The sequence below is a fragment of the Elgaria multicarinata genome, chromosome 15 (genome assembly GCF_023053635.1).
Source record: "Elgaria multicarinata webbii isolate HBS135686 ecotype San Diego chromosome 15, rElgMul1.1.pri, whole genome shotgun sequence".
Taxonomy (NCBI): Eukaryota; Metazoa; Chordata; class Lepidosauria; order Squamata; family Anguidae; genus Elgaria; species Elgaria multicarinata.
Window position 1 is genome coordinate 2,014,190 of NC_086185.1, and position 288,358 is coordinate 2,302,547.

At 45.2% G+C, this 288,358-nt stretch overlaps 4 protein-coding genes across 6 annotated transcripts; 1 reads left to right on the top strand and 3 right to left on the bottom strand.

The window, feature by feature from the left end:
• Nucleotides 1-9,492: 9,492 nt before the first annotated feature.
• CD99L2 (CD99 molecule like 2) lies at nt 9,493-54,954 on the top strand. Its single transcript, XM_063142044.1, has 13 exons — nt 9,493-9,523; nt 11,360-11,932; nt 33,186-33,245; nt 33,940-33,978; nt 34,522-34,614; nt 35,385-35,468; nt 36,635-36,727; nt 38,008-38,043; nt 40,814-40,879; nt 44,649-44,693; nt 45,974-46,093; nt 48,010-48,075; nt 49,304-54,954. Exons 1-13 carry the CDS (start codon nt 9,493-9,495, stop codon nt 49,369-49,371), a joined length of 1,374 nt encoding a protein of 457 aa, XP_062998114.1. The 3' UTR covers nt 49,372-54,954.
• On the bottom strand, nt 54,723-96,108 carry MTMR1 (myotubularin related protein 1). Of its 2 annotated transcripts, XM_063141951.1 has the most exons (16): nt 95,924-96,108; nt 91,829-91,934; nt 90,448-90,471; nt 83,668-83,743; nt 79,843-79,937; nt 79,532-79,639; nt 78,858-78,956; nt 78,545-78,628; nt 76,557-76,706; nt 75,110-75,298; nt 74,777-74,962; nt 72,530-72,736; nt 71,136-71,228; nt 68,547-68,660; nt 65,960-66,136; nt 54,723-57,090 (listed from the first exon to the last, which is right to left on the bottom strand). In XM_063141951.1, the coding sequence occupies exons 1-16, from the start codon at nt 96,106-96,108 to the stop codon at nt 56,932-56,934; spliced, it is 2,052 nt and encodes a 683-aa protein (XP_062998021.1). In that variant the 3' UTR covers nt 54,723-56,931. The 2 variants fall into 2 exon arrangements, with proteins under 2 accessions (XP_062998021.1, XP_062998022.1); XM_063141952.1 differs by lacking the exon at nt 90,448-90,471.
• A 2,538-nt stretch (nt 96,109-98,646) lies between these two features.
• MTM1 (myotubularin 1) lies at nt 98,647-135,681 on the bottom strand. Of its 2 annotated transcripts, none has more exons than XM_063141907.1 (15): nt 135,604-135,681; nt 126,643-126,717; nt 126,253-126,325; nt 125,409-125,503; nt 124,502-124,612; nt 122,526-122,627; nt 115,729-115,812; nt 114,958-115,107; nt 113,153-113,341; nt 111,229-111,414; nt 110,868-111,074; nt 108,441-108,533; nt 107,361-107,474; nt 105,980-106,156; nt 98,647-100,788 (listed from the first exon to the last, which is right to left on the bottom strand). In XM_063141907.1, the coding sequence occupies exons 2-15, from the start codon at nt 126,703-126,705 to the stop codon at nt 100,624-100,626; spliced, it is 1,809 nt and encodes a 602-aa protein (XP_062997977.1). In that variant the 5' UTR covers nt 126,706-126,717; nt 135,604-135,681; the 3' UTR covers nt 98,647-100,623. The 2 variants fall into 2 exon arrangements, with proteins under 2 accessions (XP_062997977.1, XP_062997976.1); XM_063141906.1 differs by having other exon boundaries at nt 98,647-100,791.
• A 5,792-nt stretch (nt 135,682-141,473) lies between these two features.
• On the bottom strand, nt 141,474-241,601 carry MAMLD1 (mastermind like domain containing 1). The gene is made up of 5 exons (XM_063141683.1): nt 241,538-241,601; nt 182,084-183,772; nt 146,194-146,349; nt 145,172-145,247; nt 141,474-144,231 (listed from the first exon to the last, which is right to left on the bottom strand). Exons 1-5 carry the CDS (start codon nt 241,589-241,591, stop codon nt 143,195-143,197), a joined length of 3,012 nt encoding a protein of 1,003 aa, XP_062997753.1. The 5' UTR covers nt 241,592-241,601; the 3' UTR covers nt 141,474-143,194.
• Between the last annotated feature and the right edge of the window lie 46,757 nt (nt 241,602-288,358).

Sequence of the window (288,358 nt, forward strand, 5' to 3'; positions counted from 1 at the left end):
TGCTTGCTTTGCCATTTGGACTGAGCTAGTCACCTGAACCCAATTCTTTTTAAAGGAAGGCCACTGCACCATAAGTGTCAGGCAGCAAGGGAGAGAAGAGAGGCCAGGGGAAAAAGAAATACATTTGCTTGCCTTGGTTTGGTAATGTGGCATTTATTGCTAGCTTTGCTGTTATTTCATTTGTTTCATGATGTTATGAATATCAAGAGCTGCCCAAAGATCTGGTTGGAGAGAGGGCAGGGATAAAAGTATAAAAATAAAATAATGAATTAATTAATTAACAGGGAACTGCATTCCAACAGACCAGCAGCAGTACAAACTACAGAGAATGAGGGGAAACCCTCCCAAGGGAAACTTTAAAATGAAAGCTGTGGAACAACCACAGAGAACGTTTTACTAGCTGCTGCTAATACGGTGGTTAGAACCGAGCAGGAAGTCCGGATTCTAACGGCATGGATGTACAGCTGGGGACTCCTCTTCGGGAAGGGAGGGGAAGCAAATACCTTTCTGGCTAAAGCTCTAGAATCTTTCAAATCTAGCATTGCACAGGAGCGGATCCCATAGGCCAAGAAGCATCTTTTGAAAAGACTGCCGTGTTTTATGTATGTATTTTATTGTATATTGGAGTTTTTAATATTATTGTGATGATGTTTTCTGCTGTGCTGGTCTATGACTGAAATAAACAAACATTCGCATTCAATCTAAGAGCAGCTCTGTTGGATCTGGCAAATGCCTCATCAAAGCCAGCCCTCTCCACCTGGGTCCTTCCAAATTTTTTGGGCCAACATCTCCATCACCGTTGGCCATGCTGGCTGTGACGGATGGGAGGGAGCCAGGTTGGGAGGCTGGTCTACCCCAAAATCCTGTTTTGAGCTGCAGCCAGCCAGATGGTTCCAACCAGGGCCAGCCCTACCATTAGGCAGAGTGAGGTGGTCGCCTCAGGTGGCAGAAACCAGGAGGCGACAGCAAGGTGTTGTGGGAGAGAGCTGTGGGCCATGCAGCCTTCCCTGTGTCCGCTAAGCTAGATGCTGCCTTCAGATGCAGTGGAGAACGCTGTCCCATTCCCAGTGTTGACAAAACAGTGTACGTGGAACAGTAGAGGGCGCCATCTTGTTCTTTGCCTGAAGCAGCAAAATGTCCTGGTTCCAGCAGAGCATGAAAGGAAGAGTTGTCACCTTTTGTTCAGCTCCAGAAAGAGGTATTCATTGGCGAACTGCATCTGACTGTAGAGGTTCTACATAGGACTCCATGAGTAGACTTCTTCATTGGTACACGTCACATCCAGACTTTGAAGCTCTGGGAAGGAAACTGAAGAACTTTGGGGCCCAGGTAGTTTTCTCATCCATCGTCCCGGTTCTTGGAAGAAGATTAGAAAGGGAAAGAAAAATACTCCGGATGAATGACTGGCTTCGAAGGTGGTGCCGTTGTGAGAGTTTTGGATTCTGGGACCACGGGCTATGCTACTTGGAACATGGACTGCTGGCAAGGGATGGGTTGCACCTTTAAACTGAATCTTACGGGGGCGGGAGATGTAAATTTTGAGGCAACAATGGATGAAGGCCAATGCACCACAGTCTGCAACAATGTAGGAACAAAGCCAGACTATAAAACACATGGTCTTCGATGTCTATATACTAATGCCCAGAGCATGGGAAACAAACAGAATGAACTTGAACTCTTATTACATGAAGGCAAATACGACTTGATAGGTATAACTGAAACTTGATGGGATGACTCCCATGACTGGAATATAACAATTGAAGGATATAACTTGTTCAAAAAGAACAGAAGAAATAGAAAGGGAAGTGGAGTTGCACTATATGTTAAAAATACCTATCCCTGCACAGAAATACAGGCGGATCAGACTGGGAGCCCCGTCGAGAGCATCTGGATTAAAATAAATGGGGCAAGGAATAAAAAGAATATGATAATCGGAGTCTACTACCGACCACCCAATCAAGGAGAAGACGAGGACGAAACTTTTGAGAAACAAATTGCCAGTGTTTCAAGGAAGTGTGATGTAGTAGTGATGGGGGACTTCAATTACCCTGATATCTGTTGGGAGACCATTACTGCCAAAAGCGGCCCTTCCAAGAAATTCCTGACATGTATGGGTGATAACTTTCTCCTACAGAAAGTGGAGGAAGGAACTAGAGGATCGGCAATCCTTGACTTGATACTGACCAATAGGGATGACTTAGTGGATAAAGTGGCAGTTACGGGAACTCTGGGGGAAAGTGACCACGTCATACTTGAATTCTTGATTATGAAGGAGACAAAAGTCGAGCGTAGCCATACATGTACTCTGGATTTTAGGAAAGCTGATTTTAGTAAACTCAGAACTATAATAAGTAAGGTCCTGTGGCAAGTGAGCCTAATGAGAAAAGGAGTGCAGGATGGGTGGGAGTATTTAAAAAAGGAAATTTTAAAGGCACAGTTACAAACAATTCCAACCAGGAGAAAAGATAGAAGACAACAGAGGAAACCAATGTGGCTCCACAAAAAGCTTAGAGATGACCTGAAAACAAAAAAGGATACATATAGGAAGTGGAAGGAAGGCCAGGCTACAAAAGAAGAGTACAGACATGTGGCTCAGAAGTGCCGAAATGGCGTCAGGAAGGCTAAAGCTCTGAATGAGCTGAGATTAGCGAGGGATGCTAAAAGCAATAAAAAGACTTTCTTCAGATACGTGAGTAGTAAAAGACAGAGGAAAGAAATGGTGGTTCAACTGCTTAATGAGGATGGCAAATTGATAACAGATGACCAAGAAAAGGCTGAAGTGCTCAATTCCTACTTTACCTCAGTCTTCTCCCAAAAGTGGGTCTATGACCCCTCTGGAAAAAGTGAAGCAGAAGTTGAGGGGGCAGGATTGCAGTTTGAGATTGATAAACAAATGGTCAAAGAACACCTAATTTCCTTGAATGAGTTTAAATCTCCAGGGCCCGATGAACTGCATCCTAGAGTAATGAAGGAGCTAGCAGAAGAACTCTCAGAACCTTTGTCTATTTAATCTTTGCAAAATCATGGATGATGGGTGAGGTGCCGGACGACTGGAGGAGGGCTAACGTTGTCCCTATCTTCAAAAAGGGCAAAAAGGAGGAACCTGGGAACTACAGACCAGTCAGTCTGACATCCATCCCTGGGAAAATTCTGGAGCAGATTATAAAGAAGTCAATCTGTAAACACCTTGAAATCAATGCAGTGATTACTAGAAGCCAACATGGATTTGTCAGGAACAAATCCTGTCAGACTAATTTGATCTCATTTTTTGATAGGATAACCTCCCTTGTGGACTGTGGGAATGCTGTGGACGTCATATATCTTGACTTCAGCAAAGCTTTTGACAAAGTACCACATGACATTCTGATTAACAAACTAGCTAAAAGTGGGCTAGATGGAACAACTATTAGGTGGATCCACAGCTGGCTACAGAATCAGACTCAAAGAGTACTTATCAGTGGAACCTTCTCAAACTGGGGAGAGGCAACGAGTGGGGTGCCGCAGGGCTCAGTCCTGGGCCCAGTGCTCTTCAACATTTTTATTAATGATTTGGACGAGGAGGTGCAGGGAACGCTGATCAAATTTGCAGATGACACAAAATTGGGTGGGATAGCTAATACCCTGGAAGACAAACAAACTTCACAGTGATCTTGATAGGCTGGAGTGCTGGGCTGAAAACAACAGAATGAAATTTAATAGGGATAAATGCCAAATGCAGTTACAAGATGGGGGACACTTGGCTCAGCAATACTACAAACGAGAAAGATCTTGGAATTGTTGTAGATCGCAAGCTGAATATGAGCTGACAGTGCAATATGGCTGCAAGAAAGGCAAATGCTATTTTGGGCTGCATTAATAGAAGTATAGCTTCCAAATCACATGAGGTACTGGTTCCTCTATATTCGGCCTTGGTTAGGCCTCATCTAGAGTATTGTATCCAGTTCTGGGCTCCACAATTCAAGAAGGATGCAGACAAGCTGGATTGTGTTCAGAGGAGGGCAACCAGGATGATCAGGGGTCTGGAAACAAAGCCCTATGAAGAGAGACTGAAAGAACTGGGCATGTTTAGCCTGGAGAAGAGAAGATTGAGGGGAGACATGAGAGCACTCTTCAAATATTTAAAAGGTTGTCACACAGAGGAGGGCCAGGATCTCTTCTCGATCCTCCCAGAGTGCAGGACACAGAATAATGGGCTCAAGTTAAAGGAAGCCAGATTCCGGCTGGACATCAGGAAAAACTTCTTGACTGTTAGAGCAGTGCGATGGTGGAATCAGTTCCCTAGGGAGGTTGTGGCCTCTCCCACACTAGAGGCCTTCAAGAGGCAGCTGGACAACCATCTGTCAGGGATGCTTTAGGGTGGATTCCTGCATTGAGCAGGGGGTTGGACTCGATGGCCTTGTAGGCCCCTTCCAACTCTGCTATTCTATGAGTCTATGATTCTATGATTCATTCATTTGCCTTGCGACTACTGAGCAGAAAGGAAGCAGCCCCAGAAGACCACAGGCCACTTGGAGATTACACCCCCTTCTTCCTGGAAAACATCATGGCAAGGGAAAGACCAGGAAGGGGAGAACTGCAGATGTTGATGAAGAAAACCACATTTTGGCCTCTACCACCAGGCAATCAGGACTGCTGGTTAGTTGCAGAATCTCCATCTAAGCAAGACCAGCAGCAGGGGAGGATCGACTGACCCCAACGTAGATATAAATAGCTGTTTGGAGCTCACTTGTTGTTGGAGAGTGCTATTCCACCACCATATCAAGCACCTTGGCTCAAAATGTTCCACTTCTCTTGGAAAGGAAGGCTGGAGAGATCTTGAATGTGAAGACAAATGGCACTTGAAGGTGACTGGCAAAAGCGTCTAATGAACTGGTCAAAGGAGTGTCCCCACTCTCTCTCCCCCAGGGGTATAGAGGGGTTTGTCACCCTGCAGATGTTGATGGGCTCCAACTGATCATTGGCCATGTTGGCTGGGGCTGATGGGAGTTGAAGTCCACAGGTTCCCCACCCCTGCTCTTTATGTTAATGTTGGATCTCCTGGTATTGTTAATGCTCAATCCTCTTCTGCTCCTAACCCCTTCTAAAAGCTATCTGATGAAGTGGACATAGAATCATAGAAAAGCAGAGTTGGAAGGGGCCTAAAAGGCCATCGAGTCTTTGTTTACATCCTGTAAATGCAGGAATCCACCCTAAAACATCACCACTCCCTTGTGATAGCACAGTCACCTGGCTGCAATTCTTACTTTCACCAATGTCCCTGTGAGTGGCTATTTAAATTGGGATCAGCTGTTGTTGAATACAGAACAACATAGCAACACATCAGATAACACAGAAAGGGAAGTATGTTTATTGCATAGATACAAAATACGGCTTCCATTCCAGATCCAGCAGGGCATCGCGCACAGAGCATCCTTTCCCAGGCCGGGGAGAGTTGGTCTCACTGTGGAACTTGCTGGGTGGCCTTCGGCTAGTCACTATTTCTCAACCCAGCCTACCTCACAGGGCTCTTGTGAGAATAGTGTGTGTCTGTCTGTGTAGGGCAGGGGTAGGCAACCTTTGGCGCTCCAGAGGTTTTGGACTACAACTCCTATCAGCCCCAGACAAGCATGGCCAATGGTCATGGGAGATGTAGCCCAAAACGTACAGAGGACACTAGGGGTTTGTTTTTAGCTGTGAGAACCATGTATATCAGTCTGAGCTTTATAAAAACTGCAATTCATAAATACATTTTCTTTGCAGAATTCAGTCTCCTCTCATGTCAGCAGCTGGGCCCTGGTCGTACAGTCCCAGTTGCATTGAGGCCACACTGTCCACGCTGCATTGCCGCTTCTGTGCTTTGCTCCACTCGTTCATTTTTGGCCATGACCGAATTCCTAATTGCAAACAATGGCCTCGAACAATGGGTGCAAAACCCGGGCCCTGGTACGCAAGGGCGAGCAATCTGCTTTCGCGAATCATGTCAGCTGCTGCTGCTGCTGCTGCTGCTGCTGCTGCTACTGCTGCAGATGACCCTCTGATTTGCTCAGAGTCGCCAAAGCTGATGGGAGACTGCTAGAACGGCCTCTCAGGGCTGCTCAGGAATTCCTGAAAGCTCGGGAGTCCTATTGACATGCAAATCAGAGGCACAGAGGTGATGGAGGGGAAGGCGGCTGAAGCAAGACAAATGTCCCCCTGCTAGTTTCAGTTAGGCTGAACCGAAGTGGGATTGGTGCCATGCTTCCCCCCAGCCCAGCCCTCCTCTCTCATAGAGAGAGCGAGATGAAAGGCAGGCAGGCAGGCAAGGAAGATGCAGCGCACCAGGTGCCCCCCTCCCGCCTGACGGGCTCGGCTAGCACCCCCTGGGCCCCGGCTGCTCTGCATTCCAGGGCGCCTCCCTCCCTCCCTCCCTCCCTCCCTCCCTCCCCTCGCTGCCTGCCCACTGCCAACCTCAGCATCTTCGGAGCACGAGGCAGCGGAGCGGCTGCAGCAGGAAGGCAGCGCTTTGCTGGGCTTTATTCAAGGGGCATTTCCCCCACGTGGTGCGGCCGATAATTCTCCACACACCCCGTGCAACCGTTCTGCGCAGGAGGCGGGGGCCATCAGCAGCTCAGAAGCCACCACAATTCATGGATGGATGGAAGAAACTCAAGCCAGAATCCTCAAGCCGAGTGGCAGATGCCGCTCAACCGTGGCTTTCTTGGAGGGGGCAGAGGGAGGGGGAGGAAAGAGGGCTGAAGCTTTCTGAAGAGGCTCATCGAGGCGGTTGGGCCACCCCCACCCCCCAACGTGGGTTGCAGTGGTAAATTTCGGCATGCCTGCGCATATCATGACATCCTGAATGAGAGTCCTCAACTGCAGGCAGCCGTGGTGATCCATCTCAACCAGCCAGTCCTTGCCGTTTTCATCTCTGCAAGGAGTGGGTCTTTGGTGAAGCAAATGGGTCGTATTTGCCCATTCAGGACCAAGACACCCCCAAATACTTTGCATTACCTATATTGCTGCTGGGGAAATCTATCCCTCCCCCCCCCCCCCAGCTACTGTGAGGACTGCAGCTGAGCTCAGAGGCAACAGGGAATTTGGAGAGGGTGGCAGTTTGACGTCAGTGACCCTGCTAATAAAAATGAGCCCGTACTGCATTCCTGAATGCCGCAGATCCGTTCCACCATTGCTAGGGAGCGGGTAGAGAGGCACTGAGAGCAGGGGGCCTCCTGCCGCCTAGGTGTGTCGGGATTCCCTGTTCAGGCATAATGCTTGAACTAGGATTGGGAAGATGCAGGTTCAAAAGCCCCATCCAGCCAGGGGACAGTCACACTCTTTCACCTTAACCTACCTCACAGGGCTGTTGTGAAGATAAAATGGGGGAGGTGCGGAGGAAGAACTGCACACACGCTGCCCCGAGCTCTGGGGAGGAAGGGAAGGATACAAATGTAGCAGATATATGAATAAACCAGGCGTGCGCAAGCAAGGCCATGGCGCCTTCTTTCAGAATTGGGGGCGGAATTGTGTCACTCACAGTGAGGTTGCAGACCCCGTCTGACGAAAGGTCGTGGTTCTCATGCTGCAGCAACGGATCCACAACCTCTGGCAAAGAAGCCCAGCTCCCTCGTGATAAAATGTTGCTTTCTACCTGCAAGGGGGAAAAAAGGTTATTATGGCAACCCAAGGGCTAACTTGAGGAAAGGCAGCCAAATCCTGTACAACTAATTTGTAGCTGTTGCACATCTATTGTACAAAAAATGATACCTGCCCGTGCCATGCTCTGCCCAATGGTTAAGGCCCCCCTGCAGCTGTTAGCTGTGATCTCACCCCCTGGAGCAATTATAGAATCATAGAATAGCAGAGTTGGAAGGCGCCTATAAGGCCATTATAGTCCAACCCTCCGCTCGATGCAGGAATCTACCCTAAAGCATACTGACAGATGGCCGTCCAGCTGCCTCTTGAATGCCTCTAGTGTGGGAGAGCCCACAGCCTCCCTAGGTAACTAGTTCCATTATCATACTGCTCTAACAGTCGGGAAGTTTTTCCTGATGTCCAGCCGGAATCTGGCTTCCCGTCACTTGAGCCCATTATTCCATGCCCTGCACTCTGGGAGGATCGAGAAGAGATCCTGGCCCTCCTCTGTGTGACAACCTTTTAAGTATTTGAAGAGTGCTCTCATGTCTCCCCTCCATCTTCTCTTCTCCAGGCTTAACATGCCCAGTTGTTTCAGTCTCTCCTCATAGGGCTTTGTTTCCAGACCCCTGATCATCCTTGAAGGTGTAACAGGCCAGATGCGTCAGGCTTGCGGGCCAGAGGTTGCAGTTGCAAAATCTGATGTGGGGGTGGGGGGACTTGTCCACTAGGGAGGACCTTCCTGCCTCTGCGGTTTTCCATGGCAGGTGGGCATTGCCCCTACCCTTGGATTTTGCCCTGCAGCCTTTTAATTCTTGTCCTGTTCTATGTAAAGGAGGAAGGCCTCTCCATCAACTGAATTGGGGTGTGTGTGGGGAGATAAGAAGCTCAGAGGCCTGGATTGACTTGGAAACATATTCTGAGAACTCCCAAACTTTTCTTCTGAAGGATCTGGGGTCATTTCCATGGTAATGTGGTGCAAACCTGGTAGAACTCACTCAACTCTACTTGCAGATAGATAAGGAAAACTGGGCAGCTCCTCTTCTGTCGAGTGGCTCCATATGAATGATTAGAACCCACCTTCCAGGGTTCGAGCCAATGAGTCTAAAGGCATCCACATCACAAACAAACCCTTTGTATTAAAACAAGTAAAACTAGATTTGATCTTATTACAGTTCAATTCTGTGTCCAATTTAAATACACTAGATTATCCCCAAATACGTTTTTTGTGGCTCCACACCCCGCTTAGTTAGCCCTGAAATGTTGCATTCCTCTTCCATTCCCAATTTAAAGCACTAATAAAACGTTACATGCGAGGTCACTAACGAAACCTGGTGGCAAATTTAAAAAGAGATGGGGGAGGGGAGAGGGAAGCCATTTTGGATGGAAATGATTTGGAGTCAGTGGGGGGGAGGCTTAACCCTTCCTTCTCCAGCCATTTTCTCCATCTCCTGCAGTGCCAAAGGCAGGCTTACCTCGACAACCATCCGTATAGCACAGGGGTGGGCTACACAAACATGGCCCCCACCCCACCCCGCCCTGAATTAAAAAGACAAAACAAAATGGGACCCTGTATTGGCTACAGAGCATGAAATCGGACAAATTTAGCTCATTTGTAGAGGGTCCAGGGGGCAAAAATGCCCTCAGTCCTCCTCCAGTTGCTCACCTCTGATGCGGGATTATGTGGTGTGCGTGTAAAAGTGGCTTGGAGGGGGATTTGGTGCAGAGACATGGGTGGAAGGAAGAGTTCAACACCACTTCCCTAGAGCTGCTTTTCTTTTAGAAATCACCACTTCTAGTTACGGGTTTTGGATTAAAAGAAAGTAAAGAAAGAATATCAGCACCCAGGTTAGTGTGTCAGTTAGGTTGTCAGAAACCCTGCAGTTTGGAAATATAATACGTATGGTGTCCTACTCTGCACTCTTATTGCAAGGTGAGTTTAGCATGGTACACAACGCACCTTTAGGATGAACATAACGCATGTTAAGCCCAGCCTTGGTTTAAAGTGGCATGCCGATCCATTTTAACACCGCATTTTAATCTTTTCAGCTGGATAACTAATTGATTTCACTTTTGGCAAACATGTACGCTAATTGTAAAACAGACAGGGCTCATGAGAAACCTCTTGATAGCCTTAAAATATATGAAATGGCATTAAGTTGCAGGATTTTACTATGTATTGATCTACACAGTTAATAAAGAAATACTGCAATTAGTTTCCTCTCTATGTAATAAATCAACCTTTTTTTTTGGCCTGTTTTAAATTGGATTATACTGTCATTGTCCCCTACATGTTTTGTTTATGGTTATAGGTAATGTGCTAGTAACCATGTTAAAATATGGTTCCATGTGATACAGAAGCAAGGCAAATTCAAAACAGCTTATTGCAATAAATTAGTGGCAGGTGGTAATATCCCCAATGCACATAAAATGATGGTGCTCAAGACTCCAATCTGCCTGCCCCCCCTCCCCAGCTCTATCAAGCTGCACATAAACGATGTGTGTAAGAACATTTAAGGAAACTGGAGTGCTGTGTCCAGTTCGGAGCACCACGTCTGAAGGATGTAAACAAAGTGGAGCATGTTCAGAGGAGGGCAACCAGGATGCAGAAGGAGCTGGAAACCGAGTTCTAGGCCCAAAGATTGATGTAGCTGTGCCTGTTTAGCCTGGCGCAGAAGGGCCATGGCTCGGGGAGCTAGAGCACGCGCTTGGGATGCAGAAGGTCCCGGGTTCAATCCCTGGCATCTCCAGGTAGGGCTGGAAAGACTCCTGCTTGAATCCCCGGAGAGCCCTAGCTGCCAATCCACAACACTGGGCCAGATGGATCCAGTATCGGGTCCCAGCATAGATGGCTCTGACTAAGTATAAGGCAGCTTCCCAGGTAAGACATGATGGGAAGAATGTTCAGACATAAGATGGAGCAAATGCGTTCTCTGCTGCTCCAGAAAGCAGGCCTGGAAGCAGCTTTCCGCTCAACTTTAGGAGAATCTTCCTCATGGTGGGAGCTGTTTGACAGTGGAGCAGGTGGCCTTGGGAAGCCCCTTTGCTGGAGGTGTGGAAGAAAGGTTGGGCACAGGGATGCTGTGGTTGCATCCTGCCTGGGGCTGGAGTAGAAGATGTCCTCAGGGCCTTCCAGCTATAACACTGGGGAGCCACTGTGGTGCACTGGTCAAAGTGCTTGACTGGGACTCCGGAGTCCTGGGTTCTAAAGCTCACGGGGTGGGGGGTGGGAGGAGTTATTGCAGAAATGTCGTGAGGGGAAAGGGTGACGCTCCTTCCCTAGCGGCATTGGACAATCTGGATCTCCCCTGTGTCCCAGTCACAATTTAAAGTGATGTGAGATGTGATGGCCCCTAAGCCTTAAGTCATGGGTGGTGAACCAGCGGCCCTCCAGATGTTGTTGGGCTACATTGGCTGGGGCTGATAGAAGCTGGAGTCCAAGAACATCTGGAGAGCTCCAGTCTGTTTACCCCTCTGCCTTACTCCTGCCCTGCTTGTGGGTTTCCGTGGGCCGCTGGTTGGCCACTGTGTGGACGGAATGCCGGCCTAGATGGGCGCTTCGGTCTGACCCAGCCTCAGGGCTCTTCTGATGTTCACACTTGCTCTTGGGGGGGGGGGGCGGGGGCGGCGGATTCCACCCTTGAAGCCTCGCTTTGAGCGGTCTCAAGAGCTCGTAAAAGAACTGGGAAGGCGTCCACGCCTGGGCCCGCGGAGAGCTCGCCGGCGTGGTCCAGGGCCTGGCCTTCACCGCCGCCCCGCCCCTCCGAAGAGCGTTCTTTTGGCCAGGGCTGGGCCGCGGCGAGCGCCGCCCTCTTTTGTCGTGCCGGGGAGCAGCTGCCGGACTTCGGCCGCGACGCAAAGCAGGCAGCGGGCGAGGAAGGCGCCGCGCTGCCCCCACCCCGGGCTCCGCTCCGTTTCGCGGGAGCCCCCGCCCGGGACCGCTCTCTCTCGGCCGCCCCGCCCCGCCTCGCCTCCCCGCCTCCCCGCCGCGCAGGGCCGGCCTTCCTGCGCCGCCGCCGCCCCCCGCCCCCCGCGCCTCTGCCCGCGTCCTCGGCGCGCTCCGCCTCCCCTCCGCCCTGCTGCCGCTGCCGGCGCTGCTCGTCCCTCTCCGGCGGAGGCAGCAGCACCAGCGCTCCGGCAAAGGCAGGCGAAGAACGGGCAGACGCGCCTCGGCCGCCTCCCCTGCCCGTCCGCCTCCCCTGCCCGCCCGCCTCGCTCGCTGCGCCCCAGCCGCGCGCTCCTGCCCGTCCCGCGGAGATGGCCGAGAAGCCCGGGCGCCGCCGCCGCCGCCACCTCCGCCTCCTGCTCCTTGCCGTCGCCTTCGCCGCCCTGACCGGGAGAGGTAAGCAGGGCCGCCCCCCCGCCCCCCCCCCCCGCGCCTCGCTTGGGCCGGTCGCCCCCGCCGCCCTTTGTGCGCTTCGCCCGGCTCCTTATTCTCCGCACGTCCCGGTGCTTCGGGCAGACGCGTCTGGAGGGGCGCGGGTGGGGGGGGCGGGGGCTCCGCGCCACCCTCGCCTGGGTTGGGCCGCCCGCATCGTTGCGCAGGCTGCGGGCCTGACGAAGGACCAGCGCAGCCTTCTGCGCGCCCCCCCCCCGCTCCCCGAGAAGGCAGCGCCTCCCCCCCCCCCCCGCTCACCTCTATTGCCTGGGTAGCGTAAGGAGGTTGGGGGGCGGGGGGGGAATGCTGCAGCTGTGGCTCATGGCAGTTTTGAAGCCGGGGGGAGGGGAGAATGGCAAATGGCAAAAGGGGGCCTCTTCAGTATGGGGAGGGGAGGGGAGGGCGTGACAAATCCGTCTGGAAACGCGCTAGGCAGAAATCTACCCCAAATCGGAGCAGAACCAGCCATTTGTACCCAGGGTTTTCCTTACTGCAGCATTCCAGTGAGACTCCATCTCTCTTTCTCGCCTGGTCCCCCCCTTTTTAAACGCCCCCCCCCCGAGAGCTGTATTTTATGAGAGAATGCAACCTCGGTTTGCCTCCTAGCATCCTTGGGGGCGGGAGGGAAGCAGCAACCCAGAAATAGTGTCCAATATGAAATCCGCACCCTCCTGGAGAACAATAGCAGCTGCCGGGGCGAGCCTGGCCAGGGGCTGCGATGTCCCCAGACACGGGGGTCGAAGTGTTCCTCCAGGGAGAAGCTGCTGGCTGGCGATCCGCCCTGCTCCAAAAAGAAGTCCAGGTAGAAAGCCGTAATTCAATTTCACCGAAATGAGCTTTGGCCTCCCGCCTGCCTCCATACTGACCTCTTTTCCTGCTTTGAAGGAGAGCGTCTGGCTCTTCTTAGAGGCTGTATTTCATATTTCTGATAGCACTGGAAGTTGGGAGAGGTAGAAGCCCAGAGCCTTGGGCTTCTACCCCCCACCCCACCCCCATTTAATGAATAATACATGATGCTCTTGAAAACCAGCTTCAGATGGCATTGTGTTGATGCAGCAGTGCAAGTATCTGTGGAATCACAGAACTGTGGGGCATCTGAGGGTCTGCAATTTATCTAACCCAGCCTGCCTCCCACAACCTGCTGCTGGCTCTTCTACATCTCTGTGTCTTTGTAGGCCTCCACAAAGGGTGGTTACTGTAGACCTCCAGTGAAATATACACCACTGCCAGAAAAAGGTCCCTTGTGCCTTCGTTGGGAGGGCTGTCTGGTAGAACTTTGGCTGAGAAAAAGTGCAAACTACTTGCAGTCACAGATCTTTGTGTAACCAAACAAGCAGCTTCTTGCACTGTGGCTGCCAAAAAAGGTCAGAGCAAAGGTCCTGAAAACTTCTCTAACCTGGTGCCCTCCAGGTGTGTTGGACTACAGGTTCTAGCATCCCCAGCTAACATAGCACCATGCTGGAGAAGGCTGCTGTAACCTGTGCACATGATGAATTGATCTGATTGGCCTGTTCAGTTTTTGTGTGTAACTGTCTCTTTTCCGGTAAAATGGTAAGAACCAGTGGTTATTTACAATAAAAACAATGGACTTGAAATATGGTGAGTGAATCGAATGGATGCATTTTGTATCATCCAGGTTTCAATTCTCATGCACACCTACCTAGAGAGAAGGAAGAACGCAGCGGGACTTGCGTCTGAGCAAACGGTGCTTAGGGTTTTACTTAAAATTCAAGAACAGAAGTAAACAAGTTTTGCGCCGTGCCTGGAATTGGGCTGTTCCTAGAAAGCAAAACACTTTCCACAGACAATGTTTAGATAAAAATGATGAGTTTGGCAGTGGTAGAGAAAGAACGGTCGTTTGCTTAAAGCAGCCTTCCCAACCTGGTGCCTCTCCGTATGTGTTGGACTGCAAGCCCCATCATTCCTCATCACCACTTCCAGATGTGGCAGCGATTTCAGTGGCAGGGAGAGTGAGTTCTGGTGGAGGGGCTGAAATTGATCCCCGGGACCTCGGATGTTGCAGGCAATTGGCCATACTGACTGGGGAATATGGGAATTGGAGTACCAGGTTGGGAAAGGCAGGCTTAAAGGGAAGAATTGTTTGCACAGCATAAAAAAGGGGGCTTTCAAGAGGAGTTTCCCTGTGAATGGAAAACTGTAACTCTAAATGATTTACTATCAGAGCATATACATAAAATCAACTAGAGTAAAGCAAATCTCATTTGGGCCTTACAAGAGTTCTTTTGGAGTTATACACAAATGGGGTCTAACAGAAAAGTGGCTCTTGTGTGTTTCTAAATCCCCACTTCTAACACAATCCTCGATGTGGGCAATGCATGGATTGTGTCCAGAGATGAGCCATCGGAACTGCTTTGTTAGAGTAGACTCAGGGTTCATCTAGCTCAGTTTTCTGTTTCTAGCAGCAGCTAGCCGAATGCTGCTTAGAATTCACAAGACAAGCACTGAACGTGGTAGCCTTTGCCTGCTGGTGGGCCACAACTTGTGGTACTGTGAGGTACATTGCCCCTGAACATGGAGGTTCAATTTAGCCACAATCGTCAATAGCCGCCAGTAAGCCTGCCCTCCATGAGTTTATCTAAACCATCTCAGCTGGCAGCGTTCACCTCCCCTGATGCCATATATCAGGGGTGCTGCACCCCCTTCAGCTCAAGGGTGAAATTCAATTTCAGAGGAGGCCTCAGGGGTCGTGTGTCAGCACTGGCTCTGGGGCCGAAAGCAAATGCGGAGGGGCCAAAATACCAGGGGGCACCAGCAAATCATAGAATAGTAGAGTTGGAAGGGGCCTATAAGGCCGTCGAGGCCATCCCCCTGGTCAATGCAGGAATCCACCTCAAAGCATCCCTGACAGATGGTTGCGTTACGCTCTTACTGCCAATAACTGGGTAGTATCCAATGTTAGTCCTAGAGTAGACCCATTGAAATGAATAGGACTTTAGTTATTCATGACTAAGTGAAGTCTCGTTCATTTCAATGGGCCTACTCTAAGTAGGACTATCATTGAATGCTACCCACTGTGTCTTGAAAGGGGCATTTCTACCTTTTGAAATGGGGAAGAAACCGTGCAAAAGCTGGGAAGCCACCGAATGGTTGGGGAAAGGGGGTTGGGCTCTCTGGGAAACCCGGATTGGGGCCAGAGGTAGGCTGGATTTAGCCACGGGCCTGAGGTTTTGCACCTTTGCCATGGATGGTGATGATGATGATTTCTTACCCACCTCTCCCTTTGGATCGAGGCGGGGAACAACATTAATACAACAGTACGATATAAATCAAATGCATAAAACTAATTAAAGGAGCATATAAAACCAATACAGTATTAAAATAACAATCAGGGCATCTTGAAATTCTTAGGTTTAAAATTCATCCAGGTAAGCGTGCTGGAAGGGACTAGTCTTTATAGCTATCTTAAACTCAGAAAGAGTGTTAAGTTGATGGATCTCCTCCGGCAGGTCCTTCCACAGTCTGGGGGTGACAGAAGGAAAGGTCCTCTGGGTAACAGCTGTCAGCCTAGTTTTGGCTGACTGAAGTAAGTTCTCCCCAGAGGACCTGAGCTTGTGGGGCAGATTGCATGGGGGAAGGCAATCCCATAGGTAACCTGGACCCAAACCATGTAGATCAACTATGTGTCTTTGTCTGCCCTGAATCGACGGCTGAGCAATTTCACTGGGTGACCCCAAGGTCTACTCTGATGAAAAGCTGCTTATCTACCCTGGAGACGGATCTGCACCCCATGCAGTGGCCTCTCAAAATTCTCCACTCTATTTGTGGGCAGAGAAACTTCCCCGGGGGGTGGGTGCGGGGGATCCTTCAAAGAGGCTAGGACTGCCCAGGTGGTTTTTTTTAAAAAAACTATCTCTGTCTGGTTGGCACAAAATATTTCTGATCATGCCAGGTGCAAGTGGGCAAGTGGCTGTTTACAAGCCTGGCTTGAAGGGGACCAAAAGGAAAACAAAATGCCCTACATAAAGAGGAAGTTTGAGTCAGAGTGAAACTTCTTTATTTTGAGTTTGGGGAGGAGGGTGTTGCTCAGAATGCTGGATTGGAAAATAGCTGGAGGGCGTCTGCATTCCACCCCCCACAGCTACTTCCACTATCACATGCCAGCTGAGCGGGACGGCTGCCTCTGTCGGCAAATGCTGGGGGTGGCAATGAGGTGTTGGAGGACACAGCTGTGTGGGACGTGTAGCCTGCTCTAGCCCACTAAGCTAGCCTGTTGCCCTCTTGTCTAGAAACCCAGACAAGAATGTAGGAAGGTGCCTTTTAGACCCAGAGAGACCATGAGTCTACCCAGTACAGTACAGTCTGCACCAGCCTCCCCTGGGATGATACGCTGTACTATAGCTCCCATCAGCCTCAGCCAGAAGGCTGGTCTACACTTAGTGTTTATCCAAGGTTTCAGATGGGAGTCTTTCCCTCCCTCACCTGGAGACGCGGGGGTTGGAGCTGGGCTCTTTTGCAAGCACAGCAGGCTCTTGAGCAGTGAGACGTGGCCCTTCCCCTCCTCCGTGGTGTACTGGACCCAGGATTTCCAGGGATGCAGCAGAGACACAACACTTCCCCGCCACTCCCATCCCAAAATTCTCTGTTCTTTCCAAGCTTAGTTGCAATCCTCACAGTTGCTCGGGGGGGGGGGGGAATGAATTTCCCAGCAACAATATATCTTGGGGCATCCTGGTCTGAGATGGGCTGCAGATCCACTCACTTTACAAAAGACCTGGTCCTGGTGGAGATGGAAACTGTGCTTGAACTGGTTTGTTGGCAGTGAAGGCTGGTGGCTCTGGTGTCCGAGGGGTGGTGAATCCACTACGAGTTTCAGTCAGAGCTCCGAAGGAGCTCTCCAAGCACCATATTCCAAGCTCTCATATTCACCACCCCATGGACATCGGAGCCACCAGTTTCAATACCCATCTGAAGGCTGCATTCCTGGCAGTGAGACCTTGAAGCTAAACCATGTTGGTATTTTGGCCCTCACTCTTGCTTTCAGGCCTCCCCCACCGCTGAAAAGTGGCCCCCAAAATTGGATTGGGCCCTCACACTGAAAGAGGCTCGGCATTGTTGGGAAAAGGCAGGATAAACTTACACCGGGTGTGTCAAGTAGGTGCACCTGCATTTCCCCCAGCTTGGTTCTTTGTCGATACTCTTGCAGACATGTCTACGGACGCAGTTCGCTTGGCCCACGTTAAGTAAAGCTGCTTCTCCCCACAGTAGAGGGATATGCATGGAAATGGGCCTCTCAAAATTCTCCACCCTTTTTGTGGGCAGAGAATCCCGCCCAGGGCAGGGGGGTATTTCAAAGAGGGTAGGGGCTCACCATTGGCAGAGTTTCTCTCAGGTTTTTTTTTTTTTAACCATCTCTGTCTAGTTGCCACAAAGTATTTCCGATTGTCTATATGCAAGCAGGCAAGTGGCTATTTACAAGCCTGGCTTGAAGAGAACCAATAAGGAAAACAAACCGACCGACCTAACACCTACTGAAATTCCCTTTTCAATACATCTGTTAAAGATACAGGAGCCCTGTGCTCCTTTTCATAGGGTCACCCTAGTTACACAGGCATAAAGCAAGTAATGTAACTGTTTGATATTGTCTGAAGAGGGGTAGCATTTCTGAGCATTCATGTGCTCCCACCTACCTTTCCTCAGCTCAGTTCATAGCACTGGTTCTGATATTTAAGAACCGAAAGCATTTGGGGCCAGGATAGCCAGTGGGTCGTCGCCTCCAATATGATCCTACCTCCTTGCTCAGATAGAAAACCTGCTCTAAAATACAACGGGTGGGCCCATGAATACAGGGCCTTCTCAGTGGTGGTGGAACTTTCTCTACCCTGGGAGGGCACCCTTGCCTTGTTGATTTTCAGGTCCTCAAGAGATGTCAGAAAAAACTATCTCTTTCAGTTCACTTTCACCTCCAAGCCAAAGTGGAGAAGAAGTTATCCAATCCACCTTTTTCGAACCTGTAAGCAAATCAGGGGTGAGGGAATCCCAAGGCTATTATCCCCAGGTTACCAGTCACTTAGTTAATTTGAATTAATTAATGCAAACTGGATCTTGCACTCCCGAGTATCTTTTAATAGGCTTGCATTCAATTAAATAAATCTCAGTCAACTAAAAATCATACCATTAATCTATTAGGGCTGCAATAATATTCTCACTTACTTAGGAGTAAGTCCCGTTGAACTCCTTGGGGCTTATTCCTGGGCATACATGCATAGGGTTGCAATCGCATCGGCAGAAATTTGCATAAAAATAATAGTTTTGATTTTGTATTTTATGATCTTTAGCTGTTTATCTTGGGTGTAGAAAGTGGGGCAGAAGTTATTTAGATAATAATAAATCTCTCTTTTTTAAAAAAATTAAATCTATTGATTTTAATTGGTGTCACCTCTTTTGGCCAATGTGATGTTTTTAATTAACCGAGCGACTTAAATGTTGCAGCCCTACTTTAACATCTGCAGAGTGATTTTAGGATGTTCACACCAGAGATAAATCCAATCCTAGCAAGTGGGTTTAGGATTGCACTCTTAAAATTCCAGAATCCAGCTCTATCTCTCAACAAGCAACAGCTGCATGCCCCACTTATCTGAGTTAAAATTCCTAAATCATTATTCAGCCTCAGCACAGGGCAAAAGGGCAAGTTGCTGTTTTCATTAATTAAGGGATTAAGGCAATCAGGCCCTCACTGTCCCCAGCAGGAGACGATCCCTTAAAACCACACAGCGGAGACATTGAATCGGTTCCAATCCACACTTCCCATCTGGGCATCCCTCTGCTGTATTTATGGTGGCGGTGTGTGACTTTAGCGACTTAGGATGCTGGCCTGGGTTTTCCAAGAAGACAGTGAGAAATGTTGTATTTATAGAACACTTCACTTCTAAGCTGGTGTGTGAGTGTGGCAGGGAGGCAAATTAGTCTACTAAAAGTCATAGCCAAAGTGAGGAAACTTAAAAGACATTATAAACCTGGTTTGCAAATAAGTCTCGAGAAGTTACCAGACCAGAAGCTACTTTCAAATGCCTGCTTTTATTATCCATACTTATATTAGTCAATTGCAGCCAATGCAAAATACTATTTTTATTAAAGGACCAACTGTTTTGCCTAGTTTTGCCTAGTTGCCTAGATACGTTTTTTATTCACCACAGGTGAACACAAGTGTCTGTTTAAAATGGTCTACTATAAGCTTGTAGAGGCATCTGCCTATAAAGCCAGTGTGGTGTAGCAGACAAGCATGTTGGACGTGGAACTGGTGAAACCGTAGTTCAAGTCCTAAGGCTGACTAGGGCCACAGCTAGACCCTGCCTGAGCACTGGATCCCCTGTGTGTCACCTAGATGAACAGGTTTGACCCCTGGGCGATCCAGGGATAAACCTTAGGTCTAGCTATGGCTATAGTGACCTAGTGCCAGAATGTATCATAGTGTGAACCATTGTTAAGCATATCTGCGGCAGGAATCTGGCTTGACTACCTTTGGGTGAAAGGATTCAAGGGCCTCATCTACACCAAGCAGGATATAACACTATGAAAGCATTCTATAAGAGGCAGGAGCCACACCAAGCAGGATATAGTGGTATGAAAGCGGCACATGGCCTGTGTCAATGGGCCCCAACAGTTGTCAGTGCTCTTCAGTGCCACTGTAAAGCAGTCGTGTGGCTCCTGCCTTTTATAGACCGCTTTCACAGTGCAATATCCTGCTCGGTGCAGACGAGGCCAAGGACTCTCGGTGCAACAAGCAGGCCCCCCACAACAGCGTCTTTTCTGGTCCAGAGCAGAAAAGGCTGGCAGGGCTAGGGCTTGCCAGCTGGCCCTCTGTGGCCAAGGGCCCCCAGGCCCCTTGACTCCCCAGCTGCCAATCAGCCCTTCCTTCCAACTTTGGTGCTAGGGAGAGGGCAGAGACCACTGCACAACTGCTGGGATGACAACCACCCACAGAGCTGGAAATGAAAACATGCTGGTATTGGTGGTGGTGGTGGGGGCTTGTCCACGCCCCTTTTGCCTTCAGCCCCACCCACCACTGGAACGTGGCCCCCGAGTGCTTCTCCAAAGGCAAATTTCACCCTCGGGCTGGAAGAGGCCCTGCTCTAGGAGCTGGTGTTTCTCGTGATGTTCTGGTCCCAAGCCATAAAAAGATTGACAGGCCAACACTTCCTTGCTCATTTCCCCTGTTATCGGCTGCAGCTTGTCTCCTGAACATTGGGTGAGCAGCAGCGAGGAAGGATTAGGGATTGCGTCAGGCATGGTGCTCGTTTTGATGCCCCCCTAAAACATCCACGCACCTCGGCAACTGTCCTTCAGTGCCTGTTTCTGGCGCCTTTTCTGTAACTACTTCAGGGAATGGAGATGGCTGCTCCGCCCCAGTAGTCCACGCACAGAGAAACGGAGCTGGCAGTTGAGCCCAGCGCCTCCCCACCCCCACCTGCATTGCTGTAATTAGTTGTCTGGAGTCTCCTAAGCACATGGCCCTCGTGCGTTGGCATTCTCCGGAGGGTTCCTGAATGGAGTGACAGATAGAGGGTTCCCCCCACCCCACAAACACTAGAAATGAAACGTTTATCTTTCGCATGTCGCCAGCGAATGCGCTTGTTTGCCAATTTCCCCACATTTAACGAAAGCAGTAGTTCTCATTTTTGAAGGAGGCCTTTAAAGCTGAAATTCTGTTCTGTTCCTTTGGAGATAGGAGATGGGAGATTTGGGGGAGGCGGCGGCACCCTGGAACCTGCACCTTCACTCATAGGCGATAAACTTGCAACAGAGTTGGAATGAATAATTATTCTCAGCAGCTACTAAACCCCTGCAGCATGGCCACGTTAGACAGGGAATTGTTATGGCATCAACTAAATATTTTTTATTGGATTAATCATGTCTTTTAAACTTAGTTAAGGTATCGATTACATTAAAATAAATTTGTGTATCACCAGAACTTCAACTTAGGTGCCCTTTCTGATACGTATTGAAGAAAGCGAAAGATAATTTAACAATTTAGTAAGGAAAGAAAGTCTAGCCCTTGTTAGAAAGCAAGGGGATTTTGAATCATTTTCTTTTTCATTTCTTCTTATAGACACAGAGTTGAACCAAAATAGCCCTTAATAGTACATGAGCATACCTTAACTCTCAGCCCTGTGATTAAATTGTGTTCTTGTTCAATCTCAAGAAGTAGTGCTTCGTTCATTGATTTATCATCAGGGGCCCCCAACCTTCTTGGCTTGGTGGGCACGTTTAGAATTTTGAGAGAGTGTCTTGGACGCCCTCATAAAATGGCTGCCTTATGGGCGGAGCATGGTTGTACACACACACACACATACACACAAACACACACCATTTTCCCGAAAGCAAATTGGCCTTGTTCGGATGCAGCAGTAAACTATTGTTTAAGCATTACATGAACAAGTAACAGTAAACCATAGTTAAGACTTACCACAGTTTGTCTGGGCTTGAACATAACACTAAACTGCAGTTAGTTAAAAACAGAAGCAGAAGCTTCCAGTGTCCTCCTCCTGAGGGGATCTGAGAGTCCCTGAGCCTGAGTTTCGTTCCGATAATGCTGAAGAACCGTAGCGCAGTGCTGCACCTGGATGAGGCCCTTGTCTCTGTACTCAAATGAAAACAAATCTGGGAATCCACATGAAAGCATGAACTGGCCCATTTTTGTGTGCTTGGGCCAAACAATTCTGACCAAAGGTCCACAAATAACACGCCCAAACATGCTGCTGGTGAGTCTGTTTTTTTCATTGTGGAGTTGAAGTCTAAAACATCTGGAGGACACCTGGTTTGGGAAAGATGGTCTAACCATTCATAGAATCATAGAATAGTAGAGTTGGAAGGGCCTATAAGGCCATGGAGTCCAACCCTCTGCTCGATGCAGGAATCCACCCTAAAGCATACCTGACAGATGGTCGTCCAGCTGCCTCTTGAAGGCCTCTAGTGTGGGAGAGCCCACAACCTCCCTAGGTAACTGGTTCCATTGTCGTACTGCTCTAACAGCCAGGAAGTTTTTCCTGATGTCCAGCCGGAATCTGGCTTCCTGTAACTTGAGCCCATTATTCCGTGTCCTGCACTCTGGACAAGCATCTGTCAGGGATGCTTTAGGGTGGATTCCTGCATTGAGCAGGGGGTTGGACTCGATGGCCTTGTAGGCCCCTTCCAACTCTGCTATTCTATGATCGAGAAGAGATCCTGGCCCTCCTCTGTGTGGCAATCTTTCAAGTATTTCAAGAGTGCTATCATATCTCCCCTCAGTCTCCTTTTCTCCAGGCTAAACATGGCCAGTTCTTTCAGTCTCTCTTCATAGGGCTTTTTTTCCAGACACCTGATCATCCTGGTTGCCTTCCTCTGAACACGCTCCAGCTTGTCTGCATCCTTCTTGAAGTGTGGTGCCCAGAACTGGATTCAATACTCTAGATGAGGCCTAACCAGGGCCAAATAGAGAGGAACCAGTACCTCATGCGATTTGGAAGCTATACTTCTGTTAATGCAGCCCAAAATAGCATTTGCTTTTTTTGCAGCCACATCACACTGTTGGCTCATATTCAGCTTCTGATCTACAACAATTCCAAGATTCTTCTTGTTTGTAGTATTGCTGAGCCAAGTGTCCCCCATCTTGTAACTGTGCATTTGGTTTCTATTTCCTAGATGTAGAACTTGGCATTTATCCCTCTTAAATTTCATTCTGTTGTTTTCAGCCCAGCACTCCAGCCTATCAAGATCACTTTGAAGTTTGTTTCTGTCTTCCAGGGTATTAGCTACCCCACCCAATTTTGTGTCTTCTGCAAATTTGATAAGTGTTCCCTGCACCACCTCATCCAAATAATTAATAAAAATGTTGAAGAGCACTGGGCCCAGGACTGAGCCCTGCGGCACCCCACTCGTTGCCTCTCCCCAGTTTGAGAAGGTTCCATTGATAAGTACTCTTTGAGTCCGATTCTGTAGCCAGCTGTGGATCCACCTAATCTGTGTTCCATCTAGCCCACTTTTAGCTAGTTTGTTAATCAGAATATCATGGGGCACTTTGTCAAAAGCTTTGCTGAAGTCAAGATACATTACGTCCACAGCATTCCCACAGTCCACAAGTGAGGTTACCCGATCAAAAAATGAGATCAAATTAGTCTGGCAGGATTCGTTTCTGACAAATCCATGTTGGCTTCTAGTAATCACTGCATTGTTTTCAAGTTGCTTACAGATTGACTTCTTTATAATCTGCTCCAGAATTTTCCCAGGGATGGATGTCAGACTGACTGGTCTGTAGTTCCCAGGTTCCTCCTTTTTGCCCTTTTTGAAGATAGGGACAATGTTAGCCCTCCTCCAGTCGTCCGGCACCTCACCCGTCTTCCATGATTTCACAAAGATAATAGACAAAGGTTCTGAGAGTTCTTCCACTAGTTCCTTCATTACTCTAGGATGCAGTTCATCAGGCTCTGGAGATTTGAACTCATTCAAAGAAATTAGGTATTCCTTGACCATTTGTTTATCAATCTCAAACTGCAATCCTGCCCCCTCAACTTCTGCTTCACTTTTTCCAGGGGGATCATAGACCCGCTTTTGAGAGAAGACTGAGGCAAAGTAGGAATTGAGCACTTCAGCCTTTTCTTTGCCATCTGTTATCAATTTGCCATCCTCATTAAGCACCTGAACCACCATTTCTTTTTCTTTTTTTTAATAATAATTTTTATTTTCTAAACTTACAAACAATACAGTATAAAACACTACCCCATAATACACAATAATATAAAGTAAACAATTTAATAAACCACCATTTCTTTCCTCTGTCTTTTACTACTCACGTATCTGAAGAAAGCCTTTTTTATTGCTTTTAGCATCCCTCACTAATCTCAGCTTATTCTCAGGTTTAGCCTTCCTGATGCCATTTCGGCACTTCTGTGCCACCTGTCTGTACTCTTCTTTTGTAGCCTGCCCTTCCTTCCACTTCCTATATGTATCCTTTTTTTGATTTCAGGTCATCTTTAAGCTTTTTATGGAGCCACATTGGTTTCTTCTGTTGGAATTGTTTGTAATTGTGCATTTAAAATTTCCTTTTTTAAATACTCCCACTTGCCATGGGACCTTACTTATCATAGTTCTGAGTTTATTAAAATCAGCTTTCCTACGTGTATGGCTACACTCAGCTTTTGCTTTCTTTATAAACAAGAATTCAAGTATGACGTGGTCACTTTCCCCCAGAGTTCCCGTAACTGCCACTTTATCCACTAAGTCATCCCTATTGGTCAGTATCAAGTCAAGGATTGCCGATCCTCTAGTTCCTTCCTCCACTTTCTGTAGGAGAAAGTTATCACCCATACATGTCAGGAATTTCTTGGAAGGGCCGCTTTTGGCAGTATTTGTCTCCCAACAGATATCAGGGTAATTGAAGTCCCCCATCACTACTACCTCAGACTTTCTTGAAACTCTGGCAATTTGTTTCTAAAAAGTTCCATCCTAGTCTTCTCCTTGATTGGGTGGTCGGTAGTAGACTCCGATTATCATATTATTTTTATTCCTTGCCTCATTTATTTTAATCCAGCTCGATGGGGCTCCCAGTCTCATCCGCCTGTATTTATGTGCACCTGGGGTAGATCTCCAGATGTTTTGGACTTCAACTCCCAACGTTCTCCACCCTTGGCCATATTGCCAGGGGGCTTTGTGAGTTGAAGTCCCATGTAACTGGAGATCTAGTTTTTGCCCATGTTCATCATGTGCTTTCATGGTGCCAAAAAGCACAGAAGTCTGCCCACCGTGTGGCCATGAACATGAGCGTCTGGAGAGTATTGGTGGTCCGCAAAGCACCGGCAAGGTCGATCACACCAGCATGTCCAAAGACACATGTAGCCACCTGCCATTTGCATCAGTCCCCTGTATGCGCACGCACACAGACGTAAGCAGATGAATTCTCCAGCGTCTCTGTGGCCGCTGCCTTGCGGAATCCATTTAAGGCCAAGGCAACTTTGCCCTGGACAGAAAACTGCTGCTTTGCACGTAAATCACTAAGCAGTTGTCCGTCTTGGCAGAGAGCGTTATGCAAAGCTGCAAGACCTATGTTGGACGACTGACAGTGGGCCAAGACTCTGAAAAGGGGCTTTCTTTCTATTTGGATTTTTTCTTGCCATCGAGGTAAACAGGCTCTGCTGCTGCTTCCTTTGTGACGGATTGTTCTGTCTGGACAGTGGTGTCTGCACTGCACAGCTGCCTATTATGAAGACGAGCGCTTAAGTGAAGCACTTTGAAGTCTTCCGGGTTTTTTTGTTTTGTTTCCTCCTGCCTTCCTTTTCTACTGTCCCTGCAGACCAATGAGGTGTGAAAATCCTGCCTCCCACAATGGGGTCAACCCTGCCTTCCTAGATGATATTTTTTTCTGACTGGGGCAGAGGGTCACCCATTAGACAGAAGTGCTTGCAAATTATGGCTCTTGTTGCAGCCCTGAACAGTAAAGATTTAATGTAGTAAAACCAGAGCTGGCAGAACCAGCAATTCCATTAAAGGGTGGAGGAAGCACAGGATAGGATGCTAGGTCTGGAATGTACCTTTGAGAAATGTATTTTGTCTAGAATAAAAGTTCCTAGCCCTTAGGATGGCCAAGATGCTCTTGGAAGAGCGTGAACACCTGCTGAAATCTTAGGCCTCTTCTACACCAAGCAGGATATTGCACTATGAAAGCGGCATATAAGAGGCAGGAGCCACATGGCTGCTTTATAGCAGTATGGAAGTGCACTGACAACTGTTGGAGCCCATTGACACAGGCCATGTGCTGCTTTCATACCACTTTCATAGTGCAATATCCTGCTTGGTGTAGCTTAGACCTTGGAAGCCAGAGGGTTGGTGGAATATTCTGGTATATTCCACCTAGGGTATTCTGTATAGAGGCGCAATATAAATTGAAAGAATAATAATAAATAATATTAATTTTGTAAACCGCCCAGAGAGCTTCGGCTATTGGGTGGTATAGAAATGCAATAAATAAATAAATAAATAAATAAAATGAGTTCCAGCAGTTTGAGGATTCAGTGTCAGAGCTTCACCCCTTCCCATGTCAAGCAATGATAGAAAATTATGGAAAACAAAAGGAATTAAATCAGAGCACTACAAGAATGATTTAAGAGTTGTAGTCTAATCTGGAGGTTGGGAAGGCTGCAATATATGGTCAACCCCACATGGTGATGGTTGCTATTATTATTATTATTATTATTAATAATAATAATAATAATAATAATATAAAATCTCTAAGCAGTTTACATACAATACTACTAACCGCACTGTTAAAATACACATTTCATACAATATATCAATAAACAGTTACAACTTACAAAATAATAATAATTCAGAGCAGTGTTGTAATCAGTTCCAAGCCAGGGAAAGCTCGAAGGTGTATAAAACTCACCATGTTTTCTGCCTCTCGGGAACGATCCAAACCTGCCCCATACTGTACCCAACCAGCGTTGCCAATGTTTTAGACAACAATTCCCAGAATTCCTGACCATTGGCTATGGTAATTAGGGCTGATGGGAGTTGAAATCCAAAGGATCGGGGCAGGGGTGGGGCAGCACCGAATTGGGGAAGGCTGTACTAAACTTTGGTTTGCACTAACCCTAGTTTAGTTCCCAAAGTATAACACTGCCTGCCTGCTTTTGTTTCTTCCTTTCTTCATATGCAGCTCCAGATGTTTGCTCTCATCTCTATGGCGTAATCAGCTTCTGCAATCAGAGCAACTCCTGTAACTGGTTTATCAATCAAGCATCACACCACCAAACTGTGGTTAATTTCACTCCTCCCTCTCCTCTTTCAAACTGCCTTCCCCAACCTGTTGCCCTCCAGCTGTTTTGGACCACAGCTGCCAGCATTCCTGACCATTGCCCATGCTGGCTGGGGCTCATGGCAGTTGGAGTCCAAAACATCACCAGATTGGCTGATCTAAATCGACAAGGATTTCGCATGCACGCACCCCCACCTACCCACTCATTGCTCACACTGAACTTCTGTGTGTTGAACCCTCCTGTCCTCCAGAGGGGGTGCCCAGGGCGATGGGAAGCCCAGGGCGGCAAAGCAGGCTGGAGAGGCGACACATTTCTGCCGGCTTTGAGACCTTTAGTGGGGGCTGCTCGCATAAAAAACATTAGTAGCTGGCAATTTGTGGTAAGAAGGTGCTACTTTGCTCATGTTTACTTTCGGCCTATATAACTCATTTAAGATAGGGACACCCCCCCAAATTTTTTTAGAAATCAATATGGCGGCCATCTTTCAAAATGGCGGACTCTAACTTAAAAATGGCGTAGATAAGCAGTTGAGGTGTCTTTTATAATATTTTTTTGGTCAAAAAATTCAATGGTACTATTTTAAAGTAGGTATTTTAATAAATTTGCTTTAAAAATAAGAAAAATGAAAAATGAATTCTTTTTTATTATAAAAAATCCTCACTTATCAAACATTACAGCCCCATCCAATGTTTAAAATATATCATTTTTTTATTTATATAGGGGAAAAACAACCAAAAATAAGAACTATTAACTGTTATTACAGTATTCCTCATTTCTAAATTTAATGTGTGACATTGGTATATATTGAAGTATACATAAATTAAACTACACGTAAGAAATAATTAAATGAAATCATTACCTTTGATGTTTAGGCACTTAGATATTACAATACAACATCAGTGTCCTCAAACGGTTCTTCTTCTACTATTGGGTCAGTAGACTTCAAGCACTTTGCCTTACAGTTCTTACACAGCAGCGCACATGGGACGCCAGCATTTTTGCAACTGCAGCGTGACTGGCATCCTGATTTATAGTTGCAGCGGACCAACTCTCTGCAACTCTCCCATATTGCTGGAAGAGATGTCCACAATGGTGCCTGTATGCCATCAGTTTTTATCCAACCCCACTCTGAAGGTGGAGGTAAGACCGGGTTTGCAACATGAGACTGCCCCCACATATGTCCACCCTGATAAGCAGCCCTTAGAATGCGCTTTTGCAAGGCAGCTGCAGTAGGAGGCACATTTTCTAGCAGTCTACCTTTTGATGTAAGCAGCATTTTCCTGGCTTCAGTGATGGACATGCCAGCGCGTTCTGTACTGTAAAGCAGAACAACATAAGCTTGACGTTTCTGCTGAAGTTCTGGACTTAGATATGGCATAAGGGTTGAAAGTGCAAGAAGTGAGCTTGTAGCATCTTCAAATTTTATCCAGCAATTCCAGGCACTTCATTTTCCATTAGCAGAAAATGATGATGTGGTGTCACATCCGGTGAAAGTGTGGAAGCCTCTTATGGCAACAGCCTTTGATTCCCCTAGAACCTCTGCGATGTTGTGCACAGATATTTGGCGCTTCCGGTTGCCAACACCAAACAAAATCCACCGTCTCTTAAGGCCAAGGCTTTTTGGGTAGTGATAGTAAGATATAGAGGGAACAAGCACATCCGTATCTACAGTTCTGATCATAACATCGACTGCGCCATGAGGAACAATATCCGCAGTGTGACGTATTATGCGACCATCAGCTTCTAGTATCGAAAATGTCCCATTTTTATCATCGTGCTCAAACACTTCTCTCTCTATCTTACTATCAGCGAGGACCCGCCTGTATCAGGACATTTCCCCTCGCTTGCTTTGATGCTGCCCACCAAAGAGATTCAGTGTTTCCCTGCCACTAATATTCTCAGTGAAATTATTTATGTAAATAATCTGCGTGTCGTGGTGGGGTGTAGGGTGAGGGTGTGGGTTTACACCCGGTCTTCAACACTTTTTCTGCCCTGGGGTGGATTAGAGAGGCACAAAACACAATATCACTAAAACAATCAAAATAATAAAATACAATGACAATAATAACAAGATTAACAAGAACCGGGAGCATAAAATAAAATAAATAAAAGCAGCATAAAACCAATCGCTTCAGGATTTAAAAAGACAGCATAGTGCAGGGCTTAGATAGGGCCTAAGGCAGACCCAGTTTGAATCCCCGTCTTGCTATGAAAATCACTGCGTGACAAAGGGGCAAAAGTACAAGGGCCTTAGCTAGACCTAAGGATTATCCCAGGCAAATGGAAGGGTCGTCCCTGCCTGCTCCCAGGATCCCCTATGTGTCATTTGGATGTACAGGGATGATCCTGGGACGATCCCGGGATACAGGCCTGGTCTAGCCATGGCCCATGTCTTCACCTTGCACCAAGCGGATGTGGCGTGTGGGCTCTCGGCCAGCTTCCCTCAGGACAGTATTCCATAGATGGGTCTCTCCCACTGAGAAGGCCCTCTGCCCCAGTTGCCAGCCGCTGTACTTTACTCAGGAGACGGGGCACCCAGAGCAGGGCTTCCAACGATGACCGTCGTCCACAGACAGGCTGGTACGTGTGATGCTAGTAGAAATACTAAGAAGTTGCCATTTGCACGCCCTGAATTGGATCTTCAGCTTGGATTTTCGTCCTTTTTGTTCTGAACTCAGTTGCTGCATTTGCATAGTTGATCACCTTCCTTTGTTTTATTGCATGCAAATTGAAGCATTCCCCAAAGGGGAAAACCCACCGCTGCGGAAAACTCTGGCCAGCCCGCAATGGGGCTGGATTCCCTTGGAAATCCACCCACTTGGGCACATCCAGAACAAGGGAGTGATTTAAAAGCAGGGCGCTCCGTTGGCAAAGGGTCAGCGCTGCTCCCTGTGTGGCAAACGGCTCCGATCCGTACAGAGGTCTAATGGCTGAGGGACACGCCGTCGTGGCTGGAAAGGAGGTGCGGTGTGGTGCTGCCCAGGCTAACGCTGCCTTGGCGGAAGGTGTGTCCGTCTTGGCAGCCCAAAATAGAAAAAAAAGCAAACAAAGGGGGGAGGGGAGGGGAGGAAGAGACCGTGGGGGTCACAGGTCACTAGCCAGAGAAATGAGATGACTTCCACTGCTCAACTGCGTGTGAATCCAGCCGCTCAGGCTTCCATTGGCCGAGGAGACACCATGCAGGAGGAGGCACCTTTAAGCAGATGTTCTGAAAGCCCTGTTGCGTGTTTGAATGTTGCCGATGTGGGGCAGAAAGTGGGAGGGAGCGGCGCTTTAAGTCTCTCCTACCAAATGCGCATTTTGCATTCGAGTCCGAAGGGGGACGATTCTAAAAACCTTTGCCTGCGACCGAAGGACATTGGAAGAGCCCCCATGCTGGATCAGACCAAGGGCCCACCCAGCGGAACCCCGATCTTTCAGGGTTCCCATTCGCAAGGAGAATTCAAAGTGCCTCCCACTCATGGGACTTGGAATCCCCTCTCCCGCTCAAAATGGGACAGTTGTGTGTGTGGGGGGGGGAGCCAGAGCATGTAGGGACATTGGGAGCAGCGTGCATGGGCCCCGTTCCTCCTCCATAGGTCCAATTTAATAACCCCTGAATGGGGCCCACATGGTCTAATGTTATGGGGGAGGGAGAGAGGAAGCTGTGAGCCACATGGGAAGGGGGTATTTGGGACTGTGGCACCCACCTGTGGAACACCCTCTCCAGAGAGACCCGCCTGACAACCTCTCTGCGATCCTTCAGCTGAAAACCTTCCGGGGGTGCTCTAGGTCTCAAGTCTGCCAATTTAATTAGTCTTCTGTTTGGGTTTGATGCTATTGCATGTTATGTTTGTATTGGAAATTTTTATGTGAAAAAGCCCTGGCATATATATTTTTTCCATTTTGGAAAAGACGGGCAGAACATACATTCCCCAAATGGATAAATGAAAATGTTCTTTTAAAAAGTGCATCGCAAACTGTAAAGTGAACCCCACATCTGACGATCGATTCCATGCAGCCCTTTGACGACAGGATTGAGTCCTCTCTGCAACAGCTCCTTGCCAGGGCGGCTTCAGCCTGGGTTAAAAGCAAGCTTGCTAATTGCATCACCTTGGAGCATAATGAATCAGTGTCCTTAACGTTTATTTAATCATGGAGAGACAGGGAAGGAGAAAGGAAAGGGGGGGAGGAAAAGGGGAAAGCCTTCCACGAATGCAAATGTGGACGCACCACCGCCTTCCCTTCAGCTAGGCTTAAATATTTCATTGATCCCAGGATTAGGAGCAGTACAAGTGGGTGTGTGTCTGTGTGTGTTTATTTGGCATTCTCATCAGGCAGGCGCTGTACTGTTTTGTAGCTGGGCTATTGCTATTTTTAAAACGCATGTGTTTTATTTCGCAGAGGGCCGATGTGATGTAGAGGAGAAGGCAGGGCTGGCTCAGGACTAGGAAGACCTGAGTTCAGATCCCTGCTTGGGTGTAAAGCTCACTGGGTGCCCCTGTGGTCTCTCTACTTACCCTAAGGGGTCACCTTTGGCAGCTGGCACAGGGCATCAGATCCAAAGGTGTCTGATTAGGTGTCTGATCCAAAGGTGCCATGTCATTAGATGAAAATGCATACTGGAAACCCAGGGGGCAGTGGTGGGATGGATACAATGGGCTTACTGTTCCAGGTAAATTGGTTGAAAGCATGATTAAAGACAAAATTAGTAAGCAAGTAGAAGGACAGGTCCTGCTGAAGAAGAATCAACACGGCTTTCAAAGGCAAGTCCTGACTCACTAATCATCTAGAATTCTTTGAGGGTGTCAACGAACATTTAGCAAGGGTTCGGGTAACCCCACCAGGCTGCCAGCTACGGAGCAGATCACTCTTGCCAGGAATAGGAATGGATTAGAGCATCAGGCTGGGATGGGGGAGAATCCACACTCAGGTTCTAATCCCAACTCAGCCATGATGAAGCTCACCATCGGACCTCGGGCCAGTCACTGTCTCTTGGCCTCTTCTACCTCTCAGGGTCGATGTGAGGAGAGAATGGAGGTTCAGAGGAGAACCCTGCAAACTGCCAGGGAATGCTTAGACTAGACCAGCTCTCTCGCTCTTTGAGGCTGAGAAAGATGCGCTGACTCTGGAATTCCTTTCCAGCGGGAGGGGGGGGCTGCGGGGCAGGCGGTAAGTGCCCCATTACCTATTTGTCAGGGCCTGGATTGGGACCGAGTGCAGGTCCCTGTGCAGGAGGCTCTAAGCTCCCAAAGGAAAAAATGGGACATAAGTGGAATAAAAATCTTTGAAAATTAAAACTGCTTTAAAACTTTCAAGCCCGTCTATAAATTGCTCTGGCTGTTCCTCGAATTACGTTGAGATGCCAAGCGGAGCAAAACCAGATGTGGAACCGAACAGGCTGCGATTCCCCGTGACCGGGGTGTGTAGAAACTCAGAGGCGGCCCCCGCCCCGCCCTCTGAAGTGCTGACACTTGCTTCCTGCCAGCCGGGGGCCTTTTCCGTCGTAGCCGGGGGCCTTGTCAGTCGAGCCTTAAATTTATTCATGGAACCCGCCAGAGCTCAGGTGGCTGCAGCTAAATCCATTTAGCAGTTGGAATCAGAGGAAAGCCATTTGAACGTTCCATCGGCGCTACATTACTTAGCGAGCCCAAAGGATATTAATTACCCCGTGTGCTCACAGATGTAAAATCCCGAATTTATCAGGACGAATGCATTGAGAGTGGATCTTAAGTCAACAGTAATTAACGTGGAGTAAAAAAGAGGTAGAAGGAGATGCCCAAACGAAAGACCAAAACCTTTTCTCACCGCAACCAGCGGTATTTAAGGGCAGATGCGAGATGCAAAGCGAGATACATTCGCAACAAATGTATCTTCGATTTGTCTGTTCTGTTTCTTGGAACGGGGCTGCTGTGGCTTTTAAATATATCATCTTCTATCACGGGCAAATGGGTTCTATGAAGCTGTATCCCTGGCTGCGTCCCTCCCTCCAAACCCCTCTTAGAGTACAAATATAGAATTATCATTCTTCATCTCACACTCCGTGTTTGGGCGGGTGGGCCCTCCTCCTCTGCTTTTTTCCGTTTTTGTTTTGCCAAATGCTCTACCAATATTTTACTGTGTGTTTCCCCCACCCCCACCCTATAATAATCGTCCCTAGATGAGTGGCAGGTTGGGAGATGAATCGGGAGGCTCTGCCTCGGCAAACGCGGCTGGGCGCGCGCGTATTTATATCGCCTCCATTAAGAGAGACAAATGGAGAGCCGGAATGCCGACTTGCCTTGCAATTTGACAGTGACGGGATTCTGAGAGAGCAGATGAGCCCGGCGGAAAGGGTCGCGTTTGGAAAACGTGTTGCAAGCCGAAGAAATTTGGGGAGCTCATCCCGCCGCCGTGTGGTCTTGTAAATTGCTCTTGCACGCACACACACACACTCCCCCGTCTGTCTGTCGATTAGTAATGTAAAAGCCATGCTAATTCTTTGTCTCTAGGATATGCCGATGACTTTGATTTAGAAGACGCGCTGGACGGCGGCCCTCCGACAAAGCGACGTAAGTCCACCTTGTGCGGGAGGGACTGAGTCAGAGGAGGCGCCAGCTGTGAGCAGGTTGGATGGCTGGTTGGTAGTATCTGCGGCTGTCCCTATGGGCAGAGCCTCTTCCCACAGAGAGCAAGCGCTAGAAATCAGCATGGATCCGGTGTGCGTCAAAGCCAGACAAGCCGTGATCCACATGCTGCAATCTGACAGCGATGCATTCCTTGTTAAAGTGAATTTAATATTATTACTATTTATTACATTTATATACCATCCCATAGCCAAAGCTCTCTGGATGGAGATATAGATACACACACACACACACACACACTGTGGCTGCAACTTTAAGAATTGCCTTGAATGGTCCACACTAAGTATCCCCCTAGCACACATGATCTTTCTGCTATCCTCTGGGTACTCCTGTGCTTGATATGAAGGACTTCTAAGCCTGTTTTGCAAGTCATAAGTGCTAGAAACGTTTCTTTTGTTTTCAGTAAGATTCTTGGTGCCCCATCCTCCACTGTCCTTTGTTTTCGCGTGGAATCACAAATGTTTGTTTCCAAGTCCAGTATGTTCTGCGTAACATAGTTCAAGGCTGCACATTGAACTCAGTGGGTCTTACGCCTGAGTAAACATGCATTGGATTGCACTGTAAAGTTTGATACGCTTGCTTTACTTCTAAATTCATCCTCTTTAATGTTTCCCCACAGCTACTCACAAGCCACCCAAAAAGTCTTCTGGTGGAACAGGTGAGATGTTTGTAATCTATTGCACACACAAAAAAAGACCCGGCGGGTTTCTTTTCATGTATGGGAGGGCGTGGCGCTTCCGTTATACAGGGGTGAGTGATGGAGAACTCTTCTGCGCGCTGCCGGGCTAATCAATCCGAGAAGGTATATTCAGTGAAAATGCTGCAAATAACCCTCATTCAAAACTTCTGGCTTTCTAATAGAAGTAATAAAAGTTTGGCAACCAGGCTGAAATTCTGGATTTTGCACCACAAAATCTGTTGAAAAGCCCAGAATAATAATAAAAAAATTAAAAATTGCCCGTCACTTTTTATTAAAACTGTTGGCTGGCAGCATGACGTTGAGGAAGGCCCTGGGCGCGTTTTGCAATGCAGCAGCCCAGCCTCCTTCCATGCAGGGTTCTCGTGAGCTTAGAATCGGATATGCCTCCATACGCTGGCCGGAGCTTCTTGGAGGAAACTGCTGGGCGTTGGGGATACAAATGGCGGAAAACCCAAATCAGTACTGGTTTGTGTTGTGTGTGTTTACTCATTTGTGGAACAGGCGAGTTGGATTTGCTGGACTACTTTGACACCCCGCCAGAGCGAACGACAAAACCAGCCAAGGCAACCACCGGCCCCTTTCCGAGGAAACCAGGTAAGAAAACCTTGCTGGGTTTTCTCGCAGGGGTGGCCCAAATCCCCCAAGCTCCAGAGCGGAAAATGCTGTTGCTGCGTCTCCCTCCCTCCCTCCCTCCCTCCCCTGAGTTTCTCTTCTCCCCAAAGCGTCAGCTGCTGCCTCTGTCCCTTCGCTTTGCCTTCTGTGGAGGGAGGAATTGGTCTTGCGACCCGGCCCACATGGACCCAAAGCTTCTTGCTCTGCTTTTAGCACACCAAAGAAGCCGGCTTTGGGCCTTGTCCCTAAACCCTAATTGACAAACCATGGTTTGGCGTGATGTCCGAGATGAGGCCCAGTCAAGTCAGATAAATGGTTGGCCGTTCTATAGGTTGCAGCACTGGAAAGGGATGGAGGGAATTGTTTTATTTATATACCCCCTGCCTATTGGGTCCTCATGCCACCCCCTTTCATACATGCAAGTCATACACTGGTGGAAAACTTGGAACCCTCTTCAAGCCACTGGCTGAACTGTGGAAAATGAATGTCAGTCCAGATGTGCTGTGGGCTGCGTCCTTTCCAGGTGTACCCTACACCCTAGAACAGCCTTCGCCAACCTGGAGCTCTTCAGATGTGTTGGACTGCAACTCCCATAACTCCCCAGACATCAGCCAGCTGAGGGAGTATGGGAGTTGTAGTCCAACACATCTTGAAGGCTGCCATAGAAGCTTGAGCTCCTTGGAACCTTTTCTCTTCCTGGCACGCTGGCTTTTTCGAGAGTAACACCTCTCCTTGTGGTCTCCTCCCTGCAGACGACGGCCGCTGGAATGTACTCCACACCACCACCACCACCAAGCAGCCCAAAACCACCAAGCCGCCACCCAAGAAGACCCCAGGTAAATGCTGACATTTCTAGGCTCTGTGAGACATCAATCACTAATGCCAGGAATACATCAATTCCTTTCACTTCTACCTCTGGAAAATGGTCTCTTCTCTAGGAAGCCTGTTTATAGATTGCATCGAGGTGGAGCAACTGGTAGGGATCCACCAACTTTGGAGATCTGGCCTCCCCCGCTCCTCAGCCTTATGCCAGGAAGGGCGGGTGGCCGGGCATGGATTGACCTCCAGATGTTGGTGGACTGCAGCTCCCAGCATCCCTCACCGTTGGCTATGCTGGCGTGGAGCTGCAGTCCACCAACACCTGGACAGCCACGCTTTTCCCACTGCTGGCCTTAGGTTTGCTCATCAAGGTCGCAGCAACCAGGAGCAAGGTTGTCATGAGCCAATTTGAAACAGGAAGTGTCTGTCGCACTGCCATCCTTCCCACTTTAGCCTCAACTGGAAGCGTGGTGGTGCAGACGCTCCGTAGGTAGCGGTGGTGTCTTTGAGTCCTTCCCCCATTTTCCTTCACAACCCTCGGCCTCTATTTTCCCACCAGGTTTTCAAACTAAAGCCATTTCGTCACCACTGTCGTCATTTGCTGTTTGGGATGTGCAAATACAGTCACCCCAATTCAGTACGGGTTATTCACTGGACCTTTTGGTGATCTGATCTCCAGGAGATCTTCTGGATTGTGATGCCGAGTGCTCCCAGACAAGGCCTTTATGGTGTCGTCACCCAGCGTCATGCAAATCGTTTTATGGGAGGGTCCAGATGTTGTCGTCTTTTTTTTAATTAACGCGTGTTCTTACGAGCAGCTGGGATTGCTGTCAAATAGGTTAATTTTGGTGCTGAAAACAGTAGGCGCAAAGGAATTGTTTAGTCTGCTGGAACTCAGACCCCAAATCTGCCTTGTACTCAGTCTTTTGGGGAGGCTTCCTTGTCCTTGTCCTTTGCCATGGCAGCCATTTTGTGGTGGTGCACAATTTGTCAGTTTTGACAAATGTGCTCACAGCCCCAAAGGGTTGCTTTCCCCTTCCTTACCTCCTCCTAACACCTCTTCTGACAAGTTGGATCTTTTTAAAAGTGACACACACAGAGTTGAAATGGCCAGTCTCGATAGAAGCTTTGGCGTGAGAGAGGCTACAGGTAACCCCTAGGTAACCGATGCGCTGTTTTATAGCAAACGATCCAGACGGTTTCGACTTAGCTGATGCCTTGGATGACCGAAACGGTGGGCAAGGCGGCGGACCGCCTAACGTCAGTCCTGGTCGAGGTACGTTGATCATTTGTCTCCGTGTGGCTGGGATGAGGGGTTTGGGCCCCTCCTCTCCCTCTAGGGCAGTCAGGGGGGATTGCTGCCCATGGAGACAGTTCAGGACGGAGAGGAGCCGTGATGGCAGCTGAGCTGAGTTGTTGGAGGGGGCCCTGCGCTCAGGTGCGGCCGGATGACCGCTGCTTGGGGCAGCTGAAGGACCGTTGCTCCTAGCCACGCCGATGGCGTTCGGCAGATGGAACGAGGGGCTATGACTGCTCATCCACCAAAGAACCCCACTTTGGGGGGCTTTGGTCACTTGAGAGTTTCTCACAATGCTATTACAGGGAAATGGAGTTATTTAGCCAAAGTCTTGGAGTGGGTAAGGAAATCCAACATTACTCAGATAAAATGGAGCTTTGTTCCACCTCCTTCTCCTGACTACAGCCCGACCCACAGAAGGTCAGCTCAAGCAGGACGCTTGTCAGGTGCTCCCAACGCCTGTTCATGCAAACCTGCCCTGGGAGGGAATCCCATGGCTGTGTGTGGCGTCAGGAGAGGCTCCTGCAATAGCCGTGCACGGAGATCTGACGGCACAGCCGCGCTACTGCTCGTGAGGCTCGCTGCATGAGCCAACAGCACATAGCAATCTAGATGGGGTGGGCCGAGGGTAGATCTCCAGATGTTTGGGACATCAACCGCCAGAAGATCCCTGCCAGCAAGTCCGAGGGCCAGGAATGCTGGGAGATAATATCTGGAGATCTACTTTCTGCCTGCCTCTGATCTAGATACATAATAATTAACACAAGGTTGCAGCGTGGAGCGCGCCTTTTCAGGGTTCCAACCCCATCGAACGGCTGGTTATGCCAATGGGCACATTTAGGCCTCCTTGGGCTGTTTTTTTCTTTTCTTTTCTAAATACGTTTGCATACTTTAGTGTCCCATCAAATCTCCTTCTTGTGCATGGATGGATGGTGCCATTTTGGGTGCAAAAGGAATGGGGCTTGTGCCTGAACATCAGAAATAGAAGGAATGACAATGTTGACTTTGCACACTGAGGAGTGTGTTGTTCTATGTGTGTAACTCTCAGTCTCCTTTAAGTAACTTCTCTAAGTTCCGTAAGGCTGATTGAAAAGGTGCCAGTCCCCCACCCCGTGTTCATACAGTTAATGCCAGGAAAATAAACAGAATGTTTTGGTAGAAATGTTCGTGCTGTTTTGGTGCTTTCATTGTATTGCAAAACCTAAATCAACAACTGCTATTTTCTGTGATCAGTTAATGAATAAAGAATCCTGTTCCAGGCTCGAAAGGTAGAGGTGGAAAAGGTGGAGAACCTGGTAAGGAGTCTTGGATTGGCTCCCAGCTGCTACCCTTCACTCTTCCCCGATTGCAAATCTTTGCTTCCTGCCTCCATTCCTTCTAAGAACTTAAAAAGCCACCCTGTTGCCCTGTTCTCCTGTCTGCACAATGCACGGGGGTGGGGGGTGGGCTTTTACGTGCTGGATACCTCTACTAATTTCTCCCTATTAATTAGCACCCCCCCTTCCTTTCTTGTTTTTTTTCACACTGTGATGATTTTTCTTGTTTCTGTGACTTGGTCATAGAATCACAGAGTGGGAAGGGGCCTTAGGAGGTCATTTAGTCCAACCCCCTTGGTCAATGCAGGATCTTCAATGCCAGAGGCAGCGATATCCCTATCAGTATATCCCCAGGCAAAGTCTGGGTCAACACATACATAGACTTGAAATCAATAGGGTCCAGATTTAGTTTAGTGACTAACTTAAGTGCTGTTGATTTCAATGGGTCTACTCTAAGTATCACTAAGTCTGGCTCCAACTCCAGATCTTGTGCGTTGGCCACTTGATCTATCACATGTTGCCTTTTAAAACTCCAAGCAAGCTGCCATTTTGAACTCAAAACCAAACAATATCACACTGTTGACAGCTTTGGAGAAAACCCCTTTACCAGAGTAAAGAGCACAAAGTGATGGAGGGGAGTGTCACAAGACAATGCTTTGGGAGAACCTTTTGTGGGGGTGGGGGTGGGGGTAGGGGTGTCTCCTCTCCTCTGGTCCTGCCCTGGATTAAAGCAGCACTTGCTGGGTTTTTCCTCTGAGGAGAACGGCTGCTGAATCAGGGCATCATAGGGGGCCAGCTGGACTGTTGGTGTGACAGCCAGCAGCCGCGTTAAAAGGGCCCGTCCTTCTATTCTCCATCCATTCTGTGGCCAGGAAGACGGGGTTGGTGCCTTACGAGCTCTTGCCATCCGCCTCGGTCTTTCCCAGGTGTTGCTCCTCCACCATCTCTCCTCCTTAGAGCTCACTCATAAAGTGAGCTTTAAGGAGGGGCCAAAGCTCAGAGGCCCCTGTGCTTGGCACGCAGGCGGCCCCAGGTTCAAACCCTGCACCTCCAGGCAGGGCAAGCAAAGACTCCTGCCTGAGAGCCCTTGCTGCCAGCCAGTGTTGGCAGTACTGGGCTAGATGGACCAAGGGTCTGACTCAGTAGAAAGCAGCTTCCTGGGTTCCTCTGGGCTCCCTTTTGCCTGCTGTGGGTGGCTTGTCAGGTGGCCACGTGCGAAAGAGAACCCAGGTAGTGGCGTCAAAGAGGCACGGCAAAACTTCACCTGCGGAAATTCCCTCTTCTGCCCAACTAGTAAAGACACAGAGGCCCTGTCTGGTCCTGCACCCCCACCCACCCCCGCGGTCCCCTGCCTGCTCGCTTGCCGCCGCGGAGACCTCTCTGCGCAGTGCCTGGCCTTGAATCGGCAAGTGAACCGAAACAAATCGCGGCGTGTCTTTCTCGCATGCCGCCGAAGGCCAGATCCAGCCGCGGTTTTCCCTAGTGGGCCATTGCCAGAGCAAGGTGTGTGCATTTCCCCTCTTAACTGCTGGAAGGTTTCTCATAGAACATTATGCCAAACCAGAGCGGGCGAACCTCTGGCCCTCCAAATTTTGTTGGACTCCAACTCCCATGCGCAGCAACTCCCAGCAGGGCCAGGGTGGTGGGAATAGCAGCCCAGCGACATCGGCCAGGGCTCCATCCCCCCAGCTCTGTCTTCAACGGTTGGGCTGGTGTAAGCAGCGCCTGGAGTCGGTCGTATGTCCTCACGACACAGTTTTAGGAGGGTCCTTGACTGCCATGAAGTCCAGGTGGGAATCTGAGCACAGCTGCAGTCCCACACAGAGTTCGGAATGTGTAACCCTGCGGATTCCAGAGAGCTCACGGCTGCCTAACTTGGTGTCCAGTCGGGGCTATTGGAAATTGCGCTACTTTGAAACCTCAGACGGTGGTAATAGTTTAAAAGGACAGATTTCTTTCTGCATCACCTGTAAATAAATGCATTTATTTATTTACTTAGATTAACCCATCTTTATTTATTAATTTTATTTATTACATTTTTATACCGCCCAATAGCTGAAGCTCTCTGGGCGGTTTACATCTTTGACTGCACAACTCCCCAAAGCAACTTACATGAACACATAACAAAAGACTAAAACGCCAATATAAAAACATGCATGGTTCGATCGCTAGAAAAAATACAAAATGCCCCCCCCCATCCCATCCCCCCTCCCTGCCTCACCTCGAGAAACACCATAGCATCTAGTCAAAGTCAGGCACTCAAGTAGGACAATTTTCACCCACTGGTTGGATGCATTGAGAAGACAGAGAAACTCAAATGCCATGGGATAAGAAAACCCACAGCGTAGTTATTGCTGTTGAAATGGACCCATGGGGTGCACCTGCCTCCCACACGTCACACAGCAAAGAGGCTTCTCTTGAACATTTCAGTGTATGGATGAAGGTGATAAGAACACCAGCAGAGCCCTGAGGCTGGATCAGACCAAGGGTCCATCTGGGCCAGCGTTCCGTCCACCCCGTGGCCGGCCAGCTGCTCACAAGCAGGACAGGTGTGCAACCACAACCCTCCTGCCCACGTTTGAGCTGTAGCCTTTTCTTAATCAGCACCTAACTAGCACACTTTTCTTCCTCCTGATTAAGAGGCTTTAAAAAGAGGCTCTTTTTGCCCACTGTTAATACAGCAAAATAAAATTAAAAACTTGTTTAATGGGCTAACACAAGCAATTCCCTTCCTTTTTAAACGTTTCAGGTATTTCGGATGACGACTTGGTCGATATCCTAGGTGGGGGAGAGTACCAGCCAGAAAAGAAGAAAGGTAGGTCGTTGCGTCACTGAAAGGCATTCAGGATGTTCAACACCCGCATCCTAAACATACTGGGAAGTTAAACCATCATTTAGCGCAGGGGTCGGGGGCTTGTGGCCCACACGCCACACCAGCAATTGTGCTAGTTTCCTAAATGTTTCCATTGGTGTCAGTGGAAGCTGTTTAAACGTCTCATTGCTACCAGGATGGGCAGGGGGTTGCAGCTGGGGAGGGAAGGGTTAACCAACGAGCCCAATGGGACCATCCTTGTAGCCACCGTCTCTTCCTTGGAGCCAAAGTTTGCCCAGGATCCATTCCTATGGCGTTAAACTTTGGTTAAGCTTTGGGTGTGGCCGCGCTCACCTTCTTGGTCCTGCTGGTGGCCTGCACGGCCAGTCACCGGCGGGACCAAGAAGCAGCCGGACTCTCGTGGCACCGGAGAGTTCCAGGAGAAGCAGGGTGCACGTGGGCGTGCCCAAAACAAACGGGTGGGTGTCGTCGGGTGGGAGGGTGGCGGTGCGGGCTCGCTTGAGGCAGCCACCTGCCTTGGGCCGGGCCGGCCCGTCTGCGCAGACGTTGCGTTGGCTTAGATGCGCATGGCCCTACAGCAGTTGTATCCAAAGGATTGAAAAAGCCCCGGGTCTCCTTTGTGCTTTTCACACGGGGGCCTCTTGCGGTTCCGCCAGTGCCCTAAATCGAAACCGTGAATGGAGACGTGGTTTATGTGGGGAACAACCCTAAGCCCCAAGCTCTGACTCCGTAGGAACGTAATCCGGTGCCACGTCCATCGAACTGGTGAGTCAGTTTCTCCAAAGATGGCTTGAGGTCAGAGAGATCGCGTGGGCATTGCAGGCGATTCTCCAGCGCTGTGCTTAACAGACGTAATTGACAGAGGAAAGAGCGCGGCAGCCGGAGTGAGGCGGGGACCCCTTGGGGGTGCCTGCCTCTGGTGTTCACGGCAGCGCTGCCTCTGAAGCAGCGGCCGTGGGAAGAGCTCTTGCTCCAGCACGGCTGGGACAACGCTGCTCTCCTCTGGCGCACTCTGTGCTCTTGGCGTTTGGCCAGGGCTCCCAGGCGCGTTGGGCCAGACAGAACCATCCTTGTGGCTCGGCAGGTGCTAGAATCAAAATTGGTCCCCAACTAGCTGCAGGAGCATCGCGGTGAAGGAGCAACACTGCTCAAGCATCATTCCGTATTACGTACAAAATCCAGACACGGCGTGATGTGATATTATTCATTTCCTTTTATTTTTTAATCTACACTGCTCTCCTTTTTTTCATATCCTAAAGCGGTTTGCAGTATAAAATCATGTTAAAATACAATAAAACTCATCGTTAAAATAATGATAAAAACAAGAAAATCTCAACGAAAATAACTAGGGGTCGCTGACAACCCTAGCAGTTAGAGCAACGTCTTGGCAAACAAGTGTGACTTCCGTTGTTGGCGAAAGACGCCCTGCAAGGAGCCCCCCTGACCTCAGTGGGGAGATCGTTCCACCTGGTGGGGGCCAGAACTGACATTGCCCCTTGCTCTGGCTGGTGGCCCGCCGGCATTCTCCTGAGGAAAGGAGTGGGCGTCCTCAGCCTGACGCCTGCCCTCCCATCACGTGGAGCGTGTCGAGGAGGAGAATGGTCCAGTGGAGACCCCGGTTCCTGCAGGAGTCCCCGTCCTGTGCCGGCCTTCCACTTGGAAGGAGGCTGGTTGTGCAGAGATGTGACAGGTGCCTCTGAGGGCAGGTGAATCTCTGCAGTGTATCTCCCCTGGGAACAATCCTCCCCGGACCTCAGGCAGAGGCGCAGAGTCATCCAGGCCCAACATAGCCCAATGGGAAGGGAGCAGGGCCCGTGGTGAATCATGGATTGGGACCCTAGGAGCCAGCAGCCATTTGCTCCCGTTTAGGTTTGGGCCATTTGAGATTTCCCAAGCCAAGTCAAGCACTTTCACAGGTAGGAAACCGTTGCTCTCCTTGAGGAACATGCGGACCCCGGTTGGTGCGTATCGCTGCGTTTGAGGCATCAGATGATTGTGCATCGCCAACTCTCAGCGTGCCACAAAGGAGCCTTTTCTTTCAACCCACCCCAGCATTTTTCCAAAGTGGAGGGGGGAGGGAAGGAGGGAGAGGAGAGAGGGATGAAAAACTGCTGCTTATGCTGCAGAGTGCAGAAATTTGCAGACAAAGCCTCCAGTCTCTGCAAACCGCACCCATGTCTTGACTGCGCACAGCGCTAAATTTATAATCAATCTCATTTATTGCTCAATGCAGTGCTACCGAGGCAGCAGCTGGTTAATTAATACGAGGGCTAGCGGTGTGTGTGTGTGTGTGTGCGCGCGCGCGCAAGGCTGCAATTGCAGAAACCCCCCCCTCCTGCCCACAACTTCCCTTTAATTGAAGATAATTAAAATTGCCCCAGGATTTCTACATCCACATGCTCCGTGGAATTAGCTTTAGGGGGAGAGAGTCGTGCGATACTTGGGAGGACACGATCCCCACCCCCAACTTGTCCTTGCTTTCAACTTCCAAGTTGTAGATCAACTGCCTCTTGACAGAACGATTTCCACGGGGGCAAAACGCATGACGCCAGGGCTGAGAACCCAGGCGCTTTACAGGAAGGCACTCTGAACAGGGCCCTGGTGGGAGCTCGGCGTTTGGTTCATGGGCCTGGCTCACCACCCCACGTTTCACGTTTGCGTTTCTGTGGAAAATATTCCCCAAACAATCCCAGGGCAGAAAAAATGCTGGGTTGAAAAAAAGCCCCAATAGAGCTGTTTTGGCAGTGAGACACACGGAGATGGCAGCCGGCAGAGCCAGTCTGAAGGGCCACTCGGGAAGTGGGCGGCGCCGGCTGGAAGGCGGAAACCCCTTCCTTTGGCGGGAGAGCGGGTGCTTTGACCTCCTCAAAGGCTGAGCTTGAGGAGATCCTTCTAGCAGGAGCACCCTGGGCTAGAGGGACCAACGAGCCGGGGCAAATGGGGCTGGGGTGCGAACGTAAAACTCTGTGCCCGGACAATTGAAGTTCAGCCAAGTAAAGCGGAATTCTGCAGAAATTATGCAAATTTATTTATTTTATTTATTTATTGCATTTTTATACCGCCCAATAGCCAAAGCTCTCTGGGCAGTTCACAAAAATTAAGCAAATCCGCACGTTCTTTTATTTGTAATGATTCATGTTTCAGTTTTGCTACCTGTGGGAGGTGCGGCAGCCCCAACTCTCCGCCTCCGGCCATGAGAAATTTTATTTCACCATTGCTCTCGGCTTCTGAGACTTCATGCTTGGAAGTGTGTTATTGCATCCGTGAGATCTAGAAACCTGGTTTTTTAAATTGAAAGCTGCTCACATAGAATTAGGCTAGACACACAGCTTTGAGAATAAAAAGCAGCTTCATAAGTTCAAATGAGGAAGGCAGGATTTTTTGTGTGTGTCTGTGTGTGTGTGTGTGTGTGTGGGAGTTTGCAGCCAGTCATTGTAGACCGTATTCATAAAGGAGAACAAAAGGTGATACTTCCAAGCAGTGAGGACCTACTCACTGTTGCCATTCTGCTGTGCCTGTTGCAGTCCTTCCTGCTTCAACCAATTTAGAAATTGTACCAGAATTGTTCAGTAGTTTTCAAAACATAATTTCACTGTCCTTTAGCCTCAGTCTTCTACCTCCTGCCTGTAAAATGGGGATAATAAGCCTGATCCACCTTACAGAGTGTTTGTAAGCATTAAGAAGGTATATGAAGCACTTCGAACTATTGAGAAAGTGCTAAATAAATGGCAAATATTATTGTTATTTCTAGGAGGAAGTGGTGGCAGTGGCGGTGGCGACAGCAATTATGATGATGGTGAGTGAGCACCAGTCATTCCTCTTCTTTGACTTCAAACAGATCCTTTTCCTTATCCTATAACTTAAGGTAAAATGATGGGTTCCGATGTAGGCGTCTTCCTAGGACTTGCTGTTCTCCTTCTCTACCATGAACAACTACGTAACAGCATGACCCATTTCTCCTTTGTCCACATTGTAAGGGTCCTGTGAACTACCAAATGTATATATTAATATATTGCTGGTTTTCTTATGCAAGGAGGAAACTACTGAGCCACAGTCTATATAACTGTATAGCCTTGCATCCAAAATTCAGCAAAAGTTGCCAGATCATTACGTTGGTTACGGTTAGTGTAAAATATTTGTATCCGAGCCTTTTCAGGAAGAGGGAGGTGGCTCCTGGCATTATTTTTAAGTCAAGTGACAGGGTCACGGTGCCAGAAGTTGCAAAGCTTTTCAGTCAAATAAGCAGCCCTTTGCATGCCACCTTTTAGGCTGCCAGAAGGGAGAATCCTCTGAAACGGAACGTCAACACACCTCCCGAAGGATTGACTTCCCGTATATTGGGGCAACAATCAAAAAGGCCCTTCTGTTTGTGGGAGATACATTAGCTTACCAACTTGAGGGATCCTGGCCTAAGGCTCTCGGGGTTTGATAGGTACACGGGCGCTCGCTAGCTCAGTTCAGGTGTAATGTCCAAAGTGCAGGATGGGACCCTTCCTCCCATAGGAATTGTACTAGTTACTTCCAATCCAGGATTACAATGTCAAGCTCTGGTCTGCTGGTTTGGAGGGCAAATGACAGATTTCTGTTGCATCTGAACTGGCAAACGATGGTCTGTCCTCCAAACCAGCATTGCTGACTGCAGCGTGAAGTTGGTTTGTGACCCCTGGTTTGGAGGGCAAGCACAAATGATTGCTCCTATATTTGAATGGGAAAACTGCCATTTATGATTGTCCTACAAACCAGGATCACAAACCAACTTCAAATCGTGGTCTACAATCCTGGTTTGGAGGGCAAATGCTAATGCTTGTTTACCCCTGCAGATTTAACAGCAAACTACAGTTTGCCGAAAAGGGAATCTAATTCATTGAATTGGAGGGAGGTGGCGAGCAGCCAAGCACCAGGTTCATTCATTTAGTACTACCCTCTTAGGATACAAATAAGCGTCGTAGTAGGATGTCAGCCTGCTGTAGCAGGAATGGAGGAATGTAGTCATTGAAGCCCTGCATTCAGTTTCTTCTTCCAAGATGCAGCATTTCATTCCAGCATTTGCATGTTTCTCTCCCTGGACTTTTGCAGGCACCCTAGTAGAGACGGGGACAATTGCTGGCATCGTCAGTGGCCTCGCCATGGCCCTGATTGGTGCCGTGAGCAGCTACATCTCCTACCAGCAGAAGAAGTTCTGCTTCAGCATACAGCGTAAGTGTCTCTGATTCCTCCTACCCTTGAGAACGAAGCACAGGCCTCACTCTCCTTGACGTGAAGCGCCCAATTGGCTGAATTCATGGTCCAGGGCGCCCCTGTCCACCATCCCTGCCCCACGCCGGATCCTACGCTGCATTGCAGGAGGGAAGGTGGAGAACAGCAGGTGTGACGCTTAACTTTAGAATAGGGTCAAGGTATCCAACCTATTTCAGCTGTCAGTACTTAACTGGAAACAACAGGAATGAGAAGGCAGTAAGGACAAAACACTTAAAGGGTAGTGATGAAATTGAGGTGTGAAAGGGAGCGTGTTCGGGGCCGGTAGGTCCCGTTCCCAACTCGTGGAAAGCAGAGGACATGGAACGAAGCCACCCTAGGGATGAATGCTTTGCTCTAGCAAGAAAAAGCAAAGGCTGTTGCGAAGATGGATTTGCAGTCGCATCTGTCTCCTTGCAGGGAGTCTGGAAGGGGCTACTGAAGCGATGATCTCCTGTAGTAGCTATGAGAACCAGCGGCAGCTACAGGCATGGAGAGGCTTCTTTACGCAAGATTACTTACTAACAGGCTAATGTGTCAACTGGCCCACAGAACGGTTAATGATATGTGGTAGGCGTTGGCCAGTCATTCCTACCAAATGGCCAAGTTTCCATGACAATTTCTTTAGCACACAGGCTGTTTTCACAAGTGACACTTAAAACTGTTCTTGTATTGTAATTTAAATGCCCAATCTACATTGGTTGGAATGTACGGCCCATTTAAAATTGGTTTTTTCTTGCTCTCTGTCCTGCCGGTGAGACAGCCCATGCCAAGGCAATCTGGCCCCCCTCACTGGTGAAAACGACCTCAGCAAAGCACTCGTGGAGGGCTGGGGGACGGCAATAGCAGTCTGGAATTTCTGAGGGCAGAAGAGTGAGAACTGCTGCTTTTAAAACACCCCCAAAGGCCCCAAAGGCTCACCTCCTTTTGCTGGCGGCGGGGCATGGAAGTGTGGCCCATTCCTCCGCAACCAAATCGCTGTTTTCACAGGGGTGTCTCAAACAAACAGGTGCGCGCCTGAGTAAATTAAGTCAGCAGGGAAAATCAAGAGGAAAGTGATAAAACAAAATCTGTCCCCCCCTCTCCCACTTACGTTGTTTCTCTGCCCTGTCAGTGATATTTTAGAGAACAAACATTTTTTTTAAAAAAAATGCCTAGGAAAACCTTTGATAAAGGCGGCACTGAGAAGGCAAAACCCTAGAAAGACGGCAGGAAATTAAAGTTAATTATAAAGGAGGATTAATTTAAGCCATCAGACGTGGCATGCTGGGATAATGTCAGGCCGTAGATGCATTGCAACACGCAGCAGAGGGTGGTGAGTCAGCTGATGCCAAAGTGACTTTTTATTGGGGAGCATAAAACTATTTGGTGTTATCCTGGCAAAACACACGGTAACGGGGAGGAGGCTGCGCGGAGCAGGACCCACAGGGCCGTAGCCCATGGAGAGGAGCCCCACTGTGTCCTGACGGATTCATACATGACATTTAGCTGTTAGGGGTACCCAATTTAGGCACAAAATTCACTTAGTGAGTTATCTCTTGGCCTAAACTACCTCCCAGGATTGATGTAAAGCTTCAAGTAGAAGGATCACACACACACACAGAGCTCGCATAAACCCTTTATTCCTCAACCTGCGGCTGTGAGCTACCTCCAGTATTTGAGGCAGTAAGCCTGTGTGCACCAGTTGCTGGGGAACATGGGCGGGAGGGTGCTGGCCAACGGTTGGATCCCTGGCCAACGGTTGGTTGGCCGCTGTGTGAACAGAGTGCTGGACTACATGGACCCTTGGTCAGATCCAGCATCAGGGCTCTTCTTATGTTCTTAACACCTTTGCATGTCTTTGAGTGTAAATGTTTTCCACTCTTCACTGTTTTCAGAGGGTCTGAACGCGGAGTACGTGAAAGGAGAAAACATGGAAGCTGTGGTGACTGAAGAACCGCAAGGTGAGATATCTTTTGTTTTCCAAAAGGACAAGCTACTTCACACGGGCTGTCCCATGGACGACTTTGGGATGATACCAGAGTAAAGGGTGCAGTTTACTGATGGCTCTAACTGTAGATGTGGCATCCGGGTAAATTAAGTTGCCCGCCGCTATTCCAAGTCTTAGCTGATTTCTCCCAAGAATGTTCATAGTGAGAAATCCAACCTGTTCAGGTTGATGGAGGCAAAGGCTATCAATGGCTACTAGCCCTGATGGTTGTGTGCTATCTCCAGTATTTGAGGCAGTAAGGCTGTGTGCACCAGTTGCTGGGGACCATGGGTGGGAGGGTGCTGTTGCACCATGTCCTGGTTTGTTGTTCCCTGGCCGACGGCTGTTTGGCCACTGTGTGAACAGAGTGCTGGACTAGATGGACCCCTGGTCTGATCCAGCATCAGGCACTTCTGATGTACTTATGGCTGGCTGTTTGGCCAATGAAATTTAGGATTAAGCCACTAGGAAAATTAAACAATTCTGTTCAGATGACACTTTTAAAGCTTTTAGTAATATAGGAGTCTGTTAGACACCAGGAAATACTGATTTCAGAAACATCTGTGACATAAAATGGAACCTGAAATAGATCCAAGTAGTGGATACTTGTTCTGGAAACAAATTACCATAACCTAAGAGGGATACCTCTAGTGCAGGGGTAAGCAATCTGGTGCCCTCCAGATAGTTTGGACTACAACTCCCATAAGACCCAGCCCGCATGGCTGATGGCCAGGGATTAGGTGAGTTGGCGTGGAAAGCACGGAGTTACCTATCCCTGTTCTAGTAAATGGGAAAAAGGCATTTTTATGACATGTCTAATGTGTTCAGTTGTTACACCAGTCAGGATTAAGGGCTGCCTCATACTGGTGGCACCAAATCCATTTGGGACCTTACCACAAAACCAGCACCCCCACAGTGTCACATCTCGGAACAGCGGAGGCCCACAGAGGCCGTGTCCTACAGCTGGTATGGGCTGAAGGCAGCGCTCCAGATGCTTTGGACTTCAAAGCCCCTGCCGGCACGAACCCCACGGTCAGGAATGCGGTGAGTTGGAAGTCCAAAACAGCTGGAGAACCGCTTCCTGCCCACCTCTGTCCTTAGTAAAGCTTTTACTAACGAAGGCAGTGATTGCGTGTGTATTTTAATATTGTCTTAGTGATATGGGATCATGCCTTCCTTCCTTTTTCCTCTTCCCTCCTCAGTTAAATATTCCGTCCTAGAACCACAGTCGGCAGAACCACCACCGCCACAAGAAAATGCAAAAGTCTGATCCCAGGCTTGGGCTGGAAAAGAATCAGTCGATGGCAACACACACACACACACACACACACACACACACACACACACACACACGTACGTGTCTCACTTGCTTGTAATTTAGCTTTTTACAAACATTTCATTTGGATCCAAAGCTATTTAACGTGTGTTCTTCTGACTAGGACAAGCTTCTTATTGTGGTAGGCTATAGGCTGGTTGAAAAGCGTTCCTGGTTTTGTTTTGTTTTTTTGTGAAGAGTTGTAGGTTTACATTGACATGGTCATGTAGGAGTTTTGTCAGGATAAATACAAAATACAAGGGTGCTTCAAAGTGGTGTTTCATAGTAGAGATAGAGAATTCCATGAAGGAAAAATAAAAGCAGCAGCTGGGTAATGACTACAGGTGTGAGAACAAATGAAGTGCCTGTAAATTAACAATCCAAAGCAAACCATTTAGAAAACCTTTATAAAATGACCTTCAGCCGAATTTCGGCAGGGGGGCGTAAGCATGCAGCTTCCACTGACAGCAGTGCAAGTTACATGGGCGTTGGCGGGTGAAGCCCTTTGCGTAGCTACACCTCAAGATATACAAGTGCCTGCGGGGTAGATCTTCATTTGGCAGAGGACAGCAAGTGAACATTACCCCGTGCAACTGGGCTTTGCTACGGCTATAGACCAGCTGTTCTTTTGCTACCAGAATCCTATGCAGGTAGTAGTTGTGTATGCAGTGTTTCCTATTAAAAATCCAGGTAGCTTTCAGGAGGCCAGTATCCAAAAAAACAAAAGACAAAAGTCCCCGTCCACCCCGCTGTGTATAATTTCCTAGACTTGGGCAGACAGCTCCAGATTGTGTTCTCTCTTGCTCCAGCTTTAAAGCCTGCTTATGGTGCTTGAATTTCAGGGGTTGCAAGCCTGACTCACGCTGGTTTGCTGCACCGGGCAACTTGAGAGGTTTTGTGCTCCTAGGCTCTCTCACAGCTTGGCTGAGGATGCTGTGGCGCTCCTGCCAGCTTACACCCTCAGCGCAGTTTGGCCCCCATGATCCAGAAGGTCTGAAGTAGAGCGCTGGCATCCAGATACTGGGAGAACCGAGCTGAGTACCTGGGTTGGCTAAAATCCAGTAAAAGGCACATGAGCTTTTGGGTAAGGAAATTAAGTGACAAAAATGGGATGCAACTGTGCTGGATAGATTTGGCAGAATCCCCATCTGAAGACTTTGCGGTGAGGCAAAAGAGAACAGTTCCAAGGCACATCTCATATTCTCCATAGTAATATGGGTCCATATGTTGCTGCCTTTCCCAGTTTTTTCATCCTATGGATCCCCCCCCCCCCCCCCCGCTCAGGTCTGGTCTAAACAAAAGAAACCCCACTGTGTGATAAAATGGTTCATGGACGACGCCAATTTAGCCTGCAGATGGTCCGGACACTATGTGGGCCTCGTGACTTGAATGCTCCCCATATTTTAAGAAATGTACATAGAAAACTAGGGCGTCCGTGAGATGCTTCAGTTGCTGCAGAGGGAACACTCCCACAGGGGAGCGAGCCTTCATACTTGCAGGCTGCCTCTCCCAGTTTGGATTAGTACAATCCAGGAACATTTTTTCACATGTTGAGCTGGGTTGGGGTTTTTTAAAAAAATTGAGACTCATTAATAGTCTCACAGTTGAGGGACAATCTGAATTCACTTTGACATCTGAGTATTTTGCCACAAGCTCACTCCTGGTACCTTCTCTTGACTCCCAGCAATAGGGGACTGGAAGAGATAAATCCAACATGAATGTGACGCAGTAATTGTTTAGTGACCAGTGTCACGCAATTAATGATCGTCTTGCAATATGAAATCCCATTCGTGTTACTTATTCCTCCAGTTACTTTTTCTAGTGGTGCCGGGCTGGGCTGAGAAATGTCAATCTGTGCTGCCTGCTAACAAATCCTGGTATTTCTTAAAATCCACAAGTTTAGGGGTCTTACGCAGAGCCACGTCACAGGTAGTACAGTCTTCCAACAGCAGCACTTCAGGATCTCCGTCAGAGGTCTTTCTCAGCTTCTCTACCTGAGATCTTTCACTAGTGATACCAGGAACCAGGAGCCCTATCAGTACAAATGATGCCCTCTGCTCCTGGGCTGTGCAGTAACGAAGATCAAAATCTGGTCCATGTGGATTATTTTTTAGGCTACGCTCCTAAGAGTCCAGCATTTCACCATTGTAGCAAGATGTACACTTGCACATCTTGTGTTGAATAATTAGTCATGTTAGTGAGTCAACAGAAAGGGTGTACTATATGTGTGTGTTTTTAAATTATGCACATCTCTTCGAGGTGGTGAAAAATAACCTGTGCAGATAAATTATCTATCCAGCTTTTGTCTGTTTACAAACTAATCTTTAGTGCTTTTTATAGGGGGCGGGTGGGGTGCCTTGCTTTTATAGGTATTTGTACAGGAATCTGGAGACACGAGTGCCCCCCTCAAGCAAGGGAGAGCTGCACCTGCTTGCGATGCAGATGTGGTGTACCTGAGCCCCGCTGAACTGGCTGGATGAATCTCTTAATATAAATGGAGCTACCAGCTGTTATCCACAACGTGCTGCCCCTAACTATACCTGGATTGGGGCTTAAGGTCTGTAACTAGAAGAGGACACTTGTCTCTTGCAATCCCAACCTTGTACATGTTCGCCTTGAGGTAAATCCCACCGATTTCAGTGGAACTTACTTCCATGTAAGTGTGCTTAAAATTGTAGCCTAGATGTCTGATGACAGCTGTGCAAATTCCTTCTGCTCTGTTTTTGTTTCGTAATTTGCGTTTCAAAAGCCTTACAGTAGCGTTGAAGAAATACGTTATCATCTTTTGAATGTATTTAGGCTCTCATAACGATTGCCAGGATAAGCTTTTTTCCCCTCCAAAGTTCTGATTTTACTGCTGGCTTCTATGGGACTAAAACAGAGGAGGAAATCACAGAAGGAATACAGCTTACTTGCTTATTGAAGGGCACTTCTAACATTGCAGCCCCCAGAATGGAAGCCACTAAAAACGACCTCTGCGTGGTACTACTCTGATGTAGAGGCTCCACCAGAGTAGGCCAGAACACCTGGAAAGCACCAGTCTGGCAGAGCACCACTCGTAGAAGTGATTTTGGTGGTTTCCACATTTGAGGTTGCCCTTAGATACTATAGTGTAGGATTCTTTTAGGAAGGTTGTGGTTTGCAAATTTTGCAGAGCACAAATAAGTCTGACGCTAACAATACCACACAGCTGAATTTACATAATGGCATATTTCCAACTACTGTAGCATATCTTTTTCTTTTTTTACTTTTTAGTAAAGTACATCAAAGATTAGAGTAGGATAAAGTAGTGCATCTTTAGATAAATAGCAAGGAAATAATAAGTGTTACTATGACGCTAGTACTTTCACTAGGAGTCATTTTCTCAGATAGAAGAAGTAAAATATAATTCCTTATTTCTTTTTGCCAATGATGGAAAATGTTTCAGTAGATGTAAGTTGTCAATTTTGTTGTATTTCTATTACTGCACTGTCCTGTCACTGATCTGAATCTTGCAATACAGTGCATATGTGTGTTAAAAAAACCCCACTAACCACTTAGACATTTGGAATGTGTATGTATTGCAGATTTTTTTTGTAAAAAAAAACTAAAACAATAACAAAACAACAGAAACCGTAGTTCCACTAAGAAAAATACCAGAATTTCAGTACATTAACTTTTAAGCTACTTCCTCCCCCAAAGCCTTTTTATATGGATTTGGTAAATGGTTATGCTTTAATGTAAATTTTAGGTAGAATATAAAACCCAGAGTATAGAAATGCACGGCTAAAGGATTTCGAATTCTGCAGCTGTACAATTCTGCATCCAGGGACACAGCACAATTACGACTTATTTCTGATGAACGTAGAAACTCTTTTAGAAATATCCCGGGGGAGATCTCCTCCTGCCTCCCCCAGAGAATAGACGTCCCCACAAGAGGTCTAGGAGTAGCGCTCCTTCCCCTGTTGCTAAGCCAGAAGCGAAAGAGGAACGTGGAGTAACAGGAAACTGCAAGATCAGGCTTTGGGAAGAGGGGGCAGCCAGATCCCTGACCCAGGGGTGCAGAGCCTCAGGCCTGGGATCCCAAAAAGCCACCAGCACCATCGACTCTCGGGTGGTTTCCTGGATTTTGTACAGGTCTCCCCCCTCTCCACCACCACCACCACCCCTGTTCTAAAAAGTGGAAATACCTCTCCTAAAGCTTAGTTATTGGCCTTTACACTAAGGTATGCTGGTATATTCACCCCTGTCCCTTTCGGGGGCCACGTTCCATTCCACGGCTGGTGTTTTGGCCCTGCCCCTTTTGCCTCAGGGGGCGGGGTGTATTTCACGCCACTGGGATACAGACCCCCAAAGCTTATCTGAAGTGGCATCCAGCCCTCAGGCTGAAAGTGGTTCTGGGCCCCTTGGTCCAGCCACTCCCTCTTCACACCACAGCTCTTCAGAAAAGCTAAGCTCTTGGTGAAGGTGCTACACTCTGCTACTGGTAAGACGTACAAAGATAGAACATGTTGAGTTAGAACATTCTGAACCAGACCACTGGTCTAGCTAAGCATAGTATTGTCGACTTTTAACCGGCAGTAGCTCTCCATGCTCAAAGAGGCGCATAGACACACACAGAGAGAGAGAGAGGCCAGAGATTGAACCTGAGGCCTTTTGCATGTGCTCCACCGCTGAACTAGAACCATTTTCCATTGTCTGTACACACAACCAACAACACGTTTGGCTTTTCCTGGCTGATTTCTCTGTCACATTGCCAGCTGTGCAGTGCTATACCTCCAGAAGGGATACATTTCTGTTTTTCTACTGTTTTTTATATATTCGTAATTAAAACTGTGTGCTGAATCGTCACATCAATAAGCTCAGCCAGATGTTCCAGAATAGGTCAAGTGACATGCATTAAAGTCTTCCATCAGGCCAAAGATGTATATAAGACCCCTTTCTTCTGCCCTGAATTTAAACACACACACACACACACACACACACACACGCAAAGAGAAGATGCCTAATTAAAGAAGAGGAGTTTCCTGTATTGTGCAAAAGTATGAGAATACTGGTAGGGACCTAGACATTTTAGCTTGCTTAAGATTTGGCTTCTCTCTTCTTTCTTAGCTTGCATCTTTGTTTGGCAAAATGTTTACGGCCACAGATCAACAACCCAACCTACTTTATATTCTCATAGTCAATGGATTATTTGCTTTTTCATGAATTGGTGTTCACCCAAGAGAAGTCCATAACTTTACAAACAGAAAAGGGGACTAAAGTGAACGGATTATATCCTTTGCACACACAAAAAAGAGAAAATGCAGGAGAATCCAGACAGAAAATTAAAAGAATAGATTGTGCCCAAAAGACACCAAGCTTTTATTTAAGCAATACATACATACCTTTGGCTAATACAAAATTGATCTGTCCCAGATGAAAACGGTGTATTACGTTGCCAAAAGGCAGGCTCATTTTGCTAAAGTGCATATAAGAATGATGGGGGAGGTATGAACCAAACTTGATTGCTGAACTACAAACCAGAAAACAATAAATGAACGATTGACTTGTACAACAGCACTGTGTCAGTGAGTGATCTGTGGGGCTTCTCCTAACATTGATAACAATAAAAGCTTCCAAAGTTCCTACTCTGGGAGGTCAAAGCCATCGGAATCCATGTAAAGGGAGCCGTACCCCGGGGAATCATGAGAAAGCTCACTTCCAGATATTTCTAGCACAGCACTGGGCTCTTCTATCCGAGAAACAAAGCTGACGTTTCCCCGCCTTATAAATGGGGGGAGAAAAGGAATCTTTCCTTTTTGTATTTTTAAACAAGTATAAGCCCTGGGTGCTGCTTCGCCTACTCTTCGAGAGAAGACCAAAGGCAGAGCAAATTATGGGCTGAACGACCGTTTTGTATGCTGTCATTGCAAGTATTCTAAATTCTACAAAATAAAATCTCCCTTTCGGTCTCCGAAAGCAAAATGGTAAAGCCAAGGCATGCGCCGAGAGGGACTTTACCACCTTTTCCTCTGAACAGACCTCCACGCTGTATCTCAAATTGCTTTTGAAACTTTCCCACGTGGCAAAAGGGGCTGCTGTCCGAGGAAACGGTCGAACAAACAACTGAAAGGCAGGTGACTAGTTGCCCAGTTCTCTAGACAGCAGCCCTGGCGTTTAGTGGAGCTGGGAGGGGAGTCTCTTCCCCAGCCACACCTGCAAGGTGTACCTACCATTCTAAGCATAAAAGTAGCGCTGATCAAAGAGAAGGGAGAAAAGATCTAACCTACCTTGATAGCAGTGGCAGCTGGACTTTTTGGCAGATGTGCCACAAATGAAGTCCAAATAGAAGATGGTGCCACACACACACACACACACACAGCTTGGCCTGAGCTGGGGATGAAGGCACAGCACAGCACAGCACAGGTACACTGGAGCGCAAGGCCCGGGTCTCCACCCATGGCTTGTGACCATCTTGCTCCAATCCAGATTTGCCATAAACACCTGCTGCCTCTGCCAGTAGCAGTCGCCGTGCCGCTAATTGGCTTTTTTATATATAGGGAAATGCAAATGAAATAAATCTTGCTTTTGCTTAGAAGAAAACATCTAAAACAGCTAATACAAAAACACAACAGCCTTTATTGTCTCCAGGAACACAATTACGATTGTTTTTCCTAAAAAGTTTTATCATCATCATCATCATGACAATTCACGATCTTCCGCAAAAGGACTGAAAAGAATATTGTCCATTAAAGAGTGCTTGGCCTTGCATAGACTCATATGCAGTAAGAAGAGGATTCGTGTACACAGATAAAGTATTTGCACCACCTGCAATTCACACCTTTAAAAGACTAGCTAGGTGAAAAGGAAAACTAAAGAAGTGACTTTGTATATATCAATGAGATGGCAAGTGGACAATAACTGCAGAAAACTTGGAAAAATATTATTCAATCATCCAGGCTTTAAAGACATTATTTTACAACTACCCGCTGTCTCATGCTTGGCAAATCTTGTTCATAGCTTAATGGCATGTTTATTCAAAATATACAACTGACTATAGTATTAAAAAATTAAATCATTTCAAAGTGCATCAGGCCATCTATAACTGTCCCAAGAAACAATATTTGCTGTGGCTTTTTTTTCTTTAAAATTTGATTAAGTACCAAGGAAACTAGGTGGGTTCCCCTTTCAGAAATTATGATCTCTGCAGATTTGGCAGTCTCCTTCCCCTGGGGCTTCTCGCTGGGAGACAGAGCAACGTGCTCTCTGGACCCCTACATGATGGATCCCTGGTTCCCAAGTGCATTCTTGCAGGTTGCTTAAGATACGGATTTATTCCATTGTAAATTCAGTTAGACATGAAAAAGACACATTAGGAAAAACTAGCAACCACCCACCTCTACAGTGTTCTATGCAAGGAAACAATTTTGGCCTTGGTTTAACAGACAGAGAGGAAGAAGAGGCGACGCCATCCCATATTGCTCGCGGGTGAGGGAGTCTTTTGGCAGCCAGAAGGCACCCACAGCAGGACTGTGCCTTGATCTTAGCCTCACATCAGACAGAGGTGTGTACTGGTGTGGCTGCAGGAGAGGAGCCCCGGTCCGATGAAGAAGAAATGGAGCGTGTTGCTGCTTCCCGCTGCAATTCCTCCACCCTCTTCTGGAGCTCAGCTCTGATGGCAAGGAGTTCTTTTAGGTTCTGGTGAATTGGCATCTATCAGAGAGGAACACAGGCGATTTTTTTTAAAGTATTAAATGCCTGGATTAATCTTTCAAGAAAAGCAAACCTACTATTTAAATACTACATATTTATTAAAATAGTTAAACTAATTTTCATACTGCCTTTCCGTTAAAAGAAAAGCTCAAGGCAGCAGATAATCTAATAAACATATTAAAATCAACAACAAAAAGCAAAATAAAAAACACCAATAAAGCAAAGAGAAAAGGCAGCAAATAACACAGTTAAATTAGCCAATCAGGGATATTAAAATCAACCGTTTGGCTGAGGAAATTCCTACAGGAAAACAAATGTCTTTGCACAAAGAGTAGAAGGCCGTCATATTCTAGAGTCCAGAGTCCGGCCCAGAAAAGCCTAAAGCTATCTGCCTAATTGCCTTTGGGGTGTTAACTACTGGGATCAGTTCTTCTTCCCGATCAGTGACAAATTGTTAACAAATAGCGGAGGCTTACGGACATTTAGAGACGGAAAAGGCAAGAGGGCAACAAAGGAACATGCGCTGTTTTGCTTGTTACAGTCAGGGAAATGAAAATAGCTTCCCCAATACATTAAATGTAAAAAAAATAAGGGAGCCTCCCTCTATTGCATGGAAACAGCATTGGCTCAAAGCCACATTCGTCAAATACAGATCTTCTGCTAATTTCAGAATATGTGTTAGATCACTTCCAGACAAATCAAGGAAAGAGAAGCAGGGTGAGAATGTTTGGAGCACCTCTGGCACAACGTCTGAGCGAGTTTCTGGATGCTGGCGTTGCTGTGAATCTGGTACCACTTGTGTACTTACTTCTGTATCCCATAATACCTGCTGACCCTGGGCCTTTCTGCAAGTAAACCGGTTATAACAGAGATGCTATGAAATCTCCATTCCCTTGTCCTCCAAAGGAACTTGATTTGATGGGAAATTCGGTGTGGCCACTTGGGGAAAGTTAAGAACATCAGAAGTGCCCTGATGCTGGATCAGACCAAGGGTCCATCTAGTCCAGCACTCTGTTCACACAGTGGCCAACCAGCCATCGGCCAGGGACCAACAAGGCAGGACATGGTGCAACAGCACCCTCACGCCCATGTTCCCCAGCAACTGGCGCACACAGGCTTACTGCCTCGAATACTGGATATAGCACAGCACCATCTGGGCTAGTAGCCATTGATGGCCTTTGCCTCCAGGAATTGATCCAACCCCCTTTTGAAGCCATCCAAATGGGTGGCCATCACCAAATCTTGTGGTAGTGAGTTCCACAATTTAACTATGTGCTGTGTGAAAAAGTCCTTCCTTTTATTTGTCCTGGATCTCCCACCAATCAGTTTCATGGGATGACCCCGGGTTCTAGTATTTTGAGAGAGGGAGAAAAAGGTCTCCCTGTCCACATTCTCCACACCATGCATAATTCTGTACACCTCTATCATGTCTCCCCTTAGCCTCCTTTTTTCCAAGCTAAACAATCACAGTTGATGTAACCTTCCCTCCTAGGGGAGATGCTCCAGCCCCTTCATCATTTTAGTTGCCCTTTTCTGCACTTTCCCCAGCTCTATAATATCCTTTTTTAGGTGTGGTGCAACCAGAACTGTACACAGTATTCTAAGTGTGGTTGCTTTGGTTATTTGGCAAACTCTACACAATGAGAGCTGGGAACAAAATGCAGGTGAACTCTTCAGCATTGAACAAGCAGGGCTCACAATCTGTTTTCAGGACCAGCTGTCCTGCTCAGCAGGGACAGGAGCCTGCAAACAGGACAAACAAGAGTACCATCTCTGAACATAAGGTTAGTGAGTAACCGGCCCTTTCACATCTGGAAGAAGGTCCAAAGAAGACACAGAACCTAGGGTGTCATTTGCAGGCAGGCTTTTAGAGCCTAGTGCAGCTTTCCTCAACCTGCGGTGCTCCAGATGTGTTGGACTACAACTCCCAGAATGCCCCTGGCTGGGGCATTCTGGGAGATGCAGTCCAACACATCTGGAGCGCCCCAGGTTGAGGAAGGCTGGCCTAGTGGGTCAAGAACAAATTTGAACCAATTTCTTGCTTTTGCTCACTGCAGTTTTTGCAACAGCAATTTCCTGAGAGAGGTGTATGTCTCTTTCCTTTGTGAATTACGCGTGTTACTGTGGATGGCTTATGGTCTGCTGCTAGGCAACGCTTTGCAAGCAATACACATTTTCAGCTCTGCAGCGGAAGATGCCCAACGCGGGCAAAGGAGACCAACCCCACACCTGTGTTCTATTTCGACGTTCCATATGGAGCTGTTGCCCCAGAGGTGGACAGAAAACACCGGTCAGATTTCTGCCTCCACTAATCATTTTGGGAGGGGGAAAAAATCATTGGCGACCTAAGCTAGCTGTAAAATTGATTAGGCAACCGCTCAATAACTCCTGCAGTCATTCCTTAAGTAACTTAATTAGGCTACAAATATATTAAAAGTCATTAGCACCAACAAACAAAAAGATTAATCTTTTTTATTTTACTTCCACGAATTAACTCACTTCTAAAGGTATTACTTGTTCCAATGCGTTAAAAGAAATACAAAGAGTTTTCTTGCTTGCTTAGAAGAAAAAAAGATTACAATGGAAAAATAACAGTTAATCCACAACAATAAAAAGAATAGTAGAAACCTTTATCTTCAACGAGGCTTCAATAAAAACAACAAAATAAACCCTGTTCGTTACAAATTCAAGGAGAAGTGCAAGATTCATTATATCAAAGGCAAGAGACTCAAGTACTGTGGATCACAGGAGAGGTTCCATGCAGCACTTGGACCAGGTGAGCAATTCCTTCCTCTTTCTAGATTGTGATCTCCACCCTCCCCTGCAGGGTAACGTCTGATGAAAATGCATATATGGCATATGGCAACCAACCAATATGGGAAGACGCTGTAGGTCTCTCTCCACTGATTACACAGTGAACCGCATTAGCTGCAACTGTTTTAAGTTGTATCCTACTCAACCCACCTGTGGGTGTAAGTATTCATTTTGCATTAGGTTAGTGATTATCGCAAGTCCGTTTCATGATTTATTGTGTGTTTAATAAACCTCTTATATCGCTCCAACTGTGTAGATAATTGTAAGAACCTAACCTGTGGATTAGAAGTGCGGGTTGCATGCCTGTCTAACGGGCAAGACAGCCATATATAAAAACCACGCGAAGAGAGTGTATGCGGGCCAAAGCCGCTGCTGCCTCACGACTAAAGCTCCCTCGAACCCACACAGATGCCATCTTCCCTTTCAAGGTACCTAAATGGAGGTGTGGAAGGAGACGGCGCCCCTTTTTCCCTCTCCTCTTTCAGCACTGTGAAGTACATCGGGATAGCAGCATACGTACCAAGGAGGCTGAGCATAAAAGGCTGAATAATAGGTACTCACAGTGCCACCAGCTCTTAATTGTATGGAAGTCACTCTGTATTCTTGCACTTCCCTTTACAAGCTCAAGGACAGTCATTCAAATGAAAATTGTTCAGCAATGAGCGTGTTTCTTCTTCTGTAGGCCCTTTTAAAAATGATTTTAGAACTGGGAAGAAAGGCAGCTGCAGAATTCAATGGCTATTTTAAACCCGTGGCTTGATTTATAGCCTGATCCTATCTCCATTCTTGTAGCTGCTGTGGTGAAACAGGGCAGAACTGCGCAGCTCCAATCTGCTTCCATGGGCGTTGGAGGCAACGGAGGATAGTGGGGGTTTCCCCTGGCAAAAAGGGGCATGAGAGACGTCACTGTCCTCAGCACACATGCGAAAAGACTTCTTCTGGCCGAAAGGGTTTGGCAATTTATACAAGTCCTGCAAAATCTACAGTATTTGAACAGAGATTATAGTCAGGCAAATAAAATAATAAAAAAGTGCTGGTAACCCACCCCACCCACCACGTGTGGTTGCTCCAGAAGGGTCTTCCCTCCTTCACCGCCCTTTACCCAGCCCCCCTTTTGCCGCTTGTCCGGCACTGCGCCCTCCCTGAAAAAGGAGCTTTATCAAGCACATAGCAGGCCATGATACATGGCTGGTAGGATGTGTTTAATTGGAAGGTTACAAAGCTGTTGTGCAGGCTGATGGTTCTATGACGTCTCTTTCAACTCTGAAGAGAAAAATCCTCTTCTCTTCCCATCTTAAAAAAAAGGGGGGGGAGGAGAGGCGAAATTCTATGCACCTTCCCTGCTGATACATCCTTAGGAGCACAGGCTCACTCTGTAAGCATGAGAGTGGGGTCCAACGGATCACGTGGGAGTCCTGCCAATTGCCCTCCCCAATCCTTGTGCAATGGGGCCACTATGCTGCATAACTGTTGTTTTATACTTTGAATGTTTTTAATTTTTGTGAACTGCCCAGAGAGCTCCGGCTACTGGGCGGTATAGAAATGTAATTAATAATAAATTAATAAATAAATAACAGCTTCTGTTTCGGTATAAGGCTTGGATCCAGCACAAGTAGACCCAGGGCCTGGGCCCAGCCCTACGCACAATGCAGAGCATTATTTTAGTAAGTCAGGACAGGGACACACACACACACACACACACACACACACACCCCTTGTACAGCTCATCTTTTTGTTCATCTTTAAAAAAACAGACATTATAAGACCGAAACAACAGCAGCAGCAACAGCAGCAACAATAACAACACACCTGCATAACCAACGCCAAGGATAAAAGCAGTGTAAGCACCCTTGGGCAACTTTTGAAATACCTACTTTTAGAAAGCATGCTTCTGACACGTACTGGAAATGCAAACTGAATCACTACAAAAAGTGCCAAAATTAGATCAAACTGCAGAGAGATTACATGCTTAAGAGGCCTAAGAGGAACAAGGAATATGAGAGGGAAAGAAGCAACAAAGGAATAAATGGGTCCCAGGAATCAAAGCAACCCATCGTCACTTCAGGAAAGAAAAATCAGCTCAAGACTGGAAAGGACGAGAAAATAATTTTGGCATATTCAGAACACAAAACTATCTGAAAATTGGCAGTGGCTCTTCATATGCAGTTACTCTGAAAAGCAGAGCGGTTGTAGGCTAGAAAACGCAGAATGTGAAATGGCAAAATGTTGTAGAAAAACAAACAAACAGCACACTACACAGGTGTTGAGATTTGCCCTCTTTTGTTCTACACTCAGGCAGAACACGCCACCCTCCCTTGAGTCATCAGTATGGCAGGGGACATCTTTTACCCACTCTACTTCTAGATGACATCCCAGTTGTTTGCACCTTACTGCTGCTCAAAGGAGGGAACATGAGACACACACAAAGCTGCCCTGGTCACAATCCTACACAGGTTAACTCCAAAGTTATCACTGTGTTTAATGGGGCTTCCAGAGGATTGCAGCCGCCTTCTCAGTTTCTGTTCTGAGACGTTCCCTCCAGCAAGCAACTGCCTTCCCCACCAATGCCTTGGCTCAAAGCATTTTGAATCCAGATGCCGTGGTTTCCCAGAGAAAATTGCCTAAAAGAGAATCCCTTTCAGTGGGATGCTTTAGTAACCACATGTTCCTAAGGGACATGTACATTGATGGCGCTATATAAATATAAATAAATAAATAATAATAAAAATAATAATAATAAGGGGGTACTTCCACAAGACTCTCTCTGTGCAGGTGGTTACTCAAAGCAGTGTCCAGGTTGCAATACACCCCACCCCACAAACACATGCCTGAGAGCACTAGGCGTGACCACAGGCCAGGCCCAGCCATTTTTGTTGTGATGCATGTTCCCTTATAGCTATTCTGTGACGGCAGTTAAAACATCAGAAGAGCCCTGAGGCTGGATCAGTGCAAAGGTTCACCCAGACCAGCATTCTGTTCACACCGTAGCCAACAGCATCCTCCCATCCATGTTCTCCAGCAACTGGTGTACATAAGCATACTGCTGTGATACTGAAAGTAGCACATATCCATCAGGTCCAACCCCCCCGCCCTTTAAAGCCATCCAAAGGTGCCCATCACTGCATCTTGTGGTAGCAAGTTCCATAATTATATGTGCTGTGTGAAGAAGTGCTTCCTTTGATCTATCCTGAATCTCTCCAACCTTCAGCTTCATGCGATGACCGCAGGTTGTAGTTTTGTGAGAGAGGGAGAAAAAAGTCTCCTTATCCACATTCTCCACCCCATGCATAGTTTTGTACACTTCTATCATGGCTCCCCTGAGCCTCTTTTCCCCCCAAGCTAAACAATCCCAGCTGTTGTAAAATCCACTCGTCGGGGAGAGGCTCCAGCCCCTCGTTCCTGGGGCTCCTTCCTGGCTCACCATGGAAGGGAGAACAAGGGGGTTTGACATGCAGCCCCAGGGGCGGTGACAAAATCCCTAGATGGGAAGTACTCCCCTATGCAGGAAACATGCAAAGCATCAGGTGGCTTTGAATCAGGTGGCCCATAACTTTAAATCTTTATGCCATTGTGTTGGCTTTAATGATTGGCATAAATGTTTGTCAATAAAATGTTGAGTAAATTGTCTGTTTTATATTTAGATATTAAAGGTTTTGCTTCTGTTTGGAGCATTTAAGGACAATTTGTTGTGTTTACTTACTTATTGATACAAATTATTATCATTGTATGATTTTAAATTATATGTATATATTCATGGTATCAAAATAATTTCATTGTTTTTTAACTGGCTTTTATATTTCTCTGGAAACATGGAGATATCTGCATATATTTCATTGCAGGTAGACAGAGATTCAGTTCTCATGTGATGGGCTATAGCAATGTGCTCCCAGACACCGATCTTTGCACCTGAGAAGGTGCCTCTACTCCTACCCAAAAAAGGAAGTTAAGAAGTTTACCAAATTGGCAAATGTACTCATGCCCCCCCCAAAAAGGTTGCCCACCACTGAGCTAATCAAAAGCTACACACTTTTCCCTGCAAAGAAGTCTTTTCCCCACAGCACCAAAATCCAAAACGCCTTGATGCACCTTCACCTTACCAAATGTTTTGGTAGGAACTTTGTGCATTCCTCAATAAAGCTTGTGAACAGAACATATAAAAATGTCAGCCTGCTTTTTGCAGGAAACAAGACAAAATTCCATGCCACGGTGGCAAGATCTTTCCGTTTAAAATTGGTGGATAACCTAGAGCTGCTGACCAGAGAGCCATTTAGAGAATTCTCTCCCATCTAGTCAGTAGCATAAGATTCCTGCGATTTTGCAGGATTGGTTTCTAAATGAATCCACCCTTAGGAAAGAAAAGCTGGAAAATAATCACAGAAGGTGTTAAGGTATTCCAGAGAGAGAGGTGAGGCACCTTTACTAGCAGTCATAAAAGGGAAGCATGCTTTCAGAAAGGGAAGTAAAAGAAGAGTCAGCACAAATGGATAATCCAAGCTGGCAACAGAATGAGACCTTCTAATAGGTCCTAGGAGGCAATGAATGATTATGCAGCGCGTGTGCCCAAAATTTCCTTCTAGTACAGCAACACAAAACCTACAGGTAAACAGATTTAGTGCTAGCTGGTAATGATTCAGACTGTGGGATATAGCCTTCTGCGACTTACGTGCTCGCTCTCATGTCTCTTGCTCTCCCAGTGCATTGCACGTTCATTACGTTGGGCCTCTTCAGCTGGCTGACTATCTAAAGAACTTGTCGGTCGCTAAATATCGTATTGCCTTCTCCAAGGCCAGATGCAATGTTTATTCTATTGAATTACTTCAGGGCAGATATGCTGGTATCCCTTATCAGGAACGACGGTGCCCCTGTAGGAATACGGAAGTGGAGACGATGGAGCATATCCTTCTGTCCTGTAGCTTTTATAATCAGGCCCGCCATCTTATGATCACCCCATTGTTGAGCAAACTGTCCAGAACTTCAGGCAAATTTTATGTTAAGTTTCTGTTGGAAGATAAGTCCTCAAGTGTAACTTTGGCTGTTGCTAAATTTCTTACAGTGGCGGCCAAGATTAGAGCTCTTTGTGTATTAGACTAAAGTTGATAATAGCTCTAATTGTATGATTTCATGTCTGATTCTTGTGTTTGGTTGTTTGTTGTTGTTTGTTTTCTTTTTATGGATCTATAGATCACAATAAAGAAAGTAAGTAAGTAATGATTCAAGTCTTGAAGTCTGGCTTTTGAAAAAGCTGCGTAGGAGGAGGAAGAACTACCTTGACATCTAGTCCTATTAAGCATGTGCAATCCTATTTGGATCCTGTCCCAATGACTTCTAATTGGGTACTATGCAGGTTCTTATTCTAAAATGGAGAGAGAGACTATAAATCAAGAGTGGAACGCTGCACTACCTGGAGTTATATTGCCTTTTTCCTTGTTATTTTGCAAGTCTATTCTCTGTGTGGCTAGGAGCTAGTTTGAAGGCTATACTATCCCCAGGTCCTGAGCTCCAGCATCCACAGCCCTGGCTCAGAGACTGCCTTTGGCTCCTGAAAAGGAGTGGGGATCTCGAGGACGACTTGCCAGTTGCCAAAGGGAGTGGAGAGGAGCCAGAACAACACACTTCAGCGCAAATGAAACAACACAATCACAAATGCAAAACAGAAAACAAAGCAGACCCAACCACCACCACCACCCTTCATGAAAGGAACATCTCCCTCGCAACAGACTGGGGGCACACGGTCCGAATCCTCCGTGTGTCTCAGCGGACTCAGGATGGGGGTGCAGGCAACTGTGAATAACTATTGACTACTGAGGCCAGCCAAAATTCTGTGGCCTTCCTACTGGCCATTTCTAGCCCCATATTTAGAAGGGAAAGTGTCATCTAGAGGTGAAAGGAGCAGCACTCCTAGCCAATCACACCCCTTGTATCATTTTGTCATGGATGCAGGCCCTGAACATTTCTAAGCCAAGCTTATTCCTAGACTTCTTTAGCAGTGCATTTTTATTTTTAATTTCCAAAAAACATGGAAGCCTGTTTTCAACAGAACACAAGCAAAGCATACCTGGGGTCTCATTCGTGGATTCCATCGTACATAGTAGTTTACCCACAGTTCCAGATGGCTTAAACTGGCAACTGGATACAGGACGTGGTTTTCGTAGTTTACATAGAAAGGATTACTGAATTCATCAAGCTGGCTATTAACGTAGGACCACAGAGAGACAGTCCTTGTGCCTATTTCCTGAGAGAAATAAAGAACATTTTATCAAGCGCATTGCTCCAAATTATACTGCAGTTCTTTGATTTTCACTTCGGGAGTCATTTCTACATCAATCTGTCAGCCAAAGAACCCTTGTGGGGGTTGGACTTGATGGTCTTATAGGCCCCTTCCAACTCTACTATTCTATGATTCTGTGGACCTTTGCACACTACAGAGGACTCTGTAGAGCCATTATGGATGGAGTTTATTCTCAGGCTAGGCCCGCTGCTTTTGCTGCTGCCTCTTGGTAATGCACCCCAGGATGCCCTGCAAAGCGACAATGGGACTTACCCAACTGTTTCCTGCCATTGTCAGCAGTGGGGAAGGCTGGCAAAAATGGATGACTGTCTATCGAGGGGACCACTACAGTTCTCCTCACTGGGGAACCTTCAATAAGCTTCTGTGGCATGTCAGAGTTCAGGGCAAGACAATCTGAACACCTCTGCTCCAATATGATCTGTAGCACAGGCTTCTAATTTAGAAAACTATACACAGAGTTTCCGTGTGAAGGATTTTGAGAAGGTGTTAATTCCATAATAGTTTCCTGGTGCTGCTCTTTTAAGAATAGCTGTATTTTGACACAGACTCTGAGTCACGTCATTACTGATGGTTTTTCAAATTGAATTTTACTAGATAAACTTACATTTGAAATGCTGCATTTCTACCTCCCTGGGAGAACTAATTTAAACATGGTATGGAAATTTAAGCATGTTTAAGAAATAATGGGCTTGGAGTGGCAATGGTGGACTCTTAACACTGAGTGCCATTAATCACAAGTCAAAAATAACAGGGAAAGTAACAAAAGAAAATAATCAGCATAGAAAAACACCACAATGCAGAGTAAATGAAACAGTATTTTGGGAAATGGGTATAATGTCTCTTTCCCACAGTCCCCTGATGCCTCCACCTAAATGCTGCGCTTTTACTATAAATGTTCATGTTTAGCTTTACTCACAGGGCTTTTTTTAAATTCTATGACCAAATGCAAACATCACTATAAAACCACTATTAAATCAGGGTATCAGAATCAGAATTCTTATCAGTTTCATCTTGCAATTTTATACTCCTCCAGTGCTATAAAGCATCTGTTTCCACTACCGTTGTCTCTTAAATTGCATTTTAAAAAAAGAGGGGGGGGGGAGCTGCATTAGATTATCCATTCATGAGAGGGAGCTGTCTGGTAGGCCCATACTTGGTGAGAATGCATAATTCAGCTCCATCTCGTGGTGCAATCATGCAATTTGCTGTGCTGGATCAGTCACTTAAGCAAAAACACAAAGGCTCTGTTTGAATAAACATTTCTTCTGCCTGGGATGGGGGGAGTGAGCCCCCGGACTAGCACACGCCTTCCTTCTGCCTGCTCTCATTGAGTACAAGATAACATGTGACTCAGCATATTAAATTGGGTGCTGTACCCAGGATTTCCTGGAAGGTACTAGCTACATCCTTCGTTCAACGCAGGCAGGTGCAGGGAGGTCCTGGCTGCAAATAAATCTGGTACTGAACATAAGAAGCCTCTTTATAGTGATCATTAGTGCATCTTACCTACCACGATCTACTCTGACTGAGAGCTGCTCTCCGAGGGTTTTCTATTCTGCTTTTCTAGCCCTTCTACCTTTTAACTGGAGAGTGAGGCTGGGACCCTCATGCCAAGCATGCGCTTTAACACTGAGCTACGACAGCCCCGTTCAGGTTTCACAGAGTTACTTTCGGCCCTGGGAAATGGGGGAGAAAGTGTCCGAAACGTTCGTCCACATCCCACCAGGAAAGAAGGACGTTTGTATGGATAGAGCCGAAGAAGTCAGTGAGTGAATATAAATGGTGTTGAAGACAAGCAGTTCCATCAACAGTCAATTCCCTGAGCAAGCACCAACGGGGCTTATTTACAAATTATACATACCGTATTTCTTTGATTCCAAGATGCTCTTTTTTCTCCATATAAACATCTCTAAAAATGGGGTGCATCTTAGAATCACGGGTACATTTATTATTTCTTAGAATCAAAGCTTTTTTTTTCTGTTGGTGGTACTGAAATTAGTGTGCGTCTTCCAATCGACGTCGTCTTAGAATCAAAGAAATACGGTACATCATTTACAAATCACAGGGGAAAACAGCAGTACCTGTTCTTTAAAGGATGCACACTTCAATTTCAGACTATGTCCTGGCATAAACCAGGCTTGCAGTTTTGGCTAGAAACATTTACTGCTTTTAAGAATGGAAATGTGTTTTCATCTGTGATTCAAAAATGGTATTTGATGCCTATTTTTGCACATCAAGAGAAGTATGAAAATTCATTTCTATGTGACATTTAAATACTTTCAGCTCTATAGAACAGGCAAAATAACCTCAAAAATCCTTTGTCTCCTATAAAATCATTACACAGCTGATTTACCTCTTTTATTCGCTGATGTTCAGAGTTGTATAAAAAGGTGCCAAATAGACAGCTATAGAGATGATCCAAAACGGTGATCAAAAACAGCTCATTGAATTCAAATGCTGCTGGAAACTAAAGCAAAAAATATCTTGTTACATTTTTTGATAAGAAAAAAATCATGTTTTCATGTGAACTAAATTGTCCACCTTTTACAAACACAAACACAGAGTGAAATCTCTAAAGTGCACGGTGAAGGTTTACAAACTCTCACAGAGTCACTGATAGGATGACGACTGAGCAGCTACAGGCAAACACCTTTGCCTTGGAAGGGGCTGGCTGGAAAGATCCCCCAAAGAAATATCCAATTTCCAGGAGTAGCAGAATCCTTTTACACTTGCAGAACCTGGCAATGATGATGGGCATTACATAATACTTTCCTATACTAGGTAGATTGCAAACTGAGGTACAGTAAGAACTCCAGTTGACTCTCTTGTTTGTAAATTATTTTGCTATAAAAGAGCTTAATAAAAACAGTCCTTTGAGATGGAAGGCTGCTTTCCACTTTCCACGTGGGTATTCTAGCTAAACATGGGGTCCTGCTGTCACATGCAGGCCCACTTGCCTGCTTTCATGTATGGGAGAGAACCTCAGATAGGGCACAACCAAGGCTTTCTTGCAGCCTCCTGAATGCACGGAAGGGAAATTAAGATTCTCATTCAGGGCTCCATCATTCAAGATTGCAATTCCTCGAAAGAGTTGACAGCTCAACGTTTCATCCAAACTAGACCTCAATGGCTGCTCTGTCACTTTGAACCATTTTGAACCATTGTTATATTGCTGGGACGTCGATTCAGCGCAACTGGAGTAAAACCGGAGTTTTATAAAGTTAGCTATTAAAGCGCATGCCTATGATATGAGCCAATGATGAGTGTATACAATTTTCACACATACCCATCCCCGCAAACGGGTTTGCTGTATCTACAACTGAAATTATTTGGGAATCTGTAGGTGCTGACGGAAGCAACATCAACCATGTGTAAGCTGGGCATTCGCCTATCCTTCCAACCTTCCTTTGCCCTTCACCAACACCTTTGACAAACCCATCCGAGAAAAAGGCAAGAATATATCCAGGTAACTACTTTGAACTGGTGAGTTAATATGATTGCCAATAACTCATTTGTGCAAATCTGCTGCCATTGGTTTTGTTTAAACATTTACTTTGTGTGACAAAAATGACAAATCTAGACGGACACCGAAGAATTAAAACCCCAGGAGGACCCTAAATACCCCTAAAGCCAGAGAGTGGCTTGCAGGGGGTGAGCGGGTAGAGAATGGCCTTCTTTGTAAACATGTGATTTACTTTAATTCAGCAGCAGTTAATGTAATAGATTGGTCAAATAAAGGCAACAGTGGCATAAACCCTGTGAACCAGCCCTGTGCCTGTCCAAACTGCTGCAAGTACAGGGTAGATAAGACCAAAGTTGTACGAGGGGGGAGAAAGGCTTTTCTATCTTATGATCTATGAGGATTAGGACATTTATAAGTGGTCTGGATACTGAGATTAAGGAACTGTGTTTTCTGAAAAAAAATATGACAAGCCATGTTATGAGCCATGTTCCAGTTTTTCAAAATTATTTCACTCCTCATCCCTGTACTGTTTATGTTTATTTCAAACTTCTTGTTGAATTCAGATTTTCCACACATATGGAACTGGCAAAGTTGTTTCACAGTCTTTTACTAGCGGGAAACGAAACCATTTATAGCAACAACAAAAAGGGAGCAACAAGGGAGATCACAAAAAACAGAAAGGGCTGTTCTGAGTTAAGGGACTTTGCCCCTAAAGGGTTTTTGTTCCTTCCAGATGTTTTAAATTTTTTGGATGTTTTTCTCCTGCAAAAGAGCTGCATGCCTTTCCTAAGAGGAAGCAACGTCCAATGTACTTTTGATTGACCATATTATAGAGAACAGGATAATATTAAACATCATGTTCATGCAAAGTTTAATACCACCAAATCATCGAAAAATAAGTAGGCACCTTTCCTGTGAGTAGCAACTATAGCGAGGCCCCAATTTTCTAGCAGCAAATGCTTAATACAAAGAAAGGGACTGCTTGGAATGCTGAAATTCACAATAAAGTTAATTTGGAGCTAACAAGGGGAATATTTGGGGGCGCGTTACTGTCCAGCAAACCTGTCGGCTGTTCATCTACTGCTAAGTCTCAAATTCCTTCACTTCTCCCTGATCATAGTGCATCTGATAGCCCTACTTCCAGTGCTTCCAAAATTAGAAGTGCACAACAAGACAAGAATTTTTTGTGGCAGTTCAGTTTCGTAGGATGAAATTCTATGCATGTCTAGGCAGAAAAAAGTCCTGTAATCCCAGCATTTCCCAAGCCAGCATGGCCATTGGAAGATAAAAGGTGTGCCTGAGCATTTCTAAACATCACAGATATAAGTGTTTTCATTGTCATTTAAAATTCGACTTTGTGTGCACTGAACTACCATAGCTACAAATAATCATATAAACATTATTCCACTGCCATGAAGGAAATGTGACCTCCTATGTGGATTAGAAAAACTAAAGAGATCATTATAAACATGCTCTTACCTGCTTTGCCATTTGCCAAACGCAGTCTATGAACTGAAGGAAGATCGGTGACCTGTCAGCGTCCGCGTGATCATCATCTCCATGACCTACTCGCTATCGGAGCAAAAAATAAAATAAAATAAAAACCCTATGAGTAAGACTTCTGTTTTTAATAAAACGTAGTTATTTCAAATAACCTTTCAAGAGCAACGAAGGAGTGCATCAGAAAAACTTGGTTTCTCCAAACGATACGGTTAAGTACTAAATATCTATGCTGAAACAAAGTAAGTCATCTTCATGTCATCCGTCACACTTAATTGAGGATAGTGAATGCAGGGTGGGGATAAGGCTTGCAGCAGAGACTACGGAGTCAGGGTGAATGTGGCGATTACCTCTCCGTGAGTCATGGAGATCATCGTCAGTCATCGAGCGTGCTGACTGTCACGCATAGGACCATAGTACTGGAAGAGACCTCAGAGATCATCTAGTCCAGCCCCCGCTCATTGCAGGCTCTGCATTGCAGGGTGCAGCTACAGCATCTCAGGCAGATGGCCGTTCAGCCTCTGCTGAAATACCTCCAGCCAAGGAGAGCCCAGCACCTCCTGACGCAGTCTGTTCCACTGCTGAAATACGTCCAGCCAAGGAGAACCTAGCACCTCCTGACACAGTCTGTTCCACTGCTGAAATACGTCCAGCCAAGGAGAACCTAGCACCTCCTGACGCAGTCTGTTCCACTGCTGAAATACGTCCAGCCAAGGAGAACCTAGCACCTCCTGACGCAGTCTGTTCCACTGCTGAAATACGTCCAGTGGAGAACCCAGCACCTCCTGACGCAGTCTGTTCTACTGCTGAACAGCTCTCACTGTTAGGACGTCGTCCCGCCCTTTGGTGCAACAGAGAACAAATCGTCTCCTTTTCCTCTGAAGACCACTGCAGTACCTCCTCTTCCTCTTCTCAGAGCTAAACACACCCAGCTCTTTCCACCGGTCCTCGTGGGACTTAGTTTACAGACCCCGCACCATCCTGGCTGATGGGACTTATCAATCACCTTCTTAAAATGCGGTGCCCAGAACTGGATGCAGTAGTTCACATGCAAACTGCCTAATGCTGAACAGAGCAGAAGATGCTTGAGAAAGGAGGAAAGAGCAGCAGTTACCGCTCTTGAGAACTGGCCAGCAATGAAACCTAGTACAGAGGAGATTGGCTTCAGTTTGAATTAAGAGCAGTGAAATGTCTTCATTAGGTCAGTGTGGAGTTAGGAGAGATGATTCACTGCTATTAACTAAACTGTTTATTGGCTTGTTAATGCCGGGGTATAGGTATGTGGTCATGGTTGCTTCCAGTTTTAAAGTAAGTTCCTTGTTTTTCCAAACAGTGGCTTCACTTTTCTACCTGCCACGCTGTATTACACTTACCATTGCAAACCGATGTCCAAAACTCATCCACTCCTTCTCTATGAGGCCCTCAAAGCCTTTGATGGTTCTGTAATGGCTGTCCAACATTAGCATGGCTAGCGAGGTAAGCTGAGCTGTACGGTCCCAGCCATCACTACAGTGGACCACCACTGACGTTTTACCAGACTCGATTTTGTCAGCAATTCTCACTGCTCCGGCAAGAAGCATCTTTAGAAAGGAGGAATATTTCTGATTGAAGTATTACACCAAAGCAAACAGTCAGAAGAGGACTTGGCATAAGAATACAAGAACAACCTTACAGGATTGGACCACAGGGTCCTAGCCTAAGGCTCCATCTCCAACAAAGGCCAGCCGAATGCCCCAGAGCCCTTACGAGATGGATTTAGTGATGGCCTTTCCCTGTTATTTGCCCCCACCGCCTGGTATTCAGAGGTATACTGTTCCTGAACATGGACGCTTAATTAGTTATCGTGGCTAATAGCCACTGATAGACTTATATCCTCCATGAATGAGACTCTGTCTTGAAAAGAACACTGGATTGAATAGGGACAGGGGTGTAATCTCAGGGCTGTCAACATTTCCCAAAGGAGGTGGGTGAACAAATCCTACCGGAATTGTAAACCTAATACACCAAACAAGAATTTCAATTCTAGGTACAACAAATCCAAATCAAAGATTACATCGCTCACCTACGCTGCTTGCTGAGCAGGTCAAGAGAGACAAAAGTGCTATATATACACACACACACATTCTACACTGATCCCATCAAAAACGCATTTTACAAAAAGTTAATAATTACACTGAGCAATTATGAAATTTGGTTAACAATTTGAGTTATCTATAAAGCAATAAACAGTAAGTCTTGAGAATTGCCCCCTCCTCTGTCTTCTTAGGAATTCCTCCACTGTAAACAGTTAAACGATCTGTGATACGATTACAAGATACGTTGCACGTACCCTGATGATCTCTTGAAAGACATACTACAAACATTTCTGTGATACCGTGAAATGCTTGGAATTAAGAAACTCCATCCCCATTAACTTCATCAAAACTAATTAAATCTGGGGGGGGGGGAATCGAAAGCATCAGGTAACAATTCTAGAAGGGTTCCTATTCTCCATGAAATCAGCGTTCACCTGAATTGGCGTCTATGGAACCTGTGCTTTGGTACGCAAGACAACACACAGAATGAACTGCGTGACTTAGCTGGAAAGCTATCAAGGTCTGCAGTGTTTACAAATGCTTCTGGCGGTTGGGCCAAGCAGAATTGCAGTTCCCACGGCAGCTTGCCAGAGAGGGTGGGGGGATTTGCCTAGGTGTGTGCCAAATGTTCTGTGTTGCACGGAAAGAGCCCTGTCCAAGAGTGGAAATAATCCCATCTAATTCCTAACAAAATATGAGAGCTGATGGAGCACAATGACAAAGAGACTGAGCTGTCAATCAGGAATTCCGTGATTCAAATCTCATCTTTGCTAAGAATTCACTTAATGACCTTAGGCAGGCCACCAGCTCTTAGCCTGAGGCCCGAGAGGGTGATATGGGGATTATAATACTGAGCTATTTTACAGGGCTTTTGTAAGGATCACTGCGGAACACTCAGCTCTCTAAAAGAACTCTGCACAGTCTAAAGCCTGTGAGATTTCTAGCTGTCATTAAGTCAGCTGTTTGTGGAAGAACAGTGTGGCAGGAGCAGTCCTCACTTCCTGACCTGGAAACTGTTCCCCACTCCATGGTGGAATCCGCTCTAGCAAGGAGCTGGTTCTTCTGAGGAAGAGTTGCTTATTGCCAGAACCCACGTGGAAGTTAGGAATAGGGGGAAGGAGGCTGTTCCTTTGCTCTAGAACAGAAGGTCAACATGTGGACGTCCAGCCCGCCCCTGCCGAGGCTATAAACATACGACATGCTCATATGGCAGTGTAGGATATAAACCTGTTAAACAGCATATGTAAAATTAAAAATAAGTGGTCTGAAACATATAAAAATAGCATGCCACACTAGTCCGTATAATCTGAAAACTCCAAATTCTAATTAAGGTATACACACACACACACACACACACACACACACACACACACGACCTTTAGATTTTTCTGGAGATGTGACATGAGAACACCTGAAGAGAAATTTTATTTATCTATTATTTGTTGCATTTGTATTCCACTGAATATAGTAAAATCCCTCGGTGGATTTACCCTGTTTTAGCACTTCAAAGAACACAAAGAACATTATTTCCATCGAGCCTGTTACCCGTATATATTCCAGCCAGTGCGTACTCTCCACGTTGGACAGCCACCGAGACTCATCGATTGTCGGGTAAACAATTTCCTTCAGCTTCCGTAGCGCTTCTCTCATCACGTGGATATTTGGGATTTCCAGGAAGATCAGCTCCACGTTGGGGTAGGCGCCCTCGCTCTCGTACCCACCCCCTTTGGCCTGAAAAAAGACGACTCCTTTTCAATCACCTTAAAATATCTGAAATAATTTCAACAGTTAAAAATTAAGTCTTTCAAGTTTTAACGAGACGCGCATAGTGTCTATTGCAAAGGTTCCCTCGATACTTCCCTCTTACGTTAATTCTACCTTATTTGTATCTGCAACGCTGTTCTGCCTGGCGTCGAAGATGAACAGCTTGTGCGACTGAGCGTTGGCATCCATGATGGTCTGCAAGTATTTCTCGTCCTCTTTGCATCGCTTGTCATTTGGGCCCACAAGAGGTTGGCTGCACCGTGTGATGGTGGCCTGGCTCTCAGGGTGGATCCAGGATAACACCTAGATTAAGGGAAACAGAGAGGTCCATTTAAGAACAGAAACAAAGCTGGTAAGTACCTGAAGCAACTCACTTCTCAAATTAAAAGCAGACCAGACAGCATAAGAAGATGGCGATGATTGGATGCAGGGATTAACGAAAGGGTAAAGATGAACAAAAACACATAGAAATTATTATTATTATTATTATTATTATTATTATTATTATTATTATTGCCATTATATCAAGAACCAAGCAGCACACCTAAGGCTCCAATACTATGGCTCACAGGAGGGTGTCCCAGGGGCCGTAAGATTGTTCGGAACTTCCCATCCAAGGGTGAAGAGACAGATCCAACCTCAGAACCCCACTCCCAGCCCCCATAGAACCCCCCATATCCCTTATATCCCCAACACTGGGAGAAGTAAAAAGGGGGCAGAGCACCCTCCTGGTCTCCAACAATGTCCCAACACCATGGGGGTGGATGGGTTTCAGCAAGTGAGCCCTGGAACTGGAGTAAATAATTTACCACTAATTGCTTGCAGCAGTGGGTAGGAATAGTTCATCTCTACCCTCCGCCCAGAACATGAAGGAAGGCAGGGAGAACTCCCTCGCTTCTGCCCTGCCAGCATGAGCCCAGCGTCGAAATACTCTAAGCTGAAAGGCAGGATTGTGTTGCCCGAGAAGCCTCTTGAAGAGCCACCACAACTGCCACGCCTCCCTCGTCATGGTGAGCAAGCCACGTTTGGAACTAAGGGGACTTTCGCGAGTGGTTTGCAACGTGGCAACTGGAGGCCCTGCTGCTTGACTGCTCCTCCGAAGGATAAAAAATCCCTGTGTGTATAAATTAGCTCTCTGGATCCTGGCTCATGTTAGTAACAAAATGTTTAACACTTTATTAATCACCAATAATTTAATTTCGCATAGGGTTAGTGCTCATTGTCCAATGAACAAACAAAGAAATATAAGCCTCAATAGGAAGATTTTCAAGCTAGGAAGAACTTTGTTTCCTGCCAGTTCCAATTGTGACCTCAACGGTTCTCCTTCCACAAAGAGCAAAACTGCAGCTGAACTTAATGGCAGCACTTCCAAAGTAGAAGTGAATACTTCTTTACATTTCAAGCCTCAGCCTGGAAATAATTCTCACTTCCCCTTTCATTTCACACAGTTGTCCTTCCAGGAGAGACCTGGGCTACTTACTTATCTTTTCAGGTTAGGCACCAAACGGCATCACAACCACACAGAGCAACAATTCTGTTTTAAATTGTGAATCTTACTTACTGGAACTCTGCCTTTGGCCCTAAACGCTGCTACTCTAGAGAGGTCATCATCTTTTACGCTGGCCGGCACAACCAGAACGGCAGGGTACGTGTCACAAAATTCGTACGAGCTGTTAATTTTGGATATTTTCCAACTCTCATTGGGTAGACCCTGCATGAAAGCAAAATATATTTTTTGGACCAATTGTGTTTCAAACACCTGATTTTGGAATGTCAAATAATTATACCAACACATTTTGTAATAAAAATTATAGAGCACCTATTCCTTGTCTTGTACAGTTTCTAAAATTAATACAAACTCAATCACTGTCTGAGAAGATATGAAGTCCGAGGCTTGACCGGGTCAGAAGCTCCACTGAGGCATTGGGAGTGTTTGCTTGATGATGGGGATAAAAAAAGCCGGCATGGCTTCTCCCCTTGCCCCTGCCACAATTACCCAGGATGCAGCACTTGTTGCCATGTCGTCTGAACCCAGCATGGTGTGCAGCGGCTTCTTAACAAGGCCACAACCTCTACTACAAGCCGTGGGTTGTGGCATGGGTAAGAAGTCGCCCCTGCCGTGCCCTTTGCCAGGTTCATACAACCCAGCAACCCACCCTGCGTAGTGAGCAATTGCGGAAATTGCAGGCGTGTTCACAACACGCGCAGGGGTGGGAGAGAACCCACAATGGCGTCTTGAGTGATTGTCCAAACACAGTAAATGTTTGTAAGCGTAGCTGCTGGACAGGGGGCCATCAGCAAACAGCTAAAGGCCAATTTAAACATAAACCTGGCATGTTATGTAAGAGGACAATATCCGAATTTGCTCAAGTTAAGAGGATGGTAAAGATGCATCCACCCGCTTTGCATTTTCAGGTAGAGGGAACGGGGTTTTAACTGTTTGCTTGATAGGTTGCTGTGCTGTTCCATCTACTCGTCAGCCCAAATATTTATTTATTTATTTATTTATTTATTTATTTATTTATTACATTTTTATACCGCCCAATAGCCAAAGCGCTCTGGCCGGTTCACAAAAATTAAAACCACAATAAAACACCCAACATGTTAAAAACACAATTACGAAATACAGTATAAAAAGCGCAACCAGGATAAAACCACACAGCAAAATTGATATAAGATTAAAATACAGAGTTAAAACAGTAAAATTTAAATTAAAGTTAAAATTAAGTGTTAAAATACTGAGTGAATAAAAAGGTCTTCAGCTGGCGACGAAAGCAGTACAGTGTAGGCGCCAAGCGGACCTCTCTGGGGAGCTCGTTCCACAACTGGGGTGCCACAGCGGAGAAAGCCCTCCTCCTAGTAGCCACCTGCCTCACTTCCTTTGGCAGGGGCTCACGGAGAAGGGCCCCTGTAGATGATCTTAAGGTCCGGGTAGGTACATATGGGAGGAGGCGTTCCTTCAAATAACCTGGCCCCAAACCGTTTAGGGCTTTAAAAGTCAATACCAGCACTTTGAATTGGGCCCGGACCTGGACTGGCAGCCAATGAAGCTGGAAAAGGACTGGCGTAATGTGATCTCGCCGGCCAGTCCCTGTTAGTAAACGGGCTGCCCTATTTTGTACCAGCTGAAGCTTCCGGACCGTTTTCAAAGGCAGCCCCACGTATAACGCATTGCAGTAATCCAAACGAGATGTTATCAGAGCAAGGATAACTGTAGCTAGGCTATCTCTGTCCAGATAAGGGCGTAGTTGGTATATCAACCTAAGCTGATAAAAGGTGCTCTTTTGAGTTTGTATTTCACAAAAAATATTTATGTGTATATTTATTTATGTATGGACCTATTTATAGGTGGCTTTTTAGGACATAGTCCTTTCAAGTTGGCTCACATAAGAATGAAAATATAAAGTACAATTAAACAAAATTACAATACAACTAGAGATCGGCATAAAAATCACTATCTTTTGCACCTCCCAATATTCCTGTGGATATTCAGGCAAAACTATAGGTACATCATGTTATTTTTAAGAAGTGAAAATTGCCATTACCTACCTGTCTCTTATACTCTGCCGTCGAATCATAAACTTTCCAGCCATTAACAGGAAATTTTTCTTTATAGTTGAATGCAAAGAATGGCTGAAGGTAGTGAAACAAAAACATATGATCATGTTCACAATTGCAGTATAAGTTATTTAATATGGTAAAAAGCAACAAACTATTAAGTAATTTTTTTATCTACTCTATTGAGATAATTCAAGTAAGAAAAGTATCGATGTTTTGTGATTATAAAAATAGGCTCTGTTTAGAAATCTTCCCTCTCCCCCTTATATATTTTAAAAGAATAAAGAATGATTTTAATACTTACCAGCCCATTGGAAAGAGGAAATGCTCGCGCAATGAGGTTTTGAAAAATCTCCAGTCTGTGTTCTTCCTGCTTATAGGCAAACCGCAAGTTTCTCATATCCTGTCAAAAGATATCTTAAAGTTTGCTGTGCTAAATTAAAAATTACAGCAGTTAAAATGTTACAGAAATGAATTATTTTGTACCGGCTACTTGTACTAAAAGGCCCGTGTCTAAATTTGTGTTCATCTGAAGACTAATAAAATCCTGTTCTAAGGTTCACTTACTAGGACTATATCATATATGAACAAGTTGTACCATTACATTTACAAACAGTGGTCATTGGTCACAGAAATAAGAGTTCATACCGTAACATCATTCAAGCAAGAGGACTGCTTCATACACTCATCTCAGCTTAATTGACCGGGGGAGGGGGGGTTATGCTTTTTGAATGTATGAACGCCAGTGTAAGTGTGCATTCTTACCCTTAGGGGTTAGCCTCTCCTCTACCTAGGCCCTGTCCAAGATCGATCATTTACCTTTTCTACCCTTAAGTTAGAATGATTTGAAACACTCCACAGCAACAGCTCAGCCACAAGCAACAAACAGGTACAGGACTGGTACTCCACAGTGAAAGTAAAAGACTTAGAAAGTAGCAATCCAAGTACTAGTACACTTCCTCAAAATTAAACTGATACCTTGCAAACAATTTCTATACCACAGGAGTTGTCTCCATGGCTCTGAACTCCAATCTTTTCAACCCTGTTTATCACTCCAAGAGGAACATCAAGAACAAAATGCGGATCCTGGAATTGAAAGGAAAAAGTAAACACCATGTCTCTTTATTACAGCTATCAGTAAATAGTGAAAGAAATGATAAAATTATCAAATTATGCTGGGACATGTATAAGCTAAGCATAAAGTGCCACGTGTGTCGAAATCTAACACACACCCCAAAAAAGGCTGTAGATGAAAAATGAATGGTGCGCAGTAAAGAGCACGGACTCACCCTTTCAACGTTCTTGAAATACATTTTGAAATCTGTCACTGTCAGCGTACCACTGATGGCCCCGAGAAATGGACAGATATACATGACATCTTTAGCTGGGAAAAATAAGGAGCCACTGTATTAGCGTTCATATTCCTACCTTACTACTGTATTATGTATGTACACAGACAGGCAAAGTATTTCAAGCAAGGAACTCCCCTCAATTTCTAAATGCCTTTTTTTAATCTGGCATTACACATGGAATAAAATGATTTTACACAGCAAAAATTATTTCACAGGTGTTTTATTTAATGCCTATTTCATAGCACATCATTTCAAAAGAAGGTATTTTCATAAAGAAAGAAGGCCAACAAGTTACAGTTTAGAATGAAATGTAAAGAACTTGGTGATTATAAAAAAAATAAAAAAAAATACTGACTCAGACATTAAAATGTTTTTAAGGACAATTTTTTAAATATAATTTTACGTTTTCATTTTGTGCAGTCAGCTATATTTTTAGTAATAAACTCACTGTGAAATCCTATTGAGGATTTGACTACTAAGAAGTAACTATGGAGTTACTCATTAGCAGTGAAATCCTAAATGTGGCCTTCCAATTTCAATGGCATTTACTCCTGTGTAAGTGTGTACAGGATCCATACTTCCCTTCTGATAGCTTCCAGAGTTGTTCTGGATGCAGAAGATAAGAGCAGAGCCATCGAGAACGTCTTGGGGCAGTAGCAGGGAATACGAACGGCCTAAAATGATGGGCAAATACTGTCGCTCGCCACCGTGATCCAGCAAAGTGTGAGCTCAAGCCCTTGCAGAGTGGGAGAACTCCACCCACGCTTGTAAAAGTCACTGGATGGTCGCTAATGCCTTATGTCTCAAAGTGACCAAGGCAATAAGCTTGGCAAATCAAAAGTGACATTTAATGCAGCCGTTCTGACGGAATCTCATCCCCTTGAAAGCAGAGCTTAAGGATACGGGAGGCAGCGTTCCAGTGTATGCTCAGATTACTTCTCCCAACAACGACAATTGCATTCAGCAGCAGATCCCAAAGCTCCATGCATTAGTCATATGGAAGGGCTCACGCTGCAGGCAAACAAGCAGTCTTCAAATCTGGCTTCCCCCTGTCACTGCCTATTTAATAAATAATTTCCATTTTCAGGACATTCTAAGGGCTGGAACAAGAAGCACTTCACAGCCCAGATACCGATGCAAGGCGGCACCTTCTGAATAAAACATGACCTAACCATTTCATCTGGCAATACTGAAGGTTACAGCAAAGAGGCTGCCTCATTCAACCCATGGTTAAATACGCCGCACAGGAAAAAGTCCAGGGTGAATGTTACAGGAGGGTTGATTCCTTTAAATGAGCACATGCAGTAGAAATTAGAGTGTCTTAGGAATGTTTGTTTTATTTTCAAGCCCTTCCCTCCACAGCCAGCACAGAAATATATCAGGGAAGAGGCCTCAATATTCTCTGCTAGCCAACTAATATTTTTTAGCTAGGTTTCCATGCTGGTCACAGGAAAGCCTCTTAGGGTGCAATCCTATGCATGTTTAGACAGGAAAAAGTGCTGCAATCCCCATCATTCCTCAGCCAGCATGGCTGGCTGGGAATGATGGGACTTTTTTTTGTCTAAACCTGCATAGGATTGCACCCTTAGTAGGCTGGTAAAAAAAAAAGGGAGCTTTGATGAGTTTATTTACAACACAGGCAGATGCTATTGAAAGACTTTGAAAAACAGGCAACAAAACTGCTAATCCTACATCAGTGATCAACAGTGTGGGCCCTAGACTGCCCCTATCCCACCTAGCTAGCTAAAATTACAGCTTTCTCTGCCCATCAGTCTCAAAATTCAAGAACTTCCAACTTCCAACTGGTGTCAGACCCTATCCAGCTAGACATCAGGAAAAACTTCCTGACTGTTAGAGCAGTACAACAATGGAACCAGTTACCTAGAGGGGTTGTGGGCTTTCCCACACTAGAGGCATCCAAGAGGCAGCTGGACAACCATCTGTCAGGGATGCTGTAGAGTGGATTCCTGCATTGAGCAGGGGGTTGGACTCGATGGCCTTATAGGCCCCTTCCAACTCTGCTATTCTATGATTCTATGAAGTAAATTGTTCATTCAGAAGAACATCTTCAGTAAGTCACTTTCAGGAAACATTAACTAATCAACTAATAAGTCATCAGTTTAACAGGATGGTTCTCTGTTAAGACACTGATGCCCCTGCCCACATAAAGTCTGCTGCTGCTTCAAAAATCCGGCAAATAGACATGTGCCTAGCACAAAAAACCAGCACATTTACAAATATCAAGTATTCATAGGCTCTGTATTGACATCACACCAAGCCTATTCTTAAGAACCCACAGCAAATTGTTCCAATTTGACAACAGGCAAACTATAATTTAGAGCTATTTCTCTGCTTTTTCCACGGTCTTAGCATTCAGTTTATTTTATTTATTTGTTGCATTTGTATACCGATGATTATAGTAAAATCTCTCAGCGGTTTACAATATTAAAATACATTTAGGTATTTTAGCATATTAGAAACACAACTTTAAAAACACAATGCTAAAACCACTACTGTTAAAACAATTTAAGAAGCAGCAAAATGGCATAAATGGCACAAATTTACTTACAGCCCAGGGAAAGCCAGGGTGGAAAGGTGCGTTTTTAGGAGGGGTTTGAAAGATGCCACATTTTCTGCCTCTCATACTAGTTACATAAATTCCTATCTGTCTCCATGGTACAGCAGCCTCTGGATGTGGAACAATGGTCATAACTGTGGTTTGTCAGATATTGAATCAAACCACTGCTAAGCTTCTTTAACCATGGCTTGGCACGATATCTGAATTGAGCCATACCTAGCACTTGTGGGAGGCACTGAACCATATACTGATGTCACTAAGTGAGGGGTAGGCAAACTTTGGGGGCTTTTGAGCACATTTAACAATTTGAGAACGAGTCCTGAGCACCACTACAAAATGGCTGCCATGAAAGCGCCGGGCAGTCACAAAGGACAAGTCATCTCCCCCAAAGGCTGAGAATAAGGCAGAGGTAGGATCTGAGCCTGATTACAAGAAAGAACTGCTTTTGAACCAGTTTTCTTTGTCAACGGAAACCTATTCCACAGAAGGCAAACTTACACACATTCTGTAACACTGGAGCTTCACAAGGGATGGACGGACTCACCTGAGTCTACGCTCAGCGGGTGCTTGAGGAGCTGCCGCTGCTGCCCGCCCGTGCAAGCCGGGCCACATGAGCCCTGGAAGGCTTGGCACGTGGCCTGGGATTGCCCCACAGCCGCTCGCTCCTCCATGCAAGCCACCATTTTAATGCAAGATGGGCCTCTAATTTGCGGAAATTATTATTATTATTATTTATTTATATAGCACCAACAATGTACTTGATGCTGTACATTGTGTGAGGCTTTTACAGCTGCCATTATGCGCAAGAACAGGAAGAACCATCCAGTTCTTGCTAGCATTTTACTTCAAAGTGCTCTGATATTATCACAATGAGAAAAAAACTGGAGGAGAATGTGCTCACAGCTGCACGGAAAAGGTAAGTATCTAAGCATGCACTTAGCACATCAGTCTTATAGCTTACTGATTTCTGTGCTAATTTGTAATTAAAATTCTTCCCAGATTAGTTTGCCTTTTGTGCTCAGCATCTCCTGTAGCCCACTCAGGTTTAAGGGATTAAGGATCCAAGATAAAACCTGATAACTGAGTGTAAAAATTCTGAAATATATAAAACCAAATGAATAACTTTCGTTTTATGTTTAGCCACAAACAATGATGTTGTCTCAGTCACTTAATACTCCACTTACCAATAGCTTTGATTGATTCTCCTGGAAAAAGAGGTGCCTCTTCCATCTGGGCGAGTTTGTTCCCATCCCTTAGTGCCTGGCAGGAAGCCAAAGCGAGAAGTAAATCTCACATTCCATCTGCACCGCTTCAATACACAACAACTACAAGGTGCTTTTGCTAGGAGGTTACAGAAGCAAGGCAAATTGCAGCTCTATCCTCTCAAAGCAGAGTGTTTAAACCCCATGGGCTGGTGTGGACGCACACTTAATTGCAGTTAAAGAGATTGGGGAAGAGATACGCGGTCACGTGCTTCTCCCACTTGGATCCAAATTCCCCTCCCCATCTGCCTTAACGGGAGTTAAGCAGCGGTTCAAAATGCCCAGGTTTTCTCTGGTTAAGCAGGAATCCCGGTAAAACCTCAAGCATAGGTAACGTGGCTGCAAATAAAGGACTGAGCTGAATGTAAGATGGGAGGGTGGAATCAGTTCCCAAGAGTGGAGAGGTGGGGAAGTTATGGCCCTGCAGCCTGCCATCTCTTAGCCATGGTGAGGAGTACATGATCCGCTCAAGTTCTACATAGCATTAGCGAATCCAGAGAGGTTTGCTATTAATATGCATCTAGCACAGAGCTTTGGAAAACATGAATTAGTAGCAAAGCATTTTCACAAAGGAAAGTTCAACTATCCCAATTAGCACATACAAAGGGTAAGCAAAAATTCTGCATGTGTTGTAAATAGAAGGGTATTTTTACATGCCGCCCCCAATGCATATTGAGGCATTACGTTTTAGAAGTACGGCCAGTCAGATGGCCTTACCTATAAAACAGGATGCCTCAATATGCTCTGGGAGCTGCATGTTAAACCAAGGATGAATGTTTATTTTTGCACACACCAGCGTTATTTAAAAGAGCATGGGTTATATGCATGACCCTAGCATAAACCATGCTTGCAGTACCATTATTTTAAAGTTCCCTTTTCAGAACTTAATAACTTTTTTAAAAAAAATTAAGAAGTTTTTAAAACGTATACTTCCAATTTATTCATCCCATAAGAAAATAATTCATTTTCTCCACTTATATATCCTCTCACAAAAAGTTGTAAGAATAGAAGGAAGTGGGCCCTCCTCTGATGCTCTGTAAAGTTCCCTAACAAAGAGACGTATAGACTTGAAATGTGCTTGATTATTGTTGAAATCTTTAAGATGGGTAGGAATTTCCCCACTATAACAAAATCTACAGCTCAGTTCAGACAAGACATTAGTCAACACAGTGTGAAAACTCCACTCAATGGTTGGGTTTTTAGGGGGTACTCCCTACACATCATGTTCTAACTCCACCGTTGTGTGACTGTGGGCAACCGTGGAGTTGAGTAAAAATCAACATGACGTTTGATTGACAGTTCCTCTACCCTCTCTCCTCCCCCAGTCCTCCCGATGGTATCCCATCAGCCATTGCTGTGAAAAAACAATCCTGGCAGCTTTCCTAGAGTGGCACTCCCTCCTTTCACCGCTCTTGCCAGAAAGCTCTGTAGCCAGTGAGAAAAGTCAATTCAACGCAACGTAAAACTCCACGGAACCCACCACACAATGGTTGTCCAGGAACTCTCCCCTGCAGAGCGTTGATATTCTGTGTGGAATGTTTTCCAAAAAAACCTCCACCGCTGCGTGGAGTTTTCCCATCAGACAACACATTTCTCAACTGGGGTATAAAAACTCCACCATGGAGTTTTAAAAACAGCAAGGACTGTTCCAGCCCAAATGCTTATTTGAGAGCACACAATAATTCATCATAAAAGTTTCAGAGTAAAAATTGCAACATTTTAAGTTCTGGCATGTACAAACATCTGGTTAATTTTATAAGGAACATTCACAGATGTCCACCACAACCTCTGCTGTATTTCTGATTTACAAGTCAGGATTAATACTGCAATCCTTCTCAGTTACCTTCCCATATGTCGATCTGATGTTAATGGGACTTGTGTGTGTATCTGTGCAATACTCCCTTACTCAGAGTCTGTTGGATTCTTTTGAAGAAATTTATCACTTGATATTAATAGATTTAGATATGAAATACTAATATGACATCTGGCACACTATGATTCATATTACTTACTCTACATACTATATTAACTGGTGCAATTAACTTACTGATTCGTTAACTGCATATTTAAAATGTATACTTTAATGGGTTTTTAATTACCCACGCTCCCAACTAAATATTATTCTACTAGCCTTGTTGTAAATCTAAGCGCATCACTTCACTCAAGTGAAAAAATAGACATATTTTTTTCTGAATTCAGTCAACAGAAAGTGTTAGAATCATTGAATATTGCCAAATATCACCTGTATTAGTATTGTAATATTTTAAACTTTTAAGCGGTGTATTAGTTGGTTAAATGGTAGCTAATTAGGTCAACACCATTAATATTTTATTTTAAAAACCTGTAAACTGCAGATTTATTGCATTATTTTTATACATCTTCTTTGTGCTATTCAGACTTCATTGCAGGGCTCAAAAGAGCTGCACAATCAACTCCGCATGTCGAACAGGATGTTGATCATGAGATTTCTTGGACTGTAGCTTCTGCACCCCATGCCAACCCACTTCTGAAATCATGGGAACTTTCAAAAGCAGATTGTTTGTGATGGGGCAGGGAGGGCTGGATGTACAGATCTTCAAAGAAAAGAAGTTTAAAAAAAACACCCACTGGACATGTCCAAGTATGTAGGTGCACCTAAAGTACTTCTTTAGAACTTGGTCAATTATTGTCTGAACATCCAATTCTTGTTTATGCTGAAGCAGCTTTCACACGAGTAGGTGATTCAGAAGTTGTGACAGCCCACTCTCATCCGCTTCCAGGCGAGACGCCAGAAAGCCCACCGTCTGTGCTGCCAAGCTTTTGTCACCGGGGGCCAAAGGAGGGCACAGAAAGGAGAGCTATAGAGTCCTCTGCAGCACAGATGCTGCGTGGCCAGAACGGTCACGGACTTGTGTCATCACTGGACTCTGCTGGCTGCTCAAAGCCAACACACAGCAGCAGTGCTCACATTCATCCCTAATTTGTAACTCAGTGACTATGGCCTGGTGGCGTAGTCCATGAACAGCCCCTCTCTGCATGAGTTGCAAATGCCCAAGACCCTGTGCAGCATCCATTGAGCCAAGCCCCTACTTTATGGATCTTACTCTTGCTCCTGGTTTAAGTGGGCAACCCTGGGGGAGAAAGGGGGCCATGTGACCTGGGTCAACAGATGCCTAGTAAGTATCCCTACTTACAAGGGATAATCCGAGGGTTGTCCATACCCAGCAGCCGTAGCACCTGTGTGCACAGGCAGATTCTGCAATTTCACCTGCATACGCTCCTGCGAGGGGCATCCATCAAAAATCGCTAAATTTGAAGTTCTTTGGGTGCTTTTAAATATTTTAAAAGAACAGAAGAAACTACAAATTTAGCAATGCTTGTGATTTCTTGTATGTGTATTATCTGGCATGTGCCTCAAGAGAAAGCACTAGAAAACTACCCAATAGCATTAATGGGTAACTATCTGCGATTACATGTTTTAAGCCCTAAATCCAAAGGGGATCTCTAGAAATGTGGATACAGTTTATAAGCACTGAAAAGCATGTTTAAATGGTTCTCAAGCTTTTGGAGAGTGGATAACAAGAAACAGAATCTTCACATCTCCAACAGCCACAAATGAGAAACTACATTGTTAGGGAAGAAAAAGACGAGTAACACTTGCCACCTGTTCCACTTCTGCGTCAGAAGGGTAGCCACCGTGTCCCTCCTGAAGCTCCTGAATAGCAATGATGCAGCAGTGGGCAAGCAGGAGTAAAGGGGAAAAAACATGCACGTAACAGGTGAAAGGACAGCATTTTTTTTTTTAAAAGAAGAGACAGTCGATACTTCAACATCGCCATATTCAGTCAGCTTTTCATCCCTTGCACAGATCAAGTACGTCAAGCATATACCTTGGCACCTATACGATCCGGTTGTTCTGTTTTAAATGGGATGAACTGGAATGTTGTGCATTCCTATTCTTCCAAGAGCAACTCCAGGTACCAAAGAACACAAAGTATGTACTGTCTTTTTGAAACAAGTAAACTTTAAAACATCAAAGACAAAATGCAGAGTATAAAGTAGGCCACATGCTTGAAACAACAGAAGAAATTGATTGTAGTAGCAGAGAGAGAGAAACCATGCAATTATCTGTAGATTAAATAATTAAATATTTTTCAGACTGGATTGAAAATATTGAGACAATTTAAAATGTTGCTAAGAGTTTAATGGCCCCGTCTGAAGATCTGCCCATTCGCACACACCACATTAGGTTGATCAGGGCAATTAGGTATGTCACCAAAACACTTTCGAATCGGGTGGAAACCATTGCTGGTAACTTCAGGTTTCATTGTCTGAGACATTTTCCCCATGCTAACAGGGTGACAAAGAACGTAATTTGCCAAAGTATGCTCTGCATTTTTCCCCATTTCCATACACATTTAATCGAGATCGCTCTGAAGTCTCAGCAGCAGAGCAAAAGGTCAGTGAAACGTATGATTTTTCCTTGTTACTATGGACACTTTGTATGGACACAGCTGGTTAACAACTTCCTTCACAAGATCTGCTCTTCGTTCCAGGTAAGCCCCAGATCACAACTGGTGAACAGAAGGAACTAGTATATGAACAGGAACATTTTATGTTTGAAACAAAAAGCTATATGTTCTCTTCTCCATAAAACTCAATTTCTTTGAGGCATTATTGAACCAGAAAAAATATGTATGTATAAGACTTTATTTCAATCCTAGGGTCTCTCTGAAAGGTGTGTGTGTGTGCGCAGGGCCAGACACTTAGTATGAAGCTTTGCCACACTTCTTAGTATAATAAGGGTGCAATCCTATCTATGTCATAGAATTTCTTTCTGTCTAAACATGCATAGGACAGCACCCTAATACATTATTTGGACAACAAATCTGGCTTGCTGCCAAACATAATATGCAAACATGGCCTACAAAGTTATGTAGTATCTTAATGGGCCAACATCTGGAATGAAACTAGGCAACTAGATAAATTCCATAATACTCTTTTCAAGATTTCCTATTATGTCATGAAGTAATGTTCAGATCACCTTAAAAAGCACCAATAGCCAAACTTTCAGATGATTAAGATTTCCAACATTTTTTAGTTTCATTAATAAGTGCAGGATGAGGCTTTCAAGCAAGTCTTCCCACATCAGGAATAGAGAGCAGATTCACTTGCATCGCGTAAGGAGGAATGGCAGTCCCAGAAAAAGGAGCTGAGTAGGAAGATGGTTGAATTCTCATGAAGAAGAGAAAGCTAAAGCAGTGAAGGTCCTAACACTTAACAGTATAAGCTTATATATATATGTTCATTTCACCCATTTTTATCTTGGCCCTTTATTTAAAGATTTGCTTTGGTATGCTAGGTCTTTGTGCATCAGCGCTATTAAATGGATACGGCTTTCTTGAAAAACGAGCCTGAGCAAGTAGTAACACCCCCACCCCTCGAAGAAAGTTGGGACTTACCTTCTACTTCCTCTCATTTTGGCTATGGCTGCACCATGGACGGAGGAAAACTACAGCTACGCTGGAGGTGCCTTTGCCTCTAGCTTTGCACAGTGCTTTGGAATAATGGCCAACTTTCAGAAAATATCCAACAAGAGGTAAGACTAAGTTTTCAGCTAAAGGCGACCCATCTGTCAGGACCACCACGTTCTCTGTCAGCCATAAGTAAGTCCTCCAATGGCTCTTCCTGACGAAGAGCCATTAGTGGCACACTAGTGTAAGGTAACAGGGGAGGAGGATGAACTCTTTCCCTTTACAAAAGCTTTCCTGCCTGTTAACTTATAGAGTTCAATCTCCTGCATGTCCAGGTAAGGATGGGAAAATGCCTGCCTGGAACCCTGGAGATTGTTGACAATACTGGGCAGATGGACCAATGATCCGACTCAGCTTCCTATGACGAGGTATCTGGCTACTGAACCATCTGTTCTATACTCGTCTCAGAGTACTTGTCATATGGGTGGGAAGGGAGATTTCCAGCAGGAAAAAAAGGATGCACAGGGGAATCCTGGGAAACCAACATCTGAGATACCCTACCTCTCCATTTTCTTTGCCAACTTGAAACAGATGGCAACAGAAACCACGCATGGCTTTATATCTTTATGCAACACAAACAATTTGGTGAAGGAGGCAAAGCAAGAAGTAACCACTGGAGGATTACCTTTAGCATTTCAGGGACAAATAAGTAGGTCACTACAGTAGTATCTACCTTGGATTCCAGATTTAGAATTTTTCACCAAGCGTCGAGCAATTAAGGCAATGCCTGCATAAATGCAAGCATGAATTGAAACCTTATTTAAGTAGGATAAACTAAGACATATTGCCTTTTTTTAGATTTCCCCTTCGAATGTCTTTAGCACACCGAACACATTAAGGCTGCTAATATAGCACTCTGTAGTCCAAAGCATGTAAGCCTCAGTAGAGAGGACCCATTTTGTCAGAATTAGTGTAATAAAACTTAAGTTAGTACCATGCATTTCCAACATAGCTTAAATATACTGCGCTCTCACACACTGGCTTTTATTGCTCATGAAAACATTGTAATGTACATAAAACATTTCTATGGCGAACAAGCGGTTGAGCTGCATAGCAAGATGGCCCAACTGGTTCAAAACAACCATTAATGAAGTAAAGAAGAACACTAAAGGCACACGGAGTTCTCAACACAGCACGAACACACAAACAGGTAAGAGCCTGATTTGCTGATAGCCACATTTATTCTTACCCTTATAGTAGGCCTCCTGTATACCTGTTAGTTAAAATACATATATTATCCAACAAGTTATATATTCAAATCCTACCATCTTATCTCTTAGAGCCCTGTGTTTCTAGATGTACACAAATTATACTTTTCCCGAGGAGCATGCTTGGTCATGGTCTATTTAAAAATTCCCCTCTGACTGTCTCCCTTTACATAGACACAACCACTGTTATTTTGCTCAAAACTCCAGCAATAAGTGGCAGCAAAATGTAATACTCTCACTCTGGATCATGGTTACTGCCTTTGATAAAGCAATGTGGCAAATTTGATACTGCAGCAGAGTGTTGTACTTGCTCTGTAGAATCTGAGTTATTAGAGCTTGGAGGTAAATGCCCTGAGGAGTTCTGATGCAGCCCTCAGAGCAGAGCGTTTTTATTTTGACATCGGCCTTTCTCCCCACGCCTTTTTTTTTTTTATAACTCACATACAGTTTAAATGCTGGGGGGAATATGTTAAGGCCAGAATGGCCAGCTGTAGATCACTCAGCCACTTGAGAGTCAACTTCTCCTGCATTGGGTCAAATTGCTGGCAGCAGATGTATCTGGCAGAAGTATAACAAAATCCTGCATGGGTATATGGACTGTGGCCTACGTGCTTCAAAATGTAATGAACAGTTTTAAACCCTGGTAAAGCTGCCATGGTTCTTGAAAGGCAAGGTGCAGGGGGTAGGGGACCTTTTCAGCCCAAGGGCCAGGTCGGTGCTGGACAATTATGTTGGGGCTGCATGCCAGCACTGCCCACGACCATGCAGCTCCAATGTATAGCTTGGAAAGAAGTGAGTGTATGTGAGCGAGCCTAGAATCATAGAATCATAGAATAGCAGAGTTGGAAGCAGCCTACAAGGCCATCGAGTCCAACCCCCTGCTCAATGCAGGAATCCACCCTAAAGCATCCCTGACAGATAGTTGTCCAGCTGCCTCTTGAAGGCCTCTAGTGTGGGAGAGCCCACAACCTCTCTAGGTAACTGATTCCATTGTCGTAATGCTCTAACAGTCAGGAAGTTTTTCCTGATGTCCAGCCGGAATCTGACTTCTTGTAACTTGAGCCTGTTATTCCGTGTCTTGCACTCTGGGAGGATCGAGAAGAGATCCTGGCCCTCCTCTGTGTGAGCTGTGTGCGTATGAGAGTGCTAAACAACCCCAGCTGTTGCAACCTTTCCTCTTAAGGGAGATGCTCCAACCCCTTGATCATTTTAGTGGCCCCTTTCTGCACTTTTTCCAGCTCTACAAAATATTTTTTTAGGTGTGATGACCAGAACTGTACAGAGTATATCTTATTTGGGGAAAAGACTTGTGTGGCACTGAATACTTGTGTTAAATGAATAAATAATAAAAAATAGACTTACCCGGTATTCTCTGGACACAGTGTCTGAGGGCACAGAACCTGAAATCTGACTAGAAATCGTAGCGGCAATGAGTTGCTTACACCATTCAACATGGGATCCTGTGGGACTAAAAGAACAGAATAGGACAGTTTATTTAGCAAAAGGCTTCTATTTGACATCTACTTAAATCCTGCGTTAATTGCTCAGGTTGGACAATTCATTTGACATTGTTATGTGTGAACCCAGAACTATGGGTTAACTATGGATTGTTAACCACAAACAAACTAGGAAGAGAAACCATGACCTCTGGGTTGTTGTTACATGCAAACCCCCAAATCTTGGGTTGATCATAGGTTGTTGCACAAGGCTACAGAGACAACGGGGAAGAATGCTCAAAAGAAAATGGCCACTTCACCTGCCAGTACTAGAGCACCGCAAAGGCATTTTGGGATACAATAAGGGAATGGGCGAAGGAAGAAATCAAACAAACCAGGAATTGAAAAAAACAACCTGCACTTTGTGCGATCATCTGGCAGACAAATCATGGATAAACGCTGGGTGAGGCAACAACCCATACTCCAGATTTTCGCTATAAGTGAACTATGCCCATAATTAACACTGGCCTCCTAACAAAGGTTAGCAAACGCAGTGCAAACCATGTTCTCAAATCATAGTTTGGATGTTAGTGCTTACCATAGTTTGCTTGATATGTGACATCACAGTAAACTATACCTAACATCACTGCCTGAAGTGGGATGGGAGGTATGTTGTACGGTCTTAACAATGACATCTTGCACATTGAAGCAAAAGTTCAGAATCAAAGGTACTGCGTTTTCTAATGATTTTTTTTAATGAGGAACACTTGAGTAATTCGATCTATATGAACTCTAATATGAACCCACTTGATCTGTACCACCTGGATTAATATGTGGATCAGAATTTAATTATCCATTATATTTTTTACTCTTACTGCATGTTATGACAGTTCTCAGCTCAAAAATGTTATCAAAATACTATATCTAGATGAGAAAATATGTTTAAAATACATATTAAAAGGTATATATTCATGCAAATATTGAAAAAATAGTGATCGATGAGAAAATGGGATAGAATGGTCTTACAGATAACACATGTGAAAGTGGCACAGACCTGAAACAAACTGATTTGTCCACCCATATTTTTAACTAGACTAGCTCACCCGACTTGAAAATGGGTCATATCATCTGACTTGACCTATTGGATGAGAACAGAAAGTCTACAACAATCTAAGCATCTCTTTTGCTGAAAATGTGCCACTGGAAGCTGAAAAAAATTACTGACCAAGATGGTATTTAAGAACAGGGAACCCAGGGATTTAAACTGCATGACCTATTAAGCATTCTCCAGCGTTAGCAAGAGGCTCTTTCTTCAGGAATGTCTAAACACTTAGAAAAAAACATGAAAGCTATTTCCTGAATCAGCCAGAGAGGTCTGGCATCAAAACCCAAGAAGAGTGCCAGATTCTGGGATGTGAAATGGGAACTTGAGCTATACTGCAGCCAGTACCAAGGAAAACTCCCCAAAGGGATGCAGGAAGAGGGAAGCAACATGTTTTCAGCAGTGCGTCCTTCTTCTTTGGAAAATGAACTGCCCTCATGAATTAAAAGCTCAGAGGAGAGGGGATACAACTAAATCCAGTGCCGTGTCAGAGTGGAAGTAGGGAAACCCAAGTTCAGAAAGTCAGGGGCAATCTTAGGCCAGCCACACTCTCACAGCAGGGTGGCCAGAGGCAAAAAAAGGACTGGACTCCTGCATCTTTAAAAGTTGTAAAGAAGAGGGATTTCCAGCAATATTACCTTTTCTCTTCTACACAAGTGTTGAAGAGGCCAAAAGGAACTCGATCCTTTTGGCATCTAGTCTTTTGGCATCTAGCCTCTCGCTTAGCCCAACCTACCTGACAGAGATGTTCTGAACATAAGAATAGGGGAGGGGGGCGGTATGCAAGCCACCTTGAAGGAAAAGTAGGATGTAAGTGCAATAACAGCAAATAATACAAATAAGTGTTTGGGGATGGTCAAAAGTATAATTATAGTTACTCAGCTCTATCATCTGGCACCAGTTAACAGGTGAGATTATAAACAACAACACAGGTGTCTATTAACCTCCTCTTCCTCCAGTTTAAATAGTTCCTTTCCAATTTGTCCATGGGCCCTACTTATATTACTTTAGGCTTAGTTTTGAGTACTAGTATTAAGCTTTTGCACATTTAAACTATATACAATATTTATGCAGCAACACAACAGTAATTCACATTCATGTATCAGTTTAGTATTGAAAATATTTCACATTCGTAGTCTCAGTATCCCTTACACTACCACATGAGGTTAATATTATTGTCCCTATAGGAGCGGAGCGGGGGGGGGGGGTGACGCTTAGAGACAAAACTTGGCAAAGTTCACCTAGTGGGTTTATTCTATGATTCTATCAACTGTTTGTCAGGGATGCTTCAAGGTGGATTCCTGCATTGAGCAGGGGGTTGGATTCGATGGCCTTATAGGCCCCTTTGAACTCTACTCTTCTATGATTCTAAGACAGAAGCAATATTTGAACAAGGAATTTCTGGGTCCACAGCTTAGTCCCTAGGTTACATCAGTTTGTACAATTTGCCATTATCACGCTGATGCTCAGCGGCACTTAATGCATGCAATAAGCATTATAAGCAGCCTTCTATTCAACTATTCACCTGGTCACCACCGGCGGCCAACAACTTCCACGCAGGCGAGTGCTTGAATTCCTGCCAGGCAAACGAGTGGGCTGGCAAAGCAAAGAGCACACAGCCATCTGCTGCTCCTTCACCAAGTCACTCAATTTCCATAATGGCTGTGGAGGAAATGAAGCTTTCCCTCTACGGCCAATATGAAAGCTGTGTGGGCTGGCGAAGGACGAACAGGGTAAAAAGCAGGGGAGCAAAATGTTCTGCAGGGCAGTAACTTTGGGGGGCTCAGTATCACACCTGTAACAGGTAACAAGGTTGTATTATGCACGTGCATAGCAGATTTAAGAACTGTGGAGCACAACCCCACCTGGAAGTTCTCTGGCACAAGCCCTGCTGAAATGAATGGAAGATGCACAAGAGCCATAAGAGCACTGTAGCATTGTTGCATCCACTTTTATGGTTATAACTGCACACAGCAAACATATTATATATGCATATAGCACAGAGTTACAGATTCTCCTGTGGTTTCCCTGCCAAAGCATGACCTTTCAGCATCACTGCCAGCGCTGCATTATGCATAATGACAAATGCACAGTCGCTCCAGGAAATCCTCCACCACAATCTCCATCATGGCAAGTGCGCAAGAGCACTCCCTTTTAACGTTGTTATCATTAAATGTCGTGTTTGTTTGCATGTATGCATCTCTCTCTCTCTCTCTCTCTCTCTCTCTCTCTCTCACACACACACACACACACACACACTCACACGCACACAGAAAGTGGAGACTGTGTGATTGGGGATTCAACAAGTACCACTGGCAGGAGCAGCAGCTGCTCAGGAGTCCTTCCAGGCGAGGCCGGGCTCCCACACGGAACGCATCCTGGTACTCCCGTAAACACGGGCTGCCTACGATTCCCTTCCATCACGCGTGATGCGTCAGGCTATGTCACAGGCGCATCACCTGTGCACAGAGCATCCATGCTCTCCCTTCCACCCTCTCTCTGGCACGGACCCCGCTTAGCCCACACCCTCACGACAGGGTGGGCTGGGGGTCTGCGTGTCCCCTCCAGCTGTGGCTGCACTCCAGGCAACAACCCCCACCTGTTGGCTATGCTGGCTGTGGCTGATGGGAGTTGCAGTCCACCCACCCCTGGAGGGGGCACTCATCTCCCCACCCTTAGGTTAAAGAAGTGTACTCTGGCAAGGAAGCGAGGCTCCTAGTTGGGACTACAGCTCCCAGCATCCTGGCTGGGGGGATGGTGGGGGCTGTAGTCCCACTCATGCGTAGGGCACCAGGTTGGGGAAGGGGTGGGCGGGAGAATGGCGTCCCTAGGCTCTCCCCCCCGCCGCCCCCCACCTCAGCAACAGGGCCTCCGAGCCCCCCCCCCCCACACGCCGCCCCCCCTCAGGCCTCCGCTCACCTGTCCAGCGCCTCCACGCTGGGCTGCCGAGACCCGGCGGCGCTCAACGACGACGACGTCCCTCCAGCCGCGGCTGCTGCCATCGGCCCCGCCACCGACGCCAAGCGGGTGGGTCTCCGCGCCGGGCCGGGCCCGCCGCCGCCCTCCACAGCGCCTTGCCCCGCTGCCGCCGCCCTGCCGTCCATGTTCGCGCCGGCGTGGAAGTGAGGCGCCGGCTTCCTGGGCTCCGTGGCCTCCCCCCGGCCTGGCTGCTGAAGCGGCGGGCGGCACGCAGAGCCGGGCAGCCCGCTGTCACCTGGCGGCGGCGGCGGCGCGGGGCTGCCTTTACCCACAGGCCTCCGCGGCCCGAGCAGGAGCCGCTTCTGAGGGAAAAGGGCGGAGCCGGAGCAGGAGCAGGAGCAGGAGCAGGAGCCGGCCTCAGGGCGAGCGCGGCCCCGCGGGAGGAGGGCCGGGGCCGGGGCCGGGGCTCAGCCCTGCCGCCGCCTGGGCCGCGTGTTAGCCGCTCGCAGCCACGTCAGAAGCGTCGGGCGCCGCTTCGCGAGTCGGCTTTAAAGCGGCTCCCACCCCACCGTCAAGCAAGCAGCACTTTCTAAAATTAAAACAATAAGAATCATCATCATCATCATCATCATCATCGTATTTGTGCTTCTAACCTGTTGGTTGTTTTATTATGGTTTTAATTTTTGTGAACCGCCCAGAGAGCTTCGGCTATTGGGCGGTATAAAAATGTAATAAATAAATAATCACGTCAAAGCGCACGAAGCCCCAGGTTCAAATCCACACCTCATTCCCTTTAGGCCAGTCTCTCCCCACCCCCCTTCAAGGGTTGTTGCTTTCAACGCCTTGGGAAGAGATGTGGGACATACAGAAAGAAAGAAAAACAATAAAGGTTTAATATAGGTATGTGCACAAAACAAAAACAAAACATAATAAGCCAGGACGTGGAACCCATTCATTCTCATGGAGGGTGGACACGCCTCTTGCTGCCACAGACATGAAGCACCGGAAATAGGACGCAGCAGGCTTCTGTCGTCCAAACTTCTTTCAGTTTCAGGCGAAGTTATAGGTTTAATTAATGGGGGTCAAAACTCATTTTATTCACAGGGTGCAATCCTATGCATCATGTTAACAGGGAGGGGACGGGACCCCATCACTCCCAGCATTCCCCAGCCAGCATGTAGGACGTTTTCTGTCTTAAAACATGCACCTTTAGCCAATTAATTGTATGGGGTTTAATCAATACATCTATAAAGCGTATCTTTGCAAATGAGATACTGTTTTAGTTAGTGCCCCCAACAGAGTCCATCTTGAAAGAGGCAGTTGGAGGGAGACGACCAGTCATTTCTTCTAAGCTAACAAGGGAAGGAAGGACGTTTGAGCCTGCCAACCATTTGGACTCTCAAAATACTCGAACCCAGTGGGGTCACAGCCCATGAAGCTGATTGGCGGGAGATTCAGGATAAATAAAAGGCAGGCCTTCATCACACTGCGCAGTTAAACTATGGAACCCGCTATCACAAGATGTAGTGATGGCCACCAATTCGGATGGCTTGAAAAGGGAGATGGATAAATTCACGCAGGCGAAGGCTATCCATGGCTAATAGCCCTGATGGTTGTGTGCCATCTCCAGTGTTTGAGGCAGTAAGCCTGTGTGCACCACTTGCTGGGGAACATGGGTGGGAGGGTGCTGTTGCACCATGCCCTGCTTTGCTGGTCCTTGGCCGATGGCTGGTCGGCCACTGTGTCAACAGAGTGCTGGACTAGATGGACCTTTGGTCTGATCCAGCATCAGAGCACTTCTGATGTTCTTAAGTTCTTGTGGTTTGCAGGGTCCTCAGGTACTCAGACTCCCAGAATCAAGCAGAGAGCCCCCCCCCACACACACACACATCATGATACCATATCTCTTGGACAGAAAATAAAAAATACAACAGCTAATAATGTACCTCTTACTTGCATTATTCACAAGTAACATCTTTACATGCAGGCGGCTTCTTTAACATATTTAGATGGAGGAGACTTGAGAGGAAATTTATACACTAGAAGTCCATGAAATAGAACACATGCAGCTGATAGCTACATGTGCTGAATTTGATGTATGATCAGGGTGGATTGCATTTTAGGAAGAAATCCAGGCACTTAAAAACCAAGCTAATCCGATTCCTTTTAGCCCATCCCATAACACAACCTGCATTCTCTAATGTAAGCTGCTAACCAGTACAGCAAGAAAAAAAGTTCTGGTTTTGCTTGCAAGGTTGCTGTAAGCCTAGCTCTACAAGGAAGGTCTGCAAGACAACCGATGAATGGGAAGCAATTATCTACCAGATTCTAGTAGCACTCTGGTGACAGGTAATAACTACCTTAGAGGACAGGCTGCAAGGAAGCAGGACGCAGGAGCCCCTTTCACTTCTACAATAAACCATCTCCGGATTTTGTCCTAAGTGCAAGCCGTGTCAGGTAAGCTCATAAGGAAAGCTAGGAGATATACAAAAGGTAAAACAGTGAACACCGAGTTCTCATCTGTTTTAAAAACTCCTGTACGCACAACCATATTCTGAATCACCTGCAAAATGGCTTGAAATAGAATTAGGTCTCTGCAGTACTGTAAATAAAGTTCCTTTTTAAATTAAGGTTGCAATCCTATGGGCACTACTTCAGACTACGTCCCAATGAACTGATGGTGAAGGATCAGACTGTAAATTACCCAGAAAAGAGACATAAAGAAGTGTTCATTTTTTATTTCATATGACTTAAGCAGGTGTTAAAAAAAATCAAGTGAACATCCACCGAGTTACACTTTCCCAAACATCATTAAATTCTCTACCAGTCAAGACACAGTGTCACCTGTGGTGGTGGCAACATAAATCAATGGTACATAGATAATGAGAAGGCAAATGTATTTAAATCTGTTTTACAATACTCCCCCCCCCCATACACACACACACAAAAGGTTGAACGTGTAGTGTTTTACTTGGTAAAAACAAGCAAAGTATAAATTCATCCACACTAGACAAAATGAAACACACAATTCTTGTGGATCTAGAACCAGCAGAATGTTTTAAGGTTGCAATGAAAAACGAGACGTTAATAAATTGTAAGCAAACAGAAGGCAATTATATTAGAGTCTGCATAGTTTTCAGTCACAGAGTTTTATACCCTTCTTTTTAGAAAATACTGATGGGATACGTATGAGTTTCCTTGTATTTCAAGTTATGCCTTTCATTTCTCAGATTGGTTTTCCTTTAGGGAAAGAGGCCATCTATGTGCAATGAAATATAGAAGGCGAAAGAATCGCGAGAGAGTGAAATTTAGAGGATAGGTATAAGTGGAAATAATTCATGCGTTAGTACTTCAGTCTATCCCTGAAGAAGTAGTGCAAATTTCTTAGTATACTATTTACTGTATTAATGTGCTCCATTTCTCTTGTAATGAAAATATACTATTTCTAAAATATTCCAATGTCCCCTAAAACTAAGAAATTTATAGTATTTCTGGACTCTGACTTTAAACTTTGGAACCCAAAATATTTACACTTTACAAAAAAAGACTATTTCATACACTTAAACTTAATTTACACATTATCCTATAATATCCTTGTCGCCTTATATTTTGTGGATCAAAACTTATACATACAATAATTTACAAATGGTAGACAAACACCCTCAAAGAGTCAAATTTTTTTAAAAAAATAAGTAATGTTAGCTATGAACAGTCCTTCACAAATCCTATGCTTTAAGTTGTTCTGAACTGACCAAATATCACTTAAAAACTTTATATCTTAAGCAAAAAAAATAATGAATTAAAATATCAAGTCGCAAGGTTTGTGCAGACTTTATAAGTGCTTGTAATATTAATTTTTAAAAGATTCCTGAAAGGAACAAATTATAAAATTTAACAGAAGACTGACATGAAGACAGCAAACCAAATGATATACAAAATTTAAACCTCTTCAGTGCACACACTATTTTCTGTAAATTGTTTTAATGTATTTGATAAAAGACAAATCCATTAAGAGAACATGTTATGTACACACACCCATTATATTCCATCTCAAGAATAGAACATTAATCTACTTTGAAGATAAGGCTGCTGCTCAGAACAGGCACATTTATTTACTTTTAGGAAACTTCAGTTGCGATAGCTTATTGCTACCGCTGCAATGATTTTATTTTATCTGTAAGAAATTACATAAAGTAATTCACACAGTAATTGCTCCTCAAGAACATGGCGTCTTCCAACAACTCTACCTCTCGGTTTTTTCTCCAAGGGCTTCCATACATGATTCAGCAAAGTCCTTATTGGCATTTGATGGTGGCACTTTGCTTAATGAATGAACTTAAATATGAATTTTAAGTCCATGAAAGACAGAGCCTGTTGATGAAAATCAATTTATATTACTCTAAAAAAAGGTGATCGTTATTACTGAAAGCATTAGTTTAATATATTTGGATGCTGCAGAAGAAAAAGAAAACCTTTAAAATATTGTAACTGCTAGTTGGATAACATGTTCCCAGGCAAATGTTTCTGAAAGGCACATAATCAATTTTAAAAGCCCACTTGTATTCAAATCCTCTCCTATATGGTCAGATTTTAGGAAATAGCTCTACATAAGGCATCAATGTTTTCCTCTTGTCCAATACATTAGAAAAAGCACCACTTATGATGACAATGTTCAAAGAAAAGAATCCAACCAGTCTCCTTCAAAAGTGAGTCTGCACATGTGATACCATCTGTGAGGAAGATGATGATGAGGAGGAGGAATTGGATAGCTTGGGACTGTTTGTGATTTGCAGTTCTTCCAGCCTCCTCATGTAGTCATCACGCAATGCTAGTAGCTCCATGTAACGCTGTTCAACTGGATTTGGCTGCTAGACAAAGTTAAAATGTTTTTAAGACACATTATTTTAACCATTTACGAAAAACCCACCATAATCTGAGCTTTAAGTAGATTAACAGAAGCCTCCGTCTTTAAGTCCATATATGCTGATAATTGTCACTATCTTTTAAAATAAACACAACCACCCTAGAATGAACAGTCCCCATTTCATGATTAATATGTCTTGTTAGTAAGTCTCTTGATTGGAAAGACATTAGCTTTCAAAACTTAACCCAATGACATACTGATTGTCAGTGGGCCTGTTCAGATGTAAAAGCAGCTAATTGTGGGTTGTGTGCCCGTTGTGCGCTGCCACTTTAATATGCAACCTCCAATCTGCCTGATCAGAGGTTATTTCATGACATGCAAACCCAGACACTATGAGTTAACCTTGGATTAAACAACCCACATTTAACCTAAGAAGTAATCGTAAGTTAACTGTGAGTTGTTTAACCCACAATTAACCCACAGTGTCCAGGTTCGTATGTCATGAAAGAATCTCTGATTGGGTTGATCCGAGGCCACATATTCAAAATGGCAGAAGCACATAACCCTGACAAATCTTGGGTTAATTAATTAACCCAAGATTTGCCACTGTTACATGCAAATAGGGTCAGTGCTTTAAAAATTCCTTGTACTGACTGTGTTTCTATTAGCTGAATTGCTAATTTAATTTAGTTGCACATTAATTTAAAATGTGCAATGCTGGCCAAATTCACACAAAGCTGTGACCCAGAATTCAGGAGAATCCTGGTTTATTGCAAATGAGCTTGGCTCCTCCCACTAGCATAGCTGGCAAACCAAGCCAAAACCTGTTTAGCATGTTTACTAAAACTAGGATCTTGGTCTGTTGCATCCATTACAAGTCAGGAATTGTAAACCAGGATTAAGGAAAGGTTGTGACAGGGAAGGGATGGCGCTCAGTGGGTAGAGCAGATGATTTGCATGCAGAAGGTGCCAGATTCAATCTCTGGCATCTCCAGGTAGGGTGGGAAAAATTCCTGCCTGAATGAAGCCCTGGATAGCTGTTGCTACCAGTCAGTGTCAACAGTACTGGGCTGGATGGACCAATGCTTTGACTCATCATGGGGCAGATTCTTATGCTCCTATGATTTAACAAACCAAGATCCCAGGTTCAGAAAACATGCAAAACAAACCATTTTGCATTCATTTAGCCCAGTGGTTCCCAATGTGGGCGGTACTGCCCCCTTGGGGACGGTGGGATTGCATAGGGGGGGCATTAAGAGGCAAGGGGGCGGCAGGGGGGCGCTAAGAGGCAAAGGGGTGGCAGGGGGGCGCTTGAGCTGGTCTTTTCCGAGAAGCGCCTCTCCAGTAAGTCTTAAAACCCAGGGACATTTTTATGGGAGAAGGTAGTTTGGTCCCAAGCCATATAGGGGAAGAATCCACACATGTATTAATACCGTTTAAGAAGAGTCCTTTTAAAGGTGAATTGAAATGTTTCAAAAGCACCAAAACGCTAATGAAGAGACGTACCCTGCTTGGTGTGCCCAGCCACGCTGGCTGCAAAATAGAGGTGTTTGCTCTCTTTTCCCTCCCTCCCTCGGCAAGCCTGCGGCGGGTGCTTCCCATTTTAAGGGGCTGTGCGCAGGGGGCACTGGGCATGAGTTTGTGGAACCAAGGGGGTGGTTACCTGAAAAAGTTTGGGAACCAATGATTCAGCCCATTGCACTAACAGGAAGAGCCAAGCAGGGACTAACTGGATGTGTGCAGCAGCACCCAGCTTTTTCATGATAAACTGTAATTCTGGCTTACTGTTGCATGTGAACACCGCACTAGCTCTATTCGACAACCCCATCGGTCGTCGGGGATGGGTGCATTGCCTGCAGCACGCCTGCCTCTTCCCTTTATCCCACAACCGGCTCCTACATAGGTTGTGGAGAGTGACGTGCACACCTGGACCATTGGACTGTCTTGGGGCGAAACAACCCAGCAGTTAATCAAACTACAAACCATGGGTCAATTGCCTGCACGTTGCTGACAACTCATCGGTTTTTAAACCGATCGGATGTCGTTACATGCGAGCTAGGCCAATGCATCACAGTATTGACAATTGCTCCCATTGAGGAAAAAATGCTCGTACAGCACTTTGTGTATGAATGAGGGAGAGAGGAAGAGAGAATCTAGATCACGTAAAACGTCTCAAAGTATCTCCATTCCCAAAGCTCCTCACTTTCCTGGTCCCCCTCAGCAAGAGCTTGAGCCCAGCCCAGGTCAGCTCTTCCTTTTATCTGCTTGCCGTCAAGCTAAGAACCGACATGAAAGAGATCAGGCACACAGACTGTCTTTGTCGTAACTCCATTTAGGAAGGCCGGACCATTGTTTTCTTGAGTTGTACTACATTACCTGCCCTAAAATATTTAACTTTTCCAGTTGTAATGTTATTGTTTGTTTGAAACTTCGTTACGGTCTGTGGCTAAAAACAAATAACTTTACATGTTTCTTCCAGTAAACTAATTTGTGCTTTCACTTCGCTAAAATGCATTCCCTTTTATCCCTTCAAAGGTTTTCAAAACAAACATATACAATATATTTTCTGTGACTACAGCTCTCAAAGCCATACAGAACACAGCCCGGCTTTCTTCCAGCCCCCAGAGTGCTATAAACACACTACAGAAAAGCACTGCCTGAAGACGGCTGCTCCTTTCTAGTGGTGCACCGATAAAGACCGCGTTTGTCAAACACAGAAGCTCCCTTCTCTGTTTGCTCCCAGCTGTTCTACCAAATCCTGAGGATAAGAAACACCAAGCACGTACCATCTTTTTCTGCCGTTAACCAGCAAGGGGATATATAAAATGCTTGAATAGCAACCTCAAGCAACCATAGGGGTTCCATATTGAGGGAGGAAAAGGGATTACTCATATCTTTCACGATAGTTCTCTAATTCCCGGATCCCTAGCACATTTCCAAGGCACTTACTTGCAAGTAAGCACACTCATGTCTGGCTTCCAATGTTACCCCAAAGCAGAGAAACAGAAGCCTAAGTTTTCCTGCGTTCGTTTTCATGCTTCTGATTTAATGTCTGAAAGGGGGAATCACAACTCTCCCAAACAATACGATCTGCAAGCACCAGATATGGGAAAGTTCACTCATCTTACCTCAAGGGGAGAAATGGCTTCCCCCTTCAGACATTATATTTGGAGCGCGAAAAGCAGAGACATCAGCGACTTGTATGGGAGTTTTCTTGCTTCAGCATAACATCCCGTGGGCCAGTTCACACAATCAAATCAGCCCACCATCAGTTGTTTAAGCCATGGTTAGGGTTAAAGTTGCAGCACGTGCCAGCCAGCATTTTGCATATTCAACCCCCTGGGTTTGGATGCATCTGAACCCAGCCACCATGGGTTAGGTGGGAGTTCAACAAACCTAGCATAACCTTACCAGACCTGATGGTTGCAGAGTAATGTATCTGGGCAAGGTTCCTGGTTCTGTGCCAAAGACCTTGCCCACAAATGCAATCGTGTGTAGACATTTTTCAAGATTGGCTGCAAAGGGTGCCAACTTAAAACAGGGTACCGCCAGAAGTGTACTGTTTCATGCCTACAACAATATTTTATATAAGCTAAACTGAACAGCCTTAGTCAACAGGCGAGTCTTTGGTGTACATTGATGGTGCTATATAAATAAATAATAATAATAATGGAGGTAAGGCAACTACTGAAACCTCACCTGTACACCAAAAACTTTCAGAAATTCAGCATGGTTTGGGATTCAATTTTTAAATAATAGTAGCTTCTCCAGGTCTCAGTATAGACACAACAGGCACTATACTAGCAAACGACACCAGTGGATTACCCAGTGTCAGAAGCAGTGCTTTACTAAGCCAAAGCTACTGGCTTTGTCTCAATTTGGAGAAGGTCCTATTCTTTTAAACCAGGCTTGCAGGTTTGCTGGTCAGACCTTAGATAAAATTAATTAATCCACAGCTTGACTGGAGCAATTTCCCATTGAAGAACATTGCTCTTTGCAGACTCCTAGACTATTCTAGCTTCAGGCAAACAGATCCATTAGCTCCCATGCGCTCCATTAGAAGTCATAGAAGGCCATGAAAGCTCACAACATGCGGAAGCAGAATCTTAAATTGGAAACCATTCCTGCTTTACCATTCCTGCCAAACCCCCTCCCCTCTACCATGCATGCTATACATGAAGAAGCCAGAACAGTCCAGAGGAAGCAGTAACTCCATGCGTGGGGCTTCTGATACTGCCCCCATCTCCTCTCACCTTACCTGACTTTGCCAGTGCCAGATCCATTCATTTATCTATTTAGGGTATTTTTATCCCGCACCTCAGCCAAAAAGGCTCCCGGAGCGGCTTACAATTGATCAGTAAAGAAGAACGCATTCACACCATGATGGGTGTCAACAGCAGCTGGAGCATGACTGGGGCAGCTGCAGGGGCAGAGCAGCTTTTGGCCCCACGTTTGCCAGCTTTTGGAGTGTCAGGCAATGTCGGTACGTTCATGTACATGCATGAGATGGATCGAACAAAAGTACTGGGGTATGGCATGTGCATTGCATGTGTGTATATGGCGTGTATCCCGTGTTTTGTGAGTGGCTTTACTGAAGCCTGTCCGTGTCCTATCATGTTTACCTGCACGTGTGCCAAAGAAAGAGGGGAGAGAAGGATGTGTGGAAAATCTTTTTATATTGTTTACTGCAATTTTAATAATATATTTTGTATTTATTACTTGTAAGCTGCCTTGCTTTCGTATATATTTATTACTTGTAAGCTCCCCTGGAAGCCTCTGTATTCAGAAAGACAGATAATGATCAACCCAGCAACTCTTCCCCCCACTAAAGCCTGCCGGATCTACTTGGTTAACCTGTTGTTTTTAGACAGCTTGCAAGGAATAGGGAGTTACTGTTTTAACAACTGCAACCACCTGTTTTATGTGGATTGTTAAATTGTTTAGAATTAGTCATATTTTAAAATTATATATTGTTTTCTTTGTCCAGGGTAGTATATTACTTCACTAGTAGAGCTAGAAGCCGCTGGGCAGGTGCTGCCTCTCAGGGAATGCTGGGACTAGACGGGCTGTTTCCTCAGAAGGCAGCCTCGTGTGACTTGGGTTAAAAAGACAGGCTATGAATCTATAAATAACAGGGCCACGAACACCACTGTTCGCCTTTAAATACCCTCCCTTAAAGAAAAAAAACTTACTTGCTGCCTAATCCTTGGGTTCCACCGAATGTAATAATTTACCCAGAGTTCCAAGTGCCGCATGCTCGCTACGGGATAAAGAGCACGGTTCAATTCTTTAGTATAAAAGGGGTTTGTATACTTTGATTTTGTGCTGTTGATCAGGGACCACAGAGACAATGTTTTCTCACTGACTTTCTGCAAAAAAATAAAAATAAAAATGTGGAAGTGTAAATATCAATTTCAACTACTTGTCACAGAAAGAGTTTTTCACTCAGCAGGTTTTGCAACTCACGTAACTGTTTATGTCGTATAATCACACAGGCAATATATGTATCTTCATTAAAAAAGCATCTGATTTTGAATTGCACATAAATGAAAGAGCCCTGCTGGATCAGACCAAAGGCCTGTTTAACATTCTGTTCCCACGGCGGCCTGCAGATGCCTATGGGAAGCCCACAAGCAGGACATGACTGCCACAACATTCTCCAGTAACTGGTATCGAGAGGCACACTGATACTAGAGATAATACAACACAGCCATCTTGGAAGAAGAGGAGGAGGAAAATGCTTTATTGCTAGCATTCTATATCTATCATCCATATTATTTCCCCCACACACTCTTGCTACCAGATCTGCCTATGCAAAGTGGATAATCATAGAATAGCAGAGTTGGAAGGGGCCTACAAGGCCATCGAGTCCAACCCCCTGCTCAATGCAAGAATCCACCCTAAAGCATCCCTGACAGACGGTTGTCCAGCTGCCTCTTGAAGGCCTCTAGGGTGGGAGAGCCCACAACCTCCCTAGGGTCCAGCTGGAATCTGGCTTCCTTTAACTTGAGCCCGTTATTCCGTGTCCTGCACTCTAGGAGGATCGAGAAGAGATCCTGGCCCTCCTCTGTGTGACAACCTTTTAAGTATTTGAAGAGTGCTCTCATGTCTCCCCTCAATCTTCTCTTCTCCAGGCTAAACATGCCCAGTTCTTTCAGTCTCTCTTCATAGGGCTTTGTTTCCAGACCCCTGATCATCCTGGTTGCCCTCCGCTGAACACACTCCAGCTTGTCTGCGTCCTTCTTGAATTGTGGAGCCCAGAACTGGATGCAATACTCTAGATGAGGCCTAACCAGGGCCGAATAGAGAGGAACCAGGACCTCACGTGATTTGGATGCTATACTTCTATTAATGCAGCCCAAAATAGCATTTGCCTTTCTTGCAGCCATATCACACTGTTGGCTCCTATTCAGCTTGTGATCTACAACAATTCCAAGATCCTTCTCGTTTGTAGTATTGCTGAGCCAAGTATCCCCCATCTTGTAACTGTGCATTTGGTTTCTATTTCCTAATTATAAAGTACGTTACGAAAGACATGCAACTTCCATGTTATATGTCACTACACCGACTCACCTCTTTCTCTCTTACAGAGTCAGAGCTGTACAAGAAAGTACCAAACCGGCAACTGTACAAGTGATCCAGAATTGTAATCAAAAATTGTTCGTTGAATTCAAAAGCCGTAGGGAACTAGACACAAGGAAGACAAAATTTCAGAGTAAGATATAAACGCTCCATTAACACAAAAAGTTTCATAGGGCAACAGTAATTAGTGTAGAACCAAAGTTATTTAATGTTTGTTTTCCTTCCATTTCTCCAATGTATTCTCAAGTGCTGTTTCAAAATCATATTATATTTCACCTTATTCTGCAATGCAAACACAAGGGAGCTTTACAATAGCTTGTATAAAACACTGCAACAATACAACAAAATCCAGCAAGAATAAAAAAAAGCAGTACAAAGAGAAACCAGTAAGAAGAGTAGATGTGAAAAGGACTCTGACAAGGCCTAGAAAGGCCTTTGACTAACAGTCTTAGGAGCCCTCTTAAAAGTGGGCAATGAGGTACCCTGGGGAGGTTATTCCACTGTCGGGGTAACACTATCAAAAAGGGCTTTTCTTTCATCTCCACTAACCAAACCTCTGGTGGGACAGCCAGAAGAGCCTGTGAAGATTAGTGAAGTTCCCAAACCAGTTCATGGGCAGTGGTGATTCCTAAGATTCCCTAAACCAGTGATCTTCAACTGGTGCAAGCAAATAAACCACTAGCTGCTTCATTTACCTTTTCTTTTGAAGTATTTAGCACTGTTTTGTTTCGTCCTCTTGCTAGGTTGTTTCTGTTCAGTATGAACAGATTGGATAAATTTTGTGGTACTCACACTTGACCTCAACTGGACATGCATAGGATCATGGTGTAAATTTCACTGCCTTATTTATAATATGGAAGAAAACAAGTTGCAGGAGATGCAAAGCTCTTACTTTCTTTAACTTGACTGACGACAATTTAAAGTTTTTTCCAACAAGGATTTGTAACTCCGAAGAATTAGCGAATGACTTCAAAGACAACTCCCAAACAATTAAACAGATAAAACCAGGGGGAAAGTAAGCACAATTACATCTGTCACTACACCATCTTTTGGAGGGGGAGGGGAACTTACCTGTTTAGACATCTGCCACACACAGTCAATGAACTGGAGGAAGATGGGCGACCTGTCAGCATCAGCATGATTTTTGTCTCCATGACCAATTCTCTGAAATGAAAACCACACAAACCTCACTTAAGTTGCTTAACTCTGTTTTAGGAATAACTGACCTTTCAAGAGAACTTTAAGAATAATTTCTAAGTCTCCTTATATTGGATGGAGCTGTGAGAATCTAAATTAGGGCAGAGGATTTGTCCACCAGATGTAGTGAATGGCCATCGATTTAAATGTGGTTAGGCAAATTCCTGGAGAAGAAGGCTATCAATGGCTACCAGTCCTGATGGCAATGTGCCACCTCCAGTATCAGAGGCAGCATACCAACATACACTAGTTGCTGGGGAACATGGGTGGTTGAGTGCTGTTGCGCTCATGTCCTGCTTGTGGGTTCCCGGTCAACAGCTGGTTGGCCACTGTGTAAACAGAATGCTGCACTAAATGGGTCTTTAGCCTAATCCAACATGGCTCTTTTTATGTTCTTTTATTAGTTTTATATGCTTTCCCCTGGAAAATAATGAAAGATGGTAACGTAACAAATGTAAGGATTTGCTGGATGCTGGATTTTCCAGAATGAGTTTAATTGAGAATGCATAGCCCAGGAAGAGTTCCCAGAGCCAGAGAACATTTATTGTAGCAAAGCATTTCACCCAAGTGCATAATCAATGGGGCTTCACAAGTGCTTCACTTTGGTCGGGTTGCGCCCTTGAATTTCTCCAATTAAAAGCTTTCGGTCTTTTAAATCCCACTGATTTTAGGAACGAGTTAAAGAACATGAGCTTTGGTTGGCTTGTGTCCTCTATTGAAAGCTTTTTCTCCTAGTTTTAACAACCCAGTAAGATAAATGCTGAGCCTACTTTGTTTAAGAAAACGCAATTCAAAAGTATTTCCAATTTACATATTAGAGATCATAAGGTAAACATTAATATGAGAGAAGAAAGTTATCGACAATTCTTATAGAAACACCACCATTCTACAACTCCACGCACACCAAAACAAAAACAACAAAAACAACAACAATTTCCCACTTCCTAAAAATCGAATAACAAGCAGCTAGGCATCAACCTTCATTCACCAGATAGGACAGCTCATTTATTCAAAGTCACCCAATTTCCCAAACAACTTAAAACTAGATGGCACAAACAGAGGCTTTTAAAATGGACTTGGAGCTATTTTCAAAGGGCACATTAGTTTATTATGGAAGCAGCAGTTAACTGCCAAATTTTCAGAGTTATGCTCCTATACAGCAATGTGGTTTTGCTTAAGGCAAAGATTTAAAAGCCATGTCTCTTCGTTCTGGGAAAATCTGCTCAAGAACCCAGTTAGCTTTGACAGTCCAAGTTTGCCTTAATGGTGTAATGAGAAACCTAACTCAGATAAATCATGTTTATGTACATGATAGCTACACACAGCACACTTTCTTCAAATCAGTGTTATATCAACAATGGTAATGGAACAGTCCAACTCTCACAAATATGGTTTTAATCCTTCTACTAATTTACAATACATTTTATTGTTTTCATATTTTAAAGCCTGAGGTGTACGGCAAGTCTTAAAATTTTAAATTTAAGAATAAAAAGAGGCAAGCTAATCCCTTTCCAGGCCACGCTGCACACAGAGAAATGCTGCATCAAAAGATTCTATAAAATGTCACCCCCAAAACAGTCCTGGAGGAAAAAACATATCCATATAGACTGAGTCTGCAATTGAACAGAGTCTTTCAAGTGTCAGAGCAACTTTAGTGTAGCCAATCCAGTATCAGTCAGCCTACAAAATGCATTCAGGCACAGGCTGCTGAAGAGAGCTCACCATGAAATGCAAAATAACATAAAAAGACATGCCCTAAAATTATACCACATCGACGATTGCCTTCTTGCATAATGTGGTATAACACATAATATGAGTGGTTCACAAGATTCAATACGCTCACTTTACGCACATCTCAGTAAAGCTTAAAGACACCCATGAGGTGGATGTATGTTATTATCCTCATATTACAGATGGGTGACCAGCTCTGGCCCAGCAAGTTCAAGAAAATGACAGAAAATTAGAACTGGGAACTAGTTTACAGCTGAGTTTGGAAATAACTCAACATCCACGTGAATGCCTGCATTATGTAGAAAAACCTCAGTCCCATAGCTGATTCCTGGATTCCCCCCCCCCCCCCCAGGGAATCAATTGAAGGTTATACAGATGTTCCATCCCCACATGAACACAGAAGAACAACAGAGGAATCAAATACATCTCTCCATGCAATGGGCCAGAGCTGACCTTCAGCTATTGTCTCAACCGCTCCAGAGTGATAACATATTGACATAACTGTCTTCTCCCAATAGTGTTTACAACAGCCATCTTAGGTAAGCCAGCTTGGGTATTATTTATCCTCACCGATGCAAACTTGTGTCCAAAGCTTATCCATTCCTTTTGCACCAAGACTTCAAAACCCACAATTGTTCGATAGTAGCTGTCCAGCATCAACATAGCTAGAGAGGTTAACTGTGCTGTACGGTCCCAACCATCGCTGCAGTGTACTAAGACTGAACTCTTTCCAGAGGACACTTTGTCTGCTACTTGAATGGCACCTGTTAAAACAAGCTGACAAAAAAGGAAGAAGAAACAAATAAGAATTTTGTGGGTGTCGGGGTAACACCCTCAAGTCTGCCATCTAGCCGTTTTAATTAAAGAACTAAGACCGCCATCCAGCTGTGGACTGGGGAACCAAGCCAAATGCCATTTGTCTCATCCAGACCTTGATGTGTTCAAGCCAGTGAGTTGACTCCAGACTAGACAGCCAGTGAGATTCTTCTACATGAGGATAAACAATGTCCTTCAGCTTTTTCAAGGATTCCCGCATGACATGGATATTATGGATATCTAGGAAGAACAGCTCGGCATTGGGATAGGCATCGTCACTTTCATATCCTCCTCCAGTTGCCTGGGAGTCAAAAGAGGAAAAGTGCGTACTGAGTTTCCGTCACAGCACCATTGCAAACATAACTGGTAGTTTTAAAAAGGTAGAGTGGTTCTGTAATGCCATATTTCAAACAGAAAAAAGTAAGTTGAATTCAGATAAATTAGAATATAGAGAAATGCTTTCCATTCGTCAGATATACCTATTTATTGAATACAACTCATCAATCTATAAACAGGAAAAAAAGATATAACAAGCTAACCAAACACTGCTATACAAGAGGACATGACCAGGAAGGTATTTCCTTCCAGCCCGAGCAAGGCAAGTTTAAATCAAAGGAAACATGATGAAACATGCCCAGATTTGCTATTCTTTGACCTCATAAACCTTTGTCCAATAAATGTTGCTTTAATCACAGCTTCAAGGCCATCTAATTCCATTTTAAAAGCTAGTTTCTCCTAATAAAATCTTTTCCAGTTCAATGGCTTCAAGATTATTATTAGTATTTTGCCAAGTACTCTTAAAAATAACTAAATAGCACTACAAAGAAAACAGTCAGAGTTTCCATAAGCTTCTTAAGCATGGAGCTGTTAAGTCTGCTGTACGGCTGCTGTTGGAGAATAGAAGACCAAAAGCACACAGCCTGAAGGAGTTCTGGAAACTCTGAACAGACTTTCCAAGGCATTTGGAGTCAACACATTCCATAAATCAGAGTAAAAGTTAGCCAGGTCCTCTTAGCTGTAGGAAAAACCAGCGTTTCTACCAACACTATGGAGAGTAGTATGCTACAGCTGCCTGTCCAGGCCCTGTCTGTCTGGAGCAAAGAGGGAGACAGTTAATTTTAGCTATGGAAGTGGCTGAGTCATCCTGGGGTGTGGATCGAGAAACAGCAAAGCAAAGGGAGTAGCCAGAATGCAGGCGAGAAGGAATGCAGCCACTAAACGTCTCATAAACAACTTCTAAATTTTGCATTTTTTCCCATTTAAGGATTTACGGCAGTGAATTTTTTCCACTGTTTCCAAAGTTTAGGTCAGAATTACTTTGTGCTTCTTGGGTCAAAATATTCCAAACAAAAAAGGTACCAGGCAGAGTTTTGGATGTTTTAATATATGTTTTACATAAGACACAAACACGTCTGTGTATTTTTGTGTTTAACAACAACTCTACAAACCGCCTGTCTCTGAAGATCTGCTGGCAAGATCCAGCTCTCACATATCGGGAAGCCCAAACCCATATCGGGAAGCCCAAACTCACTGGGCCTTTGTAAGGTTTCAAGACATTCCTGTTTAAGCCAGTGTTTGGGGACAGGTGGGCGGAACCAGCTGAATATTTCTATGTGGTTTTCTGTTGGCTTTATTGGGAGCTTTAGTATTTATGTCCCGTTTTTTATTGTTCTAGTGTGTTTGTGCTTTTTAGTTATTTCTCTAAGTTGCTTAGTTTACTGTTAGCATAAGCAGGGCAGAGCTGTTTAAAACAAGCAGAATGCAGAGACGTCGGTAGCCCTGACTGCAGCATTTCAATCTCGTTAGCAGGAACTTGCATTCCTACCACAAGGTTTCCTTCAAGCAGATTCTGTGCCTGGGACAAAATGATAACGTTTTGGTCAACCACCAGCACTGACTGTGCGGAATAAAATGTCACTTGCAGATCAAAAAAATCCAGACTATGGTTCTGAAGTATTAGCCATTTCTTTAGCCTCATGAACTTTATAAATAAAGGGGACTTGACTCTGGCCAGGGATACTGCGCAGACCGCTGCTTACCTTATTAGCTACGGCGTTTACACTGGGCCTTGCGTCATAGATGGTCAGTTTCGAGACCTGGCCATTTGTTTCCCGTATGACCTCCAGATACCTTTCATCATCTTTGTTTCTTTTGCCACTCATACCAACAAGCGGCTGGCTGGAACGTGTGATGACAGCCTGGTTCTCTGGATTGATCCATGACAACACCTAACGGAGTGGCACAAAACGTTCGTGAGAACCTGATTGTTTCCTTCAATTCCTTTCTGCGGATTTTTCACCTGCAGGAGGACAGATCTAGGAGCAAGTTTCAGATTTATGCTCAGGCACCCCTTAAATGTTACAGGAACACCATGGGAAGTTCTTTTCTGTAGGATCATCTCATAGCACTTGCATAATGTTTAAAGCAGGAGAGAACAACAACTGGCTCAAAAGCCTTATTAGGTCCATTCTGAGGCCCAATCTGGCCCATGGGGGACTAAGATCCTCCACAGGTCCTGCCCCTTGCCCTCCCCAAGACCCTCCCCCTGGGGAGGAGGATTGGGGATAAGCCGAGGATTCCCCCATACCACTTGGCCAGGATTTTCAGGTGCTGGTCCAATGCCTAGATTTATTTTTCTACAAAGATGTGTGGGGTGGGTGATGTCATGGGAGGTGGAAGGGACTCTGGGGTTTGAGGCCTGCCTCTTTGATTGGGGGCGGGAATCTGGCTCCCTATCAAAAGGGGCTGCCCCCCCTTGGTTTGAAGGCCAACACATATGGGTCCTTCCTAAGAAATCAGCACAAAACAGCAAGTGGCACAGCAGCCATGCAATATTTTAAAGGGCACATCAGTTGAACATGGGAACAGTAACATTTGTTAATAGTTAATACACATCCAAAATAAACAGTTCAAAGAAGGTGGTGCTCAACAGAATAATATACAGACACACAGAAGGTGGAGTTTTATTCAGGAAATGTCTGAGAAATATTCACAGGGCCATTTCAGCAAGAAAAACATTTGGCAGGAGTTCAAATCCAGTTCATGTGAGAACTGCATAGTTTTCTATTTTCAAATTGTAGATCTTTATCTGTATAATATATACTAGGAACGTCGGATGCTGCCTTATACTGAGTCAGGCCCAAGGTCCATCAGGCCCAGTATTGTCCACACGGACCAGCAGCAGCGGCTCTCCAGGGTTGCAGACAGGATTCTTTGCTTGCCCTGGGATTGAACCTGGGACCTTCTGCAACCAAAGCAGGGCCCCCTCCCCCACGTATGATATGTATAACAACATACATGTTCTTGTATATTGCATTTGGAGGTTTTTGTCTGTGTCATTTTTTTGTAGATCACTTCAAGATGGTTTTCAGTTGTGCGAAGGGATATATTGATGTAGAAAAACCTAAGCTAACTAAACTTTTGTTTAGCTAAAAAAATAACCCCTGCTAGGTACCTTAAAGATGTAATCTGGTCTGACCCTTAGTAACCTGTTGTTGTTTATTCGACAGAAAGCTCTGGCGTGGGCTGGTCCATGAAGTCACGAAGAGTCGGAAGCGACTGAACAAATAAACAACAACAGGTTACTAAGGGTCAGACCAGATTACATCTTTAAGGTACCATCTAGCTCTGCAATTAGTTATAGCCACTTCTAAGTACAATCTCTCTTTGGGAAATCCTAAAATCATTAGGATGAAAGAACGCGGACAGATCAGATAAGAACAGTAACAACGTTGATGCATTTTACGGAAGACCATTCCCACCAAAAGTTTATACATATTCAAGCGTTCTTCTTGTTAGCAATTCTCAACCAAACAGAATAATTTTGATAGCTTAAACCACTTACCGGAATTCTGTTTCGGGACCTGAAAGCAGAAACTTTCTTGAGCTCCTCATTTGTGGCGTTATATGGCACTACCAGGAGTGATGGGTATGTGTCACACAGCTCATAATGCTCATTGAGAAATGTTATCCTCCACTGTTCATTAGGCAGACCCTTAAAGAGAAAAGAAGGTAATATTTATGCACCACCTTCTCGTATCTACTTAAAATAATAAGTGACAAGGAACATAATTCATGTGCTATTATGGCCACAGGGTGGCAATAGCCTACCAATTCACTACAGATAACTATGGAACTAAGGATCTAGAACAGCGGATGTGAAGAAGATTGAGGATCACATGAAGCAAGTTACTTTTCTATAAACTTTAGGATACAGAGAAACAGTTTGGCAACACGAGAGCCTTTTTTTATTAACTGCAGAAATTTGACAAGACTCGTATATCAAAACAGTGTTTGATGTTTGTTCTTGCTTGACTCTGGAATTAATCTAGAATTTTAACATTTTTCTTAAGAAATATGTTTTTAGGAACAACACAGCTTGAAAAAAAAAAGTTCCTATATTACAGTGGTCTATTTCAATAGCTCTGCTTTTCAAGGCTCATAATAAGCCAAAGATTCTACTTCTCTATTTTTCTGTTCATTTAATCCCGCTGTACAAAGAAAACCTGAATACAAATAGTCTCAGCGTTTAAACTCCTTCTTGAAAAAAACAGCTTTGCAGATGCTGAGGTAAAGAAATGCAAAATACAAATAACACAAGGAAAAAAAAACTTACTTGTCTCCTGTATTCAACCATAGGATTGTAAACCAGCCAGCCATTTTCAGAAAACTTTTCTTGATTTGAAAACGCAAAAAAAGGCTGCAAGAGTAGGGAGGTGGAATCATTAGATGGAATTCACAGAAGAAAGCAGCTTCAAGAACTTTCATTCATGACCCCAAATGGAAAGCTTTACTCATGTTCCTAATTACAAGAAAGACACACTCAAAAGTCAAAATTTCCCCCTCCCATTAAAAACTGCTTTCATTTTCACCAGGAAAAATGTAAAGGCAGAAGAGGACTTATCTTTAAAGCCTAGTTACAAACACTTCCCTGTTGCATCAAACAGGGAGGAATGCCTTTTCAAACTGAAGATTATCCAATAAAACCTACAACCGTTATTGCAAAAAAGAGATTAGTTGCCACCGTGGAGAGATACTACTCATTTGGGGAAAGACGCCAGAAGCAATTCTGCCACAACTGTGACTTGGTGCAGCTGTAACACTCTACAGCCTTTAACTCTTCCTGTCTCAGGGGACAGGAAACAAACCTGAGATGGCAAATTCCCTCCCTCAAGTGGACATTTCCTCACCATCCTTAACTATGTTTAGTAGTAGTTCCTACACTCGTATTATTCAGCTTCACGCTCTGGTTAGGGTTAGGAGCATATCCTGGTTAGTGCTAACAATTGTTTACAGTGTCACAGTTGGAGGGAGTGGCAGGTTAAACATTGACAGAATGGGATGTGTGTGATACAGTGGTCCAATCCTGATCGCTTCCAGTTGAATCAGGCCCTTGTCGATATCTGTAATCTATGCTATAACTACTCTGGGAACCCAGATCTTTTACTAATAAATCTTTAGTGATTATAAATGTCACCAAAAATGAATCAAAGTAACATTTCCAAACGTACTGCTGGTTTTGTGCCTGAAGAGAGAGAGAAAGAGGGCGGGGGGTGTTTTCACACGATCACCTGTGGCTTGTTTAGGCTTTGTTATTATTATTATTATTTATTTATTTATATAGCACCATCAATGTACATGGTGCTGTTTAACCCATGGTGCGTGCATTTAGACAGCACATAGAGAAATTGACCTGTTTTAGCTTCTGGACTTTTTTTTTAAAGCTTATTATATTGTGATGTGGATTTATTTCTTATTAGATCTTCTCATTATTGTGGAGAGGGGAGAGATACAGAAGCAGGACAAAACCTCTTTGAAATAAAATTATTCAATATACATCACCACCACACTGCAGAAATAGCTGAACCGAACCTCCCAAGAAGGACCACCTCTTATGACTTTGGGAGTTCTCCTGATCATCTCTTTCCTCTGCAGATGCCAGGCCAGCCACTCAGAGCAGAGCACCAAGGACCAAGAAGCTCAGGTGTGATGGGGAGAGGGTAATAAATGAACTTATCCAAACTTGAGTTGGCATGCCCACCTTGGATTAAAAACCCTGCAATCTCATAAATGGCCTTCCTACAACAGTCAATGCAACGTAAACAACATGTTAAAAACAATTACTGCTGCAAGGAACTGGGCTAGGAGTACACACCCATTTAATTCAGAAGACCGAAGGCTAGTGTGAATCCTGTGGCAAGACTTCGTTGCAGAGTATGACTCCTCAAAATAAATGAATACTAATGTAGGCTCCTTGGAGAAACCAAATAATGCAATGCAGTGATAACATCAATCCTCCAATAGCACTTGCTGGCACCACCAGTTTCCCAATAAAACCTGCAAGTAATGTTAGTGTTGCACTAGATGTAGTTTACACTAATATAGTGTCATTTATGTTAGCGGTAGTGTCGCGTTGGGTATTGCGCTAATTAAAAACCAGAATACGTTGCTCAGCCTAGCCCAAAGCTCTACAGGACTCCAATTTGTGCAAGAGCTCAGTGCAAAGGGTCCTGACTTCGAAGATTTAAAAAATGGCACACACAACCCGAGCTTAAGACAAATGGAAAAGTAGCCCACGAGTCAAGTTCATATGAAAAATTAGTGGATTGGGGCCAGCAAGTGTAAAGAGCAGATATTTGGTTAATACTATGGGACAGTATGAAGTGGTAAGTGAATGTGTCAAACAGAGACTGAAAGAACTGGGCATGTTTAATCTGGAGAAGAGAAGATTGAGGGGAGACATGAGAGCACTCTTCAAATACTTAAAGGGTTGTCACACAGAGGAGGGCCAGGATCTCAATCCTCTCAGAGTGCAGGACACGGAATAACGGGCTCAAGTTAAAGGAAGCCAGATTCCAGCTGGACATCAGGAAAAACTTCCTGACTGTTAGAGCAGTACAACAATGGACCCCATGACCTAGGGAGGTTGTGGGCTCTCCCACACTGAGGCCTTCAAGAGGCAGCTGGACAACCATCTGTCAGGGATGCTTTAAGGTAGATTCCTGCATTGAGCAGGGGGTTGGACTCGATGGCCTTGTAGGCCCCTTCTAACTCTACTCTTCTATGATTCTATAAGCTGTTGTTGTTACCTACCCTAGCAAGAACCAGCCACTAAGTCAGTTTCAGTGAGTCTCTGCACAATTGTACTTTCCATCTTCCTAGAACATGTAACGTTAAGCAGCAACATCTGCCTTGTATTTTTATATGAAGCCCTTTTTATCACCTAAAAATACAGCACAGTATATGTGAACAAGGTGCACTATATGACAAAGAAAAATATTACCTTCCATAAAGGTTTTGTTGCTTCAGCAGGTATGTGTGAGAAAGTTTATTTTTGGAATTTACTGCCTAGCAAGTTAAGAATGGAATAGTCACTGCCCTGACCTCTGGTTTTGAGCAGGTTTTTTTTTGGCTTGCATGTTATTTTTCAGCTATTATCTGGCTTGTTGACAGCATTTTTACATGAATATGAGAATTTATATAACACAGGAAAGAGAGAGAGAAATTTTGGAATATTTCTGACAGAATGTATACGTTAAGTTTGACGGACGTGTGCGTGTGGTGAGTGTGTACAAACATACCAATAAAACTTACTTCTCCATAAAAGAACAGGCTTCCAAATAACATGTTTAAAGTTTTTCAATAATATTGAGTCAAAATCTCACAAGTGGAGCAATTATATGATTCTATATGAACTAGAAGGTATTTGGGATGGGGATGGAAAAGGGGCATGAGAATAACGAAGGAGCCCAAACAGGAAGAAGGAAATAAATCCATCAAAACAACACCAGACAGCGGAAGCCTCTTCCTCAATCACTGAGCCCCATTTTTCTTAATCATATTAGAACTGCTGAATGTGACACCCAAAGCAAACTAAAAATTTATACTTCACAAGTATGAAATATTCAGTGAAAAATGCTAACACTCTGCCGAGTGCAGAGATAGAGATGCTGGAACCGGCCACAATGCCTTCCTTATGCAAGGTTTTATCAGCAATAAGCCACAGGGAGTCAGTCCTATGTAATTTACTAATTACATTATTCCCTTGTAATTGCCCCACACACACACACGACACAGCCTGTTGATTGGCAGCCCCCCTCTCCCCCTCCTCCACAATCCCCCTTTCCGGTAATTCTCAAGAACCCGATGTTTCTGGACCCAATCCATAACATACGTAGTCCTTCAGTAATAACAGCATTATCGAGTCCAAGTAATGCACACCTATATGTATCTCCTGATGACAGCACCATCAAGTGAAGCCATGTAGGTATGCAAGCGCCAGTACAGGCGGACCCAGTCACAAGAGGGCAGTGAAAAGAGGACAGTTCAAGCATTCGGCTGTGAGTCAACAAGGCTGTGGTAAAATGGTGAGTCATAACACTTGTCCTGACTGTAGTTCATGAGAAACCCTTCCCTACAAATATAAAACTAGCACATCAGGGAGAACAGTATTAGCACAGCCTTTTGTCTGCTCTGATGGTTTCCCACCTGAAAGTTCTTAACACAGGAGCTTTAAAAATGCTACAACCTCCCCGCTATACAGTTTGAATTGGAACAGTCCATTTCATCACTTCAGCCTTCTATCACGCCATTCTGTTGGATGAATGAATGAGGCCTAAGTGCTGAGTCATCAAGGGGCAAACATGGATACGTGAACCAGCCCCAATGTTTTGTGGGGAAGCCACACAAAAACAAGGAAAACATGATTCCAACTGGGAACCACATCCCACGGTTCTGAGGAACTGGACTGTAGTTAGGGTGACCCTATGAAAAGGAGCACAGGGCTCCTGTATCTTTAACAGTTGTATTGAAACGGGAATTTTTTGCAGGTGTCATTTGTATATATGGAGAACCTGGTGAAATTTCCTCTTCACCACAACAGTTAAAGCTGCAGGTTCCCTGCCCTCTTTTAAATCTGGTCACATACCGTATTTCTTCGATTCTAAGATCATAGAATCATAGAATCATAGAATAGCAGAGTTGGAAGGGGCCTACAACGCCATCGAGTCCAACCCCCTGCTCAATGCAGGAATCCACCCTAAAGCATCCCTGACAGATGGTTGTCCAGCTGCCTCTTGAATGCCTCTAGTGTGGGAGAGCCCACAACCTCCCTAGGTAGCTGATTCCACTGTCGCACTGCTCTAACAGTCAGGAAGTTTTTCCTGATGTCCAGCCGGAATCTGGCTTCCTTTAACTTGAGCCCGTTATTCCGTGTCCTGCACTCTGGGAGAATCGAGAAGAGATCCTGGCCCTCCTCTGTGTGACAACCTTTTAAGTATTTGAAGAGTGCTATCATGTCTCCCCTCAATCTTCTCTTCTCCAGGCTAAACATGCCCAGTTCTTTCAGTCTCTCTTCATAGGGCTTTGTTTCTAGACCTCTGATCATCCTCGTTGCCCTCTTCTGAACACGCTCCAGCTTGTCTGCGTCCTTCTTGAATTGTGGAGCCCAGAACTGGATGCAATACTCTAGAAGAGGCCTAACCAGGGCCGAATAGATAGGAACCAGTACCTCACGTGATTTGGAAGCTATACTTCTATTAATGCAGCCCAAAATAGCATTTGCCTTTCTTGCAGCCATATCGCACTGTTGGCTCATATTCAGCTTGTGATCTACAACAATTCCAAGATCTTTCTCATTTGTAGTATTGCTGAGCCAAGTGTCCCCCATCTTGTAACTGTGCATTTGGTTTCTATTCCCTAAATGTAGAACTTGGCATTTATCCCTCTTAAATTTCATTCTGTTGTTTTCAGCCCAGCACTCCAGCCTATCAAGATCACTTTGAAGTTTGTTTCTGTCTTCCAGGGTATTAGCTATCCCACCCAATTTGGTGTCATCTGCAAATTTGATCAGCGTTCCCTGCACCTCCTCGTCCAAATCATTAATAAAAATGTTGAAGAGCACTGGGCCCAGGACTGAGCCCTGCGGCACCCCACTCGTTGCCTCTCCCCAGTTTGAGAAGGTTCCATTGATAAGTACTCTTTGAGTCCGATTCTGTAGCCAACTGTGGATCCACCTAATAGTTGTTCCATCTAGCCCACTTTTAGCTAGTTTGTTAATCAGAATGTCATGTGGTACTTTGTCAAAAGCTTTGCTGAAGTCAAGATATATGACATCCACAGCATTCCCACAGTCCACAAGGGAGGTTATCCTATCAAAAAATTAGATCAAATTAGTCTGACAGGATTTGTTCCTGACAAATCCATGTTGGCTTCTAGTAATCACTGCATTGATTTCAAGGTGTTTACAGATTGACTTCTTTATAATCTGCTCCAGAATTTTCCCAGGGATGGATGTCAGGCTGACTGGTCTGTAGTTCCCAGGTTCCTCCTTTTTGCCCTTTTTGAAGATAGGGACAACGTTAGCCCTCCTCCAGTCGTCCGGCACCTCACCCGTCTTCCATGATTTTGCAAAGATTTTGCAAAGATGCCCTTTTCCCCCATATAAACATCTCTAAAAATGGGGTGCATCTTAGAATCAAACCTTTTTTTTTCTGTTGGTGGTACTGAAATTAGTGTGCGTCTTACAATCGATGGTGTCTTAGAATCAAAGAAATACGGTAAAACATATATTGATTTAATGAACACACACAGGGGTGGAACAATACAAATGCATGAAGTGTGGAAAGAGCTTCAGTGAAAGTGGAAATTTTACTAGACATCAAAGAATTCACACAGGGAAGAAACCAAAGGAGTGAATGGGGTGTGGAAAGAATTTCAGTCAGAACTCCTTGAACACCTCAGAAGCTCGGAGGATGGCAACAAGGGAGAGGGCCTTTTCGGTGGTGGCCCCCAGACTGTGGAATGATCACCCTGATGAGGCTCACCTGGCACCAACACTGTTATCTTTCAGGCACCAAGTCAAGAGTTTTCTCTTCTCCCAAGCATTTAACAACGCTAAGTTTGTTTTTAAACGGACCCCAGAACTGTTGCTTTTAAATGGATACTGTTGTTTTTATGTTTTTGATGGTTTTAAATTTTGTATGTTTACTGTTTTTAACTTGTAAACTGCCCAGAGAGCTTCAGCTATGGGGCGGTATCTAAATGTAATAAACTAAACTAACTAAACTACTATTAAAGATACAGGAGCCCTGTCCTCCTGTTCATATGGTCACCCTACTGTAGTTCATGAAAGCTAATGTCACAAACGGTCTGTTAGTTTTTACAGGTGTCAAAAGACTTGTGTGTTTACAGATCACATTTATCTTTGTCTAAAACAATAAGTTGTCATGTATTAGGTTCTTCATGCAACATTAAGATTGCAATCTTAAGCAAACTTACTTGGAAGTATATCCCACTGAACTCAGTGGAATCTACTTCTGCGTGAAGCAGACAGCAAGACTCAGTGTTATGATATTCTCCAAATCTGCTTTTCAGAGAAAAAAGTAAAAGAAATGTTCAGTAGAACCAACTAACCAAGTTGTGTGACTGTGGAAAAGCACTTCTGGTCAGGATCTCAAATATATCTCTTCTGCTGTGACCTTCTTGTTTCAATGCAAATCGTAAATTTCTCATATCCTAAAATTTCAATCACAAAATTAAAATTAAAATACAAAGCACACAAAAAGAGATGAGCGGGCTGATCCATAAATCCCAAGTGCCGTAGGCTTAATTCAGTTTAGTCCTTCTGTACTGTATTAAATTCCCAAACTCTGCAATAAAATAGTTTAATTTTATTGCAGACAAATCAGAACACACTTACCACATATAAAATAGTTAGGCTCTTACAGTAGCAAGCTAATAGATATATCATACTTTAACTTTCTGAAATTAACAAGAATGGATTTTTAAAAAAACACACCACAGATTTTGATCCCTTCCCCAGGGAAAGGAATCATAACTCAGTGGCACAGCGCAATGCTTTGCCTACAAATGGCAGTTTCAGTCCTTGGCATCACCCACATAGGGCTCAGAGACCCCGACCCATAACCCAGGAGAGCCACGTCTAGTCTGCAATCAGGAGAAAACGCTGAGCTAGGTGAACCATTGGTCATAAGTTGTATTTTTTAGAACTAACAACAACAAAAAAGATGTGGAAATTTGATAGAGGAGAAAAGCAACGCTGAAGCACGATTAGAAGCATCTCTTCAGCATGAAAAGTGATTCTGAAACAGTGAGGCACTTTCATTCTACCCACACAGCCAACTTTTCCTGCTTTATCCCGAAGTTGATAAAGTTGAACCGTAAACTGCCAACTAGGCTTTAATGGGTTGGACCCAGAGTTCAGTAGTTGAACTTAGGCCCCATTGAAATCAGCTGGACTGCCCTAGGTCATGACTAACTTTTCACATGGATTACTTACTGTGTGAAAGTGAAAGCAACTTACTCAAGATTCAACTCAGAGTATCTACTATAGACTGGGAGGTGGAACGACAAGGACATCACTCCACCGGCCCCGTGTCAAGAGACCAGCTCCATTTTGCTTCTCCTTTCTCTGCAGCATTTGCATTCCAGCTGCTCATCGCAAGAACTCATAATGTAAGCCTATGCGGCAGGCTCTTGCTATTTACTGTTTTACTCTGTACAGCACCATGTACAGTGATGGTGCTATATAAATAAATAAATAAAAATAATAACTTCAGAAGTTTTGCTTGTTTTTCTCTTACTTCCTCATCCCTTTTCCCATTGGTGTCTTATCTTTTATATTCAGCTTAATATCTAGTGCCTAAGTTTGCTTCCCCCCTCCTCTATACCAATCCCTTTTTCTTTTGGGTTATCACCTGATGACAGCACCATCAAGGGAAGCCATGTAGGTATGCAAGAGCCAGTACAGGCGGACTTTATTTCTTATCTTTGAAAGCTGCTTTGGGGGCCTTTTGGCTAAAGGGTGGGATAAAAACGCTATTAATAAATTAATAAAATAAGCTTGAGGGTAGCAGCAATTGTCTTGTTTTTACTGCTCTTATGCAAGTCGATCCGGGAGCTTTTCCTGCTGAAGAGCAGTAAATAAGATGGGTGAGTGTACGTACACCCACACCAACACCCACATATGCCTAAAAAAATGAATTAGTAAGAGAGCGATCCCATGGCCCATCGATGGGATCTGGGATCCCCTAGGAGGCTGCACAGAGATCCAATGGTGGCTCTCCCCTCCCCCTCCCCAGACGCCACAGAAAGCTTCTCTTGCAAGGTTGCATCTGCGCCTTCCTAAGAGAAGTCAGAGAGGACCGAGAAGGAAGGCAAGAGGCGGACGGCGCACAGCGTTCTATGGCCTCTCCGTTACCCTCCCTCCTTACCAAAAAGATAAGCCCATTTCAAATACAAACAGGCAATGCTTTTGGTATTTTTAAATGGCGGTGAAGCCGCCTCCATCCTCTTGCCTTGCCTGGTCCTTGGCAGCTATTTCCTACAACAACACAAAGCACAACCCTTAAGGAAGGTTTAAATCTTACCTTACAAGTAATATCTAATCCGTAGGAATTTTCTCCTCGGCTTGAAGCGCCTCCCATTTTCTCAATCCTTGAAATTACACCCAAAGGAACATCTAATATCACCACTGGATCCTAGTTAGTGAAACGATAAAACAGATTATTCCGAATAGAACATGCTGATATATCTATATCTATATCTATATCTCTTTAAAGCCTTACGCTGTTAACACAGATGCTACATTAATTTGATGGAAATTATCTTCACATGATGAAAGGGAGTCTCAACTTGCCGACATAAGCAGCACTCAATACAAACCTAGTATGCTGGCAGGCCGTGTCTTAAGTCTGCACCACAAAACCCAGCTAGGCTCTGCTGAGGCCTTGGCTCCTGCCCGGGCAGTCATGCCTCCCTAACCCTAACCTGAGGCTTAACCCTTAACCCTCATGTGCCACTGAGACTTCTCTGCAGCCACTCAGTCAATCAAAAGGCATTGTGGAACTATACTGTCTTTCCCTCAACAGATTTTTCTGGTTAGAAAAAAGCCAGAAGCAGCTGTGGGAAAACACAAGAGGGTCACAAGTGGAAGACGTCCTCTGGACGGCCCACAGAACTCTGTGTAGTAAAAGCCTCGTCTGGAATCCTCCTTGGACTAGAAACCGATTTAAGTTAAAAAGCACCTTCTGCAGATACGCAAAAGATCATTTTCCATTCTGAACTACATAATGTGTGACTTAAGAGAGCATTTAAATTTATATTGCATTTAAGCAATACAAGCTAGACAGATTCATAATTCTGAATAAGGGAATTACAGTGTTCAACAACATCATAAAGGGCAAATATCATGAAGCCGCCTTCCATACAGACCAGGAGATTAGCCACTGTAACCAATTGCTTTCCTAACACAATATGCTGCTATAGAGTATTTACCGATTCCACGCTTCTCAAGTACAGCCTGTAGTTTGTTATGTACACTCTTCCTTTAACAGGGCCGTTAAATGGGCACATGAAAATGATTTCCTTGTCTGTGGAAGGAACAGCAGTGGTACGTTTAAAATAGTGCAACATAGCAGGAGATCAGCAAACATTTGCTTTAAAAGCGAAAGGATGAGAAAGAACACTTGCAGTGCCAATGCCAAAGGCACCAGGCCACATTTAACCACATAGCTGAAAACACACCGACCTGGGAAGTGAAGGAGCACACAAGTAATTCCACATGGCCAATGAGTCTTCCTGTTTGCATTTAGGGACACGGGCCGTTGTCTTATACGGAGTCAGAATCCAACCATGGGTCCAATTGCTTGCTATCGTCTCCTCCAGGGGGTGAGGAACTCTCACTAGCAATATTCCAAGAGTCCATTGAGAATTGCTCAGAACTCATAGAGCTGTCTGGGGGGTGGCGGGGGAGGCTGACCCCCTTCATGGCTCTCCGTGCTTCTGACCCCTCCGCCTTCTTTCTCAACGGCCTAATTTTGGCTCCATTTCTGTCAGCAAGGAAGCACTACCTTTGCTGGCAGAAGTGAAGGAATAAACTTTGTGTCGCCATTGTTCCAAAGTTATTTTTACTACTGAGCACCACAGAAGGGATTTCAGATCACGTCACTCCAGCTGAGGTACTAAAGAACTCATTTTCATCTCCTCCAGGTTGTTTTTTAAACATGCAGGAGCGTTCTAAACATTTAAATATATTATCTTCTCTCTGTCCTCTGATACGGTACAGCCCAGTCTTGTACATCTGGCTCTTGCAACATTTGATTATGGTGTTTGTTTTTACCTGTGATTCTATTTTCACCTGGTAGACAAGGTATTTCTTCATGGTGTTCGCAGTTAGTTCCATCTTTCAGAGGCTAAGGAAGAAATAATGGTATCAGAGTAGGAACACTCGCTATGTTGTGCAATTCAGGTACAATCCTGTATGGGGTAAACCTCATACCCCATTTAGAACAACAGGGCCGGAGAAATCACACATAGCTGTAGATAACTCTTGGTGTTCTCATCTACCCTCTGGGACTTAGCTTAGGTTTCAAGAGAAACTAGATGGTAAGAACAATCCAGATTCTCAAACACATAGCTACTGCCAACAGCTTTGGAGACATTTACATAGCTAGAAATGTTTAAATTTAAAAACAATAAGGGGAAAGTTTAAACAAGAAAATCTACTTACTTTTTTAAATGAGGAGCTCTCCAAGGAGTTTGAGTTACACCTAGGTGTTGATGAGGAGGCCATACTGGGGGGAATCTGTTGAGAAAGCAGGGACAGAAAATGGAAATTGTAGTAGGACTGCAGACATTATTAGATTCAAAAGCTTTACAACCTTCTCAAGAGCAGAGCGTGAGGTAGGCAATGGAGAAAGTAAAGATTCCTTCAATAAATGCCTCATTATAATCACAATATTGGACACTTTCCAAAGATCTCACATGTTCTCATCCTAAAAGTTATTTGGAAAATGAATTAAAACATTAAAGTAGTCCCAACAATGGTGGCTAGCCAGACCAACACAAAACGTAATGTCTAAATACTAGAAACCATACAAGCTAATATTTATATAAGTTTCTGGGGAAGGGGGGGTTAGAATTAGCATTTAAAAAAACCCAAAACCTGGGCTGTTTTTGCCAAACCATTTTAGCAAGGTTAAACATACCCACAGGAGAGAAGGATGATGATAACAGTAACAGTGTTTTTCCAGTTCTGAATTCCTCCATTCCCTAACTGAAGAAGCAGTTAGAAAATCTGCCACCTCCTTGAGCAGAAGAGCTAAACTTGCAATGGTAGTTTTGACCCATGGCAAGTGTGCGAGCGGCTCTTGAGATGAGGGTTAAGTTCTTTTTCTACTGATTGTGACAACTCCCGCTATGGGCAGTGTGCTTTTCACTATTATAAAACCACTACATGCCTAACTTCTTTTGGTTGCTTCAACAGAAACCTTTTGGTACCCTCACTTCCGCAAGAGGCAACCTGATTTGATCAAACAACTCCTGAGAGATAATAGCATGAACAATAGTTAATAGCCATATCTTCTAAACCATTGTCATATAACATATTGAACATCTGAATAACACTTTAGTAAGTAAAGTTCTTCTTATACATGACCTCAGCGACCCTAACCACCACCACCACCCTTTAAGGCAGTGGTTCTCAACCTTCCTAATGCCGCGACCCTTTAATACAGTTCCTCATGTTGTGGTGACCCCCAACCATAAAATTATTTTCGTTGCTACTTCATAACTGTAATTTTGCTACTGTTATGAATCGTAATGTAAATATCTAGGGTTGGCGCGATGATGTCATCACTCCGGGCACTCGTATGTGGGCGCATCTGCATGTGGGCGGACCCTCCTGGAGACGGATAGAGGAGCGGTGTCTCGGTTCCTAAGACCATCGGAAATATGTGTTTTCCGATGGTCTTAGGCAACCCCTGTGAAAGGGTCGTTCGACCCCCCAAAGGGGTCACGACCCACAGGTTGAGAACCGCTGCTTTAAGGTATCTAAGAGCACACCAGTGCCTTTAGCCCAATATTGAAAATGAGGGCACTAAGGTTGAAAGGTAATGGCGTCCTTCAGGATGTGAACTCAGGGCAGAGACCACATGTCCTGGTTCACAGCTGAGTTTCTTAGCCACAATGCCACCCTGGCTCTCATGAAAAGGGTTTGGACATAATCCTGGGCGAAGCAACCCTGATTCAACAGAGCAGAAGTTACTTCGGAGGAAACACATGTAGGTTTAAGCTGCACACATCAGCTTCTCTGATGGCTTTTTTAAATTATTATTTTGATGAGTGTTATCCAATATACTGCAGGCCAATTAGTTTTGTTTTATTATTATTGTTTGCTCTATATTCTCTGTTAGCCACCCTGAGAAACATTTTAGACCAAGGATGTGGTGAAGAAATTTGGGTATGAATAAATGTCCATAAGATAACTCCTAATAGTATGCTCTATAGACAACGTTTCCGTGGATAGTATTCCTGTTTACATATAGTAACTGCCTGCTAAAATAAGTATTTCCAAGTACCACCCTAAGAGTTTTGTCACTTGAGTGTTAAATTTCAATATTGACATCATTGTATATAAAACACGGACTTCTCCCTATAGAACAGATTATACGAATTATTTCAGGGGAAACTGCCAATGCAATATTGCAGTGGAATCTGAAATGATACTCTATCCAAAGTCTTAAAAGAGTTGAAACCATCCAGTCATTGAGGATCAACCACCACCATTGCTCAGTTTAATCCACAAACAAATGTCTCTTGTTTTAAACTGGCTTCCTCCAGTTGTGCATAACTGTCTTTACAAGGGCAGATTAACAACACCCGGGGGGGGGGGGGCTTCAGGGCCCCCAGTAAGCACCACCTTCAATAGAAACCACTTACATTCCATGCAGTGTGTTTTACAAACTACTCATGAAAAGAATCATAGCTATTTACTACTAAGGCAAGACAACAAAGGATATTGTTTTGACTTGGAATAGTAGCGGTGGCAGCAGAATTTGGGGGAAATGGCGGAAGCCAAGATTGAGAGATGCAATTTATACAAAAGTAAAGGTCTCTACACAGACAGAGACAGTTTTCTTTGAAGTCTGACAGCCACTCACTTTCCCAAGTAGGCAACTTGCCATTTTGTCTAAAAGCTAGCTGTGTATTTATTTAGCCTCAGAAGAAGAAAAACTCACACTTTCCTGCAAATGCAAATTGCAGGAGGAAGATTGGTAGGGGTGGACAAGAAGTCCGGGGAGGATTTGTCAGCGCCATGGAAGCTCCCAAGGAAGCCCCAGGGTTCCCCAGAACAGTTTGGAAGCTGCCAAGAGAGACAAGTTGCCAACGAAGGCTGCAACTGCAAAATGAGGCCACTAACAGAGCAAGAGGTTAGTGGAATCGTTAGGTAGGTGGGAGAAGAGGGCTGAGGGCAAAGGCAGCACAGAAACACAGATCCGATATAGTTTGAGGTCTGTGTTTCTAGAACAAGATGCAGATCCTGAACAGAAACAGAATCCAGCCTGTTGAAATGGTCTGGAATATAAAACACCCCTTCAAAGGAGGTGAAAACTCTCCTGCTATGAACGGCAAAAATGATCACAATGGGATCCTTTTATTTACTCGGCAATAGCAAAACTCCTCCCCTGAATGCTGGTCCATCTTTTTAGGATGGCAAAGCAGCAGTATCTCAAGGGGGGGGGGGGGGAGGGAATTCGCTCTGGGACTGTGAACCAGGAACCGAATGACCTGAGGGACATTCACTCTGCCAGGAATGGTTCCAACCACGAAGTCTCTGCATGGTTCCTACAGAACATCTCGCAGAGAAAATTACGCCTATGTATGATCCCGAGACGCCTGAGGCACGTAGACAGATGCTTCTTCTTTCAGCTCTAGACCCTGTAAGAGGCTGCTGTCCTCTGAGAAGCAGGGCTCTCTTGAGAGCAACTTGTTCAGCTGTTGATCCTTTATGTTTTGGACAACTCAATAAAAACTACAGTATACCAGAGCCATGTGTTTTAATAATGCTCAGATTACCGCAAGCATATTTCATCTCTATCCACTTTTCTTGGGTGTTCCCAGTAGAATAAAGGTGAAATAAAACCCAACAGCAAAAAGAGGGGAAGGAGAAGGCAAATGGAGCAAGCCTCACATTCCAAACTCATATTCCCCTACAACTAACCCTTTCCAGAAGAATAAAGGATATCAACGTATTTTGGAATAGCTACTGAGCACCATCCCTCTGAAATTTCTGAAATAACATTTGCTTAGACCAGCCGGCAATGTCAGGATCGTCCAGGAGATATGGACACCCTGGAGGGGTCAACCTAGCTGAAACACGTTGTTTGTGTTAAGTCCAAGTGCCTTCAAAACCTAGCTCTTGTCAACCCTACTCCACAACTTTGAAACAGTCAAGCCACACTGTCCTCCTTAACACCCACCAGTAGGAGGTTGATGACACAACCTCACACTCTCTGCAATCTACTGTTTGCTTCCAGACCACCACTTAGGAATCATGGACAATATCTGCTGTTCCCCCACCAGGAACTAAAATTCTCCTGTTTCTTTGAATATTTTTAGGGGCCGACCCTATGCATGTTTAGACCGAAAAACATCCTACAACTCCCAGCATTCCCCAGCCAGCAGCGAACCCTTAATTCTAAAACCAAGCACATGCTTATTTCAAGATGCAAAGTATACAGGCGTTTTTGTCCTAAAACAAATGCTACACTCAAACATTGGTCTGTCTATAACTGAGCCTACACCAGGGCTAAGTAGGCTGGGAACAGTTATCAATTAGAATAGAATTATGGGAAGGAAGTAGCAAAGCAACATCACTGGCTCATTTTTAACACAATCTATGCAGAGGGGAGAAGAATGAAGAGACTCCTGCTTTAGCGGTAGAAGCAATATCCAAACCCTCCAGCATTTCCTGTAATTTGAGCACGGCCCTGAAAGCTAGATGGTATTGATTTAAAACTGCACAATAAAAGAGGGGAGAAAAACTCCTTAAACAACCAGATCCAATACTTAAATCCTCTCACAAGAAGTAAGAAAAATAAAATGTGATAAGGAAGAATAGAGTTATCATCCATCTAATTCTGTTATTGCTTTAATGAGTTTTAGGGAATTGGCTGGGAGGGAGGGGGGGACCGTGGTCTGTAAGGCCTTAGAACTAGAGATGTGAAACCTGGGGGGAAATGAAGAAAAAAACAGGGAGAAAATCCCCAAACACCATTTCCCCCAGAATTTTTGGAAAATTTGGAAAAAACAGGGTGCCCCCCCTCTCATTTGTAACATTTGTCCCCATGTCTACTTAGAACCCAATCCTTAAATCAATTCAAAATACAAAAATAGTTCCAGTTTCATACAATAGTTGAATCCTAACAATTTCAATCAATCTGAAAATTCTTTTGCAATTTTGACAAGTACAAAACTAAGATGCCACTACAATTTATATAAAAGCAAATGAAAAATTATTTGTCCATGCCTAGAACACCCATCCATCCACACAAAATAGCATTTTAGCATCTTTATTTGATTGCTAGTCAATTATTGCATTCCATCCTAGTTGTTTAAAATATTATTTTTCCTGCCAAAACATTTTACTATATCAAGTTACATTGACTAAGAAATGCAGCTTTCTGGAGCTAAAAATAGTCTGAAAGAAGCTGATACTACAACCTTCTCTCTTACAATTGTGTATTTGCACATTCTTTCTGAACAGGAATTCAGAGATGGTTCTCATGTTGCTTTTTAGTGCATGTGGAAACTCTCCAACATGAATAAAATGCAAAATCCCGTGTAACAGACTCACCCGTCTTGTGGCTACTAGGAGGAGGGCTTTCTCTGCTGTGGCACCCCGGCTATGGAATGAGCTCCCCAGAGAGGTTTGCCTGGTGCCCAAACTGTATTGGCTTATAGTTTAATTTGTTTTTAACTGTGTATATTTACTGTTTTATACTGTATGCTTTTATCTGTACGCCACCCTGAAATCTTATTGATATAGGGCGGGATATAAATGTTTTAAATAAATAAATAAATAAAATATTCCTTTTGTTGCCAGCTGAATACCTTTTTATTTTCTCAGTATTTTAACACCTAATTTAACTTAAATTTAAACTTTGCTCTTTTAATTCCATAATTTAATCTATATCAATTTCTGCTGTGTGGTTTTATACTGGTTGTGCTGTTTATATTGTATTTTGTATTTGTGTTTTTAGACTGTTGGTTGTTTTATTACGCATTTCATGGTTTTAATTTTTGTGAACCGCCCAGAGAGCTTTGGCTATTGGACGGAATATAAATGTAATAAATAATTTTCTTTCAGAAAGGCCCAGGAACTTGAGTCTGGGACTCAAGAGTCACAGTTCCATCAAGGAAGAAAAACTGAGTTATCATCTGTCTAATTATGCTATCGCTTTAACGAGTTTTAGTGAATTAGAATGTAAGCCTATGCGGCAGGGTTTTGCTATTTTGTTTATTTTATTGTTTCACTCTGTACAGTACCATGTACACTGATGGTGCTATATAAATAACAACAACAACAACAACAACAATAATAATAATAATAATAATAGGAGCTGCCTGTCAAGCCTTAGAACTACAGATCTAACAAATTAGTGACTTTGGATATACTGAATATGGAATTAATGTTATGTGTTATAATATTATGCATGGGAAAATCAATAATAAACACGTTTAAAAGTTCAACTGATTTCAATGGATCTATTCTAAGTATGGATCCTACCCAATATTGGCAAGGTTGCGACACAGGTTTGTCACAGAGAATTCGATTGTTCCTGTGGAATCTAACATTTCTTATTTGGTAAGACCCCATGTAGGGAGAAGGAAAGATACGAACCGCCCAGAGAGCTTCGGCTATTGGGCGGTATAAAAATGTAATAAATAAATAAATAAATAAATACGAAGCAACCTTTTTGGTTTGGGGGTGGGCGGAGAATATGTAGCTTACGTGGCAGACAAACAAGAAAACGGAAGAAGCAAACATGCACATATAAGAGGGGCCTCAGTTCAATAATAGAAGCACCTGCTTTGCATGCAGAAGGTCACAGATTCAATTTGCAGCATCTCCAGGTAGAGCCAGGAAAGGATCTTGCCTGAAACCCTGGAGGGCCTCTGCCAGCCAGTGTCAACAACACTAGGCGAGATAAAACAATGGTTGACTCGGTATAAGGCAGCTTCCTAGGTTCCTAACGTTGTTGCGATATGCCTGAATAGTCAACATTAAGAACAAAGGAGTGCTAATGCAAAATCACTCTGCATCACATCACCCTCCTCTTGCTTCCCCTCAGAGTGTCACAGCATCATGTGCACTCTGAAACGAACAGCGTTGTGCCGAAACAAAGCGTGGAAATTGCCCTGTGGGTAGCGCTTACATTCATGACGCTAGGCCACCAAGTCCAAAGCCCGTGTACAAGACCTCCTCTGAGCCCACCTACAACTGGGCCAGATCAAAGGTCTTTCCCAGTTGGAGGAGGAAGAGGACAGAAGAAGTTAGGGATTACAGCTCAGTACTAAAGTACGTGTTGTGCATGCATAAGGCCACAACTCCAATCCCAGGCATTTGCAGTACCAGGTAACAGAAAAGTCCTCTGCCCAAGTCTCTAGAGAGAAGCTGCCAAGCCGAATAGACAATGCTGACCTAAAACAACAACAACAACAACAACAAATAATAATAATAATACTAATAATAATAATAAGTATATGATTCTTCCCACTGCAAAAAGCAGTCTCAAGGCAATTTACACACACAATACAGAAATCCATAATATAACAGAAAAAAACAAAAAACAAAATCAATATTATTTATTTATTTATTACATTTTTATACCGCCCAATAGCCGAAGCTCTCTGGGCAGTTCACAAAAATTAAAACCATAAAAAGCATAATAAATAAGCCATTAACCAGCACATAAAAAATAAACACCGTAAAAACATAATCAAAATAGCCTTGCCTGCTGTACCTATGTATCTGAGAGGTATAAAATGATACCCAGTGACATTTGGAAGTGTGTGTGTGTGGAGGGAGAGAGAGAGAGAGAGAGAGAGAGAGAGAGAGAGAGAGAGAGCACCCTCCTAAGACAAGAGAGAGAGAAAACTGCTGAGAAGGAACTATTATCTCATAGTATTATCTCATAGTATGAACAGCACTGTGTTCATGTTAATCTGCAAGCATCTAGACACAGAATGAGCATCTCAGGGTGGAAGTTGTGGGGAAGGATATGAAGAAGTGAAGCTAAGCAGCTCTGTGTCGGAAGAACATCAAAATCTTAGAATGAGGCTGTGAAAGGGAGAAGAGGGAGAGAGAAATCTAGGGTGATCCTATGAAAATAAGGACTGTAACAGTTGCACAGAAAAGGGAATTTCAGCAGGTGTAATTTGTATATATGGAGAACCTGGTGAAATCCCCTCTTTATCACAACAGTTAAAGTGCAGGAGCTACACTAGAGTGACCAGATTTAAAAGAGGGCAGGGCACCTGCAGCTTTAACTGGTGTGATGAAGAGGGAATTTCACCAGGTTCTCCATATATACAAATGACACCTGCTGAAATTCCCTTTTCTGTGCACTGTTAAAGATACAGGAGCCCCGTCCTCCTTTTCATAGGGTCACCCTAGAGAAATCGCACATGTTGATTCGGGTGTGAAAAGATACCCTTTCGGCATAGTCTATATATGGACAATATTCGTCTGCTAGGAATGCGACGGGTGCATGGGGAAGCTGCGTGCAAGTGCGGACGAGGGAGCGGGATGCACGTGAAGATGTCGTGGCAACGTGGAATTCCTGTGGCGGAATCGCCAGGCCTGTGCATGGAAGCTGTAAGGCGAGGAAATCTTAGGTGGGAACCCATCAAAAGTGCTGAGATGGGTTGGCCAAGAAGGGGAGGTTGGCTACCCTAGGGCGTTTTGCTAATAATAGTAACAACAACAACAACATAATCAGGAGAAGATGGGGCCTTCTTAACTGACAGGTGGTGTGTGCGTGTTTCTAGCTGAGGGTAAGTGGGGAGGACACTGAGTGTGGTGATGGGAGTGTTGGGCTGGGAGATCCGGGTTCGAGTCCCCACTGGGCCCCGCAAGCTCACGTGGGAGACTTTGGGCCAGTCACAGACTCTCAGCCCAACCCACCTCACAGGGTTGTTGTTGTTGTGAGGATAAAATGGAGAGGAGGAGGAGGGCTGCATACGCTGCCTTGGGTCCCTTAACAAGGAAAAAAAGGTGGGATGTGAATATAATAGATAAACATAATAAACAAATAACGAGGCCTTATGGCTGGGCCTCCACACAATCCCACCCTACAAAAGACCCCTTAATGATCCGGTGTGTGTGTGTGATGGTGGGCTACCTATTGCCACGGTCCAGACTAACCCCCCCGCAAGGCCCCCGAATGCTCCCTTCCGCCACGAAAGGTGGTTCCCCCCCGTGCAAGTAGACAGCTAGCACCTCGGGGGTGGGTAGGGACCCGCCACCCTGCTGAGGTGCTGGCTTTCTGCGTGCAGGGGGCTGCCGGGCTGCCCGGCTCCACGTCGAGGCGCCTCAAGCCGCCCCCCATCCGGCGCCATGCAGCCTGAGGGGGATCAGCCCACTCCCTCTCCTCCCGGGGAGACCAGGCCCCGGCCCCCCACTCACCGGGCGTCGCCGTCGCCGTCACCTTCTCCGCCTCCTCCTCCCCCCGCCCCTCCCTCCTCGGCCACGTCACGTGACGGCAGCTGACAGGAAACCGCCGCCCTCCGGCCGCGGCCCGGGAGAGACTTTCTTCGGCGGAGAAAGCGCCCTGGGGAGATGGGGGGCGGGGGAAAGGGCGAAGCGGTGCCCGCCGGAAGATGTAGTCCGCCCGTCCTCAGGGCGGCACGCCCTCTGCGTCACGCCCTCCTGCCGCGGGGGTGGCTGGGAGATGTAGTCCCCGCTGCCTGTGTAGTCGCGAGATAATTATTATTATTATTATTATTATTATTATTATTATTATTATTATTATTATTATTATTATTATTATTATTATTTCATTTCGGAATAAAGTTAATAAAATACAGGCATCAAGAAGAAGAAGAAGAAAAGAAGGAGGGCAGACACAGACACAACCACCACGAAAACAACCACAACCACAACATCCAGGCCACTAAGGGCGCGATCCTGTGCATGTTTAGACAGGGGGAAACTAGGGTGACCCTATGAAAAGGAGGACAGGGCTCCTGTATCTTTAACAGTTGTATTGAAATGGGAATTTCAGCAGGTGTCATTTGTATATGTGGAGAACTTGGTGAAATTCCCTCTTTATCACAACAGTTAAAGCTGCAGGAGCTATACTAGACTGACCAGATTGAAATGAGAGCAGGGCACCTGCAGCTTTAACTGCTGTGATGAAGAGGGAATTTCAGCAGGTTCTCCACATATACAAACGGCACCCCCTGAAATTCCCTTTTCAATACAACTGTTAAAGATACAGGAGCCCCGTCCTCCTTTTCCTAGGGTCACCCTAGGGGAAACGCCCACATGACGTGTGTGTGTGTGTGTGTGTGTGTGTGTGTGTGTGTGTGTGTCTCACTTTATGTGAGTGTTAGGAAAAATATATAGGCAGCTGTCCTTGGTCAGAATTTGATCAAGAGTCTGAACGCACCCAGAGACACATAATCACACCCATGCCTCCCAAGGCCTCTTAAAACTGCCAACATCATGTCGACCTTTCGAATTATTGAGTAATTGACAACAATCCTATAGATTTCTACTCAGGCATAAGTCCTATTGATTGCAATGAGGCTTACTCTGAGGGATGGGCATGTAGGGCTGCAGCCTGTATCTATCTATCTATCTAAGAGCACAATCCTATACATGGAAAAAGTCTTAAAACTCCCAGAATTCCCAGCCGGAATGGCTGGTTGGGGGATGCTGGGAGTTGCAGGGTTATTCCTTTCCTTTCCCCCTGTCTAAGCATGCATGGGATTGTGCCCGAAATGTCTTAAGAGGCTGCCCTTAAGGCTGGAATCTTCTCCGTTTTGAAAGACCCACATTCATTTTATTTATTTTATTTATTTATTGCATTTGTATACCGCCCCATAGCCGAAGCTCTCTGGGTGGTTCACATAAGATAAAAACACTTAAAAACAATATACAAAAATTACAAACCACAAAAACATGCAAAATGCATATACACTATAACAATTTTACAAACGATGAGCCAAAAAACAGGCCCAGGCTCATTACATATTGCTAAATGCCTGGGAGAAGAGAAAAGTCTTGACCTGGCGCCGAAAAGATGACAATGTCGGCGCCAGGCAGGCCTCGTCAGGGAGATTGTTCCACAGTTGGGGGGCCACCACAGAGAAGGCCCTCATTCACTCACTAACATGCAGGCAGCCACAACACAGCTAGACTCTGGCACTTCCCAGTCCTGGCAGTCCCAGCCGAGTGTCTTCACGTAGCAACACTTCAAACATGACATTTCACTACACAATCCTCTACCTGGAGACACTCGCCATTGAAAGGGATGGGATAAAGCAGGATGAGCCAAATTTTTATTTTTACATGAAATCATGTTAGGATTATGATTTTTAAAAAATTGTACTGATGCTGCCTTTTATTGTAAAAGAAAGGTGGAGTGTAGTTATTTAAAGTAATAACCCAACCTACTGTCTCTTTGAGCTCTTCTGTTTATCTTGTTTTGCACATAGCTTCACATGCATAATAGACATTTGCAAAAATGAACAAACCACAAATCTACGCTGTTCCCCAGCCCTGCCGTTCCCTCCCTCCTTCTGTCTTTCCCTGTTCCTGTTCCTTGCGCTGACCTCAATTCCTCAGCGGTTTGCTCCATCCTATTTAAAGCCCGTTTCCCACCTTGTCCTTTTACAGCCCAGGCTTCCGGCTTATTCCAAATCTGCATCGTTGAACATGGCATCAGCCTGCGGTAAAATGAGCCGGTGCTTTGAGGCCTGAGCAGACCAAGGTACGGCTAGTATCACACTGCCCTTAAACAAATCAATGGTGCGACAATAATGCTGTGTACAATTCTTGTCACCACACCTAAAAAAAAGGATATTATAGAGCTGGAAAATGTGCAGAAAAGGGCAACTAAAATGATTAAAGGGCTGGAGCATTTCCCCTATGAGGGAAGATTGCAAAAGATGGGATTGTTTAGCTTGGAAAAAAGGAGGGTAAGGGGAGACATGATAGAGGTGTAAAAAATTATGCATGGAGTGGAGAATGTGGATAGGGAGACATTTTTCTCTCTTTCAAAATACTAGAACCCGGGGTCATCCCATAAAACTGATTGGTGGGAGATCCAGGACAAATAAGAGGAAGGACTTCTTCACACAATGAATGGTTAAATTATGGAACTCGCTACCACAAGATGTAGTGATGGCCACCAATTTGGATGGCTTTAAAAGGGGGTTGGATACATTCCTGGAGGCGAAGGCTATCCATGGCTATTAGCCCTGATGGTTGTGTGCGATCTCCAGTATCCGAGGCAGTAAGCCTGTGTGCGCCACTTGCCGGGGAACATGGGCGGGAGGGTGCTGTTGCACCATGTCCTGCTTTGTTGGTCCCTGGCCGACAGCTGGTTTGGCCCCTGTGTGAACAGAGTGCTGGACTAGATGGACCCTTGGCCTGATCCAGCATCAGGGCACTTCTGATGTTCTTAAAGTAGAAATGCCAGAGAGTGATGTTCTTAAAGTAGAAATGCCAGTGAGACGGGAAGTTCAAGTTCCCTTGCCAAGTTTAATCACAGTCTTTAAAGCTCAGCTAAAAACTTTTATTTTTTCTAAAGCTTTTAGAACTTGATTTTGATCTTACTTTTATACTGTTAGTTTTACTCTACCCTGTGCCTGTTTGGTGCATTCTCTTCCCCTTCTTATTGTTTTATTATGATTTTATTAGAATGTAAGCCAATGCGGCAGGGTTTTGCTATTTTATTGTTTTACTCTGTACAGCACTATGTACACTGATGGTGCTATATAAATAAATAAATAAATAAATAAATAATAGTAATGGAAGATCTACTGATGCTCACCAGAAGCATTGGGAAGGTGCAGGAGGCCTCTGCCTCGGTACGGTTGGAAGTATGGGAAGGTTCTTTTCTCCCTCTCCCACAATACTTGGAAATTGGGGCCACGCACTGAAGCGAGGTGGCCGGGGGTGGTGGTGGTCAGGTTCCACCATTAAACGGTCTCCACCCTTCCCAGCAAGTATGACAAGTCCCAACCTACCTCTTAACCTTGGGGTCAGGGAGGAGGCAGGAGAGTGTTGCTCCAAGCGCCTTATAAATGCCACGCATCAAGCACCAGCACCAGTTGAAGTGTGTGTGTGTGTGTGTGTGTGTGTGTGTAGGGGTCAATCCCAACAGTTGCGCTGTCCTTGTGAGATGCTCGAAGAGCCTCAGAAGTCTCTGCATGGTCGTCAAGAGGTTCTCCCCGCCTAGCGATGTCGCATTTGCCTGTAATTTATTTTTTATTTATTTAATTGATATATACACCGCTCTGCCCATTTAGAAATATCTCTAAGTGGTGTCCTGACTCATCGCCACTGCGAGACTATTGGCACAAGACGATGCGAGGGACGCGAACGGATTTCATTCAGTCCTCATTTTTACGCAAGTGAACCGGATTCATATTTCCCAGGCTGATCCACAGACCGGAACATTTAGATGGCCACGCTCCCTTGAATTTGTGGCGCAGGTCTTGCCTCCAAAACATACAAACAAAACTGCATATTTTAAGACAAACTATGTACAAAAATGCATATTTAACAAAGAACTGAAATGTGAATGTGTGTGTGTGTGTAATTCCAGAATTAGCATGTTGATGTGGAAACGGGACACAATGGATTTATGAATTAACATGTGAAACTGATATGGATTGAAATTGGATTAATTCAGGCCATCCGTAGATGCTACCTTATACAAAGTCAAACCACTGGTCCAACTAGCTCTGTATTGTCTACACTGACTGGCAGCAGCCGCCGCCCAGGGTTCCCCCCAGTCCTACCTGGAGATGGCAGGGGGATTGAATGTGGGATCTTCTGCTTGAAGAGCATGCTTCTGTCACGAAGCAATGGGCCTTCCTCTTCTTTCCTATCTTGTCTCAGAGATGACATGGGAGTATTCTAGGAGCCCACAGATTATTAATTTTATGTATTTATCAGGCATTTTTCTGTTATAAGAAAAAGGAACTTGCACAACTAAACCGAAAACAACCAAGAAGGCTCAATAAAAAGTGCTCTGCTGCAGAACACAGAATACACTGCTCTAAACTTCATTAATCCCTGAGACCAATGAGTCTTTTCAGAAACCTGGTGTATCCCTCTCGGGTTGTGAAACAGGATTCTCCAGTCAATTAGCAAAGCTCAGGGCAGTCGCCTCTGAGAATTATCCGTTTTTACTGTACTTACAGCCATCTTTTCTTCTCTGGAGCTCTTTGGGGGATAATTCTTATGGATGCGGGGGAGGAAATTACACTATTTCTTTTTATTTATATTTTAATACCGTTTATTATCCCAAAGTGACCTCTCCTTGGGGTTCAGGGGATCAGAGTACTTACAGCAATCTTCCCAGGACTTTATTGCCCACTACCACTTTACACTCAGAGCAATCGAAGAATAAAAGTCCATGTAGCAAATGAGCAGGGCTGATGGTGCAGAAATCAGACGGGGAAAACTTTTCGTGGCAGGGCAGGGCAATCAGCAGACGCACCTGCAAATGTCTGCCGCCGCTCAAGCTGGCGCAAGGCCACAGCTGAAACTGAGCCGAGCACGTGCAGACTTGCAACGAAGGGGAAAACCCTCCGTAGCGTTCACCTGGGGACTCACTACTCTAAACCCTGGGCAAGGGGAGAACAGGGAACCATGAAGCAGTGCCGCTTCTCCACGGGTGCGTGTTCCCAGGACGGCGCGTCAGAGTCGATTGTGTGCTGCGATTGGCAGTGACTTCCCAGAGTCTAAGGCAGAGAAGAATCGTTTCCATCACCCGCTACCTGATTCTTCCGGCTGGACGGGCCAGGGATTGAACTGGAGGCCTTCTGTATGTAAAGGACTTGCCCTGCCACTGAGCTGTAGCACACGCACGCACGCACGCACACTTCAACTGGCGGATTTAGGCCCGTGCCATGCTATCGCAGCAGAAGCCCAAGCCTTGACTGCATTGCTGCTGCATTGTATGGAGCCCCCGTGGGGACCCTGCAAGCCAGACAGTTGGGGGGGGGGGCACCCCGTTTCCTGCACCACAAGGGCTTCCCGAAAGGTAACTGCGCAAGCACAGAAGTGTCATGGCAGACCTGCAGGCTTTGGATCCTGTAGTTTTTAAAACCTTTTTTTAGCAACGGGGGATTCGATTTCCCCATAAGGGTTTGCAAGACCTTGCGGTCTTGTTCTCGTCCAAAAATAGGAGATGCCTATGCAAGTTGCCTACATTCATTCAAGTCAAGGTTGCAGGTATTATATTTTTAAAAACTGCTGCTTCTACAAAAAAATAAATAAATGAGAACATGCAGCGAGTGCAATTTTTCCCTGGCAGTTTATTATGGTATGAAGGAAAAAACATCTTGGTGTGCTTGAAGTAGACGTTATCTTACAAATGAAGGATGACGTGGCTATTAAAATATGATTACACAAAGTATGAACATTTTGAAGAAGTTTACAGTACAATGGATTTCTTTTATAAACAGACTCTTAAATATACATATGACAGAAAAAACATCCAAAGTTAAGCTATTTGCGTTTTATAGACATTTTCTCTGGGAGGAGAGAAAAAGAGAGATATTAAAAACAAAGAAGAAAATGCGAAAATTGTTTAGAACCAGGAACATATCACCTGTACACTAAAAATATACATTGTCGAGGTGGGCAAACCAGGAAAGGGTTTTAATCACTGAAAGGTAAGACCCATCATTGCAGGCTCTTCTGGGGTAGAAAACCTCACACGCTAGCACTTGATTGATATTGTCACATTTCTTAGGCTGACCATCTTATTACTCCATGGGCTGGCTCACACAAGCATGTACATCATTGCTTGATTACTCATTACTGGATGACTGGTAGCTGAATGCATAAACTGACACTACTGACAAACAGCGACCTGGTTCACACATAATGCTAACCCATGATTAACCCATAGTTTGTTTCCCTATCCAGGGTTTGTCTGGCAGACGATTGAACAAACCATGATTTATTTTTGCAATTCCTGGGTTGTTTCCTTCCTCCTTTCCCACCCTGTATTTCAAATGCCTTTGTGGCGCTGTAGTACTGGCATGTAAAGCAGCTTAGGGTGTTTTTTTTTTACCCTTCTCGCCTGCTGCTTCTGTAACCTGGACAAACAACCCATGGTTCTGGATTCATATGTATGACAATCTATGATTTAAACAACCCAGTGTTCATAACCCAACAAATAACCATGGGTTCTCTTTCTGGGTTGTTCCTGATTAACAAACCATTTGTTAACCATTTGTTAGTGCAGCTGGGTTCACACAAGATGGCAGCCCAGAATTCAACAACGCATTGGGTTAAATAAACCATAGGGTAGTACTGATGCTGTCATCATTCAGTGAGAACACACAGTGTGTGAGGCAGCCCTGAGTCAAAGCAGCAACAGCGAGAACAAAAGGACAGTGTAAGGTCCGCTGGCACCTTCAGTCCAGCCACAATGAGCTACGTTATAAAGCAACTTGCCTGGGCCTGGTGGTGATCATTACTGTTGGCTGGATCAAAGTGGATATTTAATTCAGTTGATCCGTCGTATTAAAATCTGCGCTGGAGGGGTGGAGAGGCCGCAGGCGTGGGGAGGTAGGGGCTATTACAGACCTTGCTTCCTGTTTATTCCGTTTGCCAATGACACCCTTAGTTCATATGTTATGTCAAAAACATAAAATAGTTGATGCTGTAATACACAGTATTACTGAAACTAACAATAATATTTGCATATTTAGAACAAGTTGTAATTCAATTCCTATAATAAAAGAAAAAGAAAGAGAGAGCAGAGTAGCCTATACGTTATTTACAAAGAGTCCAGCAAAGAAGTATAAATACTTCCATATATAATGTTTAGGAAAACATAATTTACAAAGTATTCAAATATATACACAGCCGTTTGAAAAACCCGGGAGGGAGGTGGAGGGTCAGTGGGGCAGGCGCGTTCTTTCAACACCGAAAGAAGGGGAGGATTCGGGTAGGTGTGTAAATGTTTCTCGGTTCAAGTCCCGCACAAATTATTTACATAGCCATCCGCTTCCCTCCAGGATCACACGTGTCCAGAGCTTTGAACATGCTGCCCCAAAATGTCATCGATCATTGTCAAGTTATTTAGCCAGTCTTCATCCGTGCTGCCGCTACCGCTATTCTTCATAAGGCAGTCAATAAAGTCAGCCTCGCTGCAGTTCCCGGGCAAACTGGGGCTGTTCTGCTGGGCTCCAAAGTCATACTGCGGTGGCAGTTCGGAGGGGGCATTCATTCTGTTGAACGTTCCTGACAACTGGCCGGCAGAGCCAGGGTAACTGGGCGGGCCGACCGCTTGGGCGGGACTGAGCTGGTTAAAACCAGACATGCCTTGCGGCATCGATTTCATGACATTCATTGCAGCCGGCAAAGGCCCTCTGGTCAAATTGTGTCTCAGGTTCTGGTTATTCAGAGGGGCCATGCTCTGGCCGGGCTGTCCAAGGCTCACTTTTTGCATTGGCCTGGCCTGGACCCCGGGAGCGATCTGATTGGGTGGCACCACGGGCTGATGGGAAAACGGCTGGCCAGGGATGCTGGGCCTCGGGCCCTGCTTTGAGAAGAGAGGGTTACTGGCGAACTGCTGCATGCTGGCGTCCATCTGGCTCTGACTTGGCATCCGAGGGACTCCTGTTGGCGTCCACATCTGAGCAGAGGCGTTGGCGTAGACGTTAGGAATCCTTGGCATCGCCGGCTGCCTCAAGTGCTGCTGGGCGGAAGCGTGGTTCACTAAGGACCCGGCAGCAAAGCCGGACAGTGGCATGCCTGGCCGAGCCGCGGGGTGGCTGTGAACGGTTTGGCACCCGGAGTTCAGGCCCAGAGAGGATTGGCTCGGGCGCAGCGGGAGGCTGAAGTCAGAGTTTGGGGGGAACATTCCCGGCTGCTTGCTGGGGTTGTGTGAAACCATCACCATGGCCCCGCTGCTCTGGCCCACAGCGGCAGGCGCGAGCCCAGAGCCCAAGGCGTTCTGCAGGATGCCCTGGGCTGACGCCATCATGCGCTGCTGGTTGGGGGCTGGCGTCGGCATGGGCTGGCCGCAGTCCGTCGACATGGGCTGGGAAACCGCTGCGTGGAGAGAAGGGAGACGTTACGCTTGGGGCCCGCGGAGCCGGGCCGATCCGGCACGCGCAAAGCCAATTCTTTAAGCACCACAACATCGTGTACAAATAAAAGGGACCTTGTCTCGATGCCGCTTTCCACCGTGGCCATCAGCCCAAGCTAGTTCCTCCCTTTGCTAAAAAGACAAGGCTCTTCCCATCCCTGTGCGTACTCCAGATATAAACCCACTGAAGTGCCTTTGAGCCAAATCATATGATCAGCAGAAAACACACAGTATAAGTCAGGCTGTGGGAGGTGGAGGAACCCGTGTTCCCCGAGGGCGAGGGGGAAATTCTCTGCACACAGAAAATCACCTTCTCAGGGACTGAACTAGACTAGAAGCCTTACCCCCAACAGGCCGTCCGTGGGACAGTGTTCCAAATAATTTCAAGAATCAAATTTTACACTCTCTGTTTGATTTCAAGGTTCTCTGACTGTATCCCCCTCCTAAATTAGAGTTGTTGTCACTCATGTTCCACCACTGATAATGGGAAAATTCATTCACCATTGGCATATCAAATTTCTCCATCTAATTTCAAATTTATCTTTTCAAAATTTGAAACCCGGGCTTCAAATACCTTGTTTTCAGAATCCCACATTTCAGCGCCAGTTTGCAACTTCAGGAATCGCATTTTACAAATTTAGCTTTGTTTTACTGAGGCCCAAAGGTTGCAGAATCCACAGCTCTGTGACTGTTGGCACCTGAACGTGAGAGACTGGAGTTGAGGCTCTGGCGTGGATTCTCTCTATTCCAGTGGGCCCATCTTAAGCAGCTCTGTAACGGAGGCCCTGCTAGATTTGTGAGCGGAACGGAAAGATGCCTTTCTTATTAGGGTTTCCCTGAACTCCCTAAGTGAAGAACAGCCCTCAAGAGTCCAAGGGTTCAAGGTCGTCTCTCACGCCTTACCTGGAAACGGATTCATCTGCTGTCCCACAAAAGGAGCCCTCTGCTCAGCTGCCATCATGCTGTGCCTCTGCTTCTCCTAGGGAGGAAGAGGAATAAGAGTCGCGTCAAACAGAAGGCCCCACGCGAATGCGCTCACTGGGCAGGGCGGAGCAGGTGACAGGGCAGGGGTGCAAGAAAAGGCCCCCCTTCTCATTGCCAGCTACTGACAACTCCAGCTCAGACTGCAAGGCGGAGCACAGAGTGAGATCGCCAGGGGCCAGGCGCTGCTGGGTCAGTGCCACATTACATATTACATAAACAAACCATATGTCGAATGGGATGTTTCCTACTTTAAGCCAATTTGAGAAGAATGCAGGTTTTAAACGCATTAAATAAAGAAATAAACATGGACGTGTGCTTAGCCGGAATCACTGAATCCGCCTTTTCTAGTCAAAGAAACTGGCTAGCTTTAGCACAACGTGCACAAAGTTTTGCTTGCTGGATATTCCTAGGTTGATCCTCGAGGGATTCGTTCCTGGCCTTCTTTTGAGGCCACATCAAACTCACCACCTTGCTCCAGTCAACGTCCGGGAACAGTCCACCTCTCAGTTCCAGGCCCACCAAGTGCATTACTCCTCAAACCCTTGCGGATTAGGGTACATCCAACAGCACTTTGTGATCCCAGCTCCTCGTGGCCCCAAATCCTGCCTTTCCTTCTGGAGTCATGCAGCTTCAACTGGTCCCTCTCCTTGGGCTATTTCTGCCGCCTCCGCCGCCTCCTCCTCCTCCTCCTCCTCCTCCCTGCTCTATCCCAGTATGGTCAATGATTGGATTCAAGAAGATTTCACACACCAGGACTGTCTACAAGGGAAAGGAGGGCTGGGGATGGAAAGACCGCTTCCATTGCAAGGTTGTAATCAGGGACCAAAACTGCCAAACTAAACCCCGGGGATACCAGTGCGGTCATTTAAGATCCATCAAGATTCTCGATCAGCCGTCCGGTCAGCTGTCACATGGTTCCCCACTGAAGCCAAGAGACCCACCTGTAGCTGCTGCTGCCGCCTTATGATCTGCTGCTTTAGTAGATGGTTCCTCATGGTATAACCGTTCACCATGGCTGAGGCTGGAGCAGGCACCGAACCTGCATTTGGGACCGCGCCTGGCTCCTGAAGTCTGGCAACAATCCCCGGCGTTTGGTCCTGTCAAGGAAAGAGGAAGATCTCTCTGAATTTCACCGGGAAGGCTGCCACAGGGGCCTTTTAACACTCTACTCACAGCATTTCAAAATGGGACCAGGACTGACACGATGGCTCAGCCCCGGCATCACGCCAAGCTGACATCACACCCTGGTCTGCGCTGGTCCTTGTTTTAAAGCACAGACCATGGTTTGGATTCTAAACAACCACGGTTGAAAGCTGCTCTGCTCTGGTTTCCCTTTGCTCAGCACTCTCGCCGCAGAGTAAGAGCCGTAAGGATCGGGCGTCCATTCAGGCATCATGCCAACCATAGTTAAGCTTCTTTAATCAGGGTTTGGGATGATGTGTCCGAACAGCCCGTGAGCGCCTGCCTAGGAGGAGGTGAGGGAGACGGCGTTTGAAGGACACCCAGCCGGCCGGCCGTTTGGACAATCGCATTAAAGGACTCCCTGTGGGACAGGCTTGCTGACAGCCGTTCGCCTGGTCACCCGGGGCCAGGCAGAGGAGCTTTTACAAATGGGGAAAGAGAGAGACCGCAGTATTCCCCCTCTCAGGCTTTGACTAGGCAGACACACAGGTAGCAACGCAGTAAAAATACGATCAGCTAGCAAGTTTTGTTGAGATTTGCAAGGCTGAAAGAGCATGTAAATTTCCGAAAGCGCACACTTTTTAAGGTAGAGAAAAAGAAACAAATGTACCCCATGCTTTCATGTTTGCCTAACCCAGGTCGCCATGGATTTTGTAAGGCAGGAAGGAAGTAATCCGAAACCCCAAACAGACAAGCTATTCATCAGAGGGCCTTTTGTTGTTAAGGAGCATGCAGACCTTTGATCCACACCAGCGGTGTCAGGCAGGCAGCACCCCAAAAGGCAGCAAAGTCGGAGCTAGGGGAGGGGCCGGGGAGGGGCAGTTTACTGTTGCAGGGAGGTTGCATCACTGCAGCTCCTGAGCGTTCGCCTACAAATCCCTGGTCTCGGAGGGAGGAAGAGCCACCTCTGAAGCACATGCCCCGTGGTGGCAGGAGCGGCTCACGCTGCTGGGTTTATCATTCCGCCGCCAGGAAGCAACAGCTGTCCTGAATTGAAATAGCTGGGGGCTCTCGCCTGGACTTAGCCCAAGGCTGGCTCCCCCGTGGCACGGCGGGGCATCTCCCAGGGCCCACTCTGCCTTCGGATGGGAAATCCGGGGAAGCCAGAGGGAGAGAACTCTCAGTTCATGCACCCTGCCTCTCCCGGGGAGAACCCCTGAAGTTGCCGCATCATCATCATCATCATCATCTATATCCTGGGTGGGCTGGGGGATGTCTGGAAAGTCAGAACGACAATATAAAAGAGCCCAAGGAGGGAGGAAGCGGCGTTGTCTGCTCCTTCGCCACCATCCGTCTCGTAATCTACTTCAGCCTCCAGTACGATTTTACATTATTGATGACGCGTTGTTATTATTGGCAGAGAGAACAGTGTGCATTCTATAGTTTGCATACTCAAAACTGGGCCACACTTCCTTTGTTTGCGAAATGGAAGCCGGCGTCCTTTGTTTGAGCGCCGGTGTTATCGGGAGATAAGCAACCAAGAAAAGGGCTGGGGCCTTTTGACATCTGACAGCTCGGACCGTGGCTGAAATGAAGAAAACAGGAAGCCAGCGAGGAAACTTGGGACGGTGTTTATGGAGAGTGCAGTGGAATGCAAGGGGGGGCGCATGGCGGAGACGAAGAAGAGGGGGTGGGCCCACCGCAGCATGTGGGGAAAGGAGCGTCACCGCCTCACTTTGGGGGCTTTCGGTGCGTTGCTTTACAGACGCTCTTGCCAAAGGAGGCCATTGAAATCGCTCACTTTTAGGTCACAGCATGAAAAACCACAACGGCTGAAACGCAGGTACTTGCAAGACGGTTCTACTAGAAGATGCGATCCTGCCCCTCATATCACATCTCTGTTCACAGAGCCTCTCAGGTGGCCACGTCATTTGCACCCATTTCGCGCACGGCCCCTCCGGCTTCTGGCTTCTGCGCTCTCTCCTCTGACCCACACGCAGGTCAGGGCTGGCTGCAGCAGGCAGCAAGGACCTTGGGCCAGATTGCTGAGCCCCAAACCCAGCACCACCGCTCGCACTTTGAACCAGGCACCCAAGAAAGCTGGAGGCGGCCTGCATGCCTCACCCTTCGCCGTTACTGGGGCGCACCGAGGAGGGTGCCTTCCCCAAGCACACCCACCCACCCAAATCCTAAAGACACGCTGATGCAAGGAACACGAATTAGAGCAGTTGGAACAAGTTGACTCGAGGCTCAACTCCCTGTTAGCACATGGGTTGTTCGTCTGCGGCTCAGCTTTGAACAAATCCAGGTGGCCTGCAGGGGAAAGATCTGAAAGTAGAGGGATCCAATTTGCTTGCCCTGTACTTGAAAGGCATTCAAAGTGTTCAAGCCGCTTCCTCCCAACTTGTCGGTTTGTGGATGTGCTGAAGCAAACAGGTTTATCGCCGAGACAATCGCCAGGACTTTTTGCTGAGGGCAACGGCCTTAATGAAGCCCATCGCGAAGGCCCCTTCTCGCCGACAGAATCCCCGCCTCGCTTCAATTTTGACTCCGTTTCATTCGGAACGAAATGCCGATTTCTCCCGCCCTCCCCATATTAGTTGGGGAAATTAAGTGAACACCTCAGCACTAATTACAGCAATAAAACTGGCTTTAATTATACGGAGGTGTTTTGCATGCGCCCCGCTGCAATAAAGGCCATCGGATTCATTTGCTCACAAGGATTCGAGAAGAGCTGCAATGTTTCGGAGGGAAGTTTGATACAGAAGTTGCAACGAGCACTTTAAAAAACAAACAAACTAGGCTGTGCGTGCTGTGGCAGACGCTGCAACAAAAACCATAGGAGAGAGGGAAATTGGCACTCTGCACTCTGCAAAATTATATTCAGGATAAACAACAACAATAAAAGTTCCAGACTTTCACCACTAGTGGGGACTCCAGTATTCCCTTCCACGAAGAAAAACAGGGCGCGCAAGTGGAGCTGCTAAGAATAGCTCTTGCACATGACCTAGATGACATTGCTATCTGCATCAAAGGTTAAAGAACCTAAGTATGTGGGTGGGGGTGGGGGCGGCGGCTGGTGTGTTTCCCTTTTCATCACTCCCCCCAAAACTCATTTGCCTTCTCACTCAAAGGCCAAGACAAGCAAGGTGAGGCATAATGCAAAGTATGAAGGCTGCTGACCCATCAAAGAATTCTTAGCAGATTATACATGTATTCGAGTGAATATATTCCCCCAAATTTCAGCAGAGGTATAACTGCAAATTACAACTCCTTCAAGGAAAACCACTGCTCATTCTTAAGTAAGCAAGCCCTTAACTTGCAGCACCATGGATTATAATTTCCTTTTGCTGAACACAATCGGTCACTACCAATCAATCAACTGCAGAATTATGTAATTAATCTACCAATTAAAGCTTACAACCCTAAAAACCAAAATATTGTGCAAGCATACCAGGTGTCTAATATACATATATAGTCACTTGTGATGATGCACAACTGTATCCAAACAGATATGGAATTTGGAAATATTTCTATTTCTGTCTTTTGCCGCATTATAGTGGTGCAACAGATTTTTATACTCCCATAATTCAGTTTTAAAGACTCACATTAGAAGAAATGTTAATCAAAACAGCGAACTATAAAGTGCTTGAAATGCTGAGCAGGTTTGAGCCTCTGAACAAGTTGGCCCAGTCAACTTCCAGCTGGAAAAACATTGGCAGCAGGCTGGCTTCTAAGCTCAGGTGAAGGGGCTGCACAACCAATAGGTCAGAGCCCAGCATTTCACAAAGAACCCACCACGTGTTCAGTGCGGCAGGGCAGAATTAGTTCCCCTGCTCTTCCCAGGTCTTAGAATCATAGAATCATAGCACAGCAGAGTTGGAAGGGGCCTACAAGGCCATCGAGTCCAACCCCCTGCTCAATGCAGGAATCCACCCTAAAGCATCCCTGATAGAGGGTTGTCCAGCTGCCTCTTGAAGGCCTCTAGTGTGGGAGAGCCCACCACCTCCCTAATCTTAATCTTCATGAACAAGAATCTCTGGTTGGTTCTGGAGGTTGCGGGCTACTAGCATCATTTAAGCCACATGGGAATCTTTCTGGATCCAACAGTGGGATAGAAATGTAATTTTAACACAACTGGCTAGAGTGTTGCACTGGGACTCAGGAGATCCGGGTTCTAGTCCCCTCGGCCATGAAAGCCCACTGGGTGACTTTGGGCCAGTCACAGACGCTCAGCCTAATCTACCTCGCAGGGATGTTGTGAGGATAAAATAGAGAGGAGGTGGAGTATGTAAAATGTCTTGGGTTCCTTGCAAGACAAAAAAAAAAAAAAAGCAGGATATAAATGTAACAACAAGAAGTGGCAGTAGTAGTACAGAGAACTGAATAGGGGAAGTAAAAATACAGAACATGAAGGGACTTCATGACCTAGAGCTGCCTACAGAGCTTTCATAGAATCATAGAATCATAGAATAGCAGAGTTGGAAGGGTCCTACAAGGCCATCGAGTCCAACCCCCTGCTCAATGCAGGAATCCACCCTAAAGCATCCCTGACAGATGGTTGTCCAGCTGCCTCTTGAATGCCTCTAGTGTGGGAGAGCCCACAACCTCCCTAGGTAACTGATTCCACCGTCGCACTGCTCTAACAGTCAGGAAGTTTTTCCTGATGTCCAGCCGGAATCTGGCTTCCTTTAACTTGAGCCCGTTATTCCGTGTCCTGCACTCTGGGAGGATCGAGAAGAGATCCTGGCCCTCCTCTGTGTGACAACCTTTTAAGTATTTGAAGAGTGTTATCATGTCTCCCCTCAATCTTATCTTCTCAAGGCTAAACATGCCCAGTTCTTTCAGTCTCTCTTCATAGGGCTTTGTTTCTAGACCCCTGATCATCCTGGTTGCCCTCTTCTGAACACGCTCCAGCTTGTCTGCATCCTTCTTGAATTGTGGAGCCCAGAACTGGACACAATACTCTAGATGAGGCCTGACCAGGGCCGAATAGAGAGGAACCAGTACCTCACGTGATTTGGATGCTGAGCCAAGTGTCCCCCATCTTGTAACTGTGCATTTGGTTACTATTCCCTAAATGTAGAACTTTGCATTTATCCCTATTAAATTTCATTCTGTTGTTTTCAGCCCAGCACTCCAGCCTATCAAGATCACTTTGAGGTTTGTTTCTGTCTTAGCTATCCCACCCAATTTTGTGTCATCTGCAAATTTGATCAGCATCAGCAAATTTCCTGCCACCCAGACGAAAGGGACCACCAGAGGGGCTCCCCAGAACCTGGGATCTTCCAAAGTATGTGCTCTACCACTGAGCTCCGGCTCCTCTCAGACACGTGTCACCAATGAGCACATTCCGCTGCCTTGCAGACGCTCCAGAGTGCTCCATAGGCTGACCAGACACTGGCCCTTTAAGAGCCGCCGTAGCCCAGGTGACACAGCTGGCAGCCCAGGGAATTCCCCCTGACTCAGCGGCATTGACATCCTCCGCTGTCAGGGCAGAGCACTGCTTCGCAACGGCTCGGGCACTCGCCTCCTGTGTACCCAACTCCGCTCGGAATCCGGCTTTGGGGATCCGGCTGGAAGTTTCCTCAGCCTTGACTGTCTCATTCCAGTGCTTCAGACTTCAGCTCCAAAACCTCCTGCTGTCCTGGGAATACCCACTGAGAGTCAGAGCAAGGCAGCTGCTGATTCTCCACCACCCGCCATCAAAACGTTCGTTTGAGGTTTAAGAGATGCAGAGAATCGGGGCTGATTCCCTCCATTTAGGCATTAGCCTCAATTCGAGGGGTAGGTATTGGTAGAGGTAGGTAGAGCAGCAACTAGGCTCATTTGCAAAAACAGGGCAACAAATCGGGCTGGGTGGGGAGGAGTCCAAATGATATTTAGCGGTGCCACAAACCTATAGAACTGTGACAATTTTTCAAGTTCACAGCATCAGGTGTTTAGACACGAGGGCATCTGGGCTCCTCTCATGGCCAGGGACACAGAAGACCAATATCTAAGCAAGACAATCAGCTGACTCTGCTGTTTAGAGGAGGGGCAACATTTAAGCAGATATGCATGAAGAGTTCCACATAAGTGACTCAGTTTGGTAGACATGAAGAAGAGGTGGAAAGGGCCTAGAAGGCCACTGAGTCCAACCCCCTGCTCATTTGCAGGATTCCACCTTAGAGCATCCCTGATAGATGGCTGTGCAGCTGCCTCTTGAAGGCCTCCAGTGTGGGAGAGGCCACGACCTCCCTAGGTAACTGGTTCCATTGTCGTACTGCTCTAACAGTCAGGAAGTTTTTCCTGATGTCCAGCCGGAATCTGGCTTCCTGTCACTTGAGCCCGTTATTCCACGTCCTGCACTCTGGGATGACTGAGGAGATCCTGGCCCTCCTCTGTGTGACAACCTTTCAAGTCCTTGAAGAGAGCTATCATGTCTCCCCTTGTAATTACTTGTATTTACATTAATATTAAGCGGTAACTATGAAGCACACATCCAGAGCGCCAAGGAACAAGGGTTTGGGGTGAGCGGGTGATGAAACAGGCACAGGGCGCCTCCTCCTCTAATACAGAGAGTACCACCCCGGACAGTTTTGAACAGGGAGCTACCCTGTATCCATTTCAGAAACACTGCAAAACCCGTCTCCTTTGGTTTCAGACTACTTAGGGCTTGCCTGCACAGAATAGCTTTCAGGGGCCTTTCAAGTGGCCAAGGGGGAAAAGAGGCCCTCACGCCCTTCCTTATTTGAGCAGCAGCAGCAGCAGGAGGGATCCTGGCTGTTTGAGCAGCAGGCCCATGGGTGGTGCTTTTGATGGCCTCTCCGCCTCCGTCGTCTTCCCAGGGCAGGTGGTCTTAAGCAACCATAGCTCCGCTTTGTTTGCCAGCGATTCCGGCCTTTATTTTCCTTCCCCCTCCAGTTCAGAGATGCTTTTAAAGATAAAATTGAGCCTTTTTGTTCCAAAAATCTCTTGAAGCTTCTCCTGGTTTGTTTTCCTTCTTCTTTTTAAACACTGGCATTGATAAAACCATGTCAGCTCAGCGGGGGCCCTGCTTCTCCCACCCATTTACTTGATATCTAACCATGTGAAATACCGTCAGACTCAGGTTTCGGCGCTTATCTCTGAGGCTGCCAGTCAAGTCGAGGCTTTGTTTGAAGTCTGTAAGCGATCTGACGGGGCAGACAGTTTTGTTCGGAGGAGTGCTTTCAAGTTCTCCTTTCTTCCGTCCTTACAAGTGCTGATCCAATGTGCCTCACACAAAGCCAACCCGGCTCCTTTGATGGAAACAGCAACAGGAGCGCAACACCTGGCTGGCATCTATAGCACCAGAAAGGGAAGAGCCCCGATCTCCACAGAGCGATCCTTTTATTGTGTCCCATCCAAATGGGAGAGACCTTGTCCCAGGCGAGCATCAAGATCATCCAAACTTCTTGAATAGGCTGGGCAGGTAGATTGTTTGACACAGAGCCATCCAGGCCCTACCGTGCCGTATTACATTCAAAGCAGCTACCTCCCGTTCCACTCCGCTTATGCAAAACAACAGCAACCGGCTGGGAACAGATAAACAGAGTTCTGGATTGGGTGCAGGCTCTCCTCTCCACAAGCTCACCTTCCATGTACTCAGCGCCGTGAGAGCGACAAGTGAGGGGAGCACGGCCAGCAGCCTCCTCCTCCTCGCATGTTGAAACAACACACTTTATCTACAGCTGAGTAGGGCTTCTGCCTATATTCAATATTGCTTTAAGACATTCATTTAGCTTTGACCTCAGAGGTGTTGACGACACCAGTTCTCCGGGGTGCCGTGCCATATCACACACAGGCACAGGGACGTTTCGCTGAGCGTCTATGCAGTTCAGCTGAAGCTCACAGGAAGCTGCTCTATGGTGGCTCAGGGCCATTGGCCAACCTAGCTTAGGGTGGTCTAAACAGACCGGCCGCTGCTGTCCAGGGACTCAAGCAGGAGCTTTTCCTTCCTCAACCACCTGGAGATGCTGGGACCCTTCTGCATGGACAGCAGGGGTGTTGAACCTCTTTCAGCCAGAGCACCAAGTTCAAATCTGGAGAAGCTTTGGAGTGGGTGGGGTCAAAATACCAAAAATACCAGCACATTTTAGTTTCAAGTACTTTACCACCAGTACTGAAGTGCTTTTCCACATGAGGCTTTTAACCCTCCACTTTCCCAAAGCTTCTGTTTCCGGATTCTTTGCAGGATTAAGGTTGGCTCCTTACACGTCCGTTTTCCTGGGGCGGTTCTTTCTCTACTAGGTGATGCTATGGTATAGCAGAATCGCACAATTACCCAAGGCACATCATTCACAAATAATACCAGACCTTCTTCGTTGGAAACAAAAAAAATCCGCTAAAACGTCTGCAAAGGACGGGAGAAGCCCTGAAAGATGTTGATGTCATGTACCACACAAAGTACCATAAGTGAGGAATCTTGAGTGCACAATAGAGGCCTCACGTAGAACAGAGAAAGCCATTTCCACCTTTTAGAATGGGGGGAAAAAACACTGTGCAAAAGCCAGGAACCCGCCAAATGACTGGCAATCAGGGGAGAGGGAGCCTGGCTATCTGTGGAACCCCAGAGAGCTAGAATTGGCCCCCGAGGAAGGGGGAGTAATTGGCCCATGAGCCTGAAGATCAAGACACTTGCTGTGGCGCACTGCGTTCTGCCACCCAGCGATGGTCCTGCCGTTAACTGGAACTCTGCCAACAGGCAAAAGATGGTCCTCTTTGGCTCGATTCCCCTCACGGCCTCCCCGCAATCCCTGACACGGCACTCTTATTCCTGCTGAGGGCAGCTTGCCTATAAATCCAGCGATATCTAAGAGCTTCATTCATCTTGCAGTTTTTTAGGCTGCCAGTCCTTCTGGTTGTCTCTACAAGGTTGCACTAACCCCAATGACAAACTGCCCCACCTCGCGCCTGCCTATAAAGCAGGGTTTGACTCATGTAATCAGTTTGTCGTGTCAAGGTAGGTGCGCGCTAACCGAGGAGCTGATGAGGTTCAGAGGAGGCAGGTAATTGCACATGCAGCAGAAACCGCCTCCGAAGAAAAGTGACAGCTGGATGCAGAGTTTATATATGAAATGCGGGAGGTGGTGGGAAATCTGATAAAGTCATTGCGAAAGGCTCAGCGCCAGCCTCATGTGGTCGTCAGCGGCAGCGGAGAAAACGCAGCGGAGAAAACGCTGCTCGGTCTGCCCCTGTTCCATCACATTTACACGGGGAGGGAGGAAGAGTAGACAAAAGGGGTTTGGAAGCGGCAGGCAGGCTGTTGCACAGGAAGAACAGAAAACAGAAAAGTTAAGAAGGACTATCAGACTCCTTCTTAACTGATCAGACTCCTCGGGGACCCTGTCAGCTGCCCCATTATAGCCCACGGCATGCAAGCCTCACGTCAGAGAGATTATTAAACCATCTTCTGGGCTAGGAAGCTGAAGCGCCAGAGGAGGGAAAGGGACGCTAGAGCACGCTAGAGCAGCAAACGAAGGCGTAACCAAGTTTCAAAAGCGCTGGAATTGATGGTTGGTACAAAATGCAGCCAGGTGAGATACAGAGGTGCCCCCAAGACATCACCTAGAGGGGGGAATGCATCCCTCCAGTCCACATGAGCCCTGGCACCCCTGATTCACGGAGCACATTTGAGTGGGAGGCTTTTGGGGCGGGAGGGACGAGAGGTCAATGCACGGAGATCTGGCAGCTGCAGGACAATCGTGTTTCCCAGTGGACATTTCTGCAGAGACCATGAGCAACGGGTTTGTTCATCTAGAGCTTTTAAAAGCAAACCAACCAACTCCCCGTGCTCAGGGATGGCATCCAGGACCACTGCATAATGGGGGTTTTCTTTTGGAATATGTACACCACAATGTTCTGCCAAGATTGGCTCCCAAGGCAGCTGACCACAGAATCTATGCAAAACAACAATAACAACAATAATAGATGTGAAGCCATATGGGGGTGGGGGTGGGTCCTGATCCGACGGCTTCTGGACGTTAGCACTTCAGCCCCTCTGGTGGAAAAGGCACAGGGAGAACTGAAACAGAGCACTCCGCAGATCCTGACTTTTCTCTTCCCAAGTAAGTCCCACCTCCAGGGTTTGATCTCATTGGGCAGCTCTTGCAGCAAACTGCGCAAGAGGGCTAAGAAACCTGTGAATGTGGTTGGGACAATGGTAGATCTCTTCCGCTGCTTTAGGGTTTGAGCCTTGGACCAACTCAGACCCACACTCCTGAGTGGCGATCCTACTTAGCCCTGGCTTCTAATCTTCTGGCTTGACGCTTCCAACCCTCTACTGCCTCAGGCACCAGCTGCTCTTCGACGCCACCCACAGCATGGCATGACAAAAGGGATCCATGGGGGTATGTAGAGTAGAGTTTTCTGGTCTCTGGAAACCCGGTTCCAGGCTCTCTCCTCTAGAGAGGAGGAGCAGAAGTTTCTGCAGATGGATTCAGGGGCTGATGATGAAGTCGCCACAGCTGAAGCACACAACACTCAGCATTTCAAACACCGGCCTGCTAAGGTTGAGTGTGCCTCGGTGCCTCTACACCTGTAAGTTTGTGGCTTTATAGTAAGTCAATCTTAATTTGATTGGCTCGTGTAGATAGGAAGTACTTCAGATCTTGCTCCTTGAGCAACACATTTATGCCCTGCTTCTAGGCCAGTGGTGGGCAGACAGCAGGCGTCCAGGGTCTGGGACCCTAAGACCCATCAGTTAATGCCAGACGCAAAACAGTGGCTCTGGAGGGTGATCACGTGTGCAGAATTAGGGAACAGGCTGCTTCGGAGTTCTTTTCCAGTGACCTAATTGGAGTTGGGTTGGGTTTAGAAAGCCTTGCTCTCGACCATGTATGTGTGTGCATATATCTATATCTATATCTGTCACTTTCATTGCGTACTTGATGCAACTGATGAAATAAGACTCTTTGGCTAGAAAAGCACAAGCTTTTCAGTTACTGAAGATGCTACAGGACTCCCTTCCTTTTCCACATTCAAATCAGTTTTACAAATGTTAATGATTAGGTATGTTAATTTTTAAGTTAGTGCCTGCAGATTCACCTAATGCTTTACTGAAGCCGCTTCTCTGCCAGCAACCTCCTCCTCCTCCTCCTCCTCCTCCTCCTCCTCAAGCAATGAGTCCCGGATATTGTATGGTCGAGGACAAACACCCTTAGACTCTCCTGACTGACTGCGCAGGTGGAGCAAAAGTGCAGGACGAGGAAACCATCACCACATCCTCGTCACCACGAAAGCCAACGGAGAGCCCCTTTCCCACCCTCTTCTGCAATGTCAAGCACCCTAAGACCTTCTCAGGCAGCACCGATGCTTCACATTGACGCAGCGCTCGCTCGAGTATGCAAAGGTGCACCCAGTTCGTTCTCTCAGCAAGCCTCACCCCAATTCCGTCAGGCAGCTGAGCAACTTCTTCCTTATCTTGCCAATTTGGAGGCCTGGGACTTGCGTGAGGCCACCTCCTGAGTTCAGGGCAGAAGCGAGATTTGACCCCGGGGACTATCCGGGTCCCAGCTCAATCTCTTCAGCCTCTATGCTTATACCAGCATGGCATAAGACACCGGGGGAATACCAGAGGTCCTCCAGAGCACCCTCGGACGGAAGAACGCTTCCTGCAGCTGGCTTTGCTTAAGAGCCACTCTAAGCTGGAGATGATACAGAAAGAGGTGATACACTAAAACAAAAACAAAAAGGAAATGCAACTGCCAAGTCAACGGACTTCTACCTAAAAGGTCTGCGTGGAGGGGGCGCGGGGGGACGGGGACGGGGACGACACACACACACACACACACACACACACGCGAGAAAAAGAAGCAGCCCCCCTTCAGTCCTCCCATTGAGAGTGTATTTACAAAACTGTGGCCGCCTCATTTTTTTTCCTTGTGTCATTTCATTATTACAGAGTTGAGATCACTCGCCATCTGCAGCTTCATTTCATCAAGCTCTGATTTGTCCTTGGAGCAATGTCATCTGGGACAAGAACGTTAAAAAAAAGAGAAAAAGAGAGAGAGAGAGAGGGAGGGAGGGAGCGAGCCTTCCGCCACTGACAGTTCTTTATGCCTTACTGTAAATATGCCTCCCCACACACAGAGACTTTTTATATAATTTTACCACTTCAAATTCTTTGAGATATATATATATATATATACATTCTCCCAATGCACAAATACATTAACAAGGAGCTCATTATTTAACCGCTGCATGATAACGCACTCTATAAAGCAATTAACAATGTTTATTTGTAGATAACTGAAGCATTTCAAAGCTTCAGCTTAGAGATCCTTGGAAACGGCGTATAACTTCTAAGGCACTGCCTATAGGTCAAAAAGGACGGAAACCCCCCCTTCCTTTGCATGAAACGCATGCTTTGAGCACCTCCATATTCCATGCAGGGGTGGGGGGACTAGTGTACAACACTGCGGATGATGCACCAAAGCTGCCAGCTGCAAAATGTCACCTTACAGTGGTGGATGCAGCACTAATAACCCATCGCTGGAACACAGGTTCATTTGCCCAAACCATTGGGGGCCCTTCAGGAGTGTTCTCTTGGTGTGTCGTGTCAAGCGATGTCAGCGTTGGGCTGGCCGCAGTGATACAGGCCTACTCCCTGAGGGGTGGGGGTGGGGGGCCAGCTATAGAGCGGTTACCCAAGTCTTCACTTTTCTTTGCTATGGGCTGGTTTTGCAGTGGTTCAAAGCCCAGCAGACCCAACTTTGCTAGAGAAGATCGCCAGCAAGACAAAAAAAACATACACCAGAAGCACTAACAGCCCTACCACGCGAACATCAACTCTCTGAAAAACTGTAACCTCTGTTGTCAGAGAGAATGACTGGGTTTGCACAATCACCACAATTTGTCATGGCTAATTTAAGTCACAACAAGCCACAGTGCCCACGAGTGCCATCATAAATATTCAAGCTGCGACTGTGGCCTGCCATGTCACCTGAAACTGGGGACTATGGGTTATGCAAGGGCCGAACAACCCTCACAGAATCCATGGTCTGTTACAGGGTTATGTGAGGGTTGTTTAACCCTCGGATAACCCACGGTCCCCAGCTTTGGATACACAGCAAGCTGTGGCGTGATTATTCAAAATACTGAAACATACTTAAATAAGCCACAGTGGGCTGTTGGTCATGCGAATTGGCCCAATGAGAAGCCAAAGTAGAAGCAAAAGGTATTTAGGTTTTACAAATTATCATTCTTTTAGAGAAGCTGGGCTCCATGCGACTTAAGACTCTCCAATACTCTGATTTCCCTCCATATCTCACAAACAAACAGCCCTCAATTGGGGTGGGGTGGGGATGAAAAAGATCTAGAAAAGCGCCTAAGCAATTTGCCCAGGATTGCCTAAGAAGTCCATTGCATCATTTGGAATAGAACTGACATCTCCTGGACCAGGGCCTTGCACTGTAGCCGCAAGACCAATTCTTTCTCAACACCAGCTAGTGAAATGAATCATGACATGAACGGATGAACAATCCTGCCTTCCAGATACATCCCTATGAAAGAAATTGGCCGCAGCTCAGCTATCTGGCCTGAGATGCCAGCGCCCGTCCTGCCGCCCCTCTCACGTTCCCTATGAACACGTCCATCCTTTCATGGGGCTGCCGAAACACTGAAAGAACCACGGGAGGGAAGCTAACGAGAGCAAGACGGACAAACTTGTTAATGATATGGCCTTCTAGCTATATAGACTTACTTTAGAACAAGGCCAAGGTTATCCGGACTCCCAAATTTGTATGACATTTCTTCTTCTTCATCATCATCATCATCATCATCATCATCATCATCTACAAGCAGAATGGGAGGTGGAAGTGATAAGTGGGGGGGAAGAACAAATCTGAGCGGGACTTCAAAACGCATCTCTTTCACACACAAGCTGCAATTCCTCCTGGTTGTCAAGTTCTGGCAACGCCTCTTGCTGCCAAACATTAAACACTGCATTGAGGTTTCCCAAACTTTGATAGCAGGGGACAGATTTAAAATATGGGGGGGGGGGGATGGAAAAAAGAGACCCCAGAGTCACAGTCCTGAACGTGCCTCCGCTGTGGGTATGTACTCTGGGCTCACAGCAGGCTTTAATTCAATGTATTTATTTCTCAGCGCATGCTAGCAGTTCTCACAGCACACTCATGTGTCCCGGCACACAATTCAGGAATCCGTGCACCAGCCCTTTCAAGTGGATTTCAGCTTTGAAAAAAAGGACCTCCAGATTTTGCCTCTCCCCAACACATTTCGCCTTCAGACGTGGCCTCCTGTTAAGCCCACGAGCTCCGCTTGCTCGATCAAAGTGAATCCCTGGTCTGTCCCGTCAGCTGTGCCTGTCTTCCAGACAGACGATGGGAATCCAGATAGCTCAGCTCCTTAGTTTTCCAGCAGACACATTTGAGATTCTTAAGTTTAAGCTAAGTCCCTCAATTCACTCTTCTCTTCCCCCCCCCCCCAACAGACACTCCGCTTTTAAACAGCTGCATGACGGACAGAAATTCAACAAGTGCAGCTTTTCCCATCACAGTAAGTTTCATGTCAGGAAACCGGAGTGGGTGGGTGGGCTGGAGAAGAGGGCAGCACCAGTTTCCCAAACAAACTGAAGAAAATCTCAGAAAATTACTAGAAAACCTATTTACTGAAACCCAATAGGACAAGCAGTGATCATTTCATGAAAACGTCTCATGAAAGCGACAGACAGAGAGACAGAGACACACAGAGAGAGAAAGAGAGAGAGAGACTGAGCACATGGGAGGAAGAGCTGGGAGGAAGGGGCTGCTACAAGAGGGAGGTGTAGCTGACAACTAGTGTTTGTAAACTAATTGTAGGAAAAGCCATGTTATCTTTCTGAAATGGAGCCTGATTGATCTTTGTAGGGAGTGTTTCTGTGTTATGTTCATTCTCACTCCTGTTTAGTGCTAATGTGTATTGTTCTATTAATGTGTATTGTTCTATTTCATATGTATTGTTATTTTACTTATGTATTTATCCACCAATGCTACAGCTATTTGTAGGTGTGCCTATTGTAGCTTTTGTAATACTTCTGTCACATTTACTGTTGTTCATTTGATAGGTTGTTGCAAATTATATTTACTGCTGTTCATTTGTTAGGTTGTGAGCCACTTTGAGCACAGTTGGGGGATAATTGAGGAAGGACAGACAAGACACTACGAACAGCACAAGCAAATAAAGGTAATAAGAGAAATTGATTATGCGGGTGGGGGAGCGAGGGGATGGGTTACCATCTCTGACCTCTCTCGCTCTGAAGGTGAATTCACACCCAAACAATAACGACTGCAAGAAAAATGGCGTTTCTAGGCAGAGCCATTGTGGGACTTGCTGCAAGTCAACAGAGAACTCCCCTTTGTCTGCCCACAAAATGAATTAAGCGGAGAGAATGCCTGCTCAGTGACACTCCTGTATCTAAAGCACTCTGGAGATGATCCAGGGCGCCCAAAGTCACCGCTGACCCCAGGGCGCCCAATCCGCTTTGCAAGGAGCTGATGTCTCCTCTCACTTTATGAATTATTTAATGGGTTAAAGCCTGGTCACGGCTTTCTTTATGCAAGGCATGGTGATGCGGTGGCCAAAGAGGACAGAGGCTTGCATTAAACAAGGTTAAAGTCGTCTCCAGCAACTGCACTGTCTGTCTGCAGCTTTATTGACTTAAATCATACTGGGCACTGCAGCCAACAAATCATTAAATTCATTCCACCCTTTTGATGGTTACCAACCACAAAAGCGGGCAGGCAAACACTAAACGCATTGAGAAAGGGAGTCAGAGGCTGAAAGAGCGCAAAGAGGAAACTCACAGGCAGGGAACAAGGGCCCCGGACACACAACGAATCACCGGGGAGGGGAGGCCCGCTGCAAAAGCACAAACGCTCCCAACCATGGCGAGTGGGTTCTTAACGCCTGCTTATTCCTTGAAGAGAGGTTTGTGTTGGAGCTAATCCGAAACCCCAAACACAAGCAAACAATTTGCCAATATTTGGAGACAAAAGCACCGTCCACCATTTCTGGAAATGGGGTTTATTGGAGGGGTGTACCCAGGTAGACTAAATACATTATTTGGCAATCAAGAAACCTGAGTTTGGCTATTTAGAAAAGGAAACTGCATGTTCCTCAATTCACTCAGAAGCTGCATCAATTCACTTCTGTAAACCGCCCAGAGAGCCCTGGCTATGGGAGAGGTATATAAGTGCAATTAAATAAATAAAGAAAGAAATACCTAGAAATTGGTAGCAGGATTATCCAAGATCGGGACCCGGTTTGCATGATCACGGCAGGGGAAATAAAGTCGTGGTAGCATATTTCCCCCACTATGATCTTACAAACCGCATCCTGAACTTGGATAATCCTATCCCCCGTTTCTTTGCAGGAAGAGGCGGGGCAAGCACACTGGGAAATCTCACTTGTTGGCTCTGAACAGAGCTCCCAAGAGTGGCCGGAGGTGAGGGGCTACATTCTTTGCTAGGTTGGAGGCCCTAGCAGAGGTCTGGACCTGCCACTCCCTGACCACAGCCATGCCATCTGTGTGAGTGCCCCCTGGGCTACAACCCACACGTCTTAGCCCTGACTATGCTTCTGCAGCCCAGAATAAACCAAGAGTCGATGTAAACAGCGGCCTGTTTATAATTACTCTTCCCATGCAATGGTTCTAAACCTAAAAATAGTCCTAGAAGCAACAGGCAGGCGTATGCTTGTGAAGTGACGTTCTCTCACTGCGGGAAAGTGAGTTCTGTGGGTGATATCTTCAGCTGATGCAGCGCAGGGCATGCTCTGTGACCCAGCAGATTCTCTACTAGGCCACCCATCACTTTGGGTTACGGCCCTGAAGCTACGGGACATAGTCTGCTGTTGAAATTAAGCCAGATCTGCCTCTGTAAACTGCCAGGACGTGAGACAGCCCAGACAGCCGACATCAGCTCCTCAGAGGACGTGCAGGAAATAATCTGTGATCAGGTAGGAAAGCGTTAGCTAACACAAACCACAAACAGGGCAACGTGATCCGCAATGGACAGAGCCCTGGGAATGGACCTAGAACACTTAGATTCAAATCCATCGCCAGCCAAGTCACATCTCTATCTACCTAAAATGGGATTAATTGAAATGACCTTCTATCGAAAGGGCGATAACTTGTTTTACACATTTGCAAGATAAAGCTTCTTCTAAAATAGAGACAGAAGTAACTAATATTTGCTCCCCAAGAGAAATTGCAATGGTGATGAAATAGCCTCATCATTTCATACTTTTCTACATTCTGCTAATTTACACGCACCACCTTCGCCTATGTAACACCCACAATGCCCACCAGAGTCCCAGGAGATGCCCTCAAGCAGATATACCCTCTTGTTCTCATGGTATCTGCTGAAATTAAACCTGTATTTGTCCAGCCAATTCTTGCGCATTCTGGAATTTCAGCAGTTTTTTGACTTTCATAACAGAGTATTCACTTTTGAAATGCAACGTCACAGACAGGCGTGAGGGGATAAAGCCAAGGAGGCGGCCCGGACTGCAGTGCCAAACTCTTAAATAGTTAGGCGTTTTGTTTTAATTACAGGGTTCTCTTTCAACTAGAAATCCACCATTATCTTAGGACAAAACAGAACCTTTCACACATCCCCAATTACTGGAAGGGTATTATAGGGTTCAGGGAACATACTGGGTACAAAGTGCGTCACTGAAGAGGCAGCCTGAGGTACAGCCTGAGTTTGTGGCAATCTGTGATGCTGCGTAGTTCAGCCGATCCAGTACTGCATACATGTGTTTGTACATGTCAATTCAAACAGCGCTGCTACCTGCTGAGGCTTTAGGCACACAGCTGCTTATGAGTAACGAAAAACAGGTGGAATTGAAACTAGGATAATTGGGACCAGAGCACTGAGAGACACAAGCCCTACAACCGTGATCAGAAACGGCTGCATCTATGAAACATTGAAAGGTTGCGATAAGGCTTTAAAACGTCCTTCCTTCTGGTAGACCCATTGCACTACATTCAGCGGCATGCAAATGCTACCAACAAACAAATACATAAAAGTTGTGCAGTGAAGAGACCAAAGTTTTCCGAACATAGATTTGGAAGGAAGGCCAAAACAAAGCCTTCTACATATATACAACCAGCGGGGCAACGCGTCACCGGTTTGAACAGTAAACCCCATGTTCTTTCAAGGCAGCCAGTATCAGGGCATGAAAAGTCAAGCAGTTCCAGAATCCACCCTGGCCCAACCACTCCTGGTGCCCACCCCTTCCTGGCCTGGCTGGCTGGCCCCGCTGGCAAAGGCAAGCCCCTGCGGCAGCCAGCTGGGCAAGCCTGCAAGATCTACAGCACTCTGTTTTCAAAACAAACAAACAAATTCTTTTTAAACCTTATGCTTTGAGTAACAGCCATCTGCACCAATCAGATGCTACCTTGGGGGGGAGCAATGAGAGTGCAGGAGTGGCAGTGGCTGGGGAGGTGTGTAAGTGAGGGGCCAGCGGCAGCACCATGCCAGCGGCCCACTGGAGGCTGGTACTAGCCCTGAAAGCATAAGTAGAGCAGATGAGCGAGTCAAGCAAGTACAGCTCTTCCGCTAGCTCTGTCCTCGTCCTCTTTAAAGTGGGCCTAGCAGCCCTCCATTGCGAAGGGATGCCTCTCGACTGAAAAAAGAAAACGGACTAGCGGACGGGACCTGGGATGAAACACCGGCTCTGCCGCTAACTTCAAGAAACGCCCCTCTCCCAGTGCCTTGCCTGTGAAGTAGGGCCACTAGACCGACTGCAAGAGGCAATTGAGGGGACTGGTGAGGAACAGCTGGCACAGGAACGGAGCAAGCCTGGGAGCCGCAGGGCTCTGAAGAGACCCTAACCCTGGCAGCACAACGTGGCCTCCTCTGTAGGTAATGGGGAGCTGGAGCAGGCCCCTTGAAAGAGAGGTCCCAGCAGGGCAGGCACAACGTTTTCTACAGTAAAGGGGTGGGGGTGGGGCTTGCACGTGGGAAGACGTGGACAGGCGGAGTCTATTGCTCCGTGACGTGAGCGCACCGGCCCCGGCCCCCTCCAATGCCGCACTGGGGCAGGGCTCCGCTTTTCCTGGAGACAACAGGGCGTGGGCACACGCAGCGCCCTGCTCTTAGGCTTCCTAGCCTAAGAGCACAGCAGCAACTGAAGCAACTCCACCAGGGAAATTATACATGGCTTTAGAAGCTACGAAAACGATCCATCTTTTCGCATATAACCCCCAAATTCACCACACGGGCATTTCTCATCTTTTACAACTTCTACCTCCATAAGGCAGGAGGCATCCCTCTTCTTTTTTTAAAAGAATCTTGGTCAGCCATCTACTGGGGAGGTGGCAGTGGATGGGTGTGGGGGGTGGGTGGGTGGGTTGGAGAAGTGGGAAACCATGAGCTGCTATAGATAGCACAAAGGAGAGCTACCCACAAAAACTGCCACTGGCACATGACCCCACAGCTGGAAAGGGACAAGGTTACCCCTGGAGAGGCGCAGGCTGAGGAAGGGACGCTGCCACGCAGACAGCCGTGCAGCGAAGGTGGACGCCAGCCGTGCCAAGGCCCCTTCTTATGGGCAGCGCAAGTGACAAGTCTCTCCACTGGAAGACCAGAGGGAGGCCTTGCGCGAGGCAGAAACCACAACGACGGAAAACAAAGCCGTCCTTCCAGAGACACAACGTTTTGGGCACCCGTTCCAGCATGAGCAGATAAAACTCCTCCAAGATTTCACGTACCTGAACATTCCACGCTAGGCTTCTGAATGGGGATCTGTCCAGACTGGGATCTCCCACGGACTCTTAGCGCTACCAGAAGTGTGCGGCCATAGATTGGGCAGGTGATTCCAAATCAAGATGGGAGATTTCTCACCTCACCTTCCAACCCCCCCTCCCTTTCCTGGGACCTTCTGCTTGCTTTGCCTCTCTCTGTGAACACAGGAACTAGGTGTCTCTCTGGGCTGTCAGGCAGGGGCCTCTCCTGGCCCTATGTGGGGCTGCCAGGGACTGAACCTCGGAACGCCTCCTGCACGCAATCCATGTGTCCCGTATGGCACTCCAAATGAGTAAAACGAATGCCATCTTTCTCATTCTTTTGGTATCCTTTAATATACATCTCCAGAGCTCAGATCGAAGGCAGCAGTTGTGTTTACGTAGTATTTTGACAAGTCATGGAGTTTCTTGCACAGTGGCTTGGCCGCTAGCAATTAAGCACTGTGTAATGGGCAATCCTGGTCCACTGGGAATACAGGACATACCTGCCTGCCAGGATATTGTACTGTTGTGTGTGGCAGGGGACGGGAAAGGCAGCTGGCACAGGTGGCCAGCCAGGAGGACACTGACCGACACGAAGCAGCTTTTGAGAGCTACTAGGGATGATTTTGGAGGACCAAGGCTCTTTCAGGGAGGGCACCGCTTGGCCTCTTCCTGACCAGCCTGTATGTTTATCAGCAAAGGACACCAACAGTTTCTAGGCCTCTCTCCTCAACAAGGAAGCCAGCTCTGCCTTGGCTGCCCCTTTGAACGTCCTGTTGCAGGGGGAAGTGGGGAGCACAAAACCACACCGTGAAGAACTGCAGCCTCGTCACACAGGTGCAAGGAAGTTACCTGTGAATACCGTCCTCAAGGAGAATGGAAACAGCTGTTTAATGTGGGGCAAGCGTAAATTAGAACTATCAACTTAATTTAACAGCAGCAGTTCTCAAACTTCCACAGAACGAATGTGTGGAAGATTCCAGGCATGGATTCTGAAGGGCAGGATTCTGGGGAACACCTTGTACCACACCCCAGTCTTCCCTGAGCGCTGCGGGGGGACAACTGGAAAGAGCAGGTGAATCTTCGACTTTAAACACCCAACCCCCTAAAAGCAAGAACCGCAAAGGCGCCTATGCCGTCTAGAGTCCTTTGATTTTGCTTCAGATTTTCCTCCATAATTGCTGCTGCCTCGCGTGGAAAATTGGGCCTGGATTTGGCAGGTTTTCTTTGGTTGGAACACGGGTGGGTGGAAAAGAGAGTACAAACAGAAAGAGGCTTAGAGGGGGGGGGGGGGGTGAGGGCCAAAGCAAACAGCTGCGAGCCAATTAAGCCCTACTCCGCTTCACTGTCCAAAGCAGTCAATCTCATTCAGCCTGGTGCCGCTCTTCCTTTAGCCGTCTGGTGCCTGCTTGGGATTTCAGGAAAGGGACTGTCTGCCGGCCCCTCGCAAGACAGAGGAGTCCTTTCCCAGCTAGGATTTTCCAGGGGCAAAACGCCCACGCCTGTCCACACGCACACACACACGAAACTTGGCTGATTGTGCTCCTTGTCTTTGAAGAAAAAAAGAATGCAGCCGCTGGACTCGAAATGCACCGTGCTGTCCCGCCCTTCCCAAAATGCATCCAAAAGGAAAGCAACACATCCACCCTTCGCAGCTCCTCTTCTGCACCGTGTTGGAACAATTAGCGTCTGATCTTTACTACGACAGTGGTGTGTTTTTGTCTGCAAGGCTGGAGCGAGAGATAGGCCAGGGGGCCCTGCTGCTGCTGCTGCTGCTGCTGTTGTTGACTTCCTTCTTTGTCCAGCCTCAGTGGCTAAAAATATAGACTACAGTTTAACCAGGCTGACTGTGTTTGTCACCTTGCCTTTTGGTTTGTTTGGTTTTCTTAAAAAAACTTTATAGCTCAGCTCACAATACTGGCCCTAAAAGGGTTAGAGGGAAACACCTTAAAATGATTCAACGGGTGCAGTGAGTGAGAAATACATATTTGGTTCGAGAGGAAGGTCTGTAAAGTGATGATTGTAGCTTGAAAAACAATAGAAGGCAGATGTAACCAAAAACAACCACGACCCTAAAAAGGTAGATAATATAGTTATAGCCATCGGCACAATAACCCACCAGTTCACAGGAGAAGAGAGTGCTGCTAAACATACACAGAGTGCCTTTCCATAGATCGATGTAAGCCAGCCCTTAGGGCCATAGGCTGCTCCGGAAGCTGGAGCTAGTGCAGAATGCTGCAGCTCGGCTGTTGTCTGGAGCTGCCCCTTTCCAGCATGTAACTCCTCTGCTGAGGGAACTGCACTGGCTGCCTATTCGCTACCGGGCCAGGTTGAAGGTACTTGTGTACAAAGCCCTAAACAACTTGAGACCAGGATACCCGAGAGAGCGCCTTCTCCCTTACCAACCTGCTCGGTCACTGAGGTCATCCGAGGGCCTGCTCCTGGTGGTTCCACCTAGATCCATCCTCCGATTGGAATCCACCAGGGGAAGAGCCTTCAGCGTGGTGGCCCCCCTCCCGTGGAATTCCCTGCCTCTGGAGGTCAGACAGGCTCCGACCTTGTACTCCTTTCGGCGCCTCCTGAAAACTTCTTTATTCCAAGAAGCCTTTCTTTAACATGCAGCCTTGGATTTCTGATTTTTGCTTCTTTTTAAATTTTGTTTTAACTGTTTTATTCTGTTTTTATTTTCATTTTACCTTGTACACCGCTCCGAAATTTTTCAATGGGGAGCGGTATATAAATATTCTAAATAAATAAATAAATAAATAAATAAATAGCTAGCTTGGTGGTTGAGTACATGCCTTGCATGCGTTAAGGTCTCAAGATCAGCTCCTGGCAGTTTCAGTGGGAAAGACCCTGGGCAGAGGGGACGGGAGAGCTCTCCTGAGAGCCACTGCCAGCCAGAGCAGACAAGGCTGGGCTAGATGGGCCATCCGTCTGACTCAGGAGAAGATGTTTTCGTGTGTTCGTATGTTGGGATTAGACGGCTGGATTTCCAGTCAGAGGATGTGGCTTTCAGCCAAACTCGAGTCTCAGATCCTCTTTTCACTTTAACTGCTTAGGCGCCACTAATGTGCACAGTAAACAAAAGGAGAAACGCTTTGCTCTTCAGCGTCAGATTCTCCAGAAAATATCCCTGTCACTACTACAGCCCTTAAAACCTGTACAATCCGGAACACTTCTGAGCCGTTAAGGCTTTAATAGCCTGACCCTGTGCAAAGTCTGCTGAAACCAACAGCCAAGTCTGCACAGGACTGGGCTATAAATCTCAAAATAAAACACACTGGAACCAACTGAATTCTCCATCTAAATTCTTCAACGGAGCCATTCTATTCCAAACAAAAGGCTTCCCCCAGTCCTCTGAGAGGCTTCAAAGACTTTTTTCTCTTGGAAGCTGAAGTGACTTTTCCTCCTTAACATTCTCACGCTGCTCTCAGAAGACCACTCACCTCACAGCCATTTCCTCACGGCAAATATTTCATTTTTACTTGCTTCCTCAAATATTTATAAAGGGCCCTTCATCAATTAGATATCAGGGTAATAAACAACAAGTATAACCAAGAAATGGCCGCGCAACCACAAAACGAGAGCATGACATTTGGAAGTACACCGGGCAGAAGCCCAGGGCTGCCCGCGTAACGGCCCTTCCTGCCCCTCGCCTGCCGCCCTCCAGAACACGGCGCGGGGGTCCCCTAGGCCTCCAGAGCAGCTTTTGAGGACCTGCAGGGGTCTGCTGGGGGTGGAGGGGACATCAGCTCCCTTCCGTTGCCATCACTGGAAAAACTTGGAATTTCCCTCCCAATGTGCCCAATAATGTTTTAAAGATGTTTTAATCATGTATGGTATGTTTTTAATCAGTTTTTAATGTGTATTTTATATCATGTTTTTATACTGTTTGTTTTATACTTTGAATGGTTTTAGTTTTTGTGAACCGCCCAGGGAGCTTTGGCTGTTGGGCGGTATAAAAATGCAATAAATAATAATAATAATAATAATAATAATAATAATAATAATAATACATGAAGTAATTAGCTTTTGATTTTTGAACCCTTTGGATGCTATTACCTGTGTATCCACAAGTGCACCAAATCACAAGATTTCAGAGAAAACACCAGCCGTACAAGACACGTGTAGATTGTATGTTCTCTTTAGAGTGGAGGCCAAAACCAGCCCAGTGGTCACTCTTTCCACCACTGCTGCTGGCTAAGGCTGGCACTGGCCACCGCCTGACTGCCAGAGAGCCGAGGAGGAAAAATACAGCAGGAACAGCTTAATTGCAGCTCTAAATGAGCTCAGCAGGGAATCTAAACAGCCAAGTCAACTGCCAGACTCCGTACCTGTTCAGCCTCATTCTGCTTCTTCGATCAGAATCAAAAATGAGTTGCAGTGATTAATGGAGTAATAGAGGAAGTCACAGAACACCTCTTGGGGTGCGTGTGGAGAGAGAATGAGAGCGGGAGAGAAAACCAGAGCTCAGCCTTGTTATGCAATGATTCTGTTAACACATTTTCATATTGAAAACCACACACAAATATGAGAGAGTTGAAAGAAACCCAGAGGAAGAATGTATTTAAAAATCACTCAGAGGTTGAACAAATTATTTCAAGCCAGTATCAGAGGGAAAATATCTTCTCTTGGTGTCTTGTTAAGGCATTCTGAAACAAGATAATGTACTCAACCGGGCCACCCAGTTCTTCAGGGAATGGGCGATTCGTCCGAAGAGCGGAAATAAAAGCTGCATCCAACAGGACAAGCTGACAGATCTCGTCCTGGGCAGAAGTGGCAAAAATTGCAAGTATACTTTGCTTTCAAAACTGTACAGCGAACACTTTTGAATGTGTTGATCCTAATCTGTATTTAAGACTCTTTACCTTTTAAAAAATTTAAATTATTTACCATGATTACAGAGAACATGATTGTGTTTCTTGAGCATATTTTCAACACAGATTCAGACTGGCTGTGCATTCACAGTGTTTTGCTTGCTCTTGTATTAGTAGGCAAACTGTGAATCATCTCTCTGTTTCCAGAGTTGCAGATGTGCAAGAGAACCAAATGAAGTTAGTCCAGTCTTCCCTCCCTATTCAGAGAGAGAGAGACAATGCCAGTTCCTGTTCACAGACACGTCTTTGTTTTCCCCCACCCACACGCTGAATTTTCTCCAAAATGCCCAGACAAAAAGAGAGAGAAACTTTACTAAGAAAGTTATTTCGAGGTATTGCACTGGGAAACAGAACATTCTAGTGCTTTTTTAAAAAACTGAAGCAGAAAATGACACCAGCAGCATAAAGAAAAACAAAACGCCTGTAATTCCCCACCCTGGTCCTATTGAGTTTACAAGAGCTGAAACACAGAGTTATTTTCTTCTCTTCTGAATTTTCTGGTTTTGGTTTTTGAACACAATGTTAATACTACTAGAAAAAATGATGAGATAAGATGGATATACATTAAAGTATTTAGTGGGCGTACATTGAAGGCAGAACACTTAACCACGCATTTCTAATCTATGATTGAAGGTTAGGCCTGAATACTTAATCCATGGTAAAAGGGCTGACCGCTTAACAGGATGTGAAGCTGTTGTCTGACGTTGGCTTGCAAGCCATGGTCTGTGTTGGCCATTGTTGGGTGTTACACTGAGGAGCACACTTGTCAGCGTCTGAGAACTTTGTTACAGGGTGGCCTATGTTACTGCAGATGAATACATATAAAATCAATGGGTACACTATACGTTTGTGATCTCAATCTGGGTTTGCACGGGGCCATTGTGTGGCTCCCAGCATGCTCCCTCTCCCCCCCTCCCCTATTTCTTTACTACAAGTGGTTTGAAGTTCTTCTGAAGAGAAATAAAGATGATGTAGCAATGGCTGTTACTATCTCTGTCTACATAAACCCCTTGGACAAGGAGGGCCAGGATCTCTTCCTGATCATCCCAGAGTGCAGGACACGGAATAATGGGCCCAAGTTACAGGAAGCCAGATTCCGGCTGGACATCAGGAAAAACTTCCTGACTGTAAGAGCAGTATGACAATGGAACCAATGACCTAGGGAGGTCATGGGCTCTCCCACACTACAGGCCTTCAAGAGGCAGCTGGACAACCATACTTTAAGGTGGATCCCTGCATTGAGCAGGGGGTTGGACTCGATGGCCTTATAGGCCTCTTCCAACTCTACTATTCTGTGATTCTGTAAGTGAATTGTGGCAAGTGGTACATTAGGAGACCTGTTGCCCAAGCGTCACTCTCACATCTCCACACCCATGACAATGATTGAGATCCCACATGAGACCTCAGCTTGTAAAGCTCACTCACTTCATGCTTACAGCTTCTAGATTCAACCTGGGATCACCAACTTGAGTCAATGTGCAACATTCCTACACTGAGCAAGTGGAAGAAGTATCCTTACGGTAGAATCACAGGGCAGCTGTTCTCCACCTCAGGGTGACTTCCTAACCTTCTCAGGCATTTTTCCTGGAAAATCAGTATTCAAAAACCTGGGGGACAGCCTCCGTGGACAGAGCCTCCATGGATACAGGTGGCACGCCTGTACAGTCACCCTTCATGTGTACAAGGCTGGGGAGGGGGGCTGCTTCCCCTCCTCCATATGCAAGGAGAAGGACAGAAAATGCATAGAATATATCAATTTTAGAGAAGAAGATTCAGTCCCTCCCCTCCCAACAGCTAAATGTAGGTCTTGATATCTGTGTCTTCTAAGAGAAAAATGGAGCGGAGACAGTAACATGGAGAAACTGTGGTAACCTAGTCGTGAAATATGCTCCCCAAAGAAGTCCACCTAACACCGACTTTATTATCTTTTAGGCATCGGATTAAGACATTTTTTTAAAAAAAACCCTCAGTCATTTTAATGAATTGCCATTTTAAGTGCTGGTAAAGACTGTTTTCTACTCTGCTGTTTTATTTGGATGGATTATTCAGTTGTGTAAACTCTACTGCCTTTTATTTGTTTTATTGTATTTTTTATCGCTGCTGTTTCAATTTTAAATTGAATTGTAAAACCTGTCCTGGGACAAATGTTTATGAAGGGCAGAACCATCAATGCCTTAAGTAAATTTACTGTGCACACACACTACTATGTTGCTGATAGAAATCATACTAGGGGTATTGGGTGGGTGGGCGGGAGGCAGTGAATTCAGCACTGTACACATACCTAGGACACTTCTAAAGTGGTCCCTTCTTGCTTTCAAACATACAGAACAAAGCTTAAAAAAACTTTTTATAAACTAAGGAAATGTGTTTCATGGACACTTATGACAGAGGAAAATGACATGGTTAAATGTTCTTTGTTTTTAAGTCTTGCCTCAGAGTTTCCACATCTTTATGTTAACTAACATAAGTTACTGTGCTTAGCTAAAGGTTTACTGTTATGTGCTGTGAACAAAATCTGAAAGAGATGCTGGCCGGGGAGGAGGGTCTAGTGCTTCATGTAGGGTCCCTGTTGAAATCTGGCAGACAGTGAGCAAAAAGCCTTGTACAATAATTTCGGCTACAAAAATATACACAAGGGTAGAAACGACCGTTCACGACGACGTTTCCACGTCTGTGGACGGGTCAAACCCTTGGACCAGACCGACTGCTTCCCATCGTTCCAATTCATCATCAATGTCTTTTATTTGTGGACTCAAAAGGCACTTAATTAGCTGAAGAGCTTTCTGCTTGGCTTCAAAAGCCCCCCCACTCCCCTCCAAGGCTAATCTTCAGCAATTGTGCTATCACTACCAGGAGGCTTTGAAATCAAATATCGGTTCGCCCCCCTCCACTGTAGCGTTGAAAGAAAAAAAGAAATGCTTCTATCACACTCACACACACGGAGCAACAAAAGGCCTGCACACACAGTTTCAGGAGTCACAGGATTGCACGTTTCCTCTCCAGTCATGCAGGATCCGTCCCTCCCCTTAAACCCAAACCTGTCCCTGGGTCTACTCCTACGTCTAACTTGTCTTAAAGTACAACATGCCAACACACTTCAGAATCATGATCAATACCAGACTTGGGAGCACCCCTTGGGCCTCCCCAATCCTATTATTTTGTCCTTTGAAAGACACTGTAGAAAAAGCCTTGTTTGCGAGATATTTTGGAAATCTTGAGAAATATACCGGCTTTAGAAGCTATATCCAAAGGGTTCCGAGTCAGCTTTCAGAGGTGTAACTGTGAGATGAAGCTCATGGGGGGTGGCCCTGTTCTCCCCCAAGCCCTCCCCATGCTTTTGATTTTTTTCACATAAAAAAAGAAAGGTTGTGGAGTCTAGTAAGTGGATTGGGAACACAAAATACTGCAGTCCAAGTGAAGTTAAGCACGTTATAGTCCTTATGAGCCATCTGGATAGAACGCTACTGAGAGCCCCATTTAAGAGCAAGATGTATATATGTAAATAAACAGAAAATGTTTCTAATTCTTAGAGGGATGACTGGACCAACACCACATGCGGGTGTCCCAAATGTTCAGAGACCATGAAGAATTGAAGGTCCCATTAGTGACGGAACAGAACAGGTACAAATGATCACCACGATCCGACAGCCGCGTCTGCATCGTATGGTTGTTTCACATATTACATGACAACGAATCCAAGTTTGCGGCCGTGCTGCCTCCAATCCAGCCCTCTGGAAAACGTGGCTCACACTTTGAAACACCTCTGCTTCCTTCTTTGCTGCATTCACACTTTATGTATTTAGTTTAAAGTTAATACACTTCATGTATTTTAGGCATACGCTTCAAAAATGCAATTTGTGAAGAGGAGCTAACTCAGATGCGTTGGACTAAAATTCCCATCAGCCCCAGTCAGCATGGCCAATGGTCAAGGGTTATGTAACCTGTGATCCAAAACACCTGAAAGGCACCAGGGCACCTATCGTATTGCTGATGGACACTGGATTACAGGACAATTTTCTGAAAGGATTCTGTGAACACATTTTATTTATTCATTTAAAACTTGTCCTTTTACCCAAACAGGCCCCCTAAGGTGGTGTACAAGAAGGAAACAGATAAAAGCGACTAGAAGCCGACTGGAATAAAAACATCTTCACTGCCTGCCTAAAACCTGCCACTTCCCTAGGGAGGGAATTCCACATTTGGGGTGCTGCCACAGAAAAGGTCTTCTTCTGCATTGCCACCAACCTAGCTTCTCTTGGTGGTGAGACACACAACAGAGTCTCTGAAGATCATAAACTATGGGCAGGTCCATATGACGGAAAGCAGCCTTTCAGACATCCTGGCGCCAAACTGTTTACAGCTTTATAGGTAAGAACCAGAATCTTGAATTGGGCCTGGAAACAAGTCAGAATCCAGTGCAGCGGATGCAAAACTGGTGTAATATGGTATATAAAATGCATACCAGAAAGGGATCTGTTGCAGCATTTTGCACCAGCAACTGTTGAACACTCTTTAACGGCAGCCCCATATATAACATATTGCAGTAATATAAACAGGACATGATTAATGCATTACCTTACCTTATAAGGGTTACCACAGACAAACAAGAAACAGCTGCAACCAGTTGAAACTGGGCAAAGCCACTTGTGGTCGCTGTAGCCTCTTGGGTGTCCGGGAGCAATGCCGGACCCAGAAGTACCAACAAACTGCAAACCTGATCCTTACCAGTGAGTGCAACCCCAGTGTCGGGTATAGGCCGTGTACCTAGTGGTTAGATTTATTAGGAAATGCTTTGAGAATGTCAGATGTTCCCTGCAAGCTTATCTCTGTAAGCAGTTCCCATGGGAGTAGCTGGTTCACTCCTTTGCTTCGGCCTTGAAGTAGCTGGCTATCTGGGAACTTCAGAATGTTTTGAAAAAGGTGGGGTGCGCTCTTCGAAGTGGGTTGTAGCACCCTCTTGGCACGTGGGCACGGTTTACAGGTCAGAGGACCTGTCTGTCAAGTGACTTTGAAGAGGCCTTAAAGGCTGGTGCAAAACTGAAAAAGCTTGGCTAGGTTTCATCTCTCGACGCAACGCCTGACCTCCCTCCTGCTTTGGATTCCATCTCCGCTTGGGACTTTGAAAGCACTCTGCACACGGACGCTTTGCTATTTGGACTTTGGATATCTAAGAACTATGCCATGAAAAGTAGTGAAGCTTTTCATAGACTTGGACTTGCATATGCTGTGGATTCTGCGTTTGTGCCCAGACTCAAGTGGCAAGGAGTTCCCAGTCCTTAGCAGAAGGATGGGACTCCTGGGCCTGAGGCTTAACCTTTCCTGAAGTCATGGTAACGGGGTCAGCTCAGTGGTGGTAGGCTGAGACTGACAAGTGCGTGACGGATCTCTCTGCCCGGCTCTGATGGCTCACAGCAACCTTTCCTGGGACTTTTGTTTTAGGAGATTGGCCATGTCCTTTTGAGGAGCCAGCGTATGCGGCATCTGGAGAAGCTCAAAGCTGTTATTGGCGTACCCTATTCACACACACATCCCTCTTTGAGTGTTTGCCTTAAGGATCATTTCAGAAAAAAGAGCCTAAAGCTTCCTAACCGTCGTTCAGCTTTAAGTGTGTTTTGGAGACTCTGTAACCATTAAGCTTGTCCACCCTGTGATTTCCTCAATAAAAGATGTGAGTGTCTTGTGTCAGCTTGCCAGCACGTGTGAATGCCAGAGGGAACAGGCAAGAACACGACACCCAGCCAGAAAAGTCTGTAGTCCCAATTCCAGACTGACTTGTCTACTGGCCATTAGAAGCTCGAGTCTTGTGTAGAATTAGCCTCAACATGTTAGATCACATCCAGTTGAACAAGAGCTGGAGCTGGGGACCATTAGCATAGGGAGAAGACCCAAACCCTGGCTTATCTCACCCAGCGGCTCACGACCCAAGGGGATATGAGGAAGCTCAGAGGCCAATGGCCAACGGGTCCACGCAATAAGTCCCAAGCACCAACATCCACTCACTCGTTACATTGGAACAGCTTATCCACGCAACTGTTACGAACAGGATTCTGCGTCAGGACCCTAAGTCCCGGTCTGACCATTGTTCCCACCTTGGACACAAGAAGAGTCACAGTTCACAGTGGCTGTCCAGTGAACTCCAGATTCTCTGAGTTGGCTCTACTCTGTGACGATCTCCCCCTGCTCCGCAACGCACCATAGTTCCTTTGAGTCCCATTTCACTCAAGCAGTTGCTTTGCTTTGCACAGAATATATCCTCCAGGGCTCAGCTTTCCTCTATCATGAAATGCAAACCCCTCAGTGACCAAATCAATATCTGTCAATGCATAACAATAAAGGCATTGAGCATCAGATGAGAAAACACTAGGCATTATCAGATCTACCAATTGTCTGGGCAATCTGGAGTTTTAAGAACTGTCCAGCTGGACTACAGAGATCTAAGATAAAACTGTTAAGAACAAAAACGCATGTAGGCCCCAAGAAGGTTACACTTTGGAATGCGAAGTCATCTCTTTAAAATGTGCTTTAAAGCCACGAAAAGCTCCCCCACCTCCCCCCACTCTCTCTCCATCCCCCCACCCCGTCTACCTCCAGCAGCTGTTCCCTTCTCCATGTTCCTGAGTATGCTACAAATAATCAATTTTTTTGCTTATTGTTCTTTTATCCTACTGGCTGCCCTCCACATTCTTTTTTCCTCCATAATACTTCACTTCTTGCTCCAAGGCGGGGCAAGGGAGGGGAGCAAGCCAGGCTGAGCCACATTTGCGAAAGACATGTGCAAAAGACAAAAGGGGCAACTTTAAAAAGCAAACGAATCACCCACCTACACTCTGGTGCTCTTCCAGAAAATGCATGCTGGAAACTGCATCAAAAGCTGCTCTTGAACATGCAGAAATGGCCTCCTGCCTCATCCTTGGTGTCACAGATTATCTCTCTTTACCAAAAGCCAATTCTAGCTCTGTATGTTATTAGATGATGTAAGAATTGTTACTCATGGACTAGGAGTGGACTCGCCAACCAAAGTGATGGATGATGAAGAGTTCTGGAGTAGGACCAAAGAAACTCAGGTTTAACTCCCCACCTCAGCCATGAAGCTTCCTTTGGGCCTCTCCGCCTAACCTACCTCACAGGTTTGTTGTGAGAATAAAATGGCAATGGGGACCTTGTACACTGTCCTTAGCTCCTTGGAGGAAGGATGGGATATTAATACAAAGTGTCATGTGCTGCCCAATTCATCAAGTGCCGAAAAGCCATGGCGTAGCGATAAAAAGTTTAGTTCACTTGTGCTTGACACAGAAGTGCCCAGGGACAAGCACTTGGGTGGGCAGGTGGCATCTGCTCATTACTGAATCAGGTTTCCCTAAGAAACCACGTGGATCACGGCTGGTCTCACAGCTCCCTTCTCTCTCTCTCTCTCTCTCTCTCTCTCTCTCACACACACACACACACACACACACACCTTTTCCAAATCTGAATGTATTTCAAAACTGTTGCTTTCCCCTCTCATTATCTGGAGGGTGTTCCCTTTTGAAGGCTGGAGAGAGATTCGAGGCGTTCTACTCCAAACATTGCATACTCCTAGTGGATGCTCTATGCATTATAGCTAAGTGTGGAGAAGAAGCCATCCAGAAATGGTTTCCAACACCCTCTAAGTAATCCATGAAATCCCTTTCTAGATGTTTTAGAATTGTGTGCAGAACCAAGTCAGGGAGGGGGAAATTGAGGAACACATCTGCCTTACACATAAAAAACGACCTGGTTCGCATGTCACATTCAACTACTGGGGGTTTTAATGCAGGAATTGGTGGGGCAAGCAAATGTGTTGCCATTTCCAGTTTCAATTAATAGCCAATGAATGGCCTGTTCCTGGTATGTTTCATGACATGCAAAACTGGAAAATTTGGTTTTTTTGAAGGTTTAACAACCCGGAATTAACCCAACAACAAACCATGGGTAATTATTAATTGAAAGTGGTTTTTAATTTAAAGCAGGAGTGGGCGAGAACCAGCATGTTTGCTTACAGAGGTGCACTCACAAACAACCCATGGTATGTTAGCTATGGGTTTTTTGATTGACTGAACTTGGTCAATGTGTGTACAAGTGCAAACCTGTTTGTCGGTGATGCCTAGCATTCACTTTTTGTCACAAACATTCTGAAGAGTTGGGACTAAAGGTGTGTAGAATTAATACATGGCAGCTCTGTGCACAATGGACTAGTTAGTGCAGCCTTCCTCCAGCTGGTGCTCTCTAGATGTTTTGGACAGCAACTCCCAGCATTCCTATTGCCGATGCTGGCTGGAGCTGATGGGATTTGGAGTCCAAAACATCTGAAGGAAACCAAGTTGGAAAAGGCTGGATCAGGGTACGGCAGCCAGGCCAATGGGTGCAACCTCATTTTCCCCCTACAAGGAGGATCAAACTCAGTAAAAATTGAGGATTTCCTATCTGCTCTGAAGGAGCAGCAAACTCACATTATGCAAAAGGGCCATGCCATGAGCATGAACAGTTCAAGAATGGAGCGTGTGTGTTACTTTGAAGTCAGAGCTCCTTCTTCTGATGTGTTTTGAAGGCTTGGAAAATTACAAGAATGCCGACCCTAGCTACGAAGACGTTTAATCTAAAATCTAAAGAAGATCCCATACTACTTTCAAATGATGAATTAACTGAATGAAATTATTATTCTGAAGTTGTGTGTGTGTATTCAATTAAGATACCACTTCTCTTGGATCAAACAAGGCAGATAAATCTTTTGTTTTGAGAATAATACCCTGAAACCCATTGCCAGGATCTAGGCTGCTGCACAGACCATTTTTTAAGCACAAATTTCATCACTTTTTAAAAAACACATGCACAATCATTTCATCAACTTTGAACTCAGCTTCGCCAGAGATGAGACCATTCTTTTTAGAACCCTAATAAAAACATCCACTTCATCAACTTATGATTAATTAGTTGATTATTCCATGCAATTAACGACTTGATGCTTCCACCCTCCACTCCTGAGAAACAGAACTACTACAATATGAAAGAAAACTTGATGAGCAATACTAGAATTGTGATAATCCATTTATGTCTCTACGGGTCGTGCCTAGGTTTGCACGCAGAATCCACGTTTTGTGATAAAAGCCATTAAGCTCTTAAAAAGAAATGCCCTGATCCTCGACTCACTTGTTATTCAGAGGCGGCTTAACAAGCTATATAAAATCCAGAGCAGAACTGTCATTTAGTACATAATTAATGTTATAAGACTTCCCTGGTAAAACCAGTCAGGCATCATGAGCTTACCTAACTGATTTGAAAATGTGAAATTCTCTTTGCTCGTATTTATTGTCACAATAGACTTGGCTTCTTATGGTTCATCAGTACAGAAGATTCCTCCACTCCCAGTTGGGTAGTTTCAGGCACAAACTTAGAAAGGGAAAATAAAGGCCCATGTCGTTGTAGAGGCAAGAGGACCCTTGGAACCCAGATACTCTGGTTGGGATTCCCCCCACCCCCAAGCCTGTCGGCAGGAGGTGCTTGCTTTGTCCCAAAGGACAGCCCAGTTGCTGAATGCATGTTGCCTGGCTAACTCATGCACGTCACCTGTCTGAGCCCTATCATGGCACTTTCTTCCCTATCGACTTAGTCCAGTCTATGTCTCCCACGTAGAAGATGGGGACCACGTCTGGATGAGCAGAGGTGTCATGCAGGTCACAGGTGAACTGATGAGCCTGCCTGAGAAATGCTCTCTTGTGCGCCTGAGGCAGACAGCAGACGATATTCTCTGAGCGCTCTGAGGTAGCCCAAGTACCATTGCAGGTGTAAAAATAGTCAGTCCCAGAGCTTGTCTGCCTACTGTACCTATTCGGCTGTCCCGACAATGCTGTCTGTCTGTTGAGAAGTAGATCCGATAGGTTTACTGGCCTGCACTAAATTTGGAAACGCACACAAGCTGATGTTTAACGTAAATGGCTTTGCTCCCAAAGCAAACACAGGCATTCCTCCCACATAAGATTCCCATTTCTTTGTCACAAAACCCTCACAATAGATGCCGATTCTGGCCCACAGCTGCTCTGCAACCCTCCTTCCTAATCAACTGGTCACAGGAGGGCTCTTTGTAATATGCGCCCACGCGTGAGCCTGCCCGTGGCAACCCTTTGCTTTATGATTTGGTATGTAAGCAGATCCCAGCAGAACAGAGGAATAAGGCATTTGTCAAAAGCAGGTCATTCTGGAAGAATGGTTGCAACAAGTATTTCAAGTCTTGCTTGCACCTAATTCAAGATGTTTTCATCAGCAGAGCCTTCTTGGCTTCACACTTTACAGTTAAGCTGGTGTTAAGGCTCCTGTAGGAACCTAAATCAGGACTTGACTTCAGCCATATATAAATCACAGCATGTCAGACATGTCATGGGACGCGAAGCTGAATTGTTTTTCAGGGTCCCACCTCTTTTCTACGCCAGCGTGGCCTCAAACAGGCGCTCCCACACCTGAGGTGGAATTCAGCAAGGAGCTTCACGATACCAGCGTATTTATTTCTTTATTTCTAAAAATTAAACCTATGTGTCCCACCCCCACTGGTGGCTCTCAATGTTTTTGGGAAAGTAGGACCAAGCAGCACTCAGGGCAAAGACTCCCCCCCACCCCCGCAAAGATGTCTGCCAGGCCAACCAACACACTGCTTAGTTTTACATCACTCATATTTTAAGGGCCTGCTTGCTGTGCGTACCGTTTTTAGCCTTACATTTTCGTGGCTTTTCACTGCTATTGTACATCACCTCGAGTAGCTTAAGGGGAAGGGGGCTGACAAACACTAAGAAACAGACTAAAACTACGAAGAGCAACCAGACCCACCTCCCAAAACCCTGCCAGCGTTTGCACCCTATCCCCAGTCACGAATCCGATCCTGATGCTGGGCACTCTAGCGGGACGGGAGAGGCAGGCGGTAAACCCTAAAACGAGGCTTCCTCCCAGTTCTACAGGGTGGAGAAAAGTTTGTCCAAACAGGGCCATCTGTCTATGCCTGCAGTTACACACACATATCGATGGCACAGGCCTTATGCCTAAGGAACAAAAAGCCAGCTCTGGCGCGGCGGCGGCGGCGGCTACGCTTACCTGTCGCGCTTGCGATGGCAACGGAGGCGGCTGCACGTGCCGCTGCATCCGCGAGGGCTGCATGAGCTGGCGCAGCTGCTGCTGGATGAATTGGCTGTTGTTAACTTGCTGGGACTGCTGTGAAGACACTGCTGCTGCTGCTTGTTGCTGCTGCTGCTGCTGCTGCTGCTGCTGGAGATAGTGGATGAGCGATTGCTGGCCAGAGCCTGAAGTCATCTGCGACATCTTCTGAGGAGTTGCGGGGTCAGAACTGAAGTGGGTCAGTGGCTTGGTGTTACTGAAAGAAAACTGGTCTTGGGCCACAGGGCCTTCGCTCACCAAGCTGGGCTGCATGCCGTTGGAGGACTGCTGCATTATAATGTTCATGTTTTTGGACTGGGATGCCGACATGGATTTGAAGAGAGAGCTCTGCATACTTGTTGGGTTGCTGTTGGGAGTGATGTTGGGAATTAAGGTATTTTGAGGGCTAAAGGGCTGTTGATGCAGCGCAGGACTGGAAAGCTTCTCTGGCCTGTAGGGCGGGGAGGGTCCCGTATTCGTAGGCACCAGGTTGTTTTGCGGGCTTTTGATGCTGTTGGTGGGAATGCTGGTGGCATTTAGGTTGGGAAGGATGGGATTTGGAGGGCTGAACGGCTGCTGGTTGAGAACTGGACTGGAAAGCTTCTCGGCCCCAAAAGGAGGCGACGGACCACCGGATGGATTGCTATTGGACGTTATACTCGAGAGCAAGGAGTTTTGAGGGCTTTGGATATTGCCTCCCGGCAAGCTGTTGGAGCTCATACCAGACACCATGACGTTTTGAGGGCTGAACGGCTGGTGGTGAGGGGAAGAGCCTTGCCGGTAAGGAGGGGAGAGGCCTTGAGAAGAGATGGCAGGCCAGCTAGGAGCCTGGTGCTTGGAAGTTGGGGCGTGTTTGCTGGCTGCCAGCTGTTTTAGTTGCTGAGCATGCCAATTAGGACCAGTCATGTTGGGTAAAGGTCCTGGGAGCATAGACTGAGCTTGGCTCTTGTTCTGAGCAGTTGAAGAAATGGGTGAAGCAACGGTCTTATTTTGGGACGGAACTGGATAGCTTGCTCCAGCTGATGAAGGTCTCATTTGGGGTGACCCACTACTTGTAGGGTTGCACCCGGGAGAAAAGTCTTTGTTGGGCATGTGGTTGTCCAAGTGCGGAGCCTGTGGAGAGGACTTTGGAGTGTTGTTTATGGTTGGCTGCGGGTGGCTGAGATTCCCAAGGGGCTCCTCGGGTTTGTTTCCCAATATCTTCTCAAGGTCCAACTCGTTGGGGGAAGGATCGGGCATTTTTGTCAGCTCTTCTAACAGGTCTTGCAGCTCCTGGTCCACTGAATGTAAGTTACTCCCTTTCTCGTCGTAATGACCACCTATGGGCCCCTTCTGTCCTACTTCAGCATTAGGTGGTACTGAAAATGGAGACTCTATGCCACCACTCCCGTTCATGTGATTGTTTTCAATCAGCATTCCATGCCCTGCCACGCCCATAGAGCCTGCCCCGTGATTGGTGGAGAACGGAGAGCGCTGCATATCTGGGCATGACACAGTATTGGTCCCTTGTCCCATAGAAAGAGTGACATCATCCAGGCAGAGTCTCTTATTGTCACTTGAGAAGATGACGTCAGGCATGGTGTGGGAGGCTGGAGAACTGTCATCTTCCAGCTTTCTCTTAATGGATCCCTGTAAGTGTAAGACAAAAATATTTTATTAAGCTGACCGGGATTATTTATTAAACCGACTAAGCAAACTAATGAAATAGAGGCCGATTCAGGCTCACACAAAACACCCAGGGAAAAGGCAGAGCGTCACTTAAACTTGTTCCAAACCCTTTCCCCAACCCCCTCTTGCTTAATCATCACCATCACCAACCTGGACTTGATGCCCACCTCAACAAAGTCTAGCTATGTGCAACTGCATTTGTTCACATTTATTCAGGTACGCCATGGCAAATTAAAATGAGTGCCTGTATCCGTTCTGTGAAGGAGAAGAATGCGAGATCTACGACTCTTGAGACCTACAATGAAAACTATTGCAAATGGGACTCTGTGCTCAGACCTTTTGCTACATAAGGCTGAATAAAACTGGTGGAACTAAAGTGGAAGGCTTGTGGAGTAAGGTTAGTTTTGTACTGCATACCATAACAGATTCCTTTTGTTCTGTGTAATTAATATGCTAAATGGTTTTTTTTAAAAGGGTCAAGTTTGTTAGAAGGTAAATGTGATAAAGATGGTAAAGTGTTTCAAAGTGCTACATAAAGTATAGTAATGAGCCTTAGATATCTCCTTAATGCCCTCCCAAATAACCTGAAGAATATTGTGGGTACAGCCTCCTCCTAACGAACTGATCGCCGGTGTTTAGATAGTACCTTCGGAAGTTATCTCCCTCTTGGTAAATAAGGACATAATTTTTAATGCTCTTAACTCAAAGCAGCAGCCTTAATGGCTGATTTAATCCTGTTGACACCCAGGTCATGGTTATTAAAATGGAGGGCCACAGATAATTGCATTTTGAAGTGACTGGCAAGCCATCTCAAGTGGCCATGAGAGAGCCATTGTCTTCCGTTTTAATAATCTTCAGAGACTGTAAAAAAAATATATGCAAGTTTTCCTCTCTATGATTTTTGCTTTCCTAAATTACTCTGTTACTGAGAATCATCTGATTTTATTGCATGCTAACATGTATATTTAAGTACTTACAATCCCCCAAAAGGAACAACAGGTTAACTGACATGGATTACAAAGAGCTAACACAAATTAAGATTTTAACTGTCAGCTGATGTTTTTTGTGCCGTCTGAAACATCTGCGGTTAGGTAGCTTGAAAGATTATAGTCTGTTTAGATAGCTGAGACTGTTTTGTTTTGCCTGGTTTAGAAAGTATGTAGATTACTTCAAATGCTCTGCCTGTAAGGAATGTAAAATTGTTGAGCTGTCTCAGTATGAACTTAATATGCCCTTGTTGGCTATGCTTTGCCAGCTTTAGTCCACTATTCAAACTTTCTATTCTTTGGATGAAAAAACACACCACGATTGAGGGGAGACACGATAGCACTCTTCAAATACTTGAAAGGTTGTCACACAGAGGAGGGCCAGGATCTCTTCTCGATCCTCCCAGAGTGCAGGACACGGAATAATGGGCTCAAATTAAAGGAAGCCAGATTCCAGCTGGACATCAGGAAAAACTTCCTGACTGTTAGAGCAGTGCGACGGTGGAATCAGCTACCTAGGGAGGTTGTGGGCTCTCCCACACTAGAGGCATTCAAGAGGCAGCTGGACAATCATCTGTAAGGGATGCTTTAGGGTGGATTCCTGCATTGAGCAGGGGGTTGGACTCAATGGCCTTGTAGGCCCCTTCCAACTCTGCTATTCTATGATTCTATGATTTCTATAGAATAGAGGTGGGCTTGTTCACTAGCAGAAGACAGCATACTGCCATAATTGAAACAGTACTCAGATCTTTTTTTTCTTTTTTTCTTTAAATTCTATGCACAAGATAGGAAAGGGTCAGATATTAAAAGTATTATATACAGGGCTTTATTGCAAAAGCAACAAAATGAGGTCCCTACTTCACGTGGCTCTTTAAGGTTTTGACAATGGGGTGGGATTGATGGGAGAAGCAAGTGTAAACGTGGCAACTATGCCAGTCTGAGCCCAGAGTCAAGACCGAGCCCCCCTAGACTGAGCTTGCTAACAGCAGCAGCACAGTGCTAGGAACGTAATGTGGACCACTGGGTTAGCTCAGTGGTCCACATTATTCTGCCAAGTGTCAAGAAGGACATCATCACACATCAAGGAGAGAAGCGGGGCAGATTATGCAGTAAAATGACCTGTTACAATATCCTGGACTGTTTTCCAAAATGGGAAGAAAAAGAAATCCTAGGGAAACAGAAAAGTGGTAAAATTTCCATCACCACTTGGCATGCACCCAGGAGGTGAATTTTACCATTTCCCCCAAGATATTTGATCTGGAGCTGAAATTAGGTTAGATTTCCCCCACTGCTTGGCAGCGGGTTGACTGATCAGTGATCGCATCCATACCGTGCTAACTTGCCATTTGGGGGGGAGGGAGTTGTCCATTCGCCATTCTGTAATGAAAGCATCCCCCCTTCAGAACTACTAACTGCTTCTGGGCAAACTTGACGCTACAGCTGTTGCCTAATTAATATGTCCTCGATCGGCAGTGGGCACCCTGTGGCTCTCCAGGTGTTTTGGGGTTCACTCCCCAAAGCACTGGATATATAGGCAGAATGGGAAAAGTCCTTCACCATTGAAATTATTGCTAGAGTGAGCTATTGCTATTTGAAAGTATAGAGGCAGACCTTCCCCTAATTTCAATATGTCTACATTCAAAAATCTGTGCTTCAGTCGTCAACATTTCACCCAGAGGCTTTTTAAATTAAATTAAATTAAAATTCTTTTTAATGGCGTTAGTAGGCATTTTTTCCATAGGCAGGCTGCAGAAAATAACCCCCCCCCCACACACACACATTGCAAAAAAGCAGCAGCAGCACAGTGCTAGGAACGTAATGGTTACACTTCAATGGCCTGCAAATTTCAGATCCCAGGGCTTATTAGCTATCTACTCATCTTTGAAGACACTCTAGGAATAACGCAGGTAAAGAAATTCTTCTCAAGTAGTCATGAGGCACTTTATAAATGGGTACAATTACTCCAAGGTGAATGTGAGTAAGAGAGGGAGTGGCACCTGTCCTTTCAAAACAGCACTGACTACTTAGGGCTCTGTCCAGGGCTGGCTTATAGCTTGGTTAGTTTGTCTGTTTGCAGAGGCACGGCCAAAGGCATTTACAGAGACGGGAGTCCCCTTTCCCTCACCTGTCGGCCCCTCTTTCTCTCCCCCCCCCCCTCCCGCACCCACATATCCGGACTCCTTGTAGGTCTTCACTTGACACAGGGGTCATGCTTTGCCTAGTCCAAGGACACGCCAACTGCTTGAAACCTCAGCCATCTCAACCCTTGTCAGCCGCTGTAGCACCGCCGACATTTTTATTGCTTTATGTGTTTGCACTACACTAAGCCACAAAAGGGATATTCACTGCGGTTTTCCTCCCCTCCCTCTTCACAAGCAACGCTTAATCAGATCTGTCTTTCAGGATCACAACCTGCCTGTCAGCATCCCTTCGATCTGGACTGATGTGACAGCAAGATGAAGCCTACACTTGGGAAGCCCACGGCACGCAGGTTGGCTGTGCTGAAAACATTCCCTCCTCAGTATCTGACAGGATGATCACTGCCGCCCTTCCTCCATGAGCTGGTAACTATGCAGAACACTGCATCTTTCAAAACTGTTAATGATAGATGCCGTCTTAAGTTATGACCGTAGGCCGTGTCATTTCCTCCAGCCTAATTCACATCCTGCATTGCATAACCTCTACAAAAAGACAGCAGCTTGGCATGCAACCCCGGCTGGAAAAGCCTCCAAGCTACATGACACATGGGTAGAAAAGAAGCAAGTGGTTGCAGAATATACTGGCAACTCCAACAGTGGCAAAAGCTAGGAGAGTGTCCTATTTTTAAACCCATCCTTCTAGTGCTTTGGGTATCGAACATCTTGGGCTGAGAGTTTATTCTCCCCTCCCTTAAAAATGTGTATTGCAAATATCCCAACAGAGGTGAACACATTCATCACGCCCGTATAGCTGAAGAAATGGCAGGTTTTCACTGACTTTAATTTTCATCTTATTTTTACTTCTATTATAATTGCTCCCTAACTACCTTTCTCCTCTTCTCCTTATACTTTTCCAGTCTTCCACCCCACAGCCCACGAAAAGTGCGCGCAACCCAACTTTGCTAAGGTAACACCTCCGTTTTGGTTGGAAGCAGCCCACCTAGTTAAAACCAACTGCGTGGCGCCACCTCAAGGCCCAGACATGCACACAATCAGACAGCAGGTACATCCCATAATCAGGGGAGCAGAATTAGCAGCGTATTAAAAAAAAGAGTTCTGTGTAACTCAAAAAATCTGCAGGCGCCAACATTTCTCCTTTCAGTTAAGAACCCAATAAGTAAAGGAATATTATGCAGAAAGTACCGGTACGATCTAAGCTAGCCTAATCACAAATGGGAGAGGAGAGGAGAGAACAGAATAAGGGCAAATGGAGGAAGAGGATGAAAAACAACAAGAAGTAAGTTCTGCTCCAGGTAAAGACAGTTACATGGGTTCACTGGCTGTATTCACCCCTATGCACCAGCAGCTGTTACACCTTGGTTACTAAACAGAATCGTGTGCAGCAAAATTTGCTTTTGACAAACCAATTTGTAAAGAACCAGACAATACTGTTTCCGCCCCATGACATCCTCCCAGAAAAAGATGCCTCTTAATTAGTCATCCAACGACTTAACAGCAGCCACACTGGGCATATTGTTTGGTTGTAACTTTCGCATTTCATTTACTGACAAGTGTTATTAACTTGACAGCTGAAGAAAGACGAAGTGCTTCCCCCCCCCTCTATATTTTTGGTTGCTTCTCCCATTTTCTCTAGCTGCAAAGTGCAATTCTTTCATTTCTGGCTGTAAATCAAGATCAATCTCCGACTCAACGCTTTCCCATCACCATTGCCTCACTTTACCTCTCTTCTAATGCTTGTAGTATCATTTTATGTCACTTTCTTTTATAGTCCATTAATTTCAAAGTCCTCTGGCACCCTTTACAGTAATTCCTTAGACTACATTAATTTCTTGTGACGGCACAAAGATGGTGAATAGTGGATATCCTCCACTGTGAAATATAAGGGGTAGATCTTGAGATCGCACACGCACAGCCACATGGGATCTGCAGAAAGTCTGTTTTCTCCTTTCGAGTCTTCGCTGACTCAGTGATCGCAAAGGGAGAACTAAGGGTACTTTCACTCTCTCTACAGAACAGGGGTTGGAAATTCGATGTGATCATTCACCGAGACCCACGAGTCACATCTGCTTACGTATGGTGTGCCCTGATCCTTCTGTGTTCATGTGGCAGACATGGGGAATCCTGAGTTGTGTGTGGGAGGGAAGGCGCAATGCTAATAAAAGAAATCCAATCTCAATTCAGGCCCCTTTGCACAAAGTTGTTTTCCACGCTCCCAGTTTGCACACTAGAACATGACCAAGGAACATGGGAAGCTCTTATGAGGACCAGCTCTAAGGGCTTGATATGGGAGAAATTGATCCTCCTCTTTAGTTCGGTCCTTTATCATCCAGGTCAAACATTCCAGCCCCTTATAACTGCCTACTATAAATTTTAAAGACATAAAAGCCCAATCCAAGAAGAGCCCTGATAGATCAGAGCAAAGGGTCCCTCTAGTTTCCAGCTCAGTGCCTCCAGGGAGCCCACAAGCAGGGCATGGAGGCAACAGAGCTCGGCTGCCGGTCGGCCCCAACCCGACCCCAGCAACTGGTATCTAGCTGCTTATTTATTACATTTCTACGCCGCCCAACAGTCAAAGCACAACAGTTAAAGCTATAAAACAGGATGTCTCAAAGATACAGTACGAATCGTTTAGAAGTTTAAAACTACAGGAACTAGCCTAGTGCCATCTAGTCCCCTTCACAATGCAATTTGTGCTCTCCATCATTTAACTAAGCCTGTGGCCATTGCCACATCTCTTGGCAACAAATTCCATGCATTGTATAAAGGTAGCACTTACAGAAGTACATTATTTTCTCTTTAAAATCTTCAAAGGCACTTTCATTTCTAGTTTAATTAGGTTGAAGTCTACATTTTCCCTCAAAAAGCTGGGGGTTGAGAATTTAATATCCTGGACCCAGAAATACTGGAAGCAGAGTGCCCAATTGTGCCCAAGATTTCTGACAGACCTTGGTGTCTTTAACACAGGGGTTTTGGCAGTGCAAGGTCGAGAACAAAGCATTCTTGAATCTTGGCCTGGAATAGACACACTTGTGTCTATGGAAAAAACAACAACCCTCTAACCTTGATTGCTCTTGGAAAGTCAATGTTGTGTGACCTTATGGTGGATTATTGTGCAGCTTTCTGACAGTTCGTTCTTGTGAAATTCTAGCCCCATCAAAATCAACAGAAGCCTTTCTGTTGGCTTAGGCAGGGCTTTACTTTACTGTACAGTGAGTGGCAAATCCATGCAAGCCCTAGGAAAAGCCATCAATGTATCTAAGTTGACATTTATACATCCTAAAATAGGAAGTGCAAGCTGCCCCCACCCCACCTTGACTTATAGGTCTCTTCCACTGTTACCTTTAAGTTCCACATCTTGACGCACACCAAGTAAAGCCAGTAACTTGCTCCCAGTACTTTAACAGGTATCATAATAGCAATATTTACTTGGTGGATAAGACCTGAAAAAGGTTCCTCTGGATTTCATCCAGAAATGGATGATTTCTTGCTACTCATAACTGCCCCTTAGAACCCGCTTAGAAGCTGCTGTTTTTTAAGGTTACATGTAAATCAAAACACATGAAGCAAAAACATAAACTCTTATGACTGACTACACGAAAGCCAGGCAGAGTTAGGGAATAACTACATATCACAAGCAAACAAATGTGATTTTTCCTCTTTTAAAAAGCAGCAGCATTACGAGGGGGAATTTGAAGTGGAGAAGCTGTGGGTGGGAAAAGAATTAAACACCTCTTCTCCACCCCATAGTTTCTATGCTCCAAATTCCTCCCTCCCACAGCCAGAGCTCTTTAAAAAGAAAAGTTTTTCTGGGGCTATATTTGCTCGTTAATCACTATGACCAGCTCGGAAATAAAAAGTCCCCATGTTTAGTGGGCAACTCACATTTTCTATTCTGAAAATGTTTAATTTGGAGTGAAGCAGGTGTTTTACAGAGAGATCTGTCTACGATATGTTTCGCTGAAACGCAGAGTCCTGTTTTTCCATACACCCCCCCAAAAAACCCTGTAGTACTGCCACCAAACTTTTTCCCTTGGCCTGGGATCCTAGTAAGGTCTGGAAACCCAATCTTGTCACTCCAACTTTCTCCAGAAATGTCTGTTCTCACATACCCTTATCAAGACCCTGGTCATATCATTATGAGTTGGCTGGATTAGCCTGACGACCCATAGGTCATCCAACCAGCCTACTTTGGACATGACGTAGTAAAAGATTGTTTCAGACGTAATAATAGTATTTAACTATGTTCTAGTACTTTATGAGTGGTCAAATCACTCCACAGATGTGATCTCAGTGACCCCAACCATGTGAGGCAGACCAGTATTATCGCCATATTGTAGAGAGGACGGAGACACAATGGCTTGCCTAAAGGCCACCTACCACATTCATAGCCAAAGTGAAGAATGAACCAGAGATTCCCTAGTTCATAGCTCCTACTCTTAACCTTTCTGCTTTAATCTTCACATCTTGCTCAGCATTTGAGAGGGAGATTTCCCTCCATTCTATGAATTCTGGGATAATCACACATTCATCACTACAAATTGACAACATAAATGCTGACTCGTGAAAACACACACAGAGAAAATGGTGCTCTTGCTTGAAAAATAAATTTGACAGCCTTGCAGGCATCTTACTTTAGTAGGGTTTTATGTAACCCCTCATTTACAAAGCTTTTGTTATGAACTCAAAAAGGGTCACTTGAATGAAAGCTATGAAGTGTTGCTTCCCTCCACGGACTAAAAAGTGATATTTTCTAAATGATCACAAGTAAATGTGAACAAGAAGCTGTGTTAATGACAAGTGAACCTATATATTGTAGACATGCACATAAACATAAACACACAGAGATGCATTATCAGATAATGAAATTGCTGGAATTCTAAAAGGATTACTCACAAGAACCCTCTTAAAACAAATAAAAAACCTGTTAATGTAAAATGACTTAATGTCATGTGATCAATCTCTAGTCATCAGGAAGTTTTTTTAAAGGGCTTAGGGCACATGGTTAACTACTTTCAACATTTGAGCAGTTTCTATAGCCTACTTTCGGAGGGGGGGGTGCGCTCATGTACACGTGTAACCAGACACAATGTCCGCCCACTCCAAGGAGATGTTTTGTTTAAATTTTGATTCATTCTGCTAAGCCATGCAACAGTCTTTTTCAGGCTATTCATCTGCCATTTCAGCATAAAAGCCCATCTGTTTCACCACATCTCAACTCTGCCTGCATTAGCTCAAGAGTTGTCTGAACCCATATGAAGATAGGAGTCCGTTTCTGACCTTCCAAATCCAGGGCAAAGCAGCCATCTGAATTCTCCACTACAAGCCAACTACAAAACTCAGAATGGAGAACTCATGAAGAAGCTACACCCTCCCCCCACCCCCCAAAAAACTAGGAATCTGTTCCAAGCAACATTTTATTCACTGAGCTTAAATGTTCTCCACCACCCTCCCTTTTGTCGTTGGCAAGAAGATACTTCAGCCATGTATTTCGAATCTTTGTTAGCCTGACTGGGAAGTCACCCTTCCATTTCTAATGTAGAGATTATGCCTATGGTTGAGCCAACAGACTGCTAAAAGGTCAGGACCATTTAAGCTCCACATACTTAGTTTAGGATGAAAGAACTGCTGTTGTCTCTCAGTTATGACATTTCATCTTTTCCCCCTTAGGAATTTCTTTGTGTCTCTTGAAAGCTTCGTGGGTGGGGGCAATTGCCACGTTCTGCTCAAGATGACACAAGACAATGAAAGTAACACTCTTTAATGCAATTGACGTACATAAACTCATCACAGCTGTCAACAAGTCTGTTGATTCGTCAAGGGATGCAGGATTTTGTTCACAAAGGGCTTTAACCTACCATCAGAGGTGTGTGTGGAGATCTGCCTTAGATCTTTCTTTCCCTCTCCTTTCCTTTTTTAGCGGGAGAAATCAAAATGAGCTGTTCTAATGGATGATTTCCCGAGACACTGGTTCTCTCTACACCATGCCACATGAAGGTTGAACATACGCAGAAGAAACCACACACACACACACACACACACACACACACAAAGATCAAAGAGAGCTGCAACAGCTGCCATTTTTTCCTGCCTATCCAGAATTATTCATAATGTGTTTACTGTGTATAAAGTACCAATTCACCCAATTTTACAAAGTGAAAACAGAGCAAAACGCTAAGCTGCCTGCCTACAGCATCTATACAGGTAGCACGTGAAAGCGCAGCTGGTCAGCCTCCGCTTTTGAACTGGTCAGCCTCCGCTTTTGCAGTTAACAGTGCTACTGTTTGTGGTCTAAGCAACACTAATGGTTGGTCCATTTCCTACAATTTATGACAGAGTAAGCCAATCCAGAGGCTCCATACTGACTGCCAATCACAGGAACCAAAGCTGCACATCACTGAATATTTTGGTACCTGAAGACCAGGCACACACCCTCCATGGTAGGTCACCATGCCAGGTCCCAGCTGAAGAAGGTGAAGTTTCTGGTTGTCGGATGTTATGAAGTACTGCATCGCACCCCTACCCCGTTTCAACCCCCCCACACACACACACCCTTGTTGGGGTTTATTCAGTAACTCCATCAAAAGTTGACAAGGTTTAAGTGATTACTGTCTTACCAGCTTTCACAATTTTCCTCTGCTCTGCCCCTGTGAACATTTTCTGCCATAGCCTTGAGTTATTCTCTGGAAAGTGGAATGTGCAGAGAACTATGGTGACATCACAGGTGAAGACACGGCTCAAGGAAGTTCCCCTTTCAGCATCTCATATTGTTTTCCTTTTGGAGGGCATTTCCTTATTTTTGCAAAACCACTGTTGCTACCAGAAAGCAGCTTATTTTATTTTATTTATAAAAATGTAATAAATAAATAAAATAAATAAATAAATAAATAAAGCTCAATGTAAGAGTTGTCAAACTACTTCCTCCCAGGTTTCCTTGCTCATTTTACAATAAAATGTATCTAATCCAGATCATCGTACTCGAACAAAAGGGTATGGAGAGATTTATAATATGCATTAATTTTGTATGTTTCCACAGAGGTGCATAATTCATTGTGCTGCAGGCTATGAAATTAAGATCACAGTTGACAATAGAAATAACCCACAAGTGCATGGGGGGGGGGGGGCGGGGAGAAGGGCAGGGTCATGATCCGGCAGGCAGCTCTGTTATTCCCCTCCATTATTGACATTTATATTGTAAGCTCCTTAGAGCAGGAACTGCTCTTTTTGATTATGTAGCACTGCAAGGCACTATGTACACCTTGGCAGTGCTGTATAATTAGTGGCCATAAAATGTAAGCATGCCCAAAGACTGCATGTGCCTGATAGGACAACAAGGCTCCTGTCCTATCGCAAACTACCTTCGCAAAGTTTATAGAAGTATGTGCCAGTATCCTCACCAACATTTATCGGAGAAAGTAAGGATACTGTATATTTGCAACCCCCTCATTCTCATGCCAAGGTCCACTGACTTAACATCTTACTACTACTACTACTATTACAGGGACACACATTTATTTCACAGCATAAATGCTTATTTTTTTATTTTTTTATTTATTACATTTCTATACCGCCCAATAGCCGAAGCTCTGTGGGCAGTTCACAAAAATTAAAACTATTAAGAACATAATAAAACATCCAACAATCTAAAAACCCAAATACAAAATACAATATAAAATGCACAACCAGGATAAAACCACACAGCAGAAATTGATATAAGATTGAAATACAGAATTAAAACAGCAAAGTTTAAATTTAGAAGTTAAAATACTGAGAAAATAAAAAGGTCTTCAGCTGGCGATGAAAAGAATACAGTGTAGGCGCCAGGCGGACCTCTCTGGGGAGCTTGTTCCACAGCCGGGGTGCCACAGCGGAGAAAGCCCTCCTCCTAGTAGCCACCTGCCTCACTTCCTTTGGCAGGGCCTCACAGAGAAGGGCCCCTGTGGATGATCTTAATGTACGGGCAGGTACATATGGGAGAAGGCATTCCTTCAAATAACCTGGCCCCAAGCCGTTTAGGGCTTTGAATGTCAATACCAGCACTTTGAATCGGGCCCGGACCTGGACTGGCAGCCAATGAAGCTGTAAAAGGACTGGCGTGATGTGATCTCGTCGGCCAGTCCCTGTTAGTAACCGTGCTGCTCTGTTTTGTACCAGCTGAAGCTTCCGGACCGTTTTCAAAGGCAGCCCCACGTATAACGCATTGCAGTAATCCAAACGAGAGGTTATCAGAGCATGGATAACTGTAGCTAGGCTATCTCTGTCCAGATAAGGGTGTAGTTGGTATATCAGCCTAAGCTGATAAAAGGTGCTCTTTGCCACTGAGTTCACCTGTGCCTCAAGTGACAGTTCTGGATCCAAGAGCACCCCCAGACTACGGACCCGATCCTTTAGGGAGAGTGCAACCCTGTCCAGGACAGGGCAAACATCACCTCGCTGGACAGATGAACCACCCACTAACAGTACCTCTGTCTTGTCTGGATTGAGTCTCAGTTTGTTAGCCCTCATCCAGTCCTGTGTACTGTATTCATTTACTTTGCATCAGCTTATCCTGTACTAACTTCTGAAGCATTCCTTGATAGTAAACAAACCATAACAGTTTCTTGGTTTAAAAAATCTAAGACAGTTTAAAAGAATCCTTAACCATGGGCCACAGAAGAATAATACACCAGGATTCTGGCTTTTGAATGAGCTGTGTTTAGCATGTCATTCAACCCAGGCAGAATGGCTTGTCGCTCCCTTTACAAGCCATGATCACAAACCAGGGTTTCTACTTGGCTTACAAATCCTGGCTTGTTAAGGGCACAAACAAGCCAGGGTCCCCAGTTCAGATGACAAACTAAACCAGGGTTGGGGAACTTATAGCCCACCAACATCTGGAGGGCTACAATGCCCATCATCTCTCATCACTAGCCATGCTGACTGTGGCTGATGGGAGTTGGAGTCCAACAACACCTTCAGAGTCACAAGTTCCCCATCCCTGCAGTAAAGAACAGTTCCTGATTTGTTTATCCAGTCATGTTAGCAGGTGTTGCCAACAGGGCGTAAATGGACTTCACGCTGCTAGAAGCTTGTTCACAATAAACCAGAATTCTCCACAATCCTGGTTTATTGTTTCATGTGAACATTGCCAAGGGCTATAAAAAAGACATTCAGCAGCATGGAAAGGTATGCCACAGCTCCCCAGAAGAGGATGGGTGAATCCATCTAATTCCAGCCTGGGTCACTTTTGCACACATTCACCATTAAGTCCAATCCAATCCATTCTTGCAACTTTTTCCAAATCCACATGAAAAATAGCATTTAGATACAAATTCTCTATCAAAATATGCAGTTAACATGTGCAAATAGGTTTTCTGAGTCGGAACATTTGGGAAAGTGCAAACGCCAGCAGTTAGTTAAGTTCTGGTCCTCTCATGAGTTAGGAAGACACAGACAAGTTAGTCTGTATTGGAATTTCATCCCTACGCAGAACAAAGATTTTCCAGAATCAGAAAATAGGGATAGCTACCCTTATAAAGAGGGACAGCTGACGTGCTTGCCCCTACCATCACTTTCATAAAAGGTAGTCACTTCTTGGGCACAGGGATGAAAGCACTTAGCATCATTATCAAGAACCCAGTGGCCATTCCAGGCAAAAGGTCCTGGTAAAAAGCCCATGAATTCTTCAGTTTGGTCACTTGTTTCTGAGGTCATGGGCCCTTGAAAGGCTCATGACCCCCTAGGATGAGTAAACAAGGAATATAAAAAGGAACATCACATCACAAGCAAATAATTTAATCGCCACCATATTTGTATACAATACTTCCTAAAGAGAGCTCAAGACAGCATTCTTAGAGTCAGCGTTCTACTTAGACTTACAACAGCCCTGAAAGGTAGGTTATGCTGAGAGATGAAGGCCTTGTTGAAGGCCACCCAGTGAGTTCCATGTCTAAGTGTGAATTTAAATGTGGTCTCCTGGACAAAAATCGGGTATTCTACCCATCACACTATGACAATTTAGTAAGCACTTTACTGGTGTTACTCATTTTTGATGCATCTTTGTCCTGCAATTAACTAGAAAACCAGGTTATCAATCCCTAAAGACCAATTTTTTGCAAAGGCAGCAAGGTCTCCTCCTCTTTTTTCCTCTTCAAAACTGCTGGATAGTATTTATGGTAGAGGGAGCATAATATTTCTTTTAATCAGGACATAAAAAGACACCAGTGATAAACAGTTACCACTAATTACTGAATTGCCTTAAAATGTCTTCCTTTGGAATACACAAGCAATTTTGGAATTAGGCAAAGAATCCTTTCCAGTCATCGCTGAACTGTCCAGGGGCAAAGATAGGTCTTCTATTTCCATTACAGAAGGAAGGAAGAAAAAATCAATGCCAAAATAGACAGATCTGAACACAGGCAGAGATCAGCAGAAAAAGGTATGGAAACAAAATTGAAAAATGCCACATCTGCAATACAAGACAAAGGGGGGGGGGGCTTGAATCGGCCCTGAAATTAGATGCCTTGTTCACTGTGGAGAAATGCACAACTGTTCAAATTTTAAACTTCCTCTTTTCACAGGATTACAACCGTCATTACAAATCATGCAGATGAATGAATGCTGGAAAACAGCCCTTGTAGGCCTGTGATTTTGCTATGAGGAATCAGATAATAAACGTGGGAGGTGGCGTAATCTTTACATCAAGAACACATTTTCTGCAAAGCATTGCGCTATTGTTCAATATGTAAAGTACACTCTTACACCGCTGTTCAGGAAAAATTGCTCCTGCCTTTCAGTGGTAGAGAAGTATTTTAATAGAGATTTGCCCCCGATGGGCAGCTCAGAAAACAAATACAAGCCAAACACTACGTGGATAGGGCTGTACTTGCTAAAAAAAACCCAGGCGTGTTGTTGTTTAAATGGAGCCTCTATACAGGGGTGAAGCCCCCGTCCCTGACTCAGAAATCCCGTTCAGAACACCTTTGGCTCCTAAGATTTCACCAGGCTTCGCTCCTAAACTTTCAGATTGGGTGGGCTGTTTTGAACCATTTAACGCTCACAGATGAAACACACCTGTGCTGATCAGGCGGAAGTTGGCTAACCAATGCCTGGTTTTTGAGGACCAGAAGGGGAAGCCAAAGGGCATCAGCCCCACTGAAAGTTTCCTTGCACTCCCGTTCATTCTATCATGTCCTTGCACTGCTCATGCGCAAGCCAAGTGTGGCCCCAATTCAACGGACATCGCCTAGCAGAAGTGTAACTAAGCTATGGAGCAGGACTGGGGTGGGGTTAACAGTGTTTTAAACGCCACAAAGCTAATGGCAGAAATTTCTTCTTGTAACCACCAACATAAGCTTTTATGTGCACCTAGGATTTTCCCAACACTGCTATCATCATCGTCGTCATCATCGTAATTGAATATACTATTATTTATATGATTATTTCATTGGGAGATTTATTTCTCACTTATACTCTGCTACCAGGAAAAGGGGTTTTCATAAAAAAGACCTTTAAAAGTAGAGAGAGAAAAACTCCAGGCTCACTTCATTTACTGCAACTGTCCTTTATAAGAAGAGCCCTCTAAGTTATGCGAAATGACATTACCTCACTGCCTTAGGCTTTCCAATTCTCAACAGGAAGGAAACCGGCACACATCTCTTTAAGAGCCGTTTCCTCTCTGCTCTATTAATTCTGGAGTCAAGCAAGCTGCTCCTTTATGGGCAAGATAGGAGCCGCTGTTGATACAATGGCTCTGTTTTCATCTGTCTGGGGTGGCAAGTATGTTCGCCTTGAACAAAATGCATTTTTCATTTCCCAACCCTCAATTAAAGCTCTTAAAGGGATCTCTCTCTCTCTCTCTCTCTCTCTCTCTCTCTCTCTCTCTCTCTCTCTCTCTCTCTCTCTCTCTCACACACACACACACACACACACACACACACACACACACACACAGCATGACACTTAATTTTCTCACATGGAATTCCAACATGAAAACTGTCCTCCCAACTCCAGCCGGTCTGCAGTTAGTCTGCAAAGACACTCTGTCCATGTCAGCAGCCTCTTTCCCTTCAAATTCGAATACTAGAATGATCTTGTGAAAGGGACTCCAAGTGGCTGAATTGCAAGTTATTCAAGCAATATTTAGGTTATGGTAACTTGTGATTTTCCCACGTGGGAGCAGTTGCAGTGCAAGGTTAAAACAAAAATGGCATCCCTGAACTTAATGGTGACCTCTCTGGCCATACGGAACAGCCCTCCACTACAGCACTGTGTGGCAGACCTTGCCCTAAAATGGTGCGTTTTAAAGTCCCCTTCCCGAATTAAATCATAGAATCATAGAATCATAGAATAGCAGAGTTGGAAGGGGCCTACAAGGCCATCGAGTCCAACCCCCTGCTCAATGCAGGAATCCACCCTAAAGCATCCCTGACAGATGGTTGTCCAGCTGCCTCTTGAATGCCTCTAGTGTGGGAGAGCCCACAACCTCCCTAGGTAGCTGATTCCACTGTCGCACTGCTCTAACAGTCAGGAAGTTTTTCCTGATGTCCAGCCGGAATCTGGCTTCCTTTAACTTGAGCCCGTTCTTAGTAGTTTGGGAAATCAAGGGGAAGTTCAGACTGAATGAGCTGATTTCAGAGCAAAGAGAGATGCTTCACTCCTCCCATCCTTTTTTTTTGGCACCAACGGCAGAGGAAATACCAGTTTGGTGGAGGTGGAGGTTGCACAGCACCATAAATCATTTCTAGAACAGGCCACTTTCCTGTACACCCAGCTCATTGGTTTGTAAACATGCTGGCAGACTGAACAGAACGATCATCAACAGTAAATGAAGTCTGTTATAAAAACAGGAGAGTAAAGGAGGAGGGTAGCTGAGAAGAAAGGGGGAAGGAAGGCAAGAAGGAAAGAAATATTCTTTTAGGAGAATATTTCCCCAGATTGGGAGGAACCTTGCAGTGTTTCTACTGCATACTTAGATGAACGTTGCCCTGGAGTCCTTTGGAGATGGCAAAGTACAGACCTAGATAAATAACTTGTGTTTTACAAGGATGGCATCAGCACCTGGCGGGTTTGGACAATTATCATAGCATCATTAAGCTGGAAGGGGCCTTTGAGACCATCGAGTCCAACCCCCTGCTCAATGCAGGAATCTACCTCAAAGCACACCTGACAGATGGCTGTCCAGCTGCCTCTTGAAGGCCTCTAGTGTGGGAGAGCCCATCACGTCCCTAGGTCATGGGTTCCATTGTCATACTGCTCTAACAGTCGGGAATCTGGCTTCCTGTAACTTCAGCCCGTTATTCCATGTCCTGCACTCTGGGAGGATCGAGAAGAGATCCTGGCCCTCCTCTGTGTGACAACCTTTCAAGTATTTGAGGAGTGTTATCATGTCTCTCCTCAGGCTTCTCTTCTCAAGGCTAAACATGCCCAGTTGTTTCAGTCTCTCTTCATAGGGCTTTGTTTCTGGACCCCTGATCATCCTGGTTGCCCTCCTCTGAACCTTCTCTGAATCCCCTCCAGCATGTCTGCATCCTTCTTGAAATGTGGTGCCCAGAACTAGATGCTGTACTCAAAATGAGGCCTAACCAGGGCTGAATAGAGGAGAACCAGTACCTCACATGATTTGGAAGCTATACTTCTATTAATGCAGCCCAAAATAGCATTTGCTTTTTTTGCAGCCACATCAGCTCATATTCAGCTTCTGATCTACAACAATTCCAAGATCCTTCTCGTTTGTAGTATTGCTGAGCCAAGTATCCCCCATCTTTTAACTGTGCATTCGGTTTCCTTTTCCTAGATGTAGAACTTGGCATTTATCCCTATTAAATTTCATTCTGTTGTTTTCAGCCCAGCACTCCAGCCTATCAAGATCACTTTGAAGTTTGTTTCTCTCTTCCAGGGTATTAGCTATCCCACCCAATTTTGTGTCATCTGCAAATTTGATAAGCGTTCCCTGCACCTCCTCATCCAAATCATTAATAAAAATGTTGACGAGCACTGGGCCCAGGACTGAGCCCTGCGGTACCCCACTTGTTACCTCCCCCTAGTTAGAGAAGGTTCCATTGATAAGCACTCTTTGAGTCTGATTCTGTAGCCAACTGTGGATCCACCTAATAGTTGTTCCACCTAGCCCACTTTTAGCTAGTTTGCAGATCAGAATATCATGGGGGCACTTTGTCAATTGCTAGGGCCCCAGTGCTTGGTGGAGGCTACCACTTTTGCTTGCCCTGGACAACTACACAAGCAACATGCATTTTCTGGATGGCAACTGCAAGCAACTAAGGTCACACATTCATCTTGTTTTTTATTACTCAAAAATCATCACAAAGATCTTGCTGGAAACTTGTCTACCCACCCATCTCAGGCTCATACCAGAGGACTTCCACCAGTGCTCTAAGGAGGAAGAAGCACACAAACAAAGCAAGCACAATGTCTTGGTTTTGGCCTCGTAGCTGCACCCTCTAGCAATTCCCTCTCCTATCCTTGGTTCTGACTAGGGATGTCAAAGAAACCTGCAAGGGATTCAAATTAGTTCTGATTTCTATTAATTCAACCTGCAACGGGGCCAGATTCTTCCGAGTCATGTGGATTCCACGGACTTGTGGACCTGTTTTTTACTTGCGGGTGGGCGGGGTTTGTGCTAATGTTTACTTCCATTAATGCACATTAGGGCAAAAGTTTGCAAACAGGAACAAAATTCTCATGGAACCCCCCCAACCCGGATTCCATCAATGAGCAGACAATGGAACAAAAGACACCTGACAATGCACAAAACAGATAGAATGAAATTAACGAAATCTGTGCAGCCCTAGTTGTGACTCACCTTAAAAAGCAACAGTTTATAATATGTTTAAGAAGACAGACCCATGCTCAAACCACATAAAGTTGGTTCCCACTGCACCTTAAGAGCAATTATGCCTGAAGGAGACGGGGGTGCCCTATGGGGGATGTCAGCAAGGAAGCAGCCTTGTACTCCATGGGAGATGAGCGACAGGCAGTAAGAATAAACTCGGCATAAATGAGATTTTTAGTGACACTCCATGGCCCTGCTTAGCCAACCAACCACACATGGGGTGCGTAGGCACCTGGGCCCAATGCAACGAGCCTGCTTTGTTAATTACTCGCAGTGGGCACAGTGTCTACCTCGTGCTCTTCTCGCAGGCAGAGGTGGAAGTAATCATGGAGAGAACTTCCCATGGCATCTCCTACCTATTTTGGAAGATGGCCACTACATGGCCAATGCTATATTGAGATTCTACCTCCAACAAAATCTGGATAGAAGACTAGAAAGAGAAAGCAGGGAGGTAAGAGAGGAGACAAAGACTTAGATCACTGGTCAGACAACACACTAACTCATACTCAGTAATAGAGTGTGGTTTGTTGTTGAATCATGGGGCTGTTTCCTGAACCGTGGGTTAGCATGTTGTCTGGGTGGGTGGCTTATTTTCTTGAGCAAGCCGCCTTGAGAACCCATGGCTTGCTGGGCTGCTCAGGGTTTAAGCTGGATTCCTAGCACTTAACAATTTAATCCCACTTACAACAACATAACTCTGCTGATGCTGTCAAAATTTGAAATTTTGCATTGTGACAAAATAATTCTTTACAATTGTTACTTTATTCACATTGACAGAAATGCTCTGGAAGGTAAAACATGATTCCCATTTTGAAGGTGAAGCTAACAGCTGAATATCTGCCACAGACTTCTCTAACCTGCTCCTCTCCAGATGTGTTCGACTACAACGCCCAACACATCTGGAGGGCACCAGGTTGGGGAAGGCTGAAATGTGATATCCACTGGGCTAACCTAGTTAAATTTCTCCCTTTCCCTTCACTTCCAGTGTAACTTGGGCCAGATCCACACCTTGTATCAAATCATTACGATCCTATCATGATAACGGTATAATGCTCTTGCGCATTTATACCTCTAGGACACACAATGGCATTTGGTGCAGTATTTTGAATAGTGTAGAATAAAGAGCAGTACATAATAGTATGGAAGTGGAATAGTTATCAGTGCACTTCAATACCGCCATAAAACAGTAGTGTAGATCTAGCCTTGCATTCAGAGAGACTTTAAAAATAACCTTTGAAATTCACACCCACAAAATGCAACTAAAATTCAAACGCTATCAGCCTCTCTCTTTAGTCCTTGGAGGAAGTTTTTTAGCCCCTTTCCAATTGGGGTTGTCCTGTGGTAATTCATCAAACCACAAAATTAGCTTCCAGTTCAGGAAACTAATTAAGTTGATACTTAACTTAAAGCATCGCCAACTCAGAGGGATTTTAGAATACACTTAAAGTGCCTTCTGTAACAGAGATACCTTCTCCATAAGGGCCAAATGCAGAGTGAGAACCTCACTAGAAAAACATTAAGTCATTATTGCTCTGCTTCACCTAGGCTAAAGACCAATTATTTATGGTAAATAAGAACATTGTGTGTATCTTCATAAATTGCAGAGCTCCTTGAAGGAATATTAAGAAAGAAAGAAATGCGCTGACAAATTGGGTAGATCAGATTGGTGTCCAAGGCTTAATAATTCATAATAAATTGCCAAATCTGTCTGTGCTTAAAGGCATATTTTGCCAGAAACAAAAAGGTAGATAAATAATTACAGCTGCAGGCTATTAAATACTTAAGCTCTAAAAAGAGCTTGTTAAAGCAAAAGAAGAAGAATGGGGGAGAGACAGAATGTATTAGCAGTAAGTGAGGGTCCTTAATCTAACACAGTCAAGGGTTGTAAATGTGCAGACTCCTTAGTCCCCCCCTTTGAGTAAATAAAGACTCAAAATGTTCCTCCTATAGCATGACTGAATTCCTTTGCAATGTGACCTCAAACATGCTTCCCTCTGCCTTTATCTGCCGACACAGCAGAGCTGTTGACCTTTCACCAATGACCCGTGCAGTCAATAAACAGCCCATAACCTATTTGAATAGAAACATTCTAAGCAATGGTTAGTCTTTCATTTTAGCGTCCCCAACTACAGCTTTTTGGTGCACTGTTTTTTCTTTGATTTTAACCTTTTCCCTCCTACGATTCTGAGAAAGGATGCTGTTCCCCTGTCCAGCACCTACATCTAACCACTGTAAAGACGTTGCTCTTGAATGCAGACAAATCTCTAGGTCTGCAACCTCCCCTTCCAAAGAGAGTCAGACAAGATTAAACAGAACTCAGGGGTGCCCTTTAGGGTGTTGCTCCTGGCCCACGGTTCAAAGAAATCACAAGGACACCTTATTTCAAAGCTTTAGACTGAACAGCAAACACCTCACCGTATGGCAGTGTTCCTTATTTTATGAATTTGTATTGGGTTCTGGCAATGCAAACTGAATTCCTGTCCTGTCTAAAGTCTTTCACTGGAGGAGGGAAAAGAATCAGCTGTATTCTATTATTCGCCTCGAAAGCTTATTTTTTTAAGCACTTGAAACAGAGAGCAAAGAACTCAATACTCAAGTCTTTAAACATCCTATGTAGTCGGGTTATGGTACAGGGCAGGAATGAATACTGGATGAATGCAGTTATTTTACCAAGGACACTTTCAAATACACTTCAACACCTGAACAGAAATCTGGAGAAGCAGAGAAGTGGCAATATTCTCCTAGCCACTTGGCATCAATGTGCATAACTGGCTCGCCAAATGGTTACTCGGCAATTTGGCTGTCTGCATTCCCTTCACTGATCACATGAGACAAAAGAAATGTTTTCTCTTTCACATTCCAGAATACTAGAAAACGTTCTGATGACTTTCTTTCAAGTGAGGATATACAAGAGCTCATGAATGCAAAATGTGGCGACGGCTACTTTAACAAGGGCTTTTAAAAGAACACGTTCCACAGGTATCAATCAAGATCTTTGTGCTGCAATAGCGAAAATGGACCCCTATGTTCAGAGGTAGGACACCTTCAAGTAGGGATGCTGCAATGCTAGGCACAAACCATTCAGGGCCCAGGCCCATAGGGCACAGAGCTACGAATGCATTTGAAGCCCAGGCCCAAGAGCCAGGAGCCAGCAACACCGCTGCTGGGCTGGCCATCGTGTTCGTAGCCTACTTGTGAGTATCTGGCTGTTAGAGACAAAGTACTGGACTGCCTGGGCCGGAGATAACAAGGCAATTCTTAAGGAATTCTGAAGAGACAGTAGAAAGAGGAGGCTGAAATCTTGGCATGGAAAGTCTTCCATGAGCTCCTCTACCATTCTGTGAATAAGAGGCCAGGTGGCTTCTCAACCTGCAAAATGCTCAAGTCTAGTAATGCGGGTGGGGAGGAGAGGAAAGGGCAAGGGGGGTGGGGTGGAAAGACGGTTTTACTTCCAAATGGTTTTATTTTTTTCCACTCCCAAGTATTTCGCTTTTAACGTCACTCAAAACCAATGAAAAGCAAAAGGGGAAACAGAAACGACGACTCAATTCTAAACAAAAAGCAGTTTCCCCATAAGCGTTTGCAGTCCTGTAAGTATCCTTGAACTGAGCGTGGTGGATGAGAAATTAGAAGTGAAAACAATTAGCGGGTAACTAAAAATAGTTGTGACTCTTGCATACGCCTTGCTCAGTTTCAGCGGAGCACCCAGAAGATCAAGCAGTAGTAGAAGGGGTGGGGTGAAAGAGAGAAGCGCCCTGGTTTATATACGACTCAGCTGCTGGGAATCAAGGGAGGACCTGATGGGAGGTACCTGGTCCAAATGAACTTCTGCGAATTCTCAACTGCCCCATCTGCAACACGGCAATTGGAACAGTCATCTACCCAACAATGCTGCTGTGGAGATTACTGGGCTAACATGCTTCATGTACAACGGACACTCAAGAAGTTGGTCATCACACACACATACACACACACACACACGTGCATGCGAAGTATTATTATTACGTAGGTAGTAATATGATTATTATTTACTCAATTTATGAGTCATCTCAGAGCCAAAGCTCTCAGGGAGACAAACATAATAAAAACATCTTTATGTTGTTTTTACCTAGAACCATCTTTGTCACTTGAGGCTCAGGTGGCCTCGGTGGCACAGAGTGCTTTCTACCAACTTCGGTTGGTGGCCCAGCTATGCCCCTATCTGGACAGGGATAACCTAGCTTCAGTTGTCCATACTTTGGTAACTTCCAAATTAGATTACTGCAATGCCCTCTACATGGGGCAGCCTTTGAAGACGGTCCGGAAGCTGCAGCTTGTGCAAAATGCAGTGGCCAGATTGATAACTCGGACTAGAATGTTTGAACATATAACACCGATTCTGGCCCACTTGCATTGGCTAGCTATATGCTTCCAAGCCCAATTCAAGGTGCTGGTTTTAACCTATAAAGCTTTGCATGGCTTGGGACCACAATACCTGATGGAATGCCTCTCCCGACATGAACCTACCCGTACACTGCGCTCAACATCTAAGGTCCTCCTCCAAGTGCCTACTCCGAGGGAAGCTCGGAGGATGGCAACAAGGGAGAGGGTCTTCTCAGTGGTTGCCCCCCGACTGTGGAATGATCTTCCCTATGAGGCTCACCTGGCGCCAACATTGTTATCTTTTCGGCGCCAGGACTAGACTTTTCTCTTCTCCCAGGCATTTTAGCAGCATTTAACAATGCTAAGTTTGTTTTTAATGGACCCCAGAATTGTTGTTTTTAAATGGATACTGTTGTTTTTATACTGTTTTTATGTTTTTTAAATTTTTGTATACTTTTAATGTTTACTGTTTTTAATTGTTGTAAACCGCCCAGAGAGCTTCGGCTGTGGGGCAGTATATAAATGTAATAAAATAAATAAATAAATAAATACAATAAAAATAAATTTAAAAATCCATAGGCGTATTGGAGGGCCCTGGCTCAGTGGCAGAGTGCCTGCTTTGAATGCAGAAGGGTCCCTGGTTTGATCCCCAGCAGGGCTGGGAAAATGCCTGCCTGAGACCTTGGGAGAGCCGCTGCTGCCAGTCAGTGTTGACACTACTGGGCTAGAGGCACCCGTGGCCTGACTCAGAATAAGGCAGCTTCCTGTGTTCCTAAAAGTATTAATACATCTCATTAAAAGAATCCGCAACAATAATTTAAAATAATTTTAAAAGGTGAAATAAATGTCAAAGCAGCTAAAACATGGGAAAGGGGTATTTTAAAATGCAGCTTTAAGTGTATCACTGGAAATAAAACAAGCAGATGTTGTTGTTTTAAAGGTTGGGGTGAATGAAAATGAATTTTGCTTGGTGTCAAAAAGTCAATAAAGGAGGAACCAAGCAGACCACTGTGTGTGTGTGTGTGTGTGTGTGTGTGTGTGCGCGTGTGCGTGTTCCACACTTTGGAGGCCACCACAAAAAAGGCCTGCACACGAGAAGCCACACACCAAATCTCAGTTAGTGGGGTCCTCGAACCAGGCACCCACAGGATGATCTCAAATGCAATACAGGCAATAATATAATATAATTGTATTTCCCCTCCAAATTCTCCGTATAGAGAAAACACGCTTAATGATGTAACACTGGTGGGGTGGTAGGAAGGCAAAAGATTTGTGAATAAGGAACAGTCAGGGCTGAACAGAGAGACAAGGAGGAAAATGCTTGTAAATCCTTTCTTTTCTCTCCCCCACAACTATAAAACTGGGAACGGTCTCCATTATCTACCAACATTATATTCAGGAAGTTTTTACACTGTCTCCAAAGAAACCAAAGCACTTAACATGTTTTACATAAAGAAAAGTATAACTGCAGAAACATCTTGTTTTAATGTTAAATATAGAGTTAGATATAAAGTTGGGTGAATTCACTGACATGTGTGCTGTGCTTTCTGAAATCAGAATATATTCTTTTCTACTACGAAGTATAATTAAGCCAATAAAAATGTGAAATATTTTTTAAAAACCAAGAACATCTATAAAAACAAACAAACCCCCATCTAGGACTGGATCTCTTCAAGAATACAGCTTCACGAGAAAGAGGTTAATTCTCAGGCTCCTCATATATTGTAACAGATGCCAACAGGGAAACTGGTGTATAAAGAAGGAGATACAAAAAAGTGCACACACTTCTCTGAATCAGACAAGAGATCACATTTCTTGAAAAAGTAAACACAAAAACAGGCATGAAACACGAATGTGATTTAACATCCATCCACTCTGCTACGCGGTGTGACAAATAGGTTATAAGAACGTAATAGAGGCTTTCCCCTTTCAGCTACCGGAGATGCAAGAAGCCGAAACCAACAATAACATGTTAATTAGACACCCCCCCTGTCTGGGTATCAAGAGCCCATTTGCACCTATTAATACGGATTACCATTACCTGCTTTGTGAATAAAATTAACCCATTTATCACGCAGCAAGCCCTCCTTTTGGTTCTTATTATAAACGGAAGGGGAGGCAAAGGTTGGTATCCTTCCAGTACGAAAACATCTGATTAAATTGCTTGACCTAGAAGCGAAACCCCCTTCCACTTACGTTTAGAAATGACAAAATTGCTCACATTAGGACTAATTTGACCCCTTGTGGCATCAAATCTATTCCTACAAAATTAACATACACAGAACTGGGGGTGGGGAGGCAGGGAGAGAGAGAGAGAGAAAGACCGCCACCATCTGCATGCCAGTTGCAGAGTCCACACATGTGGAATTAAACATGCCTCATTGGTTCTCTAGATATGTCAATAGTGGGTAGGAGGAGACCGATGTAAGTTAAATGACGAGAGCTTCTGTGAACATTCACCTCTGCGTCCTCTGAGGACACACAGGTTAAGAAAACAGGACTGGCCAATTTCTATTATAAAATAGGTCTGAGCCAAAACACACTGAAAGTCTGTGCCAGGGAGAAGCCAAGCTCTGCACTCCGAATGCATTTGTACATAATATATGCACAATGTAGCATTTTGCAGAAGTTGGCTAGGAAGGCAGTCAGACAGAGGAGGAGAGAAGTCCTGTGCTCTAGCAGTTCTGTTCAAGGCAGACTTTGTTTTCCAAGATTTTAGACACCGTTTCGGTGCTTTGCCAAGCTTTTTCCAGAAATCACACGGGCTAGAACCTTGGAAAGGCAGAGCCATGATTCGGACGTAGTGTCAAATTATAATTTGGCACTTTGAGAACAGACTTCAAGGAGCCTCAAGACTGCAGGCTTCCTCCTCCCCCCACATAGGGCAATGCCCCCCCCCCCCGGTCCTTTTTTGGTTTGAGGCAAACTGTAGTTGGTTTCCAACTCTAGTTTGGAAGAAAAGCACATAACAGAGTTTGCAAGTTTGGATGAAACGGTAAACTATGGCTTGCCTCAAATGAGGAAAGGAGGGAGGGAGCGAATGGATGCATTTGGGGAGAGGATTGCAGGGAGACAGGGCCTGGATGAGCCCACAGCTAGAACATGCTTCAATAAACCACTATTTAGCATTATAACTGGACCATGACAGACATATGCACCCTTTTCAGGGAGCTGGAGACAAAATTTCATAGCAAACAATATAAAAAAATTCAGAGTCACAAGCACACACACAATAAACGTCACACAGTCCTTACTGCACAAACCCTAGTATTTCCATATGCATCTGGTCAGGATAAGGCAGGAATGGGGAACATGTGACCCTCAAGTGTTGCCCTGCAACTCATATCATCCCTTGCCATAGGCTATGCTGGCAAGGGCTGCTGGGAGATACAGTCCCCACCCCGGCATAAGAGTTGCAGAGTCTCGTTTTGGATCCCAAATGTTATATATCTCCCTTTCACCAAAGGAAGTTGGGCAAATAAGCAAAAGCTGCAAAAATAACTAGTTTGGTTTTAACTTGTGGCGGAGAGCATCTCTTTCCATACCTGGAATTACAGGCATCGGCTTCTGAATCAGAGGTTACGTCTTCCACCTTGGCATTCATCACATTAGAAACATCAGACACTGGGTAGGAAATACTGAAAGACGCCATATTGCAAGCCATGTGCCATTACAACAGTAAATTATCAACCATTAGGTGGCATCTTACGGCTTTGTAACAGCAAACAATGGGAAAAATTAGAACTCTTGGGGGATGTTTATGAGTCTCAGCCTTTATTTATTTATTCACCCTGCAATACTAGATGCATTAGATGTCGTGAATCATAGCTCAAATGAATTCTCAGATCCAACAAGAGAGAGAGAGAGAGAAAGAGAGAGAACGAGAACAACACTAAAGGATATCAAGGCTCTTTATAAGGAGATGCTGTCTACAGGAAATAAATAAATACACCCCACGTGAATTTCTCTCCCTACAGAAAATGAAGTTCTAGTTCGGTAGATGTATTGCATTTCTTAGCCGACCCTTACCTTTCAACAGAGTAATTCCTCATTTTATTTCATTTTAATTGCAGATTCTTTAAAAACAAAATAAAATCCCAGATTGCTCCAAATTGGAATAAATAAAATCAATGTGATTTATAAAGCAAACAAACCAGTTTGAACAAAGCTAATTAAATTCACTAGAGAATTGGCTTCCTTTTCCCCTCGGTGAGTGTTTATTTCAGCTCCCAGTGCTCTGATAGTTCCTGACAGCTTGCTGGGACACAAGAAAGAAGTAGGTCAGAGTAAGCCAGAATCGGCAACAGAGGATCCCATTAGACAAGCTTGTAGGGTAATACGGAGATCGAGGAAGTGTGTGATGTAGCGACAGTGTTTGAGACACATAACAAACAGCCCGAGGACTGCCTCTAGCACAGCCGGTACATTTATCTTCGTGGTGTTGTAATGCCCCCCCCCCCCCCGGTAGCTTTTCCCGCCTCCCCCCACCCCATCCGACAACAGCTTTTCTAGTTTGGGAGTCCTAATACAAGAGGTACAACACTGATGGAGATGGACTTGAATTGAGATTATATACACAGAGCTCGGGAGGGGTGTGTGACAGCATAGCTTCTCTTCCCCTTCCCCGCAAAACCCTACTGTCCTGGGGGGCGGAAGAGCACGCCCGCGTCTTCAGAGATGTAGCCTACTATAATCAACAGAATATGCCTGTTCTCAGTCCAGTCTACATAGCTCTTCTATGACCTCACCCAGACAATACGAGGAGGCACACTCTTAATCAGATTTTGAAATGAATGTCTATGCATTCAAACAGATGCACATGTGTATAAGCAAGAATAACCTTTAAATGACTTTGCAGATGTTGGAAGTGCTATTCATTCTGCTTACACTCGCTGGATTTTGCCTTATTCAGTCTGTTCAAGTCCTGTTTGAAATCAACGAGACTCCAGTTCAAGCATACACACAAGCATGGGTTAACTTTCGCTTACTAGGATCCAACTCCCCTCCCCCCCCCCAAGGCTCAGAATTGGAACACATTACGTGAGAGCACATCTGAAGAGCAGCCCCATTAAACGTCTCGGAATAGAAGGGGCAGATCTTTCAGGTTAGAAGGTGAGACTTCCAGATAGGGTGCCAGTCTAGGACCAAGACATTTATTTGTGCTGTACCCATTATTCAAGTATACTTGTCATTCAAGTATAGTGCAAATGTAGCACAGTACTCTTCCCACAAATCTGGGAGGTAGGTCACAGATACTGTACAGACCAATGTGACTATCTGGGTAGTTTAATTCCAGTGTCTTATCTGGGACTTACTACTAAATCACACTCACTCAGGCAAACTCACACTAAGAAAAACCAGAACATACACATGTAACAATTTACCTTGAATAACAACAACTTAGAGTAAGATACTCCAGTCCAGATTGCACTAGCATGAAAACAGAGGAATGCTCATATCTTACATGAACAATCTTGTGTGCTTTGTTTCTTACAACGCAGTAGGATCCTGTGATCTGTACATTAGTTGATCTAATGCTCTGTACCGAGGACAGTCACCTGCTCCCCTCCTCAGCATAGGTAGAGACGGAAGTGCACAGCTTCAAGAAGCACAAACTGGCGTTCCATCACCTTGATCACAAGCCTCTTGGATACCCCTTAGGAGACAATTTTGTGCATTTTTGGCTAGTCCTCATAAAGGTATTACCATCTTGCTCACCATCCTAAAAGTCAATCAGTTGATGTAAAATGCTTATGGAGAAACTACTTTAAAAACAAAAAAAAAACAAAATAATAATCAGGATGTCTTGGCTGTAAGTTGTAATGCATTACATTACACTGAGTGGTAAAGGATTTGAATGTAAAGTCACAATGGATTTATAGATATAACTGATAGATAGGACATCAGACCTGGGCAAGTCTCAGTGACATGAATGATGTGCAAATACAAAAACAAATGTTTACTCCTTTAGTAATTCAGTGTCTAAAAGAATGTAAAATTCTGCTCCAGATGTTTCTCTTTTTTGTCAAAATATTATAAAATATAGTACACTTTTCAGCAGAAGAAAAATGGAATAGCTTTGAGAACACTACTCTTAGAAGTTCAAACTACAGCAAACTCTACTTGGCAGCCTGATTCACAAAATAATAACAATAATAATAATACAGAGCGGATGTCAATTTTGTAAGCCCATTTCTTGGGCTCTCTCAGTACTGTTCTACAAGTCTGTTCCTGAGCACAGAACTGGGTAGCTGACACTTAAAGAATGTATATCTTAGAAAAGAGAGAGGTACGTTTGACAAGAACAATTTAAACTGCCATGGGCATAAACAAACCCAAATGGATAAGGTTGTTTTCTTTTTTGCTTTACACTCTGTACATTTTCTGCAAACAGAAAGGTCTCAGACGATGATGTGGTTTTAAATGCACAGTCTGTTGAGTTCTTTGAAACCAGAAAAATTGTGATATAAATTTCACTTGCACTGATAGAAAAAATGCTTTTGAAATCCTGGTTTAACACATATTCAATCATATGGGCCACTGGGTGGGAGGAGACTGGCTATTTATACAGTGCCATTGATGTACAGAGAGCTTTATAGCATGCCATAATGAAAAAGGAATTCCCTGCCCCAAGGAGTTTACAACCTTAACTTTGACAGTGGGGAGAGAAGGCATTGGAAAGGCGAAAGGAAGAAGGGGTGAACACATCAAAACGCAGTTACATGTTGCTTGATTTCATTCCAGCTGAGAATTAAGATAGGGGTTAAGCACATGCTCTATGGAAAAGGTGGACGTGATGGGGGATTTGGAGGACAAGAGAATACTCACCTACCACAAATAACTTGGCGAACGTTACATTTTGGATTTAGAACTGCAAAAAATATATAGCTTATTTAAAGTAACACTGTCAAAATTACAGTTCCTTTAGGGCAAGGGGGTCCGTTTTATAGTCCTTTATCGAACATCTCAAGGTGGTCACAATCTTCTTTCTGGCCAACAGAACAGACAATATGGCCGAAAGAGGTGGACTTCTGGCTGCATTTCAGCATCAAGGTCTCTAAAGATCCCCCTGGGTTTGGGGAGGGAATTGGAGAGTAGGTCAAACTGCCCGGTCATCCTTGGCATTTTCTACCTCAGCCTTCTGTGCTGGAGACGCTCGGTGCACCCTGGTCACTCCTGCACTTTTGCTTGATGATTGCAATTAGCTAATCTACACAGTTAGGAAAATCATCCCCCTTAGGATGGATTCACTTCAAATACTTCAGAACGCAGATGGGGAAATCCCGTGTGTAAGGGCCCCTTCGTGACAAGAGTTCGCTGCTTGTGGACTGCTAGAACAGCAGGACCTGAGCCCTGTTAGAGCAGACCAAAAGCCAAGCCAGTACAGCAGGGCAGGGTACTGGATCTGGACCCTCCTTTCCAGCCAAAAGACTGCATGCAGTTTTGCATCCTGCCAGTTCCCCATTCTCTAATGGTAATGGAGGTCCAAGTCTACTCTGGCTGTTTCTTACACCACACAACGCTAGTTTTAGTCTGGCTGAGAAGAACCGTCTCCCATACAGGAAGCCTTCCACACATATTTTAACAGGCATTGAGAAGAAGCAGTCCTGACATAAAGGCACACAAAACGGCAAGCCACGGCCTTTGTAAACCACCCCAGGAACTTTGGCTGTTGGGCGGCATAGAAATGTAATAAATAAAACGAAACGGTCAGTTGCAGTAACAACCTTTTTTCAAAAGACAATGAAAATGATTAGCATGAGTAGATCACCTGTTCCTGTAAGGGAAGAAGGAAGCTTTCAACAGTACTAAAATACAGAATTGATTTGTACCCATATTTGATAAAAATCAATGCAATTAGCAAGCAACTGAACACTAGAAAGGAAAATTGATTGCTAGCAGAGCCCAGAGCAGAAGGAAATTAGTCCATTCTTCTAGATCTTCTCTTCACAATAAAAAAAATGCTCTTCCTTAATCACCCCTAAATTCTTCCTCTATTAATAATGCCATTACATAGCTATTCTTTTATTCCTATTATTTATTTAATTACATTTATATACCGCCCCACAGCCGAAGCTCTCTGGGCGGTTATTATCAACTGTCCTTCTTGAAAAGCATTTAAAAGCTGTTTTAGAGTGGCATACTCCAGCAAAGTTTTTAATATCTGCTGCATGGCCCTACGAGCGGAAATACAGAAGAGCGCCTAAGGGAAGAGTGAAAAGCAATTTTGGAAACCAGCTGAACGACATACAAATCATTAAACAAATGAGATTGCCAGAGAACTGCTTTGATTTGTGGGGTTCTATCAAGTTTCTCAATAGAACTTAATGTTTTCTTCTAACCACTCACACTAGATTTTGTAAACTGCCCAGAGAGCTTTAGCTATTGGGCGGTATAGAAATGCAATAAATAAATAAATAATAAATAAATAGATTTGGGCCATACTGGAAACATTAGACTAACAGGGATGATAGCCACCTTATCAGCAAGACACCAACACACAGAAAATAGGTACATGTAAACTATGTTTATACAACCTGTTCACGAGGGAGCCAAGCCCCATCCTATTTATTTATTTACAATATTTATATACCACTCCACATTCAGAATGGACAAAATAAAATAGAATAAAAACAGAATAAAAACACATTAAAAGTACATTAAAAAAAAACCCTAAGTGCAAAATAAACTGAGCCTGGTCGTTAAGGGAAGGCTTCCTGGAACGACAACGTTTTCAGGAAGTGCCAGAAGGAATACAATGTTGGGTCCTGCCTGACCTCCAGAAGCAAGGAATTCCATAGGAGGGGGGCCACCACACGGAAGGCTCTTCCCCTTTGGCCTCCAATTGCACAATAGGTCTATATGGAACCACCAGAAACACGCCCTCCGACGACCTCAGTGATCGGGCAGGTTGGTAGGGGAGAAGGCGCTCTCTCAGGTATCCTGGTTCTAAGTTGTTTAGGGCTTTGTACATTAGTACAAGAACCTTAAATCTGGCCTGGTAGCGAATAGGCAGCCAGTGCAGTTCCCTCAGTAAAGGAGTTACATGCTGGAAAGGGGCAGCTCCCTACTACAGAGGGAGTGTTGCTGAAGACTGGGGGTGATGGCCAATTAAGAGGTTTCATTCAAAAATCAGGAGCTGCTAAATTCCACCCCTCCAAAGGTAGATCTTTTGCTGCTTACCCCTGGTCAGCCCAAGCCCAGGGGAGACCTCAATACATGGGGCAACTGGAACAGTCCTCTGGTGCCAGTCACTGGCTCTCAGATGAACTTACCTCACAGGGTTGCTGTTGTGAGGGTAAAATGGAGAGGAGGAGGAGGAGGAGGAGGAGGAGGAGGAGGAGGAGGAGGATCATGTACACTGCCTTGAGCTCCTTGGATGAAAAAAGGTGGTATACAGCTGTAACAAATAAATAAAAACAAATAAAATGCCCTCTGTCTTCTCCCAGAGGTTTGCTGGGTTAACTGCTCTCATTGAGCTCTGCTCCAGCTGCCTGCTCTGGACACCAAGAGGGACCTGGTAGGTTCTGTGCGAGCCGGAGACCAGGTTTCATAGAGCTGGTGTAGCACAGGGGCTAAGAAACTGCGCTACGTAACCGAAGGGCCCAGTGTGAATCTCTGCCTTGGTGATCCACTCTCTGAGCCTCAACAATATGGATGATGTGAAGCAGACTTGCCTTACAGAACTATTGTAAGCCAACTTGATAATGTATGCAAATCACTTTGAACACTTGAAAGCACTACACAAATGTGAAGGATTAATATGAGAAAGGAAGTTTCGGGATGGGTAAGTCTGGATGCCTCCTCTTTACATGGCACTTTCCTTCTCCTACCCCGTCCTGAATTATCTCAAACTCAAGCTCCTGCCCAGAGCTTTGGGCTATTAGTTCATACCAGAACCCCCACAAAGTCATGCAAGCATCAGAAACAATTTGAAATAGTTTATTTTTTGACTCCATTCGGTCTCTCTGGAGGTTCATTCAGATATTGTCTATCTAGGCAGTATAAGGGGGAAATAGAATTGACATAATAAAGAACTCTTAGAAGATGTTTAAAGTCAGGAAGTGTGAAGAAAAGGAAAAATGAGAGAGAGAGAGAGAGAGAGAGAGAGAGAGAGAGAGAGAGAGAGAGAATGAGAACAACCACATAATTTTTTCAGGTTTTTCCCCTAGCCAACGAAGTCTACCCGTTCTTGTAAAGGCTTGCTCCTTCTGTAGTTCTATGAGAACTCTGAGCATGTGCATATTCAAGAATTTGTGGTTAGTTATCACAGTGCTATATTTAGAACCACTGCTTATACGCATTCATGACAGTCTTTTCGGGATGCAGAAACGATTAGGCTTGTTTAGTATTGCAGGCCGTCCTGGAGCTGGGACCCCAGCAATGCCAGGCAGAGCTGGTCAAAAGGAAGAAACGAGACAGCAAGGAAGCTTCTAAACCCCCATAAGCCAGAGTCACACGGGGTCGCTCAGCCTCCCCCCTCATCCAGAGATGCAGAGCTCAACAAGGATCTAGCGTAAGTTCACGTGATGCCCTCCATTTATGTGGAACGAGAAAAGTGGTGATGGCAAAAAGACCAACGCAATAAATTATTGGGTAGAGCTGCTGGCCGACTGTACTAGGAATGGCATTTTTTTCTCAGGCTTTCTGCAGAAATGTTACCCATTCATCAGCTTGTTTGCTTTCTGATTGTTTGGATGGTTTCCCACTCCCTAGCAGTCAGATTTATCCCCTTAGTTTAACACTACAAAGTAATCAAATCACTCCATTACAGTTGAAAGAGTTTAGATGCCCTGGAGGAAAAACAGAAAGGGGGGGAGGAGGAGGAGAAATGTGCCTGTTGTGTGTTCGGAAGTAGACAGAGTAATAGGGGGAAGTTGTCTCTTTGGCTCACCCTAGACTTCAGATTCCATTCAACTCCTCCTGTGAAAACATATGAAGGGCGCTGAACTTTAACTGACGTGAGAAGGAATTATCAGAGGCCATACAACTTTCAGTTGAAATTGAGGCTCATTTACCTTTTGGAATCCGGGACCAAGATTCACTTCTGATCAAGAGCAAAAAGATACGGTACATTCTTGCTCTTTCTGCTTCAAGACAAACCTGGGTGTTTACAAGCAAAAGGAAGCAGCCATTTGAGCAATCTGATGTTCCAGCAAGTAAGCCAGTTTATGAATAAAGAAAGCAGGAGATTAAATACAGCCGATTAGTGTCCAGTTCCACACAAATAAATGCCATTAACTGAGCAAGAAACTAGAAATGCCAGAAATCCATTATTTTAAAGAGATGCCTACTTAAGTGGCTCTTATTTTTGAGAAGCTGATCTTGTAAGTTTAATTAGGAGAGGAAGAAAAACCCTGCTGAAGACATCAGTAAAGTTAGAGAAAATGTGGGGTACAAACATAGATGGCTGACGTCATCATCATCATCACTTTTTATTCAACCCTTCCTTCAAGGAGGTTCACAGCATCCCCACTTGCATCCTCAGGTAGGTAGGTGAGATGGAGAAGAATTCATGCACAAGTGACTTGGTCCAAGGTCAGTGAACTGAGCAGGGATTTCATCTTTCCAATCAAAATCTAAAGCTCTGCTCAATTCAATACAATACAATGGGCCAGTTTGCATAATTAAATCGTTGGCTGTGACATGTGCCAGTGGCCATTTCGAATATTTAAGCCGCAGCCATGGCTTGTTGTCTCATCTGAACCCAGGCGGTTGGAGTTGTGCAAGGGTTAAACAACCCTCACATAACCCATGGCCTGTTCTAGGATTATACAAGGGTTGTTTAACCCTTGCACAACCCCGGCTTCCCAGGTTTGGATGAAACAACAAGCCATGGCCTGAATATTCAAAAACCTCACAGTAATTTGGTTTAATTTGTTTTTAACTGTGTATATTTATTGTTTTATACTGTATATTTTTATCTGTACGCCGCCCTGAGATCTTAGCGATATAGGGCAGGATATAAATATTTTAAATAAATAAATAAATAATACTATAGCCCACAATGGCTTAAACAACTTGGGTTCCTTGCAAGAAGAAAAAGGTGGGAAATAAATAATCGATTAGATTGGACTATGTTAAACAGATTTTCCTCTCTGTATTTCAGTACACATTAAAGTGGACTACCTCAAACAGTTATTTATGATTGACCATACTCCAAATAGGATTATGAGATAATTCTGGATCAATCTTTAGGGTTTTTTAAAATGTTAATGTCTTTGTTTGTTTTTGCCCTGTGAGCTGTAATTTGTCCATCTTCAACAATATTTCTTAAATCTCTGGGAGACAAAACAAAAATGTGCTTCCAAAGGTCTTAGCTAACATCTACAGAATTGTATTTTAGGTCCCATCATGTAGCATTTAACGTTTAAGCTAAGACAAAGCATATCTTATATGCCTACATTTAGGCTCTTTTCCCTAAATAGGAAACATTGGTTTGTTTTACACCAAGTTATGAAAAAACCCCGTGGACAATCACAAAAATTCCTGGCACTTAAAAATACATGACTCTTGTCACAATATAGAGTAAGGTTTTGTGGTGGTTTCTGACACCACCTGAAGCTTCAGCCCCGATTTGCATGCTTCCAGGATGAAAAGGGCAAGGGTCGCGGCTACCTTGAGTTGATGCCAGGATGAACTAATGTTGCTCGTAATCACGAAGTTATTCCAGAATATTTCAGAGAGCAACAAACTTGTGGTTCATGCAAAGCACTCTGGTACTGTGACAAACATGCACTTAATTAACCTCATTTGCTTAACGAATACATACAGGTGGTGGATGTATGACAGGCCAATGATAGGAATGGGTGACAGCCCAGTGCTACGATGACAGATATGCTACACTCGTGGTGTGATGGCATAAGACACAACGTGCCTGTCGGTCCCACGCCTTGGGTGGCATTTCACTTTCAAGAAACAATGCCTGGCATTTTGAGTAGCACTGACAAGTCACTTCTTGTCAGCTGAGCTTTCTAGGCTACTAGGTAAGACCAAGACCCCGAGAATGCCAGCACAAAATCTTCATAACCAAGAGTCAGTTCTACAGAATCATTAAGTTATGTTAAGATTACATCATTTCCTGAATTGAAGAAAGCAGGCGATTTGCCCAGGGGCCAAACCACTCTAAGCAGCCATGTATGTACATGTGTGTCTTAGCCCAGAAATGCTTAATACTGTGCTGGCTGCATCTAAGCTGATTGGGTTTCACTTGGATTTTGAAAACACACCTCTTTTGTAAGACTTCACTCTTTGAGAGGCACTTAAAAGCAAATTAACAGAGAGATCAGCCACTTGCCTGGGTGCCTGTGAGGAGTAAGAATTGCCTTCAGGCAATGAAACTTTACAAATGTTGGTCCTTTTCATCTTTTACACCACCTTAATAAAAGGGACTTTCTGTATTCAAAGCATATCTTCAGAGCCACAGTGTCACTAGGGGAAGACAGAAAAGGTGGGTGACCCGTGGGTGCCTCTTACACGTATTTGTGTGCTGAGCTAAGTGCGCAAGTAGCATACTGAAGCGCCTATTGACTAATCTTAAAGACAGCAACAGAACAGAAGGGAAGAGGAAGTGACTTCAGCATCCAGCATTGGGAGACAACCGGGCCTGTGTGAGGCTGTAGCATTTCAGATGGCAGGTGGCGACTCACACAACGGAATGCCCCTTCACACGGACAAACCCTTAACGCAGAAAACTGGCCTGCCAGAGAGTGATTCATAATACTATGCTTAGAGCCTAGTAAAGTCCAAGTTAAAACATGAAGTTTTCGAAAGTGTAAACTGTCAGCAGGTCAGGAAGAAATTTGAAAATGTAAAAGGTAAATAAAAAGGAAATTCTGATGAACACGATTAGCACAGAAGTTAGGATAAGCCAAGTTTCCACAAAGTGAACTAATACGACAGACAGCAGGCAGAGAAGAGCCCCCAATAAATTGCAGAAGTGACGGGGTTGTGAAGGCAGGGATCCGTGGTGCAAAGACAGGGATGTTGCGCGTAGGTGATGTGCACAAGAGCTTCCCTGGTCCCACCTGAAACGTTGGAGGACACACAAGCGTCCATTCCATTTGACTCCATCGAGTTTCCTTGGGAGAACCCCTGTGTGGACTGCAGTCTTTGGGCAAAACTAATCTGTTCACCTTTTAAATTCAGTCCTTAAGGGAAACAAGATCTCAGCATAGCGGCCTGTGGCTCTAAATATTGTTACAGACACCAACAATGCCAAGCATTTCAAAGCAGAATCTGCATCAAAGAGAGATGCTTGCTTCTTTTGGAGTAAGCTGCCCTCTTTGACAAGGGAGGAACAGAGATTCCATTCTGATGAGTCATTGCCTGGCAGTCAGGGATCAAACCCTTTGGCCTGCATTTCTGACTGCAGCATTGTACAGAGTTGTTTTTGCAGCCTATGCTGGATTTTTTTTTGGGGGGGGGGAAACAAATAAAAACCAGAGTTAATTAAGAAAATACAAGTATTCCTAAAGGAACAAGCTAGAGAGAGGCCAGAAAATAAAATAAAATCAGGATATCTTAATCTACCAGGTTACTGAGAAACTAAAAGAATGCAGCAATTGCTTTCGTATGAGAAAATTGTTCAGAGCGCTCCAGTAAAAGCAGAAGCAGCTGGAAAGAACAAAATTGAATTAAATCCACTATCTGTTCTGTATCCTTCTGCTGACTGTACCAGATGAGTACCTGATAGCTATTTGGAAACAATTATCTAACAGTATTGGGAGATTGCTTTTAGGGGTTGAGTGGAATGATACGGAACTAGAGGCCCACTTAGCTTGGTCACCTGTGGCAAATTTAACCCTGAAGGTCAATAATTAAAATGCAGGCCTGAAAATGTGTTCATCAGCTAGCCTTTTCTTCCTCTCTCATAACACAGCAGAGGCAGCCTCCACCAAAGAAGAAAGGTGTCTCCACAACGCAGCTCCAGGGGTGTTCGCAAAATCACTTTCACCGTGATTCTGGATTAACAAAGAATTGTTAATAAGCAGAATTCCAAGCCTTGGCTTTGCTTTCCATGTATTAACATAAATTAGTGTTACCCATTCATGTTCTTCTACATTTCATAAAGGAAATAGGTACACCTGCTGAGTTTACTTCTTGTGAACAAGGTGTTTGTTGTAGGTGGTTAAAAGAAGCTAAGTGAGCAGTTGCTTCTGAAAGGTACTTTGCCAAAGACTCTCCAAAATATTGGCTGTGATGCAAAGTACTTATCCACACACACTCCACTTATCCTCTACGGAGAGAGAAATGTGCATGTAATTTCCACTTTACGCAAGGAATAGTATGGTTGGATAAACACGAAGGCTGCCTCTGGAGAATCTAAGAAGGCACTGCAGCAAGTCTGGGAACCCTGTCGCCTGCCCCCCCCCCCCCGGATGGACTCGACCTCCCATCAGCTCTAGCCAGCCTGGCCAATGGCGAAGGTTGATAGGGGTAGCCGTCCATCAAGATCTGGAGGGCCACAGGTTCACACACTCATTCCTCCCCACTTTCCTTCCCCTCTGCAGGCAAATTCCCTCATCCAGTTCTAGGTTGCTTTAACTATAGTTTGCTGTTGTGTCTTAACTAGGCAGCTGTGATTAGTGCTAATCTCCAAATAAATAATGGCTTGAGGTTAATTAGTTTGAGGTTAGCACAAGCCACAGTTTGCTTAATTTAGATGCCATGGCAAATAAGTGATATAAAAAACAGGAAATAAAGACAAAAACAAAATGATATAGACCAGATTTGCATGTAACGACAACCCAGAGTATGGGCTGAGCATGAGTTGTCGTTGAATTGCGAGTTGTTGTTGGAAGCATGGGTGATCGTTACATGTGAATCCTGCACTATTACTTAACTATGAGTTGTTAAGCACAAACAGCCCAGAAGAGAAACCATGGTTTTGTTGTATGGTTGTGAACTCTGGGTTGTACATGGTTAACAAACCACAGGGTCGGTTTGCATGATCAAATAAGCTACTATGGCTGCAGAACGTTCCAATGGCCATTTTGAATATTCAAGCCACATGTTATGTTGTCTGAACCATGGCGGCGGGGACTGTGTGAGAATTAAACAACCATCGCATAAGCCATTGCCCATTCTAGGGTTATGCGACGGTTGTTTAAGCCTTGCACAATCCCTGCAACCCGGATTCAGATGACATAACAAGCCACAGCCGTGGTTTGAATAATCAAATGCCAGTATCTGCCACAGCTCACAGTGACTTAAACCACAGTAGCCTGCTGTGATTGTGTGAACTGGATCACAGTCAAACCATAGTGCAGTGTTCACACGTAATAACAACCCACAATTCAACCACCACCCAGGATTCAATGACAACCCATACTCAACCAGTCCTCTGGGTTGTTGTTACATGCAAACCAGGTCAGTGTCTCTCAGCCGCAGCTCTTCACCTGGCAAAACACCCCAGCATCAGTCAGCTATCTCAAGACTTCTGTACAAATGAATTCGCTAAGAATTCCAATGGACATTGCACAGTTCAAGTGAACACATGAAGCTGCCTTATATTGAGGCTGCTGGTCCATATGGCCTGTGCTACAACTGGTAGTGACTCTCCACAGTCTCAAGAGAGGACTTTCCCGGCCCTGGTACTCAAGATGCTTTTAACTAGGAAGTGAACCAGGAACATTCAGCATATCAGAATATCCTCTGCCAGGGAGCTACATACAGCCCCTCCTTTCGGCAACAGTATTAAACAATGTGTCTGTACACAAGGGGTTAAAGGCAGCCTCCCCAGGCCCAGACACACGGCACCCCCACGAGCGCTGCAATTAAGGAGATGGAAGTGGTGTCGTGCCATTATAGGACTGATCATTTTTATTTTGCTGCTTCTGTATCTTTCAGTTGTGTTCTTTGTATTTTATGATTTACATGTAGTCTTGCGATTAGATTTTTAAAATCTGGTTTTATTTTTGTAAAGCCTCTTTAGGCCCATCTTTAATGAAGAGAAGCAGAACATAAATTATTTAAAATACTAAGTGATGACTTTTCCAATGCGGTTAAGAACGTTGTGTAGCTTTACTATGCAAAGATCCTTATCCGTATGACTGCAACCTTTTACAAGCATATCTTACATGTTTAGCTTTGCAAGTGAGGTATTATCTCCTTCTAATGAGAAAGAACCACCAGCCCTATAAGGGGAAAAAAACCAAAACCTAAGTGTAGTCACAGTGACAGCTTTAAACAAATAGTCATCCTGAACTGCGAACAGGATGGAAGCAAAATGGCATTTGACGAACTGTTTTTCCATCAAGAAAAAGAAAAACAAAAGCCTGCAAGCTGCAGCTAACAGACTATTTACCCAATTACTGATGTATCATTAGAAAAAAACACAAGACTATATTCTTTAATTCTAATATCAGCACAAATATTTTAGCACCAAGTAGGTTAGATTTGACTTTATACCCCCTAAATTAATTTCAGAGCCACAGCTAAATAAGACCACATCCCTCATTGTGCTTTTGATATAACATGCCCATGTGTAGCAAACTGTGAAGAAAATGTAGTAATTAGAGGTTAAATTAATTCCTGACAGACAAGCAGTTTAGTAAATCCAGGACCCCTTCACAAAGCGTTGCATGAAGCTCACCAGTCTTGGCAGAATTAGACACAAAGACCATTGCGGTTGTAATGCACTTTGTCAATCTTAACACAAAAGGGTGGAGTTGTAAGCATCAGGCACAGCCTTCAAAAGCCCAATATTCACCCTCAACAGCGCAAGTTGCTGTGTAACGCAATTGCCTAAACTGACACTGTAATCTGCTCAGGACTGACAACTTGGACTGACATCAGCTTTTGACGTAGTGTAAATGACATTGGAGGCTTACAAATGACACACAGCCATCCCAAGCTACTTAGGTGTAGCCTACAGGTGTTGAGTAGCCTCTCAAGAATGCCAGTTATTTTAATTTTTTGCTGTATGTTTCTAGACCTGATGGCTGTAGAAATTAATTGGAAACCAGAATAGCAGGCCCCATTTAAGAAAGCAAAAGGGCGGGACCAGGGGAAGGAACATCAATGTATTTGTTTCATCATTCATGTAACAGCCTATCAAGATTTTTCAAGCAGTTGATCACATTTTACAGAATTGAGGACAGGGACATGGAGTTTCAGAATAAAGTAGAACACCTCTAACATCTGTAGTTGGAAGTTTACTAATAGTATAAGGATAATAGTTATTGACTGTAGCCAAATATGTCTATTAGCAGTGACCTCACTCTCTAATTTCTAATGCAGCTCACTTAGCTAGCAAGTTGCCTAAACACTTCTGGCCACCAGGGACCTGTTTACACAATCAGTTATCCTGGGTTAACGATGCTTGAACTCACTTCAGCTTCTAATCTGTGTACATGTTTAAGGGGTGAATCAGAGGTTGAGGAGAATGGGAAGAGTCAAGAGACTTTGCCAAGATCAAGATCTCGACTCGCTTTTGGTCCAACCTGGGATAAAGTGATCATGTAAACATTCAACAGGTCTGATCTTTCTGGTTTCACAATTCCAGAGAAGAAATACTATAACCTGTAAGTGTGAATGACGCAACATACTGCAACTGAAGCATCCTGAAATCGTTTTTCCAGGTACATGGGGGATTTTATCTTAGGACAGCATATTCAAATTGTGTTCTTGGGAATCCTGGACTTCCTGGGAAGCTTACTAGGGATTTCTCAAGAGAAGCAATGACAGACGAGCATCCTCCAAAGACAGCTTGCTCACCACCACAGTGTAGAAGCCCCCCACACAAGGAAGTGGGAGTAGGTGTGAATGCACTTGCTCCGTGCTCCTCATCCTCAGCGCCCTCCATGCGCACAGGACTACTGTCTGTAGTGAACTTCTATCAGTGGAGGCTTTCTGCGCAATTTAGAACCTCTGAAGATACAGAAGGCTTTCCCTGACAGATAGCTGCCTGCTACATGTGGAGGGCAATGAGAATGGTGTGATCGGTGGTGGAGCTAGTGCAGTCACACCACCGCCTCCTCTTCCCATGTAGTTTACATGCTTTCTGAAACCTGAAGAGAGCTTCTGTGGGAAACTTATGGGAGTTCCACAACAGGCAAATCAATGTACAAAAGGTTTCTTTGTACAGGTAGAGAGTTTGGGGGGGGGGAAAACCATACGTGGGTGAAAAACACCAAAGAGCAAGTCGGTGAATCTTGTTACGCATTGCTTAATATCAATAAAGGCCCATGCAACATATACATAAATGGCAGAGGTGATATACCGCACACTATAATTATACAGCTGTCTTTCTGGTTCCAGTTTTTAAATTATAACTTAGAGATGTACCTACTCTCCAGAGAAATACAGGAAATGTTGCTGTATTTCCAAGAGGAATCTGCTTTGTTTAAACATTTAAGATGTTTTGCTAATAGAAAACCTTCCACCTGAATTCAACTGAGAAAATCTAGGCAGAAGAGATGCCGCAGACAGATAGATTTATAGATAGATAGATATTCATCCTGCGAAAAAGTCACTGAAGTCAAGTATTTTCTTGAAGTCAATAGGGTAAACAGTGATGAAGACAATTAGCAAGAGGTCAGGTGTCCCAACTCAGGCTCCTTTTCGTAGTCATGCTCAGGCCAACCTAATTCATTTGAGGGGTGTCGCCATGAAGCCCATTACCTGAGAATCACATAGTAAGTTCAATGACGGGGAGCTAGGAACAAGTCTTGGGTTCAACTTAGCACTGCCCTCTGATCAAAGTCAGAAAAAAAGGGCACAGGGAAAGGAAGATGAACAAAGACAAGTGGGCTTGGGTGAAGCTAAGCTTAGAAGGCCTTGGAGAGCAGGAGGAGGAGGAGGCAGGTTCAACCACTGTAACAAGAGGGGACATACAGAGCTCAATGGCTGTTACAGGCATGAAGACTCAGGTTCATGCACTGGAACCTCCGGTTAAAAAGGAGCTACTCCAAAACAGGATACATAACCTTAGACCAGCCTTCCTCAACCTGGGGCGCTCCAGATGAGTTGGACTGCACCTCCCAGAATGCCCCAGCCATGCAGTCCAACACATCTGGAGCGCCCCAGGTTGAGGAAGGCTGCCTTAGACAGACCAATTGCCTAGCAATCTAAGGCGGCTTCTTACATTTTATCCTGATGGATCACCTTTTAAGGCACATACATGCACATTTGTGCACACACTGGAGGGGGAGAGAAAAACAACAAGCGTGAGCAAGGAACAGCTAGTCTACCAACACAGAGAATGTCCGTAAAGCACCTTCTGCTTTTCAGCCCACACTGACAGTAGCATCCCAGGCGGGGCTATTTTGAAGCAAAACCTCTGATCTTGCAGGATAAGTGCAGTGATGAAAACTCTTAACCACAGCTGTCTGTCTTAATCCTGGTTAGGATCTCAAACGTAAAGCTCTGGAAAGGCTTGCTAAGCTAAGGACGTTTGTCACTTATAAGCAAAGGGGCTAGAAACGCTCTAAACTTGGGTTAGGCGTTCAGATGTAACATTTAACAACAATTAAGAAAACCAAACCTGGGTTAAGTGCTGTTAGAAGAACTGCATTTCTTTTAAAAATATATATGTATACATGCAGAAGCCAACCCCTTCTCCTCTGCCGGATTTGCCTTGCGCAACAAGGTAAGAGAGTCGAGCCATGCTTACAGTTGCCTCGCCCCAAGACAGGCAAGCCCCCCCACCCCCCGCAGAGGTAATCCCCGCCAAGTCTGCAACAGACTGAACCCCCAGCTGTCTCTTCTCGAACTGAAGAGCACAAGGGATGGCAGAGCTGAGGTAAGCAAGTAGATTTTAAAAGCCAAGGAGAAAGAAAGGACTAGCTCTGACATTGCAGCGTTCATTTATGATTCTGCACAGCACTGAAATATCAAATCACCAAATCATTAACACTCCAGGATATGCCCAAAGAAGCATTTGGATAAGCACCACTTTATCAGTAAGGCTGCCAAGCCTTTTGCATGGTTCGCGCTGGCAAAGAGAACATCAAGAGCTTGAAATGAACCCTCAGAAGTACCAGATTTATCACTGATTGGCGACAGAAGTCTATTTGTTGATGAAATGCAAACGCCTAGACAGCTTGTTAAGTAAATGTGCTGTACCTTTTTCACTAGCCCAACTGTGGTTAAATGAGAGACACAGAGAGAGAGAAAGAGTGGGAGAAGGAGGAGAAGAAGGCTGCGGTGGGTGTGTAAGTTTGATATTGCCTCTGCAAGCTACTTTGAGATAATCATTGGGATTGCACTGCACTGGTGGCAAAGAATCATAGAAGTGCCCCAAATCTCCACCCACCAAACAATCCCAACAGCACCTCAAGTGCCTCAGTAGTACAGAGAGCTGGGTGTGGAACAGAGGGGACTTTGTTCAAAACCCCTGTCAGCAATGAGACTGGCCAGTTGGCAAGCCACTGCCTTTCAGCCCAGCCTACTTCCAGATAAGTCATATTTAGGCCTGGAGTATCACAATCCTGAGTCAGACGCTGACCCAGTCGGACGGAATGGTAAGCCAGGTTTCCGGAGAGCCCTGGCTTATGCGTGGGAAGGATGCAGTTGCACACTGCCCTACTGCTCCCACTTGACTCCTCCTCCAAGCGGGAGTGGCTAAACAAGCCACAGATCTTCCATCTGAGGGTTGTTTATCATTAACACGTGAACCGGGAACTCTGGCTTGGCTTATGACTCTGGCTCAGGTTCACGGTTTGTTTAGCTGCTCCCGCTTGCAGGAAGAGCCAAGCAAGAGCGACAGGGCAGCATGAACCACCGGCCCACTGCTTGCAAGCAACATGCCGGGGCTCCCTGGAACCCTGACTTATTGGTACATCTGAACTGGGCTGTGTTGTGCTGTGTGGTTGCCGTGTAGCATGTTTATTTATTGCCCTGCATTATTGTTGTCTGATGCTCATCTTCATAAGGGAGAAGTTGAGCAAAATATGTTCTAGTGAATTCACTTAACCCAAGATTTTCTCTCCTTATTTCAGAGCTCTGCAGATCTCCACAGGACAGACAAAGCAGCTATGCCGTGCTGCCCCCTCCCCCTCTTTTTGAAATGTTGATCTGGCAACCAAGTTGCATCGTATCGGATCAAAGCAGCACACAGAGGCAACACAACCAACTCTTAGTCCAGCACCTGCTGCATTACTATTTGGACAAGCAGGGCTGGCTTGTGGCATTCTGTCCTCCAGGATCCACTGCAGCGTAACAGAGGGTTGTGGAGCCCAACATTTGGACGGCACACTATGCAAAGGGTGAACACCCACCCACACCCCTATAAAGGGTCTTCTGGCACATTTCTAGACTGCTCTCGGCTTTGCTGGCAAGCTAAAAATACTGCTGTACCCAACACGTGCAGTCAGGCCAGCACTGAAAGCCAATCGCTTTTAACAGCCGTGGAACTTGCAAGGAGAAAACCATGTTCTGCTGTGGTGATGTCCAACATATACAAATGGGTAGCTTGATCCACAGAAGGGACGCACCACTACCATCTCCTGCCTTCCCTGGATCCATGCGCATTGCACGGCAAGGCCCATGCAGGTCTGCAGATTCTTTTAGCATTATCCAGCAAGTGACGGGAAGAGCTTCAAGAGACAAGGAATCCCAGCTCTAATAGTAGAATCATAGAATAGTAGAGTTGGAAGGGGCCTACAAGGCCATCGAGTCCAACCCCCTGCTCAATGCAGGAATCCACCCTAAAGCATCCCTGACAGATGGTTGTCCAGCTGCCTCTTGAAGGCCTCTAGTGTGGGAGAGCCCACCAGCTCCCTAGGTAACTGATTCCATTGTCGTACTGCTCTAACAGTCAGGAAGTTTTTCCTGATGTCCAGCTGGAATCTGGCTTCCTGTAACTTGATCCCGTTATTCCATGTCCTGTAGTCTGGGAGGATCGAGAAGAGATCCTGGCCCTCCTCTGTGTGACAACCTTTGAAGTATTTGAAGAGTGCTCTCATGTCTCCCCTCCATCTTCTCTTCTCAAGGCTAAACAGGCCCAGTTGTTTCAGTCTCCTGAGCAGGCTGAGACACTCGTTGTTAAGCAGGTCCAACCTGATGGGGAGTTATCAGGACTTTCACACCTCCCTTCCTAACCTCAGTAGTCTTTTATGGGCCCTTCCATCCACCTCCTAACTATCCCCCAAGTAAACTTGCGACACTCTGGTCTGCTTACACTCCATCTATTTGGATAAAAACACAAACATTTGACATTTGAGACCAATCAATGGTACCCAACTCTAGCTGGACTGTGGCTTAAGAAAAACAAGTCAGCCCAAGAGCACTCTTGTACCTCACAAACAAAAAACCAGCCCCCAAACACACACATCTGGGATCGATTGCTTTTTAAAGTCTCACTCAGTAATGCATGAGCAGTTTTGAAGGGATATCAGGGCAACATCAATCCAATGTTAGATGCAAAGGTAGTGAGTTGCAGTTGTTGTTTCGTTCGGAACTTCCACTGAATTGTCCCATTTGAAATTCCCATCTTTCTCATGCCACAATAAAGGCTGCCAAAACTCACACACCCAGCACACACACACACACACACACACACTTCTGCTTCAAGCAATTTTATTTTTAAACAGCGCTGTTTCTTCATGGCAGTACTCAAGCGTCATCCACCCATTCAGAAAAAACCAAGATACTTTTTCAAAGTCCACACCAGCTTCTCCACCCAAATTACTAACAAGCAAAAAATGATGCTGTCTGACTTTTGGACAACATCTGAAATATTTTGAGACTTTCAAGGACGCCATCTACCAGGAAGTTCTCCTATGCAAGCCACAGTGAAATTAAAGATATTGATTTAAAATGGAATGCGAACAGGAAAACTTCCCAATAGCCCGGACTTTAACTGTTCTTTAAAAAACATACACGTGGGGGCGGGGGGAGCCATCTTACAGTTGACTGGTTCTACCTAGGTTACCCGTCAATGGCACTGAAGCGGGTATATTATTAAGAGAAGGGTATGACGGAAATTGGTTGCATTGTGCTGATCCATAGTAACCAACTCCTGTTCGTCCATCATTTATCTCTTTCACCGACGACATATGGGTTTGTCTATTCACACTCTCAGCATTCTATCTGCTCCAACAAACACCCAGCGTTTTCTGCTTGGATAAGGAGATTTTTTAGTTACATCCATTATGTGCGTATCAACATTTATGGCACTGAGATAATTGCCCAAGAGCTCAGGGGGATAAAAGCTCCCTCTTTATAACATAACCCCCCTTTAAAAAAAATCAATATTGATATAAAATAGTTTGACGCACAGCCCTGGACACACAAATCCTTCAATTTGAAATGCATTTTTTAAAGGAGCTGCCCATACTGGAAAACTGGGCAGCAAAGCTTACTAATGAATAATGATTGGATACTGTTCTCCCTATAGTAAGGAGGAAATTAGCAATATACAATATTAATCATTCCTTAAATAAGCGAGTGGCAAATCTGTCCAGTATAAAGAAAAGTCTTTGGAAGGGTGCCACTTCCTTTTTTGAACAGATTTAACTATCTTGATCAGGTGATGAAACCAGTTGGTAATTAATGGTACCTCACACAGACATTGACCCTGCACACTTTTGCACCACTAGCAACTCTCAAGTGCCAGGAGAAGAAACAATAAAAACATTTGAATCCAGTCATATATTTTTTTCCAAATTCCTCCTCTGCTATTCTTTTGTCATTCCAACGGAGAAAAATTTGTTTCCAAACATCTAGTACTGCAAAAGAAGATCCTTGAGGAATATCCAGTGTCCAGCAGGATGGATACAAAAGATGAATTCTATTTTTACTTGTGTTCAGAGCAAAGGCTCACTGGTGCTTTCAGACACAAAGGAACTGGGTTGGGAGACCTCAAAACTTCAGTCCTGGTATTACATTTTTGGAATTCCGAAGTGTCTGTTTTCCTACACCAAAACATAAGGTATTTTTGTACATAGTCTTCCCAGCTCAAACCAGAGACCAGATTTTGATTTCAGAACGATGCATTTGGCAGTCTTCTCTGTGGATATCTCAGTCTGCCCCAACAGATAATTTATTGTTCCCCCAATGTGCTCATTTAAATAGAAAGAAGGGGAGGTGTGTTTGGCCCGTAATTGCCGCCAGCAGCGCAGTAAGTTCTCTACAAGAAACTAGTCCACTGGACAGCAGCCACGCTCAGCACATGTCTGAGTACTTGCAGAAGCAGCACCTTCCGCCACCAACCCTACCCAGCAGAAATGCCATCTCCTCATGGGCTCATGAACAGTTTACAAACTGTATTCACAGTTCTGTCCAGGTGCCTTTTCCTGAAGCCATCATGGTTTATTTTTCAATGGTTCAGCAGACATTACAACATGAGTAACAACAACAACAACAACAACAACAACAAAGCAGAACCTGCTCAAGACATTTTGGTGGCCAAGTCAGAAAACCAACCAACAAACCAACCCAGAGTCCTATTCGCCCCTCTACTACCATTAACATGATCACAATGGTCCAGGCGAAGAGTTCTCCAGTCCCACTGAAACTTAGTGGACTTTATCCTACTACACCAGGGGTGAACAACCTCTTTCAGCCCAGGGGCCAAATTCCATTTCAGAGAAGCTTTCAGGGGACACCCTCCAGTGGTGGGCAGACCCAAAAGGGTGGGGCCACAGCAAAAGGATATTTTAGTTTGAAGCTTTTACTGCCAGCAGCTAAGGCCTTTCAACCTTTAAAATTGAGAAAGATTACACAAAAGACAGAAAACCACCAAACAATTGGGGGGGTGGATGGGGTGGATAAGGGGACAGTGGAGTCTGGTAGCTCCAGTGTCAGTGGGGCAGTGAGTCCACTCCAGGTTTCAGTCAGAACTCTAAAGGAACGATTGAAGGTGAGTGGATTCACCACCCCACTGACAATGGACCCACCAGCCTCCAGTGGGGTGTACTCCTTTCATCGCCAGCTGAAGACCTTTTTATTCTCTCAGTATTTTAACACTTAATTTTAACTTAAATTTAATTTTTACTGTTCTAACTCTGTATTTTAATCTTATACCAATTTTTGCTGCGTGGTTTTATCCTGGTTGTGCTTTTTATACTGCATTTTGTATTTTTAACCTGTTGGTTGTTTTATTATGGTTTTAATTTTTGTGAACCGCCCAGAGAGCTTTGGCTATTAGGTGGTATAAAAATGCAATAAATAAATAAAAATAATTGGAAAAGAATCCCAGGGTCTGAAATAAATTGAAGCACAAGAATATTCCCTGACATTCTCAGAGGCTGAATTCAACTTTACATCAACAAGATAAAAGCAAAGTGGGACAGATTTTGCCTAACCTGGAGAGTCTGGTGCTTGTCAGTATCATAATAATAATAATAACGATGATGATGATGATGTTAATGTTATTTAATGTTGTTTCCCACCTGGGAACATAAAGATACAGAACAGATAGCAATTGGGTTTAACCAGCCGTTGCGAGAACCAAATTCTAGAACAGCAATATCTGTCCACCATGAAAGTGTGTTGGCTAAAGAGCCTCCAAGATAAAACATGAATTGAGCGGGGTGGTGGGGTGGGGGATGGACTCGATGGCCTTATAGGCCCCCTTCCAACTCTAGTATTCTAGGTTTCTATGATTCTATGATCTTCGCAACTCCACACAGGATGGGAAAAGGGATTCCAGGACCAAAACACAGGTTCCAGCCTATGGTGCATTACTTGTTTCTAACTACACTTGCCATCCTTAACAAGCTTATTAAGCAATGAAGTACCTGTAAATGCAATGGAAAGTTGGATAGAGAGGCTCAGACGCCATTCTTACATTTGACGGAAGAGGCTGTTGCTTACAGCAGTTGAAGACATATTGAACCAATTAAGTCTCTAAGGTGTCATGTATATTTTCCCTCATCTTTCCGCTACAGGCCAATAGAAAAGCTCTCCTAAACTTTGTCTCCTGGATGCCAGATAGGAGTTTATTTTCCTTTCTGAACTGAACTTGTCATTGGCAGGATTTTTGATTTGTAAATTTAGAAGGCAAATGCAAATTCTGCTTTTGAGTAACAAAGGGAAGAGCCTTTGCCTTTCTGGAGAAACTATGTAAACTTCACCTAGCACAAAACACACTGCTTTATATTTGTTTTTCATTCCCGAGCAACAGACAACTTCCTGGTTGAGTTTAAAAGCTTCATGACGTTGCCTTTTCAGCCCACACAACTGTGTCACCACCAACGTCAGCGACAGGAAAACATTAACATCGCCCTTTGCTAATGCTTTCCTAACATGGAATTTCCTTGTCACTTTTTTCCCTCTCTCCTTCCAACCAGAAGCATCTTTTCCTAAATTGTCCCCCTCTCCCTCCCTCCCCACAACACGTGGAGGACTGAAAGGGATCGCTGCCAAAACTGTAAGACTCCTGGGTTCCTTTCTGCTCTCGCCTGCCTCTCTCTCCAGAAGTGCTCTCAAGTGTTTGAGCAAGCGCCTTCTCAAGGCATGTATGCGCTGCTGCACGCCTCGAGTTATACCATCACATGTCCTGGGATGCACGTTGCATCGAAGAAAAGCGAACAAGAGAGAAGGCAGGTGGCAACACACTTCCTTCGTGTCTGTGTGTGTGTGTGTGTGTGTGTGCGTGCGTGGGATGGGTGGGTGGGGGGGTCCTTATGGAAATCACCTATTATTTAAGATAGTTATAAAGATTATTTTAACCCCAGAAAAGAGTAAGCCTCATTGCCTGTCAAGATCGAGATTTTGTTCCTCTTAGGCAGAACCTATTCATCTTACAAGCATTGAAACAGTTGTACTTCTTTGGTACCTAACTACAGTAGATACATTTGTAACCAGCTCTAACATAAAGGTATATAAATCACAAATCGACCCAGGCCAAAAGGACTGGGAGCGTGCAGACAAGTGCTCAAGGGAAAGGGAAGAATGCCAGCCACCAGCAGGAAAGCAATACCCAACACCATTACTTTTTCCTCCTATTGAGAACTCTCTTTAGTATGCAAACTACAGAGCACCTAGAGCCCGGTGGGGGAGGGGAGAGGTTTCTTTAAGGGAAGAGCTGATTAGCTGCTCTGGCTGGCAATAAACAGCTGGTCCGTCGGGCAGGTTCAAGGCCATTTCAGCATGGCTCTCTCTTATGGAGGCACCATATGTTCCATCTCTCACATCAGCAGCTTTAGTTTCCAATAATCTTGCTCCAGAAGGGAAGCGCAAAGAGAGGGAGAGGAGAAAGGAGGAGGGACAGGGGAAAGGCAGGAGGGAGCCCGTGGGTTGCACTTGACTGGCTATTTGCTCACATTCTGTTCAGGGGCACTTTAGAGGAGTGCGCCCACCCACCCACCCACCCACCTGGGGGTTCCTCCTAGCTTCGCGAGATGCAAGGATTGCACAGAAGCCTACACTTAACAGGACCTTCAGGGTTCTCCAATTCGCTGGGCACTCAACACACAGACTGGGCTTGGACAATGGCCCAGGGTTTCTCCCCACCTCCGGGCCATGTCTGTCTGTGCCATGCACACAACCTCCATTTGCATAATTTCCCTGCGATGGAGCAAAAGTCGGCAATGTTTGTCCATGGTTTGAAACCACCCCAAAGCCCACAGCGTGCTGCCCCCACCTCACCACAGGCCGGGTTCAGACGACACACTGCCTAGTGTGGGGGAGGGGTATGCGAACAGCAGCTGGGAGGCAGGGGAAGAAGCCGCAGTGGCTCCTTCTCCCTGTGCGATCATCCAAACGCACCCTGGGAAGTCAGTCTGGCCCCATGGACAGATAGTTCGGCTTGGAGACCTTGAGGATTAAGTCCTGGCTCAGCCATGAGCAGATCTGGATGATTTTGAGGCAATCAGCCAGGCTTAGCGTTGCTTTAAGATATCAACAGGTAATATCACTTCTTCGTTTTTTACATCAGAAGCGCTCTGCTAAGCAATAGCCAAAGTTTGCTCCACATCTGGGTAGTGCAATATTCCCACTTACCCAGACTTCTGGTTATCATAGAATCATAGAATAGCAGAGTTGGAAGGGGCCTACAAGGCCATCGAGTCCAACCCCCTGCTCAATGCAGGAATCCACCCTAAAGCATCCCTGACAGATGGTTGTCCAGCTGCCTCTTGAAGGCCTCTAGTGTGGGAGAGCCCACAACCTCCCTAGGTAGCTGATTCCACTGTCGCACTGCTCTAACAGTCAGGAAGTTTTTCCTGATGTCCAGCCGGAATCTGGCTTCCTTTAACTTGAGCCCGTTATTCCGTGTCCTGCACTCTGGGAGGATCGAGAAGAGATCCTGGCCCTCCTCTGTGTGACAACCTTTTAAGTATTTGAAGACTGCTATCATGTCTCCCCTCAATCTTCTCTTCTCCAGGCTAAACATGCCCAGTTCTTTCAGTCTCTCTTCATAGGGCTTTGTTTCTAGACCTCTGATCATCCTGGTTGCCCTCTTCTGAACACGCTCCAGCTTGTCTGCGTCCTTCTTGAATTGTGGAGCCCAGAACTGGACACAATACTCTAGATGAGGCCTAACCAGGGCCGAATAGAGAGGAACCAGTACCTCACATGATTTGGAAGCTATACTTCTATTAATGCAGCCCAAAATAGCATTTGCCTTTCTTGCAGCCATATCGCACTGTTGGCTCATATTCAGCTTGTGATCTACAACAATTCCAAGATCTTTCTCGTTAGTCCACACAGGACATGAGTTAAAAAAGCAACGGATCAGTTTTGTCCCCTAGCAGTATATCTAGGAGAAGTCGACAGATCTCGCCCACTGGAGTAACCAAGTTGCACCATGTAGCATATCTGAAGGCCCATTTGCACGTTATGGGCTGCCATGTGGAGGCTGCTTTCAATTTCTCCGAGAGACCATTGTTGCTGCATGATTCATGTACGACAGGTCCCTGTACAAAAGGTGAGAATTTCATACCACGGCAAGCTTTGCGGTACAGCTGTTTGTACTGGCTTAATGAAAACGGTCTGATCCCTGCAAGGAACTGCTCATCAGAGGAAGTGATTCCCCCGCCCACCCGTCCCCCAATGACAGGCACATTGTGTACAAACAAGTTACATCACATGACACGGCAACGCAGCCATTAGCTGTGGCCACTGCTACCCGTGGTCAACTCTCCAACATGCTTCTTGACACCTATCAAAGCTCCAGTTCAACCCACCCTTTCAGCGTTTTCCCAGAAGTGGCAGAGACACGCTGGACTTGTTCCCAATTCAAGAGGAGTCAGTTCAGACTGGCTTCCCCGCGTCGACGTCATTTATGACTTGGTCAAATAACAAAGCACCATTTGTTCTACTCCATGTTTCCCTTACTCTGCTGGCATCTCTTAGATGATGATGCTTCTCATGAGATACCATCAAGGCACTTGCGCCCGTCGCCAGACAGTTAAATAAGTTTAAAGCCAAACTTGGTTTAGAAAATACAAACACAAACAAAAGTTCTCAACGTGATCCATTATATGGTCAGCAGCAAATTCTACGCGTGTTGAAATGAATCCTTGAACATGTACAGCCCTACACAGACACCATCATTTGTAACGACTAGGAATGCTTCAGTATGGGTCTACAGTTCCAAAGGACACATACACATACTTATACGTCCTTCTCCTTTAATCATGATCCTGAGTAGTGGTCCAGAGGGGGCTTGTAAATTCCCTTCCATCCTCAAGACTCTCCCATCTAAGTCCCTTTAGGGCTTGCTGGTCAGTTTCTTCTCCAAGCAAGGGATGTCCAAAATTGACATGCATTAGGAATTAACCAGAGATTACAGAGCTAAACATAGAAACACTAGAGAATTATATAATACAAAAATAATATATTTCTCTACAAGTTGCTCTATTTAACCCCTTGCTAGTTGAAAAGGCCAGGTTTCCAGGCAAAAGCTAGTCAAGCCCTTTCAAATTCTAGACTTCCCACACAAGGGCAGATCCATGGGGTGGGGAGGGAGAAAGAGGAAATCTCTCCAGCCAGTATTAGGTGATGTGTCATTAGCTTCAAGCCCCACTTCACTTCTTATGGCTCCACAGATATGAAAATCAGTTTTGGGGAAATGGTTTACAGTGTAGCGCAGCCCTTTGGCCAATGCCAGCTGGAGATGGCAGGAACCGCAGCCCAACCCATCTGCAGGGCACCAAGTTGGGGAAGCTATTGTAATGTGCCATGCTAGAAATAGGGAGAGCCAGGTTCAGGTCTCTGTTCAGCCAGTAAGCTTTGGGCCAGCCACTATCTGTCAACCTAAACTACCTTACAGGGTTGTTGTGAGTATAAAATGGCAACGGGGTGGGGGATGAGAAAAGAACCATGTATGCTGCCCTGAGCTCCTTGGAAGAAAAGTTGGATAAAACTGAAATAAATACAGTGTTTTAGGGGGTGGGTGGGGATTGTTTTGGTAGGGGATTGCGTAGAAGGCAAAAAAGGTGAGTTTTTCAGGTCTTATAAGCAGTCCCTTCAGCACACATTCCCCGTCCTGCAATTACTGTCAGATGAGGAAAGAAGAAAGCACTTGGTTCCTAGCCCATTCACATGCACCTCTCCAGGGGAAGAAGAAGGGGGGGAACACATTGAGCCCTGCAACCTTAAACCCACCTTACATGAGTTGGGAGTGCCCTTGAGCATATGCAGAGTGACACTGCCTTACCAGTGAGTCACCACAACCAACTGCCCCATCTAAGCTTGAAGCCTTCAAAAGAGCCTTCTACAACATAGATCCCTCCAGATGTTTTGGACTACAACTCCTATTACCTCGGACTATCAACCATGCTGGCTGGGGCTTATGGGAGTTGTAGTCCAATACATATTGAGTTATGTATCGCCTCTCTCCCTCCTGTCCAAATTCCAATAGTTCTTTGGGATGAAGGCACGCCTATAGAGCATGCATCATTTGGTGTAGGTCCGTATAGTTAAAGCAATGGTATTCCCCGTAGTAACCTATGGCTGCGAGAGCTGGACCATAAGGAAAGCTGAGCGAAGGAAGATAGATGCTTTTGAACTGTGGTGTTGGAGGAAAATTCTGAGAGTGCCTTGGACTGCAAGAAGATCAAACCAGTCCATACTCCAGGAAATAAAGCCAGACTGCTCACTTGAGGGAATGGTATTAAAGGCAAAACTGAAGTACTTTGGCCACATAATGAGAAGACAGGATACCCTGGAGAAGAGGCTGATGCTAGGGAAAGTGGAAGGCAAAAGGAAGAGGGGCCGACCAAGGGCAAGATGGATGGATGATATTCTGGAGGTGACAGACTTGACCTTGGGGGAGCTGGGGGTGGCAACGGCCAACAGAAAGCTCTGGCGTGGGCTGGTCCATGAAGTCACCAAGAGTCGGAAATGACTGAACGAATAAACAACAAACTATACATGTTGGTGTTGCTGCATTAAATGATGACTTCCAGAAAGCCTTGAGCCCCAGCCCTCAATTCTAACATCCAGAAGTGTCTCGACACCAGAGGGAGAAAACCTTAAACCTGTTTATGGCATGGACATTTTGAGCTGCTGGTAAGCAAGTCCTTCCACACGCTGGCCTGAGCACCAAGCACATCTTCCAGAAACAGGAGGGAAGAACAGCATCATTAGGCTACTTATTCATCTCCACCGTTGCAGAATCATAGGCAGAAGGAACACCGAAACATATGGGGCTCGTATCAGAGGGTCAAGACTCTCCTCTCTCGGGAAGGGAGAGGCTCTTCTGGGCAGCATCTTTGTAAAGCTAGAAAGACTCTTGCCTTATTTTCAATGGGCAAAGAAGAGGAGGGGAGGGGAGGGGGACGTAGCCCCTCAAGAGCCTTTGCGAATTGCAGAGGGGGGAAACGCTGGAGCTGATGATCATGCTAGAGGGCAACAGAGACTCCCCTGCAACCTATTAATCTCCTGTTACAAACGCCAGGATCTTTTGCAGACACTGTGCCATCACCCCTCCCCGTCTCCATTCCCGGCTTCAGCCTGCTGGGAGGAGAATAAGAGAGAAAGCAGCTTTTAAATTTATTATTCCAGGAAGAAGGAGGACTCTGAAAAGAAAGCACTAGCTGGTTTCTTCCAAGGAGAACTGCCCTCCTCCTCCTCCCCCCACCAGGAAGAATACTCCCCTCCCCGCATCACCCTGGTTACAGAACCACCACCCTCAAACACACACACACACACACACACACCCCTCCTCCCCCTTTCGTACACCCATAACAAAAGCAATGCTTGTGAATATAAGCAAAAGTAGCTGCTTAAAGGCCACCCAAACAAAACCTCCCCTCACTTCCCCAGAAGTCTCATATTTGGGGAGGGAGGGTCCCAGCAACCTGGGTAGCAAGTTAATTTAGGGGGGGAGTCAAAAAGCAGTAAGGGAAGGAGAGAGATGCTAATAATTAATCAGCCGAATACAGCCTCCTCCTCCTCCTCCTCCTCCTCTGGGTTAAACAAGGGAGACAGCTGGAGAGGCCCAGTCAACAACAAGCAGCTTGTTTATCCCGCAAAGTGGCTCCTTCCACCTCATCTCTTAATCACAGGGTGAGAAATCAAAATACTTTTTTTTAAAAAAAAGAAGAAGTGAGTCAGCATCGGTGGATTTTTTTTTTTAAAGAAAGAAACCCAACAAGGAAGAACTCAGCCCAAGGCCAGAAAGACACAGCCAGGACAGTTCGGACTAAATTTGGGTATTCAGAGCTGGAAGGAAGCTTCCCAGTCACACAACACTCTTTTTGTTAGGCAGAATCAATTTTTACAGCAGCAGCAGCAGCAGCAGCAGCAGCAGCAGCAGCACCCCCACCCCAATATTGCTCTGTCAGGCTGGTGCTCATCAGGCCATCCATTATTACTACAATTCCATTACGGTCCATGATGGGCTTATCGAGTAGCAAAAGAAAAAGAGGGAGCGTCCCCTGCCCCAATTAGCTTACAGGATGAATTTTGACAAAAGGAAGGAGAGAAGCTGCCCCCGTGTCTGCAATGATGCCTCTTCCCCCCACTTTTTGAAAAAGGACATGTTTGGCACTTTGTCTGCACCGCTGAGACTTCCAAGATACTCATCATCATCAGGTGTTTCTTCAGCATCCCTGTACGGGAGCCCCCCACCCCACCCCCCGTTTTGTTCATGCTTGCCAGACTGGTCAAGGTTTAAAGGCGACCCCCCACCCCCCACCGTGTAATTAGGCTAAAACAAGCCTTCCTGTATGACTCTGTTTGTACAGGGATACCACAACAGCTTCTAGGACAGCGCGCATTGGACGATTTCTAATCCTATTAAATCTTCTGTGCAGTCAGCATTTAATCTAGGATATTTTTTTTAAAAAAAATCAGACAGCAGCGACTTCCTTCCCAGACCTGATTTCGAGACACATTTTTCATGTCGAAACGAGAATCCTGCTAATATATTATATATTTAAATCCTCCAACATCACACAAAAAAGTATCACTTTGCATTTATTATTATTATTTACATACCACCCCATAGCCAGAGCACTCTGGGCGGTTGACAAAGATTAAAACATTGAACATTAAAAAACGACATATAAAATTTAAAACCATAAAAAGCATTAAAACAGGTTACGAACCAAGACAGACAATTTCTATTTAAAACAACTATTCTGGGAATAGAAAAAACTCAACACATCATGCTGTTAAATGCTGGGGGGGGGGGGGGAGTCTTGACCTGGCGCAGAAAAGATAACAATGTTGGTGCCAGAGCGAGCCTCGTCGGGGGGACCGTTCCAGGCTTGGGGGGCCACCACAGGAAAGCCCCTCTCCCTTGTTGCCATCCTCCCGGAGGACCACCGCGGCTTCTTGCCAGGGAGGGGGCCGAGTTTGTCCTCGTTTGCAAACTGCTCGTCCTGCCAAAGCGCCGAGTGCGGCGGGGGCGGCGGTGTGTCGGTCGAGCACCCCGTGTTTGCCTAAGGAACAAAACTATTCCGGGCTTGTAGCAGGCGAGCGCGCAGATGGGAGGCGAAGGCCGGGCGCGCGCCTCCCGCGCCCTCCCCCTGCCAGCGGCAGCTGCTTCCCAGCCAGACACGCCGCGAAGCAGGGGCTGCACTTTTGTCTGCCTGCCTGCCCGCCCGGCCGCCCGCCGCTCCTCTCCCCGAAGCCCGCCAGCCTGCCCTACTTCTCTCCCGCCCCGCCGCTCGCTCCTTCCTTCCTTCCTTCCTTCCTAGCAGCCGCACGGTGGCAAGGCACCCCCTCCCTCCCTCCCTCCCTCCACCATTTTAAGCCCACGCCGCCGAGCGAGCGAGCGAGCGAGCCAGCCAGCCAGCGCGCAGCCCCAAGCCACGAAGGGGCCACTCTCGCCCCGGCCCGAGACGCGCGGCGCCCCCGACGCCAGCCCCGTGCAGACGCGCAAGGCGACCCCCCGCCCCGCGGTCCTCCCGGGGGCCTTGGGAAGGCGCCGCGGAACTCCGCCGCGCGCTCGCCCCTGCCGGCCGGCCGGGGACTCCGCTGCCCTCGCCCGTCGGGCCCGGCGCTTCCCTCCCTCCGTCCGTCCGTCTCGCCGGACTTCCCCACTTACTGAAATGTGCGGCTCCATGCGTGGTGCTTCTACCCGCGGGGAAACCAGAAGCATCTTGGAGCGGCGCCCCACCAGCTTGTTACATCCACTTCGGCTGCCTGGGCGCCCACGTCGCGGCAACGGCGGCAGCCCCGGGACCCGCAGCGCCCGCGCGCCTCGGCGCCGGTCTTCGCTCCGCCCGCCCGCCCGGCCCGCCTCTTAGGTGCCCGGCAAGTTCATCGCGGCGCCGCCGCTCGCTAATGCTGCGCCGCCCGCCTCACTCCGCGCACGACATTCCCCGGCGCAGCCCACGGCTTCCGCGCTCGGAAGGTGGAGTTTGCGGGCTCCGAGTGACTGATAGGGCCTCTCGGGCTGCTGTGTCACTCGGCGAGGAGGCGGCGGCGGCGGAGGCACGCCCGCTCCCTCGCGCACACGGCCACGCTCCGGCCTTAAAGGGGAAGGCGCGCGGCCCGGGGCCACCGGCGCAGAGAAAAGGGGCGCCTTCGCACGGCCCCTTTAACGCGCAAAGCGCCCACCCGCCGGGCCCGGAGTTTGCCAGAGTTCCCCCCTCCCTCTTTGGCGTATGGAAAACCCGCCCTCTGCCTGCGCCTTCCCACGAGTAGCCCGGCGTCGCTTCCCCGGGCATCTTCCTCCCTGCCCACCCACTGCCCCCCCTACCCGGGGGGGGGGGGGGAAGAGACAAACTTCCCCAGTCTGATTCCGAGCCTCTTGACGTCGGAGGCGCAGCAGCAGGGCTCCCCCGCCACCCAAGAGTGCCAACTTCGTGGCGATGCCCGACTTAAGCGAACGAGTGGACCCCACCCCACCCTAGACAGAGAGCGGGGGGTGGGACGGGGAGGGAACGCTCGCTGCTCTCCCCACGGAGGACGGCGCGCCCCTTCCTCGGCTGGGCGAGACGCCGCCACCGCGCCAACGGCAGCCCAGGGCCAACGCGGCTCGCCCTCGCCCTCCTCGCCCCCTCGCTTAGGTGAATCCAGGTTACTAACAAGTCGAGCTGGTACAGCGTGTCCTTTTGCCTCCTGCTGCGGCGCCTGGGTATTTGTCCAGGCTGCTGCCCAAAACTCTGGGTGCTTTTTAGGGCTGCAAAACATGCTTGTAACCAAGTCTGATTTCTGGATGGGAGGCTGGACAGGCGGGGGGGGGGGGGGGCGCGAGAGCGGAGAGCGGGCTGGGCAGAGCATCCCAGTCGCCTCCCTGGAATAGCAGGATTTCTCTCTGGAGGTGGCAGGCCGCTGTCCAGAGGCTGTAAGCGCGCCCACCCGAGGGCCCCAAGTAACAGTGCGACCCTACACACTCCTCCTCCAAAGTGGACCCCACAGAGTTCAGTCGGGTTGCTTAGGGAAAAGGCCCCCTGAACTCAGTGGGGTTTACTTCTGAGTAGCCATACATAAGATTGCACCATTACGCTGCCTGCCCAAGGGCCTATCAGCAAGCGTGCTGCTTTCCTTTTAAGCAGCTGGCCTAAGCTGCCTTGGCTGATCTGCCACCTCGTTTCCTGGCAGGGTGCTGATAGGCGGAACAGCACAGAATCCAACACGCTCTTCCTGCTACATTATCCTGGGGAAGTTTACACCTGTTGAATTTTTGCCAGTCTTCCAGCCATTCAAGGCAGAAAAATTCTTTTAATAAAACAGGAGTCACGCAAGCTATCCTTCTCTGGCACAGTGACATATACAATAATACCTGTAGAGTGAAAACTAATTTGTTTTCACTCTACATTTATCATTGCCATTTAGGTGCCATTCTCTCAGTTGGAGAGATCCTTTTGGAGCTCCTTACAATCTCTTTTTTGGTTTAAGCACCCTAAATAATTTGGTGTCATTGGCAAAGTCGGACACTTCACTGCCCACCCCTAATTCCAGATGATTTTTGAGCAAGTTGAAAAGCACTGGTCCCAAAACAGATCCCCATGGGAACCCACTATTTATGTCCCTCCATTGGGAGAATTTCCCATGTATTCCTATTCTCTGCTTCCGGTTCTTTCACCAGTTACTGATCCCTAAGAGGCCCTTCCTTCTCCTCTTATTCCACAACTGCTAAAGTTGCTCAGGAGCCTTTGGGGAGGGACTTTGTCAAAAGCCTTTTGGAAGTCCAAGTAAACAACATCTACTGGAGCACTCCAGTCCACATGTTTACTGACACTCTCAACTCTAAAAGGTTTTTTTTTAAAAAGGACTTACCTTTGTTGATGCCATGTTGAATCTTGCCTCAAAAGGCAGCAAGTTCATCTGCGAGAAAGCAGACCTTTCCATATCATGGTCCCAAACCCATGCCAATGCGGATTAAATAATAGCAAAGTAACATACACTAATGTACATTGATGGTGCTATATAAATAAATAATAATAATAATAATAATAATAATAATAATAATAATAATAACTAAATTATCAGCATTCTGCATCAGCTGAAGTCTCCAAACATTCTTCAAATGTAGCCCCACATAGAACACATTGCAGTAAGTAATCCAGCTGCAGTAATCCAAATATTCTTAAAATAAATTCTTCAATTACTTTGCACCCTGCCTAGATCATCCCAAACCATTTGATCCCCCCTGCCCTTTTTCCTATACTCCATTACAAGGCAGAGAGAGAGATTTAGGGGAGAAGTGTTGCAGCATCTAGAGATGGGTGAATTAACCCTTTCCTCCCTAACTGCAACCCACCTTAAAAAGCAATTAAGCTAAGAAAAACAAAGCTTCCATTGTGACCAATGGGCAATCAGGGCTCTGGGGAATAGATCCAGGGCTCCATAGGACCCAGCACAGCAAAGCCCCTAGTGAACTGGCTCAAAGGAAATAGGAGTGATCCAGAGGCTGCTGCTGCTACTGCTTCAAAAAATGGTGGTCAGTTTTAAAAATGGTTGCAGCAGTTCTGAACCAGTGGTTCTGTGAGAATCTAAGTGCCCAGGCTCAGATCAGAAATGACAGAACCATGGCTTCCCAGGCACTGGTTCCTCTCTGGCCTTTTCCATGGGATTCCAGCATCCGTCCTACTCACGCAAGCGGTAGGTACTCTTTTGACAGTGGGGTGGCAAAGAGACCCAGGTGGCTTCCAGTAGTGGGGACCCAGATGATAGTGATCCAGCAGCTATGAATGGAACCAGCCTATGACAACAGTGTGGTTCATGGTCTCTTGAGGGCTTGGGGTCCAGGGTGTTTATATATTTTGAACAAAAACATCAAAAGAACAAAAGAGATGTCCTACCTGGCATGACCAGTGTCCAGGTGGCCCTGAATAGCTGCTCCTGGCTACAGCAATAGGGCTGAGAGGACTCCTTGATTGAGTCATCTTGAATGTAAAGTGAGGGTGATGCCTTCAGCTATTGAGGGAGTGAGGTCTTTTGCAACAATTAACAGTTAATGCCTAGGTATTGATTTGATCACACATGTTGTGAAATCACGCTGGGCTGGACAATGCAGACATAATTAGATCAACATTTTGCTTATCCTCCAACTATCGAATATTTAAAGTTCTGCTGAAGTTGGTATTGTCAGATTTGACCTTGGGTACATGACAGCAGAGCCATGATGCAAGACTTTTCTGACTACACTCTACCCACCTTAAGAAGTTTTCTTAAAGTGACCATCTCTCTTTTGAGTTGCTAACTGCTTTAAGAAGCTACAAGCCTGCTCACAGCTGCCACCTGACCATCCTCAAACTACAGACCTCATCCTTTAGGAGGAATACAATCTCATCCAAAACAGGCTATACCCCTGACCAGTTTTCCTGCTGAACAAAAACACCTCTCTCTTGTCTGGATTACGTTCCAGTGTGTTAGCCAACATTGATTCCAAACACTGATACAGAACTTCTGCTGTCTTGCTGGACTCAGATGGAAAACAGAGCTAGAGCCCAGAGTTGTTTGCATATTGATTACACAATCTCTCGGTTTCATGTAGGTATAAAATAGCATGGGGGATCACATGGGATCCTGAGGTGCCGTGCTTTTCATAACAAACACAAAAGCCACATCTGTGGAAAAGTGCTCCTGGCCCAACTTCACCTTCTGTTACCTGCCTTGCAGGTAGGGCTTAAACCAGCACAACACTCCTGGCGAGTGAATTCCACGTGTGTGTGTGTGTGTGTGTGTGCGTGTGTGTGTGAGAGAGAAAGAGAGAGAGACTGGTTCTGCTGGACTTCTCAGCAGCTAGTGACTGTGATATTCTTAAGGGCAGTCTGGCAAGACTTGATGGCATCAAAAGCAGCTGAGAGGTCCAGCCAAATCAGCAGAACTGTATAGTTTCCCTAATGTAAATCATCTATCAGGGCAACCAAGGTAGTTTCATTCCTGAACCTGGAAGGGAGCTAGTCTGAAAATCTGCATCATCCAGAAATCCTTTGAACTTAGTGGACACTCATGTCTGGTGCACATTCCAGACAGATGGGGGAGAGTCCTCAAAATCACTCCATGCGGCAACTCTTGTCAGACAAATAGCCAAGTGTGTATATCTTGCTCCAAGAGGGACACTGAAGTAGCCAACAGGACTAGACAATAAATGGATATTTCAGTCATTATCTTTTTACTAGTAAAAGCAGCTAGATAAATTCTGATTTTCTGTCTCTCGGCCTCCTTCCCTTATTAACCATCCCTGCAATCATTTCATGTGCTGAAATCATTGGGAGTGTCTAGGCTGGATCGATAGCATGTTCAGGGCTAGGAAGGGGAGCTATAAAGAATATTAAATCCTTTGCATGTCCTCTACAAAGGCAAAATATTCCATGGAAAGATGGAGCAGCTGATTTTCTTGTTGTTTCTAAAGGAGATTCTGTCATCCCCTCTTTTGCCACTAATAAGATTTTCCATTTTAACGAGATGCTGCCTTTGAACGGCAATGTCACGTTTTAAGCGTGGTGGCGTTAGTAATAACAATAGACTGAAGACATGTACTAATAGAGGGCTTCCGGCCAGTTTCAACCTATTCACATATGGCTTCACTTTAGATTTTCTGATGCGCCCATCTCATGAGGCATGGGCCATGTGGACTGGTTGCAGAGTGCCGGGATATTTTATGCAGGGGGTGCAATTGTTTGCAGATTCAAGCCATTTCCCCATTTTATCATCAAATTCTAATTGTCACTAAAAGTTTCTAGAAGTATCTCTTCCCCCCCCCCCACAATGGTTTAGAAGTAATTAGATATGCAGTCAATTAACATGTATTGAAGGCTTCATCCTACACCAGTTCCTTACTGGTCTCTGCACATCTATGTAGGGGAAATTGTACTTTTGGCAAGGTGAAAAGGTAAAACAGAATCTGTTTAGAATGGGCTTAATTCTACACAGACAAAAAAAGAGCCACTCAAATGAATTCATCATGCAAATTAGTGTGAAGTTCAATGTCCGTTCATGTGGGAAGTAAACAAAAGCACATTGCAAAGACATCTCCATGTGCTGTCTCAGAAAATCTGATGGGGTATTAATCTGGAGGAAAGTCATTCTGAAAACAGGGTATGCTGCATACTTCAAAGCAAACTGTATTTGAACTGTAAAGGGAGAATTCATAGCTTTGTCACATACAGGTTAATTCCCAATAAAGGTACAGTGATTAGACTAGTGCCGTGTGATCTTTATTCATTCAGTGTCTGAAAACTAAAGGCTTGACATCTGAATTAAAGCTTTCTGTTTCCAGTGTACCTTATATGCAGAAAACGTAAAGGCAGAGTTGGGTGCCCCATTATGCAGAGGTGATTTCATGGTTTCTGCCATACTCAGTTTTCTAGGTGCTCACTTTGTTCCTTGTTGGCTTGGCCCTCAGACACGAATGTGTAAGGGTTTAACAGTCCTAGCAGGGTTCATCTCAGCATATTAAGGATAAGTAACTAACTAGCTCTCTTTCTCTACCTTCCTCCTTGTCCTTCAGCTCATAAAATATAAAATGTATATAAAGTATGAAAATGTAATAAAATAAATAATATTTCTCTCTCCCTCCCTCCCTCCCTCTCTCTCAACCTGCTCTTTCTTCTTTTGGGATAGACTTCACAATTGTGTATTGTAATAAAATATTCATAAATTGATGGTGCTTTTGCCTCTCTTAACAGCCTCTGCTTTTCTGGATTAAGTCCTGAAGTCTCAGCTGTGTCTGTCCTTCCCAGAAACCTTACAATAATGCTCCACTATCTAGATTCATGATGCAATCCTACATCCTCTTAATTGAAAGCAAGCCCCATTTAGTTCAATGGGATTTTCTTCTGAGTAGAAAAGTAAAGAATTCTGCTGGAAGGGTCCTAACGTATGAGTGGTAGTCCCCATTGATGCGACTTCTTTCTGGGTGAGCTCCTTAGGAACATAGAATGCAGTCTTTTCTCCAGCACGAATAAAGTTTGGGTTGTTATTCCTAAGGTAAACACTCATCAGACCCTGATCAATGCAGGCAGGTGTCAGAGTCAGGTAACCTTGAACAAGCAGGGTAATTGGGTTTTGGTTTAAATTATGTGTTTTTTAAACAGTTTGAGCTTCTAGGGTAAGCTGAATTATAAACTCAAATACATAGATGACGAGGAAGTGCAGGTCCTTCCTCTCCATGCACGGTTTTCACCCCAGTGCAACACAGTCATGGTAAAGGCAGCTTAAAATCACATCTGCTTAATTGACTCGATATGTTAGTGGTGTGTCTTTTAATGAGCATGGCATTTTGCAAAATGTAAGGCAATGGGAGATTGTCTCTATGGCTTCCAGATCCGACATTTTGGAAAATATGGGACATTCCCAAGTACTGGCCTATGAAAGAAGGGATGTTCCCTTAAAAGAAGGGACATCTGGCAATCCTTCCTATGTCACACAAAGAGCGGGCAGAGCCCCCGCCCAACCAAGAGGAGCGGTCGGCAAAGTGTTTGCAGTTGCAGCTGCTGGATTTCCATGCGAACGATGTGCACTGTGAAATACAATGCCCTCATTGGAACAGTGAGTAAGGCGCATAGATGGGGTGGCTGCAAATGCCAGAGCAAAAGGGTGTCTCGTCCATCCCAGCTGCCTCACATCAAGAATTAACACACAGTTGCGTGTGCACTCTTGTGGCAAGTCCCACCCCCACACACAGCACCACTTAATACGTTGAACATTTGGACCATTTTTTCTTGAATACTCCTTGACCTCCAGTTTGCAGACCCACAGAACGCATCAGGGTGGAACTGGGGCCGTTGTTCAGGGCAGGCATGGTTGTGCCTCTGCCGAGGACCCACACCCCAGCAGGGGCCCACTGACAAGAGCCCTGTGGAGTTGCCCCTCCTGCTCAGCCGGTTGTCACCTGCCCCTTGCTCTGGCCCAGGCAATGGTGGCGCGGAGGAAGAGCGAGGCTGCCTCCTTGCTGCCTGGCTCTCTGCCTGCCAAGCAAGCAGGCGGTGGCCATGAGGAGGAGGAGCAAGAGCAGCCAGTAACGATGGCAGCCAGGAGGTAGGCTTACTGTGGGAAGGGCCCACTGAGGGCGTCTTGCCCAAGGGCCCCCAGAAACTCCCACTGGGTACAACACAGCAAAGCTGTTTGCAGCAGCAGCAGCCCCTTAGGCTGGGGGAAAGGGTCTCCATCAGCTGTTGCAGCGACTAAGAGTGTGAGCTAGGATGTCCCTGGATCAAATTTCACTGCAGCCACAAGCTCAGCTGGTGGCCTTAGGCAAGACACTCGTTCCCTCCGCCCCTGCCACCCCCTCCCTCCCCACCATCCCCAATTCTGCTGCTACAAGACAGACGGTGGATAACATTATTATTTGTACCCAGGTGGTACTTGCCTTTCAAAGAGATTTTGTTATTTTCGACACACACAACACAAATAGGACAAAACATCTCACTGTGAACAGTTCAACACGCAGTCTGCTTGCAGGCAAGAGTGTGTTTGGTAGTTTTGCATTCCTAAGCCTTCTCCAGCGTTGGACTACAGGTTGGTTCACAGTGCCAGCCTTGGACACAGAGGCCGTGCTACCAGAAGAACGCAGGAAGAGCCCTGAGGCTGGATCAGAACAAGGGTCCATCTAGTCCAGCACTCTGTTCCCACAGCGGCCAACCAGCACTAGAAAAGTCCCTCGCAAAAATCTGAATGGAAATGGTAGGAGCTATGCCTGTTCCATTAAGATCTTATGTAGGACTTACGTGAATGTGCTGATATTGTTTTGTATACCATCTGCTATTCCTTCTTTTTTGCGCCAAACGAAGACAGGGGCTAGGTTCACACAACACACTAACTCATGACAGTTTATTTTCCAGAACAGCCCATGATGGGCTAGCATGATGTTTGTGGGATTTGCCACCCCCCCCCCTCCATGGTCAGTTATTTCCCCTATTTAAGCCATAGCGAGACGTGGGTTACAGAGATCGCCTACAAAGCTGCTCAATGAGAGCAGGCAAAAACACTGTCCCTGCTCTGCTCCTCTCAAGCAACCACTATTCCTGCCACACAGGAAACTGGCAAACCCACCTGGCTGGATGGGAGGACGGGAGGAGGAGGAGGAGGAGGTACTTACCATTTGTAAAAAGGAGTTTAATGCCTGAATGCTGATTAGATAGTTGAGAGGGAGTGCTGATTGGCTGAGTAAGAGTGGGAGGAGCTAGAGAAATGTACCTATAGACAGTGAAGTAAGGGGCAGGAGATGAGATAGTGCAGGTGATGATCCTGTGAAGTGAAGGTAGAAGTGGGGTAGAGAGAAGTAGATGATTATATGAGAATGAGGATCGTTGAGTTATAGACAGTAGTATTATATAGTAGAACCTTGTAAGAGAGAACTGACAGAAACCACTATGCTTAGGACCTTGTAACCATACGCATTTGAACTGAAGAAACCAATAAGCTTATGTACACACACTTACGTTAATAAATTCAAATTACATTTAAGAACAACTGGTGTGGTCTGTGGAGGAGTGACTGAGGAGAGATCAATTAATAGTAGCAGCAGAATGAGAAGCTGAGGGCCAGGTTGCTGGGCTGTGGAGCTCTGGGGCCTAAAGAATAAAGGTGAGACAGGAGCAGCAGCAGTAGGCCAAAACCCTCACACACATCATCAGCACACCGGAGATGGAAGTTTTCCTGGGTGCTAGAGGCGTGGATAGTCCTGCCAAGGAGCTTGTGGGCATCTCGGGTGAAGTTGAGACGACACAAGTGGGTGAGACGTCACAGGGGGTGGGAAATAAAGTACTCTGCGTAGCTTGTTTGCCAGGTTGTCTGATGGAAGAAGCACAGTAGGTTGTTTGCATAACCACCTCGTAGCATAGTTTGGTGTAGCTTAGCATGATGTGTGAACCCAGCGAAGCGGTTGCACAGCCAAGCATCTCCAGTATCCGAGGCAGTAAGCCTGTGTGCACCAGTTGCTGAGGAACATGGGTGGGAGGGTGCTGTTGCACCATGTCCTGCTTTGCTGGTCCCTGGCTTATGGCTGGTTGGCCACCGTGTGAACAGAGTGCTGGACTAGATGGACCCTTGTTCTGATCCATCATCGGGGCTCTTCTTATGTTCTAATGGGAAAATGCCACAATCCCTGGGAAATAGGTCCCGATGACAGCGCTAGAACTAAGGTTAAGATGTGGAGTTTTTATGCAAAATATCATGTTAGGGTTGCCCTTCTCATCATTCCTTGAGCACATGATTGTCACAAAATTACTCCAGAAACTGGGTGTTCCAAAGGCCCCTTTTACAAGCTGGAATACTTGCAAAGATGCATGTGGAAGTTGCCTTCAGGCAAAAAGTGATCATCTTGGTGGAGGTTAGCAAAAAAGACTCTAGAAGGGCTGAGAGGTTTCTAGGAAAGTGAGGGGGTGGGGTGACACGGGCAGCACAGAAACTTGTCTGTCAGCTCCCGAAAAAGCAAGGCCATGCATCTTCCCCAGGTAAAGAAACCTGTCAGGAGGGGACTCTGACACGGCTGCCCATTTCTGCTGTGACATCACACAAGATGAGGAGGAAGGACGATTGGGAAGCTTAAGTGACTTGATGCTTTACTTCTGCATCTATTTTGAAAGAAGGATCAGCATGTGGTGCAACTATTTTTAACGAGCCAATTAGACAGCACTCATATGGCACTTTTTGTGATGCTGCAAGAGCAGAGAAGGGAAATAAACACAGCGTTTTACAGTTTTGCATTGTGTAGTTTCACTCCGGAGGGTCCCAAAGTGGACCCGTGCTCATAGCTGGGGTGAAGAAAAAGCAACGTAAATGCTTATTTCTCTCCACCCCCACTGCAAACATTTTCTGCACAGGTTCTACCAGGGAGACAAACTGATCCATGGAACAATGAACAATGTGTGGGACCTCAACTTGGGAGACATGGTTGAAATCCTATCCTGTCTGCTATTTGCCCCCAAAGGTGCTGTTATCTTCAGGGGCAAATAACATTGCAAGGGGCAGTAGAAAACCGGCCGCTGTATTTCCCCTTACTGAAGTGAGGGTAGCTATTATTATATAGCTCAATGGGGGGGGGGGGTATATAACAATATTTCATCCACGAGGCCCGACATGGGAAGTTAATCCTTTCCCCCTATAACATCCCATAATAGTACTTGCTATACACCAAACCTAGCTAAAGCACTAGCAAAGCATGCAAAATTTGGGGCAGATTGGACAAGGGAAGCTTGTCCCTTGACCCCCCCCCAAAAACCTGACCTTTTGCTCCTAAGGGGAAAAACACGCAAAATGGTATTCCCAACCTTAACTTGGCCCCCCCACAATGAACAGCATGCCAGGAACGAGGGATCTGGAACTTCCCCCAGGAAGGGTCTGTATAGGCTCCCCTGAACAGACTCTCCTCCGACATATGGGTTTCTGGGCCTTCATGGACAGCTGCTTGGGCCCTTCCTTCTACATGGCATTGTAAGGGTTCCTTATTTTGGATTTCAGAACTTCAATTGGTCTTTTAGATTTACAGTTTTGATCTAGCAACTGTAGTGGAAAGTGAAGGAAATACAAGCCACCTCTCAGAAGATGGCCATCAGAGACGCATTACAGCAACCTGGCAAGGGCTTCCTCGTTTTATCTGTTTGGTTTGCTAAATATTTCCAAAAGTAGCTTTGGTGAGGTCACAGTCTTGGTCTCTTCCTTGAAACATGGAACACAATCCAAACCATATTCTGTCCTTCATTGTATGAATTATTTAAACATATTTTCTACAGATGTGCAAAGAACATCTTAAGTGGCTTATGGGGATACATACGTGCGAACACATACATTCTGGCTGTGATACTAACCGGGGATGGTTAATTTATGCATTTTAGGGGAACCACTTGATTCACCAGACAGAGGTCTGGGGGCTAGAAAAGCATTTTGCTGAACAAACTGGTGCTCCAGTGAGCGCTACATAATAAAATGGGCCTCACCTAGTAGTAACAGCTTCACAGTTATGGAGCACACTCAGAGCTTTACATATCGATGTGCACATTTATGCTTTACATGCATGTCACATGCAAAATCCAAGGCAGAGATGCAAGGCCTATTCGGGTGTTATTTAACTCGCTTACCTCAACATGTGAGCTGGGCTGCACCATGTAGCCCCACCCACTGACACCATGCACAGCACGCAACTCCTTGGATAAGAACCAAGGGTCCATCTCTTCTGGCATTGTTTACACAGTGGCTAATCAGCGACCCCCGGGAAAACCATGAGCTGGACATGAGTGCAACAGCACCCTCCCACCCACGTTCCCCAGCAACTGGTGTTGTGTACACAGGCATTGAATTTGGATTTAAATACATACTTCTAAATGCATTTTCTTGCAAAATATGCATTTTTCTCAAAATGTGCAATTTAAAACACATTTGAGCTTAAAATAACTTCGAACACTTGGTAAGTGTGAAAGTCAGTGGATAACTAAGTTCCAATCTGTCCAGGAGTTGCAGGGCAGGGGCAGTTTGCAACAGAATTTGCAAAGGTCAAATTCCTCAAGAATCACTTAGCAAAAGCAGCAGAGGTGACTCAGACTGAATGTGCCTGAAGACCTTCTGGCAATGGTCAGTGAGCAACCTCAGTGACGAAAGCCAGCCATCTTGAAAGGCACTGGAGGGAAAGTTCTTTGGATGAAGAAAGGGAGACGGGGTCCTCCTGGAAAACCTTTAAGAGTTTTTCCCTTGATAAAGACTCATGTCGAAACGCGTTGGGAACACAACCAATGCAGCTGTCTCTTGCTTGTTTTTGGTTTCCAGCCTTATAGCTGTTGTTCTAATCCCTATTGGCATCGTTGTACAGAAAAATTAACAGAACACTGAGCAAAGGAGATGCTAGGAAATAGGGTAGGTAGACGGGAAAGGAAGAGAGAGTCGTGCTCTAGCTCACCTGGAATTTTTGCAAAATGCACAAGAAATTTGTTCTAGGTGCTGCAGTGCAGATGAACTGAAATCTGCCCCTTTGGGCTTGCGTGTTAAACTCTGGAGGTATTATCCTGCTGCCAAAAGCCAATAGGCTTCAGACACAATCCTACGCATGTCAAGACAGAAAAATGCCCTACAATTACCAACCACACTAGCTGGGGATGCTGGGTGTTGTAGGACCTTCTGCTGTCTAAACATGCATAGGATCGCACCCTTAAGCTCTTAAAGGTTCCAAACGATTGCCCATGCAAGCACAGAGTGCAGTAGAGAGACCGCAGAGCGCGGGGGCAGGGATCTACACTACTGCTTTTAAAGCGCTTTAAAGCACTTTGAAAACGTTTTGAAAACTGTATATGCAGTGTGTCCTGGGCCCAAACAGTTCTCAAAACTGTTAAGCGCTTTAATGCAGTAGTGTAGATCCCCCCCTGGAGCGCCTGGGGTGTGCTGTAGCCTCAGGGTTGATTTAATATGCAGCAAAAGGTTACCCCCCACCCCACCCCAGCCCAGACATCAGGCAGTCACTAACACGCACACCCACACACCCAGCATTCAGTTGTAAGAGTGTTAGGATGCAACCCTATGCATATTTAGGCAGAAAAGAGGCCCTCCGGTGCCCAGCATTTCCCCAGCCAGAGTTTTCTCCGGCTAAACATGCATAGGATTGTGACCTTAGGAACTCAAATCCCTAATAAGCGCGTCTGTACTGATGGGGGTCCAGAAAGCGGCAACCCCAGACGCAGCTCTGGAATAGCTTCCACATTCTGCACTAGCACAAACAGCGTCAGGCAATGAGACTCGTCATCCGCTCGTGCAGCGGAGTTCCAAACCTGCCGTTCTCCACGGCACAGACATTAAATATTTAGGTGGCCATATGCAAATCATTTAAATCTGTTCCGAAGAAGCACATTCCACAGCAGAGCAGGCCCCTTTGTGCTGCCTTCTTCTAGCGATGCCTTTGTCCACCCTTTAGTTTTAATCCACCCAGAGGGGGTGAACCGACAGACACAAGAGTGCCACTTCTCCCTGGCTCCTCCTTCCCGTGGCTGTGCATGAGCTGGAGACGAAATCTCACAAAAGCAAATGCGCAAGTATATGGAGAGGGGAGAAAGGAAAAGAAACCAGAGCCGTGTATATTTTAACATCCATTTCTCTTGTATCAAGCTGCACTCCCAGTCACACTTGCCTGGGAGTAAGCCCCACGGAACTCCATACTTCGGAGTAAACGTGCATAGGATCAGGCCGACAGCTAGATAATTTGACAAGCAAAGCATTTTTTCAATCCAATTCCCCCTCCCCTCCCCACAAAAAACAACATTCTGAATATTTTGGACAACAACGCCCCAGGAATGCAATTTACCGAGAAGTGCTCCTGCACAAGCTCCATTGAAATGTATGCAAGATGGATGTGCAAAAGGGAGACGCTCTTGTCCATCTCATATGCCTTTCCATGGAGAAGAACCTCCTGCTGGATTGTACTCCTGCTCTTATTTTCTTAATGTCACTGTGAATTTGCTTGTGGAAGTGTATGACACCAGCACGGAACTGCCTGAACATCTGAGCTCATGCTTTAGGCATTCTCCCAGGACTGCATGGGGGAGAGAGGTCCCAGCCAGCATTCACACACACACACACACACATACACACACACACACACACACTCCATGTTATCATAGTGAAAAAATGTAAGAATTCCAGGAAGCAGGGGAAATCTTGTGTGTTGACCTTATTTTTCTTTCCATGAGAGATCAGTCTAATAAAGGATGATAGACACTAGCTTAATTCATTTACAAACATTTCAATTCTCATTGCAATCATTACTGTTCCTCCACGCCCCCCACTCCTTCTTTCAGCAATAATGTGTGTATTTTTTTTAATACCACATGATTGCTTTGGCTGAGCAAAGAGCATTTGAAAGCATCTGGCAAAAAGCTCTAAGGGACCTATTTTTGATAGAAGCAGCTACCCCAGAGCACTCCAGCTTTTATGCCCCATTTCCATCTTATAAAATTGGGTGGGATTGCATTGCGTTTTGTAAGAAAGAGCAGCACTGGAAGGGTTAAGGAAATACAGAGGAATGCAAAATATAATACACAGCAGTTCCAGTACACATCTCCGAGGCTCAGAAGCTCTTGACAGATGCTTCAGGCCCTGAATGTTTCATTGTTAAATATGTTACTAGTCCTCATAGTTGCAGAACTGAGTTTGAAAATCCAATGGCAAAAAATGAGCAAATGTCAGAACCCGAATAGAAGGAATTCAGAAATCATGGTTGCCCATTTTCAATCCATAAAATAAACTGGTGCTTTTTACACACGAAGAGAAACATTTTGAGCTCACAGAACCCGGACAGAATAGAAAGCTAAATAACCAATGGCTGGCAAGACTATATGATCCTCCTGCCCTACCAATCACCTTATGGAGAGGGCCAAGTGGAAGTGGGCTGTGGGAAGGACCCAAAAGAAATCAATGACACTTAAGCACACTTAACGGTGGACTGGATTATGTCCTGAGTGCAGTTCATTATTAATGGCACATGTAAAATAACTTTTATGGACGCAACCTCCATAAAACACACACACACACACACCATTGATGTCACTGCTGGAATGCTGTCTACATATACTGGGTCTTAGCCTGTCAAAGGTCTTTACAAGCACAGAAGGAAAATGCTGCTGCTGAATACCCAAACCTTATTCCTCCTCAGTTTTCCAACACACCCCATGTACTGGGAACAACACAGTCATACATAGATTTATGCCTTGTACGTGTTAAAATGTCAGCTTAAAAAAAGAAAAAAAGCTGCCTCTTGGCTCACTACTTGGAATTCCAATCCATAAAAATATTTCAGTTTAATTGCCCTGGGTCAAACCCCTACCTTGTCTTGCAGCCTCAGTTACTAGTGCTGGTGAAGCCTTCAGCTATTCACCTGAACCTTGTGGTCCCTACAGCTGAACCACAAATCATATTGTGAGCTGTGGTCTTTTGGAAGAACGGACTGGCTCCTTTGACCTTCATAAAGATGTTAACAGTGCCAGGATTTTATTTTTAATCACCGGCAACAACCGCTTCTTAGAATCTGGCTAGCCTCATGGAGCTGATAACTGCAGAACTCTCAAACTATCTTTTTGAATTCACACAAAACTATTTCATTTCTATCACTGTTCTCTCCTAGGAATTGAGCTCCAGTCTGGGGTTATGTGTATGTGTGTTTCTTCCAAGAGCTATTAAGCGAAACCCCATTGAACTGACCTATTTTTCTACTGAACGCTCTGGTAGAGAAATATATGGCTTTAGGGGCAAATATGTGTGGGTACATGCAAAGGTTGTGTAGGAACATGCAAGGACTTTTTATCATTTCTGTTTAAATTATATGAATTTTGGTTTAATTGGGTATGAACAGTTGCAAATGGAAGCCTTTCCTCACTGGCAATTTGAAAGCCCAGTAGGGAAAGAAACAAGCCATTCTTAGAAGTGCTCTTAAGCCCACTTCCAGAAGAAGAAGACTAACGTGGACCTGTGGATCTGTGATGCTAGTTTGCACAGGACATTGCACGGTGGGCCCTCGCCGTTGTTAAATGCACCATGGGATCTGTCGATGGTTGCGTGTACAGAAACAGCTGTTCCACGCGTGCAGTATTCCTGTCACATGTGAAAGACTCATCGTATCGGGCATATGTATTCAAGTTCTTTGCTCAATAAAGATCAGGCGTCTTATTTGCGTTATGTTAAGGATGTTAAGCATGTTAAACAGGGCCTAAATTATCTGGGGCAAGGGGATTTTAATATCTCCCAAGGAATCACACTTATTGAAGGGGACAGCCTATAAATTAGTGCTTAAGTTAAAATCAATTTCTAGATAATACGTATCCCTCAAAGACAGATTGTTGGTTTGCATGAGCATTGTATCAAAACTTTAATTAAAGCCCCTTTTAAATAAAACCTGTCGTACATTATATCGCTAATTGACTTGACCTGGTATGAAGACGATTCTACAAGCCAGAGGAGACTAAAGGAGATTATTCAGTCTGCTGCTGCTGCTGCTGCTGCTGCAGTGAATGCGTGTTAATAAAATTTATTTCTGCAGTCTTACCCAACTCCCTATTGTGTATTCAAGAAATGTGTGGGCTTGAAGCCAGTCATCACAAAGCAAAAAAGTAATAAAATCTCAAAAGACAACACCCCCCCCCCCCGACACATGCACACCTTGTGTTCTGTTAGCTTACTATGGCACAGGATACATGGACAATTTTGCTTTTTCTCAAACTGAGCCTGGTTTACATTTCCACAAGATAATTTAAAAAAAGAAGAGGAAAGAATAATACGTCTTGCCGCAAGAAATATAAACGACGACAACATAAAGGCAAACCTCTGCGTTATCAAGATTGCTGGCGATAAGAGCAGTGTGGCAATTCAAGGGTGGAAAAGCAAGCCTGGGCCCAGGAAGCACAGACTGGGATCTGTGCCACAGGCGTGGCTTGTCGCCCCCTGCCACTCTTTCAGGGTGCCCAGCTGTAGGTGTGAACAAGGCTCCTGTGACTACAATAACTGGGAATGATACAGGTGACCTGTCCTCCGCCCTTGCTTGCCACTCAAGCATCACAACACTACTCATGGCTTTCTCGGTCGCATCGCTGCACGTTCCTACTTTTCAATTCAATGCACCCATGCATGCATTTGTCAGAATAGCCGCAGCGTAGGAAAACAAATTATGGAAGTGATTGTGTAGAGATGGTAATAGTTGGGACGGTAATAATTTTCACAGAAGTATTTGCTGAATTAAATATGGCACTGAATTAAATTTGCTGAATTACATATGGCCGGCCACTGGAGTTGCAACAAGACTAGCAAGTAGCCAGCCCGTACTGGAGCAGCTGATGGATGCAGCACGTAGCTAAGGGACTCAAATCTCTAACTTGCGAGCAGGTTCGGTGGATTTTAGAAGTGACACCCTAATCAGCTCGATACAGGTCATGCCAAGTTTTATTTGAAGATCTTTGTGCAGCAATATGCACAAAGCTCAGGCGCAGTGTAGCAGCTGGACTATGCATGTATATTCAAAATTAAGATCTCGTTGTGGGAACCATCCTGGACACGAAGATCTGCTGGGGAGGCTCTTCTTTGTGTTCCAACATCACACAAATGGGGGCTCACATGTGACTGAATGCTTCTCCATACAGGAAGGGGGAGAGAGAGAGAGAGAGGGGGGGGGGACAGTATTGAATGCTGAGGATGTTGCACTAAGGGGACTCATCACTGGTGTGACAACCCCAGAACTGAGCAGAAACAAACGCACATTCCCAGAACAGGGCAAGTCAATGGATTCTGATAGCTTTCACTCTGGATTCCCGTTACATCAGTGGTGGGTCCTGCTGGCACATGGGCAACATTAGACACTGCCCTAGAAGTCTGGGGAACCTGAGAATCATCTGGCAACCAGGCATAAACTGGTTCAAAAGATGTCTACTCTGAAATAAATTCCACTGAGTTCAACGAGTCTTACTCCCAGGTAAGTATGTTTTATTTACACTTCTATACCACCCCATAGCTGAAGCTTTATAGGAGAACACAGCCTCAGTGTGGTGCATCTCTCTTGCTACTGTGATGCATTGAACTCTGATTGAAGCACACAGTGCCAGAGAAGAAGGGGCTGGATCTCTGAGACTAGGGGATCTACACTACTGCTTTTAAAGCACTTTAAATCACTTTGAAAACATTTTGAAAACTGTATATGCAGTGTGTCCTGGGCCTCAACAGTTGTCAAAACTGTTATAAAGCGCTTTAAAGCGCTTTAAAGCAGTAGTGTAGATCCTGCCTAGCTGTGGGCCCCTGCTTTCCTGATCAGCTCTTCCTCTGCTGCCCCCAAGTTCCACTTGGAGAACCATCAGTTCTCATGTTTTCTGCATCTGACTCTACCTCCGTTACTACAAGCTACCCCCTAAGAGGTCTGAGTAGGACTCGGGTGAAGCTACCGTACGTTTGTAGACACTGAGGTAACAGTCAATGAACAAAGTGCAGATTTAAATATAAGAAGCTGGTTCACACTGTCCCTGTGACCGAAAAAGAGAGAAACAATTTGTTTGCCAAAACAGTGGACTGTTAAAGTGGCAGACAAAGTTTTATTCATCTGCAAGCTCAGCAGATGTTAAGGCATGAATAGACTGATTGATTTCAGAGTTCTCTGGGTGCGAATGAAGATCCAATATAGCATCTTTGAAGATCCATGAGATAATCTTAAGTTTGGTACCCAAATATATCAATATGATCTCATTTTCAGACACAATTCCTTCTAAGTAACATGGATTCTGTTTTGCACATTTCTTCCACGCCCCCTCAACCGCTTGTCATATTTTTTGGAGGGGTGGGATGAAAAGGGATCATTTAAGCAAACTGCTGTTTTATCTGCCTTCTCATTTTTTGTTTCTATGTCGGTGTTTATACACACACACACACACACACACACACACACACTGGCTTTAAATCTTGGATATTTAAGGCAAGGTAATTCTGTTTTAAGCCACTTTGCAGCCCATGCAGATTATAAACATTTAAAAATAAAGGAAGATATAAATAAATGGCCATCACCATCTGAATTCCTGCTACTGAACATACAACTTCTTACTTCAGTATTTGTTCTGGGTTGTGATATGTTTTTATTTGTTTGCTTTCTCCATGACTGAGATTGTTTTTTTTAATCAATCAAGGCTTCACCCCGTCTTCCTTCCTTCCTTCCTTCCTTCCTTCCTTCCTTCCTTCCTTTCTTTTTTAAAGAGAGATCACAAACAGCTGGCAGAAAAGAACCCTTTGATCTCCTAAAGCTGGTGGAGCTGGTCCCACGCCAGTGACCCTCTCTGGGTGAGGCAGAGTAGAGGAATAAGGAAGGGTGGTTGGGCAGGACGGGAAACCCATTACGACTCCTCCCTGCTAATCTCCCAGAAGTGTGCACTCCCAGAGAGGAAATATCTGCTAAATGCATTAGCTAAAGTAGTGTTCTGGATTCTGTAGCAAAAAGCAGAGGGAGAACGAACCAAAGACAGTTTTGCCATTCTTCTAGATGGGACTCGGACTTAAAATAAAGAAGCCCACTATGCAATCCACCATGTAAAAGCATTTTTCCTGGTCCTGGATGTAAATTCAGAATAACCTCACATGATGCAACACATTTAACAGAATGAGTGTTTTCTATTCCTTGTTCATCCAAGAAACGGATGATCGATGGTACATACTGTGATTGGAAGGACTGGCATCCAAGTGTAATACTGAGCTTACAGGAGACCTACACAAATTGCTGGTTTGTATTTAAAATAGCCAAGGCAATCCATCGTTCCGCTTATGATGAACACACACTCCTGCTTGTGGTTAACAAAAACTTGACCTTGTTAGTGGCAAGAAATGAATGACCGGAAGTAGATCTCTAGCCATCCACTATTTTGCTGCATGGCTAGTTGGACAATGGAATGAGTGGGGGTGGGCGGAGGACCCAAGACCCACCCTATCGGATGGCCTGCTTCCAAGTCCCATTGCCATAGATGCTATTCACTCATCTCCACCTTTGACTCTGGAGTTGGCAATTAAGTGTGTGTGTGTGAGTGTCCACTCCTAGTCCAGAGTATTCTTTAGTACTTTGCACTCCTTCTATTGGTTGCAAGCAGGGCATTGGGCTTAACTTAGGTTTTGCTTGGACTAAAAGGGCTGACCAGGGCAATCATGCCACGGGTCTGGGAGACCCTGAGTGGCTGCCTGTGCAGAAGTGGGCATCTGCAGTTCTCTGTGTGTCCCTGCCTCATGCAGTGAGCTACTGAGGCAGCAGGTCTGCATATTCTCAGAGTTGTCAAGTATGACAGAGTGACCTTGCCTATAACTCATTGTTTCCCGCTGACCAGGAAAGGCTCTAAAGGCTTCCAGGTTGGGCTTGGATTTCCCTGGGAAGTTCTGCTATGTCTGCCTCTAATTCTGGTTAACTTGGGGCCTTCTCCATTTCACACTGGTCACCTGCCAAAGTTGTGCTAAAAGATATTTGTTAACAAATAATTCTGCCAATTCAAGCCAATGACAGTGTCCATTAGGGACGGGAACATCCAAGGGAAGGCAAAGACCGTATCCATGCCAATCAAGGCACAGCAGGCCTTGAAAAGCTCCTTCTAGCCCCCTGAAACTCTCCACGCTGATGACACATTTTCCTGTTATGAATTAAAGGGTTTTAAGTGAAGTGGTGGCCCACTTAAAACCAACTGGGCGTTCATCTCTTCTTTCCCATTTTCCCATTTGCAGGAAAAAAGGGGATACTGACCTGAAGTCAGAGCAATCCAAGCAAGAGTTGGCAATGAGAGACCACAGAGAGGGCCCTCTCCAAACACCTCCCTGCCTCTCCTCGTGGTCAGCAGGGGGGCAGGCAGGCACTGCAATCCTCCTACCTGCCAGCTAGAGCTTGGGGGTTCGCCCTGGCCTGTGGCTGGTTGCCTTTAATAGATGCTGGAAAATGATTTTTAGGCCTGCTGTGACCTGACTGGCACGGGGGAAGTGTTGCTTTCTTGCCTTTCCTGGGGTGATTTCGCTCCTAACAAACAATTTAGTGGACTTGAGTTGGCAGAACCATTTGCTAATGTTTTCTGTTGTCACAACTTTGGCAGGTGACCAGTGTGAAGTGGAAAGGCCTCCTAGTTTGGGGAGCCTGGGAAATTTCATCACGAAAGAGCTGGGTAGCTGCTGGAGAGATCCTGCTAGTGGGGATGGTGAAATAGGGAGTGTGGGACAGTGGTCTACCTTTGTTAACTGCAGAAGCAAAGCGTGCTTCCCCTTTGTTTAGGATGTCTAACTCCAAGCAGGAAATTGGTATACTGTAACAACTTGCCTATAGTACAGTAAACTCTGGATGGCACATACTTTAAGGAGGCGGCTAGAATCTGAGTGCTATCATGGACTCCAGTTCTTCATCATGGAACTCGCAAAGGCGGCTTGCCTTTGTTTTGAATGGTACAAGGAAGTCTTTGACAACAATTATGCAATGTCTTGACAAATAGCTATGCTAAATCCTCCAAATTATTCTGCATTGGGCTCTCTGTTAGCAATGTGATTTACATCTATACATAAACATCTAATGTTCCTTTTTTTTTTTTGGCCGATGTCTGCTCTGTTGCATCACTGCCACATAATGTACTAACACTTTGCCCCTAGCCAAGGCAAATAAAGACAAAAGTATGCTTCTTTAGCATATTTCAGTTTTAACTGTTAATTTCAATATTTCCTGGGGGAGGCTCAGAAATAAGTGCCAACAGAACATGGGAGCAGATTATAATCTTCTTCTTCTTCTTCTTCTTCTTCTTCTTCTTCTTCTTCTTCTCGTTTTTGCAATAAAGGAATCTTGTTATGGATCATGCTCCCACTCTCTCTAATGCAGACCTGTTTAAATCAAAGAGTGCCTTCACAGCTGCTTCCTGGATAGTTATATTAACAGCCTGCGCTTACATGTCTCCAGGTCTTTGCAGAGACCCCATAATTAATTTATGCACAGATGTATCCAGGGATTAGCTCTGTGGCAAAGTAAGCAGACCACTGTCCTTCTCAGTTGAAGGATGAGAGAAAGGTCTCTCCTGCTTTGGACTAGTTCCTATAGACTTCAGGTTGATGGAAACAGCACTTCGCAGATGTCTTTCAGGCAGGACTGAGCAGAGCCGTATTCAGAAATTGCACCAACAGAACCCAAACTGACTGTGAACCCCAAAGCCCCTATATTCTGAAATCTGAATGTATACAACCAAAGCACATTCCTATATCTGATTAGTCTGCATAATTTATCGTCCTTAGTGCAGGGTTAGGAATCAGGCCGAGCCCCACTTGGGGACCACAGAAGTCGTGTTCTGCTCCTGCCTGGCTTCCTCAGTCCCTCCCAACAGCACGATCTACAAAAGACTCGTTTCCTAAATGCATATTCACCACATGATTCACCACCTCATCAAGTGATGGCATGCATGTGTGAACCAATCATCACTGAGCCAAAACCACAGATGAAATTTTCATATTGCCTCAGTGACAATGTTTCAGAGTCAGTTCACACATCCTGTGGCAAAGTGATAAGAAATCAAGTAAGAGGGTTTTACCCTTATAGGCTGCCTAAAATAATGTTAAATAAATAAATAAATAAATGAAAACCGTGTACAAACATATGTGAGCCAGGCCCCACAGAGTTCAATTGGATAGTTCAGTGTGAGTGAAGAGATCTACAAAGAACAGAACTTCCTTGCACGTTTGGGGCAGAGCTGCAATTGCGGGGGGAGGAGGAGGAGGAGGAGGTGGTGGCGAGGCCCCACAGAAACTGCCATATTTGGCAACTGTGCGATGTCCCCTGGAAGTGAAAACCTTCTTCCAGTATAAAGTGAGAATACAATCTAGTGGGCTATTAAAACTATTTGCCTCCCTGTTTGAAAAGCTGATGCAAATGGAGTGGAAGGCACCTGAGAATTCTGCCCACGGACCTCTACCTGAATAACATGCAAAATCTCTTCTTATGATTCATGTAATCACTTCTGCGGAGCAAATGGCAACTCTTGCAATTGCACCACTCTGCTTTGATGTTTTTGTTATTTATTTAAGGCGGAATTACCCATTAGGGAATTCCTGATTTCAGTATTCCCCCAATACAAACGTCTAGTTTCTTACAACCTGAAAAGAGAGAAATTAAAAGCATGTTCCCTCACTGATTAAATATGCTAGTTTACATTCAAGAAAGCACACTGCTTGGAAGAAAGCAAGAATGCTTGCATTTCTAAGTACTTCTTGGCTTTCATAGAAAAGAAAAGAGAGCCAATTTTATAACACATACTTCGAAACATTGCACATACCTGGCTGTAGCTGGTGGAAGAGAGTGGAGACAGAGGCTGCATCAGCTATATACAATGTAGCCCAGTGAACCATCACTAAGAGTACAGTTTGCAGAGTACCTGAGGGGAACAGATATACATCTCTCAACCTTACAAACATATAATAGGTTTAGACTGCTCTTAACTTCCATCAAAGAAACCTGGGAACTATAGTTTGTTGAGAGAACTGGAAAATCTCTGCTATAGCCCCTCCTCAAAATAGTATTTGAAGAGAGGGAATGATTAGTTTCGCACAGCATGCTAACCCACACTCAGTGGATGTGTGTGGGTTGTTGCTGAACTGTGGGTTGTTTGTTGAATGGGGTTAGCATGTTGTCTGAACCCAGAACATTTTCTGTAGGGTGGCTTGTTAACCATGCAGTGTGGGTTGTTTTTCTTGAACAAGCCACCTTGAGAACCCATGGAGTGGTCAACAAGCCACGCTGCATGGTTAACGAGCCACCCTGTGGAAAATGGCCTGGGTTCAGACAACATGCTAACCCACAGTCCAATAAACAACCCAATGGTTTAACAACAATTCATACTCAACTTCTGACTAGACGAGTGCAGGATTACATGGTTAAAGACTTACACCCGGAATGTTTATTTCAGGCTTATGTTGATAATGGGGGGAATCACCCCTGTGTGTGTCTCTCTCAGAGACTGTCATCTCCTAGTCCAGCTTGATGTGAAGGAGCTGGGATGAGAGGAGACAATGGCTGGTCTCTTCCCCCACTAGCTCCTTCCCTTTAGGATTTTGGAGCTGCATTTGTTCTGCTTGTTCCTGTGCCCAGGAGATCTTGCGCGCAGACACACACACACACACACACACACACTCAGAGAGAGAGAGAGAGAGAGAGAGAGACCGACCCACTGGGCCAAGTTAAATTAATAGGCCAGGAATAGTTGGGTAATTGTTTCATCGTATGAAGGAGAGATTCTTTGATGACTCAGACCTCTTATTGCATCTGTGCGATGTCAGCCCATTGAAATGCATGCTCTTATGTAAGTTAAAAAAATGAATCGTTTAAAAATAAAATCTCGTTTGAATCCACACACCCACCACCTGCATTACCCCATTGTTTTTCTTTCCGATTTCAGAACCCTAATGTCACAGATCCAATAGGAATTCTACCTGAATCAAGGACGACGGGAACAGACATCCGAATTGATTTAGCTTATAAATATAAATGGAAGGCATGCAGCACATGGTGTTTGCCGGAGCCTGCGCAGCTCAGCCCTAAACTGCCTTTTTTGTTTTGTTTTCAGGAAGACAAATACTGCCGATTGAAATCCCCAGATGAATAAGCTGCATTAACCCACCATTTGCCTCACCTTGATGCAAACTCTACCGTAGATTTCAGAGTTCTTCTCTTAATAAATCTATTTCAGACATTTTTGTCTGGATTTTATTCGGCAACCGTCAAAGAAACAAGCTTCTGGGGGTTTCCGCCACCTCCAGGAAGATAAAATCAAACGGTGCTCTAGCTAGTTAATTAAAATGTTTCAGAATCTTTCACCTGCGGTGTCAAACTGTTTTATTGAGTGAAGCATTGTTAAGTGTAACAAAGCAGGTGCCGCCGCCGCCACTGTGCATTGCCATAGACCTGGCCGCTTTATAAAAGCATATCAGAGAGCTGGTTAAACCCCAGGGACTAATCAGGAGGGCAGAAGAGGCTCACCGTGGGGTTAAGGACCCAAGTGTAAAAAACAACCAGCACTCCCTCTTCCACCCATTGTTTTCAAGTGTTCAGGACTTTCAGGAGTTCAGTTCAGCAACCAAGAGAGAGCAGGTAATATCTGCAGGATGGGCTACATTTGCGCCATATGCTTTCTCTCTGACCCAGAGTTTAGTAACACCCCGAAGTTATAAAAACCAAATCCCCAGGACCCTTGCTGTGTGATCTCTTCTTTCCCTCTACATTTGAACAGCAGTAGCTAGAGGGAGGGTCTCCACCTCTTCTCCACACTGAGGCACATAAGGTATTTCCAGCAGGTCTAGGTATATCAACGGCTATTATGAAAATTTGCTTATATGGTACATATATAGCTCTCAGTTTAGTGAAATTTGGAGTATCATCACATGGGGGGGCGGAATTGCATTTGCTTACTGTCACTCCTCTGCCTGCGCAATTGTCCCTCATCACTTCCTCTTTTGAAAGAGGAAGTAAACAATGTGCCCGTGGCCCATTCAGTGGGCCGTTTTGATCGCGCTGCTTCTCCTGTGCACAGCAGGAGATAGCGGCAAATTTCCGTCTTTAAAAATAAGTCGGACTTACTGGGGTGATTTTTGTGGTGCAAAGAAGGCTAGAACGGGCGGGAAGTGTGTGGGAGGCACGCGGGAGGCAGATGACGTCGTGAGAGGGACCCGTGAAAATCTGTGAGTGCCCAGCAATGAGTGTGCAGTAAAATGCTCGTTGGATGAAGCTCTTAGAGCCTTGCCCCACCCCAAAGACTCAGCGCAAGGTAAACACAAGCATAACGCAGCAAAAGAGGGTAAAGATTTCACCTGTTAGTTCTTGGCTTAACCCCGAATGCCAAAGGCCGGGCCAGGCCAGGAGGTCTCCTTTAGGGCTTTGTCCTGGAATAAAGATGACATTCAATTGGAGAGTCCTCTGGCAAAACATCTGGGAATGACTCTTTGGAAATCCTCTTTGCAGTAGGAGACCACGAACCTATTTAGTGTTTACGCCCCACCTTTCCACCCTGAGGCAAACCATTCCAATAGCAATGCAGCATTTACTTTCAAGGTGTTCACATAGTTTGGATTAGAAGTTGCATTTATTTATTTAGCCTTAGACCTGTCTCAGGAAAGTGCAGAATGGTCTTGAACCTCCTCTATGAAAAGTGCTTTCACTTTTCACCACCTATCATCCCCATGCACATTTACCCATTTCTCTGCATAATGATATTGTAGGATGAATATAGCTTCATTATATTTTCCTTCTGATTAACTGCATTTCAAGTTTCCCTGTTTACTAGAAACACTTGCGCCTCCCCTTTCCCGTCACCGGAGCTTTGCGGATGGTGGTGTTGTTTTTCATGCTATCCCAGAGGAATCTGGAAGCACCCCAGGGAGACAGGGAAGAAAGAGACCCAGAAAGAAAGCCAGAAAGAAAGCCAGATGTGCACCAAAGAACGTCTAATCTCCTCACACCTATGGGCTTTCTTTTCTTTTCACATGGATGGATGTCAAATTTTCCAAGGGCTTTCCCCCCCCCCCAAATAATTCATCTGGTCCTTGCCCCTTTTTAATAATCTGAATGCACAAGTGATATCACAAAACTGCAAAAAGACATACCATTCACATTGTCAAAGGAACGATACGCATTGCATGAAAACTATCAACCATTTGTAAGTAATCCATTTGTTTGCCACTACAGAATGGTTTGATCTCTAAAAACAAACAGCAACATGATCTTAATTTGACAGGGTCTTTCTCAGACACTGCTTTCACCTGTCACATCAATGGTCACCACCAGAAATTGGTGTACCACCAGTTGCGGAAGAAATGTGCCTGTCTATACTGAAGAGTCAGCCTCAGGCTCTTACGGTAATTCCACAACACTTAGTTTTTGCTCAGTGGTGGTTAAAAGAAAGAAATTATTTGAGTAACCTCATAGAACAGTTGTTGTTATTATTATTTATTGCATTTGTACACCGCCCCACAGCCGAAGCAATCTGGGCGGTTTACATAAGATTAAGACACTTTAAAAAATTGAAAACCACAAAAACATACAATATATGTTTAAAACCACTATAACAACTTAAAAAAACTATGAGCCTAAAAAAGCACACAGTCCCAGGCTCATCCCACATCGCTAAATGCCTGGGAGAAAAGTCTTGACCTGGCACCGAAAAGATAACAATGTTGGCGCCGGGTGGGCCTTGTCAGGGAGATCATTCCATAGATGGGGGGGCCACCACAGAGAAGGGCCTCTCTCAGTTCAAGTCCCATCAGCCCTACCTAACATGGTCAATGGCCAGGAATTCTGGGAGATGTAGTCCAAAAGAACTTAAGGGCACCAGGTTGGGGAAGGCTGCCCTAGAGCAGGGCTGGGCTGAAGGGAGATTGCCAGATGTTTTGGACAGTTTCTAGAATTCTCTGCCAACATGGACAATGGTCAGGAATGCTGGGAGTTAAAGTCCGAAATACCTGGAGATCAACTTTTTGTCCATCCCTGTCCTAGAGGGTAAAAGAGAGGATGTGTTGTTGTTTTTAATGTAATTGGCTAGCTTTCTCTGTTGTTGTTTTTTAAAAGGGAAGCTTGGAGCTCTCATGCACAAAGCCTTAGAAATGTCTGAGTAGTATCTGAAAAACAACAACTCAGGAGCAAAAGTGAATCATTTACAATAGTATGCCAAGCACAGGAGTGGGTGTAAGATGTAGTGCTCTGATGATTGATTCACCACATGCACATTCAAACCACAAATACGCTTGAAAAAGCAGATGTGTGAACAGACTGTAACGTGCAATAAAGAGTGGATGTGCTTCCACCTGGACATGTGCCATTCATGAGGTGGGGTGAACTGTTGCAAAGTCGAAGTGCGCGTTATTTGGCCTTTAGTGGCTGGGACACCAAGCTTCGTCTGGGAACGGCTTGTTCTGGGGCTGGACCTAGTGGCCTAGTGAGTTCCCTGAGATGGCATGCCCAGACCTCAGAGCCCTCTGGATGCGCAGAAGGCAGAAGGCCGTGCTACAGACCAGGAGAGAGCCAACGGGGTGTCGTGGAGGGTTTAATGCTCGGTTCGGGCCAGGGTAACCCAGGTTCGAATCCCCATTCAGCCATGCAGCTCAGGGGGTGCCTATCATGATCTCTCAGCTTAACCTATCTGCTGTGTTTAAAATGTGGAAGGAGGGAGAGCGCACATCCTGCCCTGCCCTCTTTGGAGGGAGGGCAGGATGTAAGCAAGCAAACCAACAACAATACCTGTGATTGGCAGGCAGTATGAAGCCACTGGACTGGCCAGAACAGACTGACCCAGCCCCAAACATTTTGTTGCCTGAGGCAAAGAATAAAATGGTGACCCTCCCCCATTTTACATGCAAAAGCCAAGTTGTAGTTTAATCTTAGTGTCCTCAACCACACCTGAGGACCGAGAGATGGGTCAGGGAGCGCAGGGCAGTCCGCCTAGCACCCACAGCTCTAACACCTCATTGCTGCCCCCCCAATGCTGCCCCCTGAGATAACTGCCTCACTTTGCCTAATGGGAGGGCTGGCTCTGAGGACCAGCATGCTTACTGGGGAGCTGGCTTTCTGCCCTTGCCTGCTCAGCCGTGCAATACCTTCTGCCTGCCAGACCCTACCTCCAGCCACTGACTTCAGGAAGCCTGGGCTGGTGATGGAGGCCCCTTGGAGGTTTAGATTTGGGAACGGACACCCACAGCCCTGAGCCAAACCTGACACTCATCCGACACTCCTCCTGAGCGGGAATCAAAACTCATTGATCAAAAGGAAATAGTACAAGTAAAATTATATGACAAAAAAGTTAAACAGAGGAAGCCACTGCCCATCTTTATTTATATAACAAGCCAAAGGAGATATGCCTACAAATAATTTACACTCCTCTAAATCATCGATTTTTAAAATAAGCACAATGAGAGCACAAGAAGCATATGCTAAGCCATGACTGACTGACTGACTGACAGCCGCCACAACGGATTGTCAGGTTTAAAGAGCTGGCTTGCTAATTGGCTGACATAATGAGGTAGATGCCTAGCACTCCCAGAGAGTACGATTGTGCGGGCTTCCATCAATCATCCTCCAGACATCTTGGCATTCAAAATACAGCAAGACCACTTAACTACCATTCTTTAAACAGGCATGGGTAAAGGTGTGTGTGAGAGTGTGTGTTAAAATGAGAGGCAAACGGTTGCTATGCTAAATTGGAGGATTTGAACACAGCAATGCAGACTTCCACAACAGTGGCTAGTGATTTCCATAATGGTGGAAGCTACAGGTTGGCAACATTTCCAGATATCCGCCGGATTAATACCAATCCTGAGTATTTACTCAAACCCAACTTGGGACCATAGCTATCCAGGAACTTCCGAATATGAAGCTTGCCCAACTTGCTCCACACTTTCGAAATTCACGCTATGATAGTGTATAGGTGAATGAGCGACCGCTGCCAGTAGGATGAAGCGAAGAACTGGGAAAAAAGTTAACAACAAAAAGAGATAGCAGGATGGGGTTGATTGCACGTGTTTCAAAGCTGGTGGATTGAACACCACAGAACCAAACTGACTCAACTTTATAAACAAACCTCCACGTTTTATTTTAAACAAGGGCCCCTCTACAATGCTCTCTCAGGCTGTGGCCTCTCTCTCCTCAGGCCAGAAGCAGTGAGTGTTGCCCTCAATTACTTCTTGGCTCCTCCCAGGAAGCACATCCCACACAGGCAAAATCCAGCAGTTCCAGCATGGAGGAAGACTATGCACCCATATCTGTGTGTGCGTGCTATAAGGAAAGGAATAAGCGTGGCCTAGTGTCCTCTTGTCCAGAATAATTCCGGTTTAAAGATAAAGAAGGAAAAGAATTGTTGCCCATCAACCTGTAGCACCTGGGCAGCAGATTGAGCAGGCTGGCACATGGGTCACCTTTTCACAGTCTTCCACACTATGGTGACATATGGCCACGTTTCAATGCAGTACGCACGGACATAGAAGCATGATCCTTGCGTGAATTGGACTACTGAGATCCATCCTTGTGCTCCATTTGCAAATTGACAGCCATGTGTGTATGACTGGCCAATTAAGACCTGGTCCTTTCGTAAGCATGTTCAAAATGTAAAGCATGCGTACTAATTATCCATAGTATTTCTAAGTATAATGAATGCATTCGATTGCAAAGACAAATCAAGGAGCATTAGCTTCTACACACCGTGATATCCCAGAAATTTTATCGCAAATGGAACTTTCTCCTTAGAATTTCAGGGTGCAGGAACCTCTGTGGGAGAAGCCCTGCTCCCTCTGCTGAGGAGGACAGGACAACGGAAGAGAAAAGGACACATCATGTCCTGGTGTGGTATTTCTAATCAAAATCAAGATGGGACGCCTTTCACTGGGTGTAAGGTCATTTCAGTTACAGTAGCATTAAGGTTTTTCAATAAAACATTTTAAATGCCAGTTATATAACTGCTTTTAAAACATTTAACAGCCACATTGGTTACATGACCTGGGGACAAAGGATATTTTCTCAGCCCATTGATATATGGTAGACAGAATACCCTTATGGGAACATTACAGAACAGCCCTGAGGTCATTCCATAATGTGCAGCGCAGGATTTATTTTTTGCACCAAAACAGTGATTGTTAATGAATCCAAAGGCAATGAAAGTTCAATGACATGGCAAAAGACAGAGATTATAGACACAATAATTTCAAAGGAAACCGGCCAACCAATGCAGCAGTGGATAAAACCAGCAAACTTAACAGCAGACTAAACAGCAAAGAGTAAGGAAATAGTCATATGCACCGATTGAAACCGTACGCCTGAAGCCAAAGATTCTCTGAGCTGTGCACGGAAAATGTCCAAGAAGAAGGACACTGACTGCTCAAGAGCTTCAGCTAGAATCAAGAGATGCATTTTGCTGACTGTTGTACTGGCATTGAGCAGGGGGTTGGACTCGATGGCCTTATAGGCCCCTTCCAACTCTACTATTCTATGATTCTATGGTCAACATCAGCACTAACTTCCCTTTTTCAGAAGTTATTTTTTGTTTGTTTTTGTTTCATGGCATTGAAAACAAAGCCAGTAATGAACGAATCAATTAACCCCCTGGTTAATGCTGTGAGCCTGAAGTCTAAGCCAAGAAGAATTCAGATCCTACAATAAAAACCAACGTTCTTGGCTCCCATGCAGGTTTTAGGCCTTGTAGTGATTTCAGATCTTAATAAGCTTAAAGAGTTCCACAGCCACTTTTACTGTAAGCCAGTGAAATAAATGTTTCCAAAGGGAACAGCTGGCATCTCTTTTCATAAAAGATTCCCTTTTAGAGCACAATTTCCAAACAATATCACAGTAGCTTCATTCATAGGGCTATAGTTAAGGCTGTGTCAATACTTCTCTTATAAACCTTGCTTTAAGAAAAAAAATCAAATCAGAACCAGACAAATGATTAGAGAATGGACATCTGGATTTTCCGTTATCCACTGCAGATCTGAAGGCAACGGTCTCATGATCCAACGGCGCTTGGGTCTGCCACCACCCCTGCTTCTGAAGAGATATCTTAATTAATTTTTTGTCCTTTTATCATTTTTTTTCCTTTTCTTTTTTTACTTGAATTCTCTAGGTCAGCCATATCTGCAGGGGTGGCAGAGGGATTTAATTGCTTTTCACTTCCTACCTTCGTCTCAGGGTGACCAGCCCATTAATAATGCACAGGAAGCAACTAAGAAATGCATGTTAGATTAGGGATTAATTGATATTTGGAAAGATTTCAATCCACATTTGAAGAAGGTTACATATTGTAGTCTTAACTCTTCTGGCTCCTATTTAATTATTTTAAAATTGGCAAAAGGCCTCCTTTCTCTCCCTTTCACGTATCATCTTTCCCTTTTGCCCTGCTCAACCACTCTGCACGACAGCTGGTCATAAGCAGGGGCGGCGGAGGGGCATTTCACCTTGACTTCTGCTTTAGCCCTGCTTCTGATGCCCGCCACCCCCTCAGGCTGTTTTCTGGCAGGTGGGAGGGTGGGTGGGAATAGCCCCTCCCTGAAGTGTGTTGAACAGCAACTGGGGTGAGATAGCCAATACATGTTTTAATCCTTAGGACTAAAGTGGACTAAAGGACTAAATACATGTTTTAATCCTTAGGCCGGTGGCTCCAATGTCCGTTGGGCAGTGAATCCACTCTGGGTTTCCGTCAGAACCGGTCAGAACTCTAAAGGAGGGTCTCCAAGGTGCGACGGGGGCAAGAAGGAGTACAGAAGTCGTACTGGTAAAACATAGGAGGGTTATGGGAGGAATACAGCAACGTCCAGGTGCCCTATAAAATCCTGTGAACAAGGTAGGATGATGGCACGTTAAAAACTTCTGGAAGAATCCTTCCAGAAGTTCTTCTTATGTGCAATTTTCAAATCCTCTATGCAATATAAAAGCAGTAAAAAGCAATAAAAAGCCCCCTACATAAATCTTACATCTGAAGCTTTCCTGATTGCCCCTTTGCTGACAGAAGTTCAGCTGGTGGGGAAGAGAGAGAGGGGGGCAGCTTTCAAGCAGTAGAACCCAATCCATGAATGTTCTCACAACGCTCTGACCCATGATGGATTCATGTGGAATGCTCCCCCACCTGAACCCCCACAGTGGCCAGCTTCTCCCAAAAAACCCACTCTGAGAAACCAGGGCCTGCAGTAGAGGTTGTTCATACCTGTGGTGAGTTAGCGTGTTGTCTGTCACGCCAGCGTGGGTTACGGAGATGGTCTACAGATCTACTCAGCCAGAGTGGTTCAAAACGCTCTGTTCCTCTCAAGCAATCTCTATTCCCGCTACAAAGGAAGCTGGGATACCTGGGGAGGAGGACTAAAGGAAGAGGAGCTTATTTGCGTGGTCATCTGATGGGAGCAGAGTGGGTTATTTACATAGCCATCTACCCAGTGTAGCTTGTCGCTCACCATGAGTTAGTGTGACGTGTGAACCCAGCTTTTCAGTCTTATTTATTTATTTATTTATTACATTTTTATACCGCTCAATTGCCGAAGCTGTCTGGGCGGTTCACAAGTCTTTACTGCTTGATGGGATGTCTTTTATGATCCTTATTGCTGTGTGTTTCCATATTTTACTCATTGATTATATTTTCACTTGTTTCATGATTTATATTTTTATTCTGTAAGCCAACTTGACTGCGCTTGTCATATAAATTTTTTAAAAAATGGCTACTAGGACGTGGCTACTAGGAGGAGGGCTTTCTCCGCTGTGACACCCCGGTTGTGGAATGAGCTCCCCAGAGAGGTCTGCCTGGCGCCTACACTGTACTCCTTTCGTTGCCAGCTGAAGACCTTTTTATTCTCTCAGTATTTTAACACTTAATTTTAACTTAAATTTAAATTTTACTGTTTTAACTCTGTATTTTAATCTTATATCAATTTTGCTGCGTGGTTTTTATCCTGGTTGTGCTTTTTATACTGTATTTTGTATTTGTGCTTTTAACCTGTTGGTTGTTTTATTATGGTTTTAATTTTTGTGAACCGCCCAGAGAGCTTCAACTATTGGGCGGTATAAAAATGTAATAAATAAATAAATAAATAAATAAATATACCAAAATAGAAGCGAGACCAAATATTGTCCAAGTTTTAGGCCCACCAGATATGTATATGCAGGCTTTTCTAGGCATATTGTTCTACAAAGCAAGTGCCACTGCCCAAAAGACCCTGATTCTAACCACTGTATTTTAAAATGTTTTTAACATTATTTTAAAGTGTTTTAATTATTTTACATGAATTGTTATATATCTTGGCATCTCATTACAATGAATTTTAGAAAACTGTTTTAAGGTATATTGTATGAGCGTTTATGACTGTACAGTTCCCTAGTTTTGTAAAACTATCTCTCTTTTTTAAAAATTTCATTTAGATTGCCTTGATGAAGGACTGGATTTAGTTCGAAATGCGTCGGCAATAATAAATCCTTTCAGAACACAACTCCTGGTTCCACCCCTTGCCGCTGGCTTTTTTTCTGCTCACTCGTTCTATATGTTTAGCCTTCACACTACATACATTTATGTAGTGTTATTATTATTATTATTATTTATTTATATAGCACCATCAATGTACATGGTGCTGTACAGAGTAAAACAGTAAATAGCAAGACTCTGCCGCATAGGCTTACATTCTAGTAAAATCATAATAAAGCAATAAGGAGGGGAAGAGAATGCACCAAACAGGCAGTATAAAAGTCAGAACAAAATCAAGTTTTAAAAGCTTTAGGAAAAAGAAAAGTTTTTAGCTGAGCTTTAAAAGCTGCGACTGAAATTGTAGTTCTCAAATGTTCTGGAAGAGCGTTCCAGGCGTAAGGGGCAGCGGAAGAAAATGGACGAAGCCGAGCAAGGGAAGTAGAGACCCTTGGGCAGGCGAGAAACATGGCATCAGAGGAGCGAAGAGCACGAGCGGGGCAATAGTGCGGGATGAGAGAGGAAAGATAGGAGGGAGCTAGACAGTGAAAAGCTTTGTAGGTCAACAGGAGAAGTTTATATTGGATTCTGACGTGAATTGGAAGCCAATGAAGAGATTTCAGAAGTGGAGTAACATGGTCAGAGCGGCGAGCCAAGAAGATGATCTTAGCAACAGCAATTTATTTACATTGTTTCCTGCCCACCTTTCCACAGTGTTTTTGCTCAAGGAAATGGTTAGGGTGTTGGACTGGGGGGGTCAGGAGGTCACTGTTCAACACCAGTTTGAATTAGATTTCTTGCTCAAAGATTGATTGATTCATCCAATTCCACTGCTTCCAATTTTACATCTGTGGGCTTCAACATCATGAACGATGGATCCATGCATGTCATATCAAGCAAGTTAGAACTAAACGGAAATATTCACACAGAGTATTTGTGATTGGCTCTGAGCATGTACCTCACTACCCTATTAAACTAGAGACATGTCTGCTTCATTAGAACTCAGAAAAACTTGTGAAGGTCATTAGGACATAACATTATTGCTTGAGAAACTAGAAAATCATACGTACAGTATGATGCTAGGAAGTTAATGATATTTAGAAATGATAGCGCTAACTCATCATGAGGTTAGGTGTGATGCAAATTACACTTACACCCACATGAAATAACAATGCCGGTTATATACCAAGCAGGTTTGAAGGCAACCCTTGATAGTCAAAGGGTTAGTTTTATGTGGTTAGATGTGGTTAGTTTTAATCAACAAAAGCAGATTTATTCAAAGAAAGAAAAAAGGACTCTGGAACTCCAAACAATAGAAGAACATTGTCTGTACCGAGATACACTGTCAACTGTCAGCAGCCATTCCATCAGGGAAGCAGGGCTACTCCATCAGCTCTGCTGAGACACCGGCAACCTTTGGCTCTTCCTCCTCTCCTTGAACTGTTTGCACTCCAGCTGGTCATTATCAGAAGTTTTGAAACTAAGAGCTAGTGACTGAATTTTCTTTTTCCTTTCTCGCAACCAATCTCTTTTGCTTTTTGTGTCATGGCTTTCAAATTGTAAGCCTGAGGGAAGGGACTATCTTATTATTGATTTTGTAAACTGCTCTGGGAGCCTTTATTGGCTGAGGAGTTGGGTAAAAATCCTTTAAATAAATAAACAAAACAAGAATATAATTTGAGTGGTGAGCCTACTGAGAAGTACTCTCATAGCTTTTTGTACAAACACATACCTCTTTTTGGGATTGATTTTAAAGGAGACCCCTTGCTTTTCGTTTGCAGTTCAAGCTGGCTTTGCAAGGCACTGATTGGCAGGGCTTTGTGGTGTCAGGACGCCATCACCCCTCCCATTTCGAAGCAGCTTTTTAACAAATTAATTGCGTTGGTTTAAAAAAAAAGCTGCCAAGTGAATAAACAATTGAATAAACCTTTATGGTACATATAAAGAACTATACTGCTGACAGCACAAGTCATGAGGGGCAAGACAGACATGTTTACCAGCATTTGAATCGTCATTTGCACTGTCAAGGTATGTTGAAGGGGGGAGGATTGCAGCAATTCCCTTGTTCAACTACATCTGCATGCACCGTAATTTAGCCTTAAGAAAGGAGATACTCTACTTTTTAAACACCACCATCACACCGGCTTGCCTTTCCGCCTCTTCTCTGGCTTTGCAGTTGCACTGAAAACTGACACTGGATTTAGAAATTTCAGGCCAACACAGTGTCTAAGTAAAGCAATGACTACTTTTTTTGGTGGGGGTGAAGGGAAGATGATGGTGGTGGGTTTGTAAGTGGCTGCAATCTTTTTTTATGACAGCATTTGAAGTTAAGAATAATGGAATTGTATAGCAAGCTTCTAAGAGTAGACAATTTGGACCTGTTTCAAGTCTGCAGAGTGTACATCAGAGAGAAAAGGGGGGGTGGAAGGAAGAGGGAGAGAGGGAGAGAGATACCAGGGCTATCATAAAAACGCAAGTGGCCTCCTCCATTTAGTTATTAAAATGTCAAAGGAGACTTAGACCTGAGTTTTACATAAGTAGGAGGACAAAGAAGTGTCTAGAATACTGATGACCATGCTTGATGAGCGCTCTTCATCAAAAGGCAAGGGGGGGGGGTTCCCCTCAAACTTTGTCAAGGCATGAAAATGCTTCCAATCCCCCAGAGTGTAACGAAGGTTCAAGGTTCAAGCTACACATGACGTGGAGAAGCTCCATGTTCCTTTCTTGCACAGTTTTTCTTTTTCTTCCAAAAACACAAAATCAGACAGGATAGATGGAATCTTCTTGGAAGAGGGATGGGCGGAGAAAAATAGAACCAGGTGCCTGGATCTTCTCCCGAAGGTGAAAAAAGAGGGGTGGGTGTGGGGTGGGTGATTGTGAGCAGAAAGAAATGACCCAAGGAGCAGGAATTGAGCAGCTCACCCTCTGCCCACCCTTCCTCCACTCAAGATCACAGCCTGCCTAGACTTCATCCAACATTGTGGATTAAATGTCCTCAAATTTACAGTTTTCTTTCTGTTCACAAAAAGCACCTTGGGCATATAATGTTGCAAAATAACCTGACTGAATCGGGTTATCCCTGAATCTGGGATATTTTTTGCCCTAGCTAGCATAATACGTTGAGGTAATTTTTTTCAAGGAAAACCTGATCCAGGGACACATTTTAGTATCTATACAAAGTTTTCTTCCTGAACACAAGAAAGTGCCCGGAACAAAAAAATACCCCAAGAATTTTTTTGGTATTTCCCATTGTCCCTTGGAATAATAATAATAATAATAATAATAATAATAATAATAATAATGCCTCACAATACAGTAAGCAGAATTCACTTCGCTTCTTCTGCAACCACAGATATTGCTTTGTTTTTGCTTGTATAATCTGGGGATTAAACACTTGACCCACCCTACAGGGCTGCTGTATAGACTACTGGGACAATATATCCGGAGCACTGTGAGTACTTTAAAGGGCTATAGATATGCAACATATTTCACACAGCCTGCAGGGAGTAAGACTGCCCTATTAAAATGGGGAAGGTTTGCCCCACTGATGCCTCATCACTGATAATCACACAGGTGATGGGGTCCAGACCTTCCTATGGGGAGAGATCAGTGATAGGCTGATATTGCATAAAGGAAATGATATTGCATAAAGGAAAATAAAGATTACACGGCACATTTTATTGTTCTATTTACACATATTAGCAGTTGTTCTTCTCAAAGCATGGCTCATCCATGTAGGCATTTGGGGAATGTTATTAATGCTGTTTTTATTGGCCATATATTGTGTTAAGGTTGTGTGAGTTTTTATCTTTTAATCTGCAAGACTTTGCAAACATTCTTTAACCCCTTTGCTGATTTATAGGCTTTGTCTGATTAATTAAAATGAAGTGAGGATTGTAAGCTGTAATGGAGTCACAATGGGGCAGTTATCCTTTCTTTTCATTAAAATATGGATGCAAGAAATTATATTTTCTGGTGGTCATATATCTTTGGGCTCTGGGGCTCAATTTCAAGGTGCTCAAAGCTTCCACCATGGAGGATCCTATCAGTATAGAATAAAAGGCAGAGCAGCCTTAAGAACAGAAGAGCATCAGAAGAGCCCTGAGGCTGGATCAGACCAAGGCTCCATCTAGTCCAGCGCTCTGTTCACACAGTGGCCAACCAGCCATGGGCCAGGCACCAACAAAGCAGGACAAAGCCTTCCTCAGCGTGGTGCTCTCCATATGTGTTGGACTACTACTTCCATCATTCCTGGCTAGCATATTGGGGATGGTAGCGTTGTGTAAGTAATTCTTTGGCTTGAGCATCTGGACTTCCATCCATTCTGACTCATATCTGAGCGGGTAATAAGAGAGAAGGGGAAAACTTTCTCCACCATCAGAATTGTACCTGAGGTTTAAAACTTATTTATTAGGAGATGTCACTAGATCCAAAGTTGAACACTTCTCTCATTCTAAGGCAAACTGTCTGGGTCCATCAAACCTGACCTTCAGCTACTAAATTGCAGAAGTCAACAGTCACTAGATTTCATGCTAAGCCTTATTACATTTTGCGTCCCCAGAGTGCAAATGCACTAGCGTTTCTTAAACCCACAGTAGCCAGACGTAATGGGTTTTGTCCTGAATATTATTTATAAAGCTGTATCAATACACCACACCTAAAGGCTACAACATTATGCTTCAACTGAACATGAGGGAAAGGCAAGAAGCAGGAAATGTTAGCAGTGGGCCCTCGGTGGGGGGGCCTTCTCTGTGGTGGCCCCCCACCCTCCGGAGGACCCTCCCTCGTGCGGTTCAGGAGGCAGAAAACATAATATCTTTTAAACGCCTCCTGAAGACATACCTTCTTACACAGGCTTTCCCTGGTCTTTAATGTAGCTGGTTTTATATTGCCTTTTAAACCTTTTAATGTTTTAAATTTATACTTGTTGTATTTTATGGTTTTTAATTGTGCACTTCCCAGAGAGCTTCGGCTGATAGGCAGTATAAAAATGTAATAAATAAATAAATAAATAAATAAATAAATAAATAATAAAGTAGCTGAATAAAGCAGAACAAATCCAGAGAGCGAAGGGTTTGACAAACTTTACTGAGTAGTCAAAAGTATTAAACAGCAGAGCAAATCAGCTCAAGCTTCTAACAGAATGAAACCACTACTACTACAGAACATATTGAACATGATAAAAGGGAAATAATTTGGCTCCAAGGCAACATTCCCCTCCCCGTTATGACTTCTGTGTGTACCTCAGGTTCTCTGGTGCACCCAGACACAAATGCAGGTGTGTGTGTGTGTGTGTGTGTGTGTGTGTGTGTGTGTGATTTGCAGGGGATGATTGGTGACAGACATAAGGGGGCTTCCTATGTATGCCAATTTTCCGCAGTAAATCCCATCTCCCTGGGTCATTTTCTGTCTTGAAGCTGAGCGAAAAACAGTAACACCTCCCCATGGGGGTTATTCACAGGCAGGGGAGGAGTTATGTATGCCCCTTTAGCCTGCTGATGCCCCCTTACCTCTATGTCCCCCAACCCCTGCATTAGCACTGCAAGGCAAACACTGAGGTTGCGAAATCAGTATTTCCTTTGGACCAGATAAGAGCATCCTTAGAATCCGGCCCCAAAGAACCACAATAAACACTCAGGGAAGGATTAAAAATGGGTTACATCCAAAGATTCTCTTCATCTGAGGAAGATAACTTTTGGATGCAACCCCAGAAGCTGCGGATGTGGCCACTGATTCCCAACAGTGATGATGTCAGGGCAGGACTTTGGAGCAGAGGTTCACTTCCCCACTCTGCAAAATGAGAAGGAGGGCCCTCATTGCCACAATTTGAAATAAGCAAAGTAATGCCAAGGCTCCCTGGGCAGCTCACAATTAAACCCATAATATACAAAGGTCCAGAATCTAAAGTTACTTAACTGCACTACAGATTCACAGTAATGTAATGAGGGTGCAGCTATTATGGCTCGAGTTATGGGAAGTTTTAAAGGCCAGTACAAGAGTTGGGATGACCACTCCGAGGCATCAATGCCACAGAACATGTTGCGAATCAACTAGGTGCTGCTATTGTTGTTTTTAATAAAAAAATGTTCCTGACGACAGCGTACAAATGCAATATCCTTGCTAATTGTCATTAGTTAATTAAACCAGCTAAAGTGATTTGGAAGAAGCATTTTCTTGTTTAAATGACAAGGCACAGTATTGGTAATTCACCAGTAATTGGGACACAGTGTCAAAAGCAGACAGACAGCCCTACCACTATATTTAGAAAGAGTGATGCTTTTCTTTCTTAAGGCTAGATATAAACTTTGATTACATAGCATTTCTTTAATTTGCTGCTATTCAAGAAAGCCCTTCGAGCACCAAGGCAAACGAGTTTGCTTTGCTTTTACATTTGCATTTTTTAAATTTGCATTTTTTAATTTCCCAGACTACAGCTCCACACCTACGCAGGCATCCCCTGTGGGAGGGAAAAGCATATTTTTCAGTATGAATGATACTGTTTCTTTTCTGAAAGAGAGCTGTAGTTATTAATTCTGGGGCTGTAAGAAAAATCACTTGCCACTTAAGCAATATATATATATATATATATATATATATATATATATATATATCTCCTACCCAGTATTAGGTAGTGATCTACTACTCTTGCCTTAAACAAGGCAGAGAAGCACACCGTGCAAACCTGATCAGCTGAATTTCTCAGGCAGATGACTGGACTGTTAGCAGCCTGGCATTACGCTCCTGACACGCTCCAAATGCACTGAAGCCCACCTGGGCAAATTGGACCTTCAGGTTACTACTGCTGTTACTGGTGTTCTCAAAATGACCCTCATTTTGATGGATGGTGTGTGTGGAGGGAGGTTTTAAACACTGCAAGGATCTTTAGGGAGGTACAGTTGATCTTTTGAACCCCCTGAAAACCCCCTGTAAGAGTGGGTTGGGCCAGCTGAAGTCAGGGCAGGGGGGCAGCTTTTGCCCTCACAACAAAAGTAGTCTTGGAATACCTGGTGTCGTGGCCCTGCTGAAGCTAAGCAGGTATGCAGGAAATGTGTGCACCTTAGTGGGAAACTACTGGGAACCATATGGAGGCCACTGAGAACGTCCCAAGTAAAAACAGGTATTATTTTAATTTAACGTTTGTAACTCACATGTTATTCTCTAAGGCATCACTAAAACAACATAGGGTTTTTCTACGTGAGGCATTTATCATGCATTCATCCTTCTCTACTCACCGTTGTTTACCGGTTGTTTAGACAACGTCGTGACTGTTCAGTTTTGCTTCTGTATCTGACTGGGACTTTTGGTGAGGTTTTTTTTTTTTTTTTGAACAGGGAAAATGTAGCAATTAATTGTGAAAACGAAAGAAAGCATGATTTCCTCTTGTGTTTTTGTGCTATTCTACTATATCACCGTGCCACCTGGGGGTTATGTAGTGGAAAAGCAGGAAAGGAAACACTCCTTGTGTAGTGCTCAGATTTCAATCTTAAAAGTACATACAGCGGATCAGTAGCCAATTAACGGCTTCATATAGAAATGCTCCACGTCTCTTTTTGTGTTTTCCTCACAGAAAGGCGCAAACTGCAGACTCATTTATATACCGAAAGTGAAGAAAGGCACCAGAGGACCCCAGCAGCCCCTGACCATCCGGACTGCTCTTGTATGCAGAGCTCCACTCTGGCTTTGGGTTCTTGGTGCAAAACAGTGCCTTGGAAATCGAGGGAAAAAGGGATTGAGCAGAGGTCTTCCCTTGCAAAAATGTGTTTTTTATTGATTGATTTTAATAAATATGTAATGTTTAGAACAGTGAAATTCCTTGTGTTTGCTCTCCAGTAGAGTCAAGAGCTAAAGAGATAATTGTGAAGCATTAGGTTGTTTTGCTCCTGAAGTGCTACTGTATTCTTTCCTGTTAATATCAACGCTCAGTGTATGATGGCTAATTGATACATTACAATAAAGTCAACCTGGCTTAACTTAAATTTGTGACCTCTTTACATTCGAGGAAGAACATGAAACTAATCCACTGTCCTTTCAACTCTGGGCACACTGTATTTATTAATTAAAATGTTTATAGGCTGCCTTTTGGCCACAAGACCCCCCACAGGTACAATGCAAAAAAAATGTAAACAGCAAAACAAACCTTTAAAACAGAGCAGCAAAACCTCACAAACAGTAAAACTAGCTTCAGCCCCTAAATGGAATGGGGATGTCTTTACCGACCACTGGAAACTGAGCATTCCAGCTTCCCCAAGGAGTGAGTTCCGTAACGGGGGAATGACGCAGAAAAGGCCCTCTCCCCTGCTCCTGTCCACCTAGCCTTTTTGGTTGTGGGATGTACTACTGGCCTCAGTTGACAATCTAAATGATGGGCAGGTTTGCATGGGAGGAGGTGGTCTTTCAGATATCCCGGCCCAAGCTGTTCAGGGATTTATTAAAGGTGAGAACCAGCACCTTGAATTGGGCCTGGAAATCAGGGCAGCTTCAGCCCTGAGCAGGGAATTCTGTGAAGGGGTCTCACAAGCCAGCAATACTACAAACGAGAAGGATCTTGGAATTGTTGTAGATCACAAGCTGAATATGAGCCAACAGTGCGATGTGGCTGCAAGAAAGGCAAATGCTATTTTGGGCTGCATTAATAGAAGTATAGCTTCCAAATCGCGTTCCTCTCTATTCGGTTCCTCTCTATTCGGCCCTGGTCAGGCCTCATCTAGAGTATTGTGTCCAGTTCTGGGCTCCACAATTCAAGAAGGACGCAGACAAGCTGGAGCGTGTTCAGAGGAGGGCAACCAGGATGATCAGGGGTCTGGAAACAAAGCCCTATGAAGAGCGACTGAAAGAACTGGGCATGTTTAGCCTGGAGAAGAGAACATTGAGGGGAGACATGATAGCACTCTTCAAAGACTTAAAAGGTTATCACACAGAGGAGGGCCAGGATCTCTTCTCAATCCTCCCAGAGTGCAGGACACAGAATAACGGGCTCAAGTTAAAGGAAGCCAGATTCCGGCTGGACATCAGGAAAAACTTCCTGACTGTTAGAGCAGTACGACAATGGAATCAGTGACCTAGGGAGGTTGTGGGCTCTCCCACCCTAGAGGCCTTCAAGAGGCAGCTGGACATCCATCTGTCAGGGATGCTTTAGGGTGGATTCCTGCGTTGAGCAGGGGGTTGGACTCGATGGCCTTGTAGGCCCCTTCCAACTCTGCTATTCTATGATTCTATGATTCCGGTTCCTTCTGTACCTACAAGTCTTAAGGCTCTAAATTCTACTATCTCACTGAGGCAAACTAATGCACAGTAATAATCAATATAACTCATAATAACAATAATGCTTCTAATAAGGGTTTAATCCTACAGATCATTTCCCCCCCTGTGAAAAAGCTTTGATAATAGCAATTGTTTATTCTTGTAGTGGATTTTTCATGCAAGCTGCTTGAAGAGCCATGTTGATTAATAAAGCTTCAGAAATTGAAAGACAGATAAACTAGTAGGCTTATACGATTGCCAATGAGCTGATCTTATTAAAGAAACATTAACAAAAAGAGACTGAGCTTTTAAGAAGAGATTTTCCCGATAGAACGTTGAAGCTGTAAAAGGAGAGAGGTATGAGAGTCAGGGGATTGGTGCTGTGTATGAAACTGGTTTAGTAAAGGAAAATATAACTAATAAATGAAGCAGATGTTTAACACAGTATTATTATTATTATTATTATTATTATTATTATTATTATTATTATTTCAATTTACATGCCTGTGTAGAAAGTCCTTACTCATAGATTAAGATACAAAATGATGAGTAGAAGGGTAAATCTAAGAAATTTTGGCATCTCAGGTAAAAAAAAAATAACAATCTGAATGTTGTTCTCCCAACAACACACACAGAATCTCTCTCTCCTCCTGAACCACTTTTTAAAAAGTTTTACTTTATGGCATTTATATGCTACCCCTCATATCCCAGCGGAGTTTACAATGCAATTAAAACAATGAGATATAAAATAAAGCAATTAAAATAAATAAACAAATAACAAATTAAAATAGCAGAGGAAAAGCTCTATTTCTAGTGTTTAAAATGCCGCATCATTCCAATACTTAAAATTCAAACCATTATAGTGCCTGAGAGAATGAAAATGTCCTAAAGATCGCAAGAAGAGCCCTGCTGGAGCAAAGCAAAGGACTTTCTAGTGCAGCATCATGTTCCCACAGTAGCCAACCAGGGGCTTATTCCAGGCCCTCCAACAGGAGATGAGTTGCAAGAGCCATCTCTTGCTATCATCCCTCAACAACTGGCATTCAGAGGCCTTATGTCTCCAATCCTGAAGGGCGCTGGTCAGGTCATGGAACAATACCTGGAAGGATCAGTGGGCTGGATGAGGGACAATCAGCTTAGACTGAGGCCACAGCTAGACCTAAGGTTTATCCTGGGATCATCCAGGGTTCGCCCCTGCCTGAGCACTGGATCCCCTGTGTGTCAACAGGTTTGACCCCTGGACGATCCAGGGATAAACCTTAGGTCTAGCTATGGCCTGAATAGCTAGCTAAGTTGGAGGTCCAGTGTGTGGGCTCTTCTCATATCATAGAATCATAGAATAGCAGAGTTAGAAGGGGCCTACAAGGCCATCGAGTCCAATCCCCTGCTCAATGCAGGAATCCACCCTAAAGCATCCCTGACAGATGGTTGTCCCTGATGGTTATCTGGGAATTAGGCAAGTTACCTGTCCTGGCCAGGGTTGCACTTCCCATGAAGGATCAGGTTTGTAGCTTGGAGGTATTCCCTGGACCATCTCTGTAACTGGAAGCCCAGGTGGATTCAGTGACTAGAAGCTTTATCACACCAGCGTTATACTGTGCAATCACTGTGAATTGCGTGCAAAGGACTCCGAAGTTTTCCAGCTTATAATCTGCTTTTATTGTGAAGTACTCTGAAGTTTTCCACCTTATAATCTGCTTTGACTGTGAAGTACTCCCATGCATCCTGCTTTAATTGTGCTATAAAGGGAAAAGAATCGAGGTATTTTGTTAGTAGTTTTCGAGCGAATCATTTGTTGTTTTCTGAGTGGCCACTGGGGCACAGGAGCAGGATTTGATATGTTTAAAGAAAATTTAAACAAATGCTTACATCTGTGTAAGCTTTAAAGACATCAAAATTGGCACAGTAATAGATATTAAGGAGAGCTTTAAGCATACCAAATTTGAATCAGATTGGGTCATCCGTTGATTTTTTATCATTTTTTTTACATTTCCTCCCTTAAACCCTTTGCAAAGGATCTTAGGAGTGCTGCCGCCCGGGGTATGATTTAGCAACAACAACAACAACAACAACAACAATGACACCAGCTTAGCGCTGTAGGCGATAATTCGAGGGAAACAGGTACGTGGGATAAAGCTTTAGGAGTGCCTTTTATCAGTTCTGGTTGGTGTGCCAGGTATGTTTATTCCTGGCCACAGTGATCTATGCACTGGTAATTTCAAGATTGACTTTCAGAATGCCGAATGCAAATGTAGCCTTCCAAATGCTGAACTGGGCCAGATCTAGCATACAGAGTTATTATTAAAAAGAGGTGGCTGGTGTAACAATTCTCTTAAAAGAAGGCTCCACATAGACACAAAGCTGATTAAATGACAGCTATGATCAAGCACAAACCCACCCTGCAGAACATGTAGGTGGTTAAAAAAAACATAGATGGCATGTTTTGAATCGATGCTGTGTAAACAATGTCTGAGGATTGTAAAAGAAAAGAATAGGGCAGGCATCTCTTTGTGAGGGGGAACAGTTATATATCATCTTAAATAACTGTTAGGAGTTGCCTCCAGCAGCAGCAGCAGCAGCAGCCCGATCTGACTAGCAAAGAGATCTTAGATCTCACAGAAGCTTGCAATTTCCCCCTATAATCTATGTAATCAGGGAAGACAAAAGGCCAACAGTTTCCCCTGAGAGGTATGTGCTTCCTAATTCAAGAGTAAATCAGGCTGAATAAGAATGCAAAGTCATAAACTGTAATCAGATTGGCAGCAGAAGTGCAAGAGAGGGTATTCTAGTCTACAGTGAAGTGTTAATCCTGTACCTGATGAACAAAGATAACAGAAATTCATGGGGAATTTGGGGGGTGACGCGCTTTCTTCCCAAACCTGCTGCAGCAATTCAGAATCCTTGACAACTGCCTGCAGGGGGGTTAGTGGTTGTTTCTAATTTCCTTGGCTGCACTGAGATGCTAAAGTCATAATTGCCATGAAATGTGGGAGGGATCTTACTTAAAGTTAGATATGGCTACGTCCAAGTTTCCACAGGTCACTATCAGTCTTGAGGGGCTCAGTTTTCGGCTGTGACATTATGCAAATTACTTGCAAATAATTTTAGTTGAAATCAACAGGGCCTCCTTCCAAAACTATGACTAAGTACAAGAGAATGCCTTAATTCCATTGGGACAGAGTTTCTCAACAGGTATCTTACGGGGCTATTGAGGCCTGGTCTTTCCCCCTCCTTTAGTTCCCACAGTTTTGTCTCCGGCTGACCATGACCACGAAGGTCCCACTCCTGGCTATAGAGGTAACTGCTACTTGCTAGAGAGCAGTAGATATGTGGGAGAGGTGGTCAATTAGGGGGTAGGGTGGCCATGTGACCATAGGTGTGCACAAGCACCGAATTTCAGGAATATAGGTGTGTGTGTGTGTGTGTGATTTTGTTGCTGCTGCTATTGCTAAACAACTGAGAGTCAAAAATCCCTGCTGATCTACTGCAATTACTCGGTGCTCTCCCAGTAAATCTAAATCTTCTACCCACCCTTGAGTTACAATATTTTTACAGTTATGTAGATGTGAACTACATTGGGAAGATACATATAAAACCCTTTTCAAGTTTGGTTAATAATTATCCCACTGTAACCTGATGCCAGTATATTTTTTCCTACGTTTTTATGTTTACCGATGTAAGTAAAATGCCCAGCATGAAGCATCCGTCAGATGCTTCTCTTCCCCTTCTCCTAGATGCACAATGGAGTTACGGTCCCAAGTGAAAGAAACGTTGCCAGAAAGCATTTTAACTGCATGTTTGTTTGAGGGTCACAGCTGTTAAACCCAGAAGACTGCTTCATG

Bases quoted from the DNA above. Each gene is read 5' to 3' on its own strand.
- CD99L2 (XM_063142044.1), top strand. From the start codon at position 9,493: ATGGTGTCCTACTCTGCACTCTTATTGCAAG. The intron at 38,044-40,813 runs GTAAGGAGTCTT...TAAACGTTTCAG, and splicing joins TGGAAAAGGTGGAGAACCTG to GTATTTCGGATGACGACTTG. The intron at 48,076-49,303 runs GTGAGATATCTT...TTCCCTCCTCAG, and splicing joins GGTGACTGAAGAACCGCAAG to TTAAATATTCCGTCCTAGAA.
- MTMR1 (XM_063141951.1), bottom strand. From the start codon at position 96,108: ATGGACGGCAGGGCGGCGGCAGCGGGGCAAGGCGCTGTGGAGGGCGGC. The intron at 79,640-79,842 runs GTGAGTCCGTGC...TTTCAATTCCAG, and splicing joins ATTTCAAGAACGTTGAAAGG to GATCCGCATTTTGTTCTTGA. The intron at 74,963-75,109 runs GTAGAATTAACG...GTCTTTTTTCAG, and splicing joins GCGTTGCAGATACAAATAAG to GCCAAAGGGGGTGGGTACGA.
- MTM1 (XM_063141906.1), bottom strand. From the start codon at position 126,705: ATGGCCTCCTCATCAACACCTAGGTGTAACTCAAACTCCTTGGAGAGC. The intron at 111,415-113,152 runs GTAAGCAGCGGT...TTTGACTCCCAG, and splicing joins TAAACGCCGTAGCTAATAAG to GCAACTGGAGGAGGATATGA. The intron at 100,792-105,979 runs GTAAGTTTTTTT...AACTTTGTCTAG, and splicing joins ACCCAAGGATTAGGCAGCAA to CAGCCAAATCCAGTTGAACA.
- MAMLD1 (XM_063141683.1), bottom strand. From the start codon at position 241,591: ATGCTTCTGGTTTCCCCGCGGGTAGAAGCACCACGCATGGAGCCGCAC. The intron at 183,773-241,537 runs GTAAGTGGGGAA...TTACACTTACAG, and splicing joins GCATGGAGCCGCACATTTCA to GGATCCATTAAGAGAAAGCT. The intron at 144,232-145,171 runs GTAAGGCGTGAG...CTCTCCACGCAG, and splicing joins GCAGATGAATCCGTTTCCAG to CGGTTTCCCAGCCCATGTCG.